Consider the following 288,358-nt stretch of genomic DNA (forward strand, 5'->3'; position numbering starts at 1 on the left):
GGGGCACATTTAGGTCAGTCCTGGATGGAGAAGGATTTTGGAGTGCTTGTAGACAACAGGTATAGCAATATTACCCGATGTCAGGCAGTATCTGTAAAGGCAAATAAGATCTTATCTTACATTAGACGGGGATATATTATATTATATTAATATACTCCTGTTTTACATTAGACGGGGAATGGATGGAAGGAAAGTAAACCTCCATTTTCCACTGTATGAAGCATTGGTACAACCACACCGTGAATATAGAGTACAGCTTTGGACACCACTCCATAGAAAAGACATTATGGAACTAGGAAAAGTGCATAGAAGAGGAGAGGCTAGTTAAATTAGATTTCTTTACATTTAAAAAAGAGGCGTCTAAGAGGGGATATGATAACTATAAACAAATATATTCAGCATTAATACGGAGGTTATAAAATAACTATTCATCCCAAGGGCATTACAAATTACATGGAGTGATCCCTTAAGGTTGGAAGAAAGCAGATTTCCCCAGCAACATAGGAATTTGTTTTGTTTTTTTACAGTAAGGGGCAGCTAAAATGTGGAATTCATTACCTGCGGAAACTGTGAAGGCAGATACAATAGATATCTTCATAAAAAGGTTGGTATAGAGAGCAAAGTCTCCATCTTTGCTGATGACACAAAATTGTGTAAGGAAGTAGAATTAGAGCAGGATGTAATTTTTCTCCAGAAGGATTTGGATAGACTAGAAACTTTGGCATATAAATTGCAGATGAGGTCTAATACAGATAAATGTAAGATTATATATTTGGGAAACAAGAATAAACAGACACCTTACAAATTAAATGGGGACAAATTAGGAGAATCCTTGATGGAGAAGGATTTAGAAGTGCTTGTAGATGGCAGAGTTAGCAATATTGCCCAAAGTCATGCAATAGCTGCAAAGGCAAACACGTTCTTATCTTGCATTAAACGGGTAATGGATGGAAGGGAAGTAATTATGAATTATGCCCCTTTATAAAGCATTAGTAAGACCACACCTTGAATATGGAGTACAATTTTGGTCACCACTCCTTAGAAAATACATTATGGAACAAGAGAGCGCAGAGAAGAGAAGCCAAATTAATAAAGGGCATGGATAATCTGATTTATGAGGAAAGACTAGCTAAATTAGATTTATTTACATTAGAAAAGAGGCGTCTAAGAGGGGATATGATAACTATATACAAATATATTCAGGGGCAATACAAGGAGCTTTCAAAAGAACTATTCATCCCAAGGGCAGTACAAAGGCCTCGGGGCCATCCCTTAAGGTTGGAGGAAAGGAGATTTCACCAGCAACAAAGAAAAGGGTTCTTTATAGTAAGGGCAGTTACAATGTGGAATTCATTACCCATGGAGACTGTGTTGGCAGATACAATAGATTTGTTAAAAAAAAAAGGTTGGACATAATTCTAGAAGGGAAAGGTATACAGGGATATACCAAATAAGTAAACATAGGAAGGATGTGGATCCAGGAAGATATCGGATAATTGTAACTGGAGGAATTAATCTTTTTCCTTATGAGTCATCATTGGATAATGTTCAATTTTTTTTTTTTGCCTTCACCTGGATAAAAATACTGTAAATACAAATATAGGATAAGTATCTGTCATCTAAATTTAGCATAGGTTGAATTTGATGGACGGTTGTATTTTTTCAACCTCATCTACTATGTACCTCTGTAACCTGCTCGTGGCATTGGCCAAGCTCACTATATATAATATAAGGAACCAGGGTTTGAAAGAGGAGATCCCAATGAATATTGTGGTGATGTTCCGGGCACTGATGCGCTCCCGTATCTGGGCAGAGTACACCCACGTTTTAGAGTTTGCCTCTCAGTGGGCGTCAGGTGGGGTGCTCTGCTCGGTATCCCCCTAAATGGATTGTTTTATTCTCGCCATCTTTATTTAATTGCCCTATATTTTACTTTACAGTGCACTTTAACCTGATTTTAGTTATTACAGTACTTAGTTTATCGGATTCCTTTTTCTCATTAAGTCCTAATTACTAAGGGTCAATGCAACCAGTTTGAAACCAGATAAAAAAAGAAGACCTACTCCTGGTACCAGAAAAAGCAACTGGTACATCTGCTGCTACTCTTGCTGTTCTCTATCTGCACTGCTAACTGAGCCTCCTGAATAATCCTTCAGTCTACAAGGTGGGGCACAAGCAGAACCCTACCTGCGATAAAAAAAAAGTTCTATTCATAATGCAACACTAAAGATATCTAAACACCTAATCAATTACCACGTGAAAAATAATAAATATAATCTAATGCCAAAATATATACATTCAAATCTTCTAGTGCAGTTTAGTGAACCAACACACAATTCTCAAATGTTCTACATTTACAAATATAAAGTGTGATCTACTAATTCTTAAACCAATATGAGATATCACAAAATACAGTAACAAATATATAGATCAAAAAATAAATTAATATGGTTCCGGAAAAAAACCAAGAACCTCTGACTGTTTTACTAAGACCAACTGTCAAGGGCGGTCTGGCCCTTCCTAATTTCAACTTTTATTGAGCAGCTGCACAATTTTTAGCTCTTATTGACTGGAATGCCAAAACAAACCTGAAAAGATGAGTGAAGGTTGAACATGCTTAATCCCTCACTCCACTAGCAAATTTATTTTGGTTCCCAAATCAAAATGCTCCATAGAAATGTATGACATTCAGTCAATTTCTTGCGCTCTTATTTACTGGGACAAATGAGGCACAAAAGCTGGTCTAGCCCAATGCCCATCCACAATGCTTCCACTATTCTCCAATCCACATTTTTTTAGCTTTTATTTATTTATTTATAAAAATGTTTTACCAGGAAGTAATACATTGAGAGATACCTCTCATTTTCAAGTATGTCCTGGGCACAGAGTTATAAAAAATACATGGTTACGATAAAAGAACAGGGTTATACAGGGAATTCACAGACATTTCATGGACAGATAAAGTTGGAAAATTGGGTACAGGGGATAAAGGGCTTATGTGTTTCAGATAGAAATAGAGCAGCTTTAACATCACTTTAACATCAACTAACATCAGCGAACGGCAGCAAACAGCTCACGCCCTTTGGCTGCCCTTCGGCTGCGCCAAAGGCTGTGCGCCTTTGGAGCAACGCAGATGTACGCTGGGTGGGTGAGGTTGAATCTGGTGTGTCTGTGAACAAAAAGATCTTTTCTTTGTCCCCTTGGCTCATTAACATTCCAGTGGGTGGGGTTGCCGATTCAACAAAGAGCAAGCACATGTTAACCCTTAGCACGCTGGTCCTGTTCAGAGGGGAGCAGTTCTTGGGGGGCCCTCATCAGGCTGTGCGCCTTTGGAGCAACGCAGATGTACGCTGGGTGGGTGAGGTTGAATCTGGTGCGTCTGTGAACAAAAGATCTTTTCTTTGTCCCCTTGGCTCATTAACATTCCAGTGGGTGGGGTTGCTGATTCAACAAAGAGCAAGCACATGTTAACCCTTAGCACGCTGGTCCTGTGCAGAGGGGAGCAGTTCTTGGGGGGGCCCTCATCAGGCTGTGCGCCTTTGGAGCAACGCAGATGTACGCTGGGTGGGTGAGGTTGAATCTGGAGCTTGTTGTGAGTACAGGAGTATTTCTTCTGAGCAGGAGGCAGGAATCACAAAGCTATTACATATTTTTGAATCTGGAATACTAAAATCTTTTACTGAATTACAAACAAAGTATAACCTTCCCAATTCTGAGTTTTTCCACTTCCTTCAATTAAGACATTTCCTACAGTACTCTCTCTAAATTTACCTGGAGGGAAATTGGGGTCGCTTTCTTGTTTTGAAAAGCTGTGTCTGGATTCTTCCTTTCTGAGAGGTCATATTTCTGTGTATAATATTTTGGCTTCCTTTGGAAACAATATGCTACAGCAGGGGGGCGCAAACTGTTTTCCCTGCGCCCCCCTGTCGGCAGAACACCTCTCTCTGCACCCCCACCCCCGCTTACCTCGGCTCCAGCGGCATGACGTCACATTGCCACAGCAACGCATCTAAGAAGCCACTGGAGCCAAGGTAAGTCAGGTTTACAGAGGCCCTGCAGTCCCCCGGCACTTAATTTAAGTTCCTTCGGGAAGCGCGCAGGGCCTCTGTAAACCCCGCGCCCCCCTCACTCAGTCTCGCGCCTCCCAGTTTACGCAACGCTGTGCTACAGTCTGATTTCAAATGTAATTGGGATGCAGAGGGACCCATTTCTCTGTAGCGTACGGGTTTCTGCATCTCAAATTAGCCCTTGTATTATATTGCACTGTAATGTATTGTAAAGCATAATATCATGACCATACACATAAATCAATGCTATTACCAAAGATGATGTACGTGGAATGGAATTGTATATTTAAATGAATTGAACCATGTCCATTTTTCACACCTCCACATTCGCCCCCCCCCCCCCTTTTTTTTCTGTACCCAAACAAACAGATACTAATTAAACACTCCTGGTGCAGCACTCAATAATTGCCCTCCAAAGTGAGCAAAAGTCCAAAGTGCAAATGTTCAAAAAGAATGTGCCACAGTACTCTGTTGTATACATTGACTATAACAAACATACACACAGACCAAACAAAGACCCACACAAATCACAAAAATTAAAAAAAGGGAGAAGAAGAAGAAGAAGAGAACATACAGTATAATATAACAAGAGACAAAAAGGCACCAAAGCTATATCCAACTTGACAAATAATTTAGCACATTAATATGTAGTTTATCTACATTCATCATAAATATGGGTAATTTAGTTCAATTCTTTTGGCCAAAATATTTTAAGCCTACAACACGCTACGGTATTTTAGTAGGTCCGACACTACCAATATTATACAGTTTTAAGTATTTGTTCCACTGCATAGAGAGAAGAGAGGAAACAATTGCTGCATCACATAGCATGGGGTGCGTGACATTCATGCAGTGCCTAAAGTGTGAGAATCCCTTATTGTGCTATGATGAGATACAGTGCAGTTAAAACGGGTTAAAAAAAACAGAAGTCCCCTAATCATTATAGTGAACGAAATCAGAAAAACTGTGCAAATCCTATTATACAGTTAGGTCCGGAAATAATTGGACACTGACACAATTTTCATAATTTTGGCTCTGTACGCCACCACAGTGGAATTGAAATGAAACAACTGAGATGCAATAAAAGTGCAGACTTTCAGCTTTAATTCAAGGGGTTGAACAAAAATATCATATGAAACATTTAGGAATTGTAACCATTTTCATACACAATCCCCTTATTTCAGGAGCTCAAATGTAATTGGACAAATTAACACAAGCATAAATAAAATGTTCATTTTTAAAACTTTGTCGAGAATACTTTGCAGGCAATAACTGCTTGAAGTCTGGAATGCATGGACATCACTAAACGCTGGGTTTCCTCCTTTGTGATGCTTTGCCAGGCCTTTACTGCAGCTGTCTTCTGTTGTTGTTTGTTTGTCGGTCTTTCTGCCTTAAGTTTTGTCTTCAGCAAGTGAAATTCATGCTCGATCGGGTTTAGATCAGGTGATTGACTCGGCCATTGCAGAATATTCCACTTCTTTGCCTTAAAAAAGTCCTAGGTTTCTTTCGCAGTATGTTTTGGGTCATTGTCCACCTGTAAAGTGAAGCGTCATCCAATCAACTTCGCTGAATTTGGCTGAATCTGAGCAGACAATATATCCCTATACACTTCAGAATTCATCCGGCTGCTTCTGTCTTCTGTCACATCATCAATAAACACTGGTGACCGAGTGCCATTGTAAGCCATGCATGCCCATGCCATCACACTGCCTCCACTGTGTTTTACAGATGATGTGGTATGCTTCGGATCATGAGCTGTTCCAAGCCTTCTCCATATTTTTCTTCCCATCATTCTGGTACAGGTTGATCTTAGTTTCATCTGTCCAAAGAATGCTGTTCCAGAACTGGGCTGGCTTTTTTAGATATTGTATGGCAAAGTCTAATCTGGCCTTTCTATTTTTGAGGCTTATGAATGGTTTGCACCTTGTGATGAACCCTCTGTATTTGCTCTTGAGAAATTTTTTCTTTATGGGAGAATTGGATAATGATATGCCTACCTCCTGGAGAGTGTTCTTCACTTGGCTGGATGTTGTGAAGGTGTTTTTCTTTACTATGAAAGGATCCTATGATCATCCACCAATGTTGTCTTCTGTGGACATCCAGGCCTTTTTGTGTTGCAGAGCTCACCAGTGCGTTCTTTTTTTCTCAGAATGTATCAAACTGTTGATTTGGCCACTCCTAATGTTCCTGCTATCTCTCTGGTGGATTTTCTTTTTTTTTTGCAGCCTAAGGATGCCCTGTTTCACTTGCATTGAGAGCTCCTTTGAGCGCATGTTGTGGGTTCACAGCAACAGCTTCCAAATACGAATGCCACACCTGGAATCAACTCCAGACCTTTTACCTGCTTAATTGATGGTGAAATAACGAAGGAATAGCCCACACCTGTCCACGAAACCGCTTTTTAGTCAATTGTCCAATTACTTTTGGTCCCTTGAAAAAGAGGGGGCTACATATTAAAGTGATGTAATTCCTAAACCCTTCCTCCAATTTGGATGTGAGTACCCTCAAATTAAAGTTGATAGACTGCACTTTAAGCACATATTCATTATTTAACTGTAACTTGAATTTATTTTGGTACACAGCCGAAATAAGAAAACTGTTATCAGTGTCCAATTATTTCCGGACCTAACTGTATATATATAAATGTCAGCATGCCAACCTCACACTGATGATACCCATCAAGGTTGAAACATGTCTGTGAGTGGGTTAACTGACTTTGCATCTCCCAAGTCCTTGCTTAAAAGCTGTGTTTAAAGCAGCATGCATTGGCTAAGGGTTGCTCATGTAATGTGAGCATGAGATAAAAAGTGGCACTGTGTGCTCATTTGCATGTCATTTCCCAGAATCCCTTGCTGCAGTGGAAGTGCTGTTTGCTGGGTGATAATGGTGAAAGACAGGGTTGCAGACCTGTCTAAGACATGCAAATGAATATACAGGAATATTTACAGTTGCTATATATATATGTATACAGGGCTCGACAAATGCACTCACCTTTTCGCCACAGGTGTGTGTATTTTGGCCGCTGTCGACAGCTTACCTGCGGCGTCACCCGGTCTTCTCCGTCTTATTCTGCAAATTCATCTTTCCCCCCTGCAGCTCCAGTTAAAATTACCACGCGGCGTCAAATGACTGTGTTGCCATGGCAACGGAATGCGGTGATGTCATGATGTTGCGTAACGTCACAACATCACGTAGCATCTATATAAACAAAGATCACTGAACTCAAGCTGAAATACCCTCAAGTATCAGAGTGATTCCTGGTGAAAGAATTATTCGCCCTACCTCCTTATCTAAACCGGCCAGTTTCAATGCTAATAATATAAATGACTAGACATACCCAAACCCTATACACAGCACCAATGTTCTAATGTAAAAAAGTAGATATATAAGAGGGGTAATTATGCATGTCAATAAGGAGCAAAGACAGTGTTACTGAATTTCATCCAAAAGATAATGAGGCAGGAAGGTAAGCGATAGCAGTCCAGGAATGAATTCTTGTGGACTCTGAGCCCTGTGGACAGTTAAGTATTATACCAAAAGGCAGTCCATGGGTGTCCACACAGTGTACACAGATTAAATAAGTACTTATCCAGATCTTGTGTAGTGGTGATCCTTGATTAATCAGTCATCTGGCTGCAGCAGCATACACTTCAACCAGGTCCAGGGGGGTATAGTAGAGCAGGTTGAGATAGGGTCTCAGCTAAGTGTCAGGCAGAGAGCAGAGGCCATAGCTATGCTAGAGATGTATAGGGCTCTGTTCACAGATAAGCCAGGCAAGACACACATTACAGATCACCCAGTGCTTACATGGGATCTGAGACCTCTACATAAGCATGCTTACAGAGTGTCAGCAGTGATTAAGGGCAGTATAGAGAGGGTGGTAGAAGAGATGCTGGCCCTAGGGGTAATTGTACCATCCCAGAGCCCTTGGTCTTGTCCGGTAGACCTGGTAACTAAGAAGGATGTGACCACCCGGTTCTGTGTGGATTACCGGCAGCTCAATGCAAGAACGGTGTCAGATGCCTATCCCATGCCCCGCATGGATGAGTTGTTAGATGCACTGGCGGGGGCAAGGTATCTGACCACCATCGATCTGAGCAAAGGGTATTGGCAGATCCCCTTGACCCAGGAGGCTAGGGAGAAGTCGGCATTCATTACTCCAAGCGGCCTCTATGAATTTCTAGTGATACCATTTGGGATGAAGAATGCACCGGCTACCTTCCAATACCAGGTCAATCGTTTGCTGAAGGGTATGCAAGGGTTTGCAAGGGCATACCTGGACGACATTGCTGTCTTTAGTAATTAGTGGGACTCACATTTAGTGCATGTAGCTGCGGTGCTAGCCAGGATTAGGGAAGCGGGACTCACCTTGAAACCCACCAAGTGCTTAGTAGGGATGGCAGAGGTACTGTACCTAGGGCACAGGGTGGTTGGCAGACATCTTAAGCCAGAACCAGCTAAGGTGGAAGCAATAGTGAAGTGGCCCGTTCCCAAAACCAAGAAGTAGGTTATGGCTTTCTTAGGCACCGCAGGCTACTACAGAACATTTGTCCCTCAGTATAGCGCCATTGCCAAACCCCTGACTGACTTGACCCTGAAGCGACAGTCTTTGCTGGTAGTCTGGTCTCCTGCCTGTGAGGTCTCCTTTCAGGCATTGAAGACTTCACTGGCCAGTGCCCCTATTCTTGCTGCACCAGACTATGCAAAAAAGTTTTTGGTGCAGACTGATGCCTCTGATTATGGCACTGGTGCTGTACTCAGCCAAGTGGGGGAGGAGGGCAGTGAACACCCAGTGGTGTATCTGAGCCACAAGCTGCTGCCCAGAGAGGTGGCTTATGCCACCATTGAAAAAGAGTGTCTGGCCATAGTATGGGCTTTAAGAAAATTACAGCCATATCTGTATGGCAGACAGTTTACAGTAATTACGGACCACAATCCTTTAAGTTGGTTACAGAGAGTGTCAGGGGAAAATGCTAAACTCTTGCGCTAGAGTCTTGCCTTACAGGAATTTGACTTTACTATCCAGCACAAGAAGGGCAGCGAGCATAGCAATGCTGATGGCCTTTCCCGCCAGGACAGTCCTCATGAACTCATAACTTCAAGAGCTGGCAGGCCAAACCACTGGACGAGGTGGTCAGGGCAAATCCTGCGCTTTGAGTGGGGGAGGTGTGGTGATGGAGGGGGGGTTAATCAGGCCCTTAATAAAGGTATTATACCCGGATGATTAACCCCAACTCACATTGGGAGTGAAGGGGTTAAAAGTATATGCATGACACTGATGTATTTGTCCCAGCCTTCTTACCCCCATGTTACGGCCTATTCCCTGCCTGCCATAGTAGAATTACATACAAAGTGCGCTATAAGGTTTTCAGGCACAAGATGGCGTTGTGAGCGATTGTGAAGGTGTGGCTGTATACGGGAGGTCTGTTTGAAGCATAGGTATCCATTTTCAAACGCTCTACCTCGTAACCGCAAGTTGAATTGAATAAGTGGCTTGCGGTTAGATTTTAAGTGGTTTTCCGACAGACTGTATCCATACCTTGTTAGCTCGCGTAGCTTGAAAGGAGGAAAGTCTAGTACCGTGGGAAGTCGGTCAATTGACGTGAGAACTAGGTGAACTTGGTATCTCACCCAAGCGCCTATCAATTAAGGGGCTAACTCGTGAACGGAGACAGTTAGCACCCTGATTTTTGGTGTGCAAGTCCAAGTAAAGAAACCACTCACACACATACAAATTACAGTTGTGACACCCCCAGAACATAATGTTTTAATAAAGTGTAAAATACTGTAAGTTTGAAAATGTACAGGCAGGAACAGTTTTTTCTGTGAGCCCAGGAAAAATCCTTTGGCATGTAAATATGCATCCTGCACTTCAAAGAGACCCCGCTAAGTGGGAGCCTCTGAGTCTAGTGAAGTACAGGGATGAAAAGCCTCAGAGATCTAAAGTGTGAAAATGGCCGGGATGTTGCTGAGTGCCAGATCCCGGTACTCAGCATGAGCCATTCACACCGTGGGGCCAAACCCCAGACTCAGGGTCGCCAGATAAGGGGTGTACCCTAGGTATGTTAAACCGCATGAGTGTCAAGCTGACACGTGCGTTGCAAACAGGAAAGCCTTTTTTGCACGTTTTGCAAACTACGGGGAAATCGGAGATTGGTGGGTTAAATGTTCCCACGGAGGGGATTGGGCATGCATGTTACAGATAGGTCTGTGAACCCTATAAAACTGTCCACCGAGCTATCCCCTGTGTGATTCATGATGTAACCAAACTTTGCACAAGATTCTGTTCGAGTACAGCGGTAGCGGTTCCAGGACGCAAGGGATTAATAACATCGTAACCAAGGATTTACCCCAAACTCAGGAATTTGTTAACCCTGGTGACTCCCGGACGAATTCTTACGAACTATTGCGAACTTTCTTCATTTCACGGAGATATTAGATCGGCAACTTGCGATCTAGCCAAACGGACTTTAAATCAGAGACTGCATTTCTTGCGCTTTCTTGCAAAGGACAATTTATTTCATTTCCCCATCCCAGTAAGTGTTGTATTAAGTGTATTCTGAAGCTGTCGTGTGTTTGTCTATCAAGGAAATAAATGACAATTTATTTTGCCTCCTTGTTGTGTTCAATCGAGAATCCCAAAAATATAAAAAGTGTTGATAAGTTCTGGTCCACTGTGACAGATAAGTAGAAGTTTTATTTATTTTATACTGGCTGGATAATGTTTTATTTTGAATGGGCAAATGAGCTATTATCGAGGCAATAGTAATTTGCCCATTACTGTACTGTATGTGTTGGGGGGGGGGGAAGGGATTGTTGGGGGTAGAGTATATGTGTAGTAGGGTTGGTGTGTTTTTGTAATATTTGTTGGGGGTAGAAAGATTGGGTGAAGGGAGTAGTTTTCCTCAAGGGTGGATGGTTAAGCCTCTTGGGTGGGTAGCAGAAGTGGTTAACCCCTTTATTAGCATAGTGGTTCCCACCGCAATGGTAGTGAAGGGGTTAACTCCTCTCACTACCTTTCCGGCAGGCCTAACACCCACCCTAGTGCAACTACCCCCTTGATCCACCCCCTCTGCCCCCAATAAACAGGGTACTCTGGTTTTACCCCTTCATTGCCTTAGCAGCTAGCTGCTAAGGTAATGAAGCTGTCTTTATTTACATTTTAATACTAGTGTTCGGGAGCAGGGGTCCCCTTGGGCCGTACCTCATTGATTTCATCCTCGGGGACCCCCTGCTTCCCGACTTACAGACCCAATTATCAGGTGTCGTATCCCCATGCAATGTTTAAATCTCCCGCGTCGCGTGACCGGGACATTTAAATGCATACGAGATACCGGCACCCCATACCGATGCCTGTATCTCGGGAAGCAGGGGGTCCCTGGACCTGAAACTGATGCTGTTCAGCTCCGGAGACTCTCTGCTCCTGCACACATTTTACAATTTAAATAAAAACATTGTGATCGCCTGTTAGAGCTGTGCAGGGAGAGACAGCTCTCCCTGTGCAGCTCAGATTGCAACAAGCGCGCAAGGGGAGAACTTAGAAAAAATGTTAGTTCACTTTGCTGCTATGCCGAGCGGAATTGGCATTTTCCTGCCTCACAGTTTGAGATGATTTCAGATTCTTTCTGAATACCACAAATGACAAACCGTTCGGCAGGAACATGCCACAATGTTCCAGATAGCGCAAAGTAATCGAACCTACTAGAATAGGCACCATAGAGTCTCATTCTACTATAGTAAATAAGGGTCCCCTTGTGAAGTTCTCTGTTTGCTGGCTTGACATATTTTCTCAGGGGATGTTTCATAGCATGCCACACCAGTTAAATGGGGTTCAAATCAGGGGGTCTGCAAACATAGAGACAAAGACAGTACAGTTATTGACAATAAAAAAGCAAGCACACAGCAGCACAGTACAGTTAATAGTATACAGTACTACTGCTCAAAACAGTTAAAGTACTTACTCTAGAAGTATTCTGACCCACATGTTTACACATACCTTTATAAAGGTAGCAGAGGCACTGTTGTTGTCTTAGAAGAACCAGTGAGTAGATGGGAATTCTTGTCTAATGTATGGTACTATCGGCTTCTGGAAATACACTTTATCCATGATTCCTGGACAAAGAAAGATATGGAACACTGTTATATGGAGACAGGGTAACCTGATACATTTCAGATACATTTCAGATACATTTGCAATACTACTGTCAAACATACTGTATTCTATCTAACACTGTTATACAGGGACAGGGTAACATCCAGACACTGTACACTTACAGTACTAATATAAAACAAATATAACACTGATACACAGGGACTTAACTTCTAATATAACTATGGGTCCTTGTCCAAGTCTAGATATTGCCATCCACACATACAAATTGTGTGGATTCTTTGGCCAAGGTTTCAGGGATAAACATTTTTTTCCTGAATGACATAGTGGCAGATATTTCCAGGTTGACGGATGTCTCATCCGAAAATATAACACTATCAACCCTTTCTCCACTGTCAATCCATGCTCATGCTTGGTCAACTCTTTTTATTTTGTTAGCCTCCCTAATCATGGGATACACTTTGCAATTACAAGAAAGAAATTGTTACATTAATAATACAGTATCTTTCTACTGTACTACAGTAAGTGGTGATTTATTGTAGGATTTGGCTACCATAGGCAAATTCATTATTGCATACCCAGAAATGTGATTATAAGGAAAGTACTTTACTTAACAGAATAAGCCATACATAATAAACATGCTACAAGCTAGGTACTGTAACCAGTGACATTAAATTTTAATAACCACAGTATTTTTGTACATTAAAGCGCTTTACCTATCACGTCAATAGGTCCAGCTCAAATTGTGTCTCATTTGCCTGATGCTGGTCTCATGCACTGTAAGAACAGTCTTATTCTGCAGAATTTCCCAAACCTCTGCAGCAGACCACTCACCATTTTCATGGCAGATCCCATCCACCAGCTGCATCACTTCCCTGTGAATATAAAGAACATGATAAAGATTGAAAGAGTGCAGATGCATAGGCATACTGTGTGGCTGTGTGAAGAAAAACATTAGAAGCAGAAGTGTATACAGTACTGTATTTACTCGGTTCTGACCCAGTGAACCCTTCTACGAATCTTAGTCTTCCTATGGGCTTATACCGAACGCAGTCTTGTGACATCTGGATGCCCACTTCCCCTAGCCACTGTTGGTTGGCCATTGCTTTTTATCCCTTCTTGTACATGTGCATTATCACCATGCTACTTCCATTGGTAATTTTTTTGGTCATTACTGCTTCTAAGAAGGACTGAACCAGTAATGAATGTGTATTCAATGTGTATTCAATGTGAATTGCATCTTAGTTATACATAATGCTGTATTATAACGGTAAAGTGACAGGTGCAGGTACTTTATACGCCTATTTTTCACATTTTACAAACATAGCCCCACCCAACACGGAATGCTGCCCCTGTGATATAAGTGGTATTATACATAAAAGCTCACATAAATTTCATAACCATACTCACTGATCTTGATCAGAACTAACTCTTGTTCTCTTGTGCTTTCAGATACGGTATCTTATGCTTGAACAATAGATCGATCCAACTTCAATGGGTTTAAAAACCCACTTGCTGATGCTGTCCCAGCCAAAATCCTGCGAAAGCGAAAGATAGTAGCCTCCAAAAACAAAAAGGCTAAAGTGGGGAAAGAAAACTGAACAGCACCCAAAACTAAAAAAAAAGTGTTAAGAAATAAGATGGCCAAAAGCCTTCCCACTCAAGTTTTTTGGATCATGTGAAAGAGACAGCAATAAGATGTCAGTTGGCGGTTGAAGAAGATTGTATTATTGTAGTATTTAAAATATAAAAAAATTCCTATTGTAGTCATTGTTCTTGTTTTCAAACATGTTGTGCAGGTTTGATGGGCTGATGACAACACTGTATTATGCAGGAAACACATCCAGCGATACTGTCAGGTAATGTTATCTAATTCATGCATCTATTTTTTTTGTCAATATCGGTAATACCCGTACTGTGCATAAATTCAATGACATGCATATGCATTTCAACGGTGTTCCATAAAAATTTGCATGCGCAGAAATGCAATAATAGGTATACAGATGCAGCCATGAGTATTACACTTGTACCTGGGAAATTCTGGGAGATTCTGGGGCAGTCTCACAGTAAATGCCTCAACATTACTGTGAGATTCTTAATGGCCCATGGGATTAACACAGCAGTCCCATTCAAACTGAGCCAAACTGAGCCAAACTGGGCCATTAAGAATCTCACAGAGATATTGAGGCAATGCTGCAGCAATGTTGAAGCATAGTTGAGGCATTTACTGTGAGACTGCCCCAGAATTTCCAAGGCAAGAGCTCTAATACTCGTGGCTTCATCTGTATGCGTCTCAACCAGGTACCATAGAAACACACACATACCACACAATGTAATGTGTGCGTTACACTACTGTATTTCTTTTCGATTATTAATATACAAAATTCTCTTTTTACAGGTGAAAATGTCTAAGAGCCAATCAGCCCTAAGAAGATGTCGGTTGAAGAAATGTGTACATTTGGAAGAAGCGCAAAGAAATTTCGATTATTGCATTTCCACCAAATTATTTATTGCAATCTAAAAAAAAAAAAATCATATTTTAAAATACTTTTTAGTCATCTGAAATTTTTATGTGGTGGGTTACATTTCAATACATTTAAATATATGGGATATCATATTGTATAATATGAAACGGGAATAAGAGACGGTTTACTTTGTCTTTAGATTTTCGCGAGTCAGCTGTGAACAGTTGAAAAAAGATTAGGATGCAGACACAATCCGCGAGACAAAAGCGCCAGTAAATGATGCTACAGTACATCTGTATCCTATACATTTTTTAGATGTTGATTTAACTCTTTTCCAAATAATGATAACATCATCAATGTAGTGCTGCCATAGGACCATATTCATGCCAAACAGATTAGCCTTCATAATATATATATATATATATATATATATATATATAAATATAAACCATAATACTGAGTTAAGTTATGGTGAGTAAAAAAAGTGACAAAAACCCTCCACAGGAAAGCAAATATGCAAATATAGCTGTATGCTCATCTGCATGTCTTAGGCAGGTCTGCAACCCCGCCTTTCCCCATTATCACCCAGCATACAGCACTTCCACTGCAGCAAGGGATTCTGGGAAATGACATGCAAATGAGCACACAGTGTCACTTTTTGCCTCAATAACCATTTTTAACATGGTTCCCTATAGGCTTAAGCTTGCTGCATGGTCACAGCCTTGAGCACAGCCAGGGTTAAGGTGCATACCCAGAAAACCACCCACAGACAGCCGTTTTGACCTTGATGGGTCTCATCAGTGTGGGGTTGATTTTACTGGGAATGCAAGAGAGGCTATGGGATAGGCTAAACCATAATACTGAGTTAAGTTATGGTGAGTAAAAAAAGTGACAAAAACCCTCCACAGGAAAGCAAATATGGGTCGAAACAGCTGTCTGCACAGCACTTGACATTGCACGGATAATTTGCACACCCCTACATTTTCTGCACTGGCACCCCTTATTGCCTTCCGCGGAGGGGTTCGCCATTATTTTTTCACCCGCCAGGCTTCCGGGTCTGGTGTGCACTTGTGCACATTTTTTTTGTTGTTTCGTTTGAGCACCTCCTGCACTGCATCACACAGCGCACTGGAGCACTCGCACCATGGATTTTTGATGTTTCGTTTGTCGGGTTATAGTCACCCTTCTTTCTTCGGAGAGCAAGAAGACTAAGTGCTGGTCGGTGGTCGCCCCTCCTTCGGGAAAAGACTGCGGTGGGTTAGTAGGCGAAAGCTGAAAACCCTAAAGACTTGGACCCTCCTGTGGCGCCTGCTGCACTAGGAGGGAACGAGAAGGACGTCGGACTCTTCGGAGGAAGACGTCATGGAACCGGACTAGCCTACTCTCCGGAGAAGACTGTCACATGTTTTGCGCACCTGGTCTCACTTGACCACGAGCACGTTTTTTGAGGTGAAATCACTTTTTCACCACCCGGGCTACAAAAAAAAAAAAAAAGCTGTCTGTGGGTGGTTTTCTGGGTATGCACCTTAACCCTGGCTGTGCTCAAAGCTGTGACCATGCAGCAAGCTTAAGCCTATAGGGAACCATGTTAAAATGGTTATTGAGGCAAAAAGTGACACCGTGTGCTCATTTGCATGTCATTTCCCAGAATCCCTTGCTGCAGTGGAAGTGCTGTATGCTGGGTGATAATGGGGAAAGGCGGGGTTGCAGACCTGCCTAAGACATGCAGATGAGCATACAGCTATATTTGCATATATATATATATATATATATATATATATTTTGAGGGTATACGAAAAATAATCAAAGATCTGCAACCCATGCTGACAGAGGATGCGACATTAAAAGAAATCTTTCCCAAACCTCCCATTCTTGCATTCCGGCAACCACCAAACCTCAAACAGAAATTAGTCAGCAGAAAACTTCACAACGATTTTAAAGACATGGATAATGGCACAACACCGTGCAGCAACAAACGCTGCAAACTCTGCAAACATATTTGCCAGGATCCCACAGCCAGTCACAACCATAGAACATTCAAGGTTAAAGGATCATACAGCTGCACATCCAGGAATTTAGTGTATATGATTCAGTGCAACAAATGTGACCAAGGTTGCTACATTGGGGAAACCAGCCAAAAACTACAAGGAAGAATGAATATGCACAGACACTCTATACTCCATCACGAAGAAGGAAGATACTGCTCACCTGTGGGACATCACTTCTCACAACCAGATCATTCCATAAATGATCTAAAAATCAAAATCCTCAATGGAATGTTTAAAAGCACCCAAGAACGGAAAACATTTGAACTCAGAATGATAAGACTCTTTGACACCAAAACCAAAGGACTTAATGCGGACATGGGTTTTCTCACACCCTACCAAAATTGCTTGTAATCATCCTGCTTGCCTCTATTCTTATCCACACTTTCTCCCCCCCCCCTCCCCCAGTATCCCTCCCCCTCCCCACCTTTCTTTAACACTGTCCCCTGGCTTCAAACACTTAACACCCTACCTTATCTACAGTAAATATCTGTTTTTTTTTTCTTTCCTCTCTCCACACTGTTTTAGCCATAGATTCATTTGTATATCAGTATTGCAGACCTGAAGAAGAGAGGATAACTCTCGAAAGCTTGTCCTATGACATAAATTGTTAGTCCAATAAAAAAGGTATCACCGAATACTGGAGAACTCATTTATTCTATATATATTTATATATACTCAACATTATTTAAAATCCTATTTGCTTCCATAATGTCACACGGATGGTCCCTAATGGTGCATAATGACGTATCTCCCCTTTATGTCCTTGTTTAATAACCAGCTCTTTATTGTCCTCTAATTCTCTCAATGCTACCTTTTCTTTTATTGTAAAATTACATTTTTGTTTCTTAATCCATTTCTTTGTTAATTGTTCAAAATCCCTCTGTACTAAAGTCATGAAAGGTTTAAAAAAAAATTGCCTCTCATATCATTAGGTTGAAGAAAGATGTTAATTTAAATTGTGTATATTGAAATATACTGTATCGGTACTACTGTATCTTGAGGGACTAATTGACTAGACCAGAGATGGCCAACCTGTGACCCGTGACATCATTTAGAATGTCCGGCATGATGAAAGAGCAAAAAAAGAAAAATTTAATGAAAAATCAATTATGGAAAGGAACAATACGAAATCCTTCAAATAATAAAAACATGATAGGGGAAACTAGGACTATTAACATAAATATTGATAATGAACACAATTTGATTAACTTCTTTAGCAATTAAAAATAAAATAAATCAAATCAATTAAAATAACTAAATTAAAATTAAATCTTATTCTCCATATTGTGAGCAGACGTTTTCAGCAAAAAACTTTTTTATAAATAAGTACAGATCTCTATTGACAGACACTCATGTGGGTGCAGTGTGCTTCTGTTATCAACCTTGAAAAACACTCCTAATATTGAGGAACTGTTAACTGATATACAAAGTCTGAAACCACATTGAGACATTTTAAATTCAGATTCTTCAATTTTTTAAATTTGGGTTTGAAGTTTTTCTTCTTTTCTCAATAATTTAAAAATATATATTTTAATGTTTTAATTATCCTTGTTTACTTTTGGCATTATTCAGTTTAGATTGAGCTATTATTTAAACCAGATGTAGAGGGCACTAGGACCATGGCCCAACAAAAAAATGTGTACCCATGGCCCGCTTGGATAAAAAAGGTTGGCAACTTTTTTTGCTTAAATGTATTTTTTGGTCAAATGTTCATGAAAGTTTGCATTGATTGAAATGTGTTAATTTCACCAATATTGCCAAAATATGGCCAGACCTTTGGCAAAAATGGCAGTATATAACGAGCAGGAAAAAATAAAGAGCACTCACATGGACTTGTTAAAATGTGGATTACATTTATTGAGAATTGGTCAACATTTTGGTCCTAATCTTGGACCTTTCTCATGACAGAGGCAGTATACACCACAACGAGTGTGCCCCTTCCAAATAGCTAGTATATAAAGAGCTACAGTGCATCAAGCTTTTCGTTTTTTGCTACAACAACAACAAATGGCACATTTCACCTGATATGAAAAATTAAGCGAAAAAATGCATATCTATTGTGATAATTGCCATGGCAAATTTAGGGTTTGTCTATTTAGTTTACTGAATATTTCAATAACAAAATTAACAAATCCTAAAAACTTTCATGTTAGTGAAATACATTGGGGCCTATGTACTAAGCGCAGATAAAAGAAAATCGCCATGGTTTTTAAATCGCTATTTGTTACAGCATGGCTATCACGGTACGCAGAAAGCCCTGAATACCTATGATAGCAAGATTTGTAAAAATGGCGAGTAGCTGGCGGCGTGATTATCGTCTCTCGGAAAACTAGGAAATGGCGTGGCGTGTGAAAAAAAACTTTTTTGCCATTGTGCGACAATCTCGCGAGACAACCAGTTTCTCGAGCGGCCTATTTAAATGGTCCATTTATTGTAATTTGTCTCTGTGTTGTTGGGAGTGAGTGAGGCACAGACAGAGCTAGGCATTTCGAGGATTTCGGATTGCTAGAGTTTGATAGGCTTGTCTTCTGTTGTTTTGTTTTATTTACACAATTTTTGGATTGTGAGTTTGAAAGTTTTTTGTGTGTGTCATTTAATTTTCTCTCTGTTATTTTTGAGTGGTTGAGGTATGGACGGGAGGCATGGGAGTCAGAGGAGTGATGGTGGGGTGGGTGGTGGTGCTGAGTAGGTGTGGGAGTGCACGTTAGAGTCTGCTGAGTGATGGTGGGGTGAGTGGTGATGGTGGGGTGAGTGGTGATGGTGGGGTGAGTGGTGGTGGTGGGGTGAGTGGTGATGGTGGGGGTGGTGGTGGGGTGAGTGGTGATGGTGGGATGACTTGTGGTATTGGGGTGAGTAGTGATGGTGGCGTGACTGGTGGTGGTGACGTGAGTGGTGGTGGTGGTGGGGAGAGTGTGAAGCTCAAAAAGTCTGTTCCATTGGAAGCATGGGAGTCCAGTCAGCAGCAGCAGCAGAGCTCACTGGTTGCAGGTGGGCATAAGAAGCGTGTAGAAAATAAAAGAAATATAAGTTTCAACGATGAGGAGAATAAAGTCCTTATTACTGGCATTTTGGAGCATTATGACCGGCTGTATGGGCACTAAGTAGGTAAGAAAATCATTTGCAATGACTGTGCCAATTATTTTTGCCATCTATTAGCTAACATTTCTGCATTCACATAGAACAGACATTTACATATAAATGTCATTGTTTATATATACTCATGCTATCATTGAGTGTTGGTAACCAGTTTACAAAGAGAGGAATTATTTTACAATTATAGGTACAATTATATGTAAATATTATATATCCTGATATACATAATTTGCTAAGTATGTTTCAAAATTTTGATAATCTTCATGTGCCACAGATATTCATTGGCAAACAGCATGTAAAATAAATGTTACAAGCGTTCACACATTTGTTTAAAAAAATATTATTAGAAGATATGTACATGAACAAAGTTAAAGGCAAGACAACATCCAAGGTCAAAAAAGTATTTTTGGGAAGAGATTTGACTGTCTGTGTCTGCCTGTGGAAATCAGGTCAGAACTCATGACAACTGCAGGAAAAGATTTGATGATATTAAAAGAAAATTTAAGGCAAATTGCAATGGTTTTTTTTACATGCTTCAGGCACTGGAGGAGTACCTCCTGCCCCAATCTAATGCTGACTCCATTGCAGCTGATTGCAAGATTTGAGCCCGTCATGGTTGAAGGCTTGCCTGGGGATATGGATATCGGTGTGTATGATCACCCTTTTCCCCCAGGTCACTTATGAAAACAAACTGAATTAGTGGTCTGGCATAATAATTATAATCCTCAAGGTGTCACCATTAATACATTTTGCAATGGTCATCAATGGTCTCATCCAGTTAGTTCATGCACCTGCTTGAGGGAGCATACAATCCATACACATTCCCTTTTGTATTATGACCTTGAAAATTACATCACATTGATTAAAAGTAACAATTTCTTTCCTAATGCAACATGCTTTGAGGGACTCATTTTCAATAAAGTTCTTCATGGTATTAGACATGGCGGGTCCATTTACAATGTTGATATGTCCACTAGATACATATATATGATATTTCAAGCTAATGAATTCCAGGACGATAAGAGAGCAACTGTCCGTGAAATGTATGACTATATAATTGAGAAATACTAATACTAATACTACAAAGAAGCAACTCACTCAAAGAAATGGAAAAATTCCATTCAATACAACATATCCATTGATGAATGCTTTATTCGAATAATATCACGTTCTGGAAAGAGGTACTGTTGCTGGGAAATACTTGAATCGTGTAAGGGAATGTTCAATCATAGCACCTATCGGATGAGAAATAGATTATACTTCCACTATCACAGAAATAATCTATGTTCACAGAGTGGTGTCTTGTATCAGACTCCAGCACTGTGCCTCACACAGTATGACCGGCAAGCCGGAGATAACTACTATGGGAACGTGCAATACTTCCCTGCCCAATACCAGTGTGCCGAGGAATACATTGGCCTAGCTCTGTACATGGCTCAGCCCATGTACTGGGCAGAAAATGAGGCGGGCGAACAGAGTAATTCTGGCAACGAGATTTATATGCATCATGATCCCATGATTGACTCAACCATGGACATACTGGATATGTCTGTCTGAAACATCTATGCCCGCGTTCATCAACATATCTGAAATAGTGACTTGCATGTCCTTTGTTGTCAACAAGAAAACCTGCATTTCTTATTGTGAAGGAACATAAATATGATTAATTGACTGTTCTTTATACTGTATAGTAATTCGACGTAAATATTAAAAATATATATTTTTATGGAAAGAGTGAGTGAACAAAAGTTAAATGTTATGAAATACATATACCAGGGGAGCACAAACCTTTGATGCTGCACCCCCTGCCTGGCCTCCACCGGTCTCGCGCCCCTTTCCTACCTCGCAGCAGCATTAAATGACGCTCTGGGGTCACGTGACATCAGATCACGTGACCCACTGCGTCATTTGATGCCGGTGACATCATATCACATGACCCCGTGGCATCAAATGGAGACGCGTCTGAATCCGGTAAGTTTTAGTGTTGCAGAGGCCTTACGTGATCCCCCGGCATTCATTTTAAATGCCTTGGGGAGGAGTGCGGGACCTCTGCAACTGCCCGCGCTCCCCCAGACAAATCTCCCGCCCCCCCAGTTTGCGCACCGCTGACATATACGATACTATAGTTTTATGTACCTGACTTTTGTAAGATGACTTCACATACAGTTAGGTCCAGAAATAATTGGACACTGATACAAGTTTTGTTATTTCTGCTGTGTACCAAAATAAATTTAAGTTACAGTTAAATAATGAATATGGCCTTAAAGTGCAGTCTATCAGTTTAATTTGAGGGTATTCACATCCAAATTGGAGGAAGGGTTTAGGAATTACATCTCTTTAATATGTAGCCCCCTCTTTTTCATGGGACCAAAAGTAATTGGACAATTGACTCAAAAGCTGTTTCATGGACAGGTGTGGGCTATTCCTTCGTTATTTCAGCATCAATTAAGCAGGTAAAAGGTCTGGAGTTGATTCCAGGTGTAGCATTCGCATTTGGAAGCTGTTGCTGTGAACCCACACTCAATGCAAGTGAAACAGGGCATCCTTAGGCTGCAAAAAAAAGAAAATCCATCAGAGAGATAGCAGGCACAATAGGAGTGGCCAAATCAACAGTTTGGTACATTCTGAGAAAAAAAGAACGCACTGTGGGCTCTGCAACACAAAAAGACCTGGACGCCCACGGAAGACAACATTGGTGGATGATTGTAGGATCCTTTCCATTTTAAAGAAAAACCCCTTTACAACATCCAGCCAAGTGAAGAACACTCTCCAGGAGGTAGGCTTATCATTATCCAAGTTTACCATAAAGAGAAGACTTCACGAGAGCAAATACAGAGGGTTCACCACAAGGTGCAAACCATTCATAAACCTCAAGAATAGAAATGCCAAATTAGACTTTGCCAAACAATATCTAAAAAAGCCAGCCCAGTTTTGGAACAGCATTTTTTGGACAGATGAAACTAAGATCAACCTGTACCAGAATGATGAGAAGTAAAAAGTATGGAGAAGGCTTGGAACGGCTCATGATCCAAAGCTTACCACATCATCTGTAAAACACAGTGGAGGAAGTGTGATGGCATGGGCATGCATGGCTTACAATGGCACTGTGTCACTAGTGTTTATTGATGATGTGACAGAAGACAGAAGCAGCCGGATGAATTCTGAAGTGTATAGGGATATATTGTCTGCTCAGATTCAGCCAAATTCAGCGAAGTTGATTGGACGGCGCTTCACTTTACAGATGGACAATGTCCCAAAACATACTGCGAAAACAACCCAGGAGTTTTTTAAGGCAAAGAAGTGGAATATTCTGCATTGGCCGAGTCAATCACCTGATCTCAAACCAATCGAGCATGCATTTCACGTGCTGAAGACAAAACTTAAGGCAGAAAGACCCACGAACAAACAACAACTGAAGACAGCTACAGTAAAGGTCTGGCAAAGCATCACAAAGGAGGAAACTCAATGTTTGGTGATGTCCATGCGTTCCGGACTTCAAGCAGTCAATGCCTGCAAAGAATTCTCGACAAATTATTAAAAATTAAAAATGTATTTATGATTGTGTTAATTTGTCCAATTATATTTGAGCCCCTGAAATAAGGGGACTGTGTATGAAAATGGTTGCCATTCCTAAAGGTTTCATACGATATTTTTGTACAACCCCTTGAATTAAAGCTGAAAGTCTGCACTACTATTGCATCTCAGTTGTTTAATTTCAAATCCATTGTGGTGGCGTACAGAGCCAAAATTATGAAAATTGTGTCAGTGTCCAATTATTTCCGGACCTAACTGTATGAAGTGTGAAATATTATCCAGCTGACATCAATATCACATTAATTTCACACATACATGACCAAAATACATTAATATTTCTTATGTACATGCACAACATTGACCCCTCATGCACACATGATACATATTTGTTTACATGGTTATAACAAAGGTGTTTGAACTTTACATAGCATAGGCAGATGGGCACGTACACACAAATGAGCTTGTACACACAAGATTTGTACAGAAATCACTATCCTATGATGAGAAAATATTTTTAGTTTTAATTCAAAGGAACACAAAGGACTGTATATATTAGTATGAAAACATACATTGTTGCTTACCTGAGAAATAGGTGGCGATGACATTCTGCCATGTCTCCATCCCACTGGCTGTTTGCTCATAATCCCCGGCAGCATGGACAGCAGGGTCCTCCTCAAGACCCTCTCATATGTTGTCTGGAAGATTGTGACACAGTGCAATATTGTGCAGAATGCAGCAACACATCACTCTATCAGACACATTTTCAGACTTGCACTGTAGGGCACCGCCAGATCTATCCAGACATATAAACCAACTTTTCAACAATCCAAATGTCCGCTCAATAACCGATCAAGTGGTTATGTGTGCCGGATTATATCGCTCCTTTCAGAGGTTTGAGGGTTAGCCAGTGGGGTTAGGAGCCACGGTCGGATCCCATATCCTAAATCACCTATAATACAGTGATAGAAAATATTCTTACACATTTTACAATGTAGTAATGTACACCAATATGTATTGTTATTGGCCTCAAACATTCAATAGCTTAACAAGAACTATGTATTATCAGATGTGAGGTGTATACATATATGAGAGGCTCCTCCAACATGCAGAAATCTGTGTTTGAGTCATTAGTTCAGAATGTAAGTTTGGCAAATTACACATTATACATTACACACGTTTCTCTCTCTTGTTTCATACGCTCATAATATATATTTTCTTTAACTGTGCACGCAATGTCTTGTATATAATGTACAGTAGAGGCAACGTTTATTCTAACATTTGCCGTAAACTAGCCGGGTTACATTCTGGGTATGTGCTGGGTATGTGCTGGGTATGTTCTGGGCTAGTTTGAGGCACGTTTAAGGTATTTCTGCATTGACTAACGACCCATAGGATTAACACAGCAGGGATCCCTGGCAGTCCAATTCAGTTTGAATGGGACTGCCAGGGACCCCCGCTGTTAATCTGATAGGCCATTAATCAATGCAGAAATGCTGGGGCTAGTTTAAGGAAAGTTTAAGGCATCTATTCAGAATGTACCTGGGTGTTTCCTGGGGTTTTTGGGGAATTGCCACTGGTTTTTGTTCGAATAAGAGTTGCCTCTACTGTATACCCTGTTCATTTATGTAACTGTACTTGTAACCATGTATTATTTGTTTTACTCTGTGCCCAGGACATACTTGAAAATGAGAGGTAACTCTCAATGTATTACTTCCTGGTAAAATATTTTATAAATAAATCCATAGTATAGTCATTCATAATTGGCATGATTTCATGTTATCTATGATGGCTCAAACTATAAAGAATATTATGTATGACATAACAGCTGCATTGTGTAAAAAATGTGTGTGTGCTTGTCTGTATATATGTGATAAACTCTATTCACATGTACATTTATATGTGAAACAAACTTTTAAAGATTATAACATGTAGCTTGAAGTATTTCTTAATATAGATCTGAGTATAGCAAACAGTATTTATGTCCAAATAATATGACTAATATGTATAAAGGACAGACACATCAAACAAACGTGATATTACTGCTTAATTCTGTTATATGTACTCACCCACCAGCCAACCATGTCCAAAATGACCAGTTTTAAATGCATGGAAGACTGCTGAGTTTCTCAGAATAGAGGAATCGTGGCTGGAAACCGAGAATCTGGCTACCACATTAATCATTTTCATGTTGGCATCGCATACGACCTGCACATTGATGAAGTGAATGTGTTTCCTGTTACGGTACACATGCTCATTCCCTCTAGGCATGGTCAGCGCAACATGTGTGCAATCTATTGCACGCATCATGCAGGGTAGCCCGGCTATGGTTTAAAAGCCATTTCTGAGTTCCAGCCGCTCTGTCTGCTCTCTAGGAAAATGAATATAATTCCTAGCGCTTCTAGTCAGTGCACATAGAAACTGGCAAAAGGCCCGTGAGAATGCCGACTGCGAGACCCCCTCTACTATGCCCACAGTTGTCTGAAAAGACCCAGAAGCAAGAAAATTTAATGAGCACAGCATTTTAACAAGGCCAGGGACTGTACGACCTCTGCCTGTTACGGAATCTAAATTTTCTCTTAACTCTGCATAAAGCTAAGATTGCTACTGAATTCAAGCGATAGCGGCTAATAATTTCGTCCTCTGTAAGCCCCTCCAAAAGTGTTCATTCATGGTGTAAGCGGTGGCAGGGCACCACCTCTCTCCTCTGTCCTCTCCCCTCTCCTCCCCCTCTCCTCTCTCCCCTCTCCTCCCTCTCCAGTCCCTCGCCAATCTCCCCTCCTCTCCCCTCCTCTATCCTCTGTCTCTCCTCCAAAGCCAGGGTTCTCCTTCTCAGCATAATGTGTCTCAATTCTATCTCCATCTCTGCATCTGCCATCTCTACCACAAAGTATGTGTGACATTTGCATTGTTTAAGTAGGTATGTCATGAAGCCACGTGACTTGAAATAATGAAAGCTGTTACAATTTTTTTTTTTGAAACACTAGCCTCATGTGTGTTTAGAACCAATTAATAACCTGATATTAATTGAAGATGTGATGTACCTATTCGTATACCTTGGTTAGACAAATTAAAACAGATGTTTCTAATGCCATAAATTGTCACGTACCCAACAGTCAGAAATTGTAGTAGCAATTTGCGCTTACGGATAATTGTTACTAAATCATTGACATTTTGACCTTTAAATTCACACACACACACACAACCCCACACACAATATAAAAAAAACATGTTCAAACAATTATAAACAAATTGAAGGATTAATTGAAATGGCAAAACACTAATGGTTTTGACCATAGTAATGCAAACATTGTAGATTGATGACAGAAGAAAACATGTATTGAATAGGTTAGCCATGTTTGTTAAACGTTTAAATGTATGTAACATGTGAGACCATATGTCACCACAATAATTATCTTTATATGTTAAAGCTGCAGTTCAAAGTGACGTTTTGACAAAATTAAATTTATTTTCTCTCATTAAATATGTGCATCAATGCAATCTGCACACTGACAAGTTATTAGCTACATTGCAGATCAATCAGTTCTCCTGTAATTGATCGCTTGGTCGGGATATTTAATTAATTTCTTGCCCAGCATTGTGGAAAATGTAGACCATCAATATAATATGACTGGCCAGTTACTAGATACAATTTGTGCACTGCTAAAGAAAGGCCGGGGATGAAGAGGCCGAGCCAATCAGAAGAGGAAGGGGCTGTCACTTTGATAATACTTTATACATTATAAACATTCTAAATTTATATTAAAAATGTATGGCATGGCTATTTTTTTAATTTCAAACTATTTTGTCATAGCACATAAATGATTTATTATTCTTTACACACTTTGGATATTGTTTGAACTGTACCTTTAAGACGTCACGATAGGACTATCCAGTGACCCTGCTGAATGGAAAAATTAATGTAACCCCTATATAACCATAACATCAACAAGTCATATCTTAACACATTCATAACGTAAGCGGTGACACAATAAGGTCTGAAAGGTAACCGGTTATATTTATTAAAAGTCCTACTTTTCAAGACCACGGGATCACAAATACAAAGCAATACGTGTCAGCTCCAAAGACTACATGCTTAAAACATATGTCTAAAATAATGCATTCTTTTTTTCTAAGTCCCGACTCGCCGCTTATCGGCAACTTCTCACCACCTTCTTGCCAACTTTTCCTGGCGGGACTATTTTGAGAGGAAATCTCTATTCTGGAGTGTCGATTAGCCTCAGAAAGCGTATCGCACAGCAGATGCTAATGCCAATTATTGACTATGGAGACATAGTATATGGCTCGGCACCTCAAACCCACTTTAGCAAACTTGACACCCTTTACAATTCAATTTGTCGTTTTGTTCTCCAATGCAACTACAACACACATCACTGCGAAATGCTCAAAGAACTAGATTGGTCAACACTAGAGTCTAGGCGCAAAATTCACCTTTCCTGTCTTGCCTTTAAATTCTTCATGGGCAAGCTACCCAGCTACCTGAACAAGCTCCTCACCCCTACCACTTGCAGCACTTATCACCTGAGATCAGACTCCAAAAGACTGTTCATGGTCCCAAGGCTCAACAAAGTATCCGGACATTCCTCCTTCTCCTTCCGTGCACCCCAAAACTGGAACAACCTACCAGAGACCCTCACATCCACCACCAGTTTAAGTTCTTTCAAATCTAAGGCTGTCTCACATTTTAACCTGGTCTGTAACTGTTTCATACGCTCATAATATATATTTTCTTTAACTGTGCACGCAATGTCTGGTATATAATGTATACCCTGCTCATTTATGTAACTGTACTTGTAACCATGTATTATTTGTTTTACTCTGTGCCCAGGACATACTTGAAAACGAGAGGTAACTCTCAATGTATTACTTCCTGGTAAAAATATTTTATAAATAAAATAAAATAAATAAAATCGGGGCTACTAGATTAGCACAAGTTTGAAAACTTGACAAAAAGTGGCCTATCACCGCTCGGTTGGGGTTTTTTTTATCGCCAAAAAAAATGGCAAAAAGTTCTCATATCACCGACTTATTGGGTTTACTGAATCGCTGTAGGCTTTTTGGCCATAAGGTGGCAATAAGTGGCGTATCGCTGCCTAATGCCTAGGCCCCTGTGTCTCATACAGTACTTTACACGTAATAGATTACTATTACAAATATGCTGGTCACTATCTCTGGATTTAATCAAGACTTATATTTTTTCAAATTTTCTATTATATGTGTTACGGTGAAGTCTCAACACGTTCATTGGATGAAATGAACTCCTTTGGTGCAAAGAAAGTATGCATGCTCCTATACAACTAATGTTCTTTTCCCAAACTCCGCTTCAACTGAGCTAATTTTTGCTATATTTAGCTGGTTTATGAAGTTTCTGTATTTAATTGATCAATGATGAGAGAAAAGCATGTAACTTTACCAATTCAGGATTATAACTGATACATGTTTGTGTATTTGTCTTAGTGTAACTAGAGTGTCAGAAACTGTTTGCTATGTACTTTCCTATGCTCTTATTTGCAGAGATTCGACTGGTGAATGGTGAGACTCGCTGCCAGGGGCGAGTAGAAATTCTGCACAATGGAAACTGGGGGACAGTATGTGATGATGACTGGGACATTGTAGATGCCAATGTGGTTTGCCGCCAGTTAGGCTGCGGCCATGCCATTGCTGTGCCTATCCAGCTTTCATTTGGCCATGGCACTGGACCAATTCTGTTAGACAATGTGGACTGCAAAGGGCGTGAAGCCTCATTGAGCCAATGCAGGAGCCTTGGATGGGGAATACATAACTGCTACCACTACGAGGACGTTGCTGTCACCTGTAATGGTAAAAAGGTTTGCTTCCAGTCTGTTATGGAACGGGATGATACTGTAGCAGAAACTGGGCTTTTTGCAGATAATGTCATCATGTAAAGTTAGGAATAAGATTGCTAGAAAACATAACTAAAACATAGACTTAAGGGTAGTGCATCACATTTAATGAAATGCAGGGTGCCCTATTGCTTGTGGCATTACATACTGTATAAAGCGAAATATTGACTAAATGTGAACCAAAACATGAGGCACGACCTTGTGAGACCAGTATAAACTTCTCAGTTGAATAATTCTCTATCTGGCATCCAGATTTATCAGGAAGACATCTCTCCATTACTCACTTATAATATGATTACAGCACGGATATCTCACCAGTCGCATTTCTCTAATGAGTGCTACCCTCTTGCATAAGCGCTTCTCACTGGTAAGGGCTTCTTACAGACTGGTAATCTGATTAATCAAAAGGTGAAATAGGGTACAAGGAACTCCGGTATAAAAAATATATAGTAAATGTCTTTCATTACAATTTTTAAAAAAAATACGTTTCAAACTGTTTCTTTAGGTAAATAAATACTTTAATGCATGCCTAAATCACGCTCTTTTAGTTGACACTACTCCTAAGTGTGTACAACTACAATACTCTTTCACTGCTTACTAATTTGGCCTCAGAAATTTTTTTTAATGTTTTAAATAGAAAGCACTGAAATACTGACATGTAATACATTTGCTTTTTTCAGAGCTCTTACCAACATCAGCTAGCAAGGGGCATTCATCAAAATCTGGTCCACAAAATGGTCTAAGTAAGTATTATAAAACAAAACATTTTATTTCATCATTCAGTTTCACACAGACACATTGTCCAGATGTGTATTTTTACATTGCAAATGTGTGTGTAACTATTGAGTCACGACTGAAAAAATATGAATTTTTTTTGTTTTTCTGTTTAAACATGAGCATCAAACTTATACTACATATAGTATTCCCCTTCTCTCAGTGTCACCAAGAACACTTTTGGGGTTATTCATTAGGTCAATGGGAGTTTCCGTGCAATAGTATCCCGATCAGCACTATAACAGTTTAATGAATAAACCCCTTTGTCATTTAAGTTTTTTTGACTGCATATCTCTGAGGTAAATACTATTGATTCTCTTTTCTATATTTAGTATACAGAAACTCTATTCACTAATCCCATTTCTGCTATGCCTAAAACATGTCACTTACTGTATTCTTTTAAAACATCGCTAAGATAGATTCCCCCTTTCCTTTTTCACTCTATAGATTAAACTTTATTGCATGCACTTAGAATTCCCTCATGTCTTCAATAGTGTAATCTACAGTACTACTTTAAAATGCCAAAGCTTGAATCATCCCACTCCCTCCTACTGTACATGTAGATCAGTCCGTGATCACGTCGTCCGTAAATCCCTCCCTGGCTTCCCATTGAATTCCAAAGTTATTCTCCTACCTTTAAGCCTCTACATTCCTCTGCCCTTCCCTACTGTATATCCAAGCTTTGATTTCTCGCTATAAAACTACCTGTCTCCCGCACTCTGCTCATGACTGTCTCATGTCCTCCCCTTTTCCCCTCATTAACCCTTATCCTCAGTATATCCAAAGTATCTTTTCGCACCACCTCCAAGTCAAATCTAAAAATACACTGTCTAAATAAAGCCTTTTTTCTGACTTCTTCTCACACGAACATAGGCAATTACCAGCCATTGTTGTCAGGCACTGCTATCCCCTGCACCTACGTGTTCAACTACTGTCTCTGCAAATAAAAATACCAATTGTGAGCACATTCACATCTCAGACAGGTCTGTAACCCTGACTTTCCCCATCATTTCTCAGCATACAATGCTTCCACTGCAGCCAAGGAGTTGGGGTAATGACTGTCTCTGTAAGTCTCAAAAATTCTCCAAAACATATGTAACATAGCCTCCCGGCAGTTACTTCTGTTTCTGGGCCTTTCCTCTGTCAGTCCTGTTAGTGCAGGCAGTGGAAAGGTTAAATCCTTTATTAGGTCTGTGCATTCCAGCCTTGAATAATGTGTCAGTATTCAAGGGCAGGCTTGGCAACTCTGAGGATGTCAATCAAAGGGGTGGATATTGGTTGGAATGCCCCTTGATGTGTGTGGGCCAATCTGTATTCGGCTCTGGCTCGTAATGAGTCAGAGTTAGAGACACTCCCCAAGGATGTTCAAATTGAGACATGCCTCCAAAATTAGTCAGTTGGTGAGTTGAGATCTGAAGAAGTAGTCAGACAGGCAAAGAAAGTCTCTCCCTTCTCCTCCCATGCTGAGATGGGGAAGGGAGGGAAATTATACTATTTAGAGAGGGATCTGATCTAAAGAGCACTGATATGCAGTTAAAGATCATGGGAGACTGCATTCTGTTGCCAGCAGGTCACAGCACCAAGATCTTACATTCATTCCAAACTGTTCCATATCTGATTTCTATATCTCCCCCATTGAGTGACCTCTCAGCTCTGGCATTTATCCTGAACTCTAACCTCTTATCTCTCTCTTCTTCTGAGCCTAACAAACTTTTCATATCTTACAACTCTACAACTCAATCCTATTCTCCTCGCTAGATCTATGCCCTTTTTGGTTCCTTTACACCTGCCCCTCTAACCTGTTGCCTTGGTTAAATTCACAAACATGTATCCTCTGTACTTGCGCTTACTCCACTGAGCACCTCTGAAGGAAATATCACACTTGTGCTTCTCCTCACTAATCATCACTCACAAATCCAATCCACAATATATTTTCTCTGTTGGACTCCCTCCTCCAACCTTCACCCACCTTTCTTCCTTCACCGCAAACCTTTGCTGACCACTTCAAAGGCAAGGTGGGTGCTTTCCACAATGAGAATCATCCTGTTCCTTCTACCTCAACACTGCTTCTACCCATACCGCCTTGTTCAACTCTTGATTCTTCTGTTACAAAGTTAGATGTTTATTAGTTGCTCTCTCTTCTCTCTCTACCACTTGCCCTCTCAATCCAATTCCCTCAGACCTTTCTTCTATCTTAGTCCCAACTATCTTCCAACTCTCCAAACATCTAGAATTCCTAGTCTTCTGCTGCATTATCAACTTTTTTAATTACCATACCTATCTTGACCCTCTGCCATCTGGCTTCGTGCAGCTTATTAAATGAGGCTGCCTTCACTAAAATAGCAAATCATCTACATAACGCAAAATCTGTCTGCTGCTTTCAATACTGTGGAACACTCCTTTCTAATTCAGATTCTGCATACTCGTAGTATCCAAAACATTGCTTTGTCCTGGTTCTCCTCATACCTGTCCCACGGCTCCTTTTCTTTTTTGCTAACTGACCTCATTCCCTGTTGACCTGCCTATTGGTGTAACCCAGGGCCCTGTTCTGGGACCTCTCCTTTTTTCTCTCTACCCAATATCACTTGGTGACCTCGTCAACTCTTTTGCCCTTAGGTATCATCTCTATGAAGATTATACACAGATATAGCTACTGTATCCACCCCCACTCCTGCAATCCAGTCGCAAGTCTCAGATTGCATTTGGGCCTTGTACTCCGGGATGGACTCTCTCACGCCTAAAACTTAATATGTCTAAAACTGAGCTCTTCATGTTACCTTAACCTTTCCCAGTATCCCCCTTTTCCATCACAGTAAATTGAACCGCCATCCATCCTTACATCAAAGCACATTGCCTATGTGTTTCATACCGGAACCCCATAACGGGGCCTGTAACTCGGTAAATCAATGCGGTTCAGATCCGGATACCCCCTGCTACAATACTGTAATATTAAAATAAAATAAAACCCCTGCGATCGCCTTTTAGAGGCGTGCAGGTAGAGTGACTGATTCAGTCTATCTCTTACTGCGCTTCTCTTACAGACAGGTGGAACCCGGTAGGATTCACACCGCAAGGACCCCTGCGGTGTTAATCCGATGGACCATTAGTCTGTTTTGGACTATCTAGCATGGTTTTTGCCGAATTTGCCCAGAGATATCGACGAGAATTGGTCGAATCTTGGTGGCTGCATCTGTATATTGTCTCTTTTGTAAAGCGCTGTGTACATTGGTGGCACTATATGAATAAAAATATACATACATATATGTATTTGAAGGGGGTATTCAAATAATTAAATTAAGCAGGCATATACAGTACAATAAAAAAAACTCCCACTAGTAAAAAAAAATAATACTTCTCCTGGGAAAAACGTTATCTTTGTTGATTACACTGAGCCAATTGGTGTTCTGTCTGGTGTGATGGTATTATGAAAAGTAGAGCAAGGGCCATATTTACTAAGCAGTCTTCTGCCATAAGGCACCTTCCTGCGCTAGAAGAAACCTTACAGCTTATTCAAGTAATTGTTCAGAGTGAGTAAAGGCACCAATTCTGTAAGCAATGACTATCTTTGAACAAGGGGTGCCAGGTTCAAATCCCACTGTCAGCTCATTGTGACTGTAGGTAAGTCACATTATCTCCCTGTGCTCCAGGCACCGAGATTATTGTGTACATTTTAAGAATTCACACTAGGTTATTTGTGCACCGTTAAAATAAGGAAACTCTGATACTGGCTTTGGCCAGTTTTTAATTGCAACAAATCACAAAAGCATATGCTTCATTTATTTAACCCTTTCAGGCAATTTCACATATTTCACAAAATTTAGTCAACAGGACATTAAGAAATGACATATATTCAGAGTAGATACAGTACCTGCTAAACGGAGTCCCACCGAATAAGCATGTATATATTTATTTCTTCAAATAGAAATGTATTGCTATACTGTACTTACCTATTCTATAAAACTGATGGGATGTTTGCAAGAAAAATACACGGTTTTCCCAAGCAAAGAAGGAGTAGGTTCACATACAGTACACATTCAAACACACACATACACACACAATCACACATATTTATATACACATACATACATTGCAGACTGAGCGGTAGCGGCGAGAAAACATAGTTCTCACAGTCTTCCCCCCTGTCGTCCGGCTCCATGCTCCTTGCTGTGCACGCGCGCGGCCCTAGCATAGAATGGCTGGATAACCACAGCCAATTATAAGTGCCGCACGCCCACTATATTATGGGCCTTAGGTTCTAAATGTAAACATCACTAGTATATTTTAGCCCACATTGGTAGGAGCGCAGGATCTGTTCTTTTATTTACCGAGATTATTGTGCCTGTAAACTTCTATGTACAGTATAGCACTGTGTACATAGTCAGCTCTATATTAGAACAAAATATGTATATTATAATAACTACAGCTTAAATTTTATATGTCACCTGCACAGTATGTACCTGCCGTCTTTATCTTTTCAGGAGATGGCAGCATCAGATTAATAAATGGAGCTGACATGTGCCAAGGAAGAGTAGAAATATTCTACAAAGGAAATTGGGGTACAGTGTGTGACGATGACTGGGGAATGAGCGATGCAAGTGTTGTGTGCCAGCAGATTGGGTGTGGCCAAGCCTTGGACTACAAGAGCAATGCTTACTTTGGTTATGGTACTGGTTTAATTCTACTGGATAACGTGAATTGTGATGGACTGGAGCCCTACCTCTCAGCCTGTTACAGTCTTGGCTGGGGGATCCACAACTGTGGGCACCATGAAGATGCTGGAATAATATGTACTGGTAAGTTACACACATCTTATATTCTAGTATTTTAAATCAATAGCCATGGCAGATTGCAATTGATAGATTGTGTGATCTGAGAACCATAGTCAGATGCACCCCTTAACTGCTTTTCATTATTATGCCAACCACATTTCCTTCACACTCAATCTCAGACAGTAATTGCATCTCATCATCAGTTGCCCATATATATTTAATTACATTTCATCTCAACCTTCTGTAACTATAAGAGTGTCACCCTCATTTGTGTTACACATAGCCTAATATGTGTATAAATGTCTAGAATGATCCTGTTAAAAGTCAGAAACACCTCTGATATGTTGCATATTTATATACTGCCTCTCTGTTTGCGTAATACTTAAATGATGAAGGTGGCTGTGAACATGTTCCAGCTCATAGCGGGTTTCCTGATATTGTCCATCAGGAGACATAGGGGCCTATGCAGAGAGCAGCGCTATTTCAAAACTCGCCATTTTTTGGAGAAAATCGCGCAGAAAACAGCAGAAAATGGCGAGTTACGAAAAACGCGCCAATTTTTTTTTTCTATTTCTAAAACTCGCCTCGCGGCTGGCGAGAACCTCCATCTCGCCAGTTTTAAAAATATCCTAATGCAGAGAGGCGCGAACGGCATCTAGCGGCTGTTCGCGCCAATAAAATGGCGCGATTGTCTCCTTTTTGCCTCGCCAGGAAAAGTTGGCAAGAAGCTGCCGCTCGCGGCCATAGGAAAGGGAAAAAAAAGGCGCGAATTTTTTTTAACACATTTCTGCAGCGCGCATCTCGCCAATTTAAACTCGCCACACGCATTCATGTTAAACATAGCAGAATTCGCACATTTCTGCATATGGAGAATAAAACTCTCCAAAAAAAGGTACTTTTTATTAAACTCGCCAATTTTAAAATTCGCTGCTCTCTGCATAGGCCCCATAGTCTTTTCTTTAAACAATGTTTTTCTTCTGTTTCACAAAACAAGATCACTTTGTGTGATTGATGACATGGTACTACTGTCCAACTTCTGTCAATCACAGGTACCTTATTCCATTAAATAGACTGAAGTATTTAATGTTAAGTGGTCATGCTCAATTTAACAGAGTCGTAAATAGAAGAAAATGTTGCCAAAATTTGACATATTTCTCTTTCACTGTGAATCTATTGGGAGCCAGATTTGTGTTGTCATCGTTTTACTGTAGACATGGAGTCCTTCAGGGTCCTTTTGATTATGCTTCATACAGTACGTTAGCATGTCACTTTAAATATTCCAGTCTCATTAATGTCCTTTCCCATACATTTTCTCTACTTAATTACAACGTGGAAATGTCACTTAAAAAATATCACATGTACTTAGAAAACTATACAACTACCCTTTTGAAGTCTCTCTCTCTCTCTCTCTCTCTCTCTCTCCCTCTCCCTCTCCCTCTCCCCCTCCCTCCATAGCAAAGCATATAGCAAATGGAAATATTACTGTATGTTCATTTGAATGTCTTAGTCAGGTCTGCAACCCCGCCTTTCACCATTATCACCCAGCACACAGCACTTCCACTGCAGCAAGGGATTCTGTGAAATGACATGCAAATGAGTACACAGTCATGCATGTAATTTCCCAGAATCCCTTGCTGCAGTGGAAGTGCTGTGTGCTGGGTGATAATGGTGAAAGGTGGGGTTGCAGACCTGTCTAAGACATGCAAATGAGCATACAGTAATATTTCCATTATATGTATATACACACAGTGGTGTGAAAAAGAAAGTACACCCTCTTTGAATTCTATGGTTTTACATATCAGCACATAATAACAATCATCAATTTACCTAAAATTAGGTAAATACAACCTCAGATGAACAACAACCCATGACATATTACACTATGTCATGATTTATTTAACAAAAATAAAGCCAAAATGGAGAAGCTATGTGTGAAAAACTAAGTACACCCTTACTGCTTCCATAGGAATTAAGATGCTAAGTAGCAGACAGGTGCTGCTAATCAAATGCCCTTGATTAATTGATCATCAGCAAGTGTGACCACCTCTATAAAAGCCGAAAGTTTAGCAGTTTGCTGCTCTGGAGCACTCGGGTGTGTGTTAACACAATGCCAAGGAGGAAAGACATCAGCAATGATCTTAGAGAAGCAATTGTTGCTGCCCATCAATCTGGGAAGGGTTATAAGGCCATTTCCAAACAATTTAAAGTCCATCATTCTACAGTGAGAAAGATTATTCAAAAGTTGAAAACAGTCAAGACAGTTGCCAATCTTCCCAAGACTGGACATCCCAGCAAATTCACCCCAAGGTCAGACCGTGCAATGCTCAGAGAAATTGCAAAATACCCAAGAGTTACATCACAGACTCTACAGGCCTCAGTTAGCATGTTAAATGTTAAAGTTCATGACAATACAATTAGAAAAAGGCTGAACAAGTATGGTTTGTTTGGAAGGGTTGCAAGGAGAAAGCCTCTTTTCTCTAAAAAGAACATGGCAGCATGGCTTAGGTTTGCAAAGTTGCATCTGAACAAACCACAAGACTTCTGGAACAATGTCCTTTGGACAGACGAGACCAAAGTGGAGATGTTTGGCCATAATGCACAGCGCCACGTTTGTCGAAAACCAAACACAGCATATCAGCACAAACACCTCATACCAACTGTCAAGCATGGTGGTGGAGGGGTGATGATTTGGGCTTGTTTTGCAGCCACAGGACCTGGGAAACTTGCAGCCATTGAGTCGACCATGAACTCCTCTGTATACTAAAGTATTTTAGAGTCAAATGTGAGGCCATCTGTCCGATAGCTAAAGCTTGTCCGAAATTGGGTCATGCAACAGGACAATGATCCCAAGCACACCAGAAAATCTACAACAGAAGGGCTGAAAAAAAAAAGAATCAAGGTGTTGCAATGGCCCAGTCAAAGTCCAGATGTCAACCCGATTGAAATGCTGTGGCCCACAAACCTCAATTAACTGAAGCAACGTTGTAAAGAAGAGTGGGCCAAAATTTCTCCACAACGATGTGAGAGACTGATAAAGTCATACAGAAAATGATTACTTCAAGTTATTGCTGCTAAAGGTGGTTCCACAAGCTATTGAATCATAAGGTATACTTAGTTTTTCACACATGGCTTCTCCATTTTGGCTTTATTTTTGTTAATAAATCATGACACAGTGTAATATGTTATGTGTTGTTGTTCATCTGAGGTTGTATTTACCTAATTTTTAGACCTGCTAAGGAACAGATGATTGTTATTATGTTCTGATATGTAAAACCATGGAATTCAAAGAGGGTGTACTTTCTTTTTCACACAACTGTATATCCCAAATCAAGAACTCCTCTAACCTGCTCTGATATACCACTACGCTAAGGGGTGTATTCTATTTTCAGCTGAATCGGCCAATCAGACAGTTTCTGGATTGAATTACTCATTTCCTTAAACAGGGAATTTCAGCTAAAACGTCTGGACAGGACACTTCGGCAGATATACAGTAGAATAAGACCCTAAATCTGGGTTCTTGCATTTGTTTCTCATATTGTTCTGTAGCACACATCGTTTGTACTGCAAAGTTTCAGGTGCAAATATGTAAATCTAACGAAATTTAACTATGTTTCACCTTCTATTGTGACACCTGCCTGGGGCTGTTAAACTGTATCATGTTTACGCTACATTTGTTTTGTTTTTTAAATTGAAAATGAGATTCTCCCAAATATAAGGCCAGTGATTTAACCACTAGGATACTTTGCCTCCCAATACAATATTATAACCTAAGATCAATGCAGGAGTAAGACCATTAAAAAAAAAGAACAAAATAAATTAGGACAAAGCACTTTTAATTTATATTTTTTTTAAATGACTTTGGGATTTGGAAATAGCCTGGAATACAAAACACAGTTTAATTGAACAAACATTGTGCGCCTGTTCCAAGACCCTGATGGAGTGAAAATCTGCCTTATATTACATGTATTAATGGCTTTTATTGCACTAGTAGTTTTCAAAAGCATGGGTTAAATCTATCTTTCTAATATGGGATTATTGATTGTGAGAAGATATGGGCAATGATACTATTTACTGCTGTTTAGGTCTTGGGATCTCAACGATGATACCAAACATCACACCTGTGACTCGTGATACTGCAGAGTCCCTCACAGACACTGCCACAGGTAGGAAATATATTGTCTCTCACCTCTATGACAAGTTAATCATTACAGCTCCCTTCCCAACTATTTATTATACATGTTTTGTAGTTACAGGGGCCGGAGGTCAACATTCTCCCGGGACTGATTTACCTACAGCGGCTATCCTTCAGTTTGGGAAGAAAAGTATGTACTCTTCTTTGCAATGACTTCCAGTTTATTTGTATTATGTTAGACAGGTGTTTTTAACCTTATTTTTGGTTCTCTATAATTATACCGTGAATTTTGGTGGAAAACCAACCCTATCTAATCGCATGTATGAAATCAGATGCATTGTAAGGAACAGGAAACAGAAATAAACTGCCTGGCGCTTCCTTAATACAGTGCCACAGCACCACCCAGTGGTGAAAAAATATAACAAGCAAATGCAAGAAAGGGAAAATATGCAATATAAATAAGGTAACAACAATAAAATATATATAATCAAAGGACCACTCAACCTTAAGAGGAAAAAGCCACAATCCTCTAGAGAACAGAAAATGCAAGGGATGAGGGAGTGTGTCCTAGATTTGACCAATGGTGTTCTGCAGCAGCTTCAGATGATGAACTGCCTGGTAGCCAAGCTAGAGCTGGTGGGAAAGAAAAACGGGAAGGGGGGGGAAGGAGACAAAGAAGGGGCTGATGGTGTAGTAATATAAAACACCTTTAATAAATGACACATAAAAAAGCCCCCCTGAGGGCATACTCACACTCTGTACTGCCACTCAGGGCACATAAGGGGTATCTTTACAGCCAATGCTGTCCGGTGTGCATCTCCTCCGTCTCTGGCAGTCTCTGACGGTCCCCACAAGTGGCCGCTGGGGTTCTCGTGCAGCTTGACTGGAGTCCTCTTCCACTCAATGCGTTTCGCAAGATAGGGTTAACTTGCTTCGTCAGGAGTGTACCCCAGTGGCCGCTTGTGGGGACCGTCAGAGACTGCCAGAGATGGAGGAGACGCACACCGGACAGCATTGGCTGTAAATATACCCTTATGTGCCCTGAGTGGCACTACACAATCAGCCCCTTCTTTGTCTCCTTCCCCCCCTACAGCTGAAGCTGCTGCAGAACACCATTGGACAAATCTAGGACACACCCTCATCCCTTGCGTTTTCTGAATTGTAAGGAACCCCAACCCTCTCTAATAGCGTGTCTGAGATCAGATGCAGTGTAAGGAACCCCAACCCTCTCTAATAGCGTGTCTGAGATCAGATGCATTGTAAGGAACCCCAACCCCCTCTACAGTAATAACGCGTCTGAGATCAGATGTATTGTAAGGAACCCCAACCCTCTCTAATAGCATGTCTGAGATCAGATACTTTGTAAGGAACCCCAACCCCCTCTAATAGCAACTCTGTGATCAGATGCATTGTATTATATTCTTCTGTATTTGATGTCATTTTTAAATTACCTGAAAATTACAGGAAACCTTTTAGGGATGCGCGCGGAACCCAAGGATTCCTAGGAACCCCGGTTGAAAAACACTGTTAAACACTCCAGGAGAATGTGTGTAAAACAGTACATTCGATTTGATAGCAGATATGGACCATTTTTCTATACAGTCTGCACATACTATACTCATTCTCAACCCATAACTATTACAATGAAAACATTTTTTTTTTCATATTTCCTAATCTTATGTATCACTGATTCCTTGTTTTAGTTGCATATTCAACCAGTATCCATGGATATTTTACCTTGTCCACTAACAATTTTCTGTGTATCTTTAAACTTAACTTTTATAATTTTTCCTCTAAGTAACCTCTCGCTCATGAACTCCATGCAGATTGTTCAGATATACGTTTGCCAATTAATTTCAATTTCAAGGCTCACTGCTTAGTACCTAAACTTAAAAAGGCTGATATTTTCCCTGAATTAATGCTGTATTCACTAAACTAATTATACAGCTGAAGCGGCCATTATTCAAATAAATCACGCGGTGTATAAATCGGAATACCCATGTCATGGCGCGTGATGTTTTCCAACTGTACCGCCTTAGACGCGTGTTGACTCGGTTTCTATCGGGTGCAGAAAATTGCATTTTAGCGCGGGCTGCAATACCGTCGAGAAACTCAAGTGGGCGATCGCGAGTTGTTGTCTTAAAAATCTAATAGCAATTCAACCTGTCTTTTATTGCTGTACAGTTCAGCAAGTGTGTGTGTGTAATTGTAATTTGAAGATTAACGTTACGAGTTCATACTGTATAGTGTACTTAGGAAAGAAATCCTTTCTGAGGCTCGTTAGCCATACACAGATTAAAAATATGATGACACATACATGATAATAAAGGTAAAAGAAGTAATACAAAAATACATTGTCGCTTCTTCCGAATGTAAAATATTTTTCCACTGATGTGTGTACAGAATGTCTAAAGGGAACCTTATTGAAATGCATATGCGTGTCATCACATTTCTATATGTATTATTTATTAATAAATACTTTTGCTAGGCTTGCGCTTCTTTTCATACTGTTTTTATTTTATGCACATGCGTGTACTGTACATATGTCTCATTGGAACCTTGTTGAAACGGATATGCGTGTCATGCCTTAGGCGCATGCGTGTATGTCTCATTGGAACTTTGTTGAAACGCATATGCATGTCATCACATTTAGGCGCATGCGTGTATGTCTCATTGGAACCTTGTTGAAACACATATGCGTGTCATCACATTAAGGCGCATACAGTAAGTGTATGTCTCATTGGAACCTTGTTGAAACGCATATACATGTCATCACATCTAGGCGCATGCATGTATGACATCTCATTCAATGTGAATTTCAAGTCTGAAAAAAAAAACTTTTTTGTTTTGTTTCTCGACATGGGCTTGCATAACAATTGTTGCTATTCTTAGAATCAATCACTAGCTTATAATTCTACAAAAATCATGTACACTATACTGTACTTTATGAGGTGGGTGGCATACTGTGATTTTTATTTGGGGGTGTGGGGTTCAAAACATTATGATGACCTGTTCAAAATATTTATTTGAACTAATAATCCAGCATACAGCCCTCTCCTCCCACCCCCACACACACAAAAGGCTAAAGTATTTCTACTTCTTCTAGACACCTCCCCCAAAACCATTCATTTGTAATTGGAGGCTTTATGGCTTAGTGTAATATTCCCGAGCCCGGGTACAAACGCGCATGCGTACGTGTGAAAAGCCTTTCTTGGGGCTTTGGTGAGAATCACTTCTCATTCAATGTGAATTTCAAGTCTGGAAAAAAAACGGGGGAAAAATAACCTTTTTTTGTTTTGTTTCTCGACATGGGCTTGCATAACAATTTTTGCTATTTTTAGAATCAATCACTGGCTTTTTAATTCTACACTTGTCATGTACACTATACTGTACTTTATGAGGTGGGTGGCATCCTGTGATTTTAATTTGGGGGTGTGGGGTTCAAAACATTATGATGACCTGTTCAAAATATTTCTTTGAACTAATAATCCAGCATACAGCCCTCTACCCGCTTCCCCCCCCCACACACACACACAAAAGGCTAAAGTATTTCTACTTCTTATCGACACTCCCCCAAAACCATTCATTTGTAATTGGAGGCTTTGTGGCTTAGTGTAATATTCCCGAGCCCGGGTTCAAACGCGCATGCGTACGTGTGAAAGGCTTTCTTGTGGCTTTGGCGAGAATCACTTCTCATTCACTGTGAATTTCAATGGTGTCAAATTGCTAAAAACTAACACATTAAAAAGCGCTCAACTATTAAAACAAAAAATTGGGACTAAACCGTGCTTACAGTGATGGCTCAAGGACAAAAATGATAAGATCACTCGTGTCGGTGGTGAACAGTTGTGAGTGAAACACTATGCAGATACGGTGAATGAAAGTGTCTATGTAAACAGTGTATCCTTTAAAAAAAATTACACATGCATGGAAAATCCCAGCCTCCTACAGTACTGAGAAGTTACAGGATGGCAGCCTATGAACAGAACATGAATAGATCCTTCCACTAGGATCTATATAAATGACAGTGATATTAAGAGCAATGGTGTTTTTGTTCTCTCTGTTTCTATGTAGCATGGATCTAGAGTGAAGATTACACACCAGGACTCCTGTTGCACTAAGAGACTGATCCATCTCACTCTATATTCAAAGGACTGTTATTACAAATTGGACTGGTATTGTATATCAGGACCTGCGCCTAGGATTTTATGCTCTTAATATCAATGTGAATTTCAAGTCTGAAACAAAGAAAAAAAAAACCTTTTTGTTTTGTTTCTCAACACCTCCCCCCCCGAGAGCCATTAATGAAAATGCAATTCATTTGTTACAGACTGTGTAGACACCTCTCTCAGTCCCCCCCCCCCCACCCCCACACACAAACAAAGTTCAAAAGATTCTCATGAATTTAAAGAAGGAACAATTTTATTTGTGCAGGATATTCATGGAAAAATTAATAATAAAAAAAGAGAGTATATTGCCTCTTATTCCAAATTTACAATCTTGACATTATCTTCTTCGTAATGGCTGTAGTTCTTTTGTCATTGAGCGGGGAAAGGGGTTGTGTAAATTACTGACGGTTGCTACATTATACACACAGTATAACTACTGTATAACTGTAAAACTACTGTAGGCGGCACTACTGTAAGTCACTTATTTATACTGTATACAGTATACTGTACTGTAACTATATACTGTATAACTATACTACTGTAGGTTAGACACATCCTGTACTGGATTTAATACTGTATATACTGTACAGTAGAAAGTGGAGAGGAAGGGCTGACATAAAATAGTTATTTTGAGTGCCATACTTACCTGTATCATACTTACCTGTGCTTACCATACTACAGTACAGTACCTTACTACTTTCCAGTGGCCTGCCCATTACGCTGTAAAAGAATAAGCAACACGGTCGCAATATGATCGATATATTTATTGCATCTTTGAACGGTGAGTATGTTGTTCCAGAAACTCATTATTCCTTCTGCTAATTCATCCTTTTTGGACGGTTTCACCCCTTTCCTGATATAATCCTTCAACTGATGCCATACCAATTCGATGGGATTCATGTCTGGGGATCTATATCTCTATAAGAGATATAAACAGTGTAAAACAATGAGAAAGCGTTACCGTACTTACTCCGGTGGCGTCTTAACCCAGTTGATACCGCTGGCAAGAATATGCGCAGTAGACGCGGTGTGTTTCGGATCATTGTCCTGGAAGAAACTGTGACCATCTGGAAATTCAGGTGTAATGTATTCGACAATCTCGGGCACTATTTGCTCTTGGAAAAATGCTTTAGTCATGATTCCTGTAACAAGAAAAGAAAAGTGCTCCAAATACTGTACACTTGTACAGTGTATCAGGCCACAGCATGTGTATTTGTGCATTATTTTACCCTCAAAGATGATGATGCATCCTGGTCCTGGTCTAGAGATCGCACCCCACACATGCATCTTCACTGGGTGCTTGGGACGCGGCTTCAGAGATAGGCTTCCTTTTTTGTAGAATGCAAAAGTGGCAAATCTCTCAAGCGATACAGTTGTCTCGTCAGTAAAGATGACATCCTGAAAAGTCTCACCCCTTTCTATCCATGCCCGTGCCTGGTTCACTCTTTTGATCTTGTTGGCCTCCCTTATCATAGGATACACTCTGTAATGACAAGGAATAATTATAAAGGTACCGTAAACCACACTTTTACCTACTAGTTTTAGTACTGGTATTTAGTACTATATGCAATATACAGTACTGTACTTTGTTACAGTAAGAGACTCACCTTACACATTCATATTTCCATCCCAATTTGTGTCTAATCTGCCTGATGCTGGTCTCAGAAGCTGTTATGTTGTGAGTTTTATCAAGAGCATTCTTGACCCTTGTGACACACTTCTCATCTTTATCTTCACTTATTTGGTCCACCAGAAGCGTTGTCGCCCTACAGTGTGAAGGAAAACAGAACAATTTGTTACAGTAGGCCTCAAATTTTGTCTCCAATAAATTTAATACTGACTAACCTCAAAACTACTGCACTTATGCCCCATTATAACCTCATATTGTAAGCTCTTCGGGGCAGGAATTTCCTTTCCAATTGTCTGATTTTGCTGCACTTATTGCTTATTTGCTGCACTTATTGTATTATTAAAATTCCCTGTACTGTATTCTTTGTGAAGCACTGAGTACACTTTTGGCATTTATGTAAATAAAGACATACAATACAATATGCAATGCAGTGGGTGTGTGACTGAGATATTTCCATTAAGCAGTGAAGACTATGCCACCCAATACGGTACTGTACTGTACATGACCAGTATACAGTCAAAATTATAAGTGATTTTAAGAATGTAAAAATTGATAAAATATTAATAACAGGCATACAGTTAATTGATAGGAAAAAGGTACTGTAAAAAACACTAATGCGTTTTACCAGTAATAGTTTAATTATAGTACATACAGTACTGTAACAGTAAAGAAAACAATAATACTTACTCAGTAGTGACGGTGGGGGTCCGCTTTATACTTTTGGCCTTACCATGGGCATGATAACAGACAGTGCTTTGTGCTAAAACGAGGACCGAAGAAACTAACCAGCGTTGGATCTGTGAAATTCGGTGTCCTTTTTGGTACATATTCTGTATTCTCATGCTGAGATCCTTTGAAATCTTTTTCATCGGCATCGCTGCTTTTAGAAAAAAAATCAAGCACAGAGGAATGTATATTCGATGTATATTCGATGTGCATTGAATCAACAAAATGGATGGTGTATTTATACTTTAATTTAATGGGCCTCTGCTTCGCTCGACAGGTTTAGTACACAGCACGCCCACTTTTAACACCTGCAGCTCGTGTCCATGCCCACGAAAAAATTCAAATAGGGACACAGTGTATAAAAGATGACACAAATTGCATAGCCTCCCAAAAGCTGATCTCAATCTGAACCTGCTCTTGTCCAGGTACTGCATTGTGCATTATTCCATCTGCTTCCATGGATCTACTCTGATTCTACAAATGCAGGAACCTGCTTGCTTCTGCCGTGCCAACCACGAGAAAGTGAAAGGCGGAAGCTGTTTCTAAGCCAAAGCGAAAACCAAAGAAGAATAAATTAAACGTTCTGAAGACTCTAAAGGCTAAGAACCCTGGGCCTTATCACGTCAAGAAGAAATTCGCTGCCATACACACAAAGCAAAACAAATGGAAGCCCTGGGAGGACCCTTTGTCCACCGATGCTCTCCTGGGACCCCCCATCTCACCTGCTCCTGCACCCATCCACGACGTTGCTCTCCTGGGAACCCCCATCTCACCTGCTCCTGCACCCATCCATGACACTGCTCTCCTGGGAACCCCTATCTCACCTGCTCCTGCACCCATCCACGCAGATGTCAACAGCACTCCTCGCACCAGATCCAGCTCGTTCGCCCGCATGCTGAATGGTTTAAGTTGTGTCAAAATCCCTGACAACTCAACGGTGCAAAAGATTGATCTTCTTTTGGAGACCATGTTGAATATGGATAGGCATATGGAGAAGATGGAGAGTAACATCGCAGGGATCTATTCTTTGGTTGGAGATCCTGCCCCTGTATGTCTGACGCAGGAGGGTGGCCTGGATGTGGGCTTCACGCTTCTATCACCAAGCGCACCAGGTGCCCCCCCACGCTCAACCCCTCCATGTGCAGAATACATGGACCTGTATGCCCTTGATGAGGATGAGAGGACAACCCTGGTAAGGCCACGACAGGAGATGACAACCCCGGTAAAGCCACGACAGGAGAGGACAACCCCGGTAAGGCCACGACAGGAGGAAAGCATCCTCCCAGACCACCTAGCTTCGCCTGCTGCCAGAAGCACACCCGCACCCAAGATTGTAATTATCCCAGACATCATCTTGAGCTAACTGCCCCAGCAAGTTCGGGAGAAATACAAGATCGGAAGTGCTGGTCTAGCCTAGAAATATGCCCTGTCCATCTTTTAACAACACGTCAGTTTTGAGATGTACAGCGGGTGGACCCACAATGTAAATTATGAAGGGAATAAAAGCAAGAAGGGTCTGCCGGCAAATTTAAGGAAAACAATTGTGGAGGAAGTGCAGCGTTATTTTATTGTTAACGATCATGTTATGAGAACCGTGGGAGACACCATCAATGGCCTTTTGAGGCATATAAGGGCTCGTCCCTGGAAGGCCAGCCCATTTGGGAACGGCTTTGCTGTTTGATTGTACTGTCGTTCAAAAGTTATAGAAAAAGGTTTTCACTCAAAAAAAAAAAGTTGAATGTTTTAAATTATTTAATTGTTTAATGTTTTTTATGCTTTTTTTCTTTTCTTTTCCGAGCTGCTGCAGACCAGGAAAGGGGGGGGGGCATGTGTAAAAGTATTGTACTGTGTGTATAATGTAGCAACCATCGGTAATTTACACAAATCCCCCACAAAAGAACTACAGCCATTGAAAGTCAAGAAGAGGCGACCTACTGTATTTTTGTATTATTCATTTTCCATGATTGTCCTGTACAAATAAAACTGTTTCTTCTTTAAATTCATGAGAATCATTGAAACACCCCAACCCCCAAAGAAAAATTAAAATACTGTATGCATGCGCCTAAATGTTATGACACGCATATGCGTTTCAACAAGGTTCCAATGAGACATACACGTATGCAGGCACCTAAATGTGATGACACGCATATGCGTTTCAACAAGGTTCCAATGAGCAGTGTTTGACAATTAATGATAACCACACGCCCGTGGCGAGTGGATTTAGGCTGCTGGCGAGCCATGCTTCGGCTCTATGAATTCCCCTGCTCGCGCCAATTTTTTTTTTTAAATAAATAAATAATCCCTCTCCCTGATTGGGTTAACCTGGGAAAGAGGGCCGGCAGGCAGCGCTGGGTTAGCTCCTTCCCCCGATCTCCTCCCCCTCCTGATCTCCTCCCCCTCCTGCCCCTGATCTCCTCCCCCCCCTGTCCCCGATCCCCACTTGCTGCCCTGGGGTGTCCCCCACCTGGGATGTGGGAGATGGGCACGGGGGGAGGGGTTGTGTTGCGCGGTCGCAGCTGTGCACGTGGGTGGGGTGGTGGTGGTTCCTGTTCCCATGCTTGCCCGCTCGATGCGGGCAGACTGTGAGGGGGAAGCTGACGGGCACGAATGGGGTGAGGAGGCTGGAGAGCCGAGTCTTGGCACTTCCCCCCCTACTCCACTGTGTGTGTGTGGAGGGGGCTTCCCCCTCCCCTCTCCCCCCTCCCTCCTCCCACCCACGAACGCGACCTACAGCCGCAGGAAGAGTCGGGAGCAAAATGGCCGACACTGCTCCGTGATGGAGGGTGAGGTGCCTGTGTTCCTGCCGACAGATCCTCCGGAGCTGACACCGGCTCAGGGGAACCCCGAGGAGAGGCATCAGCCGAAGAGATCTGCTTTGGAGATAGAGGGAAACGGGGTGAGTGATGTCATCAGCCCACCAACATTTAAAGCACCTCGGAGGGAGAGAATGTGTGTGTCTGGAGGGGGAGGGGGGGAGAGTGTGTGTGTGTGTGTGTGTGTGTGTGTGTGTGTGTGTGTTTGTGTGTGTGTGTGTGTGTGTGTGTGTGTGTGTGTGTGTGTGTGTGTGTGTGTGTGTGTGTGTGTGTGTGTGTGTGTGTGTGTGTGTGTGTAGGGGGGGGTGGGGTGGGGGGTGGGAGAGAAGTGTGTGTGTAGGGGGAGGGAGGGAGAGAGAGAGACCACAAGTAGTCAGTCACCTACCCACCCAGTCAGTCACCTACCCACCCAGTCATTCAGTCACCTACCCACCCAGTCAGTTGGTCACTTACCCAGTCAGTCAGTCACCTACCCACCCAGTCAGTCACCTACCCACCCAGTCAGTCAGTCATCTACCCACCCACCCAGTCAGTCACCTACCCACCCAGTCAGTCAGTCAGTCACCTACCCACCCAGTCAGTCACCTACCCACCCAGTCAGTCAGTCACCTACCCACCCAGTCAGTCACCTACCCACCCAGTCAGTCACCTACCCACCCAGTCAGTCACCTACCCACCCAGTCAGCCACCTACCCACCCAGTCACCTACCACCCAGTCAGTCAGTCACCCACCCAGTCAGTCACCCACCCAGTCAGTCAGTCACCCACCCAGTCAGTCAGTCACCCACCCAGTTAGTCAGTCAATCACCCACCCAGTCAGTCAGTCACCCAGTCAGTCACCCAGTCAGTCACCCACCCAGTCAGTCAGTCACCCACCCAGTCAGTCACCCACCCAATCAGTCAGTCACCCACCCAGTTAGTCAGTCACCCACCCAGTCAGTCACCCACCCAGTCAGTCAGTCACCCAGTCAGTCAGTCACCCACCCAGTCAGTCAGTCACCCACCCAGTCAGTCACCCACCCTCTCTCTCTCTGTGTATCACCCACCCTCTGTGTGTGTGTCACCCACCCTCTCCCCCCTCTGTGTCTCCCCCTCTGTGTCTCCCCCCTCTGTGTCTCTCCCACACTCTTTCTCTCCCACACTCTCTCTCTCTCCCACACTCTCTCTCCCACACTCTCTCTCCCACACTCTCTCTCTCCCACACTCTCTCTCTCTCCCCCACACTCTCTGTCTCTCCCCCACACTCTCTCTCTCCCCCACACACTCTCTCTCTCTCCCCCACACTCTCTCTCCCCCACACTCTCTCTCTCCCCCACACTCTCTCTCTCTCTCCCCCACACTCTCTCTCTCCCCCCCCCCCCCACTCTCTCTCTCTCCCCCACACTCTCTCTCTCCCCCACATTCTCTCTCCCCCCCCCCCCCCAACTCTCTCTCTCCCTCTGTCACCCACACTCTCTCACACTCTGGATTTGGATATCTTATTTACCCTATATATCTTAACTGCCCTATACTACATCGAAATAACCTATACTGCTTTCTTCCAGATCTGACTCAAGCTTCACACGGAAGACATCGGAATCCCCCTTACCCAGAAGACAGGTAGGGAACACATCCCCTCCAATATATAACATTGCGGGAATGAGAATACCTGGACATTGAGGGACTGCGGATCAGGTAAGATCCCAGGCGGGATTGCTGCTTTAGATATTGTGAAGTGGGGTCGTTCAGACACTGGTTAAGGGGTTCAGGAAACTAGTCATTCACACCTGGCTTTTATTTCTAGATCTGACATTTACACACATACACACACACACGTAACAAGGACTAATTGTAGTATAATGTAATACAATAAATACATTTATGTCAAAAACGAATGTTGTTCTGACTAGGAATTTATTAAATGTATTTTATTTATATATTTTATTTTAAAGCGGGGTGGGGGTGGGACTAGGGGCGGGGTAGGGGGCGGGACTAGGTGGCGAGTAGATTTTTTGGTTCTGCGAGTAGATTTTTCGGTGATTTGTCGAACACTGCCAATGAGACATACACGCACACAGGCACCTAAATGTGATGACACGCATATTCGTTTCAACAAGGTTCCAATGAGGCATGCACGCATGCGCCTAAAATAAAACAGTTTGAAAAGAAGAATAAGCCTAGCTAAAGTTGAAAGTATTGAATAATAAAGAATAATACTGTAAATAATAAATATAAAATAAAAGATCTACATTTTTATTTTTGGGGTTTCTTAGAATTTAATTAAACATGCAAGTTGTAAGGAATCGGGGGCCACGTCCCTTGCAGCGTGACCCCTCCTTACCCACTTCCAGTACTGCAGCGGCTGCTGCCCCTGCCCCCTGTCGCTACCCATGCCGCCGCCCAGCGCATACCTTGAACTCCGCCGCGGCCGCCATCTTGGATTCTGGTTCTGGTGTTACATGGCACGCGCTTCCTTCAAGGATTTATAGCGTGCCCATTATGCCTGTCTCCACCCCCCGCTCAGCATGGGAGTCTTCGCCATGTCTCCAGCACTCTCAGCTGTGCTCTACTACTTCCTGGTCTCACAGCCACTCACGAGCAGCTCCTCGACACGCCCCCGCCATGCCCCTCGTCCGGATTGGTTACTGCCGCTTTAAATATCCTGCTTTGCTTTCACTTCCTTGCTCTGCATAGCTCCTTGCTACCTGTGTTGCCTGGAACCTGTGTCGTGCACTCTTTGTGATTATTTCCTACAGCTATTGACTCGGCTCGTCTAATACCCCCTCTGGCTCCTGAACTCGGCTTTCCTACTGACAACTCTAACCTCTAAGACCCTCGCACTCAGCTACGGATTTTGACTATGGAACTTTCTATATCCTCGGACTCGGCAAGTACTTGACCATTCTTTATCTACATCCAAGCCTGGCTACGCTACTACGCCACATCCCAGACACGCCCCCTCTGCTGTCGGTGAGTATTCTGTACATCCCACCTCAGTACAGGGGACTGGTCTGGTCTGCGGGCTGCACAGCGTGACACAAGTGTATTGTAATTATACTGCAAAATGCAACGTGAAACAGGAGTGATGATTACAGTACAATGTAAAAGGTTTTCTATAAAGCTCAGAATTATTCTATCCTAATCACTAAAAATTGCACAGCCACTAAATTTTTGCCTACTTGGATTTTTAAAAAAGATTCACAATGCGCAAACAAAGTTTAAAAAAAGCGATATTAGAGGTCCATCCTTTCTTTCCATCCATCCCTCCTTTTGCCTTTTTCAGTTTGATGTCAAAGTTTATTTTCTGGGGAGGAGGGGGGGGGATTATGCTATTATGTCCGGTATTGCGCATGTGTCAAGTCTGTGCAGCAGTTCAAGCAATATCCTATAGTACATGTGCGTCTGTACGATGAGAACAAACTTCTGATAGGCTTTGGCTCTTGAGCCCGCCCTCTCCCTAGCTGTCTACCAATTGTATCTACTGTAGTAACTGCTCAGTCAATCATATTGCAGGACTACATTATCAATAATTGTGCAAGAATTTATTTAAATTAAATAACCCAGAGAAAAGCGATTGATTACAGCAGAACGGACCGATCTGCAGCTTACTGTAGCTAATCACTTGTCTGTGTGCATATTGTATTGATGCACATAATGTAATGTATTGTTTTTAAAAAATATATATATTTTTTTTTAAACGGCAGCTTGAACTGCAGCTTTAAATTTAATACTGTACTGTGCATTGTATTTACCTTCATTATTAACTTTGCCAAACGGGTGGAGATGAGCCACTGGCAGTCCCATAGTCTGCATTATAGTTAACAGGTGATAGCTGGCCTGCTACACCTGTAGTTGACAGCTGATGAAGCTGGAAATCTTTTTGGTAAATTTATTTTATTTATTTATGAAATGTTTTACCAGGAAGTAATTGTATAGTGGTAAAGTGAACACAGGCGCAAACAAATAAAAAGTGGACACTAATAATAAGTGACTAATCAAAAACTTAAATGAGTGAAAAATGTGATAAAATTTAAGTAAATACAGTTTCACCCCCTGCTCTGGAACACACTGGAAGGGGTAGTCTTCACTCTTCCCCCACAGTAAGAGCAAAACACACAAAATCCACGGGATTCCACGTGGATTTTGTGTGTTTTGCTGTTTTTACCAGGAAGTAATACATTGAGAGTTACCTCTCGGTTTCAAGTATTTCCTAGGCATAGAGTTATGACAAATAATACATGGTTACAAACACAGTTGCATAAATGAACAGCGTATACATTATCTATAAGAAATTGCATGCACAGTTAAAGAAAATATATATTATGGGCTTATGAAACAGTTACAGGCCAGATTAAAATGTGAGACAGCCTTAGTTTTGAAAGAACTTAAACTGGTGGTGGATGTGAGAGTCTCCGGTAGGTTGTTCCAGTTTTGGGGTGCACGGTAAGAGGAGGAGCGGCCAGATACTTTGTTAAGCTTTGGACCATGAACAGTCTTTTGGAGTCTGATCTCAGATGATAAGTGCTGCATGTGGTAGGGGTGAGAAGCTTGTTCAGATAGATGGGTAGCTTGCCCAGAAAGTATTTGAAGGCAAGACAAGAAAGGTGAACTTTGCGCCTTGACTCAAGTGATGACCAATCTAGTTCTTTGAGCATTTCGCAGTGATGTGTCTTGTAGTTGCATTGGAGAACAAAACGGCATATTGAATTATAGAGGGTGTCAAGTTTGCTAAGGTGGGTTTGGGGTGCTGAGCCATATACTATGTCTCCAAAGTCGATAATTGGCATTAGCATCTGCTGTGCGATACGCTTTCGGACCAGCAGACTTAGGGAGGATTTGTTCCTGTAAAGTAAACCTAGTTTGGCATAGGTTTTGAATGTCAGGGTATGAAGGTGCATTCCGAATGTTAAGTGTGAGTCAAACCATATGCCCAGGTAATTAAAATTGTAACAGGTGTTAGGGTGGTGTTTGCATTGGTTCTGATCTGGAGCTCAGTCACTGGAAGCTTTAAAAATGTAGTCTTGGTCCCAAATACCATTGTTACAGTCTTGTCAGTGTTTAAAAACCGTTTGTTTTTGGAAATACAGTCTTCAAGCCTCAAAAAATCAGACTGAAGTATGTGTTTAAGGTCGGAGAGGCTATGGCTATGTGCATATAGGATTGTGTCATCTGCATACATGTGTATTGAAGCTTCCTTACAAGCTGTGGGAAGATCATTGATGAACACTGAGAAGAGTTGGGACCCCAGAACAGAGCCTGGCGGGACAAGGTGATATCCAAGGGGTTGGAGTTAGAGCCTGAGATGGACACATGTTGGGATTGTAAGGAATCCGCTCCGTGGTTTACTGGTTGCCTTACCTTGCAGACCGGTGCAGTTCTGGAACTCTTCACCTGATATTACTGCAGCCTGGATTCACTCACCAAAGCTATACTGCCACACACTCCCTCTGGTATCTACTGCAGCTGTGCAATCTATCACTGCAATCCAGCCTTGTATTCACTTATTGGAGCAGGACCTTCACACCCCCCGCCGGGGATTGGTCCGCTGGCCTTTAAGTACTATGTTCCCACAATGCTCCCGGCCGAGCATAGTCCTTACCGGATGTCACTACCTGTTCTGCCACAAGCTCCCGCTTGTTCTCCTGTGCTGAAGCGGAGGTTCCGCCCTGCGTCCTTCAGCTTCCTTCAAGCTCCCGCTTGTTCTCCTGTGCTGAAGCGGAGGTTCCGCCCTGCGTCCTTCAGCTTCCTTCAAGCTCCCGCTTGTTCTCCTGTGCTGAAGCGGAGGTTCCGCCCTGCGTCCTTCAGCTTCCTTCAAGCTCCCGCTTGTTCTCCTGTGCTGAAGCGGAGGTTCCGTCCTGCGTTCTTCAGCTTCTTGTTCTCCTGTGCTGAAGCAGAGGTTTCGTCCCTGCGTCCTTCAGCCTCCTGGATTCCTGCACTGAAGCGGAGGTTTCGCCCCTGCATCCTTCAGCCTCCTGGATTCCTGCACTGAAGCGGAGGTTTCCTTGTGTATCTACAGCTTCCTGGTTCCTGGGGCCTACTCTTTCCCTAATCTAGAGAGGCCATGTCCTGGTTCCTGCGCTGCAACAGAGGATTCCCTAGCCCGCTCAGGACTCTTGCGCTGTAGCACTGGTTTACCCGTGCAGCTAGGCGGTGTGTAATCTGGTCTGTCTTCCACCTCCTGAGACCAGTACCATGGGCCATGGTCGCCGCACGCGCAGAGGCCACCCCCGCGCTCCTAAGCTGAAGCGAGGCTTTCCTGACTCCCTGTTGCCGAACTCCTGCTTGGACAATGTTTATTCTGACGTCTCCTGTCCTGACCCTGGCTTGTACAACGACGATGCTGTCTTCTCCTATCCTGATCCTGCTACGTATGACTACGAACTGCGCAATCCGGATCAGCCTGCGCGGTCTAAGGTCGGTGCTTTTACAACCCCACCTCAGCCTCGCGGTCCGACCCAGGTTTGTGGCGAGCACAACCGTGACAGTATGCTCGGCCGCACAAACTCGGACCGCCCTGTGGTGAGGGTTCGTAAGTTTCTGTCTGAAAGCTTGTCCCGGCATGTAGACCAGTCCCAGTTTGAATATCAGTTTCTATGTGAGATAATACCCCTGATTGAAGATCTGCTTGTGTTTGTAGGTTTAAACCCTTTGAAAATAAATGCCGTAATGATCTCATGATGAAGGTTTACCACCTCCGGGACTTAAAACAATCGCTGGCCGCTTGTATTTGCTTTCCTGGTTACCTTTTAACTTGGGAAAACGTGTACCCTTTGGAACTGGACGACGCCCAAAAGGAACTCTCTTCCCTGGCCTTGAATTTAGACATTTACATAGCACAAGAGGACCCTCTCCTCATGTTGGCTCATGCCCAAAAAACACTCCATATCCTTTCCATGACATTGGACATTTGCATAAAGGAACAGGATCCTCCCCTCGCCAGCTTCGCTGCCGCTTGGCTGTATCCCTGGTCTACCACGGATCCTTGCCCTGATTGTATGGCCGGGTTCCCTGACTCCAATGATATGTTTATGTTAACCCTTGCCGATCAGTCCTGTGAGGTCCCCCTGGAGGATACATATGTTTCTCTACCCAACACTAAGGTTCTAGTATCAGAGAATAAGTTCCTTAGTTCTCCTATTTCTAGCTCAGAAGCCCTTTCTCTAGGTCTTGAGGGTTTTCCAGCTTTAACCCCTGCCGATCAGTCCTGTGAGGTTCCCCTGGAGAATACATATCTTTCACTAACCAACACTAAGGTTCTAGTATCAGAGAATAAGTCCCTTAGTTCCCCTATTTCTAACTCCGAATCTGTCACTCCAGGTCTTGAGGGTTTTCCAGCTTTAACCTCTGCTAGGCAGTCCTGTGCGCTTTCCCCGTCAGAGAAAGAATCCCTAAGTTCTGTTACCAGGGTCATTTCTGTATTAACCCCTGTGGGGTAGCTCTCTGAGTTTCCTTTGGTAAATCCCTGTACTCTGTCAGCCATGGTCACGCCCCTAGCTCCAGAGGAGAGATTCCTTGTCTCTCCTAATACAGAGAGAAGATTACCTATGTTCTACTCTCAGGCACTGTCTGCATTAACCCCTGTAAATTCTTGCTGCCTCCAAGTTAATGCCTTTGTTTTAGCCTCAGAGAATGAGTCCACAAGTCAGACAGCAGAGGTTGCATTGAGGGATTCCCATAACCGTACGGAGTCCTTAGATATTCTTTGCTATAAATCCCCTGCTTCAGCTCAAGTTTCCGCAGTATCGCCTCCGGAGACTTCGGCTAAAGTTCTGGTTCCTGATAAATGTATTCAGGAGTCAGGTTTTTCCCTAAGCTTGGTCGCAGAGTTCCTTCTCCCGGGTATTTCACTGAACCAGCCTGTCGCCCAAAGAGCGGTGATCCCTGCTTCAGCGCATAGTTCCCACGTTATGGAATCTGCAGTATTTTCTGGTTTCCCAGACATTCCTTACCAGATACCTACTTCAGAGACCAGTACAGTTATGATTAACCCCCGTGTACTGTCTGAGTTCTCCTCCTCTTTAAGCTTAGGGTTAAAAGCATACAGTAGTCTGTATGTCCCTCCTGGGGTTCATATTGTGTTCCCAGGAATGTTTGCTGACGCACGGTTTTCTCCCAAAAGTGACGCTTTTTCATATAGATTAGTAAAAAGCCTGCACACTGTTTCCCTTTTCGCTGAATTGTGTCTTACTGGTTTGGAGACTCTGAGAGGTAATGATTCTCCTTCTGATTCTGAAGCTCTTCCTACAATGATTATCCTGGCTGGGGGTCCCCCTGATTTCTCTGTCCAGGCTAATTCTCCAGGGATCAGCATATCTGTGGTCACTCCCTTAGTACTGTCTGAGGTCACCATGCCTATATTACAAGTCCTGGGGTTTAAATCTGAGCTATTTAGCCTTTGCTGAAACCCAGTCCCTCAGTACTGTGTCTAAATATGCCCCAGCAAACATGGGGTTACTCCAAGAAGAAATTAAAGCTCCTGTCTTAAAGGGTATTTTTTCTCACAGGTCCAGCAAATCTAGAACCTCAGTAATTGTTTCTAAGTCACTTATCAATACATCTGATTTTTTCTCTAATCAAACCCAGACACCCTCACTATCGGTTAGGAGTCCTGTGATCAGAAATTCTGCACTAGAAAACACACCTATTCATGTTTTTGTCAGATTAGGTACCCCTGTGGTTAGGGTCCTTGCAGTTTCGGAAAAGACTCCTTGTACTCCTAAGGTGCCGGTCATTAAGACTTTTCATAGTTCATACTTACTGCTTGCTGGCTCTCAGGTCCCTGTCACTGAGGTACAGACTTCAGCTTCTGATGTTAGTTTCCCTCCCGCCACTACCCGGGTTCTGCCTTTTTCTCAAGCTACCGATATGAAAATTTCAAGGACTGTTCCTGATTCCCTGACAATACTATCTCCCACTGAGGATTTCCCAGTATTGGAGAGCCCTACTGTTGTTTGCTTCCCTGCTCCTGCTAAACCATGTTTTTTTCCCTCGGAATTTTCGGTTGTCCCTGTTATTTCCTCTCAGTTGGAAATACTCTGTACCTATCCCAAGATTTCGGTCTCTATGCCTGGTTTACTGCTTGCCTTGTCACCTGCCATACCAATACCGGGAGATGCTTCCACCCAGCCTATACCCTCACTAATCATTACCTGGGAGACTTCTAGAGGGAAAATCTCTCACAAATTCCAACATGCAGTGGTCAGCCAAGACTTTTTCTGTTCCGAGGTTCCTCCTGGCGTATTCGATCAACTATCAGGGCCGCCTATCCTAGATTCCGTTTCCTTTATTAAAGACTGGGCTTCCAGTGGGGGCTCTTCTGCCGTTTCTGCTCTGGAACTCTCTGGTTCTTCACAGCCCTGGATTTCCAAGACATTTTGCGGGGCGAGCCATGTACCAAGGATGTTTCTTCCATCACTCTCATATCCTAGAACTGTACTCACCAAAGAACTGCTCGTTTACGGATTCCCTTTCCACCTAAAGAACTTTAGGAACAACTCAATGTCCCCGAGACCCATGGATGGTCCTGTCTGGCCGCAGTTCTCACCGGGGGGTGGGGGTATACTAAGGACTAACCACGAGTCTCAAGACCACGACTCTACTCCCAATCCTAGACGGTTCAGCAACAATTCCCGGTCCTCCAACTCTATGAGTGCTCATGTTCGCCCGGAGGTCTCGCGTGAAGGGGGGGGTACTGTAAGGAATCCGCTCCGCGGTTTACTGGTTGCCTTACCTTGCAGACCGGTGCAGTCCTGGAACTCTTCACCTGATATTACTGCAGCCTGGATTCACTCACCAAAGCTATACTGCCACACACTCCCTCTGGTATCTACTGCAGCTGTGCAATCTATCACTGCAATCCAGCCTTGTATTCACTTATTGGAGCAGGACCTTCACACCCCCCTCCAGGGATTGGTCCGCTGGCCTTTAAGTACTATGTTCCCACAATGCTCCCTGCCGAGCATAGTCCTTACCGGATGTCACTACCTGTTCTGCCACAAGCTCCTGCTTGTTCTCCTGTGCTGAAGCGGAGGTTCCGCCCTGCGTCCTTCAGCTTCCTTCAAGCTCCCGCTTGTTCTCCTGTGCTGAAGCAGAGGTTCCACCCTGCGTCCTTCAGCTTCCTTCAAGCTCCCGCTTGTTCTCCTGTGCTGAAGCGGAGGTTCCGCCCTGCGTCCTTCAGCTTCCTTCAAGCTCCCGCTTGTTCTCCTGTGCTGAAGCGGAGGTTCCGTCCTGCGTCCTTCAGCTTCCTGTTCTCCTGTGCTGAAGCAGAGGTTTCGTCCCTTTGTCCTTCAGCCTCCTGGATTCCTGCACTGAAGCGGAGGTTTCGCCCCTGCGTCCTTCAGCCTCCTGGATTCCTGCACTGAAGCGGAGGTTTCCCTGTGTATCTACAGCTTCCTGGTTCCTGTGGCCTACTCTTTCCCTAATCTAGAGAGGCCGTGTCCTGGTTCGTGCGCTGCAACAGAGGATTCCCTAGCCCGCTCAGGACTCTTGCGCTGTAGCACTGGTTTACCCGTGCAGTTAGGCGGTGTGTAATCTGGTCTGTCTTCCACCTCCTGAGACCAGTACCATGGGCCATGGTCGCCGCACGCGCAGAGGCCACCCCCGCGCTCCTAAGCTGAAGCGGGGCTTTCCTGACTCCCTGTTGCCGAACTCCTGCTTGGACAATGTTTATTCTGACGTCTCCTGTCCTGACCCTGGCTTGTACAACGACGATGCTGTCTTCTCCTATCCTGATCCTGCTACGTATGACTACGAACTGCGCAATCCGGATCAGCCTGCGCGGTCTAAGGTCGGTGCTTTTACAACCCCACCTCAGCCTCACGGTCCGACCCAGGTTTGTGGCGAGCACAACCGTGACAGGGATCTACCTGATAGTACATGCAAGCTTGCTGGTACCTCTCCGTGAAATCAGGCTCAAGCTGGAAATTTTGCAGGTTTTCTGGCGGGGACAGGTAGCAAGGATTGCCGTTCACCAGGTTTTCACTGACGGCCGGACCGTTATTTTAAGCCGGTGCTGGCGCTGGCGCTGTTGCCGGCGCTGTTACATTGCTGGATTGGGATTGACGAATCTTATCTGGATTAAACCCGACATTTCCTCTTTTCAAATTGCTATGATCAAAAATACTGTAAAAATCAGGGACAACACCCTTATACCCGCGTGTATCTCCGGCAGGAGGGGCAAAGCGAAAAAAAACACTGATCGCTACTTAAGGTTTTTCTTATCGAACGCTTCCAACCACGAACGTCAGGTGAAAACTTTTAAATATCATAGTTCGAAATGAAAAAATCCGATATTTCGGCTACAGTCGCCATGTTATCTGCTGTAGCATTAATTGCAGAACATATTAAAAATGCATAACTACAGTCAGATTTTTTATACATCTGTGGTGTGCACATTATGTCCAGTCCAGTCAGCAATCGTGCAATGATACTGAAGGAATGTAGAAAAAAGCACACAGCTTTGAGTTTTATAAGTTTTCATTATGAAGCGCCTAAATTTGATAACGTCTTCAATGGACCACTGTGGTATACTTGATTTTTACATTATCTGGTTTTAAACACCTGCAAATTGACACAGTATCACAGACAGAACTGTCACATTAGAGTTCATTCATTTCTGCCACCTGATGGATACGCAAAGAATTGCACCCAAAGAAATTCCGAAACCATTAAATTAAACAAATCAACCGCGGGTGCCTGGCGGTGTGAATGCAGCGTGCACAGCGGCGGGAACGCTGGAATGTGGAGTTAATACCGAGTGGAATACAGCAGAGCTCCGTGATTTATTCGAATAACTGCCGCTGTAGCTGTATGCAAAAACAATGCTCATATTTGAGCTTATTACCATAGTGGTAATGTTACATTATTTTAGGATAACGCTACGTTATCTTCCAATAACGTGACATTACTCCCATCCAGGACCTGAAATAGGGCTTTTTCAGCAGTGGAGGAGAGAGATGGAAGTAAAGCTACAGTTAGGTATGTTGTACGTTGCTTCCTGGGGTTTACTCTAACGGAGCTTAGTGAATATATACAGTGGTGAGAAAAAGTTTGTGAATCCCTTAAGATTTTCACATATTTCCCATATTTCAAACCTAAAATGTTATTAGATCTTAATCTAAGTCCTAATAATAGATAAAGATTACCTGATTAAACAAATGACACAAAAACATAATACTTTTTCAGCATTTATTTATCCACAAGTGATTCAACATTAAATATCCATGTGTGAAAAAGTATGTGAATCTTTAGACTTTAGACAGAGTTGTGCCCTTCATTCATTTTTTCTACAGGATTCTCCCTGCAGACTTCTACTTCAGCTGTGCTCCTTGCTTCTCTACACTCTCAGACTTTAGACTTCAATGACTTCAACTAAGCATAAACTGTAACTACTGGTCAGTCTCTCACATCGGTTTTGAGAAATTTTAGCCCATTGCTCCTTAGAGAATTGCTTCAACTCATGAACCACTTTCGATTCAGCTTCAGCTCATGGATGAATGGCATGGCATTCTCCTCTAGAATCCTCTGATACAATGCAAAATTCATAGTTGTGTCAATGATGGCAAGCCATCCAAGTGCTGAGGTAGCAAGGCAGCCCCTAACATCACACTCCCATCACCATGCTTGACGGTTGGGATGCGTTTCTTCTGTTCGAACGCAGTGTTTGATTTCCCTAAAAACATAACATTTCTAATTGAGGCCAAAAAGTTCTACCTTTGACTCGTCTGTGCAGAGGACATTGTTCCATTAGTCTTGTGGTTCATCTATGTGCTCGTTGGCGAACTTTAGATGGCAGCAATGTTCTTTTTAGAGACAGTGGTTTCCTCTTGGCTATTCTTCCATGAACACCATTATTGTTCAGTCTTTTTCTGATAGTTGAGTCATGAACACTCCCATTAGCCAAGGCGAGAGTTGTCTGCAGATCCTTGGATATTACTCTGGGGTTCTTTGTGACTTCATGGATGATTTGTCAGTTGTTTTTGGAGAGATTTTGGTAGGACTACCACTCCTGTGTAGAGTGACTGTGGTCTTGAACTTTCTCCATTTGTAGACTATCTGTCTGACAGTGGATTGGTGGCGTCCCCAATTTTTAGAAATGGTTTTATAACCCGTTCTAGACTGATGAACTTCAATAACCGCTTTTCTGAGGTCTTCAGAGATTTCTTTTGATCGTGGCTTAACGTGTTTCCACACACCAGTATGGTGAAGACCAAACGCACAAAGTTTCTGATCTTTATATAGGGTCGGGTCTCCCAAACTCACACCTGAAGATCTATCTAATTATTTAAACACCTGATTCTAATTATCCCCTTTAATTTAGCTGATAAAACCAGGGTTTCACTTACTTTTGCACGTACCCTGACTCTTAATTACTCATTATTTGTCTAATTCATACATCATTTTCTTTCAAAAGACAGGAAATTGGTTCCCACAGGGGTCTGGGGGCCCTCGGGTGGTTCCCACAGGGGTCTGGGGGCCCTCGGGTGGTTCCCATGGGGGTCTGGGGGACCTCGGGTGGGCCCCATGGGTCCCCGCTGGCCTGCGGTACCATTGCTGTATATATGCCCAATATGAAGGGTATCCTCGTCAGCTTACTGCATGTCCATGTCCTCTGGTGCCAGAAAAAAAACCATAGCAAAATACATTCTAATGGCCCCTAACCTCTTAATCACCTTCGCGGTTAATAAACGCTATAGTAATTAAGGGGTTAACCCACCCTGCCCCACTACCCACCCTGAAGGCCTAACCACCCGCACCGGACACACTATACCCACCCTGTATCCATTGAGTGGCATAGTGGCGCATCATACCCATATAATATGGGCATGATAAGCCACAATAGCACTCAATGGGCACCCTAATCAAAATCCATGAATGCTCAAAAGACACAATAATAAAACATACATAAACAGCTAAACACACCAATTAACCTAAATAAAAACAGTACACAACAAAAGCAATTAATAAAAGCACTAACCAACACAACAATGAATTAATGGAACCACTAAGCAACAAAGCAATTAATTAATAAAACAAGTAGGCAACACAACCATTAAAAGCAGGACCCAACACAAGACATCATTAATTAAAAACGAAAAACAATCGCACAAAAATTTAAAACTAAGGCAGCAAAATGACAAACAATTACATCCACAGAATAAACACAAATAGAAAAAAATCACACTCAATACAAAGCAAGCAATTAGAAACAAATGCTTTGGCTAATAATGTATTGATCTGTACCCTAAAGGGGTACAGATCAATACATTATCAGTCAATGGGCAATGAAAAAAAAAATACACATCCAATCGAAAAAACCTGCAAAAAAAATACATTTACATACATTCAATATTTTACTTACCTTTAGAATCGTTGGCCCTCCGATTCCCGGGGAATCAGGAAGCTCACGTACCGAAAAGACCAGAAACTCCATCCGATGCCATCCGCCATGAAGATCCGAATCAGGTACCCCAATTGTTCTTTCTTTTCTTTTCAATCAGCTTCTTCTATCTTCTTCTGTAATTATTTCTTAATTTTCTTAATCCTCTGTCTTCATCTGTCAATCCAAAAACCCAATGGTAGATCCACAACCCAATGTTGTTTTGTCATCTCTTGGGCTCAAATGAGGCATCAAATATGGCATGTGACGTCACATTTGGGTGAGAAATGGTTCAACATCCATCTGATTGGCTGTTAAAACCATGTGCTTTTGTTTTTTTTTGTTTTCCAATGACGTAATTTAAAGGGAATGAAGCCAGCCAATCCGAATGGCTGTGCTTCATTTCCCTTTAACATGACGTCACTAAATCCAAGATGGCCGGCGTCACATGGTATTTCAGACCAATCTGATTGGTTGTAGTAGACCATGTGACCGAGTAAATCATGGGAAAAGATGACATCATCCAAAGGGAGTCTCATGGTTTACTACAACCAATCAGATTGGGGATTTAGTTCTCACAATCTGATTGGTTGAAATACCATGTAATGCCGGCCATCTTGGATTTAGTGACGTTATGTTAAAGAGAAATGAAGCACAGACATTCTGATTGGTTGACTTCATTCCCTTTAAATGATGTCACTGAAAAAAAACCACATGGTTTTAACAGCCAATCAGATGGCTGTTGAACCATTTTCCACCCCAATGTGACATCACATGCCATATTTAAGGCCCCCAGACCCCCGTGGGAACCACCCAAGGGCCCACAGACCCCCGTGGGATGAACAAGTGTCCCCGGACACCTGTGGCAACCACCCAAGGGCCCCCAGAAACCATTAGGGATGACCCAGGGACCCCCACGGGGACCCCCCAATGACCCCTGGATGCCCACAGGGACCACCTGAGGACCCACGACCACATGCGGGGAGGAACCAGGGACCCCTATGGGGCTCCAGACCCCTGTGGGAACCACCCAAGGACCCACATACACCTGTGGGGATGACCCGGGGACTCCCAGACACCCACAGGGACCACCCGTACACCACATTTGGGCCCATGGGGACCACCTGGAGGCCCACGGTGCCTAGCATGGACCACCCAAAAGCCCCTAGACACCCAATGGTACCCCCAAGGTTGCACTGTGGGGCCTGCGGACACCCGTCGGTAGTGGGGGTGGGTGAAGGGGGTGTTAGCCCTAAGGATGGGTGTTTAAGCCTACCGGTTGGGTAACTGGAGGGGTTAACCCCTTCATTACCTTAGTGGTATTAACCACTAAGGTAATGAAGGGGTTAAGTCCACCCGCAACCCCCCCCATCCCTCCCGCAAAGCCGAAACACCATCAAGGGCCAAATACCACCTTCACCCAACTCCGCTACCCACAATAAGCCTGGCACTGGTGTTTAACCCCTTCATTGCCTTATCTGATATATGCTAAGGTAATGAAGCTGCTTTAATATAATTTGTATTAATAGTGTGTGGGAGCAGGGGGTCTCATGAGCTGAACCACTTTGATTTCAGCCTCAGGGACCCCCTGCTTCCCGAGTTACAGTCCCATGTATTTTAATCACCCGGTTACGTTACGTGGACCCTTTAAAAATGGTGGCAGTTCCGGCACCCAATGCCGCATACCAGGGCCTGTAACTCGGAAGCAGGGGGTCCCTGTGCTAACCGCTTTGATTTCAGCCGTAGGGACCCCCTGATTCCCGAGTTACAGGTTCTGGTATGGAGCATCGGGTGCCGGTACCGCCGACATTTTTAAAGCGTCCGCGTGAAATAACCAGGGATTTAAATACCAGGGCCTGTAACAAGGGAAGCAGGAGGTCCCCGAGACTGAAATCAAAGCAGTTCAGCTCAGAAGACTCCCTTCTCTCACACACTATTAATAAAAATTACATTAAAGCAGCTTCATTACCTTACCAGACTGTGAATGTCCACCACCCACTCTGTGCCCTAAGTATAACACTGTGCCCTAAGTATAACACTTCTGCCATATCCACTAGACACTTTGGGGCCTATGTAATAAACGGCAATAAGCCCCTTATCGCCAGTTACTCACCAAAAATGCCTACTGCTATTCAGTAAGCCCAGAGAAGCTGGCAATAAGAGCAAAATTCACCAAAAAATTTTGCCGGAAAAAAAATATCTGCCAACCGCTCGGTGATAGGCCCCTTTTCGACGCTCATCGCCAGCTTTTCCAACTCGCTGTGTTCTAGTAGCCCCGATCAGCTTCTCGCAGCTGATCGCCGCTCTAGAATGGAAAATTTCTCTCCAAATGGCCTCGGCAAAAAAAGTTATCAAGAAGGTGGGGATGAGTGGCGAGACGGGACTTAGAAAAATCAGGCCCTTTTCCTGCCTTGGATTGATGCTGGGGTCTCAGGAGCTGATACCCATTAATACCAGCACTGGAGACCCCCAGCATGAAACCGATGCAGGAAAAGGCATTTACAGGCAGCTTCATTACCTTAGCGGCTAACCGCTAAGACAATGAAGGGGTTAAACACCCGTGCTAGGCTTATTGTGGGTAGCGGGGGGTGAGTGAAGGGGGTATTTGGCTCTTGGTGGGTGTTTAGGCCTTGCAGGGGGGTTGCGGGTGGACTTAACACCTTCATTACATTAGCGGTTAATACCGCTACGGTAATGAAGGGGTTAACCCCTCCCACAAGGTCTAAACACCCACCAAGGGCCAAATACCCCCTTCACCCACCACTGCAACCCACAATAAAAACAATACACACAGCAGCCCCACTATCCACCTCCTAGGTCCCACAATAAACATTATCATATTTAATAAACGCCAATACCCCACCAACCCCCGTTCCCCCCATACTGTAAAACCATGATTTATTATTTTACACACAGGATTAATACCCCAGGCCGGCGGGGGTCACTGGTGGTCTCGACGTGTGTCCACAGGCCCCACAGTGCACCCTGGGGGGTACCCACGGGTGTCTGTGGGCCTCTGGGTGGTCCACTCTAGGCGCCGTGGGCCTCCAGGTTGTCCCCACGGGTCCCAGCAGGCCCTCATGAGGTCCACAGGTTGTCCCTGCAGGTGTCTGGGGGTCCCCGGGTCATCCCCACAGGTGTCTGGGGCCCTCAGGTGGTTCCCACGGGGGTCTGGGGGCTCTCGGGTTGTTCCCATGGGTGTCTGGGGCCATCGGGTGGTCCCTGCGGGTCCGTGGGGCCCCCACAACTGTGAGGCCTCCAGTTCTTCCCAGAAGGTGTCCCCTGTGGGTCCTCAGGTGGTACCCGTGGGCGTCCGGGGTGTCCGATGTTGTCTTGTCGACTTCTCAGACTCAAATGAGGTGTCACGATCTTAAATATGGCTTGTAACGTCACATTTGGAACTGGTTCAACAGCCATCTGATTGGTTGTTAAAACCATGTGCCGATTTAAAAAAAAAAAATTATGACCTCATTTAAAGGGAATTGGTTCCCACAATCTGATTAGCTGAAATACGATGTGACGCTGGCCATCTTGGATTTAGTGACGTCATCTTAAAGGGAAATGAAGCACAGCCTTTCTGATTGGGTGGCATCATTCCCTTTAAATTACGTCATAACATTTTTTTTTAAATCGGCACATGGTTTTAACAGCGAATCAAATGGCTGTTGAACCAGTTCCCTATTTAAGGCCGTGACACCTCATTTGAGCCCAAGAAGACGACGAGACAACATCGGTTGGGATCTACCATGGGGTTTTTTGGATTGAAAGATGAAGACAGAAGATTAAGAAGATAAAGAAATAATTACAGATGAAGATAGAAGAAGCTGATTCCAGATAGAAGAAAGAAAAATTGGGTACCTGATCCAGATCTTCATGGCGGATGGCATCAGATGCAGTTTCGGGCTTTTGCGGTACGTGAGCTTCCTGTTTACCCGGGAGTCGAAGGGCCAACACTTCTAAAGGTAAGTAAAATATTGAATGTTTGGAAATCTATTTTTTTTACAGGTTTTTCCATTGGATGTGTATTTATTTATTTTTTCTTTGCACATTTACTGATAATGTATTAATCTGTACCACTTTAGGGTACAGATCAATACATTATTAGACCAATAATTTGTTTTTAATTTCTTGCTTTGTATCGAGTGTGATTTTTTTCTGTGTTTTTATTCTATGGATGTAATTGTTTGTCATTTTGCTGCTTTAGTTTTAAAAAAATTGGCGATTTTTGTTGGCTAATGCTTTTAATGGTTGTGTTGCCGATATTTTTTAATAATGAATGTCTTTGTAGGTTTCTGTTTCAATTAATTCACCGTTGTTTTAATAATTAATTGCTTTGATTGGTTGTTATTATTACAATTAATTCCTTTTTGTTTTATTATTTAATTGCTTTGATTGGTTACAAAAGTAAGAGGTGGGGTAAAAAAAAACCCTTGTGATGCTGCTCAAAGTATATCCAACCTTGACACATTTATATTTGTTTATAAGCAAATAGAGGAGGAGGTGGAGTATGCTGAAAAATGAAAGTAAATTAGGCACCTGGCCCCGATGGCATACATCCAAGAGTTCAAGGAGTTACGTTTAGTAATAGCCAAACCATTACATTTAATATTCAAGGACTCCATTTCCACAGGCTCAGTACCACAAGATTGGCGTAAAGCAGATGTGGTGCCTATATTTAAAAAGGGAGCTAGATCACAACCGGGAAATTACAGACCTGTAAGCTTGACTTCAATAGTAGGGAAACTACTTGAAGGTTTAATACGGGATAATATTCAGGAATACCTAATGGAAAACAAAATTATTAGTAATAGTCAGCATGGATTTATGAAGGATAGATCTTGCCAAACTAACCTTATTTGTTTCTTTGAGGAGGTAAGTAGGAATTTAGACCAGGGTAATGCAGTGGATGTGGTCTACTTAGATTTTGCAAAGGCTTTTGATACGGTTTCACACAAGAGGTTGGTGTACAAAATAAAGCAAATGTGACTCAGTAATAATATATGCACCTGGATTGAAAACTGGTTAAAGGACAGACAACAGAGGGTTGTCATAAATGGAACTTTTTCAGGTTGGGCTAAAGTCGTGAGTGGCGTACCTCAGGGATCGGTACTGTGAAACCTGATTTTTAACTTGTTTATTAATGACCTTGAGGTTGGCATCGAGAGCAAAGTATCCATCTTTGCTGATGATATTAAATTGTGTAAGGCAGTAGAATCAGAGCAGGATGTAATTTCTCTTCAGAAGGACTTGGAGAGACTGGAAATGTGGGCAGGTAAATGGCAGATGAGGTTTAACACAGATAAATGTAAGGTTATGCATTTGGGATGCAAGAATAAAAAGGCGACTTACAAATGAAATGGGGATAAATTGGGGGAATCCTTGATGGAGAAGGATTTAGGAGTGCTTGTAGACAGCAGGCTTAGGAATAGTGCCCAAAGTCATGCAATAACTGCAAAGGCAAACAAGATCTTATCTTGCATTAAACGGGCAATGGATGGAAGGGAAGTAAACATTATTATGCCCCTTTACAAAGCATTAGTAAGACCACACCTTGAATATAGAGTACAATTTTTGGCACCAATCCTAAGAAAAGACATTATGGAACTAGAGAGAGTGCAGAGAAGAGCCACCAAATGAATAAAGGGGATGGACAATCTAATTTATGAGGAGAGGCTAGCTAAATGAGATTTATTTACATTAGAAAAGAGGCGTTTAAGAGGGGATATGAACTATATATATATATATCACTCCTCACCGCAACCCATACGATGGGGGAAAAGTGCAGGCTTTGCATACCTGAGGGTTCTAGCCCTCCTGTGCCAACCTGCCGTCGCCACCGGATCCACCCCCGAAAGGGCTTTAAGCCCAAAAAGCCGGTCGGTCAAATGATCGGTTGTATTCTTACCCTTTACCTGCTGAATCTGTCCCAGCAGGTCTTTCTTTCTTATCCCCTTCCTACCCCTTCTTCTGCCTCCCCCCCCCCCCCGATCTGCCAGACCCGATTTATATGAAACATCTATCTACTTTGCTCGTTTGCTGGAGCTACACCTAGTCTCCAGGGTGAAGAATCAGGCCCTCCCCAGTGGGAGAGGAAAGGTCCCAAGGCCACGCACAAAATATAAACTCAATGGTTAGCCAAGCCGCAATTAAGCTAGTCTCTTTAAATGTGAAAGAACTGCAGAATAATAGGAAAAGGAGACTAGCTCTTCAAGAAATGAAGAGATCAGGGGGAGATATTATATTCCTTCAGTAGATGCACTTTATGACCCAAGACCCGCCTAATATATTTAAAAGAGCATTCCCAATGAGCTTCTATGCATCATTTAGTAGTAAAAAGCGAGGAGTCGCTATTCTACTCCACCAGGGAACCCCATTCAATCACATAAAAACAATAGCGGACCCAGATGGTAGATTTCTAGTGGTATATGGCTCGCTCTCCGGCTCGGCGATCGCCCTGATCAACCTATATGCACCAAACGAGAACCAGACAGAATTTCTAAAGACAGTTCTTGAGGGAGTTGATCCCGCGTATTTGTCCTCGGTAATAATTGGAGGCGACCTAAACATGGTTTTAAACCCCACCGATGACAAATCACTTACCTTAGGGCGCCCACGTTCTGTCCACTCCCACAAAAACGGGAAAAAGTTTAGCAAGATAATCAAAGACTTCTCTCTGGTTGACATTTGGAGATCCAAACACCAGGGTCAAAAGGATTTCACTTTCTATTCTGCCCCTCACCAGACCTACTCTCGTATAGACTACTTTTTGGTAACTAAGAATGTTTTAGAGGCCTCCTCAAATTCGGACATTGGTCCGATTACCTGGTCGGATCACGTACCTATTATATTAACCCTTACCGTCCCATTCGTGAAATCGGTCTCTTATAATTGGAGACTGAACGATTCCCTGCTAAATTACCCAGAGATAGAGAAGGAGATCAAAACAACACTTAGGGACTACTTTACCCTTAACCTAGGCTTGGTCACATCACCGGCGATCTTGTGGGAAGCCCATAAGGCTGCAATCAGAGGTAACTTTATCTCCATTGCATCCCACAGGAAAAAGGTTAAACTAAAATTACTCAAGGATTTGACAGACAAAATTATTAAATTGGAGCAACAACATAAATCTAACCCATCAAAGAAAATTTATAAAACCTTGACGCCACTAGAATTGAATTAAAGCAAATCCAGTTGGAGGAAGTAGAAAAAGCCCTTAAATGGACCAACCAACAGTATTATGACAAGGGCAATAAGGCCGATAGACTTCTAGCTAGCAAATTGAGAGGAATTCAGAAAAGATCTCAAATTACAGCGATCATAAACAGGTCTGGTGAGATACTACAGCTTAACCCCGTTATAGCACGGTCCTCGGGGGGGGGGGGAAATGGCCGCCGAAAAAAAATATATATATTTTTTTTTTTGTGGTGGTACTGTGTCCGCCGGAGGGGGAAAGCTGAGAACTCTCCCAGCATTCCCAGACCCGGTGGGGCAGCGGCAACAGCACACAGCACTTACCCGGCATCTGGCAGCTCTTCTCCCTGTCTCTGCTTCCTGCTTCTGCTTCCGTCTTGAGAGAGCAAGCTCCCTTAAAGAGACAGTGTGTGTGTGTGTGTGTGTGTGTGTGTGTGTGTGTGTGTGTGTGTGTGTGTGTGTGTGTGTGTGTGTGTGTGTGTGTGTGTGTGTGTGTGTGTGTGTGTGTGTGTGTGTGTGTGTGTGCAGTGTGCTGTGAGTGTATGCAGTGTGCTGTGAGTGTATGCAGTGTGCTGTGAGTGTGTGCAGTGTGATGTGAGTGTATGCAGTGTGCTGTGAGTGTGTGCTATGAGTGTATGCAGTGTGCTGTGAGTGTGTGCTATGAGTTTATGCAGTGTGCTGTGTGTGTCAGTGTGTGTGTGTGTGTGTGTGTGTGCGTGTGCGTGTGCGTGTGCGTGTGCGTGTGTGTGTGTGTGTGTGTGTGTCTGCAGAGTGCTGTGAGTGTGTGCAGTGTGCTGTGAGTGTATGCAATGTGCTGTGAGTGTGTGCAGTGTGCTGTGAGTGTATGCAGTGTGCTGTGAGTGTATGCAGTGTGCTGTGAGTGTATGCAGTGTGCTGTGTGTGTGTCAGTGTGCTGTGAGTGTGTGCTATGAGTGTATGCAGTGTGCTGTGCAGTGTGCTGTGTGTGTGTCAGTGTGTCAGTGTGTCAGTGTGTGTGTGTGTGTGTGTGTGTGTGTGTGTGTGTGTGTGTGTGTGTGTGTGTGTGTGTGTGTGTGTGTGTGTGTGTGTGTGTGTGTGTGTGTGTGTGTGTGTGTGTGTGTGTGTGTGCAGTGTGTGCAGTGTGTGTGTGCAGTGTGTGTTAAATTTGGGGTCCATGCTAAAACCGCGTTATAAGCGGATCCGCGTTATAGCGGATCGCGCTATAACGGGGTTGAGCTGTTTATAATGATAAAAAAATTGCAGAAGAATTCACTAAATATTATACTAAACTATATAATCAATAAATAAGAGCCCAGAATGGAAAACCTGAGCCGGTAGCATCAGTATCAATCGCAAACTATTTAGACAGCTGCCATCTACCCTCATTGACGGAAGAGGAAAACTCTTTACTCAATGCCAAATAACAAAAGAGGAGTTGGAAGAAGCTGTAAGTACATCAAAAGGTGTCCAAATCCCCCGGCCCTGACGGCTTTACCAGTGTCTACTATAAGAGATTTCTACCGATTTGATCTACTCATCTTCTAAATATGTTTAACTTTTTTATGGAATCACGTCATCAATGTCCCTTGCTAATCTAGCTATTATCCACAAAGAGGGAAGAGAGCCGATGCAATGTGGAAGCTATCGTCCAATTTCCCTCCTGAATAATGACCTCAAATTATATAGTAACATTTTGGCAAATAGGTTGAACCCCATACTACCTAGATTAATAAACATTGACCAAGTTGGGTTTGTCGCAGGCAGACAAGCCTCAGACAACACCCGTAAGATAATCAACACAGTTGATCATGTCCACCTCACAGGTACTAAGGCAGTTGTGCTAAGTTTAGATGCAGAGAAGGTGTTTGATAGGATTGACTGGTCATTTTTAGACAGCACTTTGAGAAAGTTCGGTTTTAAGGACGCATATCTGGAGGGTGTCCGTGCGCTCTATCATAACCCATCAGCTATGGTCAGGCTCCTGGGGGGCAACACAGAGAGGTTTAGTATCAAGAATTTGCCCCTATCCCCCCTCCTCTTCGCTCTGACTATTGAACCCCTAGCATCCAAAATACGAGAAAATACATATATTCAGGGCATAGAAATTGGAAATATAAATTATAAGATCTCTTTGCTTGCCGACGATATTATTCTAACTTTATTTCGGCCCCTAACTTCCCTCCCCAACCTTCAAAGAGAATTATTGGATTTTGGCAAAATATCAGGATATAAAATCAACAACGATAAATCCGAAGCCCTAAATCTAAACTTACCAGAGCCTGAGGTGAAACTACCCGCACCCCATAACGGGGCCTGTATCTCGGGAAGCAGGGGGTCCCCGGACCTCAAACCAACGCGGTTCTGCTCCCGAGACCCCCTGCTCACGTACACTAGTAATAAAATTAAAATTTAAAATATTTATTAAGCACCAAAACTCCACCCAGGTGGCTCTCCATCTAACAGTACAACATAGTTGCACTCATTATCCTCCTTATAACCGTGTACGGTCCAGACCAGGAAGCCATTAATTTGTTCTGACGAGTGGGCTTCAGAACAAGTACTTGCTGTCCTGGGATGAATGTGCTGCTACGGGAATTCTGGTCATACCAAGTCTTTTGCTTGGTGTGAGCCTCCCTGAGATTAGCCTGTGCCAACCCCAGAAGAATTTCTAACCTGAGATCTACCACAGCACAGATGCATCAGTATTGGAAGTCTCCCATTCCCACCCCTCACGGAATAAGTCAAGATGTCACCATACCCTGTAACTATTTAGCAGCTCGAAGGGAGAGAACCCGATTGCGGTACCTCTTGGTATGCAAAGAGCAAGTGCTGTTGGTGAATCTCCCAGTCCTTCCCTTCAGCCTCTTTGAAAGCGCGAAGCATCTGCTTCAAGGTACCATTGAACCTCTAACATCGACTGTTTGTCTGGGGGTTGTAATGGGTCATGCACTGGTGCTTCACCCGACACGCATCCCAGAGACACTGTAGCAATTCATTCATGAATTGCGACCCTTGATCCATTAGAATCTCTTTAGGGAAACCTGCTCTAGTGAATATTGTCACCGGAGACCAGGTTTTATATCACCTTTTTATAACCGGGATCACTTGATTGAGCAAAACAAGATGGTAAAATAAATGTGTACAGACACATAAAGTTACACAATTCAAGAGAAACACACTTACTGGGAATGGGGCTAACAAATAAATCCATTTTCGAAATGTAATTCCTTAAGATCACCTTTCTATAGCACTTTCCAATGACCGGTAGTTACTCACAAAAGTCCTGGAACAGTTTTGGGCATGCACTGCATGCTGCGGCCGCTACGTTCTAAAAAGCTGGACGTAGAAATTTTTCTACCTTGAAAATCTTTGACGCAGGCTCGCATCTATTGAGTTCTGAACATCTTTGAATTTGCTGCTGTAGGTTTGGCACTTGGAATCTGCGCTCCTCATTGCCTGCAAGATCCCAGTGTTTCCCAACTCCAGTCCTCAGGGAACCCCAACAGGTCAGGTCTTAAGGATATCCCTGCTCCAGCACAGGTGGCTCAGTCAAAATGACTGAGCAACTGATTGACCCACCTGTGCTGGAGCAGGGATATCCTTAAGACCCGAGCTGTTGGGGTTCCCTGAGGACTGGAGTTAGGAAACACTGCCTTAAGCTTTCAGGCTATCGTTCACTAACCTGAAACGCCTATCAGAGCATGGGAATTCTCCTGCCAGCCAATCACCGATTTACCAGTATTGTAAAACTGGGAGGGCACATTTTCTCAGGTAGCAAGGGGGCATGGGCTAACCTGGCTCCTCTGCCTCTTTGCATAGGGAGACCCCTCCCCCCTCAACACCCCACTCCCCCCCCCCCCATGCTGCTCAGGCTCCACCGATTCTGGATTTTGGCAAATGGTCGTCGGATAGACTTTGTGCTAGCCCAGGACGTGGGTACTCAAGTATAACTGCATTGCCCTTCCTGTTTTAACACCTTGGCATCCCTGAGTCTTTCAAGTACGGACACAGAGGCACCACCTGGTAGCCATCTGGGTTTTCTGGAATCCATGACTTAGAAAGCCCTCAGTTCATATACAGGTTATCAATATCTATATACATTAAAGTATACCCATTTAATAGAAGATATGGTGTCCTGTCTTCTTTGTGCTAAAAGTTATGAGTTCCTATTCTGGTGTCAGGAATGGAGTGAGTGTATATTCCCTACAATCACGAGCCTCATTTTTGGCACACATGAGAAAATAACTTTTACAACTTTTAGACACTTTAAAAACTTCAGGATACCTGGACATGTATGTAGGTATCTCTGCTGTACTGGAGAACCCCTGCTACACTAGAGACTCCGTGTATGACCACAGATATAGTTTAACCCCTTCATACCCATTTACCTTGTCTGGATGATGCTGCAGCAGGGAGTCGCAAGAACGCTTTCAGAGTCAGAGTTTGGAGGAGTAATGTGCTTGGCTGTATCTGAGAATCTCACTCAATCCCCGTATACTTTTGGGGTATCCCTTAACTTTGGAACCCCGATACATAGCCACATCCTGTAAAGACTCTCTCCGACAAACCCACCCTGAAACTTACAGCCTAGATATCTCCCAATCCCAGCACCCCAGTAAAGGCAAAAGTCACATAAATCTTTATTGTCGCAAAATCAGTATACAGTTGCAGTAATATATTTTTGACACCTGGGTCCCGGAGCTGACACTATAAGACCCTAACACACGGGTCAGGGTTAACCAAGTGGGCTTGACCTTTATTATAAAGCCTGGTTAACCCCTTCACCATCACACCTCCCCTACTCAAATGCAGGCTGTGTTATGATCACCTCATCCAGCGTTTTAACTGGCCTGTGTCTTGAGGATATTGATTCGCTGGGACTGTCCTGGCGTGAATAGGGCTGCAGCTTCCTCAGAGCCCACACAATGGCTAAACATTCTTTCTCAATGGTGGCATAAGCCACTTCACTGGGCAGTAACTTTCTGCTCAGGTACACCACAAGATGCTCTCACCCATCATCCCCCACATGACTGAGTACAGCGCAGATACCGTAATCGGAGGCATCGGTCTGCACCAAAAATCTTTTTGAATAGTCAGGGGCTGCTCAGATGGGTGCGCTGGCTAGCACTGTCTTAAGTGCCTGAAACACTGTTTCACAGGCAGGAGACCAGGCTACCAGAACTGGGAGTTGTTGCTGTCCTACCGTTGATGGTGGCTAGCGCTACAGCCTCAGGGTACCTGGTAGCAAAGTCCTCCACCATGAGAATGTAATGCTTGCCAGACCAACTGGGGATCATGAGGGGTCTCACTATGTCCATAGCTAGCCTCTGGAAGGGCTCCCCGATTACCTAAAGGGGGTTCAAGGGTGCCTTCACATGATCACCTGCCTTACCTACTCACTGGATGGCATCACAGGACCGGCAGAACTCTGCCACAGCCCCTGATGCCTCCGGCCAGTAGTAACGCTGTAGCAGCCGGGCTCTCGTCAGAGTGACCCCCTGATGCCCCGTTAGTGGTATGGAGTGGGCGACCTGTAACAGTTGCTACTGTACCTATACTCCCTCGGTACCACTAGCTATCTTCTACATGTCCAAAACCTATCTGGAACTGTAGAACCCTGCTCTCTATATAAGAGCCTGCGGTGCCATAAGAACCATTCTGACCCACTGTCCGAGGCAGACTTGGATGCCCGGAGTCTTATGCCCTCCAAGCTGGAATCAGACCTTACTGCTTCCCTAAATGGTGTCCCTAATTCTGGCCATCCACCCTTAGTCTCTAAGTCAGGTGGAAGGGGAACAGGTTAAGAGGGAGATAAGTCAGAACCTTGTCGCGACTCCTTCTGGCTTACCTGCCTGGTCTCCTGGGAGACCCCTGGAACTGTTGGTCCCATATTCAGGGGGATGGCAAAATCCTCAGGTGCAAATCCTTTGCTCTGGCTCCTAGTAACCGCCAAGTCAGAAAACACAAGTAACATGCCCCAGGTCATTACCGAGGAGCACCTCAGTATCTAAACCAGGCAATACCCCCACCTCCCTCATGCCACATCCGGCACCCCATTCAAGAAAGACCCGGGCAACCTGGATGGACCGTGGTCCTCTGCCTGGCATGGTCACCTGCATCCTGGTGCCCGGGAGCAGATCCTCTGGGTGGACCATATCAGGTCGGACCAGGGTAACTGTGGCACCGGAGTCGAGCAAGCCAGCTGCTTGGCGATCTCCGATGGTCACTTGGCACAAATGCTTTTGCCGGACATCGTTAGATTGCAACCCGACTGGTGAAATTTCATGTCCCCCCATCTCCACGGCTGTGTCACAGGCTGCAGGTGAAGAATCTTCCATCAACGTCCCTTGCTGGACGGCTGCACTCAGCCCCTCTTTGGGTGCCCCTCGCACGCTGGCGAACAGCTTTGGAGCTGGAGAGCGTTGCCCCTGATGAGGAGTTTCAGACTTTGGATGGTCCGGACAGTCTGGCTTGATGTGCCCAGTCTTGGAATAATCTCCTGCACCCCAGCTGGACTAGTGGACACTGCAACTGCAGGTGAGAGTATGTCCCCCTCATGTGAAGCAATACTGGCTTCATGATTCTCAAGATCCTCCTCAAGCAAAGTTTTTGACTGACCTTCAGTAGGCTGTAATGGTGTGCTCACCACAAACAAGGTGTGACCGTGAGGCCGAGGTGGGGATTAGAAAAACACCAACCCACAGCCACGTGGTCGCGTCTGGAGTGTAGATTGGTTGAGGTAGCCGGGTCAGGGTAGAAGAAGTCAGGATGGTCAAAGATACTTGCCGAGGTCTGGATTGGAGAGGTAGGGATCATTGCAGGTACTTAGCCAAGGTCGGGATGGGAGAGGTGCGGATCGTCATGGGTAAGCCGGAGTCAGGAGCGGACAGGTGCGGATTGTCGTTGGTAAGCCAGGTGAGGAGTGGAGAGGTACGGAATCCAAAAGCAAGCAGGGTCAAAACACTGGACAAGGCAAGACAGGCAAGGCACAGACAGCAGGCAGGACTGTAGTGAATTGTGTATAAACTTATCAAAATGTGGCGCTCAGTGTATATGGTTTAAATCAACATCAAATAAACCCACAGTGTTAAAAATAGATAAGAAAATAAACAGTGATACTTATACAACCACGTGTATTCAATGCTGCTGTGACTTGATGCAGGACTGCTCTTTCAATCCTCGTAGGCAAGTGAAGGGTGAAAATCATCAAGAAGCGCAAATCATGTGGAAAATAAAGAAAGACAACAAACTTATGGTGCAGTATTGTGTGAACTTTGTGTGATAAATGGCTGTGGTTAGGTGCTCAGAATACTCACAAACGTGAGAAGTACGCAGGCATATAAAGGTATCTTTAACCCATGGGATGAGGCCAATTAGTAGGATGGGAACCGCACTGCTAATCAGGTATACTGTAGCGCTCTGGTACACTTGCGTCCCCTTAGAAATAAAATGAACCGGACATAGTGCAGACTGTACATAGAATATTTATAAAAACAAGCAAAATCCAATCAACTCACATGGTGATGGAAAGAAACAAGCGTGTAGATCACAAAGTGGATCTCTGCAAGACCGGGAGAGTGGTATCTCTGCTTTTCCTCTGTTCAGCTATGCGTGTCACGGATGCATCTCACCGAGGACCGGAAGTGACGTCATCCGCTCTCAGAGGTTCCGGTTTCGTCTCAGGACATCACTCTACGCGTTTCACCTTGTAGGTTTCTTCAGGAGTGATTTTCCATAGTGTATGAGCAACTTATATACTCTAATCTCTACTCTCATAGGTGGGGAGTGAATTGGATAATGGAACACATTTAATTGAGATGGCCAAATGCTGCTGATATAGACAATTACTACATCTAGGTAAAAGCAATCAGTATATCTACATAGATGCAGGTAATACAAGTTAAAACATTTAATATATGAGTACTTGATTAAAAACATGTTTACACATAAGATAAAAAATGGCATTTAATAGCCATTGGTGGATAGCCTAAGCTGTAGGCAAAGTTAAATCTGTTGCATCTGACATATGCACAGACCCAAAAATCCTAAGGATATGATGACATTTAATAATAATATGGCCTCATCCCATGGGTTAAAGATACCTTTATATGCCTGCGTACTTCTCACGTTTGTGAGTATTCTGAGCACCTAACCACAGCCATTTATCACACAAAGTTCACACAATACTGCACCATAAGTTTGTTGTCTTTCTTTATTTTCCACAGGACTGTAGTGAACACAGTGCACATACACAAGGTTATACTCAGCTGATGTGCCAGAGGGCAGGCTGAGCATATATAGGGAAGATAATCCAATGAGGAGGATGCATACTCCTGAGTAAGCTGGACTGTGGTTGGCTGCTGGAAACAGCATGGGTGTATCCCATTACACAGATTAGTGAGGAAGCTTCTGCGCGCATGCGCAGGTGCCGCACATAGCGGGTGCGCAACGGTGACATCACCGCGCGAGTGAAGCCTGGAGGCAGGGCCAGTGGGGACAGCATTTAGAGCCGCGTGAGAGCCTCGCACACTCCTAGAAGGAACACTGGAGTTGGCTGGTCTGTGAGATGCGCTGCAGGCGGCAGCAGAGGCAGGGCACCCAGTCATGGGTCTGGGTAAGCTGGGAGCGCGCCGGGAGGGGCACGGATAACGGATCCTTACATAGACAGACCATAAGTCTCACTCCAGGCAACAATTCTGGGTCGGTCCCATGACCGGTACTGACCTGACCTCTTGTCCATGTTCGCCTGGTGGCACTAAACTAAGTGACAATGAGAACCTGTGCTTCCTTTGCTTTGTAAAACGTGTGTACTTTACCATTTGTTTGAGAGCTCGAGTTTTTCTTTATGTTATAAGACTGCACAGGATTTAAAAACATAGGGCTCAATGATCCCACAGCTGCCATCAGTAAATATAAGCCCGTCACGGGAGACCAGGTATATACACCTTTCAACCAGGATCATTCACGGAGCAAAACAATATAGTAAAACACATTGTCATTTATTTCACTGAAACAGATGTACACACAATGGATTACAAAATACAAGAGAAAACACATTTACTGGGGGTCTGGGCTAAAAAACTAGACTTTCCTAGGTGAAATAAGAAGGAAAACAAAGTCTTTAGGTTGACCAGGACCGGGACTTGTCCCAAAATGTCCTGGAACTCAAATCGGCATGAAGTTCCTGACGCCACCGCTGTATCTGCCCCGGAGCTGCCGAAATCCCTTGACCGGGAGATAGTACCAACATCCTGGTACCCTTTTCGGCTTGTAACCCCAGCCGCGACCGCTACGTTCTCTTTTCAGAACTTGGTCCCAAAATTTCTGAAGCCGGCTCGCGTCTATTTCTCTCTGAGCATCTTTTGGTGATTTCAAATTTGCCGCTGCTGTCTTGGTTCTTAGAATCTGAGTGAATCTCGCAAACGGATTGGCTGCTGGCTTTCTTATGGTATTTCAGCTTCATTCATGAAATACTCCAGCCAATTAAAGCAGCAGTTCAAGCAATATCCTACATGTGTGTTTTTTTTAAAATAAATCAATTCTGTACTATGAGAAATACTTGTAGCATTTAAAAAAAAATAAAAAAATGTTTTAAAGACATTTGTAATGTTTCTAATGTAGGAAGCATTTCCAAAGTGACAGCCCCTTTCCCCTTCTGATAGGCTCTGACTCTTGAGCCCGCCCCCTCTCTAGCAGTGAACCAATTGCATCTTGCAACTGCCCAGTCAATCATATTCTAGGACTATAATGCCCAAAATGCTGTGCAAGAACTGAATAGCCCAAAGTAAGTGATTGATTACAGGAGAACAGATCGATCTGCAGCTTAGCTAATCACTTGTCAGTGTGCAGATTGTATTGTTGTATTGATGCACATATTGAATGGGGGAAATATATATATATATATATATATATCACACAAAAAGACTGAGACAATCCCCAACATAGCACTCTAAATATACCACAAAATAACTAATCTAATATAAAGAAAAAAGACTTGGATTCTAAGTCAAAATAGAAAAAGGAAATGATTTTAATAGCGAGCAATAAGACACACTAACATTAAAAACATAAATACACTGTAGGCAGCAAAACAAAAATAAAAAAGCTGTGACTAGAAAAATAATACATATAATATCGCTGAAAGTAAAACCTAGAGCTTAAATGTATCAAAAATTTAATAATATACCTCTCAAAAATATGAGGTGATACAAATGAGCTAAATGATTACAACACCCCCTAAGGATCCTAGCTACAAATAATATAACTAACCCCAAAAGAAAAAATAATTAAGTATATACTGTACAATGAATAAACTTATATACACAATAGTGAACATAAGAAAAAATAATATATCTTAAACCAAGGGGGAGACACAGGGGAAAATAAGATGAAAAATACTCAAACCCTGTGCAGCAATAACCAAAAATAATAATAATATAAAAAAAACATGAGTGCAAAACGTTCCTGTGGATTCTTGCAAAAAGGCAAAACACATGGCTATATAGGATGAAAAATAAAGCCAGTACTGGATGCTCAATCAAACCAGCATTTGCCTACATCCCACAAAGGGGAAAGGACTCAAAGCAGCAGAGAAAGTGATACTCAGCTGTCCATAATTGTGTATGAGTCAGTCCAAGGGAGAGTAATTCCAACATAGATTGCAGTCTCTCATAACGTCCACAGGAGTTGCATCATGAAGCAAACGTCACGCTGTAGAAATCATGTAAACTGCCATCAGTGAACACTCAACGCATTTCAGCCAAGGGGGCCTTCTTCCCGGAGTGAAAAAAAGGGTAGTGGAGGATTACTAGGCTAAATACTGTGGCCAATCAAAATCGGCATCATCATCTCCTCTCCACAGCCAATTGCAGTAAGGTAAACGGAGGGCAGCATCATCTGCACAGGTGCCTGAGGTAATGCAATCAATGACAGTGTGTCAGGGGGAGGAAACATCCCCTAAGGTAGTGTTGTAACTGCATTGAGCATGCACAGAGATTCCCAATTGTGGCGTCTCGATTCAGGGAGTAAGGTGATGTCATCGGAGCATAATAAACAGGCAGGAGCGGCATATAAAAAGTTCTAATCTACATAAAAAAGAAGCACAAAGAATTAGACAACTATGAGGTGATGTGCCCTGTTAAATATGGGGCACAGATAATAAGAAAGCAGGAACAGAATACATAATATTTAGAGCATAAAGAAAATAATAACTCATAATTATTATTTAAAAAAAAAATAATAAAACAGAAAAGGGAAATGAAAGTGTATTATAAGAGCGCAGAGAGATAGAGTGATAACCATAAAAGGAGGATATACAAAAAAGCTCATACAGCCTCATATACAGAAATGAAGCTAGAGGAACATAGCAAAACCAAGAGAGTCATTCATTCCCCTAGGATGCATAGTATTAAGAAGCACTATCCAACTACATTCTTTTTTGAGGAGGGATTTTTCCAAGTCACCTCCTATAATGCCCAAGGACACTTTGTCAAACGCAAATGCAGAAATCTGCATGCTGTCTGCTGCGTGACACTGTAAAAAGTGTCGTGCTACAGATGTAATTTTTTTTAAAGCGTCCAAATCCCGTTGTGCTGATCTAATGTTTCTTGAGTGTTCTAAGATTCTAAATCTCAATTCTCGTGTTGTCATACCTATATATTTTAATTTACAGGGACAAGTTAGACAATAAATGACACCTTTAGACTTGCAATTCAAGGTGTAACCAATATTGTATGTTTTAGTGTGGTCGCTAGTAGAAAAAGTGTCAGTCTGTATCATAAATTTGCAGGCTGAGCAATTGCTGCAGTTTGAAAAGCCTTTGCGTCTGATAGTCAAAAATGTCTCACTGGTGTGGGGAGTGTAATGACTATGTACCAAACGATCTTGTAAGTTTGGTGAATGTCGACTTGTCAGGTTAACACTGTCCCCCAATACGTCCCTAAGTTCTCCATCGGTACAGAGAATGGGCCAATGTTTTTGGAGAATGGATTTAAGTTCTCGCCACCTGTCATTGTAAGTTCCAATCAATCGAATTTTGGAATCAGTGTTTTTCTTTTTTGGTTGTAACAATGTTGTGCGTTGGTTCATTACACTATGTTGATACCCCTGGTGAATATACTTTCTACTATATCCTCTAGATATAAATCTCTCCTTCATCTCAGCCGACCTAACTTCAAAGCATTCCTCTGTGGAGCAATTGCGTTTTAACCTAATAAATTCGCTACGAGGAATGCCCTGAATTTGGTGCTGTTGGTGGAAGCTGGAGGCGTGTAGAATTGAATTAGTGGATGTTGACTTCCTAAAAATTTCCGTCCCTACATTTCCACTAGGATCAATAGATATCTTCAAGTCTAAGAAGTCTATTGATGTGGAACTAGATTTGCATGTTAATCTAATATTTTGTTCGTTGTGGTTGAGCACATCGACGAAACCCCTAAACTCAACGGCAGACCCCTGCCAGAGGATAAGAATATCGTCGATGTATCTCAACCACAGTAAGACATGCGAGGTCAGATGGGCGTTAGCCTCACAAAACACAACCTCCCTCTCCCACTAACCCAAAAATAAATTAGCATACGAGGGGGCACACTTGGCCCCAATCGCAGTCCTTCTATTCTGTAGATAAAATCTATTCTTAAAAACAAAAAAATTATGGTGTCAAATAAAAGACGGGAGTTGTAAAAGTAAATCAGTCAGATTGGAACTAAGCTGTGACATTTTAAGGAAGAACTCTGTAGCGACTAAACCGTCTTGGTGGCTTATAGACGTGTACAGAGCTTCTACGTCACATGTGGCAATGATTGTATTAGCATCAACCATGACACCATCGAAACATAAGGCTGTTACACCCGAGACTTAGGCTGAGTCCCCAGTCAGCACTGTGGCATGCGCGCCCGGCGGGGGCGGAGCGTGCACAGTGCTGCACCGCGATCTGCGGTCTGAGGGGAGAGGGAAGATTTGCGACGGGAGGGGGCATGGCTGTGGGTTTGCGGGGGCGTGGCCATGACGTCCCGCGGCTGGTTCGCCCTCATTGGCTGAACCGCCGGCGGGGGCGTGGCCACACCTCCGTCGCGAATGCCAAACTCAAATTCCCCTGCCTGCCTGAAAACCTCAGCGGTGCGCGACAAGGTAGGAACTGGAACCGGAGTAACTGGGGGGGCGGGGCTTGATCGTACAGCGCACGCCGAGGCGTGCGCTGTAGTAGTTAGTGGGACCGCAGCCTTACTTCTAGCTTAATACATAACTAAATACAACAGTGAGTCGCAGTAGATGTAGGAAATAGCCGCAAATATCATGAGATATGATAGCACATATATTTAATGCATGAGTATGTTAAGTGTATAACACACTGAGTAATGACGACAAAGAAAAAAACACAGATAAAGTGTATACAGAGTGCCACATGGTCTCTCAGAACCATAGACCTGGAAGCTGGGGCTCATAATACCATACAAAAGCATATGTACTCTATGAAACAAAATATTTTTTCCCATATTTTTTTCTAAGTCCCAAAGTAGCAGAAGGGTTTCACGGAGGAAGAAGCGGACCACAGCAAAATACTTGGGGGCTAAACACCGGTAGGTAAGAGGTTAAAACATGCTTTATTCCATGGTAGACATCATGGTGTTATGGCAGGTAGAATCTCTAACGCGTTTCGGGCAGTAGCCCTTTGTCAAAGAGTATTTTCCAATTGGGTCTCTAACAGCTGATGTAGACATCCCGTCACTGCAGTGGCACGAAACCGGCTGGATCAATCTCATTGGCCGATGTAAGTAACCAATTAGAGATGAGCTCAGAATCACACATCCCTTGATCGGGGGTGCGTGTACACAATAACATAACATAAAAATAAACTAAGGAGATGTGGAACAGATAAAAAGACATAATAACAAAAAACATATATATCATTTGTTATCAAGAATAAACAATATATTGATAAACAATAGGTTAAAAACAACGAACAAACCTGGAATGGAATTTTGAGGATTATGACATGGATTACTGTCTAACAAAATCTTAGTTATGTTGTCTAAAAAATATCTTATCCATGTCATGTACAGCTAAGAATTGATATTATTGTGACAATACAATAGGTCATATCTTGCAAATAGAGGCAGATTGGACATGCAATGAAGGCTGTAAAGGGGCAAACTAGAATAATGAAACAGAAACAGGAGAAAGTAGACAGAGGAGTGAACAGATAATATCACATGTATTGAAATCATGATTTAGGGTTAAATAAATAAAGCTCTATATACATTCTAATTCATGATTATATTAGAATATTTGACTGTAATGTGGTTATGTTTTATATTTCATCTGTCAAATATTCCCTATATTATATTCATAACAAAGACAATATAAACAGTTTTAATCCATTATATACAGCCAGAAAATTAAATATATAAACTAAGTATTAATAACCAGAATATATTATAAAATATGATCAAGTATATAATAATGATGTCTAATTTATGAGATCAATATTTAAACATGTGAGTATATTAAATTGAGAGGAATATATATACTGTGTACAGTAAGTACTGATCATTTAAAAAAATGCTTAAATTCCCAGTCAACATTCATACCCCTGGGAGCTAATGTCCTGGAATCGATCTGGAATTGGCACTTAACCAAGCACTACAAACGAACAGAACAGAACTCTTGGAGAGAGCTAAAGTTAAGAAACATACTTATCCCAGACCTAATGCATCATCTGACAAAATAGGTCAAAATAAAGAGATACCACTGTTTATTACAGCATACTCAAAACAGGCAGAACAAATTAGATCTATTCTAAATAAACACTGAAATATTCTTCGTCTGGATAAAGATCTAGACATGCTTACTCGCTCTAATCCAAGAATTGTATATAAAAAAGCTAGGATTATAGGTAGCCATCTCTCTCCAAGTATGTTTATGGTCAAAGAAATAAAGAACACGAATATTCCCAAAGGTTTCTTTAAGAGCGGTGCTTGCAACTTATGCAGGTATGCATCACCCATTAAATCATTAAGAAATATACACACTGATCAAAGATATCAGATCAATTCTTTCATGACATGTAACACCAATTATAGGCTAAAGCAGTAAAATTCTGGGCATTATTGAAAACCCTGCTCTCTAATTGGTTAAAATTCCGGGCATTATCCAATCAGTAATGCCCGGAATTTAAGCAGCTTGCAATGTAGTTTTCAATGTGTTTAATTCCAGCCAATCAGCTTTCATAATAGCTGAGTCAGGGCAGGGGATTCGTCTGATTGAAGTAACAGCTCTGAGACAGGTCAGGGGATTGGTCAGAACGTTTCAGCCACGGGTTGACTCCTCCCCCTCCCGAGCTGACTGAGATTTTCTGCGCAGATTCTGTTGAATTGGGGGGGGACTGCAAAGCAAAGAAGTAAGTGGCTGCCTGCAGTTTCTTTGTGGCTGCAGTTTGTGTGTGAGTGTGTCAGTAGCAGTGTGTGTGTGCTGTGCTGTGCTGTTGTGTTGTATATCTGTGTAGAGGTGCTGTGTGTGTATAGAGCTCCAGTGTGTGTGTCAGTTTCAGGAGCAGTGTTTATGGGTGTAGCATGTGTGTGTAGCAGCAGTTAGTGTGTGTGTGTGTGTGTGTGTGTGTGTGTGTGTGTGTGTGTGTGTGTGTGTGTGTGTGTGTGTGTGTGTGTGTGTGTGTGTGTGTGTGTGTGTGTGTGTGTGTGTGTGTGTGTGTGTGTGTGTGTGTGTGTGTGTGTATAGCGGTGCTGTGTTGTGTGTAGAGGTGCAGTGTTGTGTGTGTATGTTGTGTGTGTGTGTGTGTAGAGGTGATGTGTTGTGTATAGAGGTGCTGTGTTGTGTGTGTGTGTGTGTGTGTGTGTGTGTGTGTGTGTGTGTGTGTGTGTGTGTGTGTGTGTGTGTGTGTGTGTGTGTGTGTGTGTGTGTGTGTGTGTGTGTGTAGGTGCTGTGTTGTGTGTAGAGGTGGGGGGGAGAGGAGAGTGCAAAGTTTAGTAAGTGGCTGCATTTTTTATTGTGGCTGCAGTGTGTGTGTGTGTGTTGTGTTGTGCTGTTGTATGTGTAGCAGCAGTTTGTTTGTGTGTAGAGCTGGTGTGTGTGTGTGTGTGTGTGTGTGTGTGTGTGTGTGTGTGTGTGTGTGTGTGTGTGTGTGTGTGTGTGTGTGTGTGTGTGTGTGTGTGTGTGTGTGTGTGTGTGTGTGTGTGTGTGTGTGTGTGTAGAGGTGCTGTGTTGTGAGTGTAGAGGAGGTGTTGTGTTGTGAGTGTAGAGGAGGTGCTGTGTTGTGTGTCTAGAGCTCATGTGTGTGTGTGTGTGTGTCAGTGTCAGCAGCAGTGTTTATGGGTGTAGCATGTGTGTGTAGCAGCAGAGTTTGTGTGTGTAGAGCTGCTGTGTTGTGTGTGTTGTGTGTGTGTTGTGTGCTTCGCCTCGGGCCTTCAACTCTTCCAGCCAGGGCATTATTGGATTATTAAACACTCACGAGGCTGGATTAAAGTTGTTCCCCAAGCTGATAAAGTGCACCTCTCAAGATATTATGGTACCAATGGTCTAACATAGTTGAATTTGGGGATTTTGGGATTTCTTCCTATTTCTGTTCACTAAGTCCCAAAGTAGAATGAAAAAAGCCTAGGTTCATTCTCAAGGCTATATCTCATTCCCTTCTTGAAAACTGGACTTAAGTTTCATAAAAACCCTTGCAACCTTATATATGGTTGGAGTATTACCAGAACCCCTATACCAGGTTCTGAGTGATCGGGCATTAACAGAGCACCCACCCTTATACTAGGGACCCCTTTACCGTTCCAGGGATACCACACATCGCTATGCCCCTGTTGCAGGGTACATGCAACCACAGGTGGGTTTCTTGAAAAGGCTTCTTTATTGAGCCTTAAAAATATGGCACACAAAAATAAAACAGCTTCTTTTCAGCATATAGAACAAAGAAAATAAGTCCTGAACGGGGCTTTGCCCTTTTTCCAACAAGGGCTGTTCAGAGTCCAGCGTAACAGTCTAGAAAACAGCATCGTGAAGACAGACCTTATTGCAGTAGTTTTCCCTCAGCATTTCAGCTTCTCACTAGTTCAGACAGGCTGCATGTGTGTGCAGACAGGGATTTTTAAAGCTCCTTGATGAAGCAGCTGGGACCAGACTAATTGACAAGACCTTCCCAGTTGAATGTTAACCCTGTCACTTCTGCACTGCAGACCTAAACATAGGTCTGCTAGGCATAGGGCTGGTGACGTTTACTCACCCTGTTACATTCCTCCCCTGTTAGTGTGTGATTGGTGTCACGCACAGCTAAAGCCTGACCACCCACCCCTTCTCTAGAGAAGAAATCAGCATTTGCATTTTCTTTTCCAGGCCTGTGCTGAATCTCAAACGAGAAGGGTTGGAGGGCCATATACCACCTGGTAAACCTAGCATTGGAGTCTTTCATCGTATTGAACCATTTTAATGGAGCATGGTCTGTTACCAAAGTAAAATGGACTAAAGCCAGGTAATGCCTCAAGGCCTCGATTGCCCACTTTACTGTGAGGCACTCCTTCTCAATTACTGAGTTGTTTTTTTTCCCTCTGGAACAATTTCCTACTCAGAAATAGGATCGTATGTTCCACTCGCTCAAACTGTTGTGAGAGCACTGCCCCTAGCCCTATCTCTGATGCATCGGTTTGCACGATTAGAGGCCTATCGAAGTCTGGGCTTCTAAGGACGGGACCCTCTGATAGAAACCTTTTTACCTCCTCAAAGGCTCTCTGGCACTCCCTTGACCATACCACTTGTGTAGGGGCACAGTTTTTTGTGAGGTCTGTTAGTGGGGCTGCAACTTCCGAGTAGTTGGGGATGAACCTCCGATAGTATCCTGCTAAACCCAACAGAGAGCATACCTGCGTTTTTGTTCGGGGGGTCAGAACTTCTTTCAGGGCAGCTGCCTTGTCGGCTAGTGGCCTTACTTTTCCACCTCCCACTGCATACCCTAATTGGGGGGGGGGGACTGCAAAGCAAAGAAGTAAGTGGCTGCCTGCAGTTTCTTTGTGGCTGCAGTTTGTGTGTGAGTGTGTCAGTAGCAGTGTGTGTGTGCTGTGCTGTTGTGTTGTATATCTGTGTAGAGGTGCTGTGTGTGTATAGAGCTCCAGTGTGTGTGTCAGTTTCAGGAGCAGTGTTTATGGGTGTAGCATGTGTGTGTAGCAGCAGTTAGTGTGTGTGTGTGTGTGTGTGTGTGTGTGTGTGTGTGTGTGTGTGTGTGTGTGTGTGTGTGTGTGTGTGTGTGTGTGTGTGTGTGTGTGTGTGTGTGTGTGTGTGTGTGTGTGTGTGTGTGTGTGTGTGTGTGTGTATAGCGGTGCTGTGTTGTGTGTAGAGGTGCAGTGTTGTGTGTGTATGTTGTGTGTGTGTGTAGAGGTGATGTGTTGTGTATAGAGGTGCTGTGTTGTGTGTAGAGGTGGGGGGGAGAGGAGAGTGCAAAGTTTAGTAAGTGGCTGCATTTTTTATTGTGGCTGCAGTGTGTGTGTGTGTGTGTTGTGTTGTGCTGTTGTATGTGTAGCAGCAGTTTGTTTGTGTGTAGAGCTGGTGTGTGTGTGTGTGTGTGTGTGTGTGTGTGTGTGTGTGTGTGTGTGTGTGTGTGTGTGTGTGTGTGTGTGTGTGTGTGTGTGTGTGTGTGTGTGTGTGTGTGTGTGTGTGTGTGTATAGCGGTGCTGTGTTGTGTGTAGAGGTGCAGTGTTGTGTGTGTATGTTGTGTGTGTGTGTGTGTAGAGGTGATGTGTTGTGTATAGAGGTGCTGTGTTGTGTGTGTGTGTGTGTGTGTGTGTGTGTGTGTGTGTGTGTGTGTGTGTGTGTGTGTGTGTGTGTGTGTGTGTGTGTGTGTGTGTGTGTGTGTGTGTGTGTGTGTGTGTGTGTGTGTGTGTGTGTGTAGGTGCTGTGTTGTGTGTAGAGGTGGGGGGGAGAGGAGAGTGCAAAGTTTAGTAAGTGGCTGCATTTTTTATTGTGGCTGCAGTGTGTGTGTGTGTGTTGTGTTGTGCTGTTGTATGTGTAGCAGCAGTTTGTTTGTGTGTAGAGCTGGTGTGTGTGTGTGTGTGTGTGTGTGTGTGTGTGTGTGTGTGTGTGTGTGTGTGTGTGTGTGTGTGTGTGTGTGTGTGTGTGTGTGTGTGTGTGTAGAGGTGCTGTGTTGTGAGTGTAGAGGAGGTGTTGTGTTGTGAGTGTAGAGGAGGTGCTGTGTTGTGTGTCTAGAGCTCATGTGTGTGTGTGTGTGTGTCAGTGTCAGCAGCAGTGTTTATGGGTGTAGCATGTGTGTGTAGCAGCAGAGTTTGTGTGTGTAGAGCTGCTGTGTTGTGTGTGTTGTGTGTGTGTTGTGTGCTTCGCCTCGGGCCTTCAACTCTTCCAGCCAGGGCATTATTGGATTATTAAACACTCACGAGGCTGGATTAAAGTTGTTCCCCAAGCTGATAAAGTGCACCTCTCAAGATATTATGGTACCAATGGTCTAACATAGTTGAATTTGGGGATTTTGGGATTTCTTCCTATTTCTGTTCACTAAGTCCCAAAGTAGAATGAAAAAAGCCTAGGTTCATTCTCAAGGCTATATCTCATTCCCTTCTTGAAAACTGGACTTAAGTTTCATAAAAACCCTTGCAACCTTATATATGGTTGGAGTACTACCAGAACCCCTATACCAGGTTCTGAGTGATCGGGCATTAACAGAGCACCCACCCTTATACTAGGGACCCCTTTACCGTTCCAGGGATACCACACATCGCTATGCCCCTGTTGCAGGGTACATGCAACCACAGGTGGGTTTCTTGAAAAGGCTTCTTTATTGAGCCTTAAAAATATGGCACACAAAAATAAAACAGCTTCTTTTCAGCATATAGAACAAAGAAAATAAGTCCTGAACGGGGCTTTGCCCTTTTTCCAACAAGGGCTGTTCAGAGTCCAGCGTAACAGTCTAGAAAACAGCATCGTGAAGACAGACCTTATTGCAGTAGTTTTCCCTCAGCATTTCAGCTTCTCACTAGTTCAGACAGGCTGCATGTGTGTGCAGACAGGGATTTTTAAAGCTCCTTGATGAAGCAGCTGGGACCAGACTAATTGACAAGACCTTCCCAGTTGAATGTTAACCCTGTCACTTCTGCACTGCAGACCTAAACATAGGTCTGCTAGGCATAGGGCTGGTGACGTTTACTCACCCTGTTACATTCCTCCCCTGTTAGTGTGTGATTGGTGTCACGCACAGCTAAAGCCTGACCACCCACCCCTTCTCTAGAGAAGAAATCAGCATTTGCATTTTCTTTTCCAGGCCTGTGCTGAATCTCAAACGAGAAGGGTTGGAGGGCCATATACCACCTGGTAAACCTAGCATTGGAGTCTTTCATCGTATTGAACCATTTTAATGGAGCATGGTCTGTTACCAAAGTAAAATGGACTAAAGCCAGGTAATGCCTCAAGGCCTCGATTGCCCACTTTACTGTGAGGCACTCCTTCTCAATTACTGAGTTGTTTTTTTTCCCTCTGGAACAATTTCCTACTCAGAAATAGGATCGTATGTTCCACTCGCTCAAACTGTTGTGAGAGCACTGCCCCTAGCCCTATCTCTGATGCATCGGTTTGCACGATTAGAGGCCTATCGAAGTCTGGGCTTCTAAGGACGGGACCCTCTGATAGAAACCTTTTTACCTCCTCAAAGGCTCTCTGGCACTCCCTTGACCATACCACTTGTGTAGGGGCACAGTTTTTTGTGAGGTCTGTTAGTGGGGCTGCAACTTCCGAGTAGTTGGGGATGAACCTCCGATAGTATCCTGCTAAACCCAACAGAGAGCATACCTGCGTTTTTGTTCGGGGGGTCAGAACTTCTTTCAGGGCAGCTGCCTTGTCGGCTAGTGGCCTTACTTTTCCACCTCCCACTGCATACCCTAATTGGGGGGGGGGGACTGCAAAGCAAAGAAGTAAGTGGCTGCCTGCAGTTTCTTTGTGGCTGCAGTTTGTGTGTGAGTGTGTCAGTAGCAGTGTGTGTGTGCTGTGCTGTTGTGTTGTATATCTGTGTAGAGGTGCTGTGTGTGTATAGAGCTCCAGTGTGTGTGTCAGTTTCAGGAGCAGTGTTTATGGGTGTAGCATGTGTGTGTAGCAGCAGTTAGTGTGTGTGTGTGTGTGTGTGTGTGTGTGTGTGTGTGTGTGTGTGTGTGTGTGTGTGTGTGTGTGTGTGTGTGTGTGTGTGTGTGTGTGTGTGTGTGTGTGTGTGTGTGTGTGTGTGTGTGTATAGCGGTGCTGTGTTGTGTGTAGAGGTGCAGTGTTGTGTGTGTATGTTGTGTGTGTGTGTAGAGGTGATGTGTTGTGTATAGAGGTGCTGTGTTGTGTGTAGAGGTGGGGGGGAGAGGAGAGTGCAAAGTTTAGTAAGTGGCTGCATTTTTTATTGTGGCTGCAGTGTGTGTGTGTGTGTGTTGTGTTGTGCTGTTGTATGTGTAGCAGCAGTTTGTTTGTGTGTAGAGCTGGTGTGTGTGTGTGTGTGTGTGTGTGTGTGTGTGTGTGTGTGTGTGTGTGTGTGTGTGTGTGTGTGTGTGTGTGTGTGTGTGTGTGTGTGTGTTTAGCTGCTGTGGGGTGTGTGTGTGTGTGTGTGTGTGTGTGTGTGTGTGTGTGTGTGTGTGTGTGTGTGTGTGTGTGTGTGTGTGTGTGTGTGTGTGTGTGTGTGTGTGTGTGTGTGTGTGTGTGTGTGTGTGTGTGTGTGTGTGTGTGTAGAGGTGCTGTGTTGTGAGTGTAGAGGAGGTGTTGTGTTGTGAGTGTAGAGGAGGTGCTGTGTTGTGTGTCTAGAGCTCATGTGTGTGTGTGTGTGTGTGTGTGTGTGTGTGTGTGTGTGTGTGTGTGTGTGTGTGTGTGTGTGTGTGTGTGTGTGTGTCAGTGTCAGCAGCAGTGTTTATGGGTGTAGCATGTGTGTGTAGCAGCAGAGTTTGTGTGTGTAGAGCTGCTGTGTTGTGTGTGTGTGTGTGTGTGTGTGTGTGTGTGGGTGTGTGTGTGTGTGTGTGTGTGTGTGTGTGTGTGTGTGTGTGTGTGTGTGTGTGTGTGTGTGTGTGTGTGTGTGTGTGTGTGTGTGTGTGTGTGTGTGTGTGTGTGTGTGTGTGTGTACACAGAGGGGGCGGCAGTGTGTGATATAGATATCTGCAGTGTAAGCGTATAGTGTATAGAGGTGGTTTCATGTATGTACCATTTTATTTTAAATAAAAAATCTATTTAACTATACAAAAGTGTCTATTATTTATGAAATAAGCATACATTTAGCCTATAATAGTAATAATCCCCTCAGAACAGGGCATTACTGGCCAATAATGCCATGGCTGGGTTAAAGTCCCTCTGCTTCGCCTCGGGCCTTCAACTCTTCCAGCCAGGGCATTATTGGATTATTAAACACTCACGAGGCTGGATTAAAGTTGTTCCCCAAGCTGATAAAGTGCACCTCTCAAGATATTATGGTACCAATGGTCTAACATAGTTGAATTTGGGGATTTTGGGATTTCTTCCTACTGCACCGACACACTTTATTCGAGCAAATACCCAGTATGTACCTGGCAGATACCTGGAATGCGCCGCTCCTCACCTCTGACAAGCCCCGTTGTATTTGCCTTCCCAGCCTGGGTTCATGCCTGGCTGACGGGCGGCTGATCTGTTAAATGATAATGATTAGGATTTAATAGGCTGCAATGCTTTGCGTGTCTACCAGATGGCATAAATTCATGAATTGTAATGCAGTATATATATATATACTGTGCAGTATTGCAGCCAGCAGGAATAAAATGCTTCAATCCCTGCTTGGAAAATACCTCAGTGCACTCGGGCAGAAAACAGTCACAAACCTCAATACACCCGGGTATACCCGAATTCGTGGGACTAGCCGAGCTCGAATAAAGTGTGTCGCCAGTGTATTTCTGTTCACTAAGTCCCAAAGTAGAATGAAAAAAGCCTAGGTTCATTCTCAAGGCTATATCTCATTCCCTTCTTGAAAACTGGACTTAAGTTTCATAAAAACCCTTGCAACCTTATATATGGTTGGAGTATTACCAGAACCCCTATACCAGGTTCTGAGTGATCGGGCATTAACAGAGCACCCACCCTTATACTAGGGACCCCTTTACCGTTCCAGGGATACCACACATCGCTATGCCCCTGTTGCAGGGTACATGCAACCACACGTGGGTTTCTTGAAAAGGCTTCTTTATTGAGCCTTAAAAATATGGCACACAAAAATAAAACAGCTTCTTTTCAGCATATAGAACAAAGAAAATAAGTCCTGAACGGGGCTTTGCCCTTTTTCCAACAAGGGCTGTTCAGAGTCCAGCGTAACAGTCTAGAAAACAGCATCGTGAAGACAGACCTTATTGCAGTAGTTTTCCCTCAGCATTTCAGCTTCTCACTGGTTCAGACAGGCTGCATGTGTGTGCAGACAGGGATTTTTAAAGCTCCTTGATGAAGCAGCTGGGACCAGACTAATTGACAAGACCTTCCCAGTTGAATGTTAACCCTGTCACTTCTGCACTGCAGACCTAAACATAGGTCTGCTAGGCATAGGGCTGGTGACGTTTACTCACCCTGTTACATTCCTCCCCTGTTAGTGTGTGATTGGTGTCACGCACAGCTAAAGCCTGACCACCCACCCCTTCTCTAGAGAAGAAATCAGCATTTGCATTTTCTTTTCCAGGCCTGTGCTGAATCTCAAACGAGAAGGGTTGGAGGGCCATATACCACCTGGTAAACCTAGCATTGGAGTCTTTCATCGTATTTAACCATTTTAATGGAGCATGGTCTGTTACCAAAGTAAAATGGACTAAAGCCAGGTAATGCCTCAAGGCCTCGATTGCCCACTTTACTGTGAGGCACTCCTTCTCAATTACTGAGTTGTTTTTTTTCCCTCTGGAACAATTTCCTACTCAGAAATAGGATCGTATGTTCCACTCGCTCAAACTGTTGTGAGAGCACTGCCCCTAGCCCTATCTCTGATGCATCGGTTTGCACGATTAGAGGCCTATCGAAGTCTGGGCTTCTAAGGACGGGACCCTCTGATAGAAACCTTTTTACCTCCTCAAAGGCTCTCTGGCACTCCCTTGACCATACCACTTGTGTAGGGGCACAGTTTTTTGTGAGGTCTGTTAGTGGGGCTGCAACTTCCGAGTAGTTGGGGATGAACCTCCGATAGTATCCTGCTAAACCCAACAGAGAGCATACCTGCGTTTTTGTTCGGGAGGTCAGAACTTCTTTCAGGGCAGCTGCCTTGTCGGCTAGTGGCCTTACTTTTCCACCTCCCACTGCATACCCTAAGTACTTGGTTACTCCTTACCTAAGGACCATTTCTTAGGGTTGGCTGTGAGCCCTGCCTCTCAGAGACTTGAGGACCGCTTTCAGCCTATTTAGATGGGCCCGCCAGTGTTGACTATAAACAATGTAATCTAGGTAGGCTGTGGCATAAGCCCTATGAGTTCTCAGCACTTTATCCATGAGTCTCTGGAATGTGGCTGGGACTCCATGCTGTCCAAATGGCATTGTCACAAACTGATATAAACCCATGGGAGTGACAAAGGCTGTTTTGCACTTGGACTTTTCCTCTAAAGGTATTTGCCAGTATCCTTTTGTTAAGTCCAGTGTGGATATATATTCCGCTTTACCAAGGGCGTCAATTAACTCGTCCACCCTTGGCATCGGTTGTGCGTCAAACTTGGATACCGCATTGACCTTTTCGGATGTCAACACAAAATCTTACCTTCCCATCTGGTTTAGGGACCATAACTAGTGGACTACACCACTCACCTCAATCACGCCTAAGTGTAACATTTATTGTACCTCCTTCTCTACCAGGGCCTTACAGTTTTCAGGCAACCTGTAAGGATGATAACGTACATTTACCCCATGAGCAGTCTCTAGCACATGTGAAACTAAATTAGTTTGCCCTGGTAAATCAGAAAAAAACATCATTGAATTGTGCAATTATTTCTAAGTCCCCTTTTTGTTCAGAGGACAACTGTACACCCATTGGGATTTGCTCCTCACCAAAGGTTTTCCCCCGTGGGGGCTGAGTGCCCAAGTCCATTTCCTCCTCCACTGGGTGGATGAATAGAGACTGCTGCACCTTCCAGGGTTTCAGCAGGTTCACATGGTAAATTTGTTTACCCTTCCTGGACCCTGGCTGAGAGATCTCGTAATCCACATCACCCGTGCGGCGGAGTACTTCAAACGGGCCCTGCCATTTGGCTAGGAGTTTGCTCTCACAGCTGGGTAACAATAACATCACCTGGTCTCCTGGGTTAAACACTCTCATGCAAGCATTTTGATTGTACCGTCTCTCCGGACTGTCCTGGGCTAATTTAAGATTCTCCTTAGCAAAATGGCCGACCACATTTAGGCGCTTCCTAAGGTCCAATACATATTGCAGGGTATTCTTAGAAGGGGACCGCTGTTCCGCCCAGGACTTCTTTTGGAGGTCTAGAATACCACGGGGTTGGCGGCCGTACAGTAACTCAAATGGAGAGAATTCCGTGGAGGCCTGGGGAACTTCCCACACTACAAACAGCAGAAAGGGGAAACGTTCATTCCAGGCTCCTGTCTCTGAATCTACAAATTCTCAACATACCTTTTAAAGTTCGATTAAATCTTTCCACCAATCCGTAAGTCTGTGGATGGTAGACCGATGTCCGAACAGATTTGACCTCTAGTAGTTTTAAGACATCCTGCATCAGTTTAGCCATAACATTTGTACCTTGGTCTGTCAACATAACCTGGGTAAGTCTGACCCGTGAGAACAGCTCCAACAATTTGTTGGCTACTTGCTTCACCATTGCTGTCCTCAGGGGGAACGCCTCAGGATGTCTTGTTGCCTAGTCGACTATTACGAGAATAAACCTGTGTCCTTTCGCAGAAGGTTCTAGAGGTCCTACCAAGTCTACTCCAATCCTCTCAAATGGAACTGACACCAAGGGTAGAGGAACCAAGGGGGCTGATTTTTGCCCCTTTGGACTAGTTAGCTGGCATTCAGGACATGCCACACACAACTTAGCAATATCACTACGCATCCCTGGCCAATAGAATCAAGACAAAATACGGTCCAAGGTTTTATCCCTACCAAGGTGACCACCCCAAGGGACAGTATGGGCTAGGGTGAAGACAGTTTTAACAAATGCCTTGGGAACCAATATTTGTCTGGTGACCTCCCCTGTTTGTGTCTGCTTGTTCACCCTATACAGGATATCATTCAACAATTCAATATGGGGGAATACTATTACCCCCTGTGCATTCAATAAAAGGTCATCATTTTTTACCACTTTATCATATTGTCTGGCCAGGACTGGGTCTTCCCTTTGCCTCTGGCGAAAATCAGAGATGTATAGCTCTGGTAAATCCCCAGGGCCCATCTCTCCCTCCTTCTGGCCATCCACAGTCATTACTTGTGACTTAGGGCTATTAGTATGGCCACCTTGAGTCCCAGATTTCTGCAACCAGTCCTGTTTGTCAGAGCGTCTTTGCCTCCGAGTCTTTGAAACCCGTGTTTACTGGGGAATAAATAGGTCAGCCAAGAAGGGGAACAGTTTACCAGAGTTCTCCTGAGCCAGAGAATGAGGTTCCTCCTGAGAGACTGGAGCCATTAGGTTTGAAAAGAAAGGCCAGTCCCGGCCGAGCACAATGGGGGCAGGGAGCCAAAGAGCGACTCCTACTTCGAGCCAGGCCTCCTGGCCTTTTACCTGTAGCCGGATTTTGGCCGTCGAATACCGTTTTAAATCACCGTGTATACATTCTATACTCCATGGGGAGTCAAAGGGACACACGTCAGGTGGTAACAGTTCCTGGAGGACCAGAGTTTTCCCAGAGCCCGAATCTACAAGGGCCTGGACGTTTTTTCCCCCAACCTGGGCTGGATGTAGCCAAGGCTTGTAACTTTCTCTGGTGAAGGCCAAGGCAACTGTCCTGCTGAAGGAACAATCCATCAGTGGACAGTCCACATGACGGTGGCCTTGTTCTCCACAGGCAGAACATGGAGAGGGTTCCCATGCCAGAGGGGGCCGCGGATACCGTTCAGTGGGACCGGATACTGGAGACCAGGCATCTGCTGGGTCCTGTGGGCGATGTCCTCGGAAGTTCCTCTCATTTGGCGACAATCCGACATCAGGAAGTAGATGAGGGTCTCGGCGGTGACCCGCGTTTGAACCTCTCCCTTACTGGAAGGACTGCTCCTTTCGTGGCACTTGGCGGTTGCGTATGGAGGGGCGGTAGTTTTCCCATTGGTCCGGTCTCCCTCTTTGGGCGTCCGCAAGTGCCGGTGAAGTCGGATCCGTCAAGTCCAGGACACTCGCCTAATCCTCGGCCCCAAGGAAGTTCTCAACGAGTCGGACAGCCAAAGCTAGGGTATCAGCAGCATGGTGTTGTACCCAAGAGCGTGCGGAAGGGGTTATTACTTGTAGGAATTGTTCCAAAACAACTTGTTCAAGAATAGCCTCCTTAGTGTGTTGCTCGGGTTGTATCCAGCGAGTACATAAGTCCAATAACCGCTGAGCGAGGACCCGGGGTCTCATCTTAGAGGTGTATTTCAGGTTCTGGAACTGCTGCCAGTAGGTCTCTGGGGTGAGACCTAAGCGATCCAGTATGGCGACTTTTACTTGTTTGTAGTCCATTGCCTGATCCACTGGGCGGCCCTGATATGCAGCCTGGGCTTCTCCTATGGGGATTGGGGCCAAAGCGATTGCCCAGCGATCTGCAGACCAGCCCTGGGCTTCGGCAACCCTTTCAAACGTCAGTAGAAAAGCCTCTGGATCCTCGTTCTGAGTCATTTTCCTCAGGAGGACCGGGGGTTTGTTCGCAAGTTCTGGACTGGCAGACCCCTGGAGTTGGGTCAGCAACCTGGCCATCCGCTCATCCTGTGCTGCCTGCTGCTGGATTAGGAGCTTGGTTTGCTGCTGCAATAGTCTTTCATCTCTCTCTGCCTATAGTTGGGCCTGGGTGCACAGAAACTCTTTTAAAAATTCTTCCATTTTTTTTTGTGTGGCCCTTCAACTGCAGGGGCCTCTCAACACCCCACTTCTGACACAATATGTTGCAGGGTACATGCAACCACACGTGGGTTTCTTGAAAAGGCTTCTTTATTGAGCCTTAAAAATATGGCACACAAAAATAAAACAGCTTCTTTTCAGCATATAGAACAAAAAGAAAATAAGTCCAATAACCGCTGAGCGAGGACCCGGGGTCTCATCTTAGAGGTGTATTTCAGGTTCTGGAACTGCTGCCAGTAGGTCTCTGGGGTCAGACCTAAGCAATCCAGTATGGCGACTTTTACTTGTTTGTAGTCCATTGCCTGATCCACTGGGCGGCCCTGATATGCAGCCTGGGCTTCTCCTATGAGGATTGGGGCCAAAGCGATTGCCCAGCGATCTGCAGACCAGCCCTGGGCTTCGGCAATCCTTTCAAACGTCAGTAGAAAAGCCTCTGGATCCTTGTTCTGAGTCATTTTCCTCAGGAGGACCGGGGGTTTGTTCGCAAGTTCTGGACTGGCAGACCCCTGGAGTTGGGTCAGCAACCTGGCCATCCGCTCATCCTGTGCTGCCTGCTGCTGGATTAGGAGCTTGGTTTGCTGCTGCAATAGTCTTTCATCTCTCTCTGCCTATAGTTGGGCCTGGGTGCACAGAAACTCTTTTAAAAATTCTTCCATTTTTTTTTGTGTGGCCCTTCAACTGCAGGGTCCTCTCAACACCCCACTTCTGACACAATATGTTGCAGGGTACATGCAACCACACGTGGGTTTCTTGAAAAGGCTTCTTTATTGAGCCTTAAAAATATGGCACACAAAAATAAAACAGCTTCTTTTCAGCATATAGAACAAACAGAAAATAAGTCCTGAGCCGGGCTTTGCCCTTTTTCCAACATGGGCTGTTCAGAGTCCAGCGTAACAGTCTAGCAAACAGTATAGTGAAGACAGACCATATTGCAGTAGTTCTCCCTCAGAATTTCAGCATCTCACTGGTTCAGACATGGGGTTTTTAAAGCTCCTTGATGAGGCAGCTGGGACCAGACTAATTGACAAGACCTTCCCAGCTGAATGTTAACCCTGTCACTGCTGCACTGCAGACCTAAACATAGGTCTGCCAGGCATAGGGCTGGTGACGTTTACTCACCTTGTTACAGCCCATTTACCTTTCTGGTCTGCGCTGAAGCAGGGAATCCGAGCGGTGAGTCACGCAAGCGGTTTCAAGGGGAGATTTTGCCGGAGCAATGTGTCTCAATGTATCCGAGAATCTGACCTGATTCCCAGGTACAATTTTGGGGTATTCAGCAACTCTGGAATCCCGCTACCTAGACACATTCTGACAAGACTTTCTCTGTAAACACCCCCCCCCCCCCCCCATTTTGAAACTCATAGCCTAGCAATTCCTGCTTGCTGGCACACCTGGAAAGGTAAAACACAGAAATATTCTTTATTGTTGCACAATCACATACATTGCAGATACAATAAACAAGTTCAACAGCGGACACTCTAAAACCCCAAATATGGATCAGAGGTAACCAGCCGGGCATAATACCTACATTGATGGCCTGGTTACTCCCTCAACATCACATACCTTGCTACACATATTAAAATGCACCCCCCATACATATAAAAAATACACTACGCCCTTAATACATATTAAAATTCCCCCGCACCCCCTATAACATTTAAAAAAAATATAGACTTGAGCTAGGATCTCAGGATCCTATGCACCGGTATATGCAAAAATGGTCAGAAGACCTACAGATGGATATAGATCAGGAAGACTGGGCGGAGATCTGGGAACAAGCCAAAAAAACATCAATATGCACGATAACAAAAGAGAATATCTATAAAATTATGTATCAGTGGTACCTGACTCCAGTCAGACTGAGCCAAATCTACCCCGGCACATTGGACCTCTGCTGGCGGGGATGTGGTCAAAAGGGGGACATGGCCCATATTTGGTGGTCATGTCCAGAGATCCAGAAGTACTGGAGTATGATCCAGACACTGGTGGAGGACACAACGGGACTTATTCTCCCGACTGACCCGCTGACCCTGGTGCTGGGCAAACCTATGGAAGATACTCCCCCCCCGATGTCAAGACTCATAACGGCCATATTAACAGCAGCCAGGTGCTCAATTGCAGCTGCATGGAAGCATATCAAACCCCCCTCAAGGACTATCGTGATCAGGAGAATCAACGAGGTAATGTTAATGGAGAAGCTAACGGCCATGCTCCAGAAAAAGATACCCCAATTTCAGAATACATGGGAGCCCTGGCTAGGGAGATAAAACTAGAGAAGAATAGACTGAGGCTGCCCCAAAGCGGGAAAATACGCCCCACTCTTGAGCCAGGGAAATAGACACGGCCTCAACCCCTCCCCCCCCCCCCTACCAGTCCTCCCACCCCCCTCCCCTGTGAGTGCTCCCTCCTCCCCTCTACCCCCCCCCCCTCCCCCTCTTTCTTTTTCACCCCTTTCTCCTTCTGCGAAAAATGAGAAAAAGACATTGGTCACGATGTACAACTATCTTGGGCTCAAGACAGAAATGTATGTAAAATTTGCTTGAAGAAATGACCAATAAAAGAAATTGTTACAAAAAAAAAAATATAGACTTACCTTGGGGGTGGTCTCAGGCCTCTGGCCGGGCCCGGTGGCTGCCGGACCTGTAGTTGCTGCCTGGCCCCGGCTCTCACACAGCTACGAACCTCCCTCAATCTGTTCCACGCCGAGCTTCGGACACTGGCATGTGACGGGCCTCCCTCTCATGCTGGTGCGCACTGGAATATATACATGTCCGGTATTACCTGTCATTTTTTACCAGACAGTAGAAAAATACCGGTCAGTCCGGTTCAAAACCAGACACCTGCTTCATTTTGCAAAGCCAGAATAACCAACCCCACACTGAGGAGACCCCTTAAGGTTGAAACAGCTGTCTGTGGGTGGGTTTACTGGCTATGCATCTTAACCCAGGCTGTGCTCAAAGCTGTAAAATGCAGCAAGCTTAAGCTTATAGGGGACCATATTAAATGGTTTTAAAACAAAAGGTGGCACTGTGTGCTCATTTGCATGTCATTTCCAGAATCCATTGCTGCAGTGGAAGCGCTGTGTGCTGGGTGATAATGGTGAAAGGCGGGGTTGCAGACCTGTCTAAGACATGCAAATGAGAATACGGTAATATTTCCATTTGCTATATGCTTTACTGTGGAGGGTTTTTGTCACTTTTTTTACCCACCATAACTTAACTAAGTATGGTGAAACCTATCCCTGCTTCATTTTGCAAAGCCAATATAACCAACCCTCCACTGAGGAGACCCATTAAGGTTGAAACAGTTGTGGTAGCTTCTCGGCTTTTTGGCTAAGATCAGAATTCACTGCTCGGCTCTGTGGCTAAGACCAAGTGCAGTACTGTTCCTATCTGGGTCTTAAGTAGGATGGTCAATTGCACGCACTTGGTCTTAAAGCTTATCGAGGGGTGGGGTAAGCCCCAGGTACACATCTCTCCGCGACTTTTTAGTGAAGGAGGGAGAGTATTCTTACAACCAGCCAATTTGGGCTGGGCTGCTCCGGCACAACACACGGGCTAGTCATCATCCCTCGAAAGAGGGAAATGACCTGATGAGAACTCCCTTGCGGGCCTTGGGCCAGAGGGAGGAAGAGATGGATGTCCTGAATCCTAATGGAGGAAGGCATCAATGTCCCCGAGAGCCTAGGCCTTCGGGCTGAAATCCTTGGGGAAACAAACCGAGGACTGGGCCAACTTTGGGAGGACAGTCCAAGGGCATGCACCCTCGCCACTGAAGTGGCTTGGGCCCCTGATTGAGAGAGGAGGGGAAAAAAGCTGTCTGTGGGTGGGTTTACTGGCTATGCATCTTAACCCAGGCTGTGCTCAAAGCTGTGAAATGCAGCAAGCTTAAGCTTATAGGGGACCATGTTAAATGGTTTTGAAGCAAAAGGTGGCACTGTGTGCTCATTTGCATGTCATTTCCCAGAATCCCTTGCTGCAGTAGAAGTGCTGTTTGCTGGGTGATAATGGTGAAAAGCAGGGTTGCAGACTTGTCTAAGACATGCAAATGAGAATACAGTAATATTTCCATTTGAGATTATATATACATATATATATATATATATATATATATATATATATATATATATATATATATACACAAAACAAATCATGAATATCTGGCACTCCTATAGTGATAGAATGACCTGGTGCTTGTGTCATAAAGATAATAAAGCATACATTACCAGCAAAGTATATTTAAAACCAGAGACAGAACATGAAACACAGACAGAGCTCAGTGCACATCCAATGACACCTATACACGGTACAGTGCCTAAATAAATATATATAGATAACTTTTGAATAAAATGGTCTTTTGCCAAAGAACTCTTTGGCCAAAGTGTTGTAAGCCCTTGAGCCCCTACACGGCAGACAACATCTCAAGGGTACCTAACACTAATATAATTCTTAATAACCTGTCCATTACCAGGAAGAATGATTTATAATTGAGCTTGTAGGTGTCCTGTATGTATTACCAGCAAAGGTAAGAAGACAACAGCACTCAGAAGGTATAAGCAGCAATAAACTGTATTAAAGAAACTTGCACATATATCCAACGTTTCGGTCCGCTGAACGGGACCTTCCTCAGGGGGGTGCAACAGGTAAGTGACATCCAGTGACTTATATAACCACCACCCAAGTGTTAAAAAGCACACCTATTAATTAAAAACAGCCAAACTGTGCGAAAATGCAGTTAATTAGTATATACAGCACAGATGTGAGGCAGATGTGAGGCAGACAGAGTGATGTATTGCCATTGGAGAATGTGTGAACATGTGATCAAGCCCAGGAGCAGCGTCCGTGGTCACATTGACTGCAAGAATTCTCTTGCACATTGCGCAAATCAGCGCTATATACAACAACTAAAAAGCATATACGGCAAGGAAAAATGAAGATGTAAAGCCCACAAGCACTCCCAGATAGCATAATGACAACTATAGAGGGACAATACTCACAGCGCGATCACTCCTACATAACATAGCTGCTCGGCATCATGGTAACATGGGGATTTTCACACGCATGCGCCCCCTGGCGACAGCACACTTTCAATGTAATAACAAAACTAGTACAACATAAATACTTATGTGAGTAGGAGTACAGGGTGCACGATGCCCCCGCCACCTCCCTACTCCCGCACGCCTCACCCCCCCCTCTCACCCCAGCGGAGTACTGACATTTTGTGAGACGTGTCATCTCCCCATACACCGTCTGGTCCAGTGTGTCCCGCACACCGTCCGGTGCCGCGGATGCCCCCTCCCCCCGCCACCCCCCTCCCATTCACCGTCAGTGTCAACGTCCGGGTCCGGTCCAGTGTGTCAGCCGTCCCCCACCACCCCCCCTCCCGCACATCGACTGGTGCCGCGTGCCCCCCTAACCCCCCCTCCCGCATGCCTCTCCCCCCCCTCACCCCTGCAGAGTAGTCACATTTTGGGGCACGTGGCATCACCCCATACACCGTCCGGTCCTGTGTGTCCCGCACACCGTCCGGTGCCGCGTGACCGATGACGTCAATAGCTCATCTCATGTAGGCATCTGGGCCTTCTCTAGTGCCTATTCAATTTCTGACTGGGCATAGCCCTTCTGGCGAAACCGTTCAGCCATCTTCTTGAGTGCCACTTCCACATCATTCTGGTTGCTAGTAATTCGCCGTACTCATAACATCTGTGAGAAAGGGAGTCCTCTTTTTAGTGGAGGCGGATGTATATATATATATATATATATATATATATATATATATATATATATATATATATATCGCTCACAGTGTCCTCTGTATTTACACAGGGACAATACAGTACAGGGAATTATAATAATATAATAATAATACAATATGTGCAACAAAGTCACACAATAGGAGAGGAATTCCCTGCCCCGGAGAGCTTACAATCTAAGTGGAATGTTGGGAGACTTACAGAGACAGCAGGTGAGGGGAAAATTTGGATAGTTTTTACACTCTTTATCTAATGTCTTTTAGTGATCAAACTAATTGCTAATCCTAAAAACTAGAGGTTAATTGTTGATTTTGTTATGTACATTTTTTTGTACAGTAATTATAAAGCCATGATTAGTCAAACTGATAAACATAAGTAGCAGATATGCTTGAATTCAGCAATCCTATTGATGGAGAAAAGGGAAACATATACATTTTTAACATGATGCAAATAACTAAAACTGTTACTTTAAGGATGATTGCATATTTCTAAGGACCCTGATTACAGTTACATATACTGTTTAATTGCTTACTGCTCCAGTGGTACAGTAGATACTGTACAATCCCTATGATCATTTATTACACTTATACCATACTTGTATTTGTCCAACAGGTGGCAGCCTTAGGCTGGTAAATGGAAACAGCAGCTGTCAAGGCAGAGTGGAAGTTCTGTACCAAAATGCCTGGGGAACCGTGTGTGACGATGACTGGGATTACACAAATGCTCTGGTGGTTTGCAAGCAGATGGGCTGTGGTTCGGCTATTATGGCTACAACCTTGAGTTACTTTGGCTATGGCAGTGGGCCCATCCTTCTTGACAATGTGGATTGCGATGGTACAGAAAAGGACCTAATGGATTGCTTCAACCTGGGTTGGGGTCAGCACAACTGTGGGCATCATGAGGATGCTGGAGTCATCTGTCAAGGTGAATAGTAATATACAAGGCATGAGTTTTTGTCAGTGTAGTCAGGCTTCTAAATACTCCACATATTATATTCTGGTCCTGTCACATCTCACTTATTTGGAATGACCCTGAGTTACACTTAACATCTAACAGATTTGAATGGAGCCTCTCTTAAAAGTAATGTATTGTCCGTCTAAATGTAAATATTATTTGAATCAGTAGATTGACTATTGCACATATGCAGACTTTATGAACAACATGGTGAAATAATTAGGCGCTCCTACACAGTAAAATCATGAAGTGTTATATTCAAGTGGCAATATTATATTACAGTGATACTTAAATATAATCTGTGACTTTATAAAATATATTGTGTGCCAAGTGCACAGTGGAATAATATGTAAATATAATTGCAACTCCCTGCTCAAACCCACTGGTAGGGACTGTCCTCGTTTGTCCCTGTGGATTCAAGATTTCTTAAAAAATCCAGGGGGAGCATGGGAACATGCAAAGAAAAAAAGGAACAAAACTAAGTGCAGATGCTTTAAATTCTGTGACTTAATATTGTATCTTGACTCCTATGCGGTGCCTACTAACTATGTGGCAGGTTATTTAGGACACATCAACCGTGGCAATCTGTTCTTGGGGTGTCGAGGAGTTGGTACCTCAGTATAAAGAAAAAGGGACCATTGCTCAGATCAAAATATAAGTTTTATATATTAAAAAGATTAAGAAACGTACTCACATTTAGTGCAGCATAAAACAGCATGTAACTGTAACACATAGCTCACCACAAACGCAGCGCGACCGCGGTGCCCAGCTAGGGAATTGAGTAATGCCAACCCACAGCCACGCGGGTGCGCCTAGGATGTAGATTGGTCGCGCACGCCAGATCAGGATTGGAGATGTAAGTGTAATGAGGGTACTTGCCAATTCCGGAGAGGAGAGTTGTGGATCGTCGGGGTGCGTAGCCAAGTTTAGGATTGGAGAGTAGTGGATCGTCGGGGTACGTAGCCAGGTTCAGGATAGGAGAGTAACGGATCATTGGAATACTTAGCCAAGGTCATGACTGGAGACTGAAGAGTGGTCGTACAAAGCCGGATCAGGAGAGGAGAGGTGCGGAGTCCAATGAGAGAAGCAGGGTCAGGCAACAACAGATTAACAGGCAAGGCAATGTCACAGGAACTAGAATGCAGCAAGGCACGGCATCACACTAGACTATGCTCAGCAATGAGAGTCAGGAACAAGAGGGTATATAAAGGAAGATCCTCCAATGGTAAGCCAGAGCGGAACCAGGAAACAGAATCCTATAGACTGCTGGTGCACACAGGTGTGCCCTATGATGCAGCCTGATCCAGAAGGGAGGCGGGACTGGGGGCACGGCCACCTGCGCGCGTCACGGAGGTCAGGGGGCGGAGCCTGGTGTGCAAGACACTCCCACGCCGGTCCTGTCCGTCAGCGGGGCGGGGACAGAGACGGGGCGTGCCACAGAGGGGAGGCTGGACGAGTGTGAGCGGCAGAGCCGGAGGCAGGGCCAGGGCCCACGAACGGGCAGGCAGTCCGCGCATGATCCGCGCATGTGTAGCAGGACCGCGCGACTGTGCTTCCAGGGAGTCTGACACTGCAGCAAGTCTGAGGTGAGGAGACGTTCTTCGGCCACCAGGATCGCGAATCCTCACAGTACCCCCCCCTTCCGCCCCCCCCCCCCCCTCTAGGAGCGACCTCCAGGCGACTCCACAATGGCTTGTCCGGAAATTTCGTGTGAAAGATATGAACTAGTCTGGCAGCGTGAACCTGATGACTCGGAATCCAGAACCTTTCTTCCAGGCCGAAACCTCTCTAATGCGCCTCTCTAATGAAACCTCTCTAATGTGGTGATCCTCTGGAGATCTTGCAATCCAGAAGGGATTGTATCTCATACTCGGGTTGGCCTTGGATCATATGAGGAGAAATAGAGAGAACAGGAACTGAGTATGCATTCTGGACCACGGGTTTGAGAAGAGAAACGTGAAATACAGAGAGGATCCTCATGAAAGGAGAGAGAACGAGTCGATACGCAACCGGATTGATCCTCTTGGAGACAGAGAAGGGTCCAAGAAATCTGGGTGCGAATTTCATCAAAGAGACCTTCAGCCTGATATTCCTGGATTAAAGCAAGGTGGGTAAGAGAAACTCCCTTAATTGGATGCTCTATAACAGTCCAGTGCAATCATTCATTAACGCATATCTTTGCTTGTATGAACACTTGGCACAGGGTATCCATCATCCTTACTACTGACATCAGTAATTTTAAAGTCCGTACATAATAAGAGGGACAGCTCTCTTTGACAAAGTCCCATAAGGACGAAACGTGTCAGAGGATCCTCCTCGTGTGGTTTTACCTGGGCTTGTATGCCTGAATAAAGTTATTTTTTGCTGCACCCTGCCTCCAGCCTTCCTTCACAGCAGTGCTCGTCCAATTTTTTTTCCTACACTGATGTTCCTGGATGAGAGCCAGACCTTGTCGCCAGGTTTGAGGTCCAGAGCAGGTCTGCGGTGGCGGTCTGCCTGAGTCTTCTGCATTGTGACTGCTTGCCTGATGTTGACCTGAATCCTTTTCCAAAGTTCTTGCAAATCTCTGATCCTGTCATCTGCCACTGAGATCCCTGAGGAAGGTAAGCCAGAGGAAGAGTAGACAGGTTGAAGCCATAATTCACTAAGGAAAGGAGACTCTAAGGTTGAACCACTACGTGCGTTGTTGTGGATGAATTCTGCTCAGGGTAAGAGTTCAGCCCAGTCATCTTGGGAGTCCGATACAAAACAGCGTAAATATTGTTCAAGAGACTGGTTGGTCCTCTCCGTCTGACCATTAGTCTGTGGGTGGTATCCAGAGGAGAAATGAAGAGCGATACCTAGCTGGAGGCAAAACGAGCGCCAGAACCGGGAAATGAACTGAGAACATCTGTCTGATACTATTACCATAGGTACTCCATGTAAGCGAAAAATCTTCCTGATGAAGATATCGGCTAATTTGGGAGAATTGGGGAGACGCTTGAGGGGTATCAGGTGAGCCTGTTTCGAGAATTGGTCCACTACCACAAGAATCGTGTTCATACCCTTGGAGATAGGTAAGTCGACATTGAAATCCATGGACAAGTGTGTCCATGGCCGGTCAGGAACAGGGAGAAGTTGAAGATGACCTGAGGGAAGAATTCTGGGAGTTTTAGTCCTGGCACACGTGCACGCAGCTACGGAAATTTTTACGTCCTTTTGCATCCCCGGCAACCAAAAAGTGCGAGAAATAAGAACCAATGTCCTCTTGGTGCCGGGTGTCCTGCAGATTTGGAAGAATGACTCCACTCGAGGACTTTCTTATGATGCAGAGAAGAAGTGAAGAGATGGTCCAGAGGTGGCGAGACGCCAGGTGGAATATGGCTTTGTTGACAGACAATGTCCTTGAGTGCTCCGAATGAAGTGGCTGAAAGAATACATTTAGGAGATAGGATGGGTTTCTGCTGATCCTCAGACTTGTCGTCCAGGGAGAATTGATGAGATAAGGCGTCAGTCTTGACATTTTTGGATCCAGGGAGATAGGAAATTATGAAATTAAATCTAGAGAAAAATAACGACCATCTGGCTTCACGGGCTCCCAGGCGACGTGCTCGTTCAATGTATAGCAAGTTCTTATGATCCATGAGGATAGTTGTTGGATCTTCGGTACCCTCCAGAAGATGTCTCCATTCTTCGACGTCTAATTTCATGGCCAGAAGTTCCCGATTCCCAATATCGTAGTTACATTCAGCCAGAGAATTTTTTTTAAAACAGAAGGCACAAGGATGCAACCAGGATAGAGGATTCTTTCTGTGGCACAGAACAGCGCCTACACCAACGTCAGAGGCATCAATTTCAAGAATAAAAGAAAGTTTAGGATCAGGATGAATGAGAACGGACACAAAGGCCTTTTTGAGACGTGCGAAAGACTGAAGCGCAGCAGTGGGTCAGGAAGCAGGGTCCGCTCCTTTCTTGGTTAATTCCGTCAGTGGAGCCACTAAAGAAGAAAAAATTTGTATGAACCTGCGATAATAATTTGAGAATCCAAGAAATCACTGTACCGCTTTAAGAGTGGTTGGTTGTGGCCAATCCAGAACTGCTTTGACCTTGGCGGATTCATGGTGAGGACGGTGTCGGAAATGATGTATCCCAGAAAAATGGTAGACGTTTGATGAAAATGACATTTCTCAAGTTTGGCAAAAAGTCTGTTTTCGCGTAGGCGAAGAAGCACTTGTTTCACATGAGTAATGTGTTCATGTATGGATTTAGAAAAGATTAATATGTCATCGAGATAAGATTGCAAAGGAATTGAGAAGGTCTCTAAAAACTTCATTTACGAAATCCTGAAACACGGCTGTGTAACGTACGTGCTCACCACAAACCTGGACTGGACCGCAGGGCTGAGGTAGGGATAGATATACACCGACCTTAGACCACGAAGCCGGATCCGGGTTGCGAATTCCATGGTCAAACATAGCCGGGTCAGGACTGGAGAAGGCAGGATAATCCGTGGACAAGCCGGGGTCAGGATTAGAGAAGGCTGGGTAAACGATATCCATGCTGGGGTTCAGCAACAGGACGCTTGAGCGAAGGTGCTTCAACGTAGAAAGAAACAGGAACAGGGGATCCAGTGCTTCAGCACAAAACAGCACTCCCTAGCCGGGTACAGCTGTGAGTAGTAGAGGCCGCTGGAATCAGGAGATTGCAGCAGGTAACAGGAACACCGATGCAGGCCTCTGCAGGAGGGATATGCAGATAGGTAACAGGAACACCGATGCAGGCCTCTGCACGAGGGGTATGCAGATAGAGAAAGGAACAGGGGATCCAGTGCTTCAGCACAAAACAGCACTCCTTAGCCGGGTACAGCTGTGAGTAGTGGAGGCCACTGGAGGGACACAGGGAACAGGCACTGCAGACAGGAACAGAAACACAGAGGCTTCAGTGTAACCGCGGCGGCGCAGCGGAGTCTGCCAGTAACTAGGAGCAATGGCAAGAAGGCCAAGGCAGGCCAAACAGAGATGCTGTGGCAAACACAGTTACTAGAGAAAGTCTATGTTCAGACCCTTCCTTGTGGGTAGGGCAGGAGTTAAATAGAACAGGCAGCCAATGAGGGAGAGCTGCATAGGAGGCAGCAAGAAGCAGGCTGCAGTCTAATTGCAGAAGCAGGTGATGCTGATTGCACAAACACGTGGGGAGTTGTCTAGAAGCTGCAAGGTTCTGTAAGGAAAAGGTTTCAGCAAAACCCCGGAGCGGATTCCTCCCCTCTTAAGGATCGAACTCTGAGCGATACATAATAGACTTGGAATTGTTTCTGAACTGTCTTAGGCGGGAAGTTGGCCCATAATCCAGCAATTCATTGGCAAGTACCATCTTTACACATGAGAACGGTGGTACTGCAATTCTTGACACGCAGAAAGAATCACAAAAATATGTGGAAGTCCACAGAAGGGCACAAGCCAGATGCCCGGTCCCCAGAGTACAAGACAAGAAAGACTGATTGTTGGTTGGATGTGGTAGAGGAACATCCTAGAAAAGCAATGATATTGCACAAATAAGACCATAGAGGTTTGTGAGAATCTTTTGCTCCAAAAGTAATCCGGTCACTGGTTAGCGAGGGTAGAGGGCGGGAGGGTTCACTAAAAGATACTGATACAGTTCTCTTGTTAATGTCCAGGCCCATTATCCCTAGCAAGTTGAGTGATAAACCTGGCTTAGGAACAAAAGTCTCAGGGTTAGAACAGGGTATCCCCAACAGAAGAAAAATCAGGAAAACTTGTACTAGACTTAGACATGGAAGTCCCAGACTCAATAGCTTCACGAGATACTGTAGACAAAACAGTGCAGTGTACTTCTGTTTTAAAAACAGGGGTCTTTGAATCGGTAGATACATCAGGTACTACAGAAACCTCCATGAGAGGTAACCCTGAGTTCGCAGCAGTAGTTATGTAGTCAGTAGAGGGTACCTCAAGTACTGTGAGAGAAAGAGTGAAGTATAATTCCGTTTTGAACACAGGGGCCTTTAAATCCGTAGGTTCAACTGGTACTACAGAAACCTGGTACTGGGAGAGAAAGAACCCCAATGGAGAGCACTCAAACAAGTACACAAATCACAGTGTGTTATAATGGAGGAAGTCTAGGGTGAAATGAGGAGTGAATGAGGTAAAATAACATTTTAATCGGAGTAATAACTCAACTAAAATTAATGGAACACTAGGTTACCAGAGTAAATAAGACTCAAATATGAGCCAAAAAAGCGCAGCGAAAATAAAATATACCAATTCTCATATGTGAGGTGTGGGCTATCACCCTTGATGATATATACAGGGTGTAGCTAGGTGAATAATTATCCCATTGTGGCCTATGTCTGCTGTTTAGAGACTCAGGTGCAGCCACTTGACAAGGATAGAATGTCTCTCATACAGGTAGGTATGAGTAATTCAGCCTGTCCATCTGCTAATATATTGTTAGAAAGCAGATAGACCCAGTGAATGTCAATAGTAATGAACTGTCACAGAGATTGCAATAACCGCTATGTATAGCCAGTAATAAGGCAGTCCGGATCAACAGACCACTGCAAGTGTCCATGATAGATGCTGTCATACAGGGACACTGTTTTAGCAGTGAGCAGGTAGCACACACTTAGTATGTTATCAGTATGATAGACACCCCTAGGAGGGGTGTCTATTATGTGTACAGGAGGGTGGCTGCTGCCACAATGAATGAAAATAGAACAGTAGTACACAAGTAGTGTCTACTCACACCTCAATAGATAAAAACAACATGAGAATCCAGTAGCATAAAAATCGCAGACACCGTGGTAGTGCAGAGTCACTGTACACCTACTTGCTAATGCTTGGTGTATCAAGGATTGCCACGGGTCTGCTCAAGTAACAAGTAATAAGCTTAGTGCTTGTATCTGGCTCCGTGTGGAGGAGCTAGTATGGGACGGACGCGCTCCGATCGCGAGACATAGTACTTCAATTGAATCAGAGGACATTGCACTTGTCTCTGAAGTGGGAGTAAGAGGGTCAGACATAGGAAGCTCAGACATGGCAGGAGAGTCAGGGAAAGGAGGAATTGGGTCTGAGACAGGGGTCATGAAAATGTCTTCTTTAAGCTGCAGACAAGCAACATTAGCTATGGGCTCCCAAGAAAAAAAAAGGTTTAGTAGGAGGCTTCTCAGCGCAGAGGGACTGCAAAAGAGCAGAGAGACTGGCCTCAGGGCGATCTCTCTGTCTCATGCTCTGGTGAGAGAGTGTGAATCATCTTCCAGACTGGGTAGTTTTATCCCACAGGGTCGGGTTTTCAGACAGGGTCGGGTTTTCAGACGGGGTCGGGTTTTCAGACTGGGGCAGGTTTTCAGATTGGAGCAGATTTTCAGACTGGGGCAGGTTTTCATACTGGGACAGGTTTTCAGACTGGGGCAGGTTTTCAGACTGGGGCAGGTTTTCAGACTGGGACAGGTTTTCAGACAAGGCCAAGTTTTCAGAGAGGGACTGGCTTAACCCCACCTCAGCGGCGTCCGGGTTTGTTGGACTGAACATACTGTAACGTACGTGCTCACCACAAACCTGGACCGGACCGCAGGGCTGAGGTGGTTATAGATATACACCGACCTTAGACTACGAAGCCGGATCCGGGTTGCGAATTCCGTGGTCAAACATAGCCGGGTCAGGACTGGAGAAGGCAGGATAATCCGTGGACAAGCCGGGGTCAGGATTAGAGAAGGTTGGGCAAACAATATCCATGCTGGGGTTTGGCAAAAGGACGCTTGAGCGAAGGTGCTTCAACGTAGAAAGGAACAGGAACAGGATGCTGTGACAAACACAGTTACTAGAGAAAGTCTATGTTCAGCCCATTCCTGGTGGGCGGGGCAGGAGTTAAATAGAACAGGCAGCCAATGAGGGAGAGCTGCATATGAGGCAGCAAGAAGCAGGCTGCAGTCTAATTGCAGAAGCAGGTGATGCTGATTGCAGAAACAAGGGGTGGGGGGGTTGTCTAGAAGCTGCAAGGTTCTGTAAGGAAAAGGTTTCAGCAAAATCCCAGAGCGGATTCCATACAGGCTGGGGCATTGCACAGACCAAAAGGCATGACCAAGTACTCATAATGTCCATCTCTGTGCCTGCAGAAGATGTGGACTTACGTATAAATCCCTTCTGTAAATTCTCCGCAATATATTCTTTCATTGCCTTGTTTCTGGCATAGACAACGGGTAAGAAGTCCCTCTGGGTGGTGTGGTACCTGGAAGCAGATCAATGGAACAATCGAACGGACAATGAGGAGGAAGGGCCTCGAATTTAACCTTATCGAAGATGTCCCGGAAATCGGCATACTCCTCTGGCAATTGTACCTTTTCCTTCTCCTCTGACACAGTGGTACCCCCAATGCTACTTGCTTCTAGGATGCAGTTCTTATTGCAAAAGTAGCTCCACTGAATGGGTTCCTTGTTGAGCCAATCCACCAGAGGGTTATGAATATGTAGCCAGGGTAGACCGAGGATCACGCTAATGGATGGAGTGTGAATAACGTGGAATTGAATCTTTTCCAGGTGTTTATTCTCAATCTTGAGCTGAAGTACCTCCGTCTCCAAGGAAATAAAAGCCGGCTGAAGAGGTCTTCCCTCTATGGCTTCAAGGGCAATGGGCTTCCTTCTGCGCCTGATAGGTACCAGGTGGCGTTCCGCGAATGCTTGATCTATGAAGTATCCTTCTGAATCAGAATCAAGGAAGAAAGCAAGCGTAGATACTTGAAAGCCCTCCCCGAAGAGAGTGATGGGGATAAGAATGCAAGAAGGGTTGTCAACAGAAATGGGGGAAAGAGAATGCGTTCCCAATGAGACTCCCCCGGATCTCATGGGAACTTTGCGTTTCCCAACTTTTGGGGACAAAAATATGCAAAATATCCAGAAGTACAACAGTACAGGCATAACCCAGCATTCTTGCTTCATAATTTCTCAGATTTGGAAAGACTAGTACCCCCTAATTGCATAGGTTCGGAAGTATCCGGGAGCGGTGTATCACCTTGGCTCACCTGACCGGGAGTGATCCGGGATGGAGTGACACGATAATGAACCCTCTCTGATCTCCTTTCCTGGAGGCGATGATCCACCTGATGCAGACGGCGATATGTTCTTCCAAGTCAGTAGGGCGGTCGTAAGTTGCCAGCTCATCCTTCAAAGCTTTGGATAGCCCTTGCCAAAAAGCCGCGGACAGAGCTTCGTCGTTCCAGTCGGACTCTGCAGCTATAGTCCTAAACTCAAGTGTGTATCTAGAAACAGGACGATTGCTTTGGGAAACATGAAATAGTGCAGAGGCAGCAGATACCTTACGGCCGGGTGTATCAAACACCTTCCGGAACTCCCTGGTGAAGACTCCGATATCCTGAGTGAGGTCGGATCTTCGTTCCCAGATGGGAGAGGCCCAGGCAAGAGCGTTATCTATAAGAAGAGAAATATTGTAGGCCACTTTGGCGCGGGGTGACGTGAAGCGTGAGGGATTCATTTCGAATTGTATAAAGCATTGATTAAGAAACCCCCGGCATTCGTGAGGGTCACCCCCATAGCGGTTAGGGGCAGGTAACCGAGGTTCTTGGGAGAAGTGTGAAGAGGGCATGGTGGCAGGCTCAGGAACTACAGGAGCAAGAGAGGAACGAGGTTCTTGAAGAGAACGAGTGAGAGACCTGAATTTCTACTGAAGGGAGCGCATGCTTTGATCACTAGCCACTAATTTTTCCTCAATACTGGACAGGTAGCTTGCGTGTGTGCTCAGAAATCTTCCTACCTCGAAGTTTGTGTGGCTGAGCATACTGTAACACGTAGCTCACCACAAACGAAGCGCGACCGCGGTGCTGAGGTAGGGAATTGAGTAACGCCAACCCACAGCCACGCAGGCGCGCCTAGGATGTAGATTGTTCGTGCAAGCCAGGTCAGGATTGGAGATGTAAGAGTAATGAGGGTTCTTGCCAATTCCGGAGAGGAGAGATGCCAGAGCGGAACCAGGAAACAGAATCCTATAGGCTGCTGGTGCATACAGGTGTGCCCTATGATGCAGCCTGATCAGGAAGGGAGGCGGGACTAAGGGCGCGGCGACCTGCGTGCATCACGGAGGTCAGGGGACAGAGCCTGGTGCGCAAGACACTCCCACGCCGGTCCTGTCAGTCAGCGGGGCGGGGGCGGAGACTGGGACGTGCCACAGAGGGGAGACTGGACGAGCGCAAGCGCCGAGCGCCAGAGCCGGAGGCGGGGCCAGGGCCCACGAATGGGCAGGCAATCTGCACATGATCTGCACGTGCGTAGCAGGACCACGCGACTGTGCTTCCAGGGAGTCTGACACTGCAGCAGGTCTGAGGTGAGGAGACGGTCTTCGGCCGCCAGGATGGCAAATCCTCACAGTAACAGAGTATGCGTAATCGTATGTGACATTGCAATAATCTCACCCCCGATGCTTCCTCGTGTGTGGTTGGTGTCGTGCTGGATCCCCAGCTGTGCTGACCGTTCACCTGGGCTCCCCGGCGTCGCTCCAGGTGTCTCCTCTGTGCCTCTCCAGCTGATTCTGTTGTTCTCCATCTGCACTTAGTTTTGTTCCCTTTTTTCTTTGCATGTTCCCATGCTCCCCCTGGATTTTTGAAGAAACATATGCAGACTTAAACATTCACCTTTGTTTTTAAGAAAAAGGTATTTTTTTTAAAGTGCTCCTTCATTTTATTTGCTATTGCATATATAAAGTCAACACAAGCTTTTTCCCCTTTTTAAATGTATTATGCAGTCAATATTACATATTTTGTTCATTTCCTGTGGCCACAGGCCTTTAACCTGTAGAGTGTTACCATAATGTTCCATGGATGTAACAAAGACTAGCACATGATCGCTATACAAGCAATTAAATGCTCGCAATGCTGGAAGGTCTTTGGCTAATCAGATGCTAGAAGTTATTTTCCGACAGCAAGTGTTGAGCAGCATTTCTGCTTGTTGAAAAATATATAAAGTTTTATATATATAGTTTTTTTTAAAGAAAATATATTTCATCCTTAAATGCAAAACATCCAAATGCAATTTGCCAGTTTCAACTCACGTGGGTGGCTGAGGCTGGTTTAGTGAGCACCTCCTTCAATTGCTTCATCTTTATAATACAAATTAAATGCAGTTCTGCATGCATTTGTATATATGTGACACTCAGATTATCTGTTCTGTGTATAGGGATACTTAAATCAACTGAGAGTAAATGTAAATAAATGAATGGGAAGAGGGTATGGTAATCATACCTGTCAGAAAGAAGTCCCAGTACATACCGTGTTTGCAGAGTAGTAGACGAGGTAATACAAGGTCTGGGTGAATGTACATTTCTAGGCCTCTTTTTATGACAAGCATGTTCTAGTCGTGGAAAAGAAAATACCCGGGCGCTACCTCCTAAACGTAGGTGATGTATATAGATAAATAAAATCCAGAAAGATACTACCTGACCGGGGGCGCAGGGTGCCCCCAGAAAAATAGGTCCCCTTCCAAAACAGGATCTATTCTGGATCCTCAGTACATGAAGAAAAGACAGAAAATAGGGGAGCACCAAATGAGCATAGAGTATTAAACAGTATTACGTATGTGGTATAATGAACATGTAATCATGCAGTGAAAATGTCCTGACTTAGATTACAAGGCATAAACTGTAGGTATGATGCAACGAAAAATAAAAAAAGCACTTTTTATAATGTTCATTATACCACATACTGTACATAATACTGTTTAATACTGTATGCTCATTTGGTGCTCCCCTATTTTCTGTCTTTTCTTCATGTTCTGGTCGTGATCTGAATTAGCAGCCTGGTTCAGTAGGCACAGGTGAAAAATGGGTGTCCAAAAAGAAAGGTTAATACAGATAAACCATAGGCAGACAAAAAACATATAGTTGTTGTAATGCCACTTGTCACTTGTTGAATTGGAACATATAATCAAACTCAACTGTTATTGTGCATTAGTCAGTAGACTTTAGATATTGCCCTTTCCCCTGGTCAATGCTTGTTTAATATATTTAATTAAATGTATCTAGCAAACATGTGGTCCCTGTAGCTGTTTCTTATGCTTGAGGCTGGGTCAGTGCTCTCCAAAGGCGATAAAGACATAATAACTCTCCAACATATATTTGGATATTTTATCAATATAAGACCTGGTGCAATTCCTCTTAAATAACATCTATGTTTCAGTTCCTCTCTCAATTCTTTTTCTTATCATTAACTGCATTTCTGGTATGTTTTCCCTTGTTAGGCATGAAAGACTCAGAATGGCATTCCAAAGGAAGTGGGTTTGAAGTCACAACACAATCTGCCACACCTCCAAAAGATGGTACGAATGCATCAACATCTAGATATTGTGATGTCAGCACCACCCTTTAGAATTGTCACAATTCTGACTATTTATTATTATGCTATTGGGTTTGTGTACAGCTGTTTGTTTTTATTCCTTTACCCAATATGACTTTCCATATTAATTGGAAGCTTGTAGTCTTGGGGCCAGGGCTGGTGGAACCACTAGGTGACTTAGGCAGTCCCCTAGGGCGGCACATATTGAGGGACAGCGGGAGTGGAGGATGAAGACGGATGTCGGGTGGTAGGCATGAAACAGGGTGGCGGCAGAAGCAGTCAGTGATAGAGACGGGTCGTAGTGGAAGAGGAAGACGGAGCACCGCGAGAGCTGAGCAGGTCGCCAAAGGAGGACTGCTGGGAGGAGCACACCCCAGCAGTCTGACCCATAAATCTTCACTGACTTCCGATATCTGCTGCTGGTACAGAGCAGATCCTCCCAGCCGTCCTCCTCCTCTGCTGCCCTGCTCCGCTCCCACGGTCCTCCGTCTTCCTCTCCCACCACTGCCCATCTCTACTGCCGACTGCCTCTGCCACTGCCAGTCTCTACTATTGACCTTCATCCTCCTCTCCCGCCGCCACCCGTTTCTGCTGCCACCCTTCGCTGTGCTCACTGTCCATCTCTACCGCTCCTCCACACCTGCCATCCTGTGTCCTCTGCAGACCACTGGTAAGCATTACTTGGATGATAGCAGGCAGGGTGAGAGAAGAGGAGGAGGATGGGGAGAGAAGAAGAGGAGGACGGAGTGAGAGAAGAAGAGGAGGACGGAGTGAGAGAAGAAGAGGAGGAGGGAGTAAGAGAAGAAGAGGAGGTGATGATAAAAGAGGAGGGGGATGAAAGGAGAGAAGAGGACTATTTTGACCGGCTGTGATCCGATGAACGACATGCTCATTAGATGAGAAAAGAGAGCCGGGCAAACTAATATAAACAAAAACCGGCGCTAAATTAGGATGTTGAGTATAAAATAATCCAAAGTGGGGGATACCGAGCAGAGTGCCCGCCTGACGCCCACTGGGAGGCGAATTGTGTGACCATTCCAGCGGACCCGGCGTACGTATACTCTGCCTGGATACGGGAGTGCACCAGCACCTGGAATATGGCCACGAGAGAAGAGGAGGAGGGAGTGAGAGAAGAGGAGGAGGGGTGAGAGAAGAGGTCGAGTGAGAGAAGAGGATGAAGGGGGTGAGAGAGGAGGAGGGGTGAGAGAAAGAGGTAAGAAAGGAGGCGTGGTGTGCGAACCACAGGGGCTACTGTGTAATGTTTAAAAAAACTGAAGGTTTGCCCAAGGTGCCAAATAGCCTTGCACCAGCCCTGCTCGGGGTTTGTTTGCAATCATTAAAAAATGTAGATTTTTTTCTTATCTTTAATTATTGGTTCAAAGCTCTGAGTACTGTTGATTGCCCAATTTGTTTCAACTTCCTTTTCAGGCTACATTTTGTATAGGTTAGTTTACATAGGGTGAGTTTTCAGGTTCCTATGGGGAGAGTCAAATAGAAGAGGTGTGGAAATGCTTAGTGTAAGACCTAGGGAGACCTAGAGTAACATCTTGCCTCTCAAGCCTCTCCCTGGGAATCATCAGCACCAGGTTTTAAGAATCACCAATTGATTTACATACAGTTGAATGCACCTAAATTTCATATATTAGCATTTTAGAATGTGCCCTTTGGAATGCTCGCTCCCTTCAACAAGTTCCTTTCTGTGCACGACTTCTTTTCCTCTCACACTCTGCTCCTTTTTGCTATAACTGAGACTTGGTTCACTAAGTGTAACTCTGCACAGCAAGCTGCCTTCTCTTTTTGTGGCCTTTTTTTCTCCCACACTCTGAGACCTGATGTTGGGGTGGAGGTGTGGGGCTTCTCCTCACCTTAATCTGTCATTACCGAACCCTTCCTATTCATCCCTTTCTTTCTTTTCTCTCCTTTAAGGCTCGCACTGTCCAGCTTTTTTTCTCCTATCTATCACCCACGTACCTCTACTCATCCCCCTTCTTTCTTTCTCTCTCATTTTGAATCCTGGCTCTCCTTCTTTCTCTCCTCTGGCACTCCTGTTTTTATCCTTGGGGACTTCATCTACCATGTTGATGACCCCTTTCTCCCTTGCTGTTCCCACATTCTCTCTTTAATCTCTTCTTTTGGACTTCTCCAATGGACTGCAGCCAGCACCCACAAGGACGGCGACTACCTGGACCTGGTTTTCACAAGAAAACTTTTCTCTCTCTGATTTCTACATTTCACCCTTTCCTCTCTCTGACCATCATATCATCTCATTTTCTTTCTCTCACTTCTCGACCTCCATTTCTGCAGAGACCTGTGCTCTATTAATCTACCGGCTCTTGTTTCAACTTTGCCATTCTTGCCCTCCTCCCTCTGCTCTGCTCCAGACTCTGACAACCTGGTCACAAAATACAACTTTGCCCTATCCTCCTCTCTTCATCTACATGCCCCTCTTTTTCTCTTCCGTTCTCGCCCTTCTAACCCCAGACCCTGGCTAAACTGCCACACATGCATGCTCCGTTCCTGCACTCACTCCTCTGAATCTCATACTGTCCCTGACTTCCTTCACTACAAATTGACCCTATCCTGTTTCAACTCTGTCCTCTTCCAGACTAAACAAATCTACTTTTCATCACTAATCAACACTTACAAGTCTAACTCATGCCAGCTCTTCTCTGTCTTTGACTCTCTACTCAGACCATCTGTTACCTGTCTTTTTTCCTCCATTTCACCTCAGGACTTTGCTGACTATTTCAAGACAAATGTGGATTCCATTCGACAAGACAACCACTCTGTATCCTCCTCACATTCTATACCTCTTCCCAACTCTCCTCCTGCCTTCCTTAACTATTTTTCCTCTAACAGAGGAGGAGTTGCGCTGCTAATCTCCTCTTCCCTCACTTGCCCTCTTGGCTCATTACCTCTCATCTCCTCAAACCTACTGTAATCCCTACATTCACATAATTTCAACTCCTCCCTCTACTCTGCTAACTTTCCCATCTCCTTCAAGCATGCAACAGTTATACCGTTACTCAAAAACAGCTCGCTTGACCCTACCTATCTTTCTAACTATCGCCCTGTCTGCCTCCTGACTTTTGCATCTAAACTCCTTGAACGCCTTATAGAAAGGCCAACATTGTGAAGTAACGTTTGATGTATTCTATAGCCCTTCAAACGTATACACACATACACATATATATGCATCAGGGTGCTTGCAGTGCAGCCAGGACCACCATCCAGCGACAAAAACAGACAGAACAGGAAAAACCAATCCACAGCACTCACAGGTAATGATCAAAAATAAAAAGGTTTATTCATCAAACAGGCATCAGGGGCAGAAAAAAGAAAAACTGGAGCAACGTTTTGGACCTCATGGTCCTTTTTCAAGCCCCTTGTGACAAGTTGAATGAACGTATGATACCCTGATGTGATGTGTATATATTGATTATGTAATTTTTTCCTCTACCCCCCAGCTCTGCGCTCAATATGTGATTGTTTAGTCTTCATCTTGTTTTCATTGCTTATGATTTACATGATGTTCAGATAGATTAAGAATAATTTGTGATTGTGTGGTGCGGATGCAGAGGGGCACCATTGATGGGAGAGAGTTGATTGGTGTTTACCTGATTCTCATGTTGTGGCTGTTGTATTCGCCATTTATTGGTTGCGATACCGGGGTCACATGGGAGGCGGTCTCCACAGTGTCTCTATTCCCTCCCTTTCATTGCCCGATAGTTTTACTGTGCCTCTGGGCGCATCTGAATACCCGCGCATGCGCCCCTCATTGGGTTGGGGTGGGCCGTGCTTGAGGACAGTACGCACATGACGGCGGCCTCCGTTGCTAGGCGGAGGGCGGCCGCCAAGCGTCCTGGTTACACAGGTATCGCTCTGCCCCTCACTGACAGACAGGTTTGCGGGATTGGTGCGGCCAGAGGCGCAGTGCATTGTGGGTAGGATTTGGATTTTTGGCGCAAATTTCTCTGTCGATAGGTTGTGTATAAATTGTTTGTGTTTTTAACATCAGGTAATTCCTTGATAAAGTGCCCAAAGCACGAAACGCGTAGGAGGGTTGTACTCTTACCGTTTTTTAATGCAGTTTAAATAAACATGTATTTTTTATTTGCCACATGACCTGGTCTTGTTGCTGTGCACCATACACTATATTTTTTCATATTTCTGATAATTGTGAAAGGCAGGTTTGCAGACCTGTCTAAGACATGTGAATGTGCTCACAAGTGATATTCTTTATTGGCTATATGCTAACGGTGGAGGGTTTTTTGTTGCCTTTTTCACCCACCATAACTTAAAAAGTATATGGTATAAAAGTAACTAAGTGCGCAATTTGTAACAATTTAGAAAGAGAGATATAACATACAATGCTGCCACAGTGTAATAACTATACCCAATAGTTAAGAAATAAATAGGAAAAAGGAAACACAGGCGCAAATAGTTAAGCAATAATAGCCAAACCAGAGTAACAGGGACTGAAAAGACTGGGGACAAAAAAGTAACCAATAAACGATGTATCTGAAAAAAATAAGAGGGAGAGGCAAATATGGTGAAGTAAGCTTGTATTGAGCTTATGCGCAAAATATAGACGCTACTTACAAAGTAGCAGATTATTCAAGCATGTAGGATATACAAGATCCTCTCCTAACTGCTGTGCTGTATGGCGGCTTGTCTTGATTCCACATGGACCGTCGATACTCCACGTAGAATACCGGACACGTTTGCAGCTCCAACCTCTTCCTCACAGACCTCCAAGTCCCGCGAGATTGTGGGAGTGATGTCAGCGTGATGTTACATCCATTGACGGGGGATAGCGAGGGAATAATGTCCAGCAGAAGTGTATATAGATAATAGCAACACTATCAATGCTGATAATTCGGAGATGTAAGGAGGACTAATGTATAAGATAATATTATAGCCTCCACCCTACGCGTTTCATCTTAATACATGACTTCATCAGGGCGATATTATACGATGCTGACGTCCTGACGTGTTTTGTCACTCTGCGGCGACTTTTCAAAGGAGTATGTTCGCCTCTATTACCAAACAGCATTTTCTTTTTTGATATATATATATATATATATATATATATATATATATATATATACTGTAAATATTCCTGTATATTCATTTGCATGTCTTAGACAGGTCTGCAACCCTGTCTTTCACCATTATCACCCAGCACACAGCACTTCCACTGCAGCAAGGGATTCTGGGAAATGACATGCAAATGAGCACACAGTGCCACCTTTATCTCAAACTCACATTACATGAGCAACCCTTAGCCAATGCATGCTACTTTAGAAACAGCTTTTAAGCAAGGGCTTGTGAGCTTGAGATAAAAGGTGGCAGTGTGTGCTCATTTGCATGTCATTTCCCAGAATCCCTTGCTGCAGTGGAAGTGCTGTGTGCTGGGTGATAATGGTGAAAGACAGGGTTGCAGACCTGTCTAAGACATGCAAATGAATATACAGGAATATTTACAGTTGCTTTATGCTTTACTTTGGAGGGTTTTTGTCACTTTTTTTACCCACCATAACCTTAATATGTGTGTATATGTGTATATGTGTATATGTGTATATGTGTATATGTGTATATGTGTATATGTGTATATGTGTATATGTGTATATGTGTATATGTGTATATGTGTATATGTGTATATGTGTATATGTGTATATGTGTATATGTGTATATGTGTATATGTGTATATGTGTATATGTGTATATGTGTATATGTGTATATGTGTATATGTGTATATGTGTATATGTGTATATGTGTATATCGCTTCTCGGCCTTTTGGCTAAGATCAAGCGAGATGAGTGCTCCTCTCGACCTGCACAGCTATGACCAGATGCAGTACTATCCTACATGGGCTCCAGTAGGAAAGGTCTGTGGCAAGCATTTGGCCCTCTAGCTTGTTGAGAGGTGGTGTCCAGGCCCAGGACCACAGAACCCCTGAGCCTTCGGGCTAAGGGGGGATGGCATTCGAACAACCAGCCCTTCGGGGCTGGGGTGCACCCGCACAACCCTCGAAAGAGGGGATATGATGTGAACTCCCTTGCGGGCCTCGGGCCAGAGGGAGGAAGAGACAGATGTCCTGAATCCTAACGGAGGAAGGCATCAATGTCCCTGGAGACCTAGGCTTTCGGGCTGAAACCTCCAGGGAAACTGGGCACCGAGGGCGGGTCTGACTTCGGTTAGACAGTCCAAGGGCAAGCTCCCTATCCACTGAAGTGGACTGGGATCCGATGAGCAAGAGGGTGTACCCTCTCGTGAGGAAAAAAAAAAAAAAAAAATATGTGTATATGTGTATATGTGTATATGTGTATATGTGTATATGTGCACGGCCTTCTCGGCCTTTTGGCTAAGATCAAGGCGATATGAGTGCTCCTCTCGACCTGCACAGCTATGACCAAATGCAGTACTATCCTATCTGGGGTTTCAGTAGGAAAGGTCTGTGGCAAGCATTTGGCCCTCTAGCTCGTTGAGAGGTTGTGTCCAGACCCCGGACCACAGAACCCCTGAGCCTTCGGGCTAAGGGGGGATGGCATTCGAACAACCAGCCCTTCGGGGCTGTGGTGCACCCGCACAACCCTCGAAAGAGGGGAGATGATGCAAACTCCCTTGCGGGCCTCGGGCCAGAGGGAGGAAGAGACGGATGTCCTGAATCCTAACAGAGGAAGGCATCAATGTCCCTGGAGACCTAGGCTTTCGGGCTGAAACCTCCAGGGAAACTGGGCACTGAGGGCGGGTCTGACTTCGGTTGGACAGTCCAAGGGCAAGCTCCCTATCCACTGAAGTGGACTGGGATCCGATGAGCGAGAGGGTGTACCCTCTTGGGAGGAAAAAAAAAAAAATATGTGTGTATGTGTATATGTGTATATGTGTATGAATCAACCCCACACTGATGAGACCCATTAAGGTCAAAACAGCGGTGTGGGTAATGCTCCTCTCGGCCTGCACAGCTATGACCAAATGCAGTACCATCCTATCTGAGGCTTCAGTAGGAAAGGTCTGTGGCAAGCATTTGGCCCTCTAGCTCGTTGAGAGGTGGTGTCCAGGCCCCGGACCACAGAACCCCTGAGCCTTCGGGCTAAGGGGGGATGGCATTCGAACAACCAGCCCTTCGGGGCTGGGGTGCACCCGCACAACCCTCGAAAGAGGGGAGATGATGCGAACTCCCTTGCGGGCCTCGGGCCAGAGGGAGGAAGAGACGGATGTCCTGAATCCTAACGGAGGAAGGCATCAATGTCCCTGGAGACCTAGGCTTTCGGGCTGAAACCTTCAGGGAAACTGTGCACTGAGGGCGGGTTTGACTTCGGTTGGACTGTCCAAGGGCAAGCTCCCTATCCACTGAAGTGGACTCGGATCCGATGAGCGAGAGGGTGCAACTCTCTCGGGAGGGAAAAAAAAATTATGTGTATATGTGTATATGTGTATATGTGTATGAATCAACCCCACACTGATGAGACCCATTAAGGTCAAAACAGCGGTGTGGGTAATGCTCCTCTCAGCCTGCACAGCTATGACCAAATGCAGTACCATCCTATCTGGGGCTTCAGTAGGAAAGGTCTGTGGCAAGCATTTGGCCCTCTAGCTCGTTGAGAGGTGGTGTCCAGGCCCCGGACCACAGAACCCCTGAGCCTTCAGGCTAAGGGGGGATGGCATTCGAACAACCAGCCCTTCGGGTCAGGGGTACACCCCCACAACCCTCGAAAGAGGGGAGATGACGCGAACTCCCTTGCGGGCCTCGGGCCAGAGGGAGGAAGAGACGGATGTCCTGAATCCTAACGGAGGAAGGCATCAATGTCCCTGGAGACCTAGGCTTTCGGGCTGAAATCTTCAGGGAACCCGTTCTGAGGGCGGCTCTGACTTTGGTTGGACAGTCCAAGTGCATGCACCCGAACCACTGAAGTGGATTGGGATCTGATGAACGAGAGGGGAGGGTACCCCCCAACCCTCTCGGGAGGGTGGAAAAAAAATGTGTGTATATGTGTACATGTGTATATCTGTATATGTGTATATGTGTATATGTGTATATGTGTATATATATGTTTTATATATATGTGTATATATATATATGTTTTATATATATATATATTATATATATAATGTGAGGGAGTGAAGAGTTAACTCCCTCACTCTGTAGGCATGTTAGTAGAATATTAACTCATGAGCAGGGCTTTAAAAGGCAGTTTCCTGTCAGTGCTACCTGTTCCAGAATCTGCAGAGACAGGTCAAGAGGCTGTGGGGACTGCCCAGAAGGGTGTACCTGGGGGCTGCAGGACTCTGCAGCCGCGAACAAGGGCTTAGCCCGCCAACCGGTAGTTAGGGACTAACAACGGTATTAGTTTGCGCTCTTAGAGAGGAGCTAGGCATTTTTGTTTGCCTGTTGTTTTATTTTAAGCCTTTAAGAATAAACCTGCTAACAGATCCTTATGCTTCCTGCCATTAATGTGAGAGCAGATCCTGCAAAGTGGCCAAGTTGTTACAATTGGTGGATAATTTGGACTCTCTAAAAGGTAGAGCACCTAAAGCACTGTGGGTTTGAAAAAGCAAAAAAAAAAAAAAACATGGGTTTTTAAAATGGCTGCTCAGCAGGAGTAAGACTGCTCCAGAGACACCTACAAGAGGTATGAACTCTACAAGTAAAGTCTTCCACGCCTGCATGACAACCAACTGTGATTGTAGCATGTACAAAACAGTATTGATGCAAAGCGCCTCCACGCGTGAAGAATACACCTGGAAGTGCCAGAATGGAGGATACAATGTGTTTATTGTGTACTGAGCCCGGCCACACAAGACAGGGTCCCTTCAGGAATTAGCATTCCTATGTGGCCTTAGAAAGAGAACAGTACCAGATATGTTTATGGTGTAAACAGCCCGGTCACGCGAAACAGTGTCCCTTCAGGCCTTATGATGATAATGATGAGGAGGAGGATGACATTCCTACTGTATGTAGCCCCGGGAAAAGAGCAACAGCAGCAGCAAGAGAAATATTTTTTTCCATTGAGCCAAGCAACTGCAGCAGCAAGCAAAGCGCTGTGGATGTAAGAAAGATGCAGCAGCTTTTAACAATGTGTGTGCTCAGTACCTCTGATGCATCAGAGTCTTCCAAGGTAAAGAGGAAGAGAGAGAAAAAGAAAAGACATTCTCAACTTACAGAGGAAGTTGCAGAAACTTTTAACGATGAACCTTGGATGTCAGGAAAGCGTTTGTTAGAAAGGAGCCAAGATGTACTGCAGCCCAAATTGACTGGCAGATTCATCAGGAAAATGGCAGAATTTCCAGAGGCTTCTCAGAAGCAGGGGTTGGGCCGGTGCCACAGCAGGGGCCCCAACGTACCAGAGCGTTCAATACTGAAGTCGTGTACCCTGGCGGTGCATCTATCTAGTTCTGACCCCTCAACAAACAGTACCAGGGAAGTGGACCAAGAACCAAAGAGTGATTATTCCTTGAGCCACGCTGAAAATGCACTGCAAACTGACAGGCATGACTGTTGTCTCCTTGGTGAACAATTAGATAATGAACAAGGAGCCAAGGTTGAGCTACAGAGGTGCCTGTCCACAAGGATTGTTAGGTTTGTGTTTATGGAGAGCACAAAATGATTAATGCAGTGTATGTGAGTTGGAGGACGTGAGCGTATTTTTTTTTTATCTTTTCTTTAATCGAATCATTGAGTATACCACATATCTAATCTTTTGTGTGTTTTTTTAATTAACTGTTATTAAAATATTTTGATTGTTATTTTTGTTCTTAACCTCTGATAGATGACACTGACACTGATTATTTACCTCTGCTAAGAATACATTTAGGTTTAGCTGATGCCAAATGTAGCCAATTGTGATCTTCTGTGAGTATTTAATCAGTGTCTGGTGCTGCACCAGTTATCCCTGAGGAAGCCACAGCCAGTGGTGAAACGTGTAGTATTCAATTGGACACTTTGACTCCTAAAACCCGTAGCTAAACGGGAGACTGGATTTGTCTTGGAGCCCCAGGCGCACAGTTCCCATGTACCCGCCGTACTACGAAGAGTGACTTCCGGTTAGGGCACGTCACTTCCTGGAGACTAGGATCAGCAAGGACACCAGGCAGCTTGACAACACCTAAGCAGAGGACGCTGCTGGAGTGGATCCAGGTGTTGCCCTCTCCACTGGAGGTTCGTTAGTAGCGTGGGCATATTCAGCTCCATTTTCCATCTTGCTACAGGAAGTCCAGATACTTGGTGAGATGGGATACAGGGAACTGATTTCTGAAAAAGATATTCCACTCTCTCGCTAAGGCAATTATTTAATTTTAATTGTGTATTCTCTTTACTAATATTATTTGTTTAGTGTTTTATAAAAGATATTGATACCGTGATTTTGCTTTTGTTTTGATATTTTAAAAAAAATATGTGGATATTTTGAATAAGTATGGAATATGTAGGCAATTCTTTATAGCACAAAAGCTCGCTGCTGAAACGGTGATAGAAAATACCTTCTGTTTCTCCAAAACCTCCAGCGATCGACAGGGCAAAACTTCAGAAGAAAACACAAGAAGGGAGTATGTAACTCCTCCCCAACTGCTCCTACTGACACTCCGCAAGGTGCAAGATGAGGCAGAAGGGGACAAATTGGAGCTAAATACTTTGATACATACTGTAGATGCAGGGTGAAAATGCCTCAGTTTTGTTCAATTGCCTTGCTACATATACAGTACCCTAAGATGTTGGGAGCAGAGAAGATTTCAAAAGATGAACTAAAGTTTTCTAGAGAAAAAAATTGAAGATGATAGAAAAGATAGAACATTGCAAGGGATTGAATATGGTGAATGAAGTATAAGGAGGAGTTAGTGATAAAACCAAGACTGCATGCTGTGAGAGATAGAAATAATGGTGAAAACACTGCCAGTGAAAAAATATATATTTGGTGTTAAACTATAGAATCAATGTGTAAAAGCTACAGATTAAGCTGTAAAAGAAGATTAGACAATAATATAAAAAATATTTATAATAATAATAATAATAATAAAAGAATGTGTACAAACGGTCAGGGGGAGAATGGTGTTCTTCGCTTAGAAATAATACTGAAAGCCAAAGTACTATATCAATACACCAAGACAAAATACATATAAGAACTGGTAGTAGCGTAAACATTTTGGCACAGAGCCTTTTAGTGCATCGGCAAAAAGGGCAAGCGATGTACAAGTAAAAGAACTACCAGTGACAAAAATAGAAAAATATATATATTTCTATTATACCACTGGTTTTTTTACTTTCCGATCTGTCATAGTTCGGTGGGAATATATGCTTCCAATATAGTATTATACACAAATGTTGCAGATTTCCTGATTTGTAGACATTTTTGTCTTGTAAGCCAATGTTCCCCCCCCCCCCCCAACTCTTTTATTCCAGGTTCTATCCGCTTGGTGAATGGCAGCCACCGATGTGAAGGTCGTTTGGAAATATTTTTTCTATTGCAGTGGGGAACGGTCTGCGATGACGCATGGGACCTGAAGGCTGCAAAGGTGGTATGCCGATCTCTGGGCTGTGGAGCTGCAGTGAATGCCTGGGGGGAGGGATGGTATGGGCAAGGCAGAGGCTACATCTTTCTTGACAATGTGAAATGTCACGGCAATGAGAGCTCTCTCTTGCAGTGCTCCTACATCCGCTGGAATGTCCACAACTGTGACCACTCTGAAGATGCTGGGGTGTTGTGCAAACTTTTGTGAGTAGCTCAGTGCTCAAGTAAACCTGAAAATATGTAAATGTATACATTTTGTATATAACTTTGTAACTTCTTATGTTTCGTATTAATTTGCACTTTATTTACCCGTTTTAAAAAAAAAAACAATTGTATCACATTAAAATGAGCTGATGGGATCAAAACAATTCAATTATGGTAAAGTAATATGTTGTCATTACTCTGTGCTTAAGAAATATCTCTTTTCACCCCCCCTCTATCCCCCCCAAAAAAAGTTATAAATCTACCACGCACAAACCACCCAAATCTTCTACTTAGACCTGTGGAAACTCAACATCTGAACTGAAAAATTCAGTTGCAGTCACAATTTCAAATGTGTTAATCGAGATTTTCATGGAACCCCCGTTTTTGTATTAGTGACTATGATAAAAGCTTGGGCACCTGTAGAACTTTGCTGTCTTCTGTGGTCTTTTGACATTCACTGCACCTGCAATTCTTCTTTTATACATTATTATAATAGTTAGCCTCACCAAGAGTGAAGTGAGTATAATTTGTTCACTAAGATAATGTACAGTTGCCAAATTTCTAAATGGCTTACAGTATGTGAGTCACCAAAATATCTGAGACGGAGTAGGGAACTGCTCTAAAAACTGAAATCTGTGACAAAATATAGTTTTTATGATAAATCAGTATTTATGCTACATACAGTTATATTTGACTTATGTGTGGTTTTCTACAGACCTGTACAAACTGGCACTGTGGATAGACAAGAACCTTTGGCAGCTTTAAGATAGGGCTTTTCAACTGGCTATGGGCCTTGATGTGCCCCTTGTGCTCCTGCTAATTTCATAATAGTTGCTTAGGCCACTACTGTAAAGTGCAATTTGTCACACTGAAACACACTTGTAAGTTAAGGCAATATAAATATATATGGTACAGATGGTATAAATAATTGCAAAATGTTTAGAACATATTATCTGTCTTTAAAAGCATCTAAAATGTACCACCAGTTAAGGTACTTAAAAAAAATGTGAGGACCACTGCTTTCATTGATGTGTAAGGGGAAACAATTTGCGTAAAACATCCCTTGACATGGAAATGCATTAATTTACATGAATTAGAATGCTGCTGATCTAGAAAATTATAGGAAAACTGTCTAAAAAATTCCTATGTACCGTGCTACGTACCACGCACTATACTGTAATTGTGAAGCCATTTCAATCCCATTACAAGAAAAGCACTATATGAAATAAAGTTGTTATTAATAATAATTATTAATAATAATAATAATAATAAAACCTTTAGAAAATTGCTTTGGAAAAACATCAGCAATATCACTACCCTAGGGAGCGATTCATGTGGTGCGTTTACTGCACCTGAGAGTGTACATCTGCTCTCCACTTGGGACCTTGATACCATCTGATGCGGGGAGATTTCCTTGTTGAGACGAGTACTCCAAGATGGACTAACTACATCACCTGTGGAAAAAGCCACCACCCCCGAAAGAGCCGAGACGGAGTCCTGTTACCTCAAGGGCTATATACCAGAGGGATCTGTTCCTGCTTGCAGCTTCGGGTTCTGTTGACTGGTAACCTGTGTGTTTTAACACACTCAATGCTCTTGTTTCTACTTTTTCATGTACGCAGAATACTTACCCTATTTTATTGTTAATTACATTTGATATACTTCACCATTTGTGTTTTTGCGCTGTTTTTTGTTTCTGTTTCATGAGATATGTTGTGTCCCCATACATTTCGTTATTACAATTTATGTATGTGTCCATATCTCTTATTAGGGGTTAGTTTAACCTCCGTTTGCTAGTAAAACTGAATTACTGTGTCAAAAAAATGATGCATGTCTAAAACGTGTGTCACCAACATGAAAAGTTTGGAAAGCTCTGGTTTAGACAGATCTTGTAGGTGACAAAAATCTTTGAAAGTTAATTGAGTTCTTATGTCAAAAATGGGAGCAATATTCTCTTCATTAGTATCCTGTATAGATTGACTAAGATTGCCACCAGAATCTGTATTATTTTCCTTCTGTTTAAAGAATCTTTTCAAGGATAATTTTCTTGTGAATTTATATAAGTCCACAGTTGTAGAAAAAAAGACAAAATTGTTACTTGGTGCAAAAGTTAGTCCAAGATCCAGGACATGTATTTCAGACTGAGTAAGAATATGTTTAGAAATGTTAATAATATTTGTGTCCTCCAAATTCAATACCTCCTTTTCTTTGAGGGGGCTGATCACCAGTTTATGTCTTGGTCTTCTTCCCCTCTGCCGCTGTTTTTTGATGGTTGTTTCTTAGGTGTCATCATGGATGCTTCTTGTTGTGGTCCAAATTGATGTCGTTCATCCGATAAGGAGGCTGCTGACTCATTTTCTGAAAAAGAAACACTCAAACCAACAGGTTCATTGTCAGATGCTTGATAATGGTTCATTCTAACCACTCATCCTTTTTTCTCCTTATATTACTTTACTTTGGATAAAATGACAAAGGGCATGAGGATAGACAATGGAAACACAGATTATCGAAGAAGATACAAAAGATACTAATTGCACTCTATGTATTAATTATTTATTTACAGGTTTAGAACAAAAATTGTCGTAGCAAGACAAATGTGCTAATGTAGCCTTCTATTGGCCTATGGATCAGTAAACTTAGTTAAAACAAAATAGTAAAATGTTATTACATCAAAAAATAAATGTTGTGACTCAGTGAATTATTTACAATGTGAATTGTTTAAAATCCTTATAGGGGTAGAGTGTATATTTATAACTTACAGACTTGTGATCACAATAATATGTGTGTCTGTACTTTTTAAAGTCCACTCCGACACCTCAGTATAGTTTTTAGTAAAACAGGTAAGTAGAAGGTATTACTATAGGTGAATTACCTATGTTACAATGTGTGTATATCTGTATATATACACTCTCTCTGTTCTCCCTTAATTGCTTAGGTATGATACAATTATTGTAACATTGCGCATATTTGTCATAACATTGCTTCTTTTCCTTATGTTGTATCACAAAATATCCAACTGGTATAGAGGTAACTCATTTAACACACAAATAGTTTCGTTTTCATCAATAACCAGTGGTTACATTACACCAAAGTGTGTAAATGGAGTGACTGTCACTAGGACAGACCATCAAATAGGTTACATTACCTATTTTATTTAACACTGTTGTATATTATATGTGTGATTTATATGTATTTTGTGTCCCTTTACTTTAATAAGTTCCTACCACTGGGCTACACAAAACCACTGCTTTTTCATCCTATTAGTCATACCTGTTGCTATTTCCATAACTACCATCCTTATATAGGTCTATCTGATGGGTAACTATTTGAGACCCGTAACTCCCCCTGCCATGCCTGCACTTCACTTAACCCCTTCTCCATCCTCCCCTTAGGTCACTTAACCCCTTTCCCACCCTCCCACTGGGACTCTTAACCACTTCCTCTCTTAACCCTGGGACCCTTAGCTACTATCTCTCTCCCCCTGAGGCCCTTAACCCCTTCCTGTCCTCCCTGAGACCCGTAACTCCCCCTGCCATGCCTGCACTTCACCATTTCTCACCTACACTGCTTCCATCCCCCTAACATCCCCCTCATGCCATCACTCTAAACCTTTATGAAAATGTATCAAATGTATGAAAACAGATTTTTCGACAATTTTTAACTGTCAAAAATCTATTTAATATTTTTTTTTACATTTTTTAAATGTGTTTTTAAATGGAGGGACTATCTCAGGGTAGGAGTGCTGGGATGAGGGGGAAGTTAGAGTGATGGGAGCAGTGTAGCTCAGAGTGATGGGGTGAGGGGGATCTTAGTTTAGGTGAGAAAAGATGAAGTGCAGACATGGAAAGGGTTTTATTTTCCAGAACACTTTTTATTTAGATTTACTAGAACATTTTAGACTTTTATTTGAACAATTTTTTTGCGATATATATTGTTATCGCGATACATTTCTTAATATCGTTATTGTGGTGAAAAAGTTGATATCGGCCAACCCTACAGGGGATTAAGTTATTAGGCTGTAGTATATATACCTGTAAGGGAATTGATAAACAAGTACGTACACAAAGACAAAGGTCTAGCAGATGTACAAGGGTCTCAATGAGTACTTATAAATGTCGTATAATTTGAATGACATTATTGTTAGATATATAAATCTATAGTTTTATTGAAAAAATGATAGGATCAGAAATAGCTATAGATACATATAAATTGATATAAAGACGATAACCTATGTATGAATCTATTCAATCGAATATGTCTTTGCTCCATATCTATAAGAAAATATGTGTACGTACATGTGTACGGGGGCACTCGTATAGAAATGGGCATCAGTGTGGAAAATAGTTACACACGTGCATCTACATGTATATGTACACATATATAGCCCTGTTTCCTCTTCCTCTGGGAGATGTTATTCTGCTACAAGGTGTGGTGCTAGCGTACCTGTGAGGATCAGGAGAGATAGGTCGTCTGCGATGTTGAGGAGACTAGGACAAGCTTTTGATGATCACTGATGTTCTTCTTGGTACTTACCGCCTCTAGCTGTAGTGGGCTCCAGGATGTCCAGAGATCAGTCCCCCACTAAAGCACAGTTCTTCTCTCCTGCCCAGGGACTGACATATAAACAGGAGTATGATGAAGCAAAAGGGATCTTTATTCAGCATTCACTGTAGATCTTCTTTACAGCAGTGCATAGGGTCATCAGAGGATACCAGGCCTCTGGATGGTGCTTGCTCTCTGAGCCTGGAGCATCAGATCTTACAGGCCCAGCCAGCCATGAGGGCTGGCTGGCCGGCCTCTCTCTCTCCCTCCCAGCCGGGCGGAGAAGCTCTACCTCCCACTCCTTAGAAGGAGGAGAACAGATTACTTCAATTTGGCACTGCCTCTCTGAGGAACCAGAAGGGGAGGGCGCAAGGTCTGTACTTATACTTGAAAGGCTATACACAAGCCCTGAGTCACCACCACTCTTCTGTCTGTCACTCAGAGAGGAGCATGAGGGGGGTCAAAGGCCCACAGACTGGCTTCTCACAGCCTAGACCAGCGGTGCGCAAAGTGGGAGGGGCGGGAGATTTTTCTGGGGGGACGTGGGCCATTGCAGGGGCCCCGCGCTCTTCCCCGAGGCATTAAAATTAAATGCTGGAGGATCGCGTCAGGCCTCTGCAACGCTATTACTTACCTTGACTCTGCCGGCGTCATTCATGTCCATGGCAACGTGGGGTCAAATGACGCCGCGGGGTCATGAGATGGGACATCACGCGCTTTAAATGACGCTGCGTGACGTCACATGACCCCGCGGCGTCATTTGACGCCGCATCAAGGTAAGGGAGGGGGCGCGAGCACCGGCGGAGGGAAGGCAGGGGGGCACAGCTGCAAAAGTTTGCTCTCCCCTGGCTAGACTACTAAGGCCTTACGTGACAGGGGCAGAGACAGACAGAAAATACTAACCATGTTACACACATATATATGAATCTGAGGAAGCTAAACAGACCAATGCGTGCTCGCACATCACAATCAGCAGTTGGGACTCCTGATGGTAAAGCCAACAACCAGATCACCCAGTGATGTATACCAAAGACAACATTTGGTTCTTCGCATATGATATTTATTATCATAGGTGGTCATTAAAGTACTTTTGAGGATTTCATGTATTCTTACAGATATTTATTACTGTGTACAGTATTAATACAGATGCCCAGACATAAGAAAAAGAAGGGACTACTGTACACTATTTCTGTTTTGTAGCTCAGCAGAGGGATTAATTTCCTGAACGTTAATTTAGTTCCAAAATATTTATTTCATTTATACACACTACAGTGTTTAGATGTTTTCTTTCTTGCAGGCAAAGCAGAATGTATAGGTTTCTTCCGTCTCTAGTCATTTACATCATTCACTAACCTTATTCACCATGTACAGGCCAGGAAGGGGACGTCTGTCTGATTGGCTGCTGGGCAAGACACATGCAAATGACTAGGATAGTTTGCTTATAACTCTTCAATAAGAGCCTTAATAGAGACGTTGTGATAATATATTAGCATCACAATTCTACTACACTGTATTTTAGAAAGTTTCTCACCCTTTGAGCAGCAGAATATTGACATTTTTGGAAAAACTCACTATAACTTTAAAGAGGGTTACTTGCAGTGTGTATTTTCTTTGCAGCATTAGTTGGTTAAGACTATACTTTCAGGGATCATTTCTATAGTTTTTAACTGGAGAAATGTGCTCGAAAGTGTCCAAACTCACTACCCACGAGGAGGAGCTTCAGTGTTTTCTCCTGAGCGTGAAGTGAGCTTACAGTGTTGCTTTCATGCAGCTGCTGTTTGCTTTTGATGACCGTTCTGCTCTCCTGCAAAGGAGAGTTGGAGGGAGAGAACACAAGCTGAGTGGTTAGTTCTTTGTTGCAAGTCAAAGAGAGAAACCAAATGGATAGTAGTCATCATCTTCTTCTTCTTCATATGACTTTTCATGTTTAATACAGCTGTATTTCCCAGTGCACATTCATTTATTTGTAAGCCACAATACTCACTCATTCGCTTATATTAGCAACTGGGAGCTGTCAATTCACATATAGGAATATCTCATACAATTCTTTTGCAACAGGGTGCTTTGTGTTTCTAAATGGAAACATGTATGTCATACTATTCAAATCAGTACCATGCATTACCAATAGATGGCGCTAACACCAAAACACCTAAAAGCCTCAGTGTCTCAGTGCCACCTAAATATTTGTCTTTTTTTTTTTTTTTTTTCAATTGCCCTTACTTTGTCTTCCTAAACGCACACGTCAGTGTGAAATTTTCCAGCAATTTTCAAATATTATGGGGGGAAAAAACAATGTGTGGGTGTCCTTCAATCTGGCTGCCATTATGTATTTTGAATGAAATACCTTGCAAATGACTCCAAATCACCACAACCTTCTAGCCGCTGCAATAACCTTATCTCTTGTAATGCTTTCACTAGAGCAATATGTATTACGTATATTCTGTTGGGTTTGTTGTTGTGGCAAAATATAAAAAGCTATTAACCCTTTTTGCTGTCAGAATGGCCGGCAATGCGCTGCTCTGAAGTGTGTGACAGGCCCACCTGGCAGCTATAGGGTTAATAACATTTAACTACAAAATAAACATCAAAGACATTAAGATATGTAACAAGGATTTGTAACGGTAATTTTTGTTAGATACATCGCATCAGAAACACATTTGCCATTTTTTATTGACTATGTAAAATAAGTAACTACACGGTCAAATTGTTTAGCCTGGTCTAAGCTGGAGGGATTTCAATATATGACACTAAAAGGGTTAAAAATATATATAGATCAAAGAAATCTCTTTGTAAGTATGGTTTTTGAAAGCAGCTGAATAGAGGGGTAAAACTGATTACATCACTACGTTAGTGGCTTTTTTGGCAAACCGAGCGAATTGTTCGAGCAAGAGTGAATCCGCTTGCAAAACGAGCCGTTTAGACACGGTTTCGACATGCGGCAAGGGCTTACAGAGTAGCAAAACATGCCAATCCGCTTATATAGTCACTTTAGAAGCACTTTGTCCCACTTCGGAGCTCCTAGAATAGACCCCTTACTTTGGAGAAAGAAAAGAAAACGTTCCTTATATAGAGCAACATTGAAATTACAAGTGACTAGGTTTGGGCGATATACCGATATTTAGTAATATCGCGATAACATAATCTCCCGGAGGGCCGATATGGCAGTACGCCTCTTATCGCAATATTACGAGATGCCAGTGCTCAGAGATGCAGCTTTGAAACTGCCGCTGTGCTATATCGCTGCTTCTCTCTCCCCAAGTACCCCTCCCTTCCTGCTTCTGAATGCTGACTCAGAGGGAGGGTGGGGAGAGAGGGCATGTGAGAGCAGCAGGCTGCAGCAGGCTGCAGCAGGGAAAGGGTGGAACTTCTCTCCTCACTTTCCTTTTGTTAAGCCCTCCGTCCCCCACCCTCGTGCACTTAACCCCTTCCTCTCTTACCCCTGGGACACTTAACCCCTTCTCCATCCTCCCCTTAGGTCACTTAACCCCTTTCCCACCCTCCCACTGGGACTCTTAACCACTTCCTCTCTTAACCCTGGGACCCTTAGCTACTATCTCTCTCCCCCTGAGGCCCTTAACCCCTTCCTGTCCTCCCTGAGACCCGTAACTCCCCCTGCCATGCCTGCACTTCACCATTTCTCACCTACACTGCTTCCATCCCCCTAACATCCCCCTCATGCCATCACTCTAAACCTTTATGAAAATGTATCAAATGTATGAAAACAGATTTTTCGACAATTTTTAACTGTCAAAAATCTATTTAATATTTTTTTTTACATTTTTTTAATGTGTTTTTAAATGGAGGGACTATCTCAGGGTAGGAGTGCTGGGATGAGGGGGAAGTTAGAGTGATGGGAGCAGTGTAGCTCAGAGTGATGGGGTGAGGGGGATCTTAGTTTAGGTGAGAAAAGATGAAGTGCAGACATGGAAAGGGTTTTATTTTCCAGAACACTTTTTATTTAGATTTACTAGAACATTTTAGACTTTTATTTGAACAATTTTTTTGCGATATATATTGTAATCGCGACACATTTCTTAATATCGTTATTGTGGTGAAAAAGTTGATATCGGCCAACCCTACAGGGGATTAAGTTATTAGGCTGTAGTATATATACCTGTAAGGGAATTGATAAACAAGTACGTACACAAAGACAAAGGTCTAGCAGATGTACAAGGGTCTCAATGAGTACTTATAAATGTCGTATAATTTGAATGACATTATTGTTAGATATATAAATCTATAGTTTTATTGAAAAAATGATAGGATCAGAAATAGCTATAGATACATATAAATTGATATAAAGACGAATACCTATGTATGAATCTATTCAATCGAATATGTCTTTGCTCCATATCTATAAGAAAATATGTGTACGTACATGTGTACGGGGGCACTCGTATAGAAATGGGCATCAGTGTGGAAAATAGTTACACACGTGCATCTACATGTATATGTACACATATATAGCCCTGTTTCCTCTTCCTCTGGGAGATGTTATTCTGCTACAAGGTGTGGTGCTAGCGTACCTGTGAGGATCAGGAGAGATAGGTCGTCTGCGATGTTGAGGAGACTAGGACAAGCTTTTGATGATCACTGATGTTCTTCTTGGTACTTACCGCCTCTAGCTGTAGTGGGCTCCAGGATGTCCAGAGATCAGTCCCCCACTAAAGCACAGTTCTCTCCTGCCCAGGGACTGACATTTAAACAGGAGTATGATGAAGCAAAAGGGATCTTTATTCAGCACTCACTGTAGATCTTCTTTACAGCAGTGCATAGGGTCATCAGAGGATACCAGGCCTCTGGATGGTGCTTGCTCTCTGAGCCTGGAGCATCAGATCTTACAGGCCCAGCCAGCCATGAGGGCTGGCTGGCCTCTCTCTCTCTCCCTCCCAGCCGGGCGGAGAAGCTCTACCTCCCACTCCTTAGAAGGAGGAGAACAGATTACTTCAATTTGGCACTGCCTCTCTGAGGAACCAGAAGGGGAGGGCGCAAGGTCTGTACTTATACCTGAAAGGCTATACACAAGCCCTGAGTCACCACCACTCTTCTGTCTGTCACTCAGAGAGGAGCATGAGGCGGGTCAAAGGCCCACAGACTGGCTTCTCACAGCCTAGACCAGCGGTGCGCAAAGTGGGAGGGGCGGGAGATTTTTCTGGGGGGACGTGGGCCATTGCAGGGGCCCCGCGCTCTTCCCCGAGGCATTAAAATTAAATGCTGGGGGATCGCGTCAGGCCTCTGCAACGCTATTACTTACCTTGACTCTGCCGGCGTCATTCGTGTCCATGGCAACGTGGGGTCAAATGACGCCGCGGGGTCATGTGATGGGACATCACGCGCTTTAAATGACGCTGCGTGACGTCACATGACCCCGCGGCGTCATTTGACGCCGCATCAAGGTAAGGGAGGGGGCGCGAGCACCGGCGGAGGGAAGGCAGGGGGGCACAGCTGCAAAAGTTTGCTCTCCCCTGGCTAGACTACTAAGGCCTTACGTGACAGGGGCAGAGACAGACAGAAAATACTAACCATGTTACACACATATATATGAATCTGAGGAAGCTAAACAGACCAATGCGTGCTCGCACATCACAATCAGCAGTTGGGACTCCTGATGGTAAAGCCAACAACCAGATCACCCAGTGATGTATACCAAAGACAACATTTGGTTCTTCGCATATGATATTTATTATCATAGGTGGTCATTAAAGTACTTTTGAGGATTTCATGTATTCTTACAGATATTTATTACTGTGTACAGTATTAATACAGATGCCCAGACATAAGAAAAAGAAGGGACTACTGTACACTATTTCTGTTTTGTAGCTCAGCAGAGGGATTAATTTCCTGAACGTTAATTTAGTTCCAAAATATTTATTTCATTTATACACACTACAGTGTTTAGATGTTTTCTTTCTTGCAGGCAAAGCAGAATGTATAGGTTTCTTCCGTCTCTAGTCATTTACATCATTCACTAACCTTATTCACCATGTACAGGCCAGGCATTTCCAAAGCACCACAAAGGGGACGTCTGTCTGATTGGCTGCTGGGCAAGACACATGCAAATGACTAGGATAGTTTGCTTATAACTCTTCAATAAGAGCCTTAATAGAGACGTTGTGATAATATATTAGCATCACAATTCTACTACACTGTATTTTAGAAAGTTTCTCACCCTTTGAGCAGCAGAATATTGACATTTTTGGAAAAACTCACTATAGCTTTAAAGAGGGTTACTTGCAGTGTGTATTTTCTTTGCAGCATTAGTTGGTTAAGACTATACTTTCAGGGATCATTTCTATAGTTTTTAACTGGAGAAATGTGCTCGAAAGTGTCCAAACTCACTACCCACGAGGAGGAGCTTCAGTGTTTTCTCCTGAGCGTGAAGTGAGCTTACAGTGTTGCTTTCATGCAGCTGCTGTTTGCTTTTGATGACCGTTCTGCTCTCCTGCAAAGGAGAGTTGGAGGGAGAGAACACAAGCTGAGTGGTTAGTTCTTTGTTGCAAGTCAAAGAGAGAAACCAAATGGATAGTAGTCATCATCTTCTTCTTCTTCATATGACTTTTCATGTTTAATACAGCTGTATTTCCCAGTGCACATTCATTTATTTGTAAGCCACAATACTCACTCATTCGCTTATATTAGCAACTGGGAGCTGTCAATTCACATATAGGAATATCTCATACAATTCTTTTGCAACAGGGTGCTTTGTGTTTCTAAATGGAAACATGTATGTCATACTATTCAAATCAGTACCATGCATTACCAATAGATGGCGCTAACACCAAAACACCTAAAAGCCTCAGTGTCTCAGTGCCACCTAAATATTTGTCTTTTCTTTTTTTTTTTTTCAATTGCCCTTACTTTGTCTTCCTAAACGCACACGTCAGTGTGAAATTTTCCAGCAATTTTCAAATATTATGGGGGGAAAAAACAATGTGTGGGTGTCCTTCAATCTGGCTGCCATTATGTATTTTGAATGAAATACCTTGCAAATGACTCCAAATCACCACAACCTTCTAGCCGCTGCAATAACCTTATCTCTTGTAATGCTTTCACTAGAGCAATATGTATTACGTATATTCTGTTGGGTTTGTTGTTGTGGCAAAATATAAAAAGCTATTAACCCTTTTTGCTGTCAGAATGGCCGGCAATGCGCTGCTCTGAAGTGTGTGACAGGCCCACCTGGCAGCTATAGGGTTAATAACATTTAACTACAAAATAAACATCAAAGACATTAAGATATGTAACAAGGATTTGTAACGGTAATTTTTGTTAGATACATCGCATCAGAAACACATTTGCCATTTTTTATTGACTATGTAAAATAAGTAACTACACGGTCAAATTGTTTAGCCTGGTCTAAGCTGGAGGGATTTCAATATATGACACTAAAAGGGTTAAAAATATATATAGATCAAAGAAATCTCTTTGTAAGTATGGTTTTTGAAAGCAGCTGAATAGAGGGGTAAAACTGATTACATCACTACGTTAGTGGCTTTTTTGGCAAACCGAGCGAATTGTTCGAGCAAGAGTGAATCCGCTTGCAAAACGAGCCGTTTAGACACGGTTTCGACATGCGGCAAGGGCTTACAGAGTAGCAAAACATGCCAATCCGCTTATATAGTCACTTTAGAAGCACTTTGTCCCACTTCGGAGCTCCTAGAATAGACCCCTTACTTTGGAGAAAGAAAAGAAAACGTTCCTTATATAGAGCAACATTGAAATTACAAGTGACTAGGTTTGGGCGATATACCGATATTTAGTAATATCGCGATAACATAATCTCCCGGAGGGCCGATATGGCAGTACGCCTCTTATCGCAATATTACGAGATGCCAGTGCTCAGAGATGCAGCTTTGAAACTGCCGCTGTGCTATATCGCTGCTTCTCTCTCCCCAAGTACCCCTCCCTTCCTGCTTCTGAATGCTGACTCAGAGGGAGGGTGGGGAGAGAGGGCATGTGAGAGCAGCAGGCTGCAGCAGGCTGCAGCAGGGAAAGGGTGGAACTTCTCTCCTCACTTTCCTTTTGTTAAGCCCTCCGTCCCCCACCCTCGTGCACTTAACCCCTTCCTCTCTTACCCCTGGGACACTTAACCCCTTCTCCATCCTCCCCTTAGGTCACTTAACCCCTTTCCCACCCTCCCACTGGGACTCTTAACCACTTCCTCTCTTAACCCTGGGACCCTTAGCTACTATCTCTCTCCCCCTGAGGCCCTTAACCCCTTCCTGTCCTCCCTGAGACCCGTAACTCCCCCTGCCATGCCTGCACTTCACCATTTCTCACCTACACTGCTTCCATCCCCCTAACATCCCCCTCATGCCATCACTCTAAACCTTTATGAAAATGTATCAAATGTATGAAAACAGATTTTTCGACAATTTTTAACTGTCAAAAATCTATTTAATATTTTTTTTTACATTTTTTTAATGTGTTTTTAAATGGAGGGACTATCTCAGGGTAGGAGTGCTGGGATGAGGGGGAAGTTAGAGTGATGGGAGCAGTGTAGCTCAGAGTGATGGGGTGAGGGGGATCTTAGTTTAGGTGAGAAAAGATGAAGTGCAGACATGGAAAGGGTTTTATTTTCCAGAACACTTTTTATTTAGATTTACTAGAACATTTTAGACTTTTATTTGAACAATTTTTTTGCGATATATATTGTAATCGCGACACATTTCTTAATATCGTTATTGTGGTGAAAAAGTTGATATCGGCCAACCCTACAGGGGATTAAGTTATTAGGCTGTAGTATATATACCTGTAAGGGAATTGATAAACAAGTACGTACACAAAGACAAAGGTCTAGCAGATGTACAAGGGTCTCAATGAGTACTTATAAATGTCGTATAATTTGAATGACATTATTGTTAGATATATAAATCTATAGTTTTATTGAAAAAATGATAGGATCAGAAATAGCTATAGATACATATAAATTGATATAAAGACGAATACCTATGTATGAATCTATTCAATCGAATATGTCTTTGCTCCATATCTATAAGAAAATATGTGTACGTACATGTGTACGGGGGCACTCGTATAGAAATGGGCATCAGTGTGGAAAATAGTTACACACGTGCATCTACATGTATATGTACACATATATAGCCCTGTTTCCTCTTCCTCTGGGAGATGTTATTCTGCTACAAGGTGTGGTGCTAGCGTACCTGTGAGGATCAGGAGAGATAGGTCGTCTGCGATGTTGAGGAGACTAGGACAAGCTTTTGATGATCACTGATGTTCTTCTTGGTACTTACCGCCTCTAGCTGTAGTGGGCTCCAGGATGTCCAGAGATCAGTCCCCCACTAAAGCACAGTTCTCTCCTGCCCAGGGACTGACATTTAAACAGGAGTATGATGAAGCAAAAGGGATCTTTATTCAGCACTCACTGTAGATCTTCTTTACAGCAGTGCATAGGGTCATCAGAGGATACCAGGCCTCTGGATGGTGCTTGCTCTCTGAGCCTGGAGCATCAGATCTTACAGGCCCAGCCAGCCATGAGGGCTGGCTGGCCTCTCTCTCTCTCCCTCCCAGCCGGGCGGAGAAGCTCTACCTCCCACTCCTTAGAAGGAGGAGAACAGATTACTTCAATTTGGCACTGCCTCTCTGAGGAACCAGAAGGGGAGGGCGCAAGGTCTGTACTTATACCTGAAAGGCTATACACAAGCCCTGAGTCACCACCACTCTTCTGTCTGTCACTCAGAGAGGAGCATGAGGCGGGTCAAAGGCCCACAGACTGGCTTCTCACAGCCTAGACCAGCGGTGCGCAAAGTGGGAGGGGCGGGAGATTTTTCTGGGGGGACGTGGGCCATTGCAGGGGCCCCGCGCTCTTCCCCGAGGCATTAAAATTAAATGCTGGGGGATCGCGTCAGGCCTCTGCAACGCTATTACTTACCTTGACTCTGCCGGCGTCATTCGTGTCCATGGCAACGTGGGGTCAAATGACGCCGCGGGGTCATGTGATGGGACATCACGCGCTTTAAATGACGCTGCGTGACGTCACATGACCCCGCGGCGTCATTTGACGCCGCATCAAGGTAAGGGAGGGGGCGCGAGCACCGGCGGAGGGAAGGCAGGGGGGCACAGCTGCAAAAGTTTGCTCTCCCCTGGCTAGACTACTAAGGCCTTACGTGACAGGGGCAGAGACAGACAGAAAATACTAACCATGTTACACACATATATATGAATCTGAGGAAGCTAAACAGACCAATGCGTGCTCGCACATCACAATCAGCAGTTGGGACTCCTGATGGTAAAGCCAACAACCAGATCACCCAGTGATGTATACCAAAGACAACATTTGGTTCTTCGCATATGATATTTATTATCATAGGTGGTCATTAAAGTACTTTTGAGGATTTCATGTATTCTTACAGATATTTATTACTGTGTACAGTATTAATACAGATGCCCAGACATAAGAAAAAGAAGGGACTACTGTACACTATTTCTGTTTTGTAGCTCAGCAGAGGGATTAATTTCCTGAACGTTAATTTAGTTCCAAAATATTTATTTCATTTATACACACTACAGTGTTTAGATGTTTTCTTTCTTGCAGGCAAAGCAGAATGTATAGGTTTCTTCCGTCTCTAGTCATTTACATCATTCACTAACCTTATTCACCATGTACAGGCCAGGCATTTCCAAAGCACCACAAAGGGGACGTCTGTCTGATTGGCTGCTGGGCAAGACACATGCAAATGACTAGGATAGTTTGCTTATAACTCTTCAATAAGAGCCTTAATAGAGACGTTGTGATAATATATTAGCATCACAATTCTACTACACTGTATTTTAGAAAGTTTCTCACCCTTTGAGCAGCAGAATATTGACATTTTTGGAAAAACTCACTATAGCTTTAAAGAGGGTTACTTGCAGTGTGTATTTTCTTTGCAGCATTAGTTGGTTAAGACTATACTTTCAGGGATCATTTCTATAGTTTTTAACTGGAGAAATGTGCTCGAAAGTGTCCAAACTCACTACCCACGAGGAGGAGCTTCAGTGTTTTCTCCTGAGCGTGAAGTGAGCTTACAGTGTTGCTTTCATGCAGCTGCTGTTTGCTTTTGATGACCGTTCTGCTCTCCTGCAAAGGAGAGTTGGAGGGAGAGAACACAAGCTGAGTGGTTAGTTCTTTGTTGCAAGTCAAAGAGAGAAACCAAATGGATAGTAGTCATCATCTTCTTCTTCTTCATATGACTTTTCATGTTTAATACAGCTGTATTTCCCAGTGCACATTCATTTATTTGTAAGCCACAATACTCACTCATTCGCTTATATTAGCAACTGGGAGCTGTCAATTCACATATAGGAATATCTCATACAATTCTTTTGCAACAGGGTGCTTTGTGTTTCTAAATGGAAACATGTATGTCATACTATTCAAATCAGTACCATGCATTACCAATAGATGGCGCTAACACCAAAACACCTAAAAGCCTCAGTGTCTCAGTGCCACCTAAATATTTGTCTTTTTTTTTTTTTTTTTTCAATTGCCCTTACTTTGTCTTCCTAAACGCACACGTCAGTGTGAAATTTTCCAGCAATTTTCAAATATTATGGGGGGAAAAAACAATGTGTGGGTGTCCTTCAATCTGGCTGCCATTATGTATTTTGAATGAAATACCTTGCAAATGACTCCAAATCACCACAACCTTCTAGCCGCTGCAATAACCTTATCTCTTGTAATGCTTTCACTAGAGCAATATGTATTACGTATATTCTGTTGGGTTTGTTGTTGTGGCAAAATATAAAAAGCTATTAACCCTTTTTGCTGTCAGAATGGCCGGCAATGCGCTGCTCTGAAGTGTGTGACAGGCCCACCTGGCAGCTATAGGGTTAATAACATTTAACTACAAAATAAACATCAAAGACATTAAGATATGTAACAAGGATTTGTAACGGTAATTTTTGTTAGATACATCGCATCAGAAACACATTTGCCATTTTTTATTGACTATGTAAAATAAGTAACTACACGGTCAAATTGTTTAGCCTGGTCTAAGCTGGAGGGATTTCAATATATGACACTAAAAGGGTTAAAAATATATATAGATCAAAGAAATCTCTTTGTAAGTATGGTTTTTGAAAGCAGCTGAATAGAGGGGTAAAACTGATTACATCACTACGTTAGTGGCTTTTTTGGCAAACCGAGCGAATTGTTCGAGCAAGAGTGAATCCGCTTGCAAAACGAGCCGTTTAGACACGGTTTCGACATGCGGCAAGGGCTTACAGAGTAGCAAAACATGCCAATCCGCTTATATAGTCACTTTAGAAGCACTTTGTCCCACTTCGGAGCTCCTAGAATAGACCCCTTACTTTGGAGAAAGAAAAGAAAACGTTCCTTATATAGAGCAACATTGAAATTACAAGTGACTAGGTTTGGGCGATATACCGATATTTAGTAATATCGCGATAACATAATCTCCCGGAGGGCCGATATGGCAGTACGCCTCTTATCGCAATATTACGAGATGCCAGTGCTCAGAGATGCAGCTTTGAAACTGCCGCTGTGCTATATCGCTGCTTCTCTCTCCCCAAGTACCCCTCCCTTCCTGCTTCTGAATGCTGACTCAGAGGGAGGGTGGGGAGAGAGGGCATGTGAGAGCAGCAGGCTGCAGCAGGCTGCAGCAGGGAAAGGGTGGAACTTCTCTCCTCACTTTCCTTTTGTTAAGCCCTCCGTCCCCCACCCTCGTGCACTTAACCCCTTCCTCTCTTACCCCTGGGACACTTAACCCCTTCTCCATCCTCCCCTTAGGTCACTTAACCCCTTTCCCACCCTCCCACTGGGACTCTTAACCACTTCCTCTCTTAACCCTGGGACCCTTAGCTACTATCTCTCTCCCCCTGAGGCCCTTAACCCCTTCCTGTCCTCCCTGAGACCCGTAACTCCCCCTGCCATGCCTGCACTTCACCATTTCTCACCTACACTGCTTCCATCCCCCTAACATCCCCCTCATGCCATCACTCTAAACCTTTATGAAAATGTATCAAATGTATGAAAACAGATTTTTCGACAATTTTTAACTGTCAAAAATCTATTTAATATTTTTTTTTACATTTTTTTAATGTGTTTTTAAATGGAGGGACTATCTCAGGGTAGGAGTGCTGGGATGAGGGGGAAGTTAGAGTGATGGGAGCAGTGTAGCTCAGAGTGATGGGGTGAGGGGGATCTTAGTTTAGGTGAGAAAAGATGAAGTGCAGACATGGAAAGGGTTTTATTTTCCAGAACACTTTTTATTTAGATTTACTAGAACATTTTAGACTTTTATTTGAACAATTTTTTTGCGATATATATTGTAATCGCGACACATTTCTTAATATCGTTATTGTGGTGAAAAAGTTGATATCGGCCAACCCTACAGGGGATTAAGTTATTAGGCTGTAGTATATATACCTGTAAGGGAATTGATAAACAAGTACGTACACAAAGACAAAGGTCTAGCAGATGTACAAGGGTCTCAATGAGTACTTATAAATGTCGTATAATTTGAATGACATTATTGTTAGATATATAAATCTATAGTTTTATTGAAAAAATGATAGGATCAGAAATAGCTATAGATACATATAAATTGATATAAAGACGAATACCTATGTATGAATCTATTCAATCGAATATGTCTTTGCTCCATATCTATAAGAAAATATGTGTACGTACATGTGTACGGGGGCACTCGTATAGAAATGGGCATCAGTGTGGAAAATAGTTACACACGTGCATCTACATGTATATGTACACATATATAGCCCTGTTTCCTCTTCCTCTGGGAGATGTTATTCTGCTACAAGGTGTGGTGCTAGCGTACCTGTGAGGATCAGGAGAGATAGGTCGTCTGCGATGTTGAGGAGACTAGGACAAGCTTTTGATGATCACTGATGTTCTTCTTGGTACTTACCGCCTCTAGCTGTAGTGGGCTCCAGGATGTCCAGAGATCAGTCCCCCACTAAAGCACAGTTCTCTCCTGCCCAGGGACTGACATTTAAACAGGAGTATGATGAAGCAAAAGGGATCTTTATTCAGCACTCACTGTAGATCTTCTTTACAGCAGTGCATAGGGTCATCAGAGGATACCAGGCCTCTGGATGGTGCTTGCTCTCTGAGCCTGGAGCATCAGATCTTACAGGCCCAGCCAGCCATGAGGGCTGGCTGGCCTCTCTCTCTCTCCCTCCCAGCCGGGCGGAGAAGCTCTACCTCCCACTCCTTAGAAGGAGGAGAACAGATTACTTCAATTTGGCACTGCCTCTCTGAGGAACCAGAAGGGGAGGGCGCAAGGTCTGTACTTATACCTGAAAGGCTATACACAAGCCCTGAGTCACCACCACTCTTCTGTCTGTCACTCAGAGAGGAGCATGAGGCGGGTCAAAGGCCCACAGACTGGCTTCTCACAGCCTAGACCAGCGGTGCGCAAAGTGGGAGGGGCGGGAGATTTTTCTGGGGGGACGTGGGCCATTGCAGGGGCCCCGCGCTCTTCCCCGAGGCATTAAAATTAAATGCTGGGGGATCGCGTCAGGCCTCTGCAACGCTATTACTTACCTTGACTCTGCCGGCGTCATTCGTGTCCATGGCAACGTGGGGTCAAATGACGCCGCGGGGTCATGTGATGGGACATCACGCGCTTTAAATGACGCTGCGTGACGTCACATGACCCCGCGGCGTCATTTGACGCCGCATCAAGGTAAGGGAGGGGGCGCGAGCACCGGCGGAGGGAAGGCAGGGGGGCACAGCTGCAAAAGTTTGCTCTCCCCTGGCTAGACTACTAAGGCCTTACGTGACAGGGGCAGAGACAGACAGAAAATACTAACCATGTTACACACATATATATGAATCTGAGGAAGCTAAACAGACCAATGCGTGCTCGCACATCACAATCAGCAGTTGGGACTCCTGATGGTAAAGCCAACAACCAGATCACCCAGTGATGTATACCAAAGACAACATTTGGTTCTTCGCATATGATATTTATTATCATAGGTGGTCATTAAAGTACTTTTGAGGATTTCATGTATTCTTACAGATATTTATTACTGTGTACAGTATTAATACAGATGCCCAGACATAAGAAAAAGAAGGGACTACTGTACACTATTTCTGTTTTGTAGCTCAGCAGAGGGATTAATTTCCTGAACGTTAATTTAGTTCCAAAATATTTATTTCATTTATACACACTACAGTGTTTAGATGTTTTCTTTCTTGCAGGCAAAGCAGAATGTATAGGTTTCTTCCGTCTCTAGTCATTTACATCATTCACTAACCTTATTCACCATGTACAGGCCAGGCATTTCCAAAGCACCACAAAGGGGACGTCTGTCTGATTGGCTGCTGGGCAAGACACATGCAAATGACTAGGATAGTTTGCTTATAACTCTTCAATAAGAGCCTTAATAGAGACGTTGTGATAATATATTAGCATCACAATTCTACTACACTGTATTTTAGAAAGTTTCTCACCCTTTGAGCAGCAGAATATTGACATTTTTGGAAAAACTCACTATAGCTTTAAAGAGGGTTACTTGCAGTGTGTATTTTCTTTGCAGCATTAGTTGGTTAAGACTATACTTTCAGGGATCATTTCTATAGTTTTTAACTGGAGAAATGTGCTCGAAAGTGTCCAAACTCACTACCCACGAGGAGGAGCTTCAGTGTTTTCTCCTGAGCGTGAAGTGAGCTTACAGTGTTGCTTTCATGCAGCTGCTGTTTGCTTTTGATGACCGTTCTGCTCTCCTGCAAAGGAGAGTTGGAGGGAGAGAACACAAGCTGAGTGGTTAGTTCTTTGTTGCAAGTCAAAGAGAGAAACCAAATGGATAGTAGTCATCATCTTCTTCTTCTTCATATGACTTTTCATGTTTAATACAGCTGTATTTCCCAGTGCACATTCATTTATTTGTAAGCCACAATACTCACTCATTCGCTTATATTAGCAACTGGGAGCTGTCAATTCACATATAGGAATATCTCATACAATTCTTTTGCAACAGGGTGCTTTGTGTTTCTAAATGGAAACATGTATGTCATACTATTCAAATCAGTACCATGCATTACCAATAGATGGCGCTAACACCAAAACACCTAAAAGCCTCAGTGTCTCAGTGCCACCTAAATATTTGTCTTTTTTTTTTTTTTTTTTCAATTGCCCTTACTTTGTCTTCCTAAACGCACACGTCAGTGTGAAATTTTCCAGCAATTTTCAAATATTATGGGGGGAAAAAACAATGTGTGGGTGTCCTTCAATCTGGCTGCCATTATGTATTTTGAATGAAATACCTTGCAAATGACTCCAAATCACCACAACCTTCTAGCCGCTGCAATAACCTTATCTCTTGTAATGCTTTCACTAGAGCAATATGTATTACGTATATTCTGTTGGGTTTGTTGTTGTGGCAAAATATAAAAAGCTATTAACCCTTTTTGCTGTCAGAATGGCCGGCAATGCGCTGCTCTGAAGTGTGTGACAGGCCCACCTGGCAGCTATAGGGTTAATAACATTTAACTACAAAATAAACATCAAAGACATTAAGATATGTAACAAGGATTTGTAACGGTAATTTTTGTTAGATACATCGCATCAGAAACACATTTGCCATTTTTTATTGACTATGTAAAATAAGTAACTACACGGTCAAATTGTTTAGCCTGGTCTAAGCTGGAGGGATTTCAATATATGACACTAAAAGGGTTAAAAATATATATAGATCAAAGAAATCTCTTTGTAAGTATGGTTTTTGAAAGCAGCTGAATAGAGGGGTAAAACTGATTACATCACTACGTTAGTGGCTTTTTTGGCAAACCGAGCGAATTGTTCGAGCAAGAGTGAATCCGCTTGCAAAACGAGCCGTTTAGACACGGTTTCGACATGCGGCAAGGGCTTACAGAGTAGCAAAACATGCCAATCCGCTTATATAGTCACTTTAGAAGCACTTTGTCCCACTTCGGAGCTCCTAGAATAGACCCCTTACTTTGGAGAAAGAAAAGAAAACGTTCCTTATATAGAGCAACATTGAAATTACAAGTGACTAGGTTTGGGCGATATACCGATATTTAGTAATATCGCGATAACATAATCTCCCGGAGGGCCGATATGGCAGTACGCCTCTTATCGCAATATTACGAGATGCCAGTGCTCAGAGATGCAGCTTTGAAACTGCCGCTGTGCTATATCGCTGCTTCTCTCTCCCCAAGTACCCCTCCCTTCCTGCTTCTGAATGCTGACTCAGAGGGAGGGTGGGGAGAGAGGGCATGTGAGAGCAGCAGGCTGCAGCAGGCTGCAGCAGGGAAAGGGTGGAACTTCTCTCCTCACTTTCCTTTTGTTAAGCCCTCCGTCCCCCACCCTCGTGCACTTAACCCCTTCCTCTCTTACCCCTGGGACACTTAACCCCTTCTCCATCCTCCCCTTAGGTCACTTAACCCCTTTCCCACCCTCCCACTGGGACTCTTAACCACTTCCTCTCTTAACCCTGGGACCCTTAGCTACTATCTCTCTCCCCCTGAGGCCCTTAACCCCTTCCTGTCCTCCCTGAGACCCGTAACTCCCCCTGCCATGCCTGCACTTCACCATTTCTCACCTACACTGCTTCCATCCCCCTAACATCCCCCTCATGCCATCACTCTAAACCTTTATGAAAATGTATCAAATGTATGAAAACAGATTTTTCGACAATTTTTAACTGTCAAAAATCTATTTAATATTTTTTTTTACATTTTATAAATGTGTTTTTAAATGGAGGGACTATCTCAGGGTAGGAGTGCTGGGATGAGGGGGAAGTTAGAGTGATGGGAGCAGTGTAGCTCAGAGTGATGGGGTGAGGGGGATCTTAGTTTAGGTGAGAAAAGATGAAGTGCAGACATGGAAAGGGTTTTATTTTCCAGAACACTTTTTATTTAGATTTACTAGAACATTTTAGACTTTTATTTGAACAATTTTTTTGCGATATATATTGTAATCGCGACACATTTCTTAATATCGTTATTGTGGTGAAAAAGTTGATATCGGCCAACCCTACAGGGGATTAAGTTATTAGGCTGTAGTATATATACCTGTAAGGGAATTGATAAACAAGTACGTACACAAAGACAAAGGTCTAGCAGATGTACAAGGGTCTCAATGAGTACTTATAAATGTCGTATAATTTGAATGACATTATTGTTAGATATATAAATCTATAGTTTTATTGAAAAAATGATAGGATCAGAAATAGCTATAGATACATATAAATTGATATAAAGACGAATACCTATGTATGAATCTATTCAATCGAATATGTCTTTGCTCCATATCTATAAGAAAATATGTGTACGTACATGTGTACGGGGGCACTCGTATAGAAATGGGCATCAGTGTGGAAAATAGTTACACACGTGCATCTACATGTATATGTACACATATATAGCCCTGTTTCCTCTTCCTCTGGGAGATGTTATTCTGCTACAAGGTGTGGTGCTAGCGTACCTGTGAGGATCAGGAGAGATAGGTCGTCTGCGATGTTGAGGAGACTAGGACAAGCTTTTGATGATCACTGATGTTCTTCTTGGTACTTACCGCCTCTAGCTGTAGTGGGCTCCAGGATGTCCAGAGATCAGTCCCCCACTAAAGCACAGTTCTTCTCTCCTGCCCAGGGACTGACATTTAAACAGGAGTATGATGAAGCAAAAGGGATCTTTATTCAGCACTCACTGTAGATCTTCTTTACAGCAGTGCATAGGGTCATCAGAGGATACCAGGCCTCTGGATGGTGCTTGCTCTCTGAGCCTGGAGCATCAGATCTTACAGGCCCAGCCAGCCATGAGGGCTGGCTGGCCGGCCTCTCTCTCTCCCTCCCAGCCGGGCGGAGAAGCTCTACCTCCCACTCCTTAGAAGGAGGAGAACAGATTACTTCAATTTGGCACTGCCTCTCTGAGGAACCAGAAGGGGAGGGCGCAAGGTCTGTACTTATACCTGAAAGGCTATACACAAGCCCTGAGTCACCACCACTCTTCTGTCTGTCACTCAGAGAGGAGCATGAGGCGGGTCAAAGGCCCACAGACTGGCTTCTCACAGCCTAGACCAGCGGTGCGCAAAGTGGGAGGGGCGGGAGATTTTTCTGGGGGGACGTGGGCCATTGCAGGGGCCCCGCGCTCTTCCCCGAGGCATTAAAATTAAATGCTGGGGGATCGCGTCAGGCCTCTGCAACGCTATTACTTACCTTGACTCTGCCGGCGTCATTCGTGTCCATGGCAACGTGGGGTCAAATGACGCCGCGGGGTCATGTGATGGGACATCACGCGCTTTAAATGACGCTGCGTGACGTCACATGACCCCGCGGCGTCATTTGACGCCGCATCAAGGTAAGGGAGGGGGCGCGAGCACCGGCGGAGGGAAGGCAGGGGGGCACAGCTGCAAAAGTTTGCTCTCCCCTGGCTAGACTACTAAGGCCTTACGTGACAGGGGCAGAGACAGACAGAAAATACTAACCATGTTACACACATATATATGAATCTGAGGAAGCTAAACAGACCAATGCGTGCTCGCACATCACAATCAGCAGTTGGGACTCCTGATGGTAAAGCCAACAACCAGATCACCCAGTGATGTATACCAAAGACAACATTTGGTTCTTCGCATATGATATTTATTATCATAGGTGGTCATTAAAGTACTTTTGAGGATTTCATGTATTCTTACAGATATTTATTACTGTGTACAGTATTAATACAGATGCCCAGACATAAGAAAAAGAAGGGACTACTGTACACTATTTCTGTTTTGTAGCTCAGCAGAGGGATTAATTTCCTGAACGTTAATTTAGTTCCAAAATATTTATTTCATTTATACACACTACAGTGTTTAGATGTTTTCTTTCTTGCAGGCAAAGCAGAATGTATAGGTTTCTTCCGTCTCTAGTCATTTACATCATTCACTAACCTTATTCACCATGTACAGGCCAGGCATTTCCAAAGCACCACAAAGGGGACGTCTGTCTGATTGGCTGCTGGGCTAGACACATGCAAATGACTAGGATAGTTTGCTTATAACTCTTCAATAAGAGCCTTAATAGAGACGTTGTGATAATATATTAGCATCACAATTCTACTACACTGTATTTTAGAAAGTTTCTCACCCTTTGAGCAGCAGAATATTGACATTTTTGGAAAAACTCACTATAACTTTAAAGAGGGTTACTTGCAGTGTGTATTTTCTTTGCAGCATTAGTTGGTTAAGACTATACTTTCAGGGATCATTTCTATAGTTTTTAACTGGAGAAATGTGCTCGAAAGTGTCCAAACTCACTACCCACGAGGAGGAGCTTCAGTGTTTTCTCCTGAGCGTGAAGTGAGCTTACAGTGTTGCTTTCATGCAGCTGCTGTTTGCTTTTGATGACCGTTCTGCTCTCCTGCAAAGGAGAGTTGGAGGGAGAGAACACAAGCTGAGTGGTTAGTTCTTTGTTGCAAGTCAAAGAGAGAAACCAAATGGATAGTAGTCATCATCTTCTTCTTCTTCATATGACTTTTCATGTTTAATACAGCTGTATTTCCCAGTGCACATTCATTTATTTGTAAGCCACAATACTCACTCATTCGCTTATATTAGCAACTGGGAGCTGTCAATTCACATATAGGAATATCTCATACAATTCTTTTGCAACAGGGTGCTTTGTGTTTCTAAATGGAAACATGTATGTCATACTATTCAAATCAGTACCATGCATTACCAATAGATGGCGCTAACACCAAAACACCTAAAAGCCTCAGTGTCTCAGTGCCACCTAAATATTTGTCTTTTTTTTTTTTTTTTTTCAATTGCCCTTACTTTGTCTTCCTAAACGCACACGTCAGTGTGAAATTTTCCAGCAATTTTCAAATATTATGGGGGGAAAAAACAATGTGTGGGTGTCCTTCAATCTGGCTGCCATTATGTATTTTGAATGAAATACCTTGCAAATGACTCCAAATCACCACAACCTTCTAGCCGCTGCAATAACCTTATCTCTTGTAATGCTTTCACTAGAGCAATATGTATTACGTATATTCTGTTGGGTTTGTTGTTGTGGCAAAATATAAAAAGCTATTAACCCTTTTTGCTGTCAGAATGGCCGGCAATGCGCTGCTCTGAAGTGTGTGACAGGCCCACCTGGCAGCTATAGGGTTAATAACATTTAACTACAAAATAAACATCAAAGACATTAAGATATGTAACAAGGATTTGTAACGGTAATTTTTGTTAGATACATCGCATCAGAAACACATTTGCCATTTTTTATTGACTATGTAAAATAAGTAACTACACGGTCAAATTGTTTAGCCTGGTCTAAGCTGGAGGGATTTCAATATATGACACTAAAAGGGTTAAAAATATATATAGATCAAAGAAATCTCTTTGTAAGTATGGTTTTTGAAAGCAGCTGAATAGAGGGGTAAAACTGATTACATCACTACGTTAGTGGCTTTTTTGGCAAACCGAGCGAATTGTTCGAGCAAGAGTGAATCCGCTTGCAAAACGAGCCGTTTAGACACGGTTTCGACATGCGGCAAGGGCTTACAGAGTAGCAAAACATGCCAATCCGCTTATATAGTCACTTTAGAAGCACTTTGTCCCACTTCGGAGCTCCTAGAATAGACCCCTTACTTTGGAGAAAGAAAAGAAAACGTTCCTTATATAGAGCAACATTGAAATTACAAGTGACTAGGTTTGGGCGATATACCGATATTTAGTAATATCGCGATAACATAATCTCCCGGAGGGCCGATATGGCAGTACGCCTCTTATCGCAATATTACGAGATGCCAGTGCTCAGAGATGCAGCTTTGAAACTGCCGCTGTGCTATATCGCTGCTTCTCTCTCCCCAAGTACCCCTCCCTTCCTGCTTCTGAATGCTGACTCAGAGGGAGGGTGGGGAGAGAGGGCATGTGAGAGCAGCAGGCTGCAGCAGGCTGCAGCAGGGAAAGGGTGGAACTTCTCTCCTCACTTTCCTTTTGTTAAGCCCTCCGTCCCCCACCCTCGTGCACTTAACCCCTTCCTCTCTTACCCCTGGGACACTTAACCCCTTCTCCATCCTCCCCTTAGGTCACTTAACCCCTTTCCCACCCTCCCACTGGGACTCTTAACCACTTCCTCTCTTAACCCTGGGACCCTTAGCTACTATCTCTCTCCCCCTGAGGCCCTTAACCCCTTCCTGTCCTCCCTGAGACCCGTAACTCCCCCTGCCATGCCTGCACTTCACCATTTCTCACCTACACTGCTTCCATCCCCCTAACATCCCCCTCATGCCATCACTCTAAACCTTTATGAAAATGTATCAAATGTATGAAAACAGATTTTTCGACAATTTTTAACTGTCAAAAATCTATTTAATATTTTTTTTTACATTTTATAAATGTGTTTTTAAATGGAGGGACTATCTCAGGGTAGGAGTGCTGGGATGAGGGGGAAGTTAGAGTGATGGGAGCAGTGTAGCTCAGAGTGATGGGGTGAGGGGGATCTTAGTTTAGGTGAGAAAAGATGAAGTGCAGACATGGAAAGGGTTTTATTTTCCAGAACACTTTTTATTTAGATTTACTAGAACATTTTAGACTTTTATTTGAACAATTTTTTTGCGATATATATTGTAATCGCGACACATTTCTTAATATCGTTATTGTGGTGAAAAAGTTGATATCGGCCAACCCTACAGGGGATTAAGTTATTAGGCTGTAGTATATATACCTGTAAGGGAATTGATAAACAAGTACGTACACAAAGACAAAGGTCTAGCAGATGTACAAGGGTCTCAATGAGTACTTATAAATGTCGTATAATTTGAATGACATTATTGTTAGATATATAAATCTATAGTTTTATTGAAAAAATGATAGGATCAGAAATAGCTATAGATACATATAAATTGATATAAAGACGAATACCTATGTATGAATCTATTCAATCGAATATGTCTTTGCTCCATATCTATAAGAAAATATGTGTACGTACATGTGTACGGGGGCACTCGTATAGAAATGGGCATCAGTGTGGAAAATAGTTACACACGTGCATCTACATGTATATGTACACATATATAGCCCTGTTTCCTCTTCCTCTGGGAGATGTTATTCTGCTACAAGGTGTGGTGCTAGCGTACCTGTGAGGATCAGGAGAGATAGGTCGTCTGCGATGTTGAGGAGACTAGGACAAGCTTTTGATGATCACTGATGTTCTTCTTGGTACTTACCGCCTCTAGCTGTAGTGGGCTCCAGGATGTCCAGAGATCAGTCCCCCACTAAAGCACAGTTCTTCTCTCCTGCCCAGGGACTGACATTTAAACAGGAGTATGATGAAGCAAAAGGGATCTTTATTCAGCACTCACTGTAGATCTTCTTTACAGCAGTGCATAGGGTCATCAGAGGATACCAGGCCTCTGGATGGTGCTTGCTCTCTGAGCCTGGAGCATCAGATCTTACAGGCCCAGCCAGCCATGAGGGCTGGCTGGCCGGCCTCTCTCTCTCCCTCCCAGCCGGGCGGAGAAGCTCTACCTCCCACTCCTTAGAAGGAGGAGAACAGATTACTTCAATTTGGCACTGCCTCTCTGAGGAACCAGAAGGGGAGGGCGCAAGGTCTGTACTTATACCTGAAAGGCTATACACAAGCCCTGAGTCACCACCACTCTTCTGTCTGTCACTCAGAGAGGAGCATGAGGCGGGTCAAAGGCCCACAGACTGGCTTCTCACAGCCTAGACCAGCGGTGCGCAAAGTGGGAGGGGCGGGAGATTTTTCTGGGGGGACGTGGGCCATTGCAGGGGCCCCGCGCTCTTCCCCGAGGCATTAAAATTAAATGCTGGGGGATCGCGTCAGGCCTCTGCAACGCTATTACTTACCTTGACTCTGCCGGCGTCATTCGTGTCCATGGCAACGTGGGGTCAAATGACGCCGCGGGGTCATGTGATGGGACATCACGCGCTTTAAATGACGCTGCGTGACGTCACATGACCCCGCGGCGTCATTTGACGCCGCATCAAGGTAAGGGAGGGGGCGCGAGCACCGGCGGAGGGAAGGCAGGGGGGCACAGCTGCAAAAGTTTGCTCTCCCCTGGCTAGACTACTAAGGCCTTACGTGACAGGGGCAGAGACAGACAGAAAATACTAACCATGTTACACACATATATATGAATCTGAGGAAGCTAAACAGACCAATGCGTGCTCGCACATCACAATCAGCAGTTGGGACTCCTGATGGTAAAGCCAACAACCAGATCACCCAGTGATGTATACCAAAGACAACATTTGGTTCTTCGCATATGATATTTATTATCATAGGTGGTCATTAAAGTACTTTTGAGGATTTCATGTATTCTTACAGATATTTATTACTGTGTACAGTATTAATACAGATGCCCAGACATAAGAAAAAGAAGGGACTACTGTACACTATTTCTGTTTTGTAGCTCAGCAGAGGGATTAATTTCCTGAACGTTAATTTAGTTCCAAAATATTTATTTCATTTATACACACTACAGTGTTTAGATGTTTTCTTTCTTGCAGGCAAAGCAGAATGTATAGGTTTCTTCCGTCTCTAGTCATTTACATCATTCACTAACCTTATTCACCATGTACAGGCCAGGCATTTCCAAAGCACCACAAAGGGGACGTCTGTCTGATTGGCTGCTGGGCTAGACACATGCAAATGACTAGGATAGTTTGCTTATAACTCTTCAATAAGAGCCTTAATAGAGACGTTGTGATAATATATTAGCATCACAATTCTACTACACTGTATTTTAGAAAGTTTCTCACCCTTTGAGCAGCAGAATATTGACATTTTTGGAAAAACTCACTATAACTTTAAAGAGGGTTACTTGCAGTGTGTATTTTCTTTGCAGCATTAGTTGGTTAAGACTATACTTTCAGGGATCATTTCTATAGTTTTTAACTGGAGAAATGTGCTCGAAAGTGTCCAAACTCACTACTCACGAGGAGGAGCTTCAGTGTTTTCTCCTGAGCGTGAAGTGAGCTTACAGTGTTGCTTTCATGCAGCTGCTGTTTGCTTTTGATGACCGTTCTGCTCTCCTGCAAAGGAGAGTTGGAGGGAGAGAACACAAGCTGAGTGGTTAGTTCTTTGTTGCAAGTCAAAGAGAGAAACCAAATGGATAGTAGTCATCATCTTCTTCTTCTTCATATGACTTTTCATGTTTAATACAGCTGTATTTCCCAGTGCACATTCATTTATTTGTAAGCCACAATACTCACTCATTCGCTTATATTAGCAACTGGGAGCTGTCAATTCACATATAGGAATATCTCATACAATTCTTTTGCAACAGGGTGCTTTGTGTTTCTAAATGGAAACATGTATGTCATACTATTCAAATCAGTACCATGCATTACCAATAGATGGCGCTAACACCAAAACACCTAAAAGCCTCAGTGTCTCAGTGCCACCTAAATATTTGTCTTTTTTTTTTTTTTTTTTCAATTGCCCTTACTTTGTCTTCCTAAACGCACACGTCAGTGTGAAATTTTCCAGCAATTTTCAAATATTATGGGGGGAAAAAACAATGTGTGGGTGTCCTTCAATCTGGCTGCCATTATGTATTTTGAATGAAATACCTTGCAAATGACTCCAAATCACCACAACCTTCTAGCCGCTGCAATAACCTTATCTCTTGTAATGCTTTCACTAGAGCAATATGTATTACGTATATTCTGTTGGGTTTGTTGTTGTGGCAAAATATAAAAAGCTATTAACCCTTTTTGCTGTCAGAATGGCCGGCAATGCGCTGCTCTGAAGCGTGTGACAGGCCCACCTGGCAGCTATAGGGTTAATAACATTTAACTACAAAATAAACATCAAAGACATTAAGATATGTAACAAGGATTTGTAACGGTAATTTTTGTTAGATACATCGCATCAGAAACACATTTGCCATTTTTTATTGACTATGTAAAATAAGTAACTACACGGTCAAATTGTTTAGCCTGGTCTAAGCTGGAGGGATTTCAATATATGACACTAAAAGGGTTAAAAATATATATAGATCAAAGAAATCTCTTTGTAAGTATGGTTTTTGAAAGCAGCTGAATAGAGGGGTAAAACTGATTACATCACTACGTTAGTGGCTTTTTTGGCAAACCGAGCGAATTGTTCGAGCAAGAGTGAATCCGCTTGCAAAACGAGCCGTTTAGACACGGTTTCGACATGCGGCAAGGGCTTACAGAGTAGCAAAACATGCCAATCCGCTTATATAGTCACTTTAGAAGCACTTTGTCCCACTTCGGAGCTCCTAGAATAGACCCCTTACTTTGGAGAAAGAAAAGAAAACGTTCCTTATATAGAGCAACATTGAAATTACAAGTGACTAGGTTTGGGCGATATACCGATATTTAGTAATATCGCGATAACATAATCTCCCGGAGGGCCGATATGGCAGTACGCCTCTTATCGCAATATTACGAGATGCCAGTGCTCAGAGATGCAGCTTTGAAACTGCCGCTGTGCTATATCGCTGCTTCTCTCTCCCCAAGTACCCCTCCCTTCCTGCTTCTGAATGCTGACTCAGAGGGAGGGTGGGGAGAGAGGGCATGTGAGAGCAGCAGGCTGCAGCAGGCTGCAGCAGGGAAAGGGTGGAACTTCTCTCCTCACTTTCCTTTTGTTAAGCCCTCCGTCCCCCACCCTCGTGCACTTAACCCCTTCCTCTCTTACCCCTGGGACACTTAACCCCTTCTCCATCCTCCCCTTAGGTCACTTAACCCCTTTCCCACCCTCCCACTGGGACTCTTAACCACTTCCTCTCTTAACCCTGGGACCCTTAGCTACTATCTCTCTCCCCCTGAGGCCCTTAACCCCTTCCTGTCCTCCCTGAGACCCGTAACTCCCCCTGCCATGCCTGCACTTCACCATTTCTCACCTACACTGCTTCCATCCCCCTAACATCCCCCTCATGCCATCACTCTAAACCTTTATGAAAATGTATCAAATGTATGAAAACAGATTTTTCGACAATTTTTAACTGTCAAAAATCTATTTAATATTTTTTTTTACATTTTTTAAATGTGTTTTTAAATGGAGGGACTATCTCAGGGTAGGAGTGCTGGGATGAGGGGGAAGTTAGAGTGATGGGAGCAGTGTAGCTCAGAGTGATGGGGTGAGGGGGATCTTAGTTTAGGTGAGAAAAGATGAAGTGCAGACATGGAAAGGGTTTTATTTTCCAGAACACTTTTTATTTAGATTTACTAGAACATTTTAGACTTTTATTTGAACAATTTTTTTGCGATATATATTGTAATCGCGACACATTTCTTAATATCGTTATTGTGGTGAAAAAGTTGATATCGGCCAACCCTACAGGGGATTAAGTTATTAGGCTGTAGTATATATACCTGTAAGGGAATTGATAAACAAGTACGTACACAAAGACAAAGGTCTAGCAGATGTACAAGGGTCTCAATGAGTACTTATAAATGTCGTATAATTTGAATGACATTATTGTTAGATATATAAATCTATAGTTTTATTGAAAAAATGATAGGATCAGAAATAGCTATAGATACATATAAATTGATATAAAGACGAATACCTATGTATGAATCTATTCAATCGAATATGTCTTTGCTCCATATCTATAAGAAAATATGTGTACGTACATGTGTACGGGGGCACTCGTATAGAAATGGGCATCAGTGTGGAAAATAGTTACACACGTGCATCTACATGTATATGTACACATATATAGCCCTGTTTCCTCTTCCTCTGGGAGATGTTATTCTGCTACAAGGTGTGGTGCTAGCGTACCTGTGAGGATCAGGAGAGATAGGTCGTCTGCGATGTTGAGGAGACTAGGACAAGCTTTTGATGATCACTGATGTTCTTCTTGGTACTTACCGCCTCTAGCTGTAGTGGGCTCCAGGATGTCCAGAGATCAGTCCCCCACTAAAGCACAGTTCTTCTCTCCTGCCCAGGGACTGACATTTAAACAGGAGTATGATGAAGCAAAAGGGATCTTTATTCAGCACTCACTGTAGATCTTCTTTACAGCAGTGCATAGGGTCATCAGAGGATACCAGGCCTCTGGATGGTGCTTGCTCTCTGAGCCTGGAGCATCAGATCTTACAGGCCCAGCCAGCCATGAGGGCTGGCTGGCCGGCCTCTCTCTCTCCCTCCCAGCCGGGCGGAGAAGCTCTACCTCCCACTCCTTAGAAGGAGGAGAACAGATTACTTCAATTTGGCACTGCCTCTCTGAGGAACCAGAAGGGGAGGGCGCAAGGTCTGTACTTATACCTGAAAGGCTATACACAAGCCCTGAGTCACCACCACTCTTCTGTCTGTCACTCAGAGAGGAGCATGAGGCGGGTCAAAGGCCCACAGACTGGCTTCTCACAGCCTAGACCAGCGGTGCGCAAAGTGGGAGGGGCGGGAGATTTTTCTGGGGGGACGTGGGCCATTGCAGGGGCCCCGCGCTCTTCCCCGAGGCATTAAAATTAAATGCTGGGGGATCGCGTCAGGCCTCTGCAACGCTATTACTTACCTTGACTCTGCCGGCGTCATTCGTGTCCATGGCAACGTGGGGTCAAATGACGCCGCGGGGTCATGTGATGGGACATCACGCGCTTTAAATGACGCTGCGTGACGTCACATGACCCCGCGGCGTCATTTGACGCCGCATCAAGGTAAGGGAGGGGGCGCGAGCACCGGCGGAGGGAAGGCAGGGGGGCACAGCTGCAAAAGTTTGCTCTCCCCTGGCTAGACTACTAAGGCCTTACGTGACAGGGGCAGAGACAGACAGAAAATACTAACCATGTTACACACATATATATGAATCTGAGGAAGCTAAACAGACCAATGCGTGCTCGCACATCACAATCAGCAGTTGGGACTCCTGATGGTAAAGCCAACAACCAGATCACCCAGTGATGTATACCAAAGACAACATTTGGTTCTTCGCATATGATATTTATTATCATAGGTGGTCATTAAAGTACTTTTGAGGATTTCATGTATTCTTACAGATATTTATTACTGTGTACAGTATTAATACAGATGCCCAGACATAAGAAAAAGAAGGGACTACTGTACACTATTTCTGTTTTGTAGCTCAGCAGAGGGATTAATTTCCTGAACGTTAATTTAGTTCCAAAATATTTATTTCATTTATACACACTACAGTGTTTAGATGTTTTCTTTCTTGCAGGCAAAGCAGAATGTATAGGTTTCTTCCGTCTCTAGTCATTTACATCATTCACTAACCTTATTCACCATGTACAGGCCAGGCATTTCCAAAGCACCACAAAGGGGACGTCTGTCTGATTGGCTGCTGGGCTAGACACATGCAAATGACTAGGATAGTTTGCTTATAACTCTTCAATAAGAGCCTTAATAGAGACGTTGTGATAATATATTAGCATCACAATTCTACTACACTGTATTTTAGAAAGTTTCTCACCCTTTGAGCAGCAGAATATTGACATTTTTGGAAAAACTCACTATAACTTTAAAGAGGGTTACTTGCAGTGTGTATTTTCTTTGCAGCATTAGTTGGTTAAGACTATACTTTCAGGGATCATTTCTATAGTTTTTAACTGGAGAAATGTGCTCGAAAGTGTCCAAACTCACTACCCACGAGGAGGAGCTTCAGTGTTTTCTCCTGAGCGTGAAGTGAGCTTACAGTGTTGCTTTCATGCAGCTGCTGTTTGCTTTTGATGACCGTTCTGCTCTCCTGCAAAGGAGAGTTGGAGGGAGAGAACACAAGCTGAGTGGTTAGTTCTTTGTTGCAAGTCAAAGAGAGAAACCAAATGGATAGTAGTCATCATCTTCTTCTTCTTCATATGACTTTTCATGTTTAATACAGCTGTATTTCCCAGTGCACATTCATTTATTTGTAAGCCACAATACTCACTCATTCGCTTATATTAGCAACTGGGAGCTGTCAATTCACATATAGGAATATCTCATACAATTCTTTTGCAACAGGGTGCTTTGTGTTTCTAAATGGAAACATGTATGTCATACTATTCAAATCAGTACCATGCATTACCAATAGATGGCGCTAACACCAAAACACCTAAAAGCCTCAGTGTCTCAGTGCCACCTAAATATTTGTCTTTTTTTTTTTTTTTTTTTCAATTGCCCTTACTTTGTCTTCCTAAACGCACACGTCAGTGTGAAATTTTCCAGCAATTTTCAAATATTATGGGGGGAAAAAACAATGTGTGGGTGTCCTTCAATCTGGCTGCCATTATGTATTTTGAATGAAATACCTTGCAAATGACTCCAAATCACCACAACCTTCTAGCCGCTGCAATAACCTTATCTCTTGTAATGCTTTCACTAGAGCAATATGTATTACGTATATTCTGTTGGGTTTGTTGTTGTGGCAAAATATAAAAAGCTATTAACCCTTTTTGCTGTCAGAATGGCCGGCAATGCGCTGCTCTGAAGCGTGTGACAGGCCCACCTGGCAGCTATAGGGTTAATAACATTTAACTACAAAATAAACATCAAAGACATTAAGATATGTAACAAGGATTTGTAACGGTAATTTTTGTTAGATACATCGCATCAGAAACACATTTGCCATTTTTTATTGACTATGTAAAATAAGTAACTACACGGTCAAATTGTTTAGCCTGGTCTAAGCTGGAGGGATTTCAATATATGACACTAAAAGGGTTAAAAATATATATAGATCAAAGAAATCTCTTTGTAAGTATGGTTTTTGAAAGCAGCTGAATAGAGGGGTAAAACTGATTACATCACTACGTTAGTGGCTTTTTTGGCAAACCGAGCGAATTGTTCGAGCAAGAGTGAATCCGCTTGCAAAACGAGCCGTTTAGACACGGTTTCGACATGCGGCAAGGGCTTACAGAGTAGCAAAACATGCCAATCCGCTTATATAGTCACTTTAGAAGCACTTTGTCCCACTTCGGAGCTCCTAGAATAGACCCCTTACTTTGGAGAAAGAAAAGAAAACGTTCCTTATATAGAGCAACATTGAAATTACAAGTGACTAGGTTTGGGCGATATACCGATATTTAGTAATATCGCGATAACATAATCTCCCGGAGGGCCGATATGGCAGTACGCCTCTTATCGCAATATTACGAGATGCCAGTGCTCAGAGATGCAGCTTTGAAACTGCCGCTGTGCTATATCGCTGCTTCTCTCTCCCCAAGTACCCCTCCCTTCCTGCTTCTGAATGCTGACTCAGAGGGAGGGTGGGGAGAGAGGGCATGTGAGAGCAGCAGGCTGCAGCAGGCTGCAGCAGGGAAAGGGTGGAACTTCTCTCCTCACTTTCCTTTTGTTAAGCCCTCCGTCCCCCACCCTCGTGCACTTAACCCCTTCCTCTCTTACCCCTGGGACACTTAACCCCTTCTCCATCCTCCCCTTAGGTCACTTAACCCCTTTCCCACCCTCCCACTGGGACTCTTAACCACTTCCTCTCTTAACCCTGGGACCCTTAGCTACTATCTCTCTCCCCCTGAGGCCCTTAACCCCTTCCTGTCCTCCCTGAGACCCGTAACTCCCCCTGCCATGCCTGCACTTCACCATTTCTCACCTACACTGCTTCCATCCCCCTAACATCCCCCTCATGCCATCACTCTAAACCTTTATGAAAATGTATCAAATGTATGAAAACAGATTTTTCGACAATTTTTAACTGTCAAAAATCTATTTAATATTTTTTTTTACATTTTATAAATGTGTTTTTAAATGGAGGGACTATCTCAGGGTAGGAGTGCTGGGATGAGGGGGAAGTTAGAGTGATGGGAGCAGTGTAGCTCAGAGTGATGGGGTGAGGGGGATCTTAGTTTAGGTGAGAAAAGATGAAGTGCAGACATGGAAAGGGTTTTATTTTCCAGAACACTTTTTATTTAGATTTACTAGAACATTTTAGACTTTTATTTGAACAATTTTTTTGCGATATATATTGTAATCGCGACACATTTCTTAATATCGTTATTGTGGTGAAAAAGTTGATATCGGCCAACCCTACAGGGGATTAAGTTATTAGGCTGTAGTATATATACCTGTAAGGGAATTGATAAACAAGTACGTACACAAAGACAAAGGTCTAGCAGATGTACAAGGGTCTCAATGAGTACTTATAAATGTCGTATAATTTGAATGACATTATTGTTAGATATATAAATCTATAGTTTTATTGAAAAAATGATAGGATCAGAAATAGCTATAGATACATATAAATTGATATAAAGACGAATACCTATGTATGAATCTATTCAATCGAATATGTCTTTGCTCCATATCTATAAGAAAATATGTGTACGTACATGTGTACGGGGGCACTCGTATAGAAATGGGCATCAGTGTGGAAAATAGTTACACACGTGCATCTACATGTATATGTACACATATATAGCCCTGTTTCCTCTTCCTCTGGGAGATGTTATTCTGCTACAAGGTGTGGTGCTAGCGTACCTGTGAGGATCAGGAGAGATAGGTCGTCTGCGATGTTGAGGAGACTAGGACAAGCTTTTGATGATCACTGATGTTCTTCTTGGTACTTACCGCCTCTAGCTGTAGTGGGCTCCAGGATGTCCAGAGATCAGTCCCCCACTAAAGCACAGTTCTTCTCTCCTGCCCAGGGACTGACATTTAAACAGGAGTATGATGAAGCAAAAGGGATCTTTATTCAGCACTCACTGTAGATCTTCTTTACAGCAGTGCATAGGGTCATCAGAGGATACCAGGCCTCTGGATGGTGCTTGCTCTCTGAGCCTGGAGCATCAGATCTTACAGGCCCAGCCAGCCATGAGGGCTGGCTGGCCTCTCTCTCTCTCCCTCCCAGCCGGGCAGAGAAGCTCTACCTCCCACTCCTTAGAAGGAGGAGAACAGATTACTTCAATTTGGCACTGCCTCTCTGAGGAACCAGAAGGGGAGGGCGCAAGGTCTGTACTTATACCTGAAAGGCTATACACAAGCCCTGAGTCACCACCACTCTTCTGTCTGTCACTCAGAGAGGAGCATGAGGCGGGTCAAAGGCCCACAGACTGGCTTCTCACAGCCTAGACCAGCGGTGCGCAAAGTGGGAGGGGCGGGAGATTTTTCTGGGGGGACGTGGGCCATTGCAGGGGCCCCGCGCTCTTCCCCGAGGCATTAAAATTAAATGCTGGGGGATCGCGTCAGGCCTCTGCAACGCTATTACTTACCTTGACTCTGCCGGCGTCATTCGTGTCCATGGCAACGTGGGGTCAAATGACGCCGCGGGGTCATGTGATGGGACATCACGCGCTTTAAATGACGCTGCGTGACGTCACATGACCCCGCGGCGTCATTTGACGCCGCATCAAGGTAAGGGAGGGGGCGCGAGCACCGGCGGAGGGAAGGCAGGGGGGCACAGCTGCAAAAGTTTGCTCTCCCCTGGCTAGACTACTAAGGCCTTACGTGACAGGGGCAGAGACAGACAGAAAATACTAACCATGTTACACACATATATATGAATCTGAGGAAGCTAAACAGACCAATGCGTGCTCGCACATCACAATCAGCAGTTGGGACTCCTGATGGTAAAGCCAACAACCAGATCACCCAGTGATGTATACCAAAGACAACATTTGGTTCTTCGCATATGATATTTATTATCATAGGTGGTCATTAAAGTACTTTTGAGGATTTCATGTATTCTTACAGATATTTATTACTGTGTACAGTATTAATACAGATGCCCAGACATAAGAAAAAGAAGGGACTACTGTACACTATTTCTGTTTTGTAGCTCAGCAGAGGGATTAATTTCCTGAACGTTAATTTAGTTCCAAAATATTTATTTCATTTATACACACTACAGTGTTTAGATGTTTTCTTTCTTGCAGGCAAAGCAGAATGTATAGGTTTCTTCCGTCTCTAGTCATTTACATCATTCACTAACCTTATTCACCATGTACAGGCCAGGCATTTCCAAAGCACCACAAAGGGGACGTCTGTCTGATTGGCTGCTGGGCAAGACACATGCAAATGACTAGGATAGTTTGCTTATAACTCTTCAATAAGAGCCTTAATAGAGACGTTGTGATAATATATTAGCATCACAATTCTACTACACTGTATTTTAGAAAGTTTCTCACCCTTTGAGCAGCAGAATATTGACATTTTTGGAAAAACTCACTATAGCTTTAAAGAGGGTTACTTGCAGTGTGTATTTTCTTTGCAGCATTAGTTGGTTAAGACTATACTTTCAGGGATCATTTCTATAGTTTTTAACTGGAGAAATGTGCTCGAAAGTGTCCAAACTCACTACCCACGAGGAGGAGCTTCAGTGTTTTCTCCTGAGCGTGAAGTGAGCTTACAGTGTTGCTTTCATGCAGCTGCTGTTTGCTTTTGATGACCGTTCTGCTCTCCTGCAAAGGAGAGTTGGAGGGAGAGAACACAAGCTGAGTGGTTAGTTCTTTGTTGCAAGTCAAAGAGAGAAACCAAATGGATAGTAGTCATCATCTTCTTCTTCTTCATATGACTTTTCATGTTTAATACAGCTGTATTTCCCAGTGCACATTCATTTATTTGTAAGCCACAATACTCACTCATTCGCTTATATTAGCAACTGGGAGCTGTCAATTCACATATAGGAATATCTCATACAATTCTTTTGCAACAGGGTGCTTTGTGTTTCTAAATGGAAACATGTATGTCATACTATTCAAATCAGTACCATGCATTACCAATAGATGGCGCTAACACCAAAACACCTAAAAGCCTCAGTGTCTCAGTGCCACCTAAATATTTGTCTTTTTTTTTTTTTTTTTTCAATTGCCCTTACTTTGTCTTCCTAAACGCACACGTCAGTGTGAAATTTTCCAGCAATTTTCAAATATTATGGGGGGAAAAAACAATGTGTGGGTGTCCTTCAATCTGGCTGCCATTATGTATTTTGAATGAAATACCTTGCAAATGACTCCAAATCACCACAACCTTCTAGCCGCTGCAATAACCTTATCTCTTGTAATGCTTTCACTAGAGCAATATGTATTACGTATATTCTGTTGGGTTTGTTGTTGTGGCAAAATATAAAAAGCTATTAACCCTTTTTGCTGTCAGAATGGCCGGCAATGCGCTGCTCTGAAGTGTGTGACAGGCCCACCTGGCAGCTATAGGGTTAATAACATTTAACTACAAAATAAACATCAAAGACATTAAGATATGTAACAAGGATTTGTAACGGTAATTTTTGTTAGATACATCGCATCAGAAACACATTTGCCATTTTTTATTGACTATGTAAAATAAGTAACTACACGGTCAAATTGTTTAGCCTGGTCTAAGCTGGAGGGATTTCAATATATGACACTAAAAGGGTTAAAAATATATATAGATCAAAGAAATCTCTTTGTAAGTATGGTTTTTGAAAGCAGCTGAATAGAGGGGTAAAACTGATTACATCACTACGTTAGTGGCTTTTTTGGCAAACCGAGCGAATTGTTCGAGCAAGAGTGAATCCGCTTGCAAAACGAGCCGTTTAGACACGGTTTCGACATGCGGCAAGGGCTTACAGAGTAGCAAAACATGCCAATCCGCTTATATAGTCACTTTAGAAGCACTTTGTCCCACTTCGGAGCTCCTAGAATAGACCCCTTACTTTGGAGAAAGAAAAGAAAACGTTCCTTATATAGAGCAACATTGAAATTACAAGTGACTAGGTTTGGGCGATATACCGATATTTAGTAATATCGCGATAACATAATCTCCCGGAGGGCCGATATGGCAGTACGCCTCTTATCGCAATATTACGAGATGCCAGTGCTCAGAGATGCAGCTTTGAAACTGCCGCTGTGCTATATCGCTGCTTCTCTCTCCCCAAGTACCCCTCCCTTCCTGCTTCTGAATGCTGACTCAGAGGGAGGGTGGGGAGAGAGGGCATGTGAGAGCAGCAGGCTGCAGCAGGCTGCAGCAGGGAAAGGGTGGAACTTCTCTCCTCACTTTCCTTTTGTTAAGCCCTCCGTCCCCCACCCTCGTGCACTTAACCCCTTCCTCTCTTACCCCTGGGACACTTAACCCCTTCTCCATCCTCCCCTTAGGTCACTTAACCCCTTTCCCACCCTCCCACTGGGACTCTTAACCACTTCCTCTCTTAACCCTGGGACCCTTAGCTACTATCTCTCTCCCCCTGAGGCCCTTAACCCCTTCCTGTCCTCCCTGAGACCCGTAACTCCCCCTGCCATGCCTGCACTTCACCATTTCTCACCTACACTGCTTCCATCCCCCTAACATCCCCCTCATGCCATCACTCTAAACCTTTATGAAAATGTATCAAATGTATGAAAACAGATTTTTCGACAATTTTTAACTGTCAAAAATCTATTTAATATTTTTTTTTACATTTTATAAATGTGTTTTTAAATGGAGGGACTATCTCAGGGTAGGAGTGCTGGGATGAGGGGGAAGTTAGAGTGATGGGAGCAGTGTAGCTCAGAGTGATGGGGTGAGGGGGATCTTAGTTTAGGTGAGAAAAGATGAAGTGCAGACATGGAAAGGGTTTTATTTTCCAGAACACTTTTTATTTAGATTTACTAGAACATTTTAGACTTTTATTTGAACAATTTTTTTGCGATATATATTGTAATCGCGACACATTTCTTAATATCGTTATTGTGGTGAAAAAGTTGATATCGGCCAACCCTACAGGGGATTAAGTTATTAGGCTGTAGTATATATACCTGTAAGGGAATTGATAAACAAGTACGTACACAAAGACAAAGGTCTAGCAGATGTACAAGGGTCTCAATGAGTACTTATAAATGTCGTATAATTTGAATGACATTATTGTTAGATATATAAATCTATAGTTTTATTGAAAAAATGATAGGATCAGAAATAGCTATAGATACATATAAATTGATATAAAGACGAATACCTATGTATGAATCTATTCAATCGAATATGTCTTTGCTCCATATCTATAAGAAAATATGTGTACGTACATGTGTACGGGGGCACTCGTATAGAAATGGGCATCAGTGTGGAAAATAGTTACACACGTGCATCTACATGTATATGTACACATATATAGCCCTGTTTCCTCTTCCTCTGGGAGATGTTATTCTGCTACAAGGTGTGGTGCTAGCGTACCCGTGAGGATCAGGAGAGATAGGTCGTCTGCGATGTTGAGGAGACTAGGACAAGCTTTTGATGATCACTGATGTTCTTCTTGGTACTTACCGCCTCTAGCTGTAGTGGGCTCCAGGATGTCCAGAGATCAGTCCCCCACTAAAGCACAGTTCTTCTCTCCTGCCCAGGGACTGACATTTAAACAGGAGTATGATGAAGCAAAAGGGATCTTTATTCAGCACTCACTGTAGATCTTCTTTACAGCAGTGCATAGGGTCATCAGAGGATACCAGGCCTCTGGATGGTGCTTGCTCTCTGAGCCTGGAGCATCAGATCTTACAGGCCCAGCCAGCCATGAGGGCTGGCTGGCCTCTCTCTCTCTCCCTCCCAGCCGGGCGGAGAAGCTCTACCTCCCACTCCTTAGAAGGAGGAGAACAGATTACTTCAATTTGGCACTGCCTCTCTGAGGAACCAGAAGGGGAGGGCGCAAGGTCTGTACTTATACCTGAAAGGCTATACACAAGCCCTGAGTCACCACCACTCTTCTGTCTGTCACTCAGAGAGGAGCATGAGGCGGGTCAAAGGCCCACAGACTGGCTTCTCACAGCCTAGACCAGCGGTGCGCAAAGTGGGAGGGGCGGGAGATTTTTCTGGGGGGACGTGGGCCATTGCAGGGGCCCCGCGCTCTTCCCCGAGGCATTAAAATTAAATGCTGGGGGATCGCGTCAGGCCTCTGCAACGCTATTACTTACCTTGACTCTGCCGGCGTCATTCGTGTCCATGGCAACGTGGGGTCAAATGACGCCGCGGGGTCATGTGATGGGACATCACGCGCTTTAAATGACGCTGCGTGACGTCACATGACCCCGCGGCGTCATTTGACGCCGCATCAAGGTAAGGGAGGGGGCGCGAGCACCGGCGGAGGGAAGGCAGGGGGGCACAGCTGCAAAAGTTTGCTCTCCCCTGGCTAGACTACTAAGGCCTTACGTGACAGGGGCAGAGACAGACAGAAAATACTAACCATGTTACACACATATATATGAATCTGAGGAAGCTAAACAGACCAATGCGTGCTCGCACATCACAATCAGCAGTTGGGACTCCTGATGGTAAAGCCAACAACCAGATCACCCAGTGATATATACCAAAGACAACATTTGGTTCTTCGCATATGATATTTATTATCATAGGTGGTCATTAAAGTACTTTTGAGGATTTCATGTATTCTTACAGATATTTATTACTGTGTACAGTATTAATACAGATGCCCAGACATAAGAAAAAGAAGGGACTACTGTACACTATTTCTGTTTTGTAGCTCAGCAGAGGGATTAATTTCCTGAACGTTAATTTAGTTCCAAAATATTTATTTCATTTATACACACTAGTGTTTAGATGTTTTCTTTCTTGCAGGCAAAGCAGAATGTATAGGTTTCTTCCGTCTCTAGTCATTTACATCATTCACTAACCTTATTCACCATGTACAGGCCAGGCATTTCCAAAGCACCACAAAGGGGACGTCTGTCTGATTGGCTGCTGGGCAAGACACATGCAAATGACTAGGATAGTTTGCTTATAACTCTTCAATAAGAGCCTTAATAGAGACGTTGTGATAATATATTAGCATCACAATTCTACTACACTGTATTTTAGAAAGTTTCTCACCCTTTGAGCAGCAGAATATTGACATTTTTGGAAAAACTCACTATAACTTTAAAGAGGGTTACTTGCAGTGTGTATTTTCTTTGCAGCATTAGTTGGTTAAGACTATACTTTCAGGGATCATTTCTATAGTTTTTAACTGGAGAAATGTGCTCGAAAGTGTCCAAACTCACTACCCACGAGGAGGAGCTTCAGTGTTTTCTCCTGAGCGTGAAGTGAGCTTACAGTGTTGTTTTCATGCAGCTGCTGTTTGCTTTTGATGACCGTTCTGCTCTCCTGCAAAGGAGAGTTGGAGGGAGAGAACACAAGCTGAGTGGTTAGTTCTTTGTTGCAAGTCAAAGAGAGAAACCAAATGGATAGTAGTCATCATCTTCTTCTTCTTCATATGACTTTTCATGTTTAATACAGCTGTATTTCCCAGTGCACATTCATTTATTTGTAAGCCACAATACTCACTCATTCGCTTATATTAGCAACTGGGAGCTGTCAATTCACATATAGGAATATCTCATACAATTCTTTTGCAACAGGGTGCTTTGTGTTTCTAAATGGAAACATGTATGTCATACTATTCAAATCAGTACCATGCATTACCAATAGATGGCGCTAACACCAAAACACCTAAAAGCCTCAGTGTCTCAGTGCCACCTAAATATTTGTCTTTTTTTTTTTTTTTTTTTCAATTGCCCTTACTTTGTCTTCCTAAACGCACACGTCAGTGTGAAATTTTCCAGCAATTTTCAAATATTATGGGGGGAAAAAACAATGTGTGGGTGTCCTTCAATCTGGCTGCCATTATGTATTTTGAATGAAATACCTTGCAAATGACTCCAAATCACCACAACCTTCTAGCCGCTGCAATAACCTTATCTCTTGTAATGCTTTCACTAGAGCAATATGTATTACGTATATTCTGTTGGGTTTGTTGTTGTGGCAAAATATAAAAAGCTATTAACCCTTTTTGCTGTCAGAATGGCCGGCAATGCGCTGCTCTGAAGCGTGTGACAGGCCCACCTGGCAGCTATAGGGTTAATAACATTTAACTACAAAATAAACATCAAAGACATTAAGATATGTAACAAGGATTTGTAACGGTAATTTTTGTTAGATACATCGCATCAGAAACACATTTGCCATTTTTTATTGACTATGTAAAATAAGTAACTACACGGTCAAATTGTTTAGCCTGGTCTAAGCTGGAGGGATTTCAATATATGACACTAAAAGGGTTAAAAATATATATAGATCAAAGAAATCTCTTTGTAAGTATGGTTTTTGAAAGCAGCTGAATAGAGGGGTAAAACTGATTACATCACTACGTTAGTGGCTTTTTTGGCAAACCGAGCGAATTGTTCGAGCAAGAGTGAATCCGCTTGCAAAACGAGCCGTTTAGACACGGTTTCGACATGCGGCAAGGGCTTACAGAGTAGCAAAACATGCCAATCCGCTTATATAGTCACTTTAGAAGCACTTTGTCCCACTTCGGAGCTCCTAGAATAGACCCCTTACTTTGGAGAAAGAAAAGAAAACGTTCCTTATATAGAGCAACATTGAAATTACAAGTGACTAGGTTTGGGCGATATACCGATATTTAGTAATATCGCGATAACATAATCTCCCGGAGGGCCGATATGGCAGTACGCCTCTTATCGCAATATTACGAGATGCCAGTGCTCAGAGATGCAGCTTTGAAACTGCCGCTGTGCTATATCGCTGCTTCTCTCTCCCCAAGTACCCCTCCCTTCCTGCTTCTGAATGCTGACTCAGAGGGAGGGTGGGGAGAGAGGGCATGTGAGAGCAGCAGGCTGCAGCAGGCTGCAGCAGGGAAAGGGTGGAACTTCTCTCCTCACTTTCCTTTTGTTAAGCCCTCCGTCCCCCACCCTCGTGCACTTAACCCCTTCCTCTCTTACCCCTGGGACACTTAACCCCTTCTCCATCCTCCCCTTAGGTCACTTAACCCCTTTCCCACCCTCCCACTGGGACTCTTAACCACTTCCTCTCTTAACCCTGGGACCCTTAGCTACTATCTCTCTCCCCCTGAGGCCCTTAACCCCTTCCTGTCCTCCCTGAGACCCGTAACTCCCCCTGCCATGCCTGCACTTCACCATTTCTCACCTACACTGCTTCCATCCCCCTAACATCCCCCTCATGCCATCACTCTAAACCTTTATGAAAATGTATCAAATGTATGAAAACAGATTTTTCGACAATTTTTAACTGTCAAAAATCTATTTAATATTTTTTTTTACATTTTATAAATGTGTTTTTAAATGGAGGGACTATCTCAGGGTAGGAGTGCTGGGATGAGGGGGAAGTTAGAGTGATGGGAGCAGTGTAGCTCAGAGTGATGGGGTGAGGGGGATCTTAGTTTAGGTGAGAAAAGATGAAGTGCAGACATGGAAAGGGTTTTATTTTCCAGAACACTTTTTATTTAGATTTACTAGAACATTTTAGACTTTTATTTGAACAATTTTTTTGCGATATATATTGTAATCGCGACACATTTCTTAATATCGTTATTGTGGTGAAAAAGTTGATATCGGCCAACCCTACAGGGGATTAAGTTATTAGGCTGTAGTATATATACCTGTAAGGGAATTGATAAACAAGTACGTACACAAAGACAAAGGTCTAGCAGATGTACAAGGGTCTCAATGAGTACTTATAAATGTCGTATAATTTGAATGACATTATTGTTAGATATATAAATCTATAGTTTTATTGAAAAAATGATAGGATCAGAAATAGCTATAGATACATATAAATTGATATAAAGACGAATACCTATGTATGAATCTATTCAATCGAATATGTCTTTGCTCCATATCTATAAGAAAATATGTGTACGTACATGTGTACGGGGGCACTCGTATAGAAATGGGCATCAGTGTGGAAAATAGTTACACACGTGCATCTACATGTATATGTACACATATATAGCCCTGTTTCCTCTTCCTCTGGGAGATGTTATTCTGCTACAAGGTGTGGTGCTAGCGTACCTGTGAGGATCAGGAGAGATAGGTCGTCTGCGATGTTGAGGAGACTAGGACAAGCTTTTGATGATCACTGATGTTCTTCTTGGTACTTACCGCCTCTAGCTGTAGTGGGCTCCAGGATGTCCAGAGATCAGTCCCCCACTAAAGCACAGTTCTTCTCTCCTGCCCAGGGACTGACATTTAAACAGGAGTATGATGAAGCAAAAGGGATCTTTATTCAGCACTCACTGTAGATCTTCTTTACAGCAGTGCATAGGGTCATCAGAGGATACCAGGCCTCTGGATGGTGCTTGCTCTCTGAGCCTGGAGCATCAGATCTTACAGGCCCAGCCAGCCATGAGGGCTGGCTGGCCTCTCTCTCTCTCCCTCCCAGCCGGGCAGAGAAGCTCTACCTCCCACTCCTTAGAAGGAGGAGAACAGATTACTTCAATTTGGCACTGCCTCTCTGAGGAACCAGAAGGGGAGGGCGCAAGGTCTGTACTTATACCTGAAAGGCTATACACAAGCCCTGAGTCACCACCACTCTTCTGTCTGTCACTCAGAGAGGAGCATGAGGCGGGTCAAAGGCCCACAGACTGGCTTCTCACAGCCTAGACCAGCGGTGCGCAAAGTGGGAGGGGCGGGAGATTTTTCTGGGGGGACGTGGGCCATTGCAGGGGCCCCGCGCTCTTCCCCGAGGCATTAAAATTAAATGCTGGGGGATCGCGTCAGGCCTCTGCAACGCTATTACTTACCTTGACTCTGCCGGCGTCATTCGTGTCCATGGCAACGTGGGGTCAAATGACGCCGCGGGGTCATGTGATGGGACATCACGCGCTTTAAATGACGCTGCGTGACGTCACATGACCCCGCGGCGTCATTTGACGCCGCATCAAGGTAAGGGAGGGGGCGCGAGCACCGGCGGAGGGAAGGCAGGGGGGCACAGCTGCAAAAGTTTGCTCTCCCCTGGCTAGACTACTAAGGCCTTACGTGACAGGGGCAGAGACAGACAGAAAATACTAACCATGTTACACACATATATATGAATCTGAGGAAGCTAAACAGACCAATGCGTGCTCGCACATCACAATCAGCAGTTGGGACTCCTGATGGTAAAGCCAACAACCAGATCACCCAGTGATGTATACCAAAGACAACATTTGGTTCTTCGCATATGATATTTATTATCATAGGTGGTCATTAAAGTACTTTTGAGGATTTCATGTATTCTTACAGATATTTATTACTGTGTACAGTATTAATACAGATGCCCAGACATAAGAAAAAGAAGGGACTACTGTACACTATTTCTGTTTTGTAGCTCAGCAGAGGGATTAATTTCCTGAACGTTAATTTAGTTCCAAAATATTTATTTCATTTATACACACTACAGTGTTTAGATGTTTTCTTTCTTGCAGGCAAAGCAGAATGTATAGGTTTCTTCCGTCTCTAGTCATTTACATCATTCACTAACCTTATTCACCATGTACAGGCCAGGCATTTCCAAAGCACCACAAAGGGGACGTCTGTCTGATTGGCTGCTGGGCAAGACACATGCAAATGACTAGGATAGTTTGCTTATAACTCTTCAATAAGAGCCTTAATAGAGACGTTGTGATAATATATTAGCATCACAATTCTACTACACTGTATTTTAGAAAGTTTCTCACCCTTTGAGCAGCAGAATATTGACATTTTTGGAAAAACTCACTATAGCTTTAAAGAGGGTTACTTGCAGTGTGTATTTTCTTTGCAGCATTAGTTGGTTAAGACTATACTTTCAGGGATCATTTCTATAGTTTTTAACTGGAGAAATGTGCTCGAAAGTGTCCAAACTCACTACCCACGAGGAGGAGCTTCAGTGTTTTCTCCTGAGCGTGAAGTGAGCTTACAGTGTTGCTTTCATGCAGCTGCTGTTTGCTTTTGATGACCGTTCTGCTCTCCTGCAAAGGAGAGTTGGAGGGAGAGAACACAAGCTGAGTGGTTAGTTCTTTGTTGCAAGTCAAAGAGAGAAACCAAATGGATAGTAGTCATCATCTTCTTCTTCTTCATATGACTTTTCATGTTTAATACAGCTGTATTTCCCAGTGCACATTCATTTATTTGTAAGCCACAATACTCACTCATTCGCTTATATTAGCAACTGGGAGCTGTCAATTCACATATAGGAATATCTCATACAATTCTTTTGCAACAGGGTGCTTTGTGTTTCTAAATGGAAACATGTATGTCATACTATTCAAATCAGTACCATGCATTACCAATAGATGGCGCTAACACCAAAACACCTAAAAGCCTCAGTGTCTCAGTGCCACCTAAATATTTGTCTTTTTTTTTTTTTTTTTTCAATTGCCCTTACTTTGTCTTCCTAAACGCACACGTCAGTGTGAAATTTTCCAGCAATTTTCAAATATTATGGGGGGAAAAAACAATGTGTGGGTGTCCTTCAATCTGGCTGCCATTATGTATTTTGAATGAAATACCTTGCAAATGACTCCAAATCACCACAACCTTCTAGCCGCTGCAATAACCTTATCTCTTGTAATGCTTTCACTAGAGCAATATGTATTACGTATATTCTGTTGGGTTTGTTGTTGTGGCAAAATATAAAAAGCTATTAACCCTTTTTGCTGTCAGAATGGCCGGCAATGCGCTGCTCTGAAGTGTGTGACAGGCCCACCTGGCAGCTATAGGGTTAATAACATTTAACTACAAAATAAACATCAAAGACATTAAGATATGTAACAAGGATTTGTAACGGTAATTTTTGTTAGATACATCGCATCAGAAACACATTTGCCATTTTTTATTGACTATGTAAAATAAGTAACTACACGGTCAAATTGTTTAGCCTGGTCTAAGCTGGAGGGATTTCAATATATGACACTAAAAGGGTTAAAAATATATATAGATCAAAGAAATCTCTTTGTAAGTATGGTTTTTGAAAGCAGCTGAATAGAGGGGTAAAACTGATTACATCACTACGTTAGTGGCTTTTTTGGCAAACCGAGCGAATTGTTCGAGCAAGAGTGAATCCGCTTGCAAAACGAGCCGTTTAGACACGGTTTCGACATGCGGCAAGGGCTTACAGAGTAGCAAAACATGCCAATCCGCTTATATAGTCACTTTAGAAGCACTTTGTCCCACTTCGGAGCTCCTAGAATAGACCCCTTACTTTGGAGAAAGAAAAGAAAACGTTCCTTATATAGAGCAACATTGAAATTACAAGTGACTAGGTTTGGGCGATATACCGATATTTAGTAATATCGCGATAACATAATCTCCCGGAGGGCCGATATGGCAGTACGCCTCTTATCGCAATATTACGAGATGCCAGTGCTCAGAGATGCAGCTTTGAAACTGCCGCTGTGCTATATCGCTGCTTCTCTCTCCCCAAGTACCCCTCCCTTCCTGCTTCTGAATGCTGACTCAGAGGGAGGGTGGGGAGAGAGGGCATGTGAGAGCAGCAGGCTGCAGCAGGCTGCAGCAGGGAAAGGGTGGAACTTCTCTCCTCACTTTCCTTTTGTTAAGCCCTCCGTCCCCCACCCTCGTGCACTTAACCCCTTCCTCTCTTACCCCTGGGACACTTAACCCCTTCTCCATCCTCCCCTTAGGTCACTTAACCCCTTTCCCACCCTCCCACTGGGACTCTTAACCACTTCCTCTCTTAACCCTGGGACCCTTAGCTACTATCTCTCTCCCCCTGAGGCCCTTAACCCCTTCCTGTCCTCCCTGAGACCCGTAACTCCCCCTGCCATGCCTGCACTTCACCATTTCTCACCTACACTGCTTCCATCCCCCTAACATCCCCCTCATGCCATCACTCTAAACCTTTATGAAAATGTATCAAATGTATGAAAACAGATTTTTCGACAATTTTTAACTGTCAAAAATCTATTTAATATTTTTTTTTACATTTTATAAATGTGTTTTTAAATGGAGGGACTATCTCAGGGTAGGAGTGCTGGGATGAGGGGGAAGTTAGAGTGATGGGAGCAGTGTAGCTCAGAGTGATGGGGTGAGGGGGATCTTAGTTTAGGTGAGAAAAGATGAAGTGCAGACATGGAAAGGGTTTTATTTTCCAGAACACTTTTTATTTAGATTTACTAGAACATTTTAGACTTTTATTTGAACAATTTTTTTGCGATATATATTGTAATCGCGACACATTTCTTAATATCGTTATTGTGGTGAAAAAGTTGATATCGGCCAACCCTACAGGGGATTAAGTTATTAGGCTGTAGTATATATACCTGTAAGGGAATTGATAAACAAGTACGTACACAAAGACAAAGGTCTAGCAGATGTACAAGGGTCTCAATGAGTACTTATAAATGTCGTATAATTTGAATGACATTATTGTTAGATATATAAATCTATAGTTTTATTGAAAAAATGATAGGATCAGAAATAGCTATAGATACATATAAATTGATATAAAGACGAATACCTATGTATGAATCTATTCAATCGAATATGTCTTTGCTCCATATCTATAAGAAAATATGTGTACGTACATGTGTACGGGGGCACTCGTATAGAAATGGGCATCAGTGTGGAAAATAGTTACACACGTGCATCTACATGTATATGTACACATATATAGCCCTGTTTCCTCTTCCTCTGGGAGATGTTATTCTGCTACAAGGTGTGGTGCTAGCGTACCCGTGAGGATCAGGAGAGATAGGTCGTCTGCGATGTTGAGGAGACTAGGACAAGCTTTTGATGATCACTGATGTTCTTCTTGGTACTTACCGCCTCTAGCTGTAGTGGGCTCCAGGATGTCCAGAGATCAGTCCCCCACTAAAGCACAGTTCTTCTCTCCTGCCCAGGGACTGACATTTAAACAGGAGTATGATGAAGCAAAAGGGATCTTTATTCAGCACTCACTGTAGATCTTCTTTACAGCAGTGCATAGGGTCATCAGAGGATACCAGGCCTCTGGATGGTGCTTGCTCTCTGAGCCTGGAGCATCAGATCTTACAGGCCCAGCCAGCCATGAGGGCTGGCTGGCCTCTCTCTCTCTCCCTCCCAGCCGGGCGGAGAAGCTCTACCTCCCACTCCTTAGAAGGAGGAGAACAGATTACTTCAATTTGGCACTGCCTCTCTGAGGAACCAGAAGGGGAGGGCGCAAGGTCTGTACTTATACCTGAAAGGCTATACACAAGCCCTGAGTCACCACCACTCTTCTGTCTGTCACTCAGAGAGGAGCATGAGGCGGGTCAAAGGCCCACAGACTGGCTTCTCACAGCCTAGACCAGCGGTGCGCAAAGTGGGAGGGGCGGGAGATTTTTCTGGGGGGACGTGGGCCATTGCAGGGGCCCCGCGCTCTTCCCCGAGGCATTAAAATTAAATGCTGGGGGATCGCGTCAGGCCTCTGCAACGCTATTACTTACCTTGACTCTGCCGGCGTCATTCGTGTCCATGGCAACGTGGGGTCAAATGACGCCGCGGGGTCATGTGATGGGACATCACGCGCTTTAAATGACGCTGCGTGACGTCACATGACCCCGCGGCGTCATTTGACGCCGCATCAAGGTAAGGGAGGGGGCGCGAGCACCGGCGGAGGGAAGGCAGGGGGGCACAGCTGCAAAAGTTTGCTCTCCCCTGGCTAGACTACTAAGGCCTTACGTGACAGGGGCAGAGACAGACAGAAAATACTAACCATGTTACACACATATATATGAATCTGAGGAAGCTAAACAGACCAATGCGTGCTCGCACATCACAATCAGCAGTTGGGACTCCTGATGGTAAAGCCAACAACCAGATCACCCAGTGATATATACCAAAGACAACATTTGGTTCTTCGCATATGATATTTATTATCATAGGTGGTCATTAAAGTACTTTTGAGGATTTCATGTATTCTTACAGATATTTATTACTGTGTACAGTATTAATACAGATGCCCAGACATAAGAAAAAGAAGGGACTACTGTACACTATTTCTGTTTTGTAGCTCAGCAGAGGGATTAATTTCCTGAACGTTAATTTAGTTCCAAAATATTTATTTCATTTATACACACTAGTGTTTAGATGTTTTCTTTCTTGCAGGCAAAGCAGAATGTATAGGTTTCTTCCGTCTCTAGTCATTTACATCATTCACTAACCTTATTCACCATGTACAGGCCAGGCATTTCCAAAGCACCACAAAGGGGACGTCTGTCTGATTGGCTGCTGGGCAAGACACATGCAAATGACTAGGATAGTTTGCTTATAACTCTTCAATAAGAGCCTTAATAGAGACGTTGTGATAATATATTAGCATCACAATTCTACTACACTGTATTTTAGAAAGTTTCTCACCCTTTGAGCAGCAGAATATTGACATTTTTGGAAAAACTCACTATAACTTTAAAGAGGGTTACTTGCAGTGTGTATTTTCTTTGCAGCATTAGTTGGTTAAGACTATACTTTCAGGGATCATTTCTATAGTTTTTAACTGGAGAAATGTGCTCGAAAGTGTCCAAACTCACTACCCACGAGGAGGAGCTTCAGTGTTTTCTCCTGAGCGTGAAGTGAGCTTACAGTGTTGTTTTCATGCAGCTGCTGTTTGCTTTTGATGACCGTTCTGCTCTCCTGCAAAGGAGAGTTGGAGGGAGAGAACACAAGCTGAGTGGTTAGTTCTTTGTTGCAAGTCAAAGAGAGAAACCAAATGGATAGTAGTCATCATCTTCTTCTTCTTCATATGACTTTTCATGTTTAATACAGCTGTATTTCCCAGTGCACATTCATTTATTTGTAAGCCACAATACTCACTCATTCGCTTATATTAGCAACTGGGAGCTGTCAATTCACATATAGGAATATCTCATACAATTCTTTTGCAACAGGGTGCTTTGTGTTTCTAAATGGAAACATGTATGTCATACTATTCAAATCAGTACCATGCATTACCAATAGATGGCGCTAACACCAAAACACCTAAAAGCCTCAGTGTCTCAGTGCCACCTAAATATTTGTCTTTTCTTTTTTTTTTTTTCAATTGCCCTTACTTTGTCTTCCTAAACGCACACGTCAGTGTGAAATTTTCCAGCAATTTTCAAATATTATGGGGGGAAAAAACAATGTGTGGGTGTCCTTCAATCTGGCTGCCATTATGTATTTTGAATGAAATACCTTGCAAATGACTCCAAATCACCACAACCTTCTAGCCGCTGCAATAACCTTATCTCTTGTAATGCTTTCACTAGAGCAATATGTATTACGTATATTCTGTTGGGTTTGTTGTTGTGGCAAAATATAAAAAGCTATTAACCCTTTTTGCTGTCAGAATGGCCGGCAATGCGCTGCTCTGAAGTGTGTGACAGGCCCACCTGGCAGCTATAGGGTTAATAACATTTAACTACAAAATAAACATCAAAGACATTAAGATATGTAACAAGGATTTGTAACGGTAATTTTTGTTAGATACATCGCATCAGAAACACATTTGCCATTTTTTATTGACTATGTAAAATAAGTAACTACACGGTCAAATTGTTTAGCCTGGTCTAAGCTGGAGGGATTTCAATATATGACACTAAAAGGGTTAAAAATATATATAGATCAAAGAAATCTCTTTGTAAGTATGGTTTTTGAAAGCAGCTGAATAGAGGGGTAAAACTGATTACATCACTACGTTAGTGGCTTTTTTGGCAAACCGAGCGAATTGTTCGAGCAAGAGTGAATCCGCTTGCAAAACGAGCCGTTTAGACACGGTTTCGACATGCGGCAAGGGCTTACAGAGTAGCAAAACATGCCAATCCGCTTATATAGTCACTTTAGAAGCACTTTGTCCCACTTCGGAGCTCCTAGAATAGACCCCTTACTTTGGAGAAAGAAAAGAAAACGTTCCTTATATAGAGCAACATTGAAATTACAAGTGACTAGGTTTGGGCGATATACCGATATTTAGTAATATCGCGATAACATAATCTCCCGGAGGGCCGATATGGCAGTACGCCTCTTATCGCAATATTACGAGATGCCAGTGCTCAGAGATGCAGCTTTGAAACTGCCGCTGTGCTATATCGCTGCTTCTCTCTCCCCAAGTACCCCTCCCTTCCTGCTTCTGAATGCTGACTCAGAGGGAGGGTGGGGAGAGAGGGCATGTGAGAGCAGCAGGCTGCAGCAGGCTGCAGCAGGGAAAGGGTGGAACTTCTCTCCTCACTTTCCTTTTGTTAAGCCCTCCGTCCCCCACCCTCGTGCACTTAACCCCTTCCTCTCTTACCCCTGGGACACTTAACCCCTTCTCCATCCTCCCCTTAGGTCACTTAACCCCTTTCCCACCCTCCCACTGGGACTCTTAACCACTTCCTCTCTTAACCCTGGGACCCTTAGCTACTATCTCTCTCCCCCTGAGGCCCTTAACCCCTTCCTGTCCTCCCTGAGACCCGTAACTCCCCCTGCCATGCCTGCACTTCACCATTTCTCACCTACACTGCTTCCATCCCCCTAACATCCCCCTCATGCCATCACTCTAAACCTTTATGAAAATGTATCAAATGTATGAAAACAGATTTTTCGACAATTTTTAACTGTCAAAAATCTATTTAATATTTTTTTTTACATTTTATAAATGTGTTTTTAAATGGAGGGACTATCTCAGGGTAGGAGTGCTGGGATGAGGGGGAAGTTAGAGTGATGGGAGCAGTGTAGCTCAGAGTGATGGGGTGAGGGGGATCTTAGTTTAGGTGAGAAAAGATGAAGTGCAGACATGGAAAGGGTTTTATTTTCCAGAACACTTTTTATTTAGATTTACTAGAACATTTTAGACTTTTATTTGAACAATTTTTTTGCGATATATATTGTAATCGCGACACATTTCTTAATATCGTTATTGTGGTGAAAAAGTTGATATCGGCCAACCCTACAGGGGATTAAGTTATTAGGCTGTAGTATATATACCTGTAAGGGAATTGATAAACAAGTACGTACACAAAGACAAAGGTCTAGCAGATGTACAAGGGTCTCAATGAGTACTTATAAATGTCGTATAATTTGAATGACATTATTGTTAGATATATAAATCTATAGTTTTATTGAAAAAATGATAGGATCAGAAATAGCTATAGATACATATAAATTGATATAAAGACGAATACCTATGTATGAATCTATTCAATCGAATATGTCTTTGCTCCATATCTATAAGAAAATATGTGTACGTACATGTGTACGGGGGCACTCGTATAGAAATGGGCATCAGTGTGGAAAATAGTTACACACGTGCATCTACATGTATATGTACACATATATAGCCCTGTTTCCTCTTCCTCTGGGAGATGTTATTCTGCTACAAGGTGTGGTGCTAGCGTACCCGTGAGGATCAGGAGAGATAGGTCGTCTGCGATGTTGAGGAGACTAGGACAAGCTTTTGATGATCACTGATGTTCTTCTTGGTACTTACCGCCTCTAGCTGTAGTGGGCTCCAGGATGTCCAGAGATCAGTCCCCCACTAAAGCACAGTTCTTCTCTCCTGCCCAGGGACTGACATTTAAACAGGAGTATGATGAAGCAAAAGGGATCTTTATTCAGCACTCACTGTAGATCTTCTTTACAGCAGTGCATAGGGTCATCAGAGGATACCAGGCCTCTGGATGGTGCTTGCTCTCTGAGCCTGGAGCATCAGATCTTACAGGCCCAGCCAGCCATGAGGGCTGGCTGGCCTCTCTCTCTCTCCCTCCCAGCCGGGCGGAGAAGCTCTACCTCCCACTCCTTAGAAGGAGGAGAACAGATTACTTCAATTTGGCACTGCCTCTCTGAGGAACCAGAAGGGGAGGGCGCAAGGTCTGTACTTATACCTGAAAGGCTATACACAAGCCCTGAGTCACCACCACTCTTCTGTCTGTCACTCAGAGAGGAGCATGAGGCGGGTCAAAGGCCCACAGACTGGCTTCTCACAGCCTAGACCAGCGGTGCGCAAAGTGGGAGGGGCGGGAGATTTTTCTGGGGGGACGTGGGCCATTGCAGGGGCCCCGCGCTCTTCCCCGAGGCATTAAAATTAAATGCTGGGGGATCGCGTCAGGCCTCTGCAACGCTATTACTTACCTTGACTCTGCCGGCGTCATTCGTGTCCATGGCAACGTGGGGTCAAATGACGCCGCGGGGTCATGTGATGGGACATCACGCGCTTTAAATGACGCTGCGTGACGTCACATGACCCCGCGGCGTCATTTGACGCCGCATCAAGGTAAGGGAGGGGGCGCGAGCACCGGCGGAGGGAAGGCAGGGGGGCACAGCTGCAAAAGTTTGCTCTCCCCTGGCTAGACTACTAAGGCCTTACGTGACAGGGGCAGAGACAGACAGAAAATACTAACCATGTTACACACATATATATGAATCTGAGGAAGCTAAACAGACCAATGCGTGCTCGCACATCACAATCAGCAGTTGGGACTCCTGATGGTAAAGCCAACAACCAGATCACCCAGTGATGTATACCAAAGACAACATTTGGTTCTTCGCATATGATATTTATTATCATAGGTGGTCATTAAAGTACTTTTGAGGATTTCATGTATTCTTACAGATATTTATTACTGTGTACAGTATTAATACAGATGCCCAGACATAAGAAAAAGAAGGGACTACTGTACACTATTTCTGTTTTGTAGCTCAGCAGAGGGATTAATTTCCTGAACGTTAATTTAGTTCCAAAATATTTATTTCATTTATACACACTACAGTGTTTAGATGTTTTCTTTCTTGCAGGCAAAGCAGAATGTATAGGTTTCTTCCGTCTCTAGTCATTTACATCATTCACTAACCTTATTCACCATGTACAGGCCAGGCATTTCCAAAGCACCACAAAGGGGACGTCTGTCTGATTGGCTGCTGGGCAAGACACATGCAAATGACTAGGATAGTTTGCTTATAACTCTTCAATAAGAGCCTTAATAGAGACGTTGTGATAATATATTAGCATCACAATTCTACTACACTGTATTTTAGAAAGTTTCTCACCCTTTGAGCAGCAGAATATTGACATTTTTGGAAAAACTCACTATAGCTTTAAAGAGGGTTACTTGCAGTGTGTATTTTCTTTGCAGCATTAGTTGGTTAAGACTATACTTTCAGGGATCATTTCTATAGTTTTTAACTGGAGAAATGTGCTCGAAAGTGTCCAAACTCACTACCCACGAGGAGGAGCTTCAGTGTTTTCTCCTGAGCGTGAAGTGAGCTTACAGTGTTGCTTTCATGCAGCTGCTGTTTGCTTTTGATGACCGTTCTGCTCTCCTGCAAAGGAGAGTTGGAGGGAGAGAACACAAGCTGAGTGGTTAGTTCTTTGTTGCAAGTCAAAGAGAGAAACCAAATGGATAGTAGTCATCATCTTCTTCTTCTTCATATGACTTTTCATGTTTAATACAGCTGTATTTCCCAGTGCACATTCATTTATTTGTAAGCCACAATACTCACTCATTCGCTTATATTAGCAACTGGGAGCTGTCAATTCACATATAGGAATATCTCATACAATTCTTTTGCAACAGGGTGCTTTGTGTTTCTAAATGGAAACATGTATGTCATACTATTCAAATCAGTACCATGCATTACCAATAGATGGCGCTAACACCAAAACACCTAAAAGCCTCAGTGTCTCAGTGCCACCTAAATATTTGTCTTTTCTTTTTTTTTTTTTCAATTGCCCTTACTTTGTCTTCCTAAACGCACACGTCAGTGTGAAATTTTCCAGCAATTTTCAAATATTATGGGGGGAAAAAACAATGTGTGGGTGTCCTTCAATCTGGCTGCCATTATGTATTTTGAATGAAATACCTTGCAAATGACTCCAAATCACCACAACCTTCTAGCCGCTGCAATAACCTTATCTCTTGTAATGCTTTCACTAGAGCAATATGTATTACGTATATTCTGTTGGGTTTGTTGTTGTGGCAAAATATAAAAAGCTATTAACCCTTTTTGCTGTCAGAATGGCCGGCAATGCGCTGCTCTGAAGTGTGTGACAGGCCCACCTGGCAGCTATAGGGTTAATAACATTTAACTACAAAATAAACATCAAAGACATTAAGATATGTAACAAGGATTTGTAACGGTAATTTTTGTTAGATACATCGCATCAGAAACACATTTGCCATTTTTTATTGACTATGTAAAATAAGTAACTACACGGTCAAATTGTTTAGCCTGGTCTAAGCTGGAGGGATTTCAATATATGACACTAAAAGGGTTAAAAATATATATAGATCAAAGAAATCTCTTTGTAAGTATGGTTTTTGAAAGCAGCTGAATAGAGGGGTAAAACTGATTACATCACTACGTTAGTGGCTTTTTTGGCAAACCGAGCGAATTGTTCGAGCAAGAGTGAATCCGCTTGCAAAACGAGCCGTTTAGACACGGTTTCGACATGCGGCAAGGGCTTACAGAGTAGCAAAACATGCCAATCCGCTTATATAGTCACTTTAGAAGCACTTTGTCCCACTTCGGAGCTCCTAGAATAGACCCCTTACTTTGGAGAAAGAAAAGAAAACGTTCCTTATATAGAGCAACATTGAAATTACAAGTGACTAGGTTTGGGCGATATACCGATATTTAGTAATATCGCGATAACATAATCTCCCGGAGGGCCGATATGGCAGTACGCCTCTTATCGCAATATTACGAGATGCCAGTGCTCAGAGATGCAGCTTTGAAACTGCCGCTGTGCTATATCGCTGCTTCTCTCTCCCCAAGTACCCCTCCCTTCCTGCTTCTGAATGCTGACTCAGAGGGAGGGTGGGGAGAGAGGGCATGTGAGAGCAGCAGGCTGCAGCAGGCTGCAGCAGGGAAAGGGTGGAACTTCTCTCCTCACTTTCCTTTTGTTAAGCCCTCCGTCCCCCACCCTCGTGCACTTAACCCCTTCCTCTCTTACCCCTGGGACACTTAACCCCTTCTCCATCCTCCCCTTAGGTCACTTAACCCCTTTCCCACCCTCCCACTGGGACTCTTAACCACTTCCTCTCTTAACCCTGGGACCCTTAGCTACTATCTCTCTCCCCCTGAGGCCCTTAACCCCTTCCTGTCCTCCCTGAGACCCGTAACTCCCCCTGCCATGCCTGCACTTCACCATTTCTCACCTACACTGCTTCCATCCCCCTAACATCCCCCTCATGCCATCACTCTAAACCTTTATGAAAATGTATCAAATGTATGAAAACAGATTTTTCGACAATTTTTAACTGTCAAAAATCTATTTAATATTTTTTTTTACATTTTATAAATGTGTTTTTAAATGGAGGGACTATCTCAGGGTAGGAGTGCTGGGATGAGGGGGAAGTTAGAGTGATGGGAGCAGTGTAGCTCAGAGTGATGGGGTGAGGGGGATCTTAGTTTAGGTGAGAAAAGATGAAGTGCAGACATGGAAAGGGTTTTATTTTCCAGAACACTTTTTATTTAGATTTACTAGAACATTTTAGACTTTTATTTGAACAATTTTTTTGCGATATATATTGTAATCGCGACACATTTCTTAATATCGTTATTGTGGTGAAAAAGTTGATATCGGCCAACCCTACAGGGGATTAAGTTATTAGGCTGTAGTATATATACCTGTAAGGGAATTGATAAACAAGTACGTACACAAAGACAAAGGTCTAGCAGATGTACAAGGGTCTCAATGAGTACTTATAAATGTCGTATAATTTGAATGACATTATTGTTAGATATATAAATCTATAGTTTTATTGAAAAAATGATAGGATCAGAAATAGCTATAGATACATATAAATTGATATAAAGACGAATACCTATGTATGAATCTATTCAATCGAATATGTCTTTGCTCCATATCTATAAGAAAATATGTGTACGTACATGTGTACGGGGGCACTCGTATAGAAATGGGCATCAGTGTGGAAAATAGTTACACACGTGCATCTACATGTATATGTACACATATATAGCCCTGTTTCCTCTTCCTCTGGGAGATGTTATTCTGCTACAAGGTGTGGTGCTAGCGTACCCGTGAGGATCAGGAGAGATAGGTCGTCTGCGATGTTGAGGAGACTAGGACAAGCTTTTGATGATCACTGATGTTCTTCTTGGTACTTACCGCCTCTAGCTGTAGTGGGCTCCAGGATGTCCAGAGATCAGTCCCCCACTAAAGCACAGTTCTTCTCTCCTGCCCAGGGACTGACATTTAAACAGGAGTATGATGAAGCAAAAGGGATCTTTATTCAGCACTCACTGTAGATCTTCTTTACAGCAGTGCATAGGGTCATCAGAGGATACCAGGCCTCTGGATGGTGCTTGCTCTCTGAGCCTGGAGCATCAGATCTTACAGGCCCAGCCAGCCATGAGGGCTGGCTGGCCTCTCTCTCTCTCCCTCCCAGCCGGGCGGAGAAGCTCTACCTCCCACTCCTTAGAAGGAGGAGAACAGATTACTTCAATTTGGCACTGCCTCTCTGAGGAACCAGAAGGGGAGGGCGCAAGGTCTGTACTTATACCTGAAAGGCTATACACAAGCCCTGAGTCACCACCACTCTTCTGTCTGTCACTCAGAGAGGAGCATGAGGCGGGTCAAAGGCCCACAGACTGGCTTCTCACAGCCTAGACCAGCGGTGCGCAAAGTGGGAGGGGCGGGAGATTTTTCTGGGGGGACGTGGGCCATTGCAGGGGCCCCGCGCTCTTCCCCGAGGCATTAAAATTAAATGCTGGGGGATCGCGTCAGGCCTCTGCAACGCTATTACTTACCTTGACTCTGCCGGCGTCATTCGTGTCCATGGCAACGTGGGGTCAAATGACGCCGCGGGGTCATGTGATGGGACATCACGCGCTTTAAATGACGCTGCGTGACGTCACATGACCCCGCGGCGTCATTTGACGCCGCATCAAGGTAAGGGAGGGGGCGCGAGCACCGGCGGAGGGAAGGCAGGGGGGCACAGCTGCAAAAGTTTGCTCTCCCCTGGCTAGACTACTAAGGCCTTACGTGACAGGGGCAGAGACAGACAGAAAATACTAACCATGTTACACACATATATATGAATCTGAGGAAGCTAAACAGACCAATGCGTGCTCGCACATCACAATCAGCAGTTGGGACTCCTGATGGTAAAGCCAACAACCAGATCACCCAGTGATGTATACCAAAGACAACATTTGGTTCTTCGCATATGATATTTATTATCATAGGTGGTCATTAAAGTACTTTTGAGGATTTCATGTATTCTTACAGATATTTATTACTGTGTACAGTATTAATACAGATGCCCAGACATAAGAAAAAGAAGGGACTACTGTACACTATTTCTGTTTTGTAGCTCAGCAGAGGGATTAATTTCCTGAACGTTAATTTAGTTCCAAAATATTTATTTCATTTATACACACTACAGTGTTTAGATGTTTTCTTTCTTGCAGGCAAAGCAGAATGTATAGGTTTCTTCCGTCTCTAGTCATTTACATCATTCACTAACCTTATTCACCATGTACAGGCCAGGCATTTCCAAAGCACCACAAAGGGGACGTCTGTCTGATTGGCTGCTGGGCAAGACACATGCAAATGACTAGGATAGTTTGCTTATAACTCTTCAATAAGAGCCTTAATAGAGACGTTGTGATAATATATTAGCATCACAATTCTACTACACTGTATTTTAGAAAGTTTCTCACCCTTTGAGCAGCAGAATATTGACATTTTTGGAAAAACTCACTATAGCTTTAAAGAGGGTTACTTGCAGTGTGTATTTTCTTTGCAGCATTAGTTGGTTAAGACTATACTTTCAGGGATCATTTCTATAGTTTTTAACTGGAGAAATGTGCTCGAAAGTGTCCAAACTCACTACCCACGAGGAGGAGCTTCAGTGTTTTCTCCTGAGCGTGAAGTGAGCTTACAGTGTTGCTTTCATGCAGCTGCTGTTTGCTTTTGATGACCGTTCTGCTCTCCTGCAAAGGAGAGTTGGAGGGAGAGAACACAAGCTGAGTGGTTAGTTCTTTGTTGCAAGTCAAAGAGAGAAACCAAATGGATAGTAGTCATCATCTTCTTCTTCTTCATATGACTTTTCATGTTTAATACAGCTGTATTTCCCAGTGCACATTCATTTATTTGTAAGCCACAATACTCACTCATTCGCTTATATTAGCAACTGGGAGCTGTCAATTCACATATAGGAATATCTCATACAATTCTTTTGCAACAGGGTGCTTTGTGTTTCTAAATGGAAACATGTATGTCATACTATTCAAATCAGTACCATGCATTACCAATAGATGGCGCTAACACCAAAACACCTAAAAGCCTCAGTGTCTCAGTGCCACCTAAATATTTGTCTTTTCTTTTTTTTTTTTTCAATTGCCCTTACTTTGTCTTCCTAAACGCACACGTCAGTGTGAAATTTTCCAGCAATTTTCAAATATTATGGGGGGAAAAAACAATGTGTGGGTGTCCTTCAATCTGGCTGCCATTATGTATTTTGAATGAAATACCTTGCAAATGACTCCAAATCACCACAACCTTCTAGCCGCTGCAATAACCTTATCTCTTGTAATGCTTTCACTAGAGCAATATGTATTACGTATATTCTGTTGGGTTTGTTGTTGTGGCAAAATATAAAAAGCTATTAACCCTTTTTGCTGTCAGAATGGCCGGCAATGCGCTGCTCTGAAGTGTGTGACAGGCCCACCTGGCAGCTATAGGGTTAATAACATTTAACTACAAAATAAACATCAAAGACATTAAGATATGTAACAAGGATTTGTAACGGTAATTTTTGTTAGATACATCGCATCAGAAACACATTTGCCATTTTTTATTGACTATGTAAAATAAGTAACTACACGGTCAAATTGTTTAGCCTGGTCTAAGCTGGAGGGATTTCAATATATGACACTAAAAGGGTTAAAAATATATATAGATCAAAGAAATCTCTTTGTAAGTATGGTTTTTGAAAGCAGCTGAATAGAGGGGTAAAACTGATTACATCACTACGTTAGTGGCTTTTTTGGCAAACCGAGCGAATTGTTCGAGCAAGAGTGAATCCGCTTGCAAAACGAGCCGTTTAGACACGGTTTCGACATGCGGCAAGGGCTTACAGAGTAGCAAAACATGCCAATCCGCTTATATAGTCACTTTAGAAGCACTTTGTCCCACTTCGGAGCTCCTAGAATAGACCCCTTACTTTGGAGAAAGAAAAGAAAACGTTCCTTATATAGAGCAACATTGAAATTACAAGTGACTAGGTTTGGGCGATATACCGATATTTAGTAATATCGCGATAACATAATCTCCCGGAGGGCCGATATGGCAGTACGCCTCTTATCGCAATATTACGAGATGCCAGTGCTCAGAGATGCAGCTTTGAAACTGCCGCTGTGCTATATCGCTGCTTCTCTCTCCCCAAGTACCCCTCCCTTCCTGCTTCTGAATGCTGACTCAGAGGGAGGGTGGGGAGAGAGGGCATGTGAGAGCAGCAGGCTGCAGCAGGCTGCAGCAGGGAAAGGGTGGAACTTCTCTCCTCACTTTCCTTTTGTTAAGCCCTCCGTCCCCCACCCTCGTGCACTTAACCCCTTCCTCTCTTACCCCTGGGACACTTAACCCCTTCTCCATCCTCCCCTTAGGTCACTTAACCCCTTTCCCACCCTCCCACTGGGACTCTTAACCACTTCCTCTCTTAACCCTGGGACCCTTAGCTACTATCTCTCTCCCCCTGAGGCCCTTAACCCCTTCCTGTCCTCCCTGAGACCCGTAACTCCCCCTGCCATGCCTGCACTTCACCATTTCTCACCTACACTGCTTCCATCCCCCTAACATCCCCCTCATGCCATCACTCTAAACCTTTATGAAAATGTATCAAATGTATGAAAACAGATTTTTCGACAATTTTTAACTGTCAAAAATCTATTTAATATTTTTTTTTACATTTTATAAATGTGTTTTTAAATGGAGGGACTATCTCAGGGTAGGAGTGCTGGGATGAGGGGGAAGTTAGAGTGATGGGAGCAGTGTAGCTCAGAGTGATGGGGTGAGGGGGATCTTAGTTTAGGTGAGAAAAGATGAAGTGCAGACATGGAAAGGGTTTTATTTTCCAGAACACTTTTTATTTAGATTTACTAGAACATTTTAGACTTTTATTTGAACAATTTTTTTGCGATATATATTGTAATCGCGACACATTTCTTAATATCGTTATTGTGGTGAAAAAGTTGATATCGGCCAACCCTACAGGGGATTAAGTTATTAGGCTGTAGTATATATACCTGTAAGGGAATTGATAAACAAGTACGTACACAAAGACAAAGGTCTAGCAGATGTACAAGGGTCTCAATGAGTACTTATAAATGTCGTATAATTTGAATGACATTATTGTTAGATATATAAATCTATAGTTTTATTGAAAAAATGATAGGATCAGAAATAGCTATAGATACATATAAATTGATATAAAGACGAATACCTATGTATGAATCTATTCAATCGAATATGTCTTTGCTCCATATCTATAAGAAAATATGTGTACGTACATGTGTACGGGGGCACTCGTATAGAAATGGGCATCAGTGTGGAAAATAGTTACACACGTGCATCTACATGTATATGTACACATATATAGCCCTGTTTCCTCTTCCTCTGGGAGATGTTATTCTGCTACAAGGTGTGGTGCTAGCGTACCCGTGAGGATCAGGAGAGATAGGTCGTCTGCGATGTTGAGGAGACTAGGACAAGCTTTTGATGATCACTGATGTTCTTCTTGGTACTTACCGCCTCTAGCTGTAGTGGGCTCCAGGATGTCCAGAGATCAGTCCCCCACTAAAGCACAGTTCTTCTCTCCTGCCCAGGGACTGACATTTAAACAGGAGTATGATGAAGCAAAAGGGATCTTTATTCAGCACTCACTGTAGATCTTCTTTACAGCAGTGCATAGGGTCATCAGAGGATACCAGGCCTCTGGATGGTGCTTGCTCTCTGAGCCTGGAGCATCAGATCTTACAGGCCCAGCCAGCCATGAGGGCTGGCTGGCCTCTCTCTCTCTCCCTCCCAGCCGGGCGGAGAAGCTCTACCTCCCACTCCTTAGAAGGAGGAGAACAGATTACTTCAATTTGGCACTGCCTCTCTGAGGAACCAGAAGGGGAGGGCGCAAGGTCTGTACTTATACCTGAAAGGCTATACACAAGCCCTGAGTCACCACCACTCTTCTGTCTGTCACTCAGAGAGGAGCATGAGGCGGGTCAAAGGCCCACAGACTGGCTTCTCACAGCCTAGACCAGCGGTGCGCAAAGTGGGAGGGGCGGGAGATTTTTCTGGGGGGACGTGGGCCATTGCAGGGGCCCCGCGCTCTTCCCCGAGGCATTAAAATTAAATGCTGGGGGATCGCGTCAGGCCTCTGCAACGCTATTACTTACCTTGACTCTGCCGGCGTCATTCGTGTCCATGGCAACGTGGGGTCAAATGACGCCGCGGGGTCATGTGATGGGACATCACGCGCTTTAAATGACGCTGCGTGACGTCACATGACCCCGCGGCGTCATTTGACGCCGCATCAAGGTAAGGGAGGGGGCGCGAGCACCGGCGGAGGGAAGGCAGGGGGGCACAGCTGCAAAAGTTTGCTCTCCCCTGGCTAGACTACTAAGGCCTTACGTGACAGGGGCAGAGACAGACAGAAAATACTAACCATGTTACACACATATATATGAATCTGAGGAAGCTAAACAGACCAATGCGTGCTCGCACATCACAATCAGCAGTTGGGACTCCTGATGGTAAAGCCAACAACCAGATCACCCAGTGATGTATACCAAAGACAACATTTGGTTCTTCGCATATGATATTTATTATCATAGGTGGTCATTAAAGTACTTTTGAGGATTTCATGTATTCTTACAGATATTTATTACTGTGTACAGTATTAATACAGATGCCCAGACATAAGAAAAAGAAGGGACTACTGTACACTATTTCTGTTTTGTAGCTCAGCAGAGGGATTAATTTCCTGAACGTTAATTTAGTTCCAAAATATTTATTTCATTTATACACACTAGTGTTTAGATGTTTTCTTTCTTGCAGGCAAAGCAGAATGTATAGGTTTCTTCCGTCTCTAGTCATTTACATCATTCACTAACCTTATTCACCATGTACAGGCCAGGCATTTCCAAAGCACCACAAAGGGGACGTCTGTCTGATTGGCTGCTGGGCAAGACACATGCAAATGACTAGGATAGTTTGCTTATAACTCTTCAATAAGAGCCTTAATAGAGACGTTGTGATAATATATTAGCATCACAATTCTACTACACTGTATTTTAGAAAGTTTCTCACCCTTTGAGCAGCAGAATATTGACATTTTTGGAAAAACTCACTATAACTTTAAAGAGGGTTACTTGCAGTGTGTATTTTCTTTGCAGCATTAGTTGGTTAAGACTATACTTTCAGGGATCATTTCTATAGTTTTTAACTGGAGAAATGTGCTCGAAAGTGTCCAAACTCACTACCCACGAGGAGGAGCTTCAGTGTTTTCTCCTGAGCGTGAAGTGAGCTTACAGTGTTGCTTTCATGCAGCTGCTGTTTGCTTTTGATGACCGTTCTGCTCTCCTGCAAAGGAGAGTTGGAGGGAGAGAACACAAGCTGAGTGGTTAGTTCTTTGTTGCAAGTCAAAGAGAGAAACCAAATGGATAGTAGTCATCATCTTCTTCATATGACTTTTCATGTTTAATACAGCTGTATTTCCCAGTGCACATTCATTTATTTGTAAGCCACAATACTCACTCATTCGCTTATATTAGCAACTGGGAGCTGTCAATTCACATATAGGAATATCTCATACAATTCTTTTGCAACAGGGTGCTTTGTGTTTCTAAATGGAAACATGTATGTCATACTATTCAAATCAGTACCATGCATTACCAATAGATGGCGCTAACACCAAAACACCTAAAAGCCTCAGTGTCTCAGTGCCACCTAAATATTTGTCTTTTCTTTTTTTTTTTTTCAATTGCCCTTACTTTGTCTTCCTAAACGCACACGTCAGTGTGAAATTTTCCAGCAATTTTCAAATATTATGGGGGGAAAAAACAATGTGTGGGTGTCCTTCAATCTGGCTGCCATTATGTATTTTGAATGAAATACCTTGCAAATGACTCCAAATCACCACAACCTTCTAGCCGCTGCAATAACCTTATCTCTTGTAATGCTTTCACTAGAGCAATATGTATTACGTATATTCTGTTGGGTTTGTTGTTGTGGCAAAATATAAAAAGCTATTAACCCTTTTTGCTGTCAGAATGGCCGGCAATGCGCTGCTCTGAAGTGTGTGACAGGCCCACCTGGCAGCTATAGGGTTAATAACATTTAACTACAAAATAAACATCAAAGACATTAAGATATGTAACAAGGATTTGTAACGGTAATTTTTGTTAGATACATCGCATCAGAAACACATTTGCCATTTTTTATTGACTATGTAAAATAAGTAACTACACGGTCAAATTGTTTAGCCTGGTCTAAGCTGGAGGGATTTCAATATATGACACTAAAAGGGTTAAAAATATATATAGATCAAAGAAATCTCTTTGTAAGTATGGTTTTTGAAAGCAGCTGAATAGAGGGGTAAAACTGATTACATCACTACGTTAGTGGCTTTTTTGGCAAACCGAGCGAATTGTTCGAGCAAGAGTGAATCCGCTTGCAAAACGAGCCGTTTAGACACGGTTTCGACATGCGGCAAGGGCTTACAGAGTAGCAAAACATGCCAATCCGCTTATATAGTCACTTTAGAAGCACTTTGTCCCACTTCGGAGCTCCTAGAATAGACCCCTTACTTTGGAGAAAGAAAAGAAAACGTTCCTTATATAGAGCAACATTGAAATTACAAGTGACTAGGTTTGGGCGATATACCGATATTTAGTAATATCGCGATAACATAATCTCCCGGAGGGCCGATATGGCAGTACGCCTCTTATCGCAATATTACGAGATGCCAGTGCTCAGAGATGCAGCTTTGAAACTGCCGCTGTGCTATATCGCTGCTTCTCTCTCCCCAAGTACCCCTCCCTTCCTGCTTCTGAATGCTGACTCAGAGGGAGGGTGGGGAGAGAGGGCATGTGAGAGCAGCAGGCTGCAGCAGGCTGCAGCAGGGAAAGGGTGGAACTTCTCTCCTCACTTTCCTTTTGTTAAGCCCTCCGTCCCCCACCCTCGTGCACTTAACCCCTTCCTCTCTTACCCCTGGGACACTTAACCCCTTCTCCATCCTCCCCTTAGGTCACTTAACCCCTTTCCCACCCTCCCACTGGGACTCTTAACCACTTCCTCTCTTAACCCTGGGACCCTTAGCTACTATCTCTCTCCCCCTGAGGCCCTTAACCCCTTCCTGTCCTCCCTGAGACCCGTAACTCCCCCTGCCATGCCTGCACTTCACCATTTCTCACCTACACTGCTTCCATCCCCCTAACATCCCCCTCATGCCATCACTCTAAACCTTTATGAAAATGTATCAAATGTATGAAAACAGATTTTTCGACAATTTTTAACTGTCAAAAATCTATTTAATATTTTTTTTTACATTTTATAAATGTGTTTTTAAATGGAGGGACTATCTCAGGGTAGGAGTGCTGGGATGAGGGGGAAGTTAGAGTGATGGGAGCAGTGTAGCTCAGAGTGATGGGGTGAGGGGGATCTTAGTTTAGGTGAGAAAAGATGAAGTGCAGACATGGAAAGGGTTTTATTTTCCAGAACACTTTTTATTTAGATTTACTAGAACATTTTAGACTTTTATTTGAACAATTTTTTTGCGATATATATTGTAATCGCGACACATTTCTTAATATCGTTATTGTGGTGAAAAAGTTGATATCGGCCAACCCTACAGGGGATTAAGTTATTAGGCTGTAGTATATATACCTGTAAGGGAATTGATAAACAAGTACGTACACAAAGACAAAGGTCTAGCAGATGTACAAGGGTCTCAATGAGTACTTATAAATGTCGTATAATTTGAATGACATTATTGTTAGATATATAAATCTATAGTTTTATTGAAAAAATGATAGGATCAGAAATAGCTATAGATACATATAAATTGATATAAAGACGAATACCTATGTATGAATCTATTCAATCGAATATGTCTTTGCTCCATATCTATAAGAAAATATGTGTACGTACATGTGTACGGGGGCACTCGTATAGAAATGGGCATCAGTGTGGAAAATAGTTACACACGTGCATCTACATGTATATGTACACATATATAGCCCTGTTTCCTCTTCCTCTGGGAGATGTTATTCTGCTACAAGGTGTGGTGCTAGCGTACCCGTGAGGATCAGGAGAGATAGGTCGTCTGCGATGTTGAGGAGACTAGGACAAGCTTTTGATGATCACTGATGTTCTTCTTGGTACTTACCGCCTCTAGCTGTAGTGGGCTCCAGGATGTCCAGAGATCAGTCCCCCACTAAAGCACAGTTCTTCTCTCCTGCCCAGGGACTGACATTTAAACAGGAGTATGATGAAGCAAAAGGGATCTTTATTCAGCACTCACTGTAGATCTTCTTTACAGCAGTGCATAGGGTCATCAGAGGATACCAGGCCTCTGGATGGTGCTTGCTCTCTGAGCCTGGAGCATCAGATCTTACAGGCCCAGCCAGCCATGAGGGCTGGCTGGCCTCTCTCTCTCTCCCTCCCAGCCGGGCGGAGAAGCTCTACCTCCCACTCCTTAGAAGGAGGAGAACAGATTACTTCAATTTGGCACTGCCTCTCTGAGGAACCAGAAGGGGAGGGCGCAAGGTCTGTACTTATACCTGAAAGGCTATACACAAGCCCTGAGTCACCACCACTCTTCTGTCTGTCACTCAGAGAGGAGCATGAGGCGGGTCAAAGGCCCACAGACTGGCTTCTCACAGCCTAGACCAGCGGTGCGCAAAGTGGGAGGGGCGGGAGATTTTTCTGGGGGGACGTGGGCCATTGCAGGGGCCCCGCGCTCTTCCCCGAGGCATTAAAATTAAATGCTGGGGGATCGCGTCAGGCCTCTGCAACGCTATTACTTACCTTGACTCTGCCGGCGTCATTCGTGTCCATGGCAACGTGGGGTCAAATGACGCCGCGGGGTCATGTGATGGGACATCACGCGCTTTAAATGACGCTGCGTGACGTCACATGACCCCGCGGCGTCATTTGACGCCGCATCAAGGTAAGGGAGGGGGCGCGAGCACCGGCGGAGGGAAGGCAGGGGGGCACAGCTGCAAAAGTTTGCTCTCCCCTGGCTAGACTACTAAGGCCTTACGTGACAGGGGCAGAGACAGACAGAAAATACTAACCATGTTACACACATATATATGAATCTGAGGAAGCTAAACAGACCAATGCGTGCTCGCACATCACAATCAGCAGTTGGGACTCCTGATGGTAAAGCCAACAACCAGATCACCCAGTGATGTATACCAAAGACAACATTTGGTTCTTCGCATATGATATTTATTATCATAGGTGGTCATTAAAGTACTTTTGAGGATTTCATGTATTCTTACAGATATTTATTACTGTGTACAGTATTAATACAGATGCCCAGACATAAGAAAAAGAAGGGACTACTGTACACTATTTCTGTTTTGTAGCTCAGCAGAGGGATTAATTTCCTGAACGTTAATTTAGTTCCAAAATATTTATTTCATTTATACACACTAGTGTTTAGATGTTTTCTTTCTTGCAGGCAAAGCAGAATGTATAGGTTTCTTCCGTCTCTAGTCATTTACATCATTCACTAACCTTATTCACCATGTACAGGCCAGGCATTTCCAAAGCACCACAAAGGGGACGTCTGTCTGATTGGCTGCTGGGCAAGACACATGCAAATGACTAGGATAGTTTGCTTATAACTCTTCAATAAGAGCCTTAATAGAGACGTTGTGATAATATATTAGCATCACAATTCTACTACACTGTATTTTAGAAAGTTTCTCACCCTTTGAGCAGCAGAATATTGACATTTTTGGAAAAACTCACTATAACTTTAAAGAGGGTTACTTGCAGTGTGTATTTTCTTTGCAGCATTAGTTGGTTAAGACTATACTTTCAGGGATCATTTCTATAGTTTTTAACTGGAGAAATGTGCTCGAAAGTGTCCAAACTCACTACCCACGAGGAGGAGCTTCAGTGTTTTCTCCTGAGCGTGAAGTGAGCTTACAGTGTTGCTTTCATGCAGCTGCTGTTTGCTTTTGATGACCGTTCTGCTCTCCTGCAAAGGAGAGTTGGAGGGAGAGAACACAAGCTGAGTGGTTAGTTCTTTGTTGCAAGTCAAAGAGAGAAACCAAATGGATAGTAGTCATCATCTTCTTCATATGACTTTTCATGTTTAATACAGCTGTATTTCCCAGTGCACATTCATTTATTTGTAAGCCACAATACTCACTCATTCGCTTATATTAGCAACTGGGAGCTGTCAATTCACATATAGGAATATCTCATACAATTCTTTTGCAACAGGGTGCTTTGTGTTTCTAAATGGAAACATGTATGTCATACTATTCAAATCAGTACCATGCATTACCAATAGATGGCGCTAACACCAAAACACCTAAAAGCCTCAGTGTCTCAGTGCCACCTAAATATTTGTCTTTTCTTTTTTTTTTTTTCAATTGCCCTTACTTTGTCTTCCTAAACGCACACGTCAGTGTGAAATTTTCCAGCAATTTTCAAATATTATGGGGGGAAAAAACAATGTGTGGGTGTCCTTCAATCTGGCTGCCATTATGTATTTTGAATGAAATACCTTGCAAATGACTCCAAATCACCACAACCTTCTAGCCGCTGCAATAACCTTATCTCTTGTAATGCTTTCACTAGAGCAATATGTATTACGTATATTCTGTTGGGTTTGTTGTTGTGGCAAAATATAAAAAGCTATTAACCCTTTTTGCTGTCAGAATGGCCGGCAATGCGCTGCTCTGAAGTGTGTGACAGGCCCACCTGGCAGCTATAGGGTTAATAACATTTAACTACAAAATAAACATCAAAGACATTAAGATATGTAACAAGGATTTGTAACGGTAATTTTTGTTAGATACATCGCATCAGAAACACATTTGCCATTTTTTATTGACTATGTAAAATAAGTAACTACACGGTCAAATTGTTTAGCCTGGTCTAAGCTGGAGGGATTTCAATATATGACACTAAAAGGGTTAAAAATATATATAGATCAAAGAAATCTCTTTGTAAGTATGGTTTTTGAAAGCAGCTGAATAGAGGGGTAAAACTGATTACATCACTACGTTAGTGGCTTTTTTGGCAAACCGAGCGAATTGTTCGAGCAAGAGTGAATCCGCTTGCAAAACGAGCCGTTTAGACACGGTTTCGACATGCGGCAAGGGCTTACAGAGTAGCAAAACATGCCAATCCGCTTATATAGTCACTTTAGAAGCACTTTGTCCCACTTCGGAGCTCCTAGAATAGACCCCTTACTTTGGAGAAAGAAAAGAAAACGTTCCTTATATAGAGCAACATTGAAATTACAAGTGACTAGGTTTGGGCGATATACCGATATTTAGTAATATCGCGATAACATAATCTCCCGGAGGGCCGATATGGCAGTACGCCTCTTATCGCAATATTACGAGATGCCAGTGCTCAGAGATGCAGCTTTGAAACTGCCGCTGTGCTATATCGCTGCTTCTCTCTCCCCAAGTACCCCTCCCTTCCTGCTTCTGAATGCTGACTCAGAGGGAGGGTGGGGAGAGAGGGCATGTGAGAGCAGCAGGCTGCAGCAGGCTGCAGCAGGGAAAGGGTGGAACTTCTCTCCTCACTTTCCTTTTGTTAAGCCCTCCGTCCCCCACCCTCGTGCACTTAACCCCTTCCTCTCTTACCCCTGGGACACTTAACCCCTTCTCCATCCTCCCCTTAGGTCACTTAACCCCTTTCCCACCCTCCCACTGGGACTCTTAACCACTTCCTCTCTTAACCCTGGGACCCTTAGCTACTATCTCTCTCCCCCTGAGGCCCTTAACCCCTTCCTGTCCTCCCTGAGACCCGTAACTCCCCCTGCCATGCCTGCACTTCACCATTTCTCACCTACACTGCTTCCATCCCCCTAACATCCCCCTCATGCCATCACTCTAAACCTTTATGAAAATGTATCAAATGTATGAAAACAGATTTTTCGACAATTTTTAACTGTCAAAAATCTATTTAATATTTTTTTTTACATTTTATAAATGTGTTTTTAAATGGAGGGACTATCTCAGGGTAGGAGTGCTGGGATGAGGGGGAAGTTAGAGTGATGGGAGCAGTGTAGCTCAGAGTGATGGGGTGAGGGGGATCTTAGTTTAGGTGAGAAAAGATGAAGTGCAGACATGGAAAGGGTTTTATTTTCCAGAACACTTTTTATTTAGATTTACTAGAACATTTTAGACTTTTATTTGAACAATTTTTTTGCGATATATATTGTAATCGCGACACATTTCTTAATATCGTTATTGTGGTGAAAAAGTTGATATCGGCCAACCCTACAGGGGATTAAGTTATTAGGCTGTAGTATATATACCTGTAAGGGAATTGATAAACAAGTACGTACACAAAGACAAAGGTCTAGCAGATGTACAAGGGTCTCAATGAGTACTTATAAATGTCGTATAATTTGAATGACATTATTGTTAGATATATAAATCTATAGTTTTATTGAAAAAATGATAGGATCAGAAATAGCTATAGATACATATAAATTGATATAAAGACGAATACCTATGTATGAATCTATTCAATCGAATATGTCTTTGCTCCATATCTATAAGAAAATATGTGTACGTACATGTGTACGGGGGCACTCGTATAGAAATGGGCATCAGTGTGGAAAATAGTTACACACGTGCATCTACATGTATATGTACACATATATAGCCCTGTTTCCTCTTCCTCTGGGAGATGTTATTCTGCTACAAGGTGTGGTGCTAGCGTACCCGTGAGGATCAGGAGAGATAGGTCGTCTGCGATGTTGAGGAGACTAGGACAAGCTTTTGATGATCACTGATGTTCTTCTTGGTACTTACCGCCTCTAGCTGTAGTGGGCTCCAGGATGTCCAGAGATCAGTCCCCCACTAAAGCACAGTTCTTCTCTCCTGCCCAGGGACTGACATTTAAACAGGAGTATGATGAAGCAAAAGGGATCTTTATTCAGCACTCACTGTAGATCTTCTTTACAGCAGTGCATAGGGTCATCAGAGGATACCAGGCCTCTGGATGGTGCTTGCTCTCTGAGCCTGGAGCATCAGATCTTACAGGCCCAGCCAGCCATGAGGGCTGGCTGGCCTCTCTCTCTCTCCCTCCCAGCCGGGCGGAGAAGCTCTACCTCCCACTCCTTAGAAGGAGGAGAACAGATTACTTCAATTTGGCACTGCCTCTCTGAGGAACCAGAAGGGGAGGGCGCAAGGTCTGTACTTATACCTGAAAGGCTATACACAAGCCCTGAGTCACCACCACTCTTCTGTCTGTCACTCAGAGAGGAGCATGAGGCGGGTCAAAGGCCCACAGACTGGCTTCTCACAGCCTAGACCAGCGGTGCGCAAAGTGGGAGGGGCGGGAGATTTTTCTGGGGGGACGTGGGCCATTGCAGGGGCCCCGCGCTCTTCCCCGAGGCATTAAAATTAAATGCTGGGGGATCGCGTCAGGCCTCTGCAACGCTATTACTTACCTTGACTCTGCCGGCGTCATTCGTGTCCATGGCAACGTGGGGTCAAATGACGCCGCGGGGTCATGTGATGGGACATCACGCGCTTTAAATGACGCTGCGTGACGTCACATGACCCCGCGGCGTCATTTGACGCCGCATCAAGGTAAGGGAGGGGGCGCGAGCACCGGCGGAGGGAAGGCAGGGGGGCACAGCTGCAAAAGTTTGCTCTCCCCTGGCTAGACTACTAAGGCCTTACGTGACAGGGGCAGAGACAGACAGAAAATACTAACCATGTTACACACATATATATGAATCTGAGGAAGCTAAACAGACCAATGCGTGCTCGCACATCACAATCAGCAGTTGGGACTCCTGATGGTAAAGCCAACAACCAGATCACCCAGTGATGTATACCAAAGACAACATTTGGTTCTTCGCATATGATATTTATTATCATAGGTGGTCATTAAAGTACTTTTGAGGATTTCATGTATTCTTACAGATATTTATTACTGTGTACAGTATTAATACAGATGCCCAGACATAAGAAAAAGAAGGGACTACTGTACACTATTTCTGTTTTGTAGCTCAGCAGAGGGATTAATTTCCTGAACGTTAATTTAGTTCCAAAATATTTATTTCATTTATACACACTAGTGTTTAGATGTTTTCTTTCTTGCAGGCAAAGCAGAATGTATAGGTTTCTTCCGTCTCTAGTCATTTACATCATTCACTAACCTTATTCACCATGTACAGGCCAGGCATTTCCAAAGCACCACAAAGGGGACGTCTGTCTGATTGGCTGCTGGGCAAGACACATGCAAATGACTAGGATAGTTTGCTTATAACTCTTCAATAAGAGCCTTAATAGAGACGTTGTGATAATATATTAGCATCACAATTCTACTACACTGTATTTTAGAAAGTTTCTCACCCTTTGAGCAGCAGAATATTGACATTTTTGGAAAAACTCACTATAACTTTAAAGAGGGTTACTTGCAGTGTGTATTTTCTTTGCAGCATTAGTTGGTTAAGACTATACTTTCAGGGATCATTTCTATAGTTTTTAACTGGAGAAATGTGCTCGAAAGTGTCCAAACTCACTACCCACGAGGAGGAGCTTCAGTGTTTTCTCCTGAGCGTGAAGTGAGCTTACAGTGTTGCTTTCATGCAGCTGCTGTTTGCTTTTGATGACCGTTCTGCTCTCCTGCAAAGGAGAGTTGGAGGGAGAGAACACAAGCTGAGTGGTTAGTTCTTTGTTGCAAGTCAAAGAGAGAAACCAAATGGATAGTAGTCATCATCTTCTTCATATGACTTTTCATGTTTAATACAGCTGTATTTCCCAGTGCACATTCATTTATTTGTAAGCCACAATACTCACTCATTCGCTTATATTAGCAACTGGGAGCTGTCAATTCACATATAGGAATATCTCATACAATTCTTTTGCAACAGGGTGCTTTGTGTTTCTAAATGGAAACATGTATGTCATACTATTCAAATCAGTACCATGCATTACCAATAGATGGCGCTAACACCAAAACACCTAAAAGCCTCAGTGTCTCAGTGCCACCTAAATATTTGTCTTTTCTTTTTTTTTTTTTCAATTGCCCTTACTTTGTCTTCCTAAACGCACACGTCAGTGTGAAATTTTCCAGCAATTTTCAAATATTATGGGGGGAAAAAACAATGTGTGGGTGTCCTTCAATCTGGCTGCCATTATGTATTTTGAATGAAATACCTTGCAAATGACTCCAAATCACCACAACCTTCTAGCCGCTGCAATAACCTTATCTCTTGTAATGCTTTCACTAGAGCAATATGTATTACGTATATTCTGTTGGGTTTGTTGTTGTGGCAAAATATAAAAAGCTATTAACCCTTTTTGCTGTCAGAATGGCCGGCAATGCGCTGCTCTGAAGTGTGTGACAGGCCCACCTGGCAGCTATAGGGTTAATAACATTTAACTACAAAATAAACATCAAAGACATTAAGATATGTAACAAGGATTTGTAACGGTAATTTTTGTTAGATACATCGCATCAGAAACACATTTGCCATTTTTTATTGACTATGTAAAATAAGTAACTACACGGTCAAATTGTTTAGCCTGGTCTAAGCTGGAGGGATTTCAATATATGACACTAAAAGGGTTAAAAATATATATAGATCAAAGAAATCTCTTTGTAAGTATGGTTTTTGAAAGCAGCTGAATAGAGGGGTAAAACTGATTACATCACTACGTTAGTGGCTTTTTTGGCAAACCGAGCGAATTGTTCGAGCAAGAGTGAATCCGCTTGCAAAACGAGCCGTTTAGACACGGTTTCGACATGCGGCAAGGGCTTACAGAGTAGCAAAACATGCCAATCCGCTTATATAGTCACTTTAGAAGCACTTTGTCCCACTTCGGAGCTCCTAGAATAGACCCCTTACTTTGGAGAAAGAAAAGAAAACGTTCCTTATATAGAGCAACATTGAAATTACAAGTGACTAGGTTTGGGCGATATACCGATATTTAGTAATATCGCGATAACATAATCTCCCGGAGGGCCGATATGGCAGTACGCCTCTTATCGCAATATTACGAGATGCCAGTGCTCAGAGATGCAGCTTTGAAACTGCCGCTGTGCTATATCGCTGCTTCTCTCTCCCCAAGTACCCCTCCCTTCCTGCTTCTGAATGCTGACTCAGAGGGAGGGTGGGGAGAGAGGGCATGTGAGAGCAGCAGGCTGCAGCAGGCTGCAGCAGGGAAAGGGTGGAACTTCTCTCCTCACTTTCCTTTTGTTAAGCCCTCCGTCCCCCACCCTCGTGCACTTAACCCCTTCCTCTCTTACCCCTGGGACACTTAACCCCTTCTCCATCCTCCCCTTAGGTCACTTAACCCCTTTCCCACCCTCCCACTGGGACTCTTAACCACTTCCTCTCTTAACCCTGGGACCCTTAGCTACTATCTCTCTCCCCCTGAGGCCCTTAACCCCTTCCTGTCCTCCCTGAGACCCGTAACTCCCCCTGCCATGCCTGCACTTCACCATTTCTCACCTACACTGCTTCCATCCCCCTAACATCCCCCTCATGCCATCACTCTAAACCTTTATGAAAATGTATCAAATGTATGAAAACAGATTTTTCGACAATTTTTAACTGTCAAAAATCTATTTAATATTTTTTTTTACATTTTATAAATGTGTTTTTAAATGGAGGGACTATCTCAGGGTAGGAGTGCTGGGATGAGGGGGAAGTTAGAGTGATGGGAGCAGTGTAGCTCAGAGTGATGGGGTGAGGGGGATCTTAGTTTAGGTGAGAAAAGATGAAGTGCAGACATGGAAAGGGTTTTATTTTCCAGAACACTTTTTATTTAGATTTACTAGAACATTTTAGACTTTTATTTGAACAATTTTTTTGCGATATATATTGTAATCGCGACACATTTCTTAATATCGTTATTGTGGTGAAAAAGTTGATATCGGCCAACCCTACAGGGGATTAAGTTATTAGGCTGTAGTATATATACCTGTAAGGGAATTGATAAACAAGTACGTACACAAAGACAAAGGTCTAGCAGATGTACAAGGGTCTCAATGAGTACTTATAAATGTCGTATAATTTGAATGACATTATTGTTAGATATATAAATCTATAGTTTTATTGAAAAAATGATAGGATCAGAAATAGCTATAGATACATATAAATTGATATAAAGACGAATACCTATGTATGAATCTATTCAATCGAATATGTCTTTGCTCCATATCTATAAGAAAATATGTGTACGTACATGTGTACGGGGGCACTCGTATAGAAATGGGCATCAGTGTGGAAAATAGTTACACACGTGCATCTACATGTATATGTACACATATATAGCCCTGTTTCCTCTTCCTCTGGGAGATGTTATTCTGCTACAAGGTGTGGTGCTAGCGTACCCGTGAGGATCAGGAGAGATAGGTCGTCTGCGATGTTGAGGAGACTAGGACAAGCTTTTGATGATCACTGATGTTCTTCTTGGTACTTACCGCCTCTAGCTGTAGTGGGCTCCAGGATGTCCAGAGATCAGTCCCCCACTAAAGCACAGTTCTTCTCTCCTGCCCAGGGACTGACATTTAAACAGGAGTATGATGAAGCAAAAGGGATCTTTATTCAGCACTCACTGTAGATCTTCTTTACAGCAGTGCATAGGGTCATCAGAGGATACCAGGCCTCTGGATGGTGCTTGCTCTCTGAGCCTGGAGCATCAGATCTTACAGGCCCAGCCAGCCATGAGGGCTGGCTGGCCTCTCTCTCTCTCCCTCCCAGCCGGGCGGAGAAGCTCTACCTCCCACTCCTTAGAAGGAGGAGAACAGATTACTTCAATTTGGCACTGCCTCTCTGAGGAACCAGAAGGGGAGGGCGCAAGGTCTGTACTTATACCTGAAAGGCTATACACAAGCCCTGAGTCACCACCACTCTTCTGTCTGTCACTCAGAGAGGAGCATGAGGCGGGTCAAAGGCCCACAGACTGGCTTCTCACAGCCTAGACCAGCGGTGCGCAAAGTGGGAGGGGCGGGAGATTTTTCTGGGGGGACGTGGGCCATTGCAGGGGCCCCGCGCTCTTCCCCGAGGCATTAAAATTAAATGCTGGGGGATCGCGTCAGGCCTCTGCAACGCTATTACTTACCTTGACTCTGCCGGCGTCATTCGTGTCCATGGCAACGTGGGGTCAAATGACGCCGCGGGGTCATGTGATGGGACATCACGCGCTTTAAATGACGCTGCGTGACGTCACATGACCCCGCGGCGTCATTTGACGCCGCATCAAGGTAAGGGAGGGGGCGCGAGCACCGGCGGAGGGAAGGCAGGGGGGCACAGCTGCAAAAGTTTGCTCTCCCCTGGCTAGACTACTAAGGCCTTACGTGACAGGGGCAGAGACAGACAGAAAATACTAACCATGTTACACACATATATATGAATCTGAGGAAGCTAAACAGACCAATGCGTGCTCGCACATCACAATCAGCAGTTGGGACTCCTGATGGTAAAGCCAACAACCAGATCACCCAGTGATGTATACCAAAGACAACATTTGGTTCTTCGCATATGATATTTATTATCATAGGTGGTCATTAAAGTACTTTTGAGGATTTCATGTATTCTTACAGATATTTATTACTGTGTACAGTATTAATACAGATGCCCAGACATAAGAAAAAGAAGGGACTACTGTACACTATTTCTGTTTTGTAGCTCAGCAGAGGGATTAATTTCCTGAACGTTAATTTAGTTCCAAAATATTTATTTCATTTATACACACTAGTGTTTAGATGTTTTCTTTCTTGCAGGCAAAGCAGAATGTATAGGTTTCTTCCGTCTCTAGTCATTTACATCATTCACTAACCTTATTCACCATGTACAGGCCAGGCATTTCCAAAGCACCACAAAGGGGACGTCTGTCTGATTGGCTGCTGGGCAAGACACATGCAAATGACTAGGATAGTTTGCTTATAACTCTTCAATAAGAGCCTTAATAGAGACGTTGTGATAATATATTAGCATCACAATTCTACTACACTGTATTTTAGAAAGTTTCTCACCCTTTGAGCAGCAGAATATTGACATTTTTGGAAAAACTCACTATAACTTTAAAGAGGGTTACTTGCAGTGTGTATTTTCTTTGCAGCATTAGTTGGTTAAGACTATACTTTCAGGGATCATTTCTATAGTTTTTAACTGGAGAAATGTGCTCGAAAGTGTCCAAACTCACTACCCACGAGGAGGAGCTTCAGTGTTTTCTCCTGAGCGTGAAGTGAGCTTACAGTGTTGCTTTCATGCAGCTGCTGTTTGCTTTTGATGACCGTTCTGCTCTCCTGCAAAGGAGAGTTGGAGGGAGAGAACACAAGCTGAGTGGTTAGTTCTTTGTTGCAAGTCAAAGAGAGAAACCAAATGGATAGTAGTCATCATCTTCTTCATATGACTTTTCATGTTTAATACAGCTGTATTTCCCAGTGCACATTCATTTATTTGTAAGCCACAATACTCACTCATTCGCTTATATTAGCAACTGGGAGCTGTCAATTCACATATAGGAATATCTCATACAATTCTTTTGCAACAGGGTGCTTTGTGTTTCTAAATGGAAACATGTATGTCATACTATTCAAATCAGTACCATGCATTACCAATAGATGGCGCTAACACCAAAACACCTAAAAGCCTCAGTGTCTCAGTGCCACCTAAATATTTGTCTTTTCTTTTTTTTTTTTTCAATTGCCCTTACTTTGTCTTCCTAAACGCACACGTCAGTGTGAAATTTTCCAGCAATTTTCAAATATTATGGGGGGAAAAAACAATGTGTGGGTGTCCTTCAATCTGGCTGCCATTATGTATTTTGAATGAAATACCTTGCAAATGACTCCAAATCACCACAACCTTCTAGCCGCTGCAATAACCTTATCTCTTGTAATGCTTTCACTAGAGCAATATGTATTACGTATATTCTGTTGGGTTTGTTGTTGTGGCAAAATATAAAAAGCTATTAACCCTTTTTGCTGTCAGAATGGCCGGCAATGCGCTGCTCTGAAGTGTGTGACAGGCCCACCTGGCAGCTATAGGGTTAATAACATTTAACTACAAAATAAACATCAAAGACATTAAGATATGTAACAAGGATTTGTAACGGTAATTTTTGTTAGATACATCGCATCAGAAACACATTTGCCATTTTTTATTGACTATGTAAAATAAGTAACTACACGGTCAAATTGTTTAGCCTGGTCTAAGCTGGAGGGATTTCAATATATGACACTAAAAGGGTTAAAAATATATATAGATCAAAGAAATCTCTTTGTAAGTATGGTTTTTGAAAGCAGCTGAATAGAGGGGTAAAACTGATTACATCACTACGTTAGTGGCTTTTTTGGCAAACCGAGCGAATTGTTCGAGCAAGAGTGAATCCGCTTGCAAAACGAGCCGTTTAGACACGGTTTCGACATGCGGCAAGGGCTTACAGAGTAGCAAAACATGCCAATCCGCTTATATAGTCACTTTAGAAGCACTTTGTCCCACTTCGGAGCTCCTAGAATAGACCCCTTACTTTGGAGAAAGAAAAGAAAACGTTCCTTATATAGAGCAACATTGAAATTACAAGTGACTAGGTTTGGGCGATATACCGATATTTAGTAATATCGCGATAACATAATCTCCCGGAGGGCCGATATGGCAGTACGCCTCTTATCGCAATATTACGAGATGCCAGTGCTCAGAGATGCAGCTTTGAAACTGCCGCTGTGCTATATCGCTGCTTCTCTCTCCCCAAGTACCCCTCCCTTCCTGCTTCTGAATGCTGACTCAGAGGGAGGGTGGGGAGAGAGGGCATGTGAGAGCAGCAGGCTGCAGCAGGCTGCAGCAGGGAAAGGGTGGAACTTCTCTCCTCACTTTCCTTTTGTTAAGCCCTCCGTCCCCCACCCTCGTGCACTTAACCCCTTCCTCTCTTACCCCTGGGACACTTAACCCCTTCTCCATCCTCCCCTTAGGTCACTTAACCCCTTTCCCACCCTCCCACTGGGACTCTTAACCACTTCCTCTCTTAACCCTGGGACCCTTAGCTACTATCTCTCTCCCCCTGAGGCCCTTAACCCCTTCCTGTCCTCCCTGAGACCCGTAACTCCCCCTGCCATGCCTGCACTTCACCATTTCTCACCTACACTGCTTCCATCCCCCTAACATCCCCCTCATGCCATCACTCTAAACCTTTATGAAAATGTATCAAATGTATGAAAACAGATTTTTCGACAATTTTTAACTGTCAAAAATCCATTTAATATTTTTTTTTACATTTTATAAATGTGTTTTTAAATGGAGGGACTATCTCAGGGTAGGAGTGCTGGGATGAGGGGGAAGTTAGAGTGATGGGAGCAGTGTAGCTCAGAGTGATGGGGTGAGGGGGATCTTAGTTTAGGTGAGAAAAGATGAAGTGCAGACATGGAAAGGGTTTTATTTTCCAGAACACTTTTTATTTAGATTTACTAGAACATTTTAGACTTTTATTTGAACAATTTTTTTGCGATATATATTGTAATCGCGACACATTTCTTAATATCGTTATTGTGGTGAAAAAGTTGATATCGGCCAACCCTACAGGGGATTAAGTTATTAGGCTGTAGTATATATACCTGTAAGGGAATTGATAAACAAGTACGTACACAAAGACAAAGGTCTAGCAGATGTACAAGGGTCTCAATGAGTACTTATAAATGTCGTATAATTTGAATGACATTATTGTTAGATATATAAATCTATAGTTTTATTGAAAAAATGATAGGATCAGAAATAGCTATAGATACATATAAATTGATATAAAGACGAATACCTATGTATGAATCTATTCAATCGAATATGTCTTTGCTCCATATCTATAAGAAAATATGTGTACGTACATGTGTACGGGGGCACTCGTATAGAAATGGGCATCAGTGTGGAAAATAGTTACACACGTGCATCTACATGTATATGTACACATATATAGCCCTGTTTCCTCTTCCTCTGGGAGATGTTATTCTGCTACAAGGTGTGGTGCTAGCGTACCCGTGAGGATCAGGAGAGATAGGTCGTCTGCGATGTTGAGGAGACTAGGACAAGCTTTTGATGATCACTGATGTTCTTCTTGGTACTTACCGCCTCTAGCTGTAGTGGGCTCCAGGATGTCCAGAGATCAGTCCCCCACTAAAGCACAGTTCTTCTCTCCTGCCCAGGGACTGACATTTAAACAGGAGTATGATGAAGCAAAAGGGATCTTTATTCAGCACTCACTGTAGATCTTCTTTACAGCAGTGCATAGGGTCATCAGAGGATACCAGGCCTCTGGATGGTGCTTGCTCTCTGAGCCTGGAGCATCAGATCTTACAGGCCCAGCCAGCCATGAGGGCTGGCTGGCCTCTCTCTCTCTCCCTCCCAGCCGGGCGGAGAAGCTCTACCTCCCACTCCTTAGAAGGAGGAGAACAGATTACTTCAATTTGGCACTGCCTCTCTGAGGAACCAGAAGGGGAGGGCGCAAGGTCTGTACTTATACCTGAAAGGCTATACACAAGCCCTGAGTCACCACCACTCTTCTGTCTGTCACTCAGAGAGGAGCATGAGGCGGGTCAAAGGCCCACAGACTGGCTTCTCACAGCCTAGACCAGCGGTGCGCAAAGTGGGAGGGGCGGGAGATTTTTCTGGGGGGACGTGGGCCATTGCAGGGGCCCCGCGCTCTTCCCCGAGGCATTAAAATTAAATGCTGGGGGATCGCGTCAGGCCTCTGCAACGCTATTACTTACCTTGACTCTGCCGGCGTCATTCGTGTCCATGGCAACGTGGGGTCAAATGACGCCGCGGGGTCATGTGATGGGACATCACGCGCTTTAAATGACGCTGCGTGACGTCACATGACCCCGCGGCGTCATTTGACGCCGCATCAAGGTAAGGGAGGGGGCGCGAGCACCGGCGGAGGGAAGGCAGGGGGGCACAGCTGCAAAAGTTTGCTCTCCCCTGGCTAGACTACTAAGGCCTTACGTGACAGGGGCAGAGACAGACAGAAAATACTAACCATGTTACACACATATATATGAATCTGAGGAAGCTAAACAGACCAATGCGTGCTCGCACATCACAATCAGCAGTTGGGACTCCTGATGGTAAAGCCAACAACCAGATCACCCAGTGATGTATACCAAAGACAACATTTGGTTCTTCGCATATGATATTTATTATCATAGGTGGTCATTAAAGTACTTTTGAGGATTTCATGTATTCTTACAGATATTTATTACTGTGTACAGTATTAATACAGATGCCCAGACATAAGAAAAAGAAGGGACTACTGTACACTATTTCTGTTTTGTAGCTCAGCAGAGGGATTAATTTCCTGAACGTTAATTTAGTTCCAAAATATTTATTTCATTTATACACACTACAGTGTTTAGATGTTTTCTTTCTTGCAGGCAAAGCAGAATGTATAGGTTTCTTCCGTCTCTAGTCATTTACATCATTCACTAACCTTATTCACCATGTACAGGCCAGGCATTTCCAAAGCACCACAAAGGGGACGTCTGTCTGATTGGCTGCTGGGCAAGACACATGCAAATGACTAGGATAGTTTGCTTATAACTCTTCAATAAGAGCCTTAATAGAGACGTTGTGATAATATATTAGCATCACAATTCTACTACACTGTATTTTAGAAAGTTTCTCACCCTTTGAGCAGCAGAATATTGACATTTTTGGAAAAACTCACTATAGCTTTAAAGAGGGTTACTTGCAGTGTGTATTTTCTTTGCAGCATTAGTTGGTTAAGACTATACTTTCAGGGATCATTTCTATAGTTTTTAACTGGAGAAATGTGCTCGAAAGTGTCCAAACTCACTACCCACGAGGAGGAGCTTCAGTGTTTTCTCCTGAGCGTGAAGTGAGCTTACAGTGTTGCTTTCATGCAGCTGCTGTTTGCTTTTGATGACCGTTCTGCTCTCCTGCAAAGGAGAGTTGGAGGGAGAGAACACAAGCTGAGTGGTTAGTTCTTTGTTGCAAGTCAAAGAGAGAAACCAAATGGATAGTAGTCATCATCTTCTTCTTCTTCATATGACTTTTCATGTTTAATACAGCTGTATTTCCCAGTGCACATTCATTTATTTGTAAGCCACAATACTCACTCATTCGCTTATATTAGCAACTGGGAGCTGTCAATTCACATATAGGAATATCTCATACAATTCTTTTGCAACAGGGTGCTTTGTGTTTCTAAATGGAAACATGTATGTCATACTATTCAAATCAGTACCATGCATTACCAATAGATGGCGCTAACACCAAAACACCTAAAAGCCTCAGTGTCTCAGTGCCACCTAAATATTTGTCTTTTTTTTTTTTTTTTTTCAATTGCCCTTACTTTGTCTTCCTAAACGCACACGTCAGTGTGAAATTTTCCAGCAATTTTCAAATATTATGGGGGGAAAAAACAATGTGTGGGTGTCCTTCAATCTGGCTGCCATTATGTATTTTGAATGAAATACCTTGCAAATGACTCCAAATCACCACAACCTTCTAGCCGCTGCAATAACCTTATCTCTTGTAATGCTTTCACTAGAGCAATATGTATTACGTATATTCTGTTGGGTTTGTTGTTGTGGCAAAATATAAAAAGCTATTAACCCTTTTTGCTGTCAGAATGGCCGGCAATGCGCTGCTCTGAAGTGTGTGACAGGCCCACCTGGCAGCTATAGGGTTAATAACATTTAACTACAAAATAAACATCAAAGACATTAAGATATGTAACAAGGATTTGTAACGGTAATTTTTGTTAGATACATCGCATCAGAAACACATTTGCCATTTTTTATTGACTATGTAAAATAAGTAACTACACGGTCAAATTGTTTAGCCTGGTCTAAGCTGGAGGGATTTCAATATATGACACTAAAAGGGTTAAAAATATATATAGATCAAAGAAATCTCTTTGTAAGTATGGTTTTTGAAAGCAGCTGAATAGAGGGGTAAAACTGATTACATCACTACGTTAGTGGCTTTTTTGGCAAACCGAGCGAATTGTTCGAGCAAGAGTGAATCCGCTTGCAAAACGAGCCGTTTAGACACGGTTTCGACATGCGGCAAGGGCTTACAGAGTAGCAAAACATGCCAATCCGCTTATATAGTCACTTTAGAAGCACTTTGTCCCACTTCGGAGCTCCTAGAATAGACCCCTTACTTTGGAGAAAGAAAAGAAAACGTTCCTTATATAGAGCAACATTGAAATTACAAGTGACTAGGTTTGGGCGATATACCGATATTTAGTAATATCGCGATAACATAATCTCCCGGAGGGCCGATATGGCAGTACGCCTCTTATCGCAATATTACGAGATGCCAGTGCTCAGAGATGCAGCTTTGAAACTGCCGCTGTGCTATATCGCTGCTTCTCTCTCCCCAAGTACCCCTCCCTTCCTGCTTCTGAATGCTGACTCAGAGGGAGGGTGGGGAGAGAGGGCATGTGAGAGCAGCAGGCTGCAGCAGGCTGCAGCAGGGAAAGGGTGGAACTTCTCTCCTCACTTTCCTTTTGTTAAGCCCTCCGTCCCCCACCCTCGTGCACTTAACCCCTTCCTCTCTTACCCCTGGGACACTTAACCCCTTCTCCATCCTCCCCTTAGGTCACTTAACCCCTTTCCCACCCTCCCACTGGGACTCTTAACCACTTCCTCTCTTAACCCTGGGACCCTTAGCTACTATCTCTCTCCCCCTGAGGCCCTTAACCCCTTCCTGTCCTCCCTGAGACCCGTAACTCCCCCTGCCATGCCTGCACTTCACCATTTCTCACCTACACTGCTTCCATCCCCCTAACATCCCCCTCATGCCATCACTCTAAACCTTTATGAAAATGTATCAAATGTATGAAAACAGATTTTTCGACAATTTTTAACTGTCAAAAATCCATTTAATATTTTTTTTTACATTTTATAAATGTGTTTTTAAATGGAGGGACTATCTCAGGGTAGGAGTGCTGGGATGAGGGGGAAGTTAGAGTGATGGGAGCAGTGTAGCTCAGAGTGATGGGGTGAGGGGGATCTTAGTTTAGGTGAGAAAAGATGAAGTGCAGACATGGAAAGGGTTTTATTTTCCAGAACACTTTTTATTTAGATTTACTAGAACATTTTAGACTTTTATTTGAACAATTTTTTTGCGATATATATTGTAATCGCGACACATTTCTTAATATCGTTATTGTGGTGAAAAAGTTGATATCGGCCAACCCTACAGGGGATTAAGTTATTAGGCTGTAGTATATATACCTGTAAGGGAATTGATAAACAAGTACGTACACAAAGACAAAGGTCTAGCAGATGTACAAGGGTCTCAATGAGTACTTATAAATGTCGTATAATTTGAATGACATTATTGTTAGATATATAAATCTATAGTTTTATTGAAAAAATGATAGGATCAGAAATAGCTATAGATACATATAAATTGATATAAAGACGAATACCTATGTATGAATCTATTCAATCGAATATGTCTTTGCTCCATATCTATAAGAAAATATGTGTACGTACATGTGTACGGGGGCACTCGTATAGAAATGGGCATCAGTGTGGAAAATAGTTACACACGTGCATCTACATGTATATGTACACATATATAGCCCTGTTTCCTCTTCCTCTGGGAGATGTTATTCTGCTACAAGGTGTGGTGCTAGCGTACCCGTGAGGATCAGGAGAGATAGGTCGTCTGCGATGTTGAGGAGACTAGGACAAGCTTTTGATGATCACTGATGTTCTTCTTGGTACTTACCGCCTCTAGCTGTAGTGGGCTCCAGGATGTCCAGAGATCAGTCCCCCACTAAAGCACAGTTCTTCTCTCCTGCCCAGGGACTGACATTTAAACAGGAGTATGATGAAGCAAAAGGGATCTTTATTCAGCACTCACTGTAGATCTTCTTTACAGCAGTGCATAGGGTCATCAGAGGATACCAGGCCTCTGGATGGTGCTTGCTCTCTGAGCCTGGAGCATCAGATCTTACAGGCCCAGCCAGCCATGAGGGCTGGCTGGCCTCTCTCTCTCTCCCTCCCAGCCGGGCGGAGAAGCTCTACCTCCCACTCCTTAGAAGGAGGAGAACAGATTACTTCAATTTGGCACTGCCTCTCTGAGGAACCAGAAGGGGAGGGCGCAAGGTCTGTACTTATACCTGAAAGGCTATACACAAGCCCTGAGTCACCACCACTCTTCTGTCTGTCACTCAGAGAGGAGCATGAGGCGGGTCAAAGGCCCACAGACTGGCTTCTCACAGCCTAGACCAGCGGTGCGCAAAGTGGGAGGGGCGGGAGATTTTTCTGGGGGGACGTGGGCCATTGCAGGGGCCCCGCGCTCTTCCCCGAGGCATTAAAATTAAATGCTGGGGGATCGCGTCAGGCCTCTGCAACGCTATTACTTACCTTGACTCTGCCGGCGTCATTCGTGTCCATGGCAACGTGGGGTCAAATGACGCCGCGGGGTCATGTGATGGGACATCACGCGCTTTAAATGACGCTGCGTGACGTCACATGACCCCGCGGCGTCATTTGACGCCGCATCAAGGTAAGGGAGGGGGCGCGAGCACCGGCGGAGGGAAGGCAGGGGGGCACAGCTGCAAAAGTTTGCTCTCCCCTGGCTAGACTACTAAGGCCTTACGTGACAGGGGCAGAGACAGACAGAAAATACTAACCATGTTACACACATATATATGAATCTGAGGAAGCTAAACAGACCAATGCGTGCTCGCACATCACAATCAGCAGTTGGGACTCCTGATGGTAAAGCCAACAACCAGATCACCCAGTGATGTATACCAAAGACAACATTTGGTTCTTCGCATATGATATTTATTATCATAGGTGGTCATTAAAGTACTTTTGAGGATTTCATGTATTCTTACAGATATTTATTACTGTGTACAGTATTAATACAGATGCCCAGACATAAGAAAAAGAAGGGACTACTGTACACTATTTCTGTTTTGTAGCTCAGCAGAGGGATTAATTTCCTGAACGTTAATTTAGTTCCAAAATATTTATTTCATTTATACACACTACAGTGTTTAGATGTTTTCTTTCTTGCAGGCAAAGCAGAATGTATAGGTTTCTTCCGTCTCTAGTCATTTACATCATTCACTAACCTTATTCACCATGTACAGGCCAGGCATTTCCAAAGCACCACAAAGGGGACGTCTGTCTGATTGGCTGCTGGGCAAGACACATGCAAATGACTAGGATAGTTTGCTTATAACTCTTCAATAAGAGCCTTAATAGAGACGTTGTGATAATATATTAGCATCACAATTCTACTACACTGTATTTTAGAAAGTTTCTCACCCTTTGAGCAGCAGAATATTGACATTTTTGGAAAAACTCACTATAGCTTTAAAGAGGGTTACTTGCAGTGTGTATTTTCTTTGCAGCATTAGTTGGTTAAGACTATACTTTCAGGGATCCTTTCTATAGTTTTTAACTGGAGAAATGTGCTCGAAAGTGTCCAAACTCACTACCCACGAGGAGGAGCTTCAGTGTTTTCTCCTGAGCGTGAAGTGAGCTTACAGTGTTGCTTTCATGCAGCTGCTGTTTGCTTTTGATGACCGTTCTGCTCTCCTGCAAAGGAGAGTTGGAGGGAGAGAACACAAGCTGAGTGGTTAGTTCTTTGTTGCAAGTCAAAGAGAGAAACCAAATGGATAGTAGTCATCATCTTCTTCTTCTTCATATGACTTTTCATGTTTAATACAGCTGTATTTCCCAGTGCACATTCATTTATTTGTAAGCCACAATACTCACTCATTCGCTTATATTAGCAACTGGGAGCTGTCAATTCACATATAGGAATATCTCATACAATTCTTTTGCAACAGGGTGCTTTGTGTTTCTAAATGGAAACATGTATGTCATACTATTCAAATCAGTACCATGCATTACCAATAGATGGCGCTAACACCAAAACACCTAAAAGCCTCAGTGTCTCAGTGCCACCTAAATATTTGTCTTTTTTTTTTTTTTTTTTCAATTGCCCTTACTTTGTCTTCCTAAACGCACACGTCAGTGTGAAATTTTCCAGCAATTTTCAAATATTATGGGGGGAAAAAACAATGTGTGGGTGTCCTTCAATCTGGCTGCCATTATGTATTTTGAATGAAATACCTTGCAAATGACTCCAAATCACCACAACCTTCTAGCCGCTGCAATAACCTTATCTCTTGTAATGCTTTCACTAGAGCAATATGTATTACGTATATTCTGTTGGGTTTGTTGTTGTGGCAAAATATAAAAAGCTATTAACCCTTTTTGCTGTCAGAATGGCCGGCAATGCGCTGCTCTGAAGTGTGTGACAGGCCCACCTGGCAGCTATAGGGTTAATAACATTTAACTACAAAATAAACATCAAAGACATTAAGATATGTAACAAGGATTTGTAACGGTAATTTTTGTTAGATACATCGCATCAGAAACACATTTGCCATTTTTTATTGACTATGTAAAATAAGTAACTACACGGTCAAATTGTTTAGCCTGGTCTAAGCTGGAGGGATTTCAATATATGACACTAAAAGGGTTAAAAATATATATAGATCAAAGAAATCTCTTTGTAAGTATGGTTTTTGAAAGCAGCTGAATAGAGGGGTAAAACTGATTACATCACTACGTTAGTGGCTTTTTTGGCAAACCGAGCGAATTGTTCGAGCAAGAGTGAATCCGCTTGCAAAACGAGCCGTTTAGACACGGTTTCGACATGCGGCAAGGGCTTACAGAGTAGCAAAACATGCCAATCCGCTTATATAGTCACTTTAGAAGCACTTTGTCCCACTTCGGAGCTCCTAGAATAGACCCCTTACTTTGGAGAAAGAAAAGAAAACGTTCCTTATATAGAGCAACATTGAAATTACAAGTGACTAGGTTTGGGCGATATACCGATATTTAGTAATATCGCGATAACATAATCTCCCGGAGGGCCGATATGGCAGTACGCCTCTTATCGCAATATTACGAGATGCCAGTGCTCAGAGATGCAGCTTTGAAACTGCCGCTGTGCTATATCGCTGCTTCTCTCTCCCCAAGTACCCCTCCCTTCCTGCTTCTGAATGCTGACTCAGAGGGAGGGTGGGGAGAGAGGGCATGTGAGAGCAGCAGGCTGCAGCAGGCTGCAGCAGGGAAAGGGTGGAACTTCTCTCCTCACTTTCCTTTTGTTAAGCCCTCCGTCCCCCACCCTCGTGCACTTAACCCCTTCCTCTCTTACCCCTGGGACACTTAACCCCTTCTCCATCCTCCCCTTAGGTCACTTAACCCCTTTCCCACCCTCCCACTGGGACTCTTAACCACTTCCTCTCTTAACCCTGGGACCCTTAGCTACTATCTCTCTCCCCCTGAGGCCCTTAACCCCTTCCTGTCCTCCCTGAGACCCGTAACTCCCCCTGCCATGCCTGCACTTCACCATTTCTCACCTACACTGCTTCCATCCCCCTAACATCCCCCTCATGCCATCACTCTAAACCTTTATGAAAATGTATCAAATGTATGAAAACAGATTTTTCGACAATTTTTAACTGTCAAAAATCTATTTAATATTTTTTTTTACATTTTTTAAATGTGTTTTTAAATGGAGGGACTATCTCAGGGTAGGAGTGCTGGGATGAGGGGGAAGTTAGAGTGATGGGAGCAGTGTAGCTCAGAGTGATGGGGTGAGGGGGATCTTAGTTTAGGTGAGAAAAGATGAAGTGCAGACATGGAAAGGGTTTTATTTTCCAGAACACTTTTTATTTAGATTTACTAGAACATTTTAGACTTTTATTTGAACAATTTTTTTGCGATATATATTGTAATCGCGACACATTTCTTAATATCGTTATTGTGGTGAAAAAGTTGATATCGGCCAACCCTACAGGGGATTAAGTTATTAGGCTGTAGTATATATACCTGTAAGGGAATTGATAAACAAGTACGTACACAAAGACAAAGGTCTAGCAGATGTACAAGGGTCTCAATGAGTACTTATAAATGTCGTATAATTTGAATGACATTATTGTTAGATATATAAATCTATAGTTTTATTGAAAAAATGATAGGATCAGAAATAGCTATAGATACATATAAATTGATATAAAGACGAATACCTATGTATGAATCTATTCAATCGAATATGTCTTTGCTCCATATCTATAAGAAAATATGTGTACGTACATGTGTACGGGGGCACTCGTATAGAAATGGGCATCAGTGTGGAAAATAGTTACACACGTGCATCTACATGTATATGTACACATATATAGCCCTGTTTCCTCTTCCTCTGGGAGATGTTATTCTGCTACAAGGTGTGGTGCTAGCGTACCTGTGAGGATCAGGAGAGATAGGTCGTCTGCGATGTTGAGGAGACTAGGACAAGCTTTTGATGATCACTGATGTTCTTCTTGGTACTTACCGCCTCTAGCTGTAGTGGGCTCCAGGATGTCCAGAGATCAGTCCCCCACTAAAGCACAGTTCTCTCCTGCCCAGGGACTGACATTTAAACAGGAGTATGATGAAGCAAAAGGGATCTTTATTCAGCACTCACTGTAGATCTTCTTTACAGCAGTGCATAGGGTCATCAGAGGATACCAGGCCTCTGGATGGTGCTTGCTCTCTGAGCCTGGAGCATCAGATCTTACAGGCCCAGCCAGCCATGAGGGCTGGCTGGCCTCTCTCTCTCTCCCTCCCAGCCGGGCGGAGAAGCTCTACCTCCCACTCCTTAGAAGGAGGAGAACAGATTACTTCAATTTGGCACTGCCTCTCTGAGGAACCAGAAGGGGAGGGCGCAAGGTCTGTACTTATACCTGAAAGGCTATACACAAGCCCTGAGTCACCACCACTCTTCTGTCTGTCACTCAGAGAGGAGCATGAGGCGGGTCAAAGGCCCACAGACTGGCTTCTCACAGCCTAGACCAGCGGTGCGCAAAGTGGGAGGGGCGGGAGATTTTTCTGGGGGGACGTGGGCCATTGCAGGGGCCCCGCGCTCTTCCCCGAGGCATTAAAATTAAATGCTGGGGGATCGCGTCAGGCCTCTGCAACGCTATTACTTACCTTGACTCTGCCGGCGTCATTCGTGTCCATGGCAACGTGGGGTCAAATGACGCCGCGGGGTCATGTGATGGGACATCACGCGCTTTAAATGACGCTGCGTGACGTCACATGACCCCGCGGCGTCATTTGACGCCGCATCAAGGTAAGGGAGGGGGCGCGAGCACCGGCGGAGGGAAGGCAGGGGGGCACAGCTGCAAAAGTTTGCTCTCCCCTGGCTAGACTACTAAGGCCTTACGTGACAGGGGCAGAGACAGACAGAAAATACTAACCATGTTACACACATATATATGAATCTGAGGAAGCTAAACAGACCAATGCGTGCTCGCACATCACAATCAGCAGTTGGGACTCCTGATGGTAAAGCCAACAACCAGATCACCCAGTGATGTATACCAAAGACAACATTTGGTTCTTCGCATATGATATTTATTATCATAGGTGGTCATTAAAGTACTTTTGAGGATTTCATGTATTCTTACAGATATTTATTACTGTGTACAGTATTAATACAGATGCCCAGACATAAGAAAAAGAAGGGACTACTGTACACTATTTCTGTTTTGTAGCTCAGCAGAGGGATTAATTTCCTGAACGTTAATTTAGTTCCAAAATATTTATTTCATTTATACACACTACAGTGTTTAGATGTTTTCTTTCTTGCAGGCAAAGCAGAATGTATAGGTTTCTTCCGTCTCTAGTCATTTACATCATTCACTAACCTTATTCACCATGTACAGGCCAGGAAGGGGACGTCTGTCTGATTGGCTGCTGGGCAAGACACATGCAAATGACTAGGATAGTTTGCTTATAACTCTTCAATAAGAGCCTTAATAGAGACGTTGTGATAATATATTAGCATCACAATTCTACTACACTGTATTTTAGAAAGTTTCTCACCCTTTGAGCAGCAGAATATTGACATTTTTGGAAAAACTCACTATAACTGTAAAGAGGGTTACTTGCAGTGTGTATTTTCTTTGCAGCATTAGTTGGTTAAGACTATACTTTCAGGGATCATTTCTATAGTTTTTAACTGGAGAAATGTGCTCGAAAGTGTCCAAACTCACTACCCACGAGGAGGAGCTTCAGTGTTTTCTCCTGAGCGTGAAGTGAGCTTACAGTGTTGCTTTCATGCAGCTGCTGTTTGCTTTTGATGACCGTTCTGCTCTCCTGCAAAGGAGAGTTGGAGGGAGAGAACACAAGCTGAGTGGTTAGTTCTTTGTTGCAAGTCAAAGAGAGAAACCAAATGGATAGTAGTCATCATCTTCTTCTTCTTCATATGACTTTTCATGTTTAATACAGCTGTATTTCCCAGTGCACATTCATTTATTTGTAAGCCACAATACTCACTCATTCGCTTATATTAGCAACTGGGAGCTGTCAATTCACATATAGGAATATCTCATACAATTCTTTTGCAACAGGGTGCTTTGTGTTTCTAAATGGAAACATGTATGTCATACTATTCAAATCAGTACCATGCATTACCAATAGATGGCGCTAACACCAAAACACCTAAAAGCCTCAGTGTCTCAGTGCCACCTAAATATTTGTCTTTTCTTTTTTTTTTTTTTTCAATTGCCCTTACTTTGTCTTCCTAAACGCACACGTCAGTGTGAAATTTTCCAGCAATTTTCAAATATTATGGGGGGAAAAAACAATGTGTGGGTGTCCTTCAATCTGGCTGCCATTATGTATTTTGAATGAAATACCTTGCAAATGACTCCAAATCACCACAACCTTCTAGCCGCTGCAATAACCTTATCTCTTGTAATGCTTTCACTAGAGCAATATGTATTACGTATATTCTGTTGGGTTTGTTGTTGTGGCAAAATATAAAAAGCTATTAACCCTTTTTGCTGTCAGAATGGCCGGCAATGCGCTGCTCTGAAGTGTGTGACAGGCCCACCTGGCAGCTATAGGGTTAATAACATTTAACTACAAAATAAACATCAAAGACATTAAGATATGTAACAAGGATTTGTAACGGTAATTTTTGTTAGATACATCGCATCAGAAACACATTTGCCATTTTTTATTGACTATGTAAAATAAGTAACTACACGGTCAAATTGTTTAGCCTGGTCTAAGCTGGAGGGATTTCAATATATGACACTAAAAGGGTTAAAAATATATATAGATCAAAGAAATCTCTTTGTAAGTATGGTTTTTGAAAGCAGCTGAATAGAGGGGTAAAACTGATTACATCACTACGTTAGTGGCTTTTTTGGCAAACCGAGCGAATTGTTCGAGCAAGAGTGAATCCGCTTGCAAAACGAGCCGTTTAGACACGGTTTCGACATGCGGCAAGGGCTTACAGAGTAGCAAAACATGCCAATCCGCTTATATAGTCACTTTAGAAGCACTTTGTCCCACTTCGGAGCTCCTAGAATAGACCCCTTACTTTGGAGAAAGAAAAGAAAACGTTCCTTATATAGAGCAACATTGAAATTACAAGTGACTAGGTTTGGGCGATATACCGATATTTAGTAATATCGCGATAACATAATCTCCCGGAGGGCCGATATGGCAGTACGCCTCTTATCGCAATATTACGAGATGCCAGTGCTCAGAGATGCAGCTTTGAAACTGCCGCTGTGCTATATCGCTGCTTCTCTCTCCCCAAGTACCCCTCCCTTCCTGCTTCTGAATGCTGACTCAGAGGGAGGGTGGGGAGAGAGGGCATGTGAGAGCAGCAGGCTGCAGCAGGCTGCAGCAGGGAAAGGGTGGAACTTCTCTCCTCACTTTCCTTTTGTTAAGCCCTCCGTCCCCCACCCTCGTGCACTTAACCCCTTCCTCTCTTACCCCTGGGACACTTAACCCCTTCTCCATCCTCCCCTTAGGTCACTTAACCCCTTTCCCACCCTCCCACTGGGACTCTTAACCACTTCCTCTCTTAACCCTGGGACCCTTAGCTACTATCTCTCTCCCCCTGAGGCCCTTAACCCCTTCCTGTCCTCCCTGAGACCCGTAACTCCCCCTGCCATGCCTGCACTTCACCATTTCTCACCTACACTGCTTCCATCCCCCTAACATCCCCCTCATGCCATCACTCTAAACCTTTATGAAAATGTATCAAATGTATGAAAACAGATTTTTCGACAATTTTTAACTGTCAAAAATCTATTTAATATTTTTTTTTACATTTTATAAATGTGTTTTTAAATGGAGGGACTATCTCAGGGTAGGAGTGCTGGGATGAGGGGGAAGTTAGAGTGATGGGAGCAGTGTAGCTCAGAGTGATGGGGTGAGGGGGATCTTAGTTTAGGTGAGAAAAGATGAAGTGCAGACATGGAAAGGGTTTTATTTTCCAGAACACTTTTTATTTAGATTTACTAGAACATTTTAGACTTTTATTTGAACAATTTTTTTGCGATATATATTGTAATCGCGACACATTTCTTAATATCGTTATTGTGGTGAAAAAGTTGATATCGGCCAACCCTACAGGGGATTAAGTTATTAGGCTGTAGTATATATACCTGTAAGGGAATTGATAAACAAGTACGTACACAAAGACAAAGGTCTAGCAGATGTACAAGGGTCTCAATGAGTACTTATAAATGTCGTATAATTTGAATGACATTATTGTTAGATATATAAATCTATAGTTTTATTGAAAAAATGATAGGATCAGAAATAGCTATAGATACATATAAATTGATATAAAGACGAATACCTATGTATGAATCTATTCAATCGAATATGTCTTTGCTCCATATCTATAAGAAAATATGTGTACGTACATGTGTACGGGGGCACTCGTATAGAAATGGGCATCAGTGTGGAAAATAGTTACACACGTGCATCTACATGTATATGTACACATATATAGCCCTGTTTCCTCTTCCTCTGGGAGATGTTATTCTGCTACAAGGTGTGGTGCTAGCGTACCCGTGAGGATCAGGAGAGATAGGTCGTCTGCGATGTTGAGGAGACTAGGACAAGCTTTTGATGATCACTGATGTTCTTCTTGGTACTTACCGCCTCTAGCTGTAGTGGGCTCCAGGATGTCCAGAGATCAGTCCCCCACTAAAGCACAGTTCTTCTCTCCTGCCCAGGGACTGACATTTAAACAGGAGTATGATGAAGCAAAAGGGATCTTTATTCAGCACTCACTGTAGATCTTCTTTACAGCAGTGCATAGGGTCATCAGAGGATACCAGGCCTCTGGATGGTGCTTGCTCTCTGAGCCTGGAGCATCAGATCTTACAGGCCCAGCCAGCCATGAGGGCTGGCTGGCCTCTCTCTCTCTCCCTCCCAGCTGGGCGGAGAAGCTCTACCTCCCACTCCTTAGAAGGAGGAGAACAGATTACTTCAATTTGGCACTGCCTCTCTGAGGAACCAGAAGGGGAGGGCGCAAGGTCTGTACTTATACCTGAAAGGCTATACACAAGCCCTGAGTCACCACCACTCTTCTGTCTGTCACTCAGAGAGGAGCATGAGGCGGGTCAAAGGCCCACAGACTGGCTTCTCACAGCCTAGACCAGCGGTGCGCAAAGTGGGAGGGGCGGGAGATTTTTCTGGGGGGACGTGGGCCATTGCAGGGGCCCCGCGCTCTTCCCCGAGGCATTAAAATTAAATGCTGGGGGATCGCGTCAGGCCTCTGCAACGCTATTACTTACCTTGACTCTGCCGGCGTCATTCGTGTCCATGGCAACGTGGGGTCAAATGACGCCGCGGGGTCATGTGATGGGACATCACGCGCTTTAAATGACGCTGCGTGACGTCACATGACCCCGCGGCGTCATTTGACGCCGCATCAAGGTAAGGGAGGGGGCGCGAGCACCGGCGGAGGGAAGGCAGGGGGGCACAGCTGCAAAAGTTTGCTCTCCCCTGGCTAGACTACTAAGGCCTTACGTGACAGGGGCAGAGACAGACAGAAAATACTAACCATGTTACACACATATATATGAATCTGAGGAAGCTAAACAGACCAATGCGTGCTCGCACATCACAATCAGCAGTTGGGACTCCTGATGGTAAAGCCAACAACCAGATCACCCAGTGATGTATACCAAAGACAACATTTGGTTCTTCGCATATGATATTTATTATCATAGGTGGTCATTAAAGTACTTTTGAGGATTTCATGTATTCTTACAGATATTTATTACTGTGTACAGTATTAATACAGATGCCCAGACATAAGAAAAAGAAGGGACTACTGTACACTATTTCTGTTTTGTAGCTCAGCAGAGGGATTAATTTCCTGAACGTTAATTTAGTTCCAAAATATTTATTTCATTTATACACACTACAGTGTTTAGATGTTTTCTTTCTTGCAGGCAAAGCAGAATGTATAGGTTTCTTCCGTCTCTAGTCATTTACATCATTCACTAACCTTATTCACCATGTACAGGCCAGGAAGGGGACGTCTGTCTGATTGGCTGCTGGGCAAGACACATGCAAATGACTAGGATAGTTTGCTTATAACTCTTCAATAAGAGCCTTAATAGAGACGTTGTGATAATATATTAGCATCACAATTCTACTACACTGTATTTTAGAAAGTTTCTCACCCTTTGAGCAGCAGAATATTGACATTTTTGGAAAAACTCACTATAACTTTAAAGAGGGTTACTTGCAGTGTGTATTTTCTTTGCAGCATTAGTTGGTTAAGACTATACTTTCAGGGATCATTTCTATAGTTTTTAACTGGAGAAATGTGCTCGAAAGTGTCCAAACTCACTACCCACGAGGAGGAGCTTCAGTGTTTTCTCCTGAGCGTGAAGTGAGCTTACAGTGTTGCTTTCATGCAGCTGCTGTTTGCTTTTGATGACCGTTCTGCTCTCCTGCAAAGGAGAGTTGGAGGGAGAGAACACAAGCTGAGTGGTTAGTTCTTTGTTGCAAGTCAAAGAGAGAAACCAAATGGATAGTAGTCATCATCTTCTTCTTCTTCATATGACTTTTCATGTTTAATACAGCTGTATTTCCCAGTGCACATTCATTTATTTGTAAGCCACAATACTCACTCATTCGCTTATATTAGCAACTGGGAGCTGTCAATTCACATATAGGAATATCTCATACAATTCTTTTGCAACAGGGTGCTTTGTGTTTCTAAATGGAAACATGTATGTCATACTATTCAAATCAGTACCATGCATTACCAATAGATGGCGCTAACACCAAAACACCTAAAAGCCTCAGTGTCTCAGTGCCACCTAAATATTTGTCTTTTTTTTTTTTTTTTTTCAATTGCCCTTACTTTGTCTTCCTAAACGCACACGTCAGTGTGAAATTTTCCAGCAATTTTCAAATATTATGGGGGGAAAAAACAATGTGTGGGTGTCCTTCAATCTGGCTGCCATTATGTATTTTGAATGAAATACCTTGCAAATGACTCCAAATCACCACAACCTTCTAGCCGCTGCAATAACCTTATCTCTTGTAATGCTTTCACTAGAGCAATATGTATTACGTATATTCTGTTGGGTTTGTTGTTGTGGCAAAATATAAAAAGCTATTAACCCTTTTTGCTGTCAGAATGGCCGGCAATGCGCTGCTCTGAAGTGTGTGACAGGCCCACCTGGCAGCTATAGGGTTAATAACATTTAACTACAAAATAAACATCAAAGACATTAAGATATGTAACAAGGATTTGTAACGGTAATTTTTGTTAGATACATCGCATCAGAAACACATTTGCCATTTTTTATTGACTATGTAAAATAAGTAACTACACGGTCAAATTGTTTAGCCTGGTCTAAGCTGGAGGGATTTCAATATATGACACTAAAAGGGTTAAAAATATATATAGATCAAAGAAATCTCTTTGTAAGTATGGTTTTTGAAAGCAGCTGAATAGAGGGGTAAAACTGATTACATCACTACGTTAGTGGCTTTTTTGGCAAACCGAGCGAATTGTTCGAGCAAGAGTGAATCCGCTTGCAAAACGAGCCGTTTAGACACGGTTTCGACATGCGGCAAGGGCTTACAGAGTAGCAAAACATGCCAATCCGCTTATATAGTCACTTTAGAAGCACTTTGTCCCACTTCGGAGCTCCTAGAATAGACCCCTTACTTTGGAGAAAGAAAAGAAAACGTTCCTTATATAGAGCAACATTGAAATTACAAGTGACTAGGTTTGGGCGATATACCGATATTTAGTAATATCGCGATAACATAATCTCCCGGAGGGCCGATATGGCAGTACGCCTCTTATCGCAATATTACGAGATGCCAGTGCTCAGAGATGCAGCTTTGAAACTGCCGCTGTGCTATATCGCTGCTTCTCTCTCCCCAAGTACCCCTCCCTTCCTGCTTCTGAATGCTGACTCAGAGGGAGGGTGGGGAGAGAGGGCATGTGAGAGCAGCAGGCTGCAGCAGGCTGCAGCAGGGAAAGGGTGGAACTTCTCTCCTCACTTTCCTTTTGTTAAGCCCTCCGTCCCCCACCCTCGTGCACTTAACCCCTTCCTCTCTTACCCCTGGGACACTTAACCCCTTCTCCATCCTCCCCTTAGGTCACTTAACCCCTTTCCCACCCTCCCACTGGGACTCTTAACCACTTCCTCTCTTAACCCTGGGACCCTTAGCTACTATCTCTCTCCCCCTGAGGCCCTTAACCCCTTCCTGTCCTCCCTGAGACCCGTAACTCCCCCTGCCATGCCTGCACTTCACCATTTCTCACCTACACTGCTTCCATCCCCCTAACATCCCCCTCATGCCATCACTCTAAACCTTTATGAAAATGTATCAAATGTATGAAAACAGATTTTTCGACAATTTTTAACTGTCAAAAATCTATTTAATATTTTTTTTTACATTTTATAAATGTGTTTTTAAATGGAGGGACTATCTCAGGGTAGGAGTGCTGGGATGAGGGGGAAGTTAGAGTGATGGGAGCAGTGTAGCTCAGAGTGATGGGGTGAGGGGGATCTTAGTTTAGGTGAGAAAAGATGAAGTGCAGACATGGAAAGGGTTTTATTTTCCAGAACACTTTTTATTTAGATTTACTAGAACATTTTAGACTTTTATTTGAACAATTTTTTTGCGATATATATTGTAATCGCGACACATTTCTTAATATCGTTATTGTGGTGAAAAAGTTGATATCGGCCAACCCTACAGGGGATTAAGTTATTAGGCTGTAGTATATATACCTGTAAGGGAATTGATAAACAAGTACGTACACAAAGACAAAGGTCTAGCAGATGTACAAGGGTCTCAATGAGTACTTATAAATGTCGTATAATTTGAATGACATTATTGTTAGATATATAAATCTATAGTTTTATTGAAAAAATGATAGGATCAGAAATAGCTATAGATACATATAAATTGATATAAAGACGAATACCTATGTATGAATCTATTCAATCGAATATGTCTTTGCTCCATATCTATAAGAAAATATGTGTACGTACATGTGTACGGGGGCACTCGTATAGAAATGGGCATCAGTGTGGAAAATAGTTACACACGTGCATCTACATGTATATGTACACATATATAGCCCTGTTTCCTCTTCCTCTGGGAGATGTTATTCTGCTACAAGGTGTGGTGCTAGCGTACCCGTGAGGATCAGGAGAGATAGGTCGTCTGCGATGTTGAGGAGACTAGGACAAGCTTTTGATGATCACTGATGTTCTTCTTGGTACTTACCGCCTCTAGCTGTAGTGGGCTCCAGGATGTCCAGAGATCAGTCCCCCACTAAAGCACAGTTCTTCTCTCCTGCCCAGGGACTGACATTTAAACAGGAGTATGATGAAGCAAAAGGGATCTTTATTCAGCACTCACTGTAGATCTTCTTTACAGCAGTGCATAGGGTCATCAGAGGATACCAGGCCTCTGGATGGTGCTTGCTCTCTGAGCCTGGAGCATCAGATCTTACAGGCCCAGCCAGCCATGAGGGCTGGCTGGCCTCTCTCTCTCTCCCTCCCAGCTGGGCGGAGAAGCTCTACCTCCCACTCCTTAGAAGGAGGAGAACAGATTACTTCAATTTGGCACTGCCTCTCTGAGGAACCAGAAGGGGAGGGCGCAAGGTCTGTACTTATACCTGAAAGGCTATACACAAGCCCTGAGTCACCACCACTCTTCTGTCTGTCACTCAGAGAGGAGCATGAGGCGGGTCAAAGGCCCACAGACTGGCTTCTCACAGCCTAGACCAGCGGTGCGCAAAGTGGGAGGGGCGGGAGATTTTTCTGGGGGGACGTGGGCCATTGCAGGGGCCCCGCGCTCTTCCCCGAGGCATTAAAATTAAATGCTGGGGGATCGCGTCAGGCCTCTGCAACGCTATTACTTACCTTGACTCTGCCGGCGTCATTCGTGTCCATGGCAACGTGGGGTCAAATGACGCCGCGGGGTCATGTGATGGGACATCACGCGCTTTAAATGACGCTGCGTGACGTCACATGACCCCGCGGCGTCATTTGACGCCGCATCAAGGTAAGGGAGGGGGCGCGAGCACCGGCGGAGGGAAGGCAGGGGGGCACAGCTGCAAAAGTTTGCTCTCCCCTGGCTAGACTACTAAGGCCTTACGTGACAGGGGCAGAGACAGACAGAAAATACTAACCATGTTACACACATATATATGAATCTGAGGAAGCTAAACAGACCAATGCGTGCTCGCACATCACAATCAGCAGTTGGGACTCCTGATGGTAAAGCCAACAACCAGATCACCCAGTGATGTATACCAAAGACAACATTTGGTTCTTCGCATATGATATTTATTATCATAGGTGGTCATTAAAGTACTTTTGAGGATTTCATGTATTCTTACAGATATTTATTACTGTGTACAGTATTAATACAGATGCCCAGACATAAGAAAAAGAAGGGACTACTGTACACTATTTCTGTTTTGTAGCTCAGCAGAGGGATTAATTTCCTGAACGTTAATTTAGTTCCAAAATATTTATTTCATTTATACACACTACAGTGTTTAGATGTTTTCTTTCTTGCAGGCAAAGCAGAATGTATAGGTTTCTTCCGTCTCTAGTCATTTACATCATTCACTAACCTTATTCACCATGTACAGGCCAGGAAGGGGACGTCTGTCTGATTGGCTGCTGGGCAAGACACATGCAAATGACTAGGATAGTTTGCTTATAACTCTTCAATAAGAGCCTTAATAGAGACGTTGTGATAATATATTAGCATCACAATTCTACTACACTGTATTTTAGAAAGTTTCTCACCCTTTGAGCAGCAGAATATTGACATTTTTGGAAAAACTCACTATAACTTTAAAGAGGGTTACTTGCAGTGTGTATTTTCTTTGCAGCATTAGTTGGTTAAGACTATACTTTCAGGGATCATTTCTATAGTTTTTAACTGGAGAAATGTGCTCGAAAGTGTCCAAACTCACTACCCACGAGGAGGAGCTTCAGTGTTTTCTCCTGAGCGTGAAGTGAGCTTACAGTGTTGCTTTCATGCAGCTGCTGTTTGCTTTTGATGACCGTTCTGCTCTCCTGCAAAGGAGAGTTGGAGGGAGAGAACACAAGCTGAGTGGTTAGTTCTTTGTTGCAAGTCAAAGAGAGAAACCAAATGGATAGTAGTCATCATCTTCTTCTTCATATGACTTTTCATGTTTAATACAGCTGTATTTCCCAGTGCACATTCATTTATTTGTAAGCCACAATACTCACTCATTCGCTTATATTAGCAACTGGGAGCTGTCAATTCACATATAGGAATATCTCATACAATTCTTTTGCAACAGGGTGCTTTGTGTTTCTAAATGGAAACATGTATGTCATACTATTCAAATCAGTACCATGCATTACCAATAGATGGCGCTAACACCAAAACACCTAAAAGCCTCAGTGTCTCAGTGCCACCTAAATATTTGTCTTTTTTTTTTTTTTTTTTCAATTGCCCTTACTTTGTCTTCCTAAACGCACACGTCAGTGTGAAATTTTCCAGCAATTTTCAAATATTATGGGGGGAAAAAACAATGTGTGGGTGTCCTTCAATCTGGCTGCCATTATGTATTTTGAATGAAATACCTTGCAAATGACTCCAAATCACCACAACCTTCTAGCCGCTGCAATAACCTTATCTCTTGTAATGCTTTCACTAGAGCAATATGTATTACGTATATTCTGTTGGGTTTGTTGTTGTGGCAAAATATAAAAAGCTATTAACCCTTTTTGCTGTCAGAATGGCCGGCAATGCGCTGCTCTGAAGTGTGTGACAGGCCCACCTGGCAGCTATAGGGTTAATAACATTTAACTACAAAATAAACATCAAAGACATTAAGATATGTAACAAGGATTTGTAACGGTAATTTTTGTTAGATACATCGCATCAGAAACACATTTGCCATTTTTTATTGACTATGTAAAATAAGTAACTACACGGTCAAATTGTTTAGCCTGGTCTAAGCTGGAGGGATTTCAATATATGACACTAAAAGGGTTAAAAATATATATAGATCAAAGAAATCTCTTTGTAAGTATGGTTTTTGAAAGCAGCTGAATAGAGGGGTAAAACTGATTACATCACTACGTTAGTGGCTTTTTTGGCAAACCGAGCGAATTGTTCGAGCAAGAGTGAATCCGCTTGCAAAACGAGCCGTTTAGACACGGTTTCGACATGCGGCAAGGGCTTACAGAGTAGCAAAACATGCCAATCCGCTTATATAGTCACTTTAGAAGCACTTTGTCCCACTTCGGAGCTCCTAGAATAGACCCCTTACTTTGGAGAAAGAAAAGAAAACGTTCCTTATATAGAGCAACATTGAAATTACAAGTGACTAGGTTTGGGCGATATACCGATATTTAGTAATATCGCGATAACATAATCTCCCGGAGGGCCGATATGGCAGTACGCCTCTTATCGCAATATTACGAGATGCCAGTGCTCAGAGATGCAGCTTTGAAACTGCCGCTGTGCTATATCGCTGCTTCTCTCTCCCCAAGTACCCCTCCCTTCCTGCTTCTGAATGCTGACTCAGAGGGAGGGTGGGGAGAGAGGGCATGTGAGAGCAGCAGGCTGCAGCAGGCTGCAGCAGGGAAAGGGTGGAACTTCTCTCCTCACTTTCCTTTTGTTAAGCCCTCCGTCCCCCACCCTCGTGCACTTAACCCCTTCCTCTCTTACCCCTGGGACACTTAACCCCTTCTCCATCCTCCCCTTAGGTCACTTAACCCCTTTCCCACCCTCCCACTGGGACTCTTAACCACTTCCTCTCTTAACCCTGGGACCCTTAGCTACTATCTCTCTCCCCCTGAGGCCCTTAACCCCTTCCTGTCCTCCCTGAGACCCGTAACTCCCCCTGCCATGCCTGCACTTCACCATTTCTCACCTACACTGCTTCCATCCCCCTAACATCCCCCTCATGCCATCACTCTAAACCTTTATGAAAATGTATCAAATGTATGAAAACAGATTTTTCGACAATTTTTAACTGTCAAAAATCTATTTAATATTTTTTTTTACATTTTATAAATGTGTTTTTAAATGGAGGGACTATCTCAGGGTAGGAGTGCTGGGATGAGGGGGAAGTTAGAGTGATGGGAGCAGTGTAGCTCAGAGTGATGGGGTGAGGGGGATCTTAGTTTAGGTGAGAAAAGATGAAGTGCAGACATGGAAAGGGTTTTATTTTCCAGAACACTTTTTATTTAGATTTACTAGAACATTTTAGACTTTTATTTGAACAATTTTTTTGCGATATATATTGTAATCGCGACACATTTCTTAATATCGTTATTGTGGTGAAAAAGTTGATATCGGCCAACCCTACAGGGGATTAAGTTATTAGGCTGTAGTATATATACCTGTAAGGGAATTGATAAACAAGTACGTACACAAAGACAAAGGTCTAGCAGATGTACAAGGGTCTCAATGAGTACTTATAAATGTCGTATAATTTGAATGACATTATTGTTAGATATATAAATCTATAGTTTTATTGAAAAAATGATAGGATCAGAAATAGCTATAGATACATATAAATTGATATAAAGACGAATACCTATGTATGAATCTATTCAATCGAATATGTCTTTGCTCCATATCTATAAGAAAATATGTGTACGTACATGTGTACGGGGGCACTCGTATAGAAATGGGCATCAGTGTGGAAAATAGTTACACACGTGCATCTACATGTATATGTACACATATATAGCCCTGTTTCCTCTTCCTCTGGGAGATGTTATTCTGCTACAAGGTGTGGTGCTAGCGTACCCGTGAGGATCAGGAGAGATAGGTCGTCTGCGATGTTGAGGAGACTAGGACAAGCTTTTGATGATCACTGATGTTCTTCTTGGTACTTACCGCCTCTAGCTGTAGTGGGCTCCAGGATGTCCAGAGATCAGTCCCCCACTAAAGCACAGTTCTTCTCTCCTGCCCAGGGACTGACATTTAAACAGGAGTATGATGAAGCAAAAGGGATCTTTATTCAGCACTCACTGTAGATCTTCTTTACAGCAGTGCATAGGGTCATCAGAGGATACCAGGCCTCTGGATGGTGCTTGCTCTCTGAGCCTGGAGCATCAGATCTTACAGGCCCAGCCAGCCATGAGGGCTGGCTGGCCTCTCTCTCTCTCCCTCCCAGCCGGGCGGAGAAGCTCTACCTCCCACTCCTTAGAAGGAGGAGAACAGATTACTTCAATTTGGCACTGCCTCTCTGAGGAACCAGAAGGGGAGGGCGCAAGGTCTGTACTTATACCTGAAAGGCTATACACAAGCCCTGAGTCACCACCACTCTTCTGTCTGTCACTCAGAGAGGAGCATGAGGCGGGTCAAAGGCCCACAGACTGGCTTCTCACAGCCTAGACCAGCGGTGCGCAAAGTGGGAGGGGCGGGAGATTTTTCTGGGGGGACGTGGGCCATTGCAGGGGCCCCGCGCTCTTCCCCGAGGCATTAAAATTAAATGCTGGGGGATCGCGTCAGGCCTCTGCAACGCTATTACTTACCTTGACTCTGCCGGCGTCATTCGTGTCCATGGCAACGTGGGGTCAAATGACGCCGCGGGGTCATGTGATGGGACATCACGCGCTTTAAATGACGCTGCGTGACGTCACATGACCCCGCGGCGTCATTTGACGCCGCATCAAGGTAAGGGAGGGGGCGCGAGCACCGGCGGAGGGAAGGCAGGGGGGCACAGCTGCAAAAGTTTGCTCTCCCCTGGCTAGACTACTAAGGCCTTACGTGACAGGGGCAGAGACAGACAGAAAATACTAACCATGTTACACACATATATATGAATCTGAGGAAGCTAAACAGACCAATGCGTGCTCGCACATCACAATCAGCAGTTGGGACTCCTGATGGAAAAGCCAACAACCAGATCACCCAGTGATGTATACCAAAGACAACATTTGGTTCTTCGCATATGATATTTATTATCATAGGTGGTCATTAAAGTACTTTTGAGGATTTCATGTATTCTTACAGATATTTATTACTGTGTACAGTATTAATACAGATGCCCAGACATAAGAAAAAGAAGGGACTACTGTACACTATTTCTGTTTTGTAGCTCAGCAGAGGGATTAATTTCCTGAACGTTAATTTAGTTCCAAAATATTTATTTCATTTATACACACTACAGTGTTTAGATGTTTTCTTTCTTGCAGGCAAAGCAGAATGTATAGGTTTCTTCCGTCTCTAGTCATTTACATCATTCACTAACCTTATTCACCATGTACAGGCCAGGCATTTCCAAAGCACCACAAAGGGGACGTCTGTCTGATTGGCTGCTGGGCTAGACACATGCAAATGACTAGGATAGTTTGCTTATAACTCTTCAATAAGAGCCTTAATAGAGACGTTGTGATAATATATTAGCATCACAATTCTACTACACTGTATTTTAGAAAGTTTCTCACCCTTTGAGCAGCAGAATATTGACATTTTTGAAAAAACTCACTATAACTTTAAAGAGGGTTACTTGCAGTGTGTATTTTCTTTGCAGCATTAGTTGGTTAAGACTATACTTTCAGGGATCATTTCTATAGTTTTTAACTGGAGAAATGTGCTCGAAAGTGTCCAAACTCACTACCCACGAGGAGGAGCTTCAGTGTTTTCTCCTGAGCGTGAAGTGAGCTTACAGTGTTGCTTTCATGCAGCTGCTGTTTGCTTTTGATGACCGTTCTGCTCTCCTGCAAAGGAGAGTTGGAGGGAGAGAACACAAGCTGAGTGGTTAGTTCTTTGTTGCAAGTCAAAGAGAGAAACCAAATGGATAGTAGTCATCATCTTCTTCTTCTTCATATGACTTTTCATGTTTAATACAGCTGTATTTCCCAGTGCACATTCATTTATTTGTAAGCCACAATACTCACTCATTCGCTTATATTAGCAACTGGGAGCTGTCAATTCACATATAGGAATATCTCATACAATTCTTTTGCAACAGGGTGCTTTGTGTTTCTAAATGGAAACATGTATGTCATACTATTCAAATCAGTACCATGCATTACCAATAGATGGCGCTAACACCAAAACACCTAAAAGCCTCAGTGTCTCAGTGCCACCTAAATATTTGTCTTTTTTTTTTTTTTTTTCAATTGCCCTTACTTTGTCTTCCTAAACGCACACGTCAGTGTGAAATTTTCCAGCAATTTTCAAATATTATGGGGGGAAAAAACAATGTGTGGGTGTCCTTCAATCTGGCTGCCATTATGTATTTTGAATGAAATACCTTGCAAATGACTCCAAATCACCACAACCTTCTAGCCGCTGCAATAACCTTATCTCTTGTAATGCTTTCACTAGAGCAATATGTATTACGTATATTCTGTTGGGTTTGTTGTTGTGGCAAAATATAAAAAGCTATTAACCCTTTTTGCTGTCAGAATGGCCGGCAATGCGCTGCTCTGAAGTGTGTGACAGGCCCACCTGGCAGCTATAGGGTTAATAACATTTAACTACAAAATAAACATCAAAGACATTAAGATATGTAACAAGGATTTGTAACGGTAATTTTTGTTAGATACATCGCATCAGAAACACATTTGCCATTTTTTATTGACTATGTAAAATAAGTAACTACACGGTCAAATTGTTTAGCCTGGTTTAAGCTGGAGGGATTTCAATATATGACACTAAAAGGGTTAAAAATATATATAGATCAAAGAAATCTCTTTGTAAGTATGGTTTTTGAAAGCAGCTGAATAGAGGGGTAAAACTGATTACATCACTACGTTAGTGGCTTTTTTGGCAAACCGAGCGAATTGTTCGAGCAAGAGTGAATCCGCTTGCAAAACGAGCCGTTTAGACACGGTTTCGACATGCGGCAAGGGCTTACAGAGTAGCAAAACATGCCAATCCGCTTATATAGTCACTTTAGAAGCACTTTGTCCCACTTCGGAGCTCCTAGAATAGACCCCTTACTTTGGAGAAAGAAAAGAAAACGTTCCTTATATAGAGCAACATTGAAATTACAAGTGACTAGGTTTGGGCGATATACCGATATTTAGTAATATCGCGATAACATAATCTCCCGGAGGGCCGATATGGCAGTACGCCTCTTATCGCAATATTACGAGATGCCAGTGCTCAGAGATGCAGCTTTGAAACTGCCGCTGTGCTATATCGCTGCTTCTCTCTCCCCAAGTACCCCTCCCTTCCTGCTTCTGAATGCTGACTCAGAGGGAGGGTGGGGAGAGAGGGCATGTGAGAGCAGCAGGCTGCAGCAGGCTGCAGCAGGGAAAGGGTGGAACTTCTCTCCTCACTTTCCTTTTGTTAAGCCCTCCGTCCCCCACCCTCGTGCACTTAACCCCTTCCTCTCTTACCCCTGGGACACTTAACCCCTTCTCCATCCTCCCCTTAGGTCACTTAACCCCTTTCCCACCCTCCCACTGGGACTCTTAACCACTTCCTCTCTTAACCCTGGGACCCTTAGCTACTATCTCTCTCCCCCTGAGGCCCTTAACCCCTTCCTGTCCTCCCTGAGACCCGTAACTCCCCCTGCCATGCCTGCACTTCACCATTTCTCACCTACACTGCTTCCATCCCCCTAACATCCCCCTCATGCCATCACTCTAAACCTTTATGAAAATGTATCAAATGTATGAAAACAGATTTTTCGACAATTTTTAACTGTCAAAAATCTATTTAATATTTTTTTTTACATTTTATAAATGTGTTTTTAAATGGAGGGACTATCTCAGGGTAGGAGTGCTGGGATGAGGGGGAAGTTAGAGTGATGGGAGCAGTGTAGCTCAGAGTGATGGGGTGAGGGGGATCTTAGTTTAGGTGAGAAAAGATGAAGTGCAGACATGGAAAGGGTTTTATTTTCCAGAACACTTTTTATTTAGATTTACTAGAACATTTTAGACTTTTATTTGAACAATTTTTTTGCGATATATATTGTAATCGCGACACATTTCTTAATATCGTTATTGTGGTGAAAAAGTTGATATCGGCCAACCCTACAGGGGATTAAGTTATTAGGCTGTAGTATATATACCTGTAAGGGAATTGATAAACAAGTACGTACACAAAGACAAAGGTCTAGCAGATGTACAAGGGTCTCAATGAGTACTTATAAATGTCGTATAATTTGAATGACATTATTGTTAGATATATAAATCTATAGTTTTATTGAAAAAATGATAGGATCAGAAATAGCTATAGATACATATAAATTGATATAAAGACGAATACCTATGTATGAATCTATTCAATCGAATATGTCTTTGCTCCATATCTATAAGAAAATATGTGTACGTACATGTGTACGGGGGCACTCGTATAGAAATGGGCATCAGTGTGGAAAATAGTTACACACGTGCATCTACATGTATATGTACACATATATAGCCCTGTTTCCTCTTCCTCTGGGAGATGTTATTCTGCTACAAGGTGTGGTGCTAGCGTACCCGTGAGGATCAGGAGAGATAGGTCGTCTGCGATGTTGAGGAGACTAGGACAAGCTTTTGATGATCACTGATGTTCTTCTTGGTACTTACCGCCTCTAGCTGTAGTGGGCTCCAGGATGTCCAGAGATCAGTCCCCCACTAAAGCACAGTTCTTCTCTCCTGCCCAGGGACTGACATTTAAACAGGAGTATGATGAAGCAAAAGGGATCTTTATTCAGCACTCACTGTAGATCTTCTTTACAGCAGTGCATAGGGTCATCAGAGGATACCAGGCCTCTGGATGGTGCTTGCTCTCTGAGCCTGGAGCATCAGATCTTACAGGCCCAGCCAGCCATGAGGGCTGGCTGGCCTCTCTCTCTCTCCCTCCCAGCCGGGCAGAGAAGCTCTACCTCCCACTCCTTAGAAGGAGGAGAACAGATTACTTCAATTTGGCACTGCCTCTCTGAGGAACCAGAAGGGGAGGGCGCAAGGTCTGTACTTATACCTGAAAGGCTATACACAAGCCCTGAGTCACCACCACTCTTCTGTCTGTCACTCAGAGAGGAGCATGAGGCGGGTCAAAGGCCCACAGACTGGCTTCTCACAGCCTAGACCAGCGGTGCGCAAAGTGGGAGGGGCGGGCGATTTTTCTGGGGGGACGTGGGCCATTGCAGGGGCCCCGCGCTCTTCCCCGAGGCATTAAAATTAAATGCTGGGGGATCGCGTCAGGCCTCTGCAACGCTATTACTTACCTTGACTCTGCCGGCGTCATTCGTGTCCATGGCAACGTGGGGTCAAATGACGCCGCGGGGTCATGTGATGGGACATCACGCGCTTTAAATGACGCTGCGTGACGTCACATGACCCCGCGGCGTCATTTGACGCCGCATCAAGGTAAGGGAGGGGGCGCGAGCACCGGCGGAGGGAAGGCAGGGGGGCACAGCTGCAAAAGTTTGCTCTCCCCTGGCTAGACTACTAAGGCCTTACGTGACAGGGGCAGAGACAGACAGAAAATACTAACCATGTTACACACATATATATGAATCTGAGGAAGCTAAACAGACCAATGCGTGCTCGCACATCACAATCAGCAGTTGGGACTCCTGATGGTAAAGCCAACAACCAGATCACCCAGTGATGTATACCAAAGACAACATTTGGTTCTTCGCATATGATATTTATTATCATAGGTGGTCATTAAAGTACTTTTGAGGATTTCATGTATTCTTACAGATATTTATTACTGTGTACAGTATTAATACAGATGCCCAGACATAAGAAAAAGAAGGGACTACTGTACACTATTTCTGTTTTGTAGCTCAGCAGAGGGATTAATTTCCTGAACGTTAATTTAGTTCCAAAATATTTATTTCATTTATACACACTACAGTGTTTAGATGTTTTCTTTCTTGCAGGCAAAGCAGAATGTATAGGTTTCTTCCGTCTCTAGTCATTTACATCATTCACTAACCTTATTCACCATGTACAGGCCAGGAAGGGGACGTCTGTCTGATTGGCTGCTGGGCAAGACACATGCAAATGACTAGGATAGTTTGCTTATAACTCTTCAATAAGAGCCTTAATAGAGACGTTGTGATAATATATTAGCATCACAATTCTACTACACTGTATTTTAGAAAGTTTCTCACCCTTTGAGCAGCAGAATATTGACATTTTTGGAAAAACTCACTATAACTTTAAAGAGGGTTACTTGCAGTGTGTATTTTCTTTGCAGCATTAGTTGGTTAAGACTATACTTTCAGGGATCATTTCTATAGTTTTTAACTGGAGAAATGTGCTCGAAAGTGTCCAAACTCACTACCCACGAGGAGGAGCTTCAGTGTTTTCTCCTGAGCGTGAAGTGAGCTTACAGTGTTGCTTTCATGCAGCTGCTGTTTGCTTTTGATGACCGTTCTGCTCTCCTGCAAAGGAGAGTTGGAGGGAGAGAACACAAGCTGAGTGGTTAGTTCTTTGTTGCAAGTCAAAGAGAGAAACCAAATGGATAGTAGTCATCATCTTCTTCTTCATATGACTTTTCATGTTTAATACAGCTGTATTTCCCAGTGCACATTCATTTATTTGTAAGCCACAATACTCACTCATTCGCTTATATTAGCAACTGGGAGCTGTCAATTCACATATAGGAATATCTCATACAATTCTTTTGCAACAGGGTGCTTTGTGTTTCTAAATGGAAACATGTATGTCATACTATTCAAATCAGTACCATGCATTACCAATAGATGGCGCTAACACCAAAACACCTAAAAGCCTCAGTGTCTCAGTGCCACCTAAATATTTGTCTTTTTTTTTTTTTTTTTTTCAATTGCCCTTACTTTGTCTTCCTAAACGCACACGTCAGTGTGAAATTTTCCAGCAATTTTCAAATATTATGGGGGGAAAAAACAATGTGTGGGTGTCCTTCAATCTGGCTGCCATTATGTATTTTGAATGAAATACCTTGCAAATGACTCCAAATCACCACAACCTTCTAGCCGCTGCAATAACCTTATCTCTTGTAATGCTTTCACTAGAGCAATATGTATTACGTATATTCTGTTGGGTTTGTTGTTGTGGCAAAATATAAAAAGCTATTAACCCTTTTTGCTGTCAGAATGGCCGGCAATGCGCTGCTCTGAAGTGTGTGACAGGCCCACCTGGCAGCTATAGGGTTAATAACATTTAACTACAAAATAAACATCAAAGACATTAAGATATGTAACAAGGATTTGTAACGGTAATTTTTGTTAGATACATCGCATCAGAAACACATTTGCCATTTTTTATTGACTATGTAAAATAAGTAACTACACGGTCAAATTGTTTAGCCTGGTCTAAGCTGGAGGGATTTCAATATATGACACTAAAAGGGTTAAAAATATATATAGATCAAAGAAATCTCTTTGTAAGTATGGTTTTTGAAAGCAGCTGAATAGAGGGGTAAAACTGATTACATCACTACGTTAGTGGCTTTTTTGGCAAACCGAGCGAATTGTTCGAGCAAGAGTGAATCCGCTTGCAAAACGAGCCGTTTAGACACGGTTTCGACATGCGGCAAGGGCTTACAGAGTAGCAAAACATGCCAATCCGCTTATATAGTCACTTTAGAAGCACTTTGTCCCACTTCGGAGCTCCTAGAATAGACCCCTTACTTTGGAGAAAGAAAAGAAAACGTTCCTTATATAGAGCAACATTGAAATTACAAGTGACTAGGTTTGGGCGATATACCGATATTTAGTAATATCGCGATAACATAATCTCCCGGAGGGCCGATATGGCAGTACGCCTCTTATCGCAATATTACGAGATGCCAGTGCTCAGAGATGCAGCTTTGAAACTGCCGCTGTGCTATATCGCTGCTTCTCTCTCCCCAAGTACCCCTCCCTTCCTGCTTCTGAATGCTGACTCAGAGGGAGGGTGGGGAGAGAGGGCATGTGAGAGCAGCAGGCTGCAGCAGGCTGCAGCAGGGAAAGGGTGGAACTTCTCTCCTCACTTTCCTTTTGTTAAGCCCTCCGTCCCCCACCCTCGTGCACTTAACCCCTTCCTCTCTTACCCCTGGGACACTTAACCCCTTCTCCATCCTCCCCTTAGGTCACTTAACCCCTTTCCCACCCTCCCACTGGGACTCTTAACCACTTCCTCTCTTAACCCTGGGACCCTTAGCTACTATCTCTCTCCCCCTGAGGCCCTTAACCCCTTCCTGTCCTCCCTGAGACCCGTAACTCCCCCTGCCATGCCTGCACTTCACCATTTCTCACCTACACTGCTTCCATCCCCCTAACATCCCCCTCATGCCATCACTCTAAACCTTTATGAAAATGTATCAAATGTATGAAAACAGATTTTTCGACAATTTTTAACTGTCAAAAATCTATTTAATATTTTTTTTTACATTTTATAAATGTGTTTTTAAATGGAGGGACTATCTCAGGGTAGGAGTGCTGGGATGAGGGGGAAGTTAGAGTGATGGGAGCAGTGTAGCTCAGAGTGATGGGGTGAGGGGGATCTTAGTTTAGGTGAGAAAAGATGAAGTGCAGACATGGAAAGGGTTTTATTTACCAGAACACTTTTTATTTAGATTTACTAGAACATTTTAGACTTTTATTTGAACAATTTTTTTGCGATATATATTGTAATCGCGACACATTTCTTAATATCGTTATTGTGGTGAAAAAGTTGATATCGGCCAACCCTACAGGGGATTAAGTTATTAGGCTGTAGTATATATACCTGTAAGGGAATTGATAAACAAGTACGTACACAAAGACAAAGGTCTAGCAGATGTACAAGGGTCTCAATGAGTACTTATAAATGTCGTATAATTTGAATGACATTATTGTTAGATATATAAATCTATAGTTTTATTGAAAAAATGATAGGATCAGAAATAGCTATAGATACATATAAATTGATATAAAGACGAATACCTATGTATGAATCTATTCAATCGAATATGTCTTTGCTCCATATCTATAAGAAAATATGTGTACGTACATGTGTACGGGGGCACTCGTATAGAAATGGGCATCAGTGTGGAAAATAGTTACACACGTGCATCTACATGTATATGTACACATATATAGCCCTGTTTCCTCTTCCTCTGGGAGATGTTATTCTGCTACAAGGTGTGGTGCTAGCGTACCCGTGAGGATCAGGAGAGATAGGTCGTCTGCGATGTTGAGGAGACTAGGACAAGCTTTTGATGATCACTGATGTTCTTCTTGGTACTTACCGCCTCTAGCTGTAGTGGGCTCCAGGATGTCCAGAGATCAGTCCCCCACTAAAGCACAGTTCTTCTCTCCTGCCCAGGGACTGACATTTAAACAGGAGTATGATGAAGCAAAAGGGATCTTTATTCAGCACTCACTGTAGATCTTCTTTACAGCAGTGCATAGGGTCATCAGAGGATACCAGGCCTCTGGATGGTGCTTGCTCTCTGAGCCTGGAGCATCAGATCTTACAGGCCCAGCCAGCCATGAGGGCTGGCTGGCCTCTCTCTCTCTCCCTCCCAGCCGGGCGGAGAAGCTCTACCTCCCACTCCTTAGAAGGAGGAGAACAGATTACTTCAATTTGGCACTGCCTCTCTGAGGAACCAGAAGGGGAGGGCGCAAGGTCTGTACTTATACCTGAAAGGCTATACACAAGCCCCGAGTCACCACCACTCTTCTGTCTGTCACTCAGAGAGGAGCATGAGGCGGGTCAAAGGCCCACAGACTGGCTTCTCACAGCCTAGACCAGCGGTGCGCAAAGTGGGAGGGGCGGGAGATTTTTCTGGGGGGACGTGGGCCATTGCAGGGGCCCCGCGCTCTTCCCCGAGGCATTAAAATTAAATGCTGGGGGATCGCGTCAGGCCTCTGCAACGCTATTACTTACCTTGACTCTGCCGGCGTCATTCGTGTCCATGGCAACGTGGGGTCAAATGACGCCGCGGGGTCATGTGATGGGACATCACGCGCTTTAAATGACGCTGCGTGACGTCACATGACCCCGCGGCGTCATTTGACGCCGCATCAAGGTAAGGGAGGGGGCGCGAGCACCGGCGGAGGGAAGGCAGGGGGGCACAGCTGCAAAAGTTTGCTCTCCCCTGGCTAGACTACTAAGGCCTTACGTGACAGGGGCAGAGACAGACAGAAAATACTAACCATGTTACACACATATATATGAATCTGAGGAAGCTAAACAGACCAATGCGTGCTCGCACATCACAATCAGCAGTTGGGACTCCTGATGGTAAAGCCAACAACCAGATCACCCAGTGATGTATACCAAAGACAACATTTGGTTCTTCGCATATGATATTTATTATCATAGGTGGTCATTAAAGTACTTTTGAGGATTTCATGTATTCTTACAGATATTTATTACTGTGTACAGTATTAATACAGATGCCCAGACATAAGAAAAAGAAGGGACTACTGTACACTATTTCTGTTTTGTAGCTCAGCAGAGGGATTAATTTCCTGAACGTTAATTTAGTTCCAAAATATTTATTTCATTTATACACACTACAGTGTTTAGATGTTTTCTTTCTTGCAGGCAAAGCAGAATGTATAGGTTTCTTCCGTCTCTAGTCATTTACATCATTCACTAACCTTATTCACCATGTACAGGCCAGGAAGGGGACGTCTGTCTGATTGGCTGCTGGGCAAGACACATGCAAATGACTAGGATAGTTTGCTTATAACTCTTCAATAAGAGCCTTAATAGAGACGTTGTGATAATATATTAGCATCACAATTCTACTACACTGTATTTTAGAAAGTTTCTCACCCTTTGAGCAGCAGAATATTGACATTTTTGGAAAAACTCACTATAACTTTAAAGAGGGTTACTTGCAGTGTGTATTTTCTTTGCAGCATTAGTTGGTTAAGACTATACTTTCAGGGATCATTTCTATAGTTTTTAACTGGAGAAATGTGCTCGAAAGTGTCCAAACTCACTACCCACGAGGAGGAGCTTCAGTGTTTTCTCCTGAGCGTGAAGTGAGCTTACAGTGTTGCTTTCATGCAGCTGCTGTTTGCTTTTGATGACCGTTCTGCTCTCCTGCAAAGGAGAGTTGGAGGGAGAGAACACAAGCTGAGTGGTTAGTTCTTTGTTGCAAGTCAAAGAGAGAAACCAAATGGATAGTAGTCATCATCTTCTTCTTCATATGACTTTTCATGTTTAATACAGCTGTATTTCCCAGTGCACATTCATTTATTTGTAAGCCACAATACTCACTCATTCGCTTATATTAGCAACTGGGAGCTGTCAATTCACATATAGGAATATCTCATACAATTCTTTTGCAACAGGGTGCTTTGTGTTTCTAAATGGAAACATGTATGTCATACTATTCAAATCAGTACCATGCATTACCAATAGATGGCGCTAACACCAAAACACCTAAAAGCCTCAGTGTCTCAGTGCCACCTAAATATTTGTCTTTTTTTTTTTTTTTTTTTCAATTGCCCTTACTTTGTCTTCCTAAACGCACACGTCAGTGTGAAATTTTCCAGCAATTTTCAAATATTATGGGGGGAAAAAACAATGTGTGGGTGTCCTTCAATCTGGCTGCCATTATGTATTTTGAATGAAATACCTTGCAAATGACTCCAAATCACCACAACCTTCTAGCCGCTGCAATAACCTTATCTCTTGTAATGCTTTCACTAGAGCAATATGTATTACGTATATTCTGTTGGGTTTGTTGTTGTGGCAAAATATAAAAAGCTATTAACCCTTTTTGCTGTCAGAATGGCCGGCAATGCGCTGCTCTGAAGTGTGTGACAGGCCCACCTGGCAGCTATAGGGTTAATAACATTTAACTACAAAATAAACATCAAAGACATTAAGATATGTAACAAGGATTTGTAACGGTAATTTTTGTTAGATACATCGCATCAGAAACACATTTGCCATTTTTTATTGACTATGTAAAATAAGTAACTACACGGTCAAATTGTTTAGCCTGGTCTAAGCTGGAGGGATTTCAATATATGACACTAAAAGGGTTAAAAATATATATAGATCAAAGAAATCTCTTTGTAAGTATGGTTTTTGAAAGCAGCTGAATAGAGGGGTAAAACTGATTACATCACTACGTTAGTGGCTTTTTTGGCAAACCGAGCGAATTGTTCGAGCAAGAGTGAATCCGCTTGCAAAACGAGCCGTTTAGACACGGTTTCGACATGCGGCAAGGGCTTACAGAGTAGCAAAACATGCCAATCCGCTTATATAGTCACTTTAGAAGCACTTTGTCCCACTTCGGAGCTCCTAGAATAGACCCCTTACTTTGGAGAAAGAAAAGAAAACGTTCCTTATATAGAGCAACATTGAAATTACAAGTGACTAGGTTTGGGCGATATACCGATATTTAGTAATATCGCGATAACATAATCTCCCGGAGGGCCGATATGGCAGTACGCCTCTTATCGCAATATTACGAGATGCCAGTGCTCAGAGATGCAGCTTTGAAACTGCCGCTGTGCTATATCGCTGCTTCTCTCTCCCCAAGTACCCCTCCCTTCCTGCTTCTGAATGCTGACTCAGAGGGAGGGTGGGGAGAGAGGGCATGTGAGAGCAGCAGGCTGCAGCAGGCTGCAGCAGGGAAAGGGTGGAACTTCTCTCCTCACTTTCCTTTTGTTAAGCCCTCCGTCCCCCACCCTCGTGCACTTAACCCCTTCCTCTCTTACCCCTGGGACACTTAACCCCTTCTCCATCCTCCCCTTAGGTCACTTAACCCCTTTCCCACCCTCCCACTGGGACTCTTAACCACTTCCTCTCTTAACCCTGGGACCCTTAGCTACTATCTCTCTCCCCCTGAGGCCCTTAACCCCTTCCTGTCCTCCCTGAGACCCGTAACTCCCCCTGCCATGCCTGCACTTCACCATTTCTCACCTACACTGCTTCCATCCCCCTAACATCCCCCTCATGCCATCACTCTAAACCTTTATGAAAATGTATCAAATGTATGAAAACAGATTTTTCGACAATTTTTAACTGTCAAAAATCTATTTAATATTTTTTTTTACATTTTATAAATGTGTTTTTAAATGGAGGGACTATCTCAGGGTAGGAGTGCTGGGATGAGGGGGAAGTTAGAGTGATGGGAGCAGTGTAGCTCAGAGTGATGGGGTGAGGGGGATCTTAGTTTAGGTGAGAAAAGATGAAGTGCAGACATGGAAAGGGTTTTATTTACCAGAACACTTTTTATTTAGATTTACTAGAACATTTTAGACTTTTATTTGAACAATTTTTTTGCGATATATATTGTAATCGCGACACATTTCTTAATATCGTTATTGTGGTGAAAAAGTTGATATCGGCCAACCCTACAGGGGATTAAGTTATTAGGCTGTAGTATATATACCTGTAAGGGAATTGATAAACAAGTACGTACACAAAGACAAAGGTCTAGCAGATGTACAAGGGTCTCAATGAGTACTTATAAATGTCGTATAATTTGAATGACATTATTGTTAGATATATAAATCTATAGTTTTATTGAAAAAATGATAGGATCAGAAATAGCTATAGATACATATAAATTGATATAAAGACGAATACCTATGTATGAATCTATTCAATCGAATATGTCTTTGCTCCATATCTATAAGAAAATATGTGTACGTACATGTGTACGGGGGCACTCGTATAGAAATGGGCATCAGTGTGGAAAATAGTTACACACGTGCATCTACATGTATATGTACACATATATAGCCCTGTTTCCTCTTCCTCTGGGAGATGTTATTCTGCTACAAGGTGTGGTGCTAGCGTACCCGTGAGGATCAGGAGAGATAGGTCGTCTGCGATGTTGAGGAGACTAGGACAAGCTTTTGATGATCACTGATGTTCTTCTTGGTACTTACCGCCTCTAGCTGTAGTGGGCTCCAGGATGTCCAGAGATCAGTCCCCCACTAAAGCACAGTTCTTCTCTCCTGCCCAGGGACTGACATTTAAACAGGAGTATGATGAAGCAAAAGGGATCTTTATTCAGCACTCACTGTAGATCTTCTTTACAGCAGTGCATAGGGTCATCAGAGGATACCAGGCCTCTGGATGGTGCTTGCTCTCTGAGCCTGGAGCATCAGATCTTACAGGCCCAGCCAGCCATGAGGGCTGGCTGGCCTCTCTCTCTCTCCCTCCCAGCCGGGCGGAGAAGCTCTACCTCCCACTCCTTAGAAGGAGGAGAACAGATTACTTCAATTTGGCACTGCCTCTCTGAGGAACCAGAAGGGGAGGGCGCAAGGTCTGTACTTATACCTGAAAGGCTATACACAAGCCCCGAGTCACCACCACTCTTCTGTCTGTCACTCAGAGAGGAGCATGAGGCGGGTCAAAGGCCCACAGACTGGCTTCTCACAGCCTAGACCAGCGGTGCGCAAAGTGGGAGGGGCGGGAGATTTTTCTGGGGGGACGTGGGCCATTGCAGGGGCCCCGCGCTCTTCCCCGAGGCATTAAAATTAAATGCTGGGGGATCGCGTCAGGCCTCTGCAACGCTATTACTTACCTTGACTCTGCCGGCGTCATTCGTGTCCATGGCAACGTGGGGTCAAATGACGCCGCGGGGTCATGTGATGGGACATCACGCGCTTTAAATGACGCTGCGTGACGTCACATGACCCCGCGGCGTCATTTGACGCCGCATCAAGGTAAGGGAGGGGGCGCGAGCACCGGCGGAGGGAAGGCAGGGGGGCACAGCTGCAAAAGTTTGCTCTCCCCTGGCTAGACTACTAAGGCCTTACGTGACAGGGGCAGAGACAGACAGAAAATACTAACCATGTTACACACATATATATGAATCTGAGGAAGCTAAACAGACCAATGCGTGCTCGCACATCACAATCAGCAGTTGGGACTCCTGATGGTAAAGCCAACAACCAGATCACCCAGTGATGTATACCAAAGACAACATTTGGTTCTTCGCATATGATATTTATTATCATAGGTGGTCATTAAAGTACTTTTGAGGATTTCATGTATTCTTACAGATATTTATTACTGTGTACAGTATTAATACAGATGCCCAGACATAAGAAAAAGAAGGGACTACTGTACACTATTTCTGTTTTGTAGCTCAGCAGAGGGATTAATTTCCTGAACGTTAATTTAGTTCCAAAATATTTATTTCATTTATACACACTACAGTGTTTAGATGTTTTCTTTCTTGCAGGCAAAGCAGAATGTATAGGTTTCTTCCGTCTCTAGTCATTTACATCATTCACTAACCTTATTCACCATGTACAGGCCAGGAAGGGGACGTCTGTCTGATTGGCTGCTGGGCAAGACACATGCAAATGACTAGGATAGTTTGCTTATAACTCTTCAATAAGAGCCTTAATAGAGACGTTGTGATAATATATTAGCATCACAATTCTACTACACTGTATTTTAGAAAGTTTCTCACCCTTTGAGCAGCAGAATATTGACATTTTTGGAAAAACTCACTATAACTTTAAAGAGGGTTACTTGCAGTGTGTATTTTCTTTGCAGCATTAGTTGGTTAAGACTATACTTTCAGGGATCATTTCTATAGTTTTTAACTGGAGAAATGTGCTCGAAAGTGTCCAAACTCACTACCCACGAGGAGGAGCTTCAGTGTTTTCTCCTGAGCGTGAAGTGAGCTTACAGTGTTGCTTTCATGCAGCTGCTGTTTGCTTTTGATGACCGTTCTGCTCTCCTGCAAAGGAGAGTTGGAGGGAGAGAACACAAGCTGAGTGGTTAGTTCTTTGTTGCAAGTCAAAGAGAGAAACCAAATGGATAGTAGTCATCATCTTCTTCTTCTTCATATGACTTTTCATGTTTAATACAGCTGTATTTCCCAGTGCACATTCATTTATTTGTAAGCCACAATACTCACTCATTCGCTTATATTAGCAACTGGGAGCTGTCAATTCACATATAGGAATATCTCATACAATTCTTTTGCAACAGGGTGCTTTGTGTTTCTAAATGGAAACATGTATGTCATACTATTCAAATCAGTACCATGCATTACCAATAGATGGCGCTAACACCAAAACACCTAAAAGCCTCAGTGTCTCAGTGCCACCTAAATATTTGTCTTTTTTTTTTTTTTTTTTCAATTGCCCTTACTTTGTCTTCCTAAACGCACACGTCAGTGTGAAATTTTCCAGCAATTTTCAAATATTATGGGGGGAAAAAACAATGTGTGGGTGTCCTTCAATCTGGCTGCCATTATGTATTTTGAATGAAATACCTTGCAAATGACTCCAAATCACCACAACCTTCTAGCCGCTGCAATAACCTTATCTCTTGTAATGCTTTCACTAGAGCAATATGTATTACGTATATTCTGTTGGGTTTGTTGTTGTGGCAAAATATAAAAAGCTATTAACCCTTTTTGCTGTCAGAATGGCCGGCAATGCGCTGCTCTGAAGTGTGTGACAGGCCCACCTGGCAGCTATAGGGTTAATAACATTTAACTACAAAATAAACATCAAAGACATTAAGATATGTAACAAGGATTTGTAACGGTAATTTTTGTTAGATACATCGCATCAGAAACACATTTGCCATTTTTTATTGACTATGTAAAATAAGTAACTACACGGTCAAATTGTTTAGCCTGGTCTAAGCTGGAGGGATTTCAATATATGACACTAAAAGGGTTAAAAATATATATAGATCAAAGAAATCTCTTTGTAAGTATGGTTTTTGAAAGCAGCTGAATAGAGGGGTAAAACTGATTACATCACTACGTTAGTGGCTTTTTTGGCAAACCGAGCGAATTGTTCGAGCAAGAGTGAATCCGCTTGCAAAACGAGCCGTTTAGACACGGTTTCGACATGCGGCAAGGGCTTACAGAGTAGCAAAACATGCCAATCCGCTTATATAGTCACTTTAGAAGCACTTTGTCCCACTTCGGAGCTCCTAGAATAGACCCCTTACTTTGGAGAAAGAAAAGAAAACGTTCCTTATATAGAGCAACATTGAAATTACAAGTGACTAGGTTTGGGCGATATACCGATATTTAGTAATATCGCGATAACATAATCTCCCGGAGGGCCGATATGGCAGTACGCCTCTTATCGCAATATTACGAGATGCCAGTGCTCAGAGATGCAGCTTTGAAACTGCCGCTGTGCTATATCGCTGCTTCTCTCTCCCCAAGTACCCCTCCCTTCCTGCTTCTGAATGCTGACTCAGAGGGAGGGTGGGGAGAGAGGGCATGTGAGAGCAGCAGGCTGCAGCAGGGAAAGGGTGGAACTTCTCTCCTCACTTTCCTTTTGTTAAGCCCTCCGTCCCCCACCCTCGTGCACTTAACCCCTTCCTCTCTTACCCCTGGGACACTTAACCCCTTCTCCATCCTCCCCTTAGGTCACTTAACCCCTTTCCCACCCTCCCACTGGGACTCTTAACCACTTCCTCTCTTAACCCTGGGACCCTTAGCTACTATCTCTCTCCCCCTGAGGCCCTTAACCCCTTCCTGTCCTCCCTGAGACCCGTAACTCCCCCTGCCATGCCTGCACTTCACCATTTCTCACCTACACTGCTTCCATCCCCCTAACATCCCCCTCATGCCATCACTCTAAACCTTTATGAAAATGTATCAAATGTATGAAAACAGATTTTTCGACAATTTTTAACTGTCAAAAATCTATTTAATATTTTTTTTTACATTTTTTAAATGTGTTTTTAAATGGAGGGACTATCTCAGGGTAGGAGTGCTGGGATGAGGGGGAAGTTAGAGTGATGGGAGCAGTGTAGCTCAGAGTGATGGGGTGAGGGGGATCTTAGTTTAGGTGAGAAAAGATGAAGTGCAGACATGGAAAGGGTTTTATTTTCCAGAACACTTTTTATTTAGATTTACTAGAACATTTTAGACTTTTATTTGAACAATTTTTTTGCGATATATATTGTAATCGCGACACATTTCTTAATATCGTTATTGTGGTGAAAAAGTTGATATCGGCCAACCCTACAGGGGATTAAGTTATTAGGCTGTAGTATATATACCTGTAAGGGAATTGATAAACAAGTACGTACACAAAGACAAAGGTCTAGCAGATGTACAAGGGTCTCAATGAGTACTTATAAATGTCGTATAATTTGAATGACATTATTGTTAGATATATAAATCTATAGTTTTATTGAAAAAATGATAGGATCAGAAATAGCTATAGATACATATAAATTGATATAAAGACGAATACCTATGTATGAATCTATTCAATCGAATATGTCTTTGCTCCATATCTATAAGAAAATATGTGTACGTACATGTGTACGGGGGCACTCGTATAGAAATGGGCATCAGTGTGGAAAATAGTTACACACGTGCATCTACATGTATATGTACACATATATAGCCCTGTTTCCTCTTCCTCTGGGAGATGTTATTCTGCTACAAGGTGTGGTGCTAGCGTACCCGTGAGGATCAGGAGAGATAGGTCGTCTGCGATGTTGAGGAGACTAGGACAAGCTTTTGATGATCACTGATGTTCTTCTTGGTACTTACCGCCTCTAGCTGTAGTGGGCTCCAGGATGTCCAGAGATCAGTCCCCCACTAAAGCACAGTTCTTCTCTCCTGCCCAGGGACTGACATTTAAACAGGAGTATGATGAAGCAAAAGGGATCTTTATTCAGCACTCACTGTAGATCTTCTTTACAGCAGTGCATAGGGTCATCAGAGGATACCAGGCCTCTGGATGGTGCTTGCTCTCTGAGCCTGGAGCATCAGATCTTACAGGCCCAGCCAGCCATGAGGGCTGGCTGGCCTCTCTCTCTCTCCCTCCCAGCCGGGCGGAGAAGCTCTACCTCCCACTCCTTAGAAGGAGGAGAACAGATTACTTCAATTTGGCACTGCCTCTCTGAGGAACCAGAAGGGGAGGGCGCAAGGTCTGTACTTATACCTGAAAGGCTATACACAAGCCCTGAGTCACCACCACTCTTCTGTCTGTCACTCAGAGAGGAGCATGAGGCGGGTCAAAGGCCCACAGACTGGCTTCTCACAGCCTAGACCAGCGGTGCGCAAAGTGGGAGGGGCGGGAGATTTTTCTGGGGGGACATGGGCCATTGCAGGGGCCCCGCGCTCTTCCCCGAGGCATTAAAATTAAATGCTGGGGGATCGCGTCAGGCCTCTGCAACGCTATTACTTACCTTGACTCTGCCGGCGTCATTCGTGTCCATGGCAACGTGGGGTCAAATGACGCCGCGGGGTCATGTGATGGGACATCACGCGCTTTAAATGACGCTGCGTGACGTCACATGACCCCGCGGCGTCATTTGACGCCGCATCAAGGTAAGGGAGGGGGCGCGAGCACCGGCGGAGGGAAGGCAGGGGGGCACAGCTGCAAAAGTTTGCTCTCCCCTGGCTAGACTACTAAGGCCTTACGTGACAGGGGCAGAGACAGACAGAAAATACTAACCATGTTACACACATATATATGAATCTGAGGAAGCTAAACAGACCAATGCGTGCTCGCACATCACAATCAGCAGTTGGGACTCCTGATGGTAAAGCCAACAACCAGATCACCCAGTGATGTATACCAAAGACAACATTTGGTTCTTCGCATATGATATTTATTATCATAGGTGGTCATTAAAGTACTTTTGAGGATTTCATGTATTCTTACAGATATTTATTACTGTGTACAGTATTAATACAGATGCCCAGACATAAGAAAAAGAAGGGACTACTGTACACTATTTCTGTTTTGTAGCTCAGCAGAGGGATTAATTTCCTGAACGTTAATTTAGTTCCAAAATATTTATTTCATTTATACACACTACAGTGTTTAGATGTTTTCTTTCTTGCAGGCAAAGCAGAATGTATAGGTTTCTTCCGTCTCTAGTCATTTACATCATTCACTAACCTTATTCACCATGTACAGGCCAGGAAGGGGACGTCTGTCTGATTGGCTGCTGGGCAAGACACATGCAAATGACTAGGATAGTTTGCTTATAACTCTTCAATAAGAGCCTTAATAGAGACGTTGTGATAATATATTAGCATCACAATTCTACTACACTGTATTTTAGAAAGTTTCTCACCCTTTGAGCAGCAGAATATTGACATTTTTGGAAAAACTCACTATAACTTTAAAGAGGGTTACTTGCAGTGTGTATTTTCTTTGCAGCATTAGTTGGTTAAGACTATACTTTCAGGGATCATTTCTATAGTTTTTAACTGGAGAAATGTGCTCGAAAGTGTCCAAACTCACTACCCACGAGGAGGAGCTTCAGTGTTTTCTCCTGAGCGTGAAGTGAGCTTACAGTGTTGCTTTCATGCAGCTGCTGTTTGCTTTTGATGACCGTTCTGCTCTCCTGCAAAGGAGAGTTGGAGGGAGAGAACACAAGCTGAGTGGTTAGTTCTTTGTTGCAAGTCAAAGAGAGAAACCAAATGGATAGTAGTCATCATCTTCTTCTTCTTCATATGACTTTTCATGTTTAATACAGCTGTATTTCCCAGTGCACATTCATTTATTTGTAAGCCACAATACTCACTCATTCGCTTATATTAGCAACTGGGAGCTGTCAATTCACATATAGGAATATCTCATACAATTCTTTTGCAACAGGGTGCTTTGTGTTTCTAAATGGAAACATGTATGTCATACTATTCAAATCAGTACCATGCATTACCAATAGATGGCGCTAACACCAAAACACCTAAAAGCCTCAGTGTCTCAGTGCCACCTAAATATTTGTCTTTTTTTTTTTTTTTTTTCAATTGCCCTTACTTTGTCTTCCTAAACGCACACGTCAGTGTGAAATTTTCCAGCAATTTTCAAATATTATGGGGGGAAAAAACAATGTGTGGGTGTCCTTCAATCTGGCTGCCATTATGTATTTTGAATGAAATACCTTGCAAATGACTCCAAATCACCACAACCTTCTAGCCGCTGCAATAACCTTATCTCTTGTAATGCTTTCACTAGAGCAATATGTATTACGTATATTCTGTTGGGTTTGTTGTTGTGGCAAAATATAAAAAGCTATTAACCCTTTTTGCTGTCAGAATGGCCGGCAATGCGCTGCTCTGAAGTGTGTGACAGGCCCACCTGGCAGCTATAGGGTTAATAACATTTAACTACAAAATAAACATCAAAGACATTAAGATATGTAACAAGGATTTGTAACGGTAATTTTTGTTAGATACATCGCATCAGAAACACATTTGCCATTTTTTATTGACTATGTAAAATAAGTAACTACACGGTCAAATTGTTTAGCCTGGTCTAAGCTGGAGGGATTTCAATATATGACACTAAAAGGGTTAAAAATATATATAGATCAAAGAAATCTCTTTGTAAGTATGGTTTTTGAAAGCAGCTGAATAGAGGGGTAAAACTGATTACATCACTACGTTAGTGGCTTTTTTGGCAAACCGAGCGAATTGTTCGAGCAAGAGTGAATCCGCTTGCAAAACGAGCCGTTTAGACACGGTTTCGACATGCGGCAAGGGCTTACAGAGTAGCAAAACATGCCAATCCGCTTATATAGTCACTTTAGAAGCACTTTGTCCCACTTCGGAGCTCCTAGAATAGACCCCTTACTTTGGAGAAAGAAAAGAAAACGTTCCTTATATAGAGCAACATTGAAATTACAAGTGACTAGGTTTGGGCGATATACCGATATTTAGTAATATCGCGATAACATAATCTCCCGGAGGGCCGATATGGCAGTACGCCTCTTATCGCAATATTACGAGATGCCAGTGCTCAGAGATGCAGCTTTGAAACTGCCGCTGTGCTATATCGCTGCTTCTCTCTCCCCAAGTACCCCTCCCTTCCTGCTTCTGAATGCTGACTCAGAGGGAGGGTGGGGAGAGAGGGCATGTGAGAGCAGCAGGCTGCAGCAGGGAAAGGGTGGAACTTCTCTCCTCACTTTCCTTTTGTTAAGCCCTCCGTCCCCCACCCTCGTGCACTTAACCCCTTCCTCTCTTACCCCTGGGACACTTAACCCCTTCTCCATCCTCCCCTTAGGTCACTTAACCCCTTTCCCACCCTCCCACTGGGACTCTTAACCACTTCCTCTCTTAACCCTGGGACCCTTAGCTACTATCTCTCTCCCCCTGAGGCCCTTAACCCCTTCCTGTCCTCCCTGAGACCCGTAACTCCCCCTGCCATGCCTGCACTTCACCATTTCTCACCTACACTGCTTCCATCCCCCTAACATCCCCCTCATGCCATCACTCTAAACCTTTATGAAAATGTATCAAATGTATGAAAACAGATTTTTCGACAATTTTTAACTGTCAAAAATCTATTTAATATTTTTTTTTACATTTTTTAAATGTGTTTTTAAATGGAGGGACTATCTCAGGGTAGGAGTGCTGGGATGAGGGGGAAGTTAGAGTGATGGGAGCAGTGTAGCTCAGAGTGATGGGGTGAGGGGGATCTTAGTTTAGGTGAGAAAAGATGAAGTGCAGACATGGAAAGGGTTTTATTTTCCAGAACACTTTTTATTTAGATTTACTAGAACATTTTAGACTTTTATTTGAACAATTTTTTTGCGATATATATTGTAATCGCGACACATTTCTTAATATCGTTATTGTGGTGAAAAAGTTGATATCGGCCAACCCTACAGGGGATTAAGTTATTAGGCTGTAGTATATATACCTGTAAGGGAATTGATAAACAAGTACGTACACAAAGACAAAGGTCTAGCAGATGTACAAGGGTCTCAATGAGTACTTATAAATGTCGTATAATTTGAATGACATTATTGTTAGATATATAAATCTATAGTTTTATTGAAAAAATGATAGGATCAGAAATAGCTATAGATACATATAAATTGATATAAAGACGAATACCTATGTATGAATCTATTCAATCGAATATGTCTTTGCTCCATATCTATAAGAAAATATGTGTACGTACATGTGTACGGGGGCACTCGTATAGAAATGGGCATCAGTGTGGAAAATAGTTACACACGTGCATCTACATGTATATGTACACATATATAGCCCTGTTTCCTCTTCCTCTGGGAGATGTTATTCTGCTACAAGGTGTGGTGCTAGCGTACCCGTGAGGATCAGGAGAGATAGGTCGTCTGCGATGTTGAGGAGACTAGGACAAGCTTTTGATGATCACTGATGTTCTTCTTGGTACTTACCGCCTCTAGCTGTAGTGGGCTCCAGGATGTCCAGAGATCAGTCCCCCACTAAAGCACAGTTCTTCTCTCCTGCCCAGGGACTGACATTTAAACAGGAGTATGATGAAGCAAAAGGGATCTTTATTCAGCACTCACTGTAGATCTTCTTTACAGCAGTGCATAGGGTCATCAGAGGATACCAGGCCTCTGGATGGTGCTTGCTCTCTGAGCCTGGAGCATCAGATCTTACAGGCCCAGCCAGCCATGAGGGCTGGCTGGCCTCTCTCTCTCTCCCTCCCAGCCGGGCGGAGAAGCTCTACCTCCCACTCCTTAGAAGGAGGAGAACAGATTACTTCAATTTGGCACTGCCTCTCTGAGGAACCAGAAGGGGAGGGCGCAAGGTCTGTACTTATACCTGAAAGGCTATACACAAGCCCTGAGTCACCACCACTCTTCTGTCTGTCACTCAGAGAGGAGCATGAGGCGGGTCAAAGGCCCACAGACTGGCTTCTCACAGCCTAGACCAGCGGTGCGCAAAGTGGGAGGGGCGGGAGATTTTTCTGGGGGGACATGGGCCATTGCAGGGGCCCCGCGCTCTTCCCCGAGGCATTAAAATTAAATGCTGGGGGATCGCGTCAGGCCTCTGCAACGCTATTACTTACCTTGACTCTGCCGGCGTCATTCGTGTCCATGGCAACGTGGGGTCAAATGACGCCGCGGGGTCATGTGATGGGACATCACGCGCTTTAAATGACGCTGCGTGACGTCACATGACCCCGCGGCGTCATTTGACGCCGCATCAAGGTAAGGGAGGGGGCGCGAGCACCGGCGGAGGGAAGGCAGGGGGGCACAGCTGCAAAAGTTTGCTCTCCCCTGGCTAGACTACTAAGGCCTTACGTGACAGGGGCAGAGACAGACAGAAAATACTAACCATGTTACACACATATATATGAATCTGAGGAAGCTAAACAGACCAATGCGTGCTCGCACATCACAATCAGCAGTTGGGACTCCTGATGGTAAAGCCAACAACCAGATCACCCAGTGATGTATACCAAAGACAACATTTGGTTCTTCGCATATGATATTTATTATCATAGGTGGTCATTAAAGTACTTTTGAGGATTTCATGTATTCTTACAGATATTTATTACTGTGTACAGTATTAATACAGATGCCCAGACATAAGAAAAAGAAGGGACTACTGTACACTATTTCTGTTTTGTAGCTCAGCAGAGGGATTAATTTCCTGAACGTTAATTTAGTTCCAAAATATTTATTTCATTTATACACACTACAGTGTTTAGATGTTTTCTTTCTTGCAGGCAAAGCAGAATGTATAGGTTTCTTCCGTCTCTAGTCATTTACATCATTCACTAACCTTATTCACCATGTACAGGCCAGGCATTTCCAAAGCACCACAAAGGGGACGTCTGTCTGATTGGCTGCTGGGCAAGACACATGCAAATGACTAGGATAGTTTGCTTATAACTCTTCAATAAGAGCCTTAATAGAGACGTTGTGATAATATATTAGCATCACAATTCTACTACACTGTATTTTAGAAAGTTTCTCACCCTTTGAGCAGCAGAATATTGACATTTTTGGAAAAACTCACTATAGCTTTAAAAAGGGTTACTTGCAGTGTGTATTTTCTTTGTAGCATTAGTTGGTTAAGACTATACTTTCAGGGATCATTTCTATAGTTTTTAACTGGAGAAATGTGCTCGAAAGTGTCCAAACTCACTACCCACGAGGAGGAGCTTCAGTGTTTTCTCCTGAGCGTGAAGTGAGCTTACAGTGTTGCTTTCATGCAGCTGCTGGTTGCTTTTGATGACCGTTCTGCTCTCCTGCAAAGGAGAGTTGGAGGGAGAGAACACAAGCTGAGTGGTTAGTTCTTTGTTGCAAGTCAAAGAGAGAAACCAAATGGATAGTAGTCATCATCTTCTTCTTCATATGACTTTTCATGTTTAATACAGCTGTATTTCCCAGTGCACATTCATTTATTTGTAAGCCACAATACTCACTCATTCGCTTATATTAGCAACTGGGAGCTGTCAATTCACATATAGGAATATCTCATACAATTCTTTTGCAACAGGGTGCTTTGTGTTTCTAAATGGAAACATGTATGTCATACTATTCAAATCAGTACCATGCATTACCAATAGATGGCGCTAACACCAAAACACCTAAAAGCCTCAGTGTCTCAGTGCCACCTAAATATTTGTCTTTTTTTTTTTTTTTTTTCAATTGCCCTTACTTTGTCTTCCTAAACGCACACGTCAGTGTGAAATTTTCCAGCAATTTTCAAATATTCTGGGGGGAAAAACAATGTGTGGGTGTCCTTCAATCTGGTTGCCATTATGTATTTTGAATGAAATACCTTGCAAATGACTCCAAATCACCACAACCTTCTAGCCACTGCAATAACCTTATCTCTTGTAATGCTTTCACTAGAGCAATATGCATTATGTATATTCTGTTGGGTTTGTTGTTGTGGCAAAATATAAAAAGCTGTTAACCCTTTTTGCTGTCAGAATGGCCGGCAATGCGCTGCTCTGAAGTGTGTGACAGGCCCACCTGGCAGCTATAGGGTTAATAACATTTAACTACAAAATAAACATCAAAGACATTAAGATATGTAACAAGGATTTGTAACGGTAATTTTTGTTATGATACATCGCATCAGAAACACATTTGCCATTTTTTATTGACTATGTAAAATAAGTAACTACACGGTCAAATTGTTTAGCCTGGTCTAAGCTGGAGGGATTTCAATATATGACACTAAAAGGGTTAAAAAAATATATAGATCGAAGAAATCTCTTTGTAAGTATGGTTTTTGAAAGCAGCTGAATAGAGAGGTAAAACTGATTACATAACTACGTTAGTGCCTTTTTTGACAAACCGAGTGAATTGTTCAAGCAAGAGTGAATCCGCTTGCAAAACGAGCCGTTTAGACACGGTTTCGACATGCGACAAGGGCTTACACTTCGGAGCTACTAGAATAGACCCCTTACTTTGGAAAAAGAAAAGAATACGTTCCTTATATAGAGTGTCACGGTAGTTAGTGATAGGTTATAATAATACACACCAAAATATCTGGGTTGAATTGAACACGACTAAGATATAATAAATATAGTTTATTCCTTATAGAAGGTGAACAAAAGATCTACAAATAACAGGCAAAATATAGACACTTACTCAGGAATGGGGATGATGAACTAATCAGGAAACAGGATTAGCAATTCATCAGGCATCAAATAGTTGTTAAACTTGAAGTCACGAAAACACGAACAACGAACAACCCAACATAGGACTGACACTGGTTTATATGTAATTCCAGTCCTATACCTTATCATTGAGTGCAGGTCATTGGAGAACAATAACCTGCACCCAATCTCTCCTTGCCACCACACCTGAGGGGCACCATAATACCTGCCCACTGGGTGGGTATTATTCTATTCAGGGGCTTATTTCCCTAGCCCCCCGCCCACAAGCCTGGTGCCGGAATGTCTACCTGGGCCAGGAAGCCCTTTGTCCTAGGGTGTGACTTATAACACTTATCCTCAAGTACCCATGTCCTGCTTTCTGTTGTGCTTGCATACACAAGCAGGGTTGGGGAGTCTTTGATCAGCGGTTTTATTGTAGACCATTTGTCTCCCTCCCTGAGCATTACCATACCATATGGGCTCTGAGTTTTTATACCAGACCCAAAATACAATTCATCCTTTAATATATTCACATATTAAAATAATCCGTTCTGTGGGTCTGAGCGGGCTGAAATTTGCCAGGTCCTCATGCCGGAGGACCTTTGCAATAGTGGCCAAGTTTCAGCCGTCCACAACCCCCAGAACCGGAGATACAAAAAAACATTTAAAATCCCCTATTAACTTTAATGCAGGATTCTCCGCCATAGCTAAAATAAATCTCTGATTTTCACTCTCCCATTGAAATCAACGGGCTCTGCCGCTATAGGCTTTCAATGGAGCAACTCCGCCGTTGAAGTCAATGGGCTCCGCCGCTATAGTCTTTCAGTGGAGCAACTCCGCCTTTGAAGTCTATGGGCTCCGCCGCTATAGTCGTTCAATGGAGCAACTCCACCATTGAAGTCTAAAGGAAAACCACAATTTACACATTTGCCCATACTCCGTCTGGTTGTTCGGAGAGGGCTGGAAATGGCCATGCAGTCATGCGTGAACAGTGACTACATGCGACCCAAATCCCAGCCCTCTGGTCCTCACAGAACCGGAGATATGGGCTTAACCTTTTAACCTTTTCGGACTTAGCCGTTTTAACGCCACGCTGCTTTTTCCCATTGGAATCGATGGCCGGCGCCGCCATTGGAAATGCATGGGCCGGCATCGCCATGGGATTCAATGGCACAACCGTCGTGGTGAGCGCGACCCTTTACAGGGATCCCTCATTCCCGGACCCGGTGGGGGTCGAGTGTGGGAGTTCCTAGGATCTAGGGGCAAAAATAATTTTATTCCTGGGTGCCCTAGAACCTAAGGTTCCCATGCCAATTGTGATTGAACTTGACCGGGTAATGATCAAAGTTCTTTTTCAGAAAATGTTTCCGCTCTTGCGGTCTGCGGTTTGGATGGCTGCCAACCCGTTCCTGGAGGTCGGCGTCGAGGAATCCCCATTGAAATGGATGGCTCCTTTGACTTACAATGGGGAACCGCCGCTCCTCCTCTCGGGCGCCACCTGCAGGTCTTCTACCGAAACAGGCCCAAATCGCCGGAATCTCCATAAGGTTGCATTGGGCTGCAATGGCGACCTATGGAGAGCTGCAAAATGGAGCCTGAAAGGCGGGAAAATGAAACAAAGGGCTATAAACACTGAATTAACATTAACCCTTTCCCTCCCGCACCAATCCCAGTGTATGTGTTGGTGCAAACACTGGAATGGGAACAATACACATTTACAGGGAAATATACATTTGGTTGCTGAAGCAGGGTAAAAACACCTTACTGGACCGCAGTCCAGTTAACCCCTTGCTTCCCACGTGAGAGCAAGGGGTGGCCAAATGGGGTGTAACCCCTTTAATACCGGGCCATACCCCCTCTCCCATGACACCTCCTCTGCTCAATGGGTGCCTTGTGACTCAGCTGCCCACCCTGGCACTGGGACACTACTGGCATCCTTCATGAACTTGATAAGTCCTGAGGGGTTGGCCTGGAAAAATTGTCCTCCGGCATTGTCCAGTACATTGTCCTGGCAACATTGGATTGTGAAGTCCAGACCCTGCTGAGCAGGACTCGAATGTGGCCGCCGGGCATTCTCCTTTGCCACCCTCTGCCCCCCACCCAGTGCCTGGTGAACCAAGCCCATCGTGAAGGAGCACCTCTGCAGACCAGGCTGCATGTTGCCCAGAGACTGGCATGTCTCTGTGCCAGCGAGAGACCAGCTACCAAGCACAGACCGTCGCTTCTCCGTCAACCCAGTCTGGGAAAGAGCTATGTCACTATCCTGTAGGGACCCTACCCTGTAGGACCCTGGCCCTGTGCCCATTTGTAGCTGCTCCGCTATACCTCCCTGGCTCTAGGGCAGTCCCCACCCCAAGTGGCATCACTTCTGGATTCCAGAAACCACCTGGGATGCTGACTACTACCCTCTCCTGTGCCTCCTGGGACAAGGCAATCCCCCAGTACCCTGTACTGGGGTTCCTGGTACCCAGATACTTTGTTCCTGCCCTCTCAATACTGAAGGCCCGGAGATAAGCACCTGCTACCACCACTGCTGCTAGGGCCAGCATCACTCCTCTCCCCTCCACTGTGCTGCCCTTCCTCCCTGTAGCTACCCTTGGCTGCCCTGGGGATAGAACCCTCTGCTGTACCCCCCTAGCCCTGGCTACTGCTCCTTGCTGCCTACCTACCCACAGCCCTTCCTCTGGAAACCCTGGGGAATCTGTCAGGGGGGTTGCTCCTGGCAAGTCAGAACAAGGAAACTCCTGCCTTCCTAGCCCATCCCTAGCTTCTACCAGCTGCCTGACACCCCACTGACCTCCTATCTCCCCCTGCTCCACAGTGTGTCCCTGCCTAGACGCCCCTAGGCTCAGCACCTCAGCCACTGCTGATGACTCCTGCTACTTGCCTCCCTGCAGCCCACCTTCACTCTGCTCCCCCCTAGGCAATCCTAACCCAGACACAGGGACTGCACCTACCTCCCTGACCCTGTCTCCCGCTTACCAGGGAGGAGCTCAGGGGCATCTCTTCAGCTGCAACCGCCTTAGCTCTTGGCTGGCAGGCATCCCTGGGTTGGCAAAAGCTTGCCACTGCCCATGATACCTCCAGCCCATAGCCAGGCTGCAACAGGGGGTTGCTGATCAAAGAGAGACCCCCTGAGGCTCTGCCAGGGTAATGGGGAACTGTAGCTGCCATACCTGCTGCTTTTCCTCCCCGGCTACCACTAGCCCGTCTTCTCCTACTGAGACCTTGTGCTGGCTACCCACCTGCAGCCTTCCCTCACTCCGCTTCTCCCTAGCTAGTTCTACCCTGATACTAAGGACACCTGAGTGAGGCCATCTCTCTGACACTGCCTCCCCATTACCGGAGAGGAGCCCAGGGGCACTGGTGCAGAAGCACCTGCCTTGGCTCCTGGCTGGCAGGTAATCTGGGGGTGGTCTAACTGTGCCACTGCCCCTGATACCTCCAGCCCATAGCTAGGCGACAACAGTGGGGCTCTAAACCGAGAGACCCCCTGATGCTCTGCCTGGGTAATGGGGAAATCTAGCTGGCTCACTTGCTGCCTTTCCTTCCCTGTTCCCACTGGCCCACCCAACCCTCTCCCAGGCAATCCTACCCTAGAGCTGGGTGCAAACGGGGCTAGCCCCTCTCCCTGAAGCTGTGCCCCCATTACCAGAGACGAGCTCAGGGTTGCTGGTGCGGATGCACTCGCCTTAGCTCCTGGCTGGTAGGTAATCCTGGAGTGGTCTAACTTTGCCACAACCCCTGATACCTCCAGCCCATAGCAAGGCTGCGACAGTGGGGCTCTTAACTGAGAGCCCCCTTGATGCTCCACCAGGGTAGTGGGAAAGCCTAGCTGCCCTACAAGCTGCCCTTCCTTCCCCTCCCCTGGTAACCCTATCTCCTGCCACCCACCGGTATCTCCTACAGGGGAACAACAGGGTACAGACATAGGAAAAAATAAGTCAGAGTCAGTCTGCGACTGGGTCTGGCTTACCTCACTGGTCCTTACAGAGACCGCTCTCTCGTAGGTCCCGATTGCAGGGGGACTGGAGTGGCCGCCGCCGGCATCATCTTGGCCGGGCAGCAACGGGCAACAGCCGCAACAGCTCCCGGGTTTGGCACAGGAAAAACGGTGCAGGACTTGGGTCCCAGGTCCTCGTGGAGAAACACGGCTCCATTCAACCAAGGAGAACCACCCTCCTCATGCAACCCCTGTCCCTCCCCCCACTCAGAAAGGGCTCTGGAACTTTGCCAGAATCGCGGCTCTTCCACCGCCACCGCCGCTATGGGCAAATACCGGGTGACTGCCGCAACAGCCCCCGGCTTCGGCATAGGGTCGCCAGCGTAGATCGTGGGGCTCTGGTCATCGCTGAGGATCGTCGACTCCGCCAAACAATGTAAAACACCCACCTCCCGGCATTTTGCCGGAATTGCGGCTTCTCCTCCGCCGCTGCCTGCATCCCGCGTCCTGGAAACACTTCCACTGGCCGGACCATATCAGGTCGGGCCAGGGGTACACAGCACATTGCTGTAGCAAGCTGACCGCTTGCCGATAACCGGAAAAGATGTTATCCGGCCGCCGCTCCGCTGTTCTCCGCTGGGATCAGATGGATGGCAGCCGCTCTCCGCCGCTGTTGCCGATGCAGCCTGGCAAGGTTCTCCGGGGGACGTCCCGCGAAGGGTTGTCGCCCTGGCTGGGTGGGAGCCGTCGGAGGATGTCGCTAAATGGGTCACCTGGTCCGCAGCTCATGAGCACTGGCCCTGAGGGATTTCTTCGCCCGACCGCACACGGTCTGGGCATTGGGCTTTGATGTGGCCCGCTTTGTTGCAGTGGTAACACCGTCGCTTCTTCCGGAGCTCCTCCGCTGCCGGTGGACTACCCCCCACAAGAGGCTGCTGAGTCCAAGGCGGAGTTGCTCGAGTGCCAGGCTCAATCTGGAGCTTCTCCGCCACCGGTGGACTACCCCCCGCAAGAGGCTGCTGAGTCCAGAGCAGAGTTGCTTGAGCGCCGAGCTCAGGGAGGGGGTAAGCGGGTTGGGATATCGCCAGCTTCTGGAGCTTGTTACGCTCCGCCTGGGATCACATCCCTCCCCATGCAGACAACAGTGAAAGCTCTTCCAGGGAAAAATGACTGGCCGCCGCAACGGCCGATACCTCTCCGGCTGTAAGACTCCTGTGGTCTCCGCGATCACCCGCTCCCTCCACAAGTCTCTGCTGTCCCGGATCTCGGTCCATTCCCTGCTCTCCCGGTGGTTTGGTGGTTACAGCGGCTGCAGCTGTGAATCTTTGCTCAGCCTGCTGGGTTTCGTGCTCACCGATCGCCGCCTCACTCTCAGCTCTACCGGCTGCAGGTTCCCGCTCAGACTTGATACATTCCTCCGGTCTTGGTGCCCGGCTCCAGTCACACGAATGGCCGGCACTTGGCTTCTGGAGGCAATGCTTCTCACAAGTAGGGGAACGGTGAGGTGGTGCCATATCTTGTGTTATATGTTGTACACTGTGTGTCCAATATCTTTAGCCTTAGGAACTCGCAATTCCCCGAGTTCCAACTGTATTACAGAGTCCCGCAGTAAACTATAATACAGGTTCAATTCAATCCCGCCGCTGCCACCAGTTTTATTCTAAGCCTGTCACGGTAGCTAGTGATAGGTTATAATAATACACACCAAAATATCTGGGTTGAATTGAACACGACTTAGATATAATAAATATTGTTTATTCCTTAAAGAAGGTGTACACAAGATATACAAATAACAGGCAAAATATAGACACTTACTCAGGAATGGGGATGATGAAGTAATCAGGAAACAGGATTAGCAATTCATCAGGCATCAAATAGTTGTTAAACTTGAAGTCACGAAAACACGAACAACGAACAACCCAAGCATAGGACTGTGACGGGGAGGAAAGGGTTAATACCTGATTTGCCATGCATTACTGTTGTTGCCCTGTCCCCACCATTTTTATTCCCCATGTGCAGGCCATTCCCTGTCTGCGAGGGTAAAAGACAAAATGCATTGCTTGCCATACCCTCTAACCAACACGATAGAAGATCTTAAATGTAAGGCAGGAGGTATTTTTTTGTAAGTCTAAGCAGGAATTACGTGGACATCCAGCTGTGATATGGGTGAATGAGCTTCGGTATTTTTATGACCAAGCCTGAAAGGGTTGTAATTATTTTTATGATGGAGCCTCAAAAGGCTCCCACAGATTTAGAGTCCCCCTGTCTAAAAGAGTGTCAACTATGACAGGACCCAGAGGCCCATAATGTATACAATACTGGCATACTGATGCACAGCAGATGTCAGGCTAGTGACACCTCTAAGTCAGAGACCAGACCCAGTGGCCCCAAGAAATGGGTTTAGCCCAGGTATGCTAAATGGCATGGGCGTCAACCTGACCCATGCGCCCTGCCCACCGGACAGCCCTTTTGACCCATCTTATGAACTGTGGGTCACTGGCTATTCGTGGTTTTTTTTGTTCTCACGAGGGGATTGGATCCACATGTTAAAGATAGCTTTGGCAGTCTATAACTGTGGCTTCCCAGGTATTTCCCAGTGTGATTCCTGAATTTTAATCCATGATGTAAAGATGCAAGACTTTGTTCCAGTACAGCAGCAACCAGTCCAGGAGTGAAGGGGTTAACAACCACATAACCACAGGACTTTTAAAACCAAGGGTGCATTTCTTGCACTGGCAAGCAAAGATGCTGTTGCTGTGAATACCTTGTCCGACCCTATGACCCAGAGTGGTCTGAATGCTCATAAACAAAGGCACTTATGTAAGTGGAATACTTTGTGTTTTTAACATTAAAAACAGTACTATACTCTTTTGCTTTCCCCTTTTTTGTATATGGAATTTCCCCCCTCTATGTGGATCTGGAGTACCTGTCTGGAGACATAAGTTGGTAACTTTGAACAACCACAACGCTTTCATTTCACATTAAACACGTGAGTGCAAATTCTATAGAACTTCCAGCATTGAAGCTATTTTGTTGGAGTAGACAATATTGCACTATTTTGTGTTTCTACTTTCTTTTCCATGTCCTGATGTGATTTGCGCACCTTTTTCTCCTTCGTTCACTGGCAAGCAAATGACCATTTCTTTTTTTCCAAGGACAATTTATTTTGTTTCCTGATCCCAGTGAGTGTGGTTTTAAGTGTATTCTGCAGATGTCGTGTGTTTGTCTATTAAGGAAATAAATCACAATTTATTTTGCAACTTGTTCTGTTCAATCAAGTACCCAGAAATATAAATGTGTTGATAAAAGTTGATGTCATCGTGACAAGCTTTTAAAAAACTGGTGGCAGCTGGCGGGATACTGATTGAACCTATATTGCAGTTTCCTGCTGGCTCTGTAATATAGTGAGGACCTTGTAGCTTGCGAGCTCCTCAGACAAGTAGCAACTGACACACACTTCTAAAGAGCACGAGAGACTTCACTGTTCCCTTCACCCATACTCTGAAGGCACCATGAGCGATCGCTCAGGAAGGTTCATGTCATGGACCAGAGAGAAAGTCGTGGAGAGATGTGCGAGGTATGGCTTACCGACAGATGGGCGGTCGAAGGCACAACTGGAGGAGGATTTGGAGCATCATGAGGACCGCAGGGTCCTACCAGAGGGGCAAGTCCCCGTAGCTGCTGTGTTGGCTGACGCTATTCAGCCCGGAGTGCAGGAGGTCCCTCCAACTCCGGGGCTGCAAGGACATGAGGAGAGTCAAGTGACCCCCCGGTCGTGGGTGGCTTGGTGCCAGGGGTTGCGGACGAGGTAGAAGCTGCGGCTGCCGAGCGTGCCATCCCTGGGCTCACTGCACTTCTGGCTACATGGGGAATGGGTGTTAGCACTGCGGAGCGGTTACAGCTCCTGACAGCAGTGCTCGGAAGAACCCACAACTCCTACCTTGGAAACGGGGAACAAGGTCTTTCCCGGGTGGATCATCACAGCTTCAGCAAGTTCGTGGATGGCACAGATGACCTCGATGCGTTCCTGAATGACTTCGAGACGCAGTGTTCCCGGTTCCGAATTCCAAGAAGGGACTGGGTGGTCAGACTGCGACCACTGTTATCTGGCAAAGCCAAACGGACTGTGATGGGTATTCCACGCGTGGATGCCGATGACTACGGTCATGTGAAAAGCAAGCTGCTAACCCAGTATCTAGTTTAATCACAACCCCCATTGTCTGCGCTTCTCACTTTTTTCTTTCTTGTTGTTAACCCAGTATGCCCTGACTCCAGAATCTTACAGGGGCAAGTTCCGGACGGGGGTAGTACTACCCGGAGAGTCATACAGCACCTATGCCAGTAGGATGGCTTTGCATGGGACTCAGTGGGTGGAGGGGAATGGGGTTACAACATTCCATACCCTGCTGGACTTATGCTTTCAAGAGCAGCTGCTGCAGCAGCTTCCCACAGATGTGAAAGGATGGGTCTATGACCATAAACCTCAAACCTATGAGGATGCAGCGAGAATGGCAGATGAGTATGTGGCCAGCCGAGTTGCAATGAAGGACCCTGTTGCACCCAAAGGAGCAGGTCGTGTGGCCCAGGGCACTAAGACTACCCCTCCATGGACACACCAGCCTGCGGCAGCAAACAGCACACCCAAGGCTGCAGAGATCAAGCATGAGAGGCGGTGTTACACTTGCAACAAGGTCGGGCATCTCAGGCCAGACTGTCCGGACCGGGACCGGTCCAAGGGACCCCATCAGGGGCAATGCTCACCAGCTGCGAGGCCGGTCGCCCGTGTGCGACGGGCACACACAGAGGAGCCAAGTACAGCCGTGGAACCAGCCCACAGAGGGATGTCCAGTGGAGAGACTGCACTTGCCACCTCAGGACCAGCAGCTGAGAGCGGGGGACATCAGGTTGCTCCAGTCTGGATGCAGCCCAACGATGTCCGGCAGAAGCATCTGTGGAAGGTCACTATCGGTGACCGGCAGGCGGACGGCTTGCTAGACTCCGGTGCCAAGTGACTCTGGTTCACCCTGATATGGTGCGGCCAGAGGATTTGCTCCCAGGCACCGGAATGCAAGTGACCATGCCAGACGGAGGACCACGGTCACTCCAGGTTGCCCGGGTCTTTTTGGACTGGGGTGCCGGACGTGGCATGAGGGAGGTGGGGGTTTTGCCTGGGTTAGATGCTGAGGTCTTGCTGGGTAACGACCTAGGACACATTACCTGTGTTTTTACCACTGAGCTGGCACCTGTTGCAGCGATCACCAGGAGCCAGTCAGCAAGGATCGCAGCAGAACCAGCCCCTGTCCCCCTGCATTTGGGACCTACAGTTCCAGTAGTCTCTGCAGAGACCAGACAGGTAAGCCAGACTCAGTCGCTTTCTGACACTGACTTACTGTTCCCTGTACCTGTTCCCTGTCCCCCTGACTCAGATGTGACCGGGGGGTGGCCAGAGTTAGGTGCTCAGTTTAGGGATGCGGTGCAATCTGATCCCAGCTTGGTGGGCATGAGACTGCGGGCGTCTGAGTCTAAGCCAAGCAAGGGGTCTGATTACTTCTTGTGGCACCGCGGGCTCCTATACAGAGAGCAAGGGACCACCGGGTTAGATGAGGTATGGATGGGGAAGAGACAGCTAGTGGTACCCCGGGAATATAGGCATCAGTTGTTGCGGGTAGCCCACTCCATTCCACTAGCGAGGCATCAGGGGGTCGCTAGGATGCGAGCCCGGCTGTTGCAGCGTTACTAATGGCCGGGGGCATCCAGTGAGGCGGCAGAGTTCTGCTGATCCTGTGATGCCTGCCAGCGAGTACGTAAGGCGGGTGACCATGTGAAGGCACCCCTGAATCCGTTACCGGTAATAGGGGAACCCTTTCAGCGGGTAGATATGGACCTCGTGGGACCCCTCATGGTTCCCAGTTGGTCAGGAAAGCGCTACATTCTCACGGTGGTGGATTTTGCCACCCGGTACCCTGAGGCGGTAGCGCTTGCCAGTATTGAGGCTAGGGCAGTAGCTAAAACTCTGTTAGCCATTTTTTAGGTTTCCCTAGTGAGATCCTAACTGATCAGGGGTCGCAGTTCATTAGTGAATTGCTCCAGTGTCTCTGGGAGGCGTGCGGGGTGAAGCACCAGCGCACTACCCCTTACCACCCCCAAACCAACGGACTATATGAGAGGTTCAATGGTACCCTGAAGCAGATGCTGCGAACATTTATAGAGGCAGAGGGAAAAGACTGGGAGATTCACCTGCAGCATTTGCTGTTTGCGTACCGAGAGGTGCCGCAAGAATCCACAGGCTTCTCTCCCTTTGAGCTGCTATATGGTCGCAGGGTACGGGGACCTCTGGACCTATTCCGTGAGGGATGGGAAGGGGAGACTACCACTACTGATGCTTCTGTGCTTCAGTATGTGATAGATCTCAGAGACCGGTTAGAGATGCTCATGGGGTTGGCACAGGACAACCTTAGGGCTGCTCAGACCAAGCAGAAGACTTGGTATGATCAGAATGCCCGTAGCAGAGAATTCATCCCAGGACAGCAGGTACTTGTTCTCAAGCCCATTCGGGAGAACAAATTAATGGCTGCCTGGTCGGGACCGTATCCGGTACTGTGAAAGATGAACGAGTGCAACTATGTTGTACAGGTAGATGCTGAGATAGGGAGAAATAAGACTTATCACATCAAAATGCTGAAGGAGTACATAGCACCGAGTGTGATGTCGGTGCTGGCCATTTGCAGCCCACCGATGGGGGATCCGGCGAGCAATGCTCTGCCTGATCTCCTGGGGGAGGCTAGGCAGGGAGGTACCATAGAGCAGGTGGAGATAGGGGCTCAGCTGAGTGTCAGGCAGAGAGCAGATGCCAGGGCTATGCTAGAGAAGTATAGGGCTCTGTTTTCAGACAAGCCAGGGAAGACACACATTGCAGAACACCCAGTGCTGACAGGGGATCTGAGACCTCTGCATAAGCATGCTTATAGAGTGTCAGCAGAGGTGAAGGGCAGTATAGAGAGGGAGGTAGAAGAGATGCTGGCCCTAGGGGTAATTGTACCGTCCCAGAGCCCTTGGGCTTGAACGGTAGTCCTGGTGCCTAAGAAGGACGGAACCACCCGGTTCTGTGTGGACTACCGGCAGCTCAATGCGGGCACGGAGTCAGATGCCTACCCCATGCCCCGCATGGATGAGTTGTTAGATGAACTCGTGGGGGCAAGGTATCTGATGACTATGGATCTCAGTAAAGGGTACTGGCAGATCCCTTTGACCCAGGAGGCTAGAGAGAAGTCTGCATTTATTACCCCAAGTGGCCTCTATGAATTTCTAGTGATGCCATTCGGGATGAAAAATGCACCGGCTACCTTTCAATGCCTGGTCAATCGCTTGCTGGAGGGTATGCAATGGTTTGCAAGGGCATACCTGGACGACATTGCTGTCTTTAGTAATTCGTGGGACTCACACTTAGTGCATGTAGCTGTGGTGCTAGCCAGGATTATGGAAGTGGGACTCACGTTGAAACCCACCAAGTGCTTAGTAGGGATGGCAGAGGTATTGTAGCTACTGTAGGGCACAGAGTGGGTGGCGGGCATCTTAAGCCAGAACCAGCTAAGGTGGAAGCTATAGTGCAGTGGCCCATTCCCAAAACCAAGAAGCAAGTCATGGCTTTCCTAGGCACCGCAGGCTACTACAGAAAGTTTGTCCCTCAGTATAGCGCCATTGCCAAACCCCTGACTGACTTGACCCAGAAGCGACAGTCTGTGCTGGTAGTCTGGTCTCCTACCTGTGAGGTCTCGTTTCAGGCATTAAAGACTGCACTAGCCAGCGCTCCTATACTTGCTGCTCCAGACTATGCAAAAAAGTTCCTGGTGCAGACTGATGCCTCAGACTTTGGCATTGGAGCTGTACTCAGCCAAGTGGGGGAGGAGGGCGATGAGCACCCGGTAGTATATCTAAGCCGCAAACTGCTGCTCAGAGAGGTGGCATATGCCACAATTGAGAAGGAGTGTCTGGCCATAGTGTGGGCTCTAAAGAAGTTACAGCCTTATTTGTATGGCAGACATTTCACAGTAATAACTGACCACAATCCTTTGTGTTGGTTACAGAGGGTGTTGGGGGAAAATGCTATACTTTTGCGCTGGAGTCTTGCCTTACAGGAGTGGAACTTCACCATCCAGCACAAGAAGGGAAGTGAGCATGGTAATGCTGATGGCCTTTCCCGCCAGGACAGCCCTCAGGACTTACTAACTTCAAGAGCTGGCAGGTCAGCCCAGCCACCGGACGGGGTGGTCAGGGCAGTCCCTGCGTCTTGAGTGGGGGAGGTGTGATAGGGAGGAAAAGGTTAATACCTGATTTGCCATGCATTACTGTTGTTGCCCTGTCCCCGCCATTTTTATTCCCCATGTGCAGGCCATTCCCTGTCTGCGAGGGTAAAAGACAAAATGCATTGCTTGCCATACCCTCTAACCAACACGATAGAAGATCTTAAATGTAAGGCAGGAGGTATTTTTTTGTAAGTCTAAGCAGGAATTACTTGGACATCCAGCTGTGATATGGGTGAATGAGCTTCAGTATTTTTATGACCAAGCCTGAAAGGGTTGTAATTATTTTTATGATGGAGCCTCAAAAGGCTCCCACAGATTTAGAGTCCCCCTGTCTAAAAGAGTGTCAATTATGACAGGACCCAGAGGCCCATAATGTATACAATACTGGCATACTGATGCACAGCAGATGTCAGGCTAGTGACACCTCTAAGTCAGAGACCAGACCTCACCTTAGGGGCATTGTAATACCTGTCCACTGGGTGGGTATTATTCTAATCAGGGGCTTATTTCCCTAGCCCCACGCCCACAAGCCCGGTGCCGGAATGTCTACCTTGGCCAGGAAACCCTTTGTCCTAGGGTGTGACTTATAACACTTATCCTCAAGTACCCACGTCCTGCTTTCTGTTGTGCTCGCATACACAAGCAGGGTGGGGGAGTCTTTGATCAGGGGTTTTATTGTAGACCATTTGTCTCCCTCCCTGAGCATTACCATACCATATGGGCTCTGAGTTTTTATAGCAGACCCAAAATACAATTCATCCTTTAATATCTTCACATATTAAAATAATCCGTTCTGTGGGTCTGAGCGGGCTGAAATTTGCCAGGTCCTCATGCCGGAGGACCTTTGCAATAGTGGCCAAGTTTCAGCCTTCCACAACCCCCAGAACCGGAGATACAAAAAAACAGTAAAAATCCCCTATTAAATTTAATGCAGGATTCTCCGCCATAGCTAAAATAAATCTCTGCTTTTCACTCTCCCATTGAAATCAACTGGCTCCGCCGCTATAGTCTTTCAATGGAGCAACTCCGCCATTGAAGTCTATGGGCTCCGCCGCTATAGTCGTTCAATGGAGCAACTCCGCCATTGAAGTCTATAGGAAAACCACAATTTACACATTTGCCCATACTCCATCTGGTTGTTTGGAGAGGGCTGGAAATGGCCATGCAGTCATGCCGGAACAGTGACTACATGCGACACAAATCCTAGCCCTCTGGTCCTCACAGAACCGGAGATATGGGCTTAACCTTTTAACCTTTTTTGGACTTAGCCGTTTTAACGCCACGTGGCTTTCTCCCATTGGAATCAATGGCCGGCGCCGCCATTGGAAATGCATGGGCCGGCGCCACCATGGGATTCAATGGGACGACCCTCTTGGTGAGCGCGACCCTTTACGGGGGTCCCTCATTCCCGGACCCGGTGGGGGTCGAGTGTGGGGGTTCCTAGGATCTAGGGGCAAAAATAATTTTATTCCTGGGTGCCCTGGAACCTAAGGTTCCCACGCCAATTGTGATTGAACATGACCTGTTAGTGATCAAAGCTCTTTTTCAGAAAATGTTTCCGCTCTTGCGGTCTGCGGTTTGGATGGCTGCCAACCCGTTCCTGGAGGTCGGCGTCGAGGAATCCCCATTGAAATGGATGGCTCCATTGACTTACAATGGGGAACCGCCGCTCCTCCTCTCGGGCGCCACCTGCAGGTCTTCTACCGAAACGGGCCCAAATCGCCGGAATCTACATAAGGTTGCATTGGGCTGCAATGGCGACCTATGGAGAGCTGCAAAATGTAGCCTGAAAAGGCGGGATAATGGAACAAAGGGCTATAAACACTGAATTAACATTAACCCTTTCCCTCCCGCACCAATCCCAGTGTATGTGTTGGTGCAAACACTGGAATGGGAACAATACACATTTACAGGGAAATATACATTTGGTTGCTGAAGCAGGGTAAAAACACCTTACTGGACCGCAGTCCAGTTAACCCCTTGCTTCCCACGTGAGAGCAAGGGGTGGCCAAATGGGGTGTAACCCCTTTAATACCGGGCCATACCCCCTCTCCCATGACACCTCCTCTGCTCAATGGGTGCCTTGTGACTCAGCTGCCCACCCTGGCACTGGGACACTACTGGCATCCTTCATGAACTTGATAAGTCCTGAGGGGTTGGCCTGGAAAAATTGTCCTCCGGCATTGTCCAGTACATTGTCCTGGCAACATTGGATTGTGAAGTCCAGACCCTGCTGAGCAGGACTCGAATGTGGCCGCCGGGCATTCTCCTTTGCCACCCTCTGCCCCCCACCCAGTGCCTGGTGAACCAAGCCCATCGTGAAGGAGCACCTCTGCAGACCAGGCTGCATGTTGCCCAGAGACTGGCATGTCTCTGTGCCAGCGAGAGACCAGCTACCAAGCACAGACCGTCGCTTCTCCGTCAACCCAGTCTGGGAAAGAGCTATGTCACTATCCTGTAGGGACCCTACCCTGTAGGACCCTGGCCCTGTGCCCATTTGTAGCTGCTCCGCTATACCTCCCTGGCTCTAGGGCAGTCCCCACCCCAAGTGGCATCACTTCTGGATTCCAGAAACCACCTGGGATGCTGACTACTACCCTCTCCTGTGCCTCCTGGGACAAGGCAATCCCCCAGTACCCTCCCGCATCAATCCCAGTGTATGTGTTGGTGCAAACACTGGAATGGGAACAATACACATTTACAGGGAAATATACATTTGGTTGCTGAAGCAGGGTAAAAACAACTTACTGGACCGCAGTCCAGCTAAACCCTTGCTTCCCACGTGAGAGCAGGGGGTGGCTAAATGGGGTGTAACCACTTTAATACCGGGCCAAACCCCCTCTCCCATAACATAGAGCAACATTGAAATTCACCTTTAGGATTACAAGTGACTAGGTTTGGGCGATATACCGATATCTAGTAATATCGCGATAACATAATCTCCCGGAGGGCCGATATGGCAGGACGCCTCTTATCGCAATACTACGAGATGCCAGTGCTCAGAGATTCAGCTTTGAAACTGCCGCTGTGCTATGTCGCTGCTTCTCTCTCCCAAGTACCCCTCCCTTCCTGCTTCTGAATGCTGACTCAGAGGGAGGGTGGGGAGAGAGAGCATGTGACAGCAGCAGGCTGCAGCAGGGAAAGGGTGGAACTTCTCTCCTCACTTTCCTTTTGTTAAGCCCTCCATCCCCCACCCTCGAGCACTTAACCCCTTCCTCTCTTACCCCTGGGACACTTAACCCCTTCCCCATCCTCCCTTTAGGTCACTTAACCCCTTTCCCACCCTCTCACTGCGACTCTTAACCACTTCCTCTCTTAACCCTGGGATCCTTAGCTACTATCTCTCTCCCCCTGGGGCACGTAACCCCTTCCTGTCCACCCTGAGACGCTTAACTCTCCCTTCCATGCATGCACTTCACCATTTCTCACCTACACTGCTTCCATCCCCCTAACATCCCCCTCATGCCATCACTCTAACCCTTTACGAAAATGTATCAAATGTATGAAAACAGATTTTTCGACAATTTTTAACTGTTAAAAATCTATTTAATATTTTTTTTTTACATTTTATAAATGTGTTTTTAAATGGAGGGACTATCTCAGGGTGGGAGTGCTGGGATGAGGGGGATGTTAGAGTGATGGGAGCAGTGTAGCTGAGAGTGATGGGATGAGGGGGATCTTAGTTTAGGTGAGATAAGATGAAGTGCAGACATGGAAAGGGTTTCATTTTGAGAACACTTTTAACTAAAATAGACACAGCAGGGAATGATTTGGAGACAGACAGACAATTGAAATATGGTTTTACCTAGATACAACTAAATGCCTTGATGTGGCTTGCAGGCTTAAAATGCTTTGGTCAAAGGATTTAACTAAATTACCCTTTTTCAAGAGATATATAGGTATTTCACTGTGTTTTTTCGGCATATTGGATGCAGCTTTGTTCGTCTTTGTTTATTTGTTGTATACGCCACGCCCAGTAGCACTCCAATTCACACACACACACACACACACACACACACACACACACACACACACACACACACACACACACGCACGCACGCACGCACGCACACACACACACACACACACAAATATGTGTGTGTGTGTCAATTGGAGTTCTATTGGGCGTGGCTAAATGTATACAACAAATATTGGGCGTGGCTAAATGTATACAACAAATAAACAAAGACATCCAAAGCTACATATATATATATGTATATACACAACTGTATATATATATATATATATATATATGTATATATACAACTGTATGTATGTGTGCTCATTTGCATGTCATTTCCCAGAATCCCTTGCTGCAGTGGAAGTGCTGTGTGCTGGGTGATAATGGGGAAAGGCGGGGTTGCAGACCTGCCTAAGACATGCAGATGAGCATATAGTTGTATTTACATTTGCATATATATATATATATATATATATATATATATATATATATATATATGTATATATATATATATATATATATATATATATATATATATATATATATATATATATGTATGTATGTATATATATATATATATATATATATATATATATATATATATATATATGTATATATATATATGCAGTGGTTGACAAATCACCAAAAAATCTACTCGCCACACAAAAAAATCTACTCGCCACCTAGTACCAAACGTGTGCTGCTTGGGCCAATATTTACTCGCCCGGGGGTTAAATCCACTCGCCCAGGGCGAGCAAATGTATAGGTTTGTCGAACACTGTATATATGTATATATATATGTATATATATATGCAAATATAACTGTATGCTCACCATAACTTAACTCAGTATATATATCCACTCCCACTCCACACACACCTTGTGTAAAGCACTGTATATACTGTGGGCTCCCCATTCATTTTTATTCACACTGATACACATACACACTCTTTCCTCACTTGCTTTCATTACCTTTTGACACCTCTAGCCATAAATCTCATCCACACCGGGGGAAGGAACAGCACAGATAACATTCCAAGAGACAACTGTTTTTTAAGTAACCTTTTGCTTCATTCATTGTAACATCGCCGGAAGAAGAGATCAGTGTATCTCGAAAGCTCGCACAAATAAAAGCATTTCGTTAGCCACAAAACGGTATCATCTATTTATTTTTTGATTATTGAAGCTCGGCTAACACGGTACTGATACCTCTACATGTATATATATATATATATATATATATATATATATATATATATATATATATATATATATGACAAACAGAAAAAGAAAGCAGCGCCTCTGCTTATGGTAATTACAGTGTGTATGTATGAACTGACTGAAAATCGTATTAATCTACACAATAAAAACTAATAATAGTGAATAACTGAAATAATCAAATCTAGCACAAATCTATATAAAACCTGTAAACCATAAATAAACACAAAAATAGATGACATAACCCGGCGCTAATATATGTGAAAAAACAATAAAAAATGAAAAAATAATGTATATATAGTTCCAAATGGTGCCAAGTGATGAAATGATAGTTCAATGGTTACAACCTTAAAAGTCCGGTTGGACACAGACTCAGTTCACAGTTCATCAAAACAGATGGTTCTTCTCATATGTTGTACTTGATCCTGCATATTAAAGATATCAAGCAGAGAACAAACATTGCGCAGTATATTGAGACAAACAATAATATTTCCAAATGATGATGTGTATCTGAATTGCCTACTTACTAGAAGTGGCTAGATCACGTGCAGGGGAGAGAATCTGTTCTTTAAACCTTCTTTCCCTGGAAGCCTCTTGATGTCGCACGAACCCCTCGTGGTGTTCCTGGCCTCCGTGGGTATAGAAGGGATCTTTCTGCAGCCCCTGTCTTCAGGAATCCTGTACCTCTTACTCCGTTTAGGGAACAAAAAGAAGAAGGACAGAGGATTGCGCAGCACAATAAATCTTTAATGGCACTTGCCCAAAACCACGATAAAATACTCACAAAAGGAGGTGAGTTAAAATACAATAAAAAGGTGCTCGGCCCAGCACACACACACAGCCGCCTGAGTCACTGGTAGTCCGCTCCGGTACCGCGTGTACCTCGCGTGTATCCGGCGCTCTAGTGTGACGTCACTATCTTCCGTAAGACTCGCGGCTGGGATGACTGGGACACTGCTCCTTAGGCTCCTCCCTACGCGTTTCGTGACGGGGAACGTCACTTCGTCAGGGGATTGTGGAGCCTCATCAATCCCTTGTCACTTTTATAGCCGTCAGATTAACCCCTTACATGAAAAGGGATCTCATATGACTGATGGATGGCAATTAACATTCCTATTAACTGGTAAATGGTACCAGCGGGGTTTAAGGAAGCATGTGAATAAAGCACTATACATATATTAAAATAAGTAATGTAAAAGAGCAATGATGATGGACTAAAAACATGAAAAAAACTTTAAAATAAACTGGATGGGAGCAAAAAATGTTTTTAAGTCAAAAGTTCATAAAAAGGAAGCTAAATCAAAATCAATATTTAACCCTTTGGGTTGGAGCGTACGCAGAGTGTAGATCTAGAAGGATTCCTGTTGGGATACCCTCTGCAATCTATCACCCCCTCTGACCCCTACCTTTGGGCAGTCTATGCCGATACATGTTAACCCCTCAGGGGACATGTTATGGTGTGTTCTGAAATGGTTGGACACACTGTGTGTCTCCAGCCCTTTCTTAATGTTATAAACATGTTCGGCAAATCTTCGTTTTAACGGTCTCCCTGTACGTCCCACGTACTGTAATTTACAGGGGCATTCTAGGAGGTAAACACAATAGTTGGTATTACAGTTAATGAATGTGCGGATTTCAAAAAAATTTCCGGTAACATTTGATCTGAATTCCTTACATTTTATACCATAACTGCACCCAATGCATTTTTTACAGGGAAAATATCCTTTTAGCTCTTTAAGCCACATAGTGTCTCCTGGTCCTTGTTTTTTCTTAGGGCAACTGGGGGCCAGTACTGATTTTAAATTTTGGGCTTTTTTATATACCACTTGCGGTTTATCAGGCAGTACAGTTTGTAGAATCGGATCTCTTTGCAAGATGCCCCAATGTTTTGTTAACACCTTGACAATGTCTTTAGACATACCGTTGTACTGCGTGATAAAAGGCAAAAATATCTTGTTAGTACCAGCATCTTTTTTCTTAACAGGGTGAACAAGAGACTGTCTATCTGTGTTATTAGCTTGTTCAATAGCATTATTGACAAGTCTCTCCTTGTACTTCCTGTCCTTAAATTTATAGCCCAATTCTTTGATCTGTTGGTTGTACACTTCTATTTGTGAACAATTTCGTCTAACTCTTAACGCCTGTCCCTTGGGGATGTTTTTTATCCATTGAGGATGATGGTGACTAGACGCCAGGACGTAGGAATTGGCGCTTACCTCCTTATAGTATGTTTTTGTCTGTATTTCATTGTCTACTATATATAGAGTCAGGTCTAGGAAGTTAATAGATTGTGAACTGGTATTGAAAGTAAATTTAATGTTGTAATCATTTGTATTCAGATGGGTCTGAAAGGCCTCCAGTTCTTCAGGAGTCCCTCTCCAGACGCACAGCACATCATCGATGTAGCGTTTCCATAGCACCAGGTTTGCCCCATATGGGTTGTGGTTCAGGATAAAATTTTCCTCCCACAAACCCATAAATATGTTTGCATAACTTGGAGCAAACCTGGTACCCATCGCAGTGCCGCACGTCTGGAGATAGTATTGACCTTCATGTGAGAAGTAGTTGTGGGTCAGTATATGTTTGATGGATTCCAAAATGAAACCCTTTACCATGGGAGTAGCAACACACGCCATGAAACGTTTAGGTCTTATATACCAGAAGGTGATCAAGCATCTAGAAATTATAGAGAAAGGTCACCAATATGGAGGCCCAATGAAAGAGAAGAAAGAGAGGGAGAATATAACAAAAGATTTACCCCTCCTTTTTTAGAGCAACGCAGAGGTCACAAGCCCTTTCACGAAGCCAAAAGAGAGAGCAGGAGAGAGTGGCAAGAACCCAGGGAGATAGAAAGAAAAAGATCACGGGCAGACGTTTCCGAGGAAAGAGAGGAGGAACAGGAAAAAAGAAAAAAATCAAATGCAGGCAGAGACTGGTAAAAAAACAGACCATTTTCAATATTAGTGATTACTCACTTACAGATGTCGAAACAAAAGTGTTGGAAAAGGGTCTTAGCTTTGCGCAAGTACAGGGCCCTAACATGTTTAACACATTTATAGATGTGCATAAGTTTGTTAGAAAACTCACACTTAAGAAATATTTTATTAAGGACGCTGTAACAAGGTCTGTAAATATGGATACACAAAATAAGATTCCAGTCAAACCTCCACTAACAACATTCAGAAAAAGATCCTCCTTTTATCCCAAAATGTGCAAAGGGAAATTTATTGATACATTTGCAGATATGGTTATAGGAGATTTAGAAAATCTGAGTCAGGATTTCAAGTGCAAAAAACAAAACATGTCCACAGCTGAGAAAAAAGCAGTTGAATCACTGTCAAAAAACAACCAAATAGTGATAAAACCTGCTGATAAAGGGGGAGGGATAGTAGTCATGAACAGGGACTACTATCAGGCGGAAGCCCAACGAATATTAAGTGACAAGGGTACATATAAGACACTAACAAGTAACCCAACCAATGAGTACAGCATTGAGTTAACTGATATGTTGCAAAAAGGGCATGAAACAGGGATTATTAGTAAAGGGGAGTTTGACTTTTTGGTGATTGAAAAACCACAGATTCCTCTCTTTTACTTCATCCCTAAAATTCATAAGAATCCCCTAAGACCCCCAGGTAGACCTATAATTTAGGGGGTCGGATCCCTCACATCCAACCTTTCCCAGTTTGTGGATTTTCTGTTACAGAAATATGTTGTTGAAATACCATCTCATCTCAAAGACACGTCACATGTCCTACAGACAGTTGAAAACCTTAAGTGGGATAAAGATCTGATGTGGATAACATGTGACGTGGTATCTCTCTATACCATTATAGACCATCAGATGGGTCTCAAGGCTGTAGAAAGCGTCCTATGTAGAGATGTCAACATGGAACCTTTGGTAAAGGGTTTCATTTTGGAATCCATCAAACATATACTGACCCACAACTACTTCTCACATGAAGGTCAATACTATCTCCAGACGTGCGGCACTGCGATGGGTACCAGGTTTGCTCCAAGTTATGCAAACATATTTATGGGTTTGTGGGAGGAAAATTTTATCCTGAACCACAACCCATATGGGGCAAACCTGGTGCTATGGAAACGCTACATCGATGATGTGCTGTGCGTCTGGAGAGGGACTCCTGAAGAACTGGAGGCCTTTCAGACCCATCTGAATACAAATGATTACAACATTAAATTTACTTTCAATACCAGTTCACAATCTATTAACTTCCTAGACCTGACTCTATATATAGTAGACAATGAAATACAGACAAAAACATACTATAAGGAGGTAAGCGCCAATTCCTACGTCCTGGCGTCTAGTCACCATCATCCTCAATGGATAAAAAACATCCCCAAGGGACAGGCGTTAAGAGTTAGACGAAATTGTTCACAAATAGAAGTGTACAACCAACAGATCAAAGAATTGGGCTATAAATTTAAGGACAGGAAGTACAAGGAGAGACTTGTCAATAATGCTATTGAACAAGCTAATAACACAGATAGACAGTCTCTTGTTCACCCTGTTAAGAAAAAAGATGCTGGTACTAACAAGATATTTTTGCCTTTTATCACGCAGTACAACGGTATGTCTAAAGACATTGTCAAGGTGTTAACAAAACATTGGGGCATCTTGCAAAGAGATCCGATTCTACAAACTGTACTGCCTGATAAACCGCAAGTGGTATATAAAAAAGCCCAAAATTTAAAATCAGTACTGGCCCCCAGTTGCCCTAAGAAAAAACAAGGACCAGGAGACACTATGTGGCTTAAAGAGCTAAAAGGATATTTTCCCTGTAAAAAATGCATTGGGTGCAGTTATGGTATAAAATGTAAGGAATTCAGATCAAATGTTACCGGAAATTTTTTTGAAATCCGCACATTCATTAACTGTAATACCAACTATTGTGTTTACCTCCTAGAATGCCCCTGTAAATTACAGTATGTGGGACGTACAGGGAGACCGTTAAAACGAAGATTTGCCGAACATGTTTATAACATTAAGAAAGGGCTGGAGACACACAGTGTGTCCAACCATTTCAGAACACACCATAACATGTCCCCTGAGGGGTTAACATGTATCGGCATAGACTGCCCAAAGGTAGGGGTCAGAGGGGGTGATAGATTGCAGAGGGTATCCCAACAGGAATCCTTCTGGATCTACACTCTGCGTACGCTCCAACCCAAAGGGTTAAATATTGATTTTGATTTAGCTTCCTTTTTATGAACTTTTGACTTAAAAACATTTTTTGCTCCCATCCAGTTTATTTTAAAGTTTTTTTCATGTTTTTAGTCCATCATCATTGCTCTTTTACATTACTTATTTTAATATATGTATAGTGCTTTATTCACATGCTTCCTTAAACCCCGCTGGTACCATTTACCAGTTAATAGGAATGTTAATTGCCATCCATCAGTCATATGAGATCCCTTTTCATGTAAGGGGTTAATCTGACGGCTATAAAAGTGACAAGGGATTGATGAGGCTCCACAATCCCCTGACGAAGTGACGTTCCCCGTCACGAAACGCGTAGGGAGGAGCCTAAGGAGCAGTGTCCCAGTCATCCCAGCCGCGAGTCTTACGGAAGATAGTGACGTCACACTAGAGCGCCGGATACACGCGAGGTACACGCGGTACCGGAGCGGACTACCAGTGACTCAGGCGGCTGTGTGTGTGTGCTGGGCCGAGCACCTTTTTATTGTATTTTAACTCACCTCCTTTTGTGAGTATTTTATCGTGGTTTTGGGCAAGTGCCATTAAAGATTTATTGTGCTGCGCAATCCTCTGTCCTTCTTCTTTTTGTTCCCTAAACGGAGTAAGAGGTACAGGATTCCTGAAGACAGGGGCTGCAGAAAGATCCCTTCTATACCCACGGAGGCCAGGAACACCACGAGGGGTTCGTGCGACATCAAGAGGCTTCCAGGGAAAGAAGGTTTAAAGAACAGATTCTCTCCCCTGCACGTGATCTAGCCACTTCTAGTAAGTAGGCAATTCAGATACACATCATCATTTGGAAATATTATTGTTTGTCCCAAAATACTGCGCAATGTTTGTTCTCTGCTTGATATCTTTAATATGCAGGATCAAGTACAACATATGAGAAGAACCATCTGTTTTGATGAACTGTGAACTGAGTCTGTGTCCAACCGGACTTTTAAGGTTGTAACCATTGAACTATCATTTCATCACTTGGCACCATTTGGAACTATATATACATTATTTTTTCATTTTTTATTGTTTTTTCACATATATTAGCGCCGGGTTATGTCATCTATTTTTGTGTTTATTTAATTAGTCAGAGATAATAGAGATGTCTCAATAGATTACCAGGCTGCTTAGTTTAGTTAGTGCACAGCACTGTAGTATTAGCATTAGGTTTAGCGCTTTAAACAGTATATTTGTATTTTAAATCTGTAAACCATAAAGGTATAATGCATTAAATAAATGAGAACATATATAAAGAAAAGCAAAAAAGTGTGATAACCAGTCCTCAAAGATAAGTCCAATGATAATGTGGGTTCTGGTGTAGAGGGTCTCCGGCTGCTCTCAATATGGACAAACCACGTCCACAGGGAATCTAAAAGGAAAAAAGGAGGAGAGAGTGCACGCCCATAGCGTAAAATTGTAAATTTAATGAGGGGAAGGGGAGGAGGGGGTAAAAAATGCACTTACAAAAGTACAATAAAATCAAGCATTGCGTGATATAATCACCACCATCCGGTTAGTATTGCAACATCTTGGGGCAATCCCAGTCTTGCAGTATAAAGGATCGACGTCCCAGCAGGTATCCAGGGCAGGTGCTGCTGTACAAATGCTGTGTTAGAGTCCTGGAAAGTGGCTCCGTATGATTCAAGCCTCTGCAGCACTCGCGCATGGATCAATCTGCTCCAGCGCTCGGTGATGACGTCAGTGTCAATGCGTCCGACGTGATGACGCTCCCTGACGCGTTTCGTCACTCACGGGTAACTTTTTCAAAGGGAAGTGTGGAGCGGGGCCTTATCCTAAGCTGCAAAACAGAGTCAGACATATGCTCTTGTCATTGCTAGCATGCAATCCTAGAGTCAGCCTTCCTGTTCCTGGCATGGAAGTATAACATGAATAATATATTTAAATGGATAACTCTGGTCTGAGCAAAAATGTAATTATCGGATCTCATCTCCATGTTCTAAACAGCTAAAGTCACTTTGTGGTTATAAGATACTTGCTCATCTCATTGCTATGTATATGCTGCTTTGAGCTGTTCAAGATCAGTTATAATCATATTAGCTTCAATTCAATGCACAATGCCAATGAAATCTAACATTTCCTTATGACTATCAACAGATGCCTTGATGAAGTCATCAGTGTGAGCACAACAATCTTTAACCCCTTCACTGCCACAGTTACTTGCCATGTAATGTGACATTTAGAGGGACATATCAGAGTCCACCTATAATTGATACTATGTTTTTCTTTTTTCATGTCAGTTTAATATGACACACCTCTCATGCCTTTGAATTTGGAAAATTTGAAAGACCAAAGTTAAGTGCAAGGAATGTAAGTAATATTTATATTTTATTAATTTATAAAATGACAGCCATGTATGTAGTGCTTTAGAGAATATATTAGTGTTGTACGGGGTAGCGATTTAAAAAAAAAAAAAATGGGTAACAGGTACCCGGCCAAAATCAATGGTTCTACCCAGCCGTGTACCCGGCTACCTGGTTTGACACTTACCTGGCGACATCTAGAACAAGCAGCAGAGGTCCTGTGGTGGTGGCAGTATCTGAGGTGTCTTCAGCCGGCAGGGGACAGCAGGAATCCCTTGCACAGCACCGCAGCAGGTAAGCAGTGTGTGTGTGTGAGCCGCCGGGGAACCACGTGACCGGAGCAGTAGATGGAGCGTTCCTATTGGACATCCGCCCCAACAGTTAGCCTCCGCTCCTCCTCTGCTCCTGCCCGCCCCACCTCCGCTCCTGCCCGCCCACCCCACCTCCGCACCTCTGCTCCTGCCCGCCCGCCCCACCGCTCCACCTCACCTCTGCTCCTGCCCACCCGCCCCACCTCCACACCTCTGCTTCTGCCTGCCTGCACCACTGCTCCACCTCCGCTCCACCTCCGCTCCAGCCTGCCTGCCCCACCTCCGCTCCACCGCTCCTGCCCACCCGCACCACCGCTCCACCTTTGCTCCTGCCCGTCCACCCCACCACTCCACCTCCGCACCTCCGCTCCTGCCAAAACCTCCACACCTCCTCTGCTGCCCGCCCGCCTCACTGCTCCACCTCTGCTCTACCGCTCCTGCCCGCCCACCCCACCTCTGCACCTCCGCTCCTGCCCGCCCGCACCACTGCTCCACCTCCGCTCCACCTCCGCACCGCGGGCTCCTGCCCGCCCGCCCCACTTCGTCACATCTGCTCCTGCCTGCCAGCAGAAGCGCTCAACCTCCGCTGCATCTCTGCACCTCCGCTCCTGCCCGCCCGCATCACCCCCACACCTGCCCGCCCACGCCACTGCCGCTCCACCTCCGCACCTCCGCTCCTGTCCCACCTCCGCACCTTCGCTCCCACCCGCTCCTCCTCTGCTCTTCTTCCGCTCCACCTGTGCTCCTCTTCCGTTCCACCCCCGCTCCTCTTCCGCCTGCCCCACCTCTGCTCCTCTTCTGCCCGCCCCACCTCCACTCCTCTTCCGCCCGCTCCTCCTCCACTCCACCTCTGCTCCCGCCCGCTCCACCTCCGCTCCCGCCTGCCCAACCTCTGCTCATCTTCCGCTCCACCTCTGCCGCACATCCGCACCACCTCTACACCTCCGCTCCCGCCAGCTCCACCTCTGCTCCCGCCCGCCGCACCTCCGCTCCTTCTCCACTATAGAACCCTGCTGTCCCACGCCGGCTGAAAGGTAAGTAATTCGATTTTCAGCTACTCTGAAATTGCCCGGCGCCGGGCCCACTTCTCTGTTGCCGTGTCCTGGTAATGTCCAGGTAGCTGGAAATGTGCCGGTTAACGCCGGGTAATTCCGGGTACTCGGTACACCCCTAGAATACATGAAAAGCAATACAAATTTGGAACAAGTGCATCAGACAATAACGTCAGAATAAAGATTGGGAGAAAGGAGTCTTCCAATTTCTAACAATTAAATGTTACTACAAAAACTTTCTTATATTCAGTGCTTATACAGTTTGAAGCTCGAGAACATTGTTACAGTACATCAAAGTACAAACATCGTCAGCTTGATATATCTTGGATGTCTGTAAACAATCTACAATCGATATTGTACTTTAGGGAATAAATCCCAGAATCCCCAAGGACTGTTAAGAGTCAAACCACTCATAAGGGAGACTGACATTGTATAATATTCAATTATAGTGATGATGGGAGATTATCAAGGACTTATTTAGTCATTTCTGATTTTGTATCTTCAATCCAAATATATATTTTCTTAGCATAAACCGTACTGAGATCCTTAGAGTTAAATAAACATTTATAGTGGTTGAACCTTGCCTACACAAGGAAACAATGGAGCTTAGTCATTAAATGTGATGGTGCCCAATTGGCACAATTGCAGTTTAATTAGTTATCCCCAAAGCATTTAATGTGCCTGTAAGAGAATCAAGGCATTAAACTCCCTTTACAGGGCAGGAGACTCAACTAGGTGTC

At 43.8% G+C, this 288,358-nt stretch overlaps 1 protein-coding gene and 28 non-coding genes across 29 annotated transcripts; all 29 read left to right on the top strand.

Moving 5' to 3' along the window:
- The first annotated feature begins 33,397 nt into the window (after positions 1-33,397).
- Positions 33,398-128,845, top strand: SSC4D (scavenger receptor cysteine rich family member with 4 domains). The gene is made up of 7 exons (XM_075593110.1): positions 33,398-33,500; positions 34,452-34,766; positions 38,825-38,905; positions 38,990-39,064; positions 104,089-104,400; positions 116,663-116,740; positions 128,156-128,845. Exons 1-7 carry the CDS (start codon positions 33,398-33,400, stop codon positions 128,470-128,472), a joined length of 1,281 nt encoding a protein of 426 aa, XP_075449225.1. The 3' UTR covers positions 128,473-128,845.
- A 5,794-nt stretch (positions 128,846-134,639) lies between these two features.
- On the top strand, positions 134,640-134,856 carry LOC142491805 (small nucleolar RNA U3). Its single transcript, XR_012800548.1, has one exon. It is a non-coding gene; the product is annotated as a small nucleolar RNA U3 (small nucleolar RNA).
- Positions 134,857-139,277: 4,421 nt separating this feature from the next.
- On the top strand, positions 139,278-139,494 carry LOC142491806 (small nucleolar RNA U3). Its single transcript, XR_012800549.1, has one exon. It is a non-coding gene; the product is annotated as a small nucleolar RNA U3 (small nucleolar RNA).
- Positions 139,495-143,915: 4,421 nt separating this feature from the next.
- Positions 143,916-144,132, top strand: LOC142491807 (small nucleolar RNA U3). The gene has a single exon (XR_012800550.1). It is a non-coding gene; the product is annotated as a small nucleolar RNA U3 (small nucleolar RNA).
- A 4,421-nt stretch (positions 144,133-148,553) lies between these two features.
- Positions 148,554-148,770, top strand: LOC142491809 (small nucleolar RNA U3). The gene has a single exon (XR_012800552.1). It is a non-coding gene; the product is annotated as a small nucleolar RNA U3 (small nucleolar RNA).
- A 4,426-nt stretch (positions 148,771-153,196) lies between these two features.
- Positions 153,197-153,413, top strand: LOC142491810 (small nucleolar RNA U3). Its single transcript, XR_012800553.1, has one exon. It is a non-coding gene; the product is annotated as a small nucleolar RNA U3 (small nucleolar RNA).
- Positions 153,414-157,839: 4,426 nt separating this feature from the next.
- LOC142491706 (small nucleolar RNA U3) lies at positions 157,840-158,056 on the top strand. Its single transcript, XR_012800466.1, has one exon. It is a non-coding gene; the product is annotated as a small nucleolar RNA U3 (small nucleolar RNA).
- Positions 158,057-162,482: 4,426 nt separating this feature from the next.
- On the top strand, positions 162,483-162,699 carry LOC142491811 (small nucleolar RNA U3). Its single transcript, XR_012800554.1, has one exon. It is a non-coding gene; the product is annotated as a small nucleolar RNA U3 (small nucleolar RNA).
- A 4,425-nt stretch (positions 162,700-167,124) lies between these two features.
- On the top strand, positions 167,125-167,341 carry LOC142491812 (small nucleolar RNA U3). Its single transcript, XR_012800555.1, has one exon. It is a non-coding gene; the product is annotated as a small nucleolar RNA U3 (small nucleolar RNA).
- A 4,422-nt stretch (positions 167,342-171,763) lies between these two features.
- LOC142491703 (small nucleolar RNA U3) lies at positions 171,764-171,980 on the top strand. Its single transcript, XR_012800463.1, has one exon. It is a non-coding gene; the product is annotated as a small nucleolar RNA U3 (small nucleolar RNA).
- A 4,425-nt stretch (positions 171,981-176,405) lies between these two features.
- Positions 176,406-176,622, top strand: LOC142491813 (small nucleolar RNA U3). The gene has a single exon (XR_012800556.1). It is a non-coding gene; the product is annotated as a small nucleolar RNA U3 (small nucleolar RNA).
- A 4,422-nt stretch (positions 176,623-181,044) lies between these two features.
- On the top strand, positions 181,045-181,261 carry LOC142491704 (small nucleolar RNA U3). Its single transcript, XR_012800464.1, has one exon. It is a non-coding gene; the product is annotated as a small nucleolar RNA U3 (small nucleolar RNA).
- A 4,424-nt stretch (positions 181,262-185,685) lies between these two features.
- Positions 185,686-185,902, top strand: LOC142491814 (small nucleolar RNA U3). Its single transcript, XR_012800557.1, has one exon. It is a non-coding gene; the product is annotated as a small nucleolar RNA U3 (small nucleolar RNA).
- A 4,424-nt stretch (positions 185,903-190,326) lies between these two features.
- On the top strand, positions 190,327-190,543 carry LOC142491815 (small nucleolar RNA U3). Its single transcript, XR_012800558.1, has one exon. It is a non-coding gene; the product is annotated as a small nucleolar RNA U3 (small nucleolar RNA).
- Positions 190,544-194,965: 4,422 nt separating this feature from the next.
- On the top strand, positions 194,966-195,182 carry LOC142491816 (small nucleolar RNA U3). The gene has a single exon (XR_012800559.1). It is a non-coding gene; the product is annotated as a small nucleolar RNA U3 (small nucleolar RNA).
- A 4,416-nt stretch (positions 195,183-199,598) lies between these two features.
- Positions 199,599-199,815, top strand: LOC142491817 (small nucleolar RNA U3). The gene has a single exon (XR_012800560.1). It is a non-coding gene; the product is annotated as a small nucleolar RNA U3 (small nucleolar RNA).
- A 4,416-nt stretch (positions 199,816-204,231) lies between these two features.
- On the top strand, positions 204,232-204,448 carry LOC142491818 (small nucleolar RNA U3). Its single transcript, XR_012800561.1, has one exon. It is a non-coding gene; the product is annotated as a small nucleolar RNA U3 (small nucleolar RNA).
- A 4,416-nt stretch (positions 204,449-208,864) lies between these two features.
- LOC142491820 (small nucleolar RNA U3) lies at positions 208,865-209,081 on the top strand. Its single transcript, XR_012800562.1, has one exon. It is a non-coding gene; the product is annotated as a small nucleolar RNA U3 (small nucleolar RNA).
- A 4,418-nt stretch (positions 209,082-213,499) lies between these two features.
- On the top strand, positions 213,500-213,716 carry LOC142491821 (small nucleolar RNA U3). Its single transcript, XR_012800563.1, has one exon. It is a non-coding gene; the product is annotated as a small nucleolar RNA U3 (small nucleolar RNA).
- Positions 213,717-218,140: 4,424 nt separating this feature from the next.
- On the top strand, positions 218,141-218,357 carry LOC142491705 (small nucleolar RNA U3). Its single transcript, XR_012800465.1, has one exon. It is a non-coding gene; the product is annotated as a small nucleolar RNA U3 (small nucleolar RNA).
- A 4,403-nt stretch (positions 218,358-222,760) lies between these two features.
- LOC142491822 (small nucleolar RNA U3) lies at positions 222,761-222,977 on the top strand. The gene has a single exon (XR_012800565.1). It is a non-coding gene; the product is annotated as a small nucleolar RNA U3 (small nucleolar RNA).
- A 4,408-nt stretch (positions 222,978-227,385) lies between these two features.
- LOC142491823 (small nucleolar RNA U3) lies at positions 227,386-227,602 on the top strand. Its single transcript, XR_012800566.1, has one exon. It is a non-coding gene; the product is annotated as a small nucleolar RNA U3 (small nucleolar RNA).
- Positions 227,603-232,008: 4,406 nt separating this feature from the next.
- On the top strand, positions 232,009-232,225 carry LOC142491824 (small nucleolar RNA U3). Its single transcript, XR_012800567.1, has one exon. It is a non-coding gene; the product is annotated as a small nucleolar RNA U3 (small nucleolar RNA).
- Positions 232,226-236,646: 4,421 nt separating this feature from the next.
- On the top strand, positions 236,647-236,863 carry LOC142491695 (small nucleolar RNA U3). The gene has a single exon (XR_012800457.1). It is a non-coding gene; the product is annotated as a small nucleolar RNA U3 (small nucleolar RNA).
- Positions 236,864-241,268: 4,405 nt separating this feature from the next.
- LOC142491696 (small nucleolar RNA U3) lies at positions 241,269-241,485 on the top strand. The gene has a single exon (XR_012800458.1). It is a non-coding gene; the product is annotated as a small nucleolar RNA U3 (small nucleolar RNA).
- A 4,404-nt stretch (positions 241,486-245,889) lies between these two features.
- Positions 245,890-246,106, top strand: LOC142491697 (small nucleolar RNA U3). Its single transcript, XR_012800459.1, has one exon. It is a non-coding gene; the product is annotated as a small nucleolar RNA U3 (small nucleolar RNA).
- A 4,404-nt stretch (positions 246,107-250,510) lies between these two features.
- On the top strand, positions 250,511-250,727 carry LOC142491699 (small nucleolar RNA U3). The gene has a single exon (XR_012800460.1). It is a non-coding gene; the product is annotated as a small nucleolar RNA U3 (small nucleolar RNA).
- A 4,396-nt stretch (positions 250,728-255,123) lies between these two features.
- LOC142491700 (small nucleolar RNA U3) lies at positions 255,124-255,340 on the top strand. Its single transcript, XR_012800461.1, has one exon. It is a non-coding gene; the product is annotated as a small nucleolar RNA U3 (small nucleolar RNA).
- A 4,414-nt stretch (positions 255,341-259,754) lies between these two features.
- LOC142491702 (small nucleolar RNA U3) lies at positions 259,755-259,971 on the top strand. The gene has a single exon (XR_012800462.1). It is a non-coding gene; the product is annotated as a small nucleolar RNA U3 (small nucleolar RNA).
- Positions 259,972-288,358: the final 28,387 nt, after the last annotated feature.

Source organism: Ascaphus truei, chromosome 3, assembly GCF_040206685.1.
Source record: "Ascaphus truei isolate aAscTru1 chromosome 3, aAscTru1.hap1, whole genome shotgun sequence".
Taxonomy (NCBI): Eukaryota; Metazoa; Chordata; class Amphibia; order Anura; family Ascaphidae; genus Ascaphus; species Ascaphus truei.

Bases quoted from the DNA above. Each gene is read 5' to 3' on its own strand.
- SSC4D (XM_075593110.1), top strand. From the start codon at position 33,398: ATGAAAAGTAGAGCAAGGGCCATATTTACTAAGCAGTCTTCTGCCATA. The intron at 34,767-38,824 runs GTAAGTTACACA...ACTGCTGTTTAG, and splicing joins TGCTGGAATAATATGTACTG to GTCTTGGGATCTCAACGATG. The intron at 39,065-104,088 runs GTATGTACTCTT...TTTGTCCAACAG, and splicing joins CCTTCAGTTTGGGAAGAAAA to GTGGCAGCCTTAGGCTGGTA.